This window comes from Trachemys scripta, chromosome 9 (genome assembly GCF_013100865.1).
Source record: "Trachemys scripta elegans isolate TJP31775 chromosome 9, CAS_Tse_1.0, whole genome shotgun sequence".
NCBI classification, from domain to species: Eukaryota; Metazoa; Chordata; order Testudines; family Emydidae; genus Trachemys; species Trachemys scripta.
This window is the reverse complement of record NC_048306.1, coordinates 6,541,107-6,789,294: the sequence shown is the minus strand read 5'-3', so window position 1 is coordinate 6,789,294 and position 248,188 is coordinate 6,541,107. Positions and strand designations below refer to the sequence as shown.

Genomic DNA, 248,188 nt, shown 5'->3' with positions numbered 1-248,188 from the left:
ATGAAAATCAATAAACATTATATATATATATATATATATATATATATATATATATATATTTGTTATGCTAAACTAGTATTGGAATGGTTTTTGTTTTACTTTTGACGTGTTGAATTTATTAATATCTCCAATTATTTGCTCCCTGGCACATCCAGGGTTTGAGCCTGCATAAGGAGATTATGCTGTCAGAATGTCTGTAAGAATACTAGGGATGTCATAAGAGTCTAACAGTGACATTAAGATGGTGGCAGTACACAGGATACAGTACATGAATAAACAAGTATGGCTGTTTATTCCATCATCTTTCTCCTGCTCTCCATCTTAATTTCTGGTTGCGGAACAGCCAAGAAAAATGAAACTCCTTCGGAAGGTACAGGCTCAGCAAACCTTATAACCACAAGCTGAAGTCAGGCATCGTCTTTAGAGCAGAGTTTACTAACCCCATTTTTAAAGATGAGACATCATTTGATGTCACTGTCAGTAACGATATGATAAAAACCGAGCAAAATGTTCTAGGCCAGTTTGAAAGCTGGCAATTAGGTGGCTAAACTCAGCAAAGGGCAAAAGTAATGGCAGCAGAACTATGAATTTAGAGCACATGTGAGATTTACTAAGGTTGTATATTTTATCCCACTGGAGTCATGATACTATTCGAAGATTCTCAGAACCTCAGTCCATTTGACATCCAGGTACTTGATGTTTAAAACTGCGTCTTTAAAATGTTTTAGGACTGGTTCCGTCCAGGGATGCGTGAATCTCAAATGGTTTCATGCACCTTGAATAAGCCTCACAGAAGATGAAAACTTATCTGGATTTATAAAAATTATTCTCTCTTTGCACCTTCTATTATTCTCTCTCCCACCAACTCATCCTTCCAGCTCACAATTTTCTTTCTTCACACTACAACTATCCTCTCCTTGAACTCCAGGGAGTCTCATACATTTGGTGATATCTCACTGGTGTTTTATATCTGCCACTGTCAGGCCTAGGATACATCTGGCTGCTGGGTGCAGAATAAATTACTTCACAGCTTCCTAAATTTAGAGGTGATCCTGAATTACCATCTTACCTTGGGTCTTGTAGAAACTCAAAATAAGTTTAGAAGAAAAAGATTGAACCAGAAGAGACAGTCAGGCCTAGAAGATATGAAGCTTCAGCAGTGGCTTAGTGGCCTGTTGGTATCTGGGGAGAATGAAGGAGCTGGTCTGTCCTTGAAGGGCACCATAAATGTGTTTAATAGGGCTGGCTGAAAAGTTTCCATCAAAACTGGTTTTTGATATAAAATTGGGTTTTTGACTAATTTGTCTGTTAGCTAAACAACAACAAAAGAACGCCCAATACTGAAATATTTTGGCCAGAAACAAAAAAAAAATCCAATTTGGAAATGCTGTTGCAGTGTCTTATGGGAGTTGTAGTCTTCCATTCTCCTCTATGGGCTGGGCTTCCCCTCTCTTGGTGCACCATGGCCAGGGACTCCTCTCTCCAAAAGGGGAGGACCCTGGTTGCATTACAGCAGATGTAGTCCATTCACGTATCAGAGGGGTAGCCGTGTTAGTCTGGATCTGTAAAAAGCAACAAAGAGTCCTGTGGCACCTTATAGACTAACAGAAGAAGTATTGGAGCATAAGCTTTCGTGGGGGAATACCCACTTCGCAGACATCTGACGGGACGGGACGGTGAGGCACCAGGACTACAACTCCCAGGAGTCACCACAGCAACATTTCCAAATCAAAAAATGTCAGTTTTTGAATTTCCGCTAACAATCCATCTTCCATCCCGCGCTGCTGTTTAACATCCAACATACAAAGCACAAAGGACCGAATGAAAAGCTAGACTAGCAGGCACCAATTCACAGCTTCCAACTGCTCTGATTAGGTTTGCCCTCTAAACAGACAGTTATGTCTGCCATTCATCCAGTTTTGGGGGCAATCATCATCCCGCAGCTCTTCAGGGCTTTGCGTGAGCCTCTCCAGCACTCTGCGTGCTGCTCTGTAGTGTTTGTAGGTTTAATTAGTGCTTGACTGGCTCGCTCTGTCACTGAGGGAGAGCAACGTAGACCACAGGCAATCAGATGGGCCAGCAGTGTGGTGAGCAGTGCAGCGTGTGGTGGAGAAATTCAGCAGTGGGATAGAAGCAGCTGTGAGGCAGTGGACAGAAAAAGAGCCCTAGGGATTCCTCTAAACTCCCAGCATCAGCCCTAAAGGATAAGATGATGGAGGGAGAAGGAGAAAGGAGAAATGCCATTCCATGCCCTAGCGGGGCAGGGGAGAAAGACAGGAAAGAGCATCCCTCTTCAAGAAATGTGAGAGGCAGAGAGGTGAAACCTTCTCGGTCTCCCCCACTAATAGGGGAGGTTAGAGAGGAGACCCACACTAGAGAGGACAGGGCATAGAGGAGAGGGCTGAATGCAATCAGACAGGTGGTCCTTTCATTGAGAACACTGCACTATCATTACAGTGTGCCCCCCTCCCCCCCCGAGAAGCCATTCATTGCCAGAGTGACCCTTCGGCACCTAATGTTTGAGGAGCACTGGTGCAGCCATTGAAGCCCATGGAAATGGATATGTTCCCTTACAGTCAGGCAGGCCACTGATCGGGGACCACACCGGTGGATACAATGGTACATTTACATTGTTTTAGCTAATACTTTCTTTTAAAAAAATGTTATAGGAAAAGAATCCCAGGAGAGTCAGAAGCATACACAAGACCTAATAATCGCTATAATGAGTGTCTTCTTGATAATCTCCCTCCTACTCATTCCGGGCTGCAGTTTCCTTTCTTACAAACTGATGACAAAGGACAACACGTAAGTTTTACAACGTTCTGTAACCTCCATTCCATTGCATGGCGCATGCTTTGTGTATTGGGTCCTTCGGGCAGGTTCAGACAGACCCTTCTCGTGGATCTGTTTGCAGCATTGGATGTAATTAATTAGGGGGTTATTTTTCTGGTGCTTTTCGGCACAGTGCTTCCAGGTCTCACTGAGGCCCTCACCCTACCTCTGAGCTTACTTTTAACATACATTATGGCTTCACCATGCTCAAAGGAGTCAATGAGCCAATCTGTATGTGTGTATTAAATTATAGAAAAAGTTAGTAGCACTGCTTATTATTAAGGTTGAATGACACTTCCCATTATAAGATCCTGTTTTCAGTTGTTTATAATTTTGCTAAACTTTACCCATTCAGGTTGAAGTACACAATGGGTGTCTGCCTCGGGCTAGATTTTTCTGAGAACAGTGCAGCCTTTTCTGAGAAGGAGGCTTGTGAAAAATATGTTGTTTGCCCATGCTAAAAAGAAAAAAAAAATCAGATGAGCTTTCCTTTGAATAGCTTTAGTGCCCCCATGCTTTGAAACAGAGATTTGACATTTGGCGGGGGGTGTTCTTGTGTCAGAGACGTGCCTTTTGCTGTCCTCATGAAAATCTACTTGAATACGGGCAAGTTATAAGGCTTTGAGAACTTGCAGATTGCACATGCTCTTTAGAGAATCTTGATATGAGCAGTTGCATCTCTGAAGATTCCATCTTTGCTGGGCATGTTCGAGCCTTGTGCTGGGCCATCCCCACAGAGCAATTCAGCATGCTCCCTCAGGGCTACAAGGGCAAAGACAGACTTTTCTTATGGCTGCTTTGGGCTGGGAAGCTGATTCAAACGCAGTAGAGACAAAAGCTGGAGGAGAGGGAGGGAAAGGAGGAGATTGGGACAAGGAGTCTCGGACTGGAGGTGGAGAGAGAGACTAGGACTGGGCTGGGCGAGGAGACTGGGACTGGAAGTGGGAGGAAAGTGGGAGAGGACTGGTTGCTGGCTGGCTGTGGGGGACTACTGATATCGGATGAGGAGCCGGGGGATGGGTAGACTGGGTCTGGCTGGACAAGAAGGCAGGGACAAGGAGCCATGGATGGGAGAGCCTGAAGCAAGAAGCTCCGGGGGGTAGCTCAGCGGTTTGAGCATTGGCCTGCTAAACCCAGGGTTGTGAGTTCAATTCCTGAGGGGGCCACTTAGGGATCTGGGGTAAAATCAGTACTTGGTCCTGCTAGTGAAGGCAGGGGGCTGGACTCAATGACCTTTCAGGGTCCCTTCCAGTTCTATAAGATAGGTATATCTCCATATATAAGAAGCTGGAGAGGGAGTGGGAAGAGACTGAGATTGGCTAAAGAGCTTGGGGAGGGAGAAAAGGACTGGGAGCTAGTGCGGGGCAGGAGAGACAGATCAGATGAGGAGCAGGGACTAGCAGTGCAAGGAGATTGGGAACAAGGAGTTGGGGCAAGCAGATTGGGACTGGCTGGCTGGGCCTGGATGTGGGGAAGGGGTGAGACTGGAACTTGGACAGTGAGCCTGAAGAGGGAGATTGTGAGTGGCTGGGGAAAGGGACTGAGCTGAGGAGTGGTGGCTGAGGCTGGGTGGGCTTGGAGAATAGAATGACACTTCCCATTATAAGACCCTGACAAGGAACCAGAGATGGGGTGGGGAGGAGACAGGACTGGGACAGGTTGTAGAGGATGGGTCAGAAGAGTCACAAGAGCACTGTCCTCTCCAGAACTTGGATTGGAAACTGAGATTCCTGCCATTCCTCCACTCTCAGCAAATATCTGTGAAACCTGCTGGCAAAATGTCTCTCTCGTCTCCCTCTAGTGCTGGTCCACATAGAGCACAACCTACTACTACTATCATTAGCTCAAGTGGCAGGTCTGTGCGGTGGGCCTACAGGTTCCAACCCTGCCAATGACTCATTTGGGGGTTCATATGATCCCACACATTTGAAAATGGATAGAAAATGCTGAGTCTGTGAGGACTCCGAACAGCCCCCAGATCAGGTGGGCATCCTCTCCCTTGGCAAGTCAGGCAAGGCTTCCCCTCGCCTGGATCAGGTTAGTGATGCAGAAGGCAGTTTGTGCCCAGAGATTTTGGGCCTCTTTGGGCCTCTTGCTGTCTGGGGACTGTGTGGAGGGCCAGAATGACATCTTTAGGAGCTGTGTCTGAGCCCAGATGGTGATGCATGGGGAGGGGAAAGGCGTGAGAGCTTAAATTATTGAAGGGTTACTAAAGGTTATAGCTCCACTCCTGCCTGGCTCTGCCCACATTCTCCCAGTTCTTTATGCCGCTTCCCTAATTAGTAAAGATAAACCGTTATTGCTAGGCTGAGATGACACTTCCTGTTTGATTCCTGCCTGGCATCCTCGCTTGGTCTCTCAAGCTCAATGAAGTCGTGGAGGGGGTTCAGCTTGAACTCAAATAGGTCTATTTTTTTTTTTTTAGGACTTTGAAGAAAGAAGTGAAATCTATCACCATCCAGTCTCACTTGCATCATGTTGAAACGAGGATTGTCCTATCTCCTTCCCAGCCTATGCAATTAGCTGCCTCCCAACAGAGGAGCTCCCAAGGAACCTCCTTCATACAAACATCACCGATTTATAAACAGCCTGGCGATGTGCCACCGCTACGACCAGCCTCCAATGTATCTGCTGTCAGTTTTGCATACACTGATCCTAGCACTGTTTTCTCAGCACCCATACAAACATCACCGATTTATAAACAGCCTGGCGATGTGCCACCGCTACGACCAGCCTCCAATGTATCTGCTGTCAGTTTTGCATACACTGACCCTAGCACTGTTTTCTCAGCACCCAGGAACCATACTCCGGAAAGTTTTCTTTCTAACCTCTCAAAGTCAGGAAGCCTTTTTTCTATGGAACAACATGATCTCTTTTATGGGTCTTCCAGGAGTTCTTCCAGAGGGTCCATGGACAACCCTGGATACAAATATGAAGATGGAGAAGGAAGTGGTGATTCTGGGAGCAGCATTTGTCCCATTCATGTGACAGACGATCTACCTTTCACCAGACATTAATTATATTTAGGGTGACCAGATCACTGACAGAAAATATCGGGACGCGGGGGGGAGCAAAAAAAGTAAAAAAAAAAAAAAAAGCCGTTTTGCAGGTGCTGGGGGAATTAGCAGGCCGCGGCCCTGCCCCCCCTCAGGGCCCCGGGCACATGCGACACGTCCCACTGCCCCGCGGGGAAGGAGCCGCTGGAGCTAGAGCCAGCCGGGGTCCACCCCGAGCCAATAAACTTTACATGGCCACTCGTGCGGCCCCAAGCCGCTCTCCCCTGCCGGGGTCCAGAGCCCCCCCATCGCCCTCCTGGGGGAGCAGCCCCCATGCCAGCCCGCCTGCCCTTCCAGGAACTGGAAGCCAGCCACCACTCCCTCCCTCCAGGCTTGCCACCATTACAGCAACAAGCCTGGGAGGGAGGAGGAATGCCACGTGCTTGGGTAAGAGGCAGGGCCAGGGCGGGGATTTGGGGAGGGAGCCAATGGGGGAAGAAGGGGGTGGAGTCGGGGGTGGGGGGTGGCGAGAGCCCTCCAGGGAGGGCAAAATTGCTTGTTTGTCCAGTGTCCCGACCGCACATCGGTCGGGACGCGAGACAAACAAGCAAATATCGGGACAATCCCGATAATATCGGGACGTCTGGTCACCCTAATTATATTCCAAGTTGTTGTATCACCCAGGCAAGGTATTAACAAACTTGAACAGAACTTTATTTACAGTGGAAATCTCTTTACCAAGCTGTAACTGCACACTCTGTAACTCTCACTCAGCCTCCCCAACTCCTTCCCCCTCCTTCCTGTTTCCTGTCCTTTCAGACTCCCAACAGCCAGTGCTCCCAGTTCTAATAATCACATGCAGCATCTAAACACCACATTCCCTCCTCTCTTAAGAAACTTTCCAAATTAAAATAAACATTGTTGTTCTAACCCCAGGAACAAATATGAAACAAGACACTATACTGTTGGCAGGAATATTACACTGAAAACACCGTAGATACTACATAACATAGTCTTTAGTCCAGGCAGGTGGTCATCTGAGTCTGACAGGCCGTCTCTCAAGCCCCGGTTCCAGTGCAATGTCTTGTTGTGTTGGTTCTACTGTGAAGTCATCCAATGCAGACTGGGTGTTGGCATAATCTCCTCTTGCTGCATAGGCAGGTGCAAGATAAGAAGCATTCCATACCCGCCCATCAGAAAGTCGATAGGTGTAAGGGCCCTTCTTCTCTATGATTTTAAGAGGAGCTGTGAATTTATGGTCCCCTTTGCGTAAGATTCCAGGTTTTCGTATTCTAACAAAGGAACCACACTCAAACTTTGGTTCCTTAGCACCCCGCCGTTTGTCTGTGAAAGCCTTAGACTTTGCTTGGTTCTGTTCAACTGTCTTTCTCACATCATCCTTGTTTGGGGCATCAGGTCGTGCCTTTAACAATCCAGCAATGTTCAGTTTAGTATTCAGCTGTTTCCCATGCAGTAACTCTGTGGGTGATCTTTGCGTTGTGGCATATCGTGTAGCCCGGTATGCTTGCGAGAAATCAGTAGTGAAGGGTATCCACAATCACCCTTCCAGTTTAGCTGTTTGCAAATTCTCTTTCAAACTTCTGTTAAACCGTTCGATTTCTCCATTGGCTTGAGGGTAATATAGGAATGACCTCCTGTGTAAAATGTTCCTCTCTGCTAGAAAAGTTTCAAACTCCAGGGAAGTACATTGACTACCAGTATCTGAAACCAGTTCTTTGGGGTTACCGTCCCGGCTAAAAACTGAAGAGAGAAACTTAATTACTGTAGCAGAAGAAATTTGCGATGTAAACGCTGCCTCAGGCCATTTGCTGAAATAGTCTATTAAAGTGATGGCATAACGACAGTCAATTGGAGCAGTATCAAAGGGTCCTACAATGTCAATCGCCACTTTTTCCCATGCAGATTCAGGAAGAGGAACAGGCTGTAATGGAGGGTTACATGTCACTGCTGTCTTATCATGAATTTGGCAAGTGACACAGGATTTTATGAGTGCTTCAGTTTGAGAGTCCATCCCTGGCCACCAATACAGATCCCGTAGTCGTTGTTTGGTTCTGACAATTTCTTGATGAGTATCGCGTGGCAGGTGTATGAGTTTTGACTGTAATTCTTCTGTCACAAGTAGCCGGTGTGTACTCGTAGCACACAGCCATCGAGCAAAGAAAGTTCATCCCGAACTCTAAAATAAGGAACTGGGTCAAGCTTTTTAGGGTTACTGGGCCATCTCTTTGTCAGAAATTCCCGTAGTTTTTGTTGAATTGGACACGCTGAACAAGCAGCTTGAAATTGTTCTCTTGTAACTGCAGTAAGAGTGCTTGTAATAAGTGCAACTACTACATCCTCATCCTCTGGTGGACCATCTGGTGAAGGCAAAGGCAGGCGAGAAAGGCAATCAGCTACCACATTTTCATTTCCAGGCTTATATTCCAGTTCATAATTGAAAGAGAGTAGTCTTGCAAACCATCTAGCAATACGATATCCTGCTCTTCCCAGTCCTTTCGTGGTGAGCAACATCGTCAAAGGGCTGTGGTCTGTGCGCAACTTGAACGTGCGGCCCCACAGGAAAGTTCTCCATTTTTCAGTAGCTCAGACACAATCAAGTGCTTCTTTTTCAACTGTAGAATATTTTCTCTCAGCATTACTTAGTGTCCTTGAAGCAAATGCAACAGTCCTCTCAGTGTTGTCCTCATGAAGTTGTGTGAGGACAGCCCCAAGTCCATAATCAGAAGCATCAGTAGTTACAATTGTGGGCAATGCGGGACTGAATAGTGCAAGTACTGGACTATGTACAATCAAGTCTTTCACCCTTTCGAAACTAGCTTGTGCATCCGTTGTCCACACTACGGTTGAACTTCTCCGTAGTAATTCTCATAACGGTTCAATGACAGAAGCATAACTGGGAATGAATTTTGCATACCAGGAGGTAAGACCCAAGAAGGAACGTAAGGTTTCCAAATCTGTTGGAGGAGAAGCATTTGAAATTGCCAGGATATGATCTGGATCAGGTTTTAGTCCAGCCTGTGAAATTGTATGCCCCAGAAAGGAGAGTTCAGTTTGTCTAAATTTGCATTTGGACCTATTGAGCTTGAGGCTTTGCTGATGCAGTCTAGTACAGACTGCAGGTTATTGTCATGCTCCTCAGTAGTATTTCCAAACACAATAATATCATCCAAATAGCACTGAACTCCATGTTGATTCTTCAGAATCAATGACATCATTTTGGGAAGGCACTTGGAGCTGATGCGAGACCATATGGAACTCGTTTAAAATGCAATAGTCCCTCATGTGTAATAAATACTGAGAGGTCTCTGCTATCTTCATGCAACATAACCTGGTGGTATGCGCTCTGCAAATCAAGAGCAGAAAACATCTTTGCTCCACGGAGTTTTGCAAATACTTCTTCTATCTGAGGAAGAGGATGGCTGTCAATCACAATAGCTTTATTTGGCTCCCTTAAGTCCACACAAAGGTGAATGTCTCCACCCTTCTTCTGCGTCACCACTATAGGTGAAACCCATTCCGAGGAGTTAATCTCTTCAATAATGTCCTTTTGCACAAGTTTTCTAAGTTCCTCTGAAACAGCTTCCCTGACTGAAAATGGTAAGCGCCGTAATTTCTTTTGTACAGGCATCACATTATTCCGCATTTTAACTTTATGCAGAAACCCATAAGCACAGCCGAGTTTCTCCACAACCTGGAGTTGGGTCCCAGCTGAAACTGGTGTGTGTACCGCAAGAGTGCTTTGCTGAGGAAGATCAATTCGTCCATTAACTACCCTGAGATTAAAAGCAGCTAATAAATCTCTGCCAAGGATAGGAGTGCCTTTGTGGACAATGTAGAACTCTGCAGTTACACAGCGATCATCAAAAGTAACTATTACTGGCAGGCAGCCATGTACTGGAATATGGTTTTTCAAATAGCATACCAAGTGAAGTTTGGGTTCAGTAAGAGGCACATCTTTAAAGTAACGAAAATAGATGGAATCAGGTAGTATAGATACTGCTGAGCCAGTGTCCGACATTAGCTGAATAGAGTGTGATTTGCCTGAGGGTATGGCAGAAACATGTACAGTGCACTTTATCTGTTCTGGAATATGTGCAGTAGTGATTTTGTCTACACTCAGCACAGTAACATCTGGTATTGTAACTGCATGCACCTGTTGATTGAACTGGCTACTGCGACATACTTTAGCAAAATGCCCAATCTTTTTGCAATGCTTGCAGTGAGCTACTTTTGCTGGACATCCTGTGTAGCTTGCAAGATGTTGTGGGGCTCCACAGCGAAAGCATGCTTGTACTTTATTTTGCATTTGCTGATTCAGTGGCTTTTCATTAGTTTTCCTTTTGCAATTGTTTGTCTGCAGTTCTGCAAAGGAGTCACAGCCTGGACTGGGCCTCCTGTACCCTGGCTCATTATTTTGGCTTCAGCTGTAGCTGACTCAATCTGAGTAGCAATGGTTATTGCTTTTTCTAGTGTAAGTTGTGGTTCTAGAAGTAAGCGTTCTCTTACACGAAGCACGGTTGTTTTCTCAATGAGCTGGTCTCTAATCATCTCATCTGCCATATTCCCAAAGTCACAAGTTACAATCAGACTCCTCAGGGAAGCCATATACTGCATTATAGTCTCCCCTGGTTTCTGCTCACGCTGGCGAAATCTGTAGCGATTAGCTACTACATTCACTTTTGGCAGTTGTTAAAAGTTCTTTAATGCAGTGAGTGCAGTCTCATATTTATCATCTGCAAGGGGAAACGTGTAAAATATACGCTGCCCTTCTGCTCCAAGGCAGTGGATTAGCAGAGCACGCTTTCTTACTTCAGAAATCTCTGTAGCACTGATTGCAAGCAGATAAGTCTCAAACATATGGATCCAGACAGTAAAAGCAATTGGAGGCTCACCTGGGTTTTGCAGAAAGGGTGCAGATGGGTTCAGAGGCAGAAGATCCATCCTCGTCGCCAAAATGTTGTTGTATCACCCAGGCAAGGTATTAACAAACTTGAACAGAACTTTATTTACAGTAGAAATCTCTTTACCAAGCTGTAGCTGCACACTCTGTAACTCTCACTCAGCCTCCTCAACTCCTTCCTCCTCCTTCCTGTTTCCTGTCCTTTCAGACTCCCAACAGCCTGTGCTCCGAGTTCTAATAATCACATGCAGCATCTAAACACCACACATGTGTATCTCTCTGTTGCACTATGTCTCTTTTAATGAAAAATTTAAATAGGAAAAACTTGAGTATTTTCTGAGCTATGTGTGAATGGAAGGCCACACAAAGAGTTGCCTCCCATCAATATCTTCAGTCTATAAAATACGGAGATCTCCTTTGGAAGTGAACTTACTCCAGTCTTTCCCCAATCATGGTAAGGACTACAGGACCTAATGAATCAAGCTCTTTCCACAGTGAACAGATGGGCTGTACAAACTGACTGTCTGATGTCAGTTTCCAAGAGTACTTCAAATATTAGACTGGGATAAGAGGTTAACAATGAGACTGATCAGTTGTAGCTGTTATTTAAAGTCATGCGAGAAGAATAAAATCACGGAATAAGAGACAAACTTTTCTCAATGACATGGAAAAACCTGTGAATGTTCCATTGCTCATCTACGAGCCTCCATCCAAACAAACCCCAAATTAGCAAAGGACCTGTTTTTCAAGAGGCCCTTCCCCAAGAGATGAGACTTGTTTTAAAAACTGCCTTCAGTGTTAGGGATGTAATTAATGGAAAATGCAAGTGCTAGAAATTAAGGAGCTGATCTTCAGTGCCAAAAGCAACAACTCCCAATGAGTTGGGTGTCTCACTGCTACCCTTTATGCCTTTGAAAACATCCCCCTAAATGTCGAGCTATTAGATTGGCTACACAGGGTAGGTGGCTAGACATTTAGCTATTAGCAAATTGTGCCCACAGTTTTTTTGCATTTGCGGTTAATTCTTAGTCTGCTGCAATTATTCAGTACTCCATAGCTGAAATTTGAGCGATGTGGATTAGTTGATCACTTATGTGTTGGGGGAGGGAAGGAAGAGGGGCAGTTCTCTCCAAATTCAGCTTGTGGGAGCCATTGCTTGAAAGCCTGATTATTATACGGATAGTCCCTCTCCCCATCCCAATCCTTGAACCACTTACTTGTCTCAGCCTTCCCTAATACGCCTGGGCCCTATGAAATACACTGCCCTGGGCCTCAGAAACCCCCTGGCTCGAAGGCCTTCCGAGTTCCCCCTACTCCTGATCTTGTTGCCCTAAACCAGGTGCCCAAACTTGCTGATTCACACCAGCTGAGGATCTCACCCACAGAGCACATCTCCTCGCCTTTCCTTGTGCAAGTTCTTCTGTAGTGTGGGAGACGGTGGGAGGGACAGGTGTGCTCTGTGGCACAGTTTGCTCTTCCGGGGCCGGCCTTAGGGGTGGGCCTCCCGGGCAACCGCCCAGAGCGCCATGGGGCATCATGCGGCAGTGCAGAGGTGTGCACTGCTGGCGTAGTTAGAAACTACTCCAGGCTGGCAGGGGAGCACCAGGTGGGGGCGCCCAGATTTCTCCCTGCTCCCTCCTGGTGGAGGAACATGGGGGCGGGGTTAGCAGCAATGACATACAGATACTGCTCACCCCCCCAACATTCCTACGTCCTCCCCTAGGTGACTGTGAGGGGGGAACGAGGAACAACACCCGTGCGCTCCGTGCATCCAGGTCAGTTTCCCCATGTGGGCGCAGGAGGGGGTTCAGGGGAAATGGGGGGGTACCACACCCACGGGGGCCAAGAGCACCAAATACAAGTTCACCCAGGCTGCCATTTTCTCTAAGGCTGGCCCTGTGCTCCTCTGCCCATGCCGCTGGGGCTTTTGTGGGTAAGATGACGATGACCATGTCAAAATATACCAGCTTTCCCCTTCTGTGATCTGGAACCACTAGGGGAGAGGCTATGAGGTAGCGGCATGTGGTGTGTTCCCTGAAAGCAGGGTACCGCTAAAGGAGCTTTTGCTGCGTCTGGAATTCATGTGCGGTTTGACCACAGTTCCCTGCAGCAGGGCCCATCACTTGAATGGAATCTTAGAGCATAAAGCCAGCCCAGAACATCTCAGCATTTGCCGGATGATTCTGAGACATGTTCTGTATATTTTGTGGTTGGCATTTAATGGGTTGTAGTTGGATTTCAAAGTCAACCACATCTGTTACGGATTAAGAAGAATGGGAAGTGTTTGGATTGGATTTTACCTGCAAACACAAATGGTTTGACCTGATTGTTTAGGCTGCCATCTGTGAAACAAGGAAAAGCAGGCCCCCTTCCTAAAATCAGTGGGGCTACTTGCAGAGTAAGGTTTTACTCACCACATATAAGGGAGTGTGGTGGGGCGGCTGCCCCACATAGGCAGAAAAAGGGTTAAGGGAACCTTGGAGAGGCTGCGCAGAACCCAGCCAATCAGAAAAGGGCTCACTGGGAGAGCCAATCAAGAGAAGTCTTGCTGGAGCAGCCCATATATAAAGGGCTGCTCAGCAACAATAGTCTCTCCCTGGAGAGCAAGGGGGTAGGACTGTCTGCTGAGGAGCACCGGAGATACCGCAGTGCTAGGCAGGGTAGCGGAGCAATAGGGGAGCTCTTGGCTGACCCTGGTCAGACTGAGACCCTGAAGTAAGGGCAGGGAAGGTGTTAGGGCTATGGGGAAAGTGGCCCAGGGGAAGTAAGAAGCAGGAATAGGAGGAGGGGCAGTAAGTGGCTGCCAGCTATAGGATCCCTGGGCTGGGACCCAGAGTAGCCCTGGGTTCCACCCCCCATTACTCCTACGTGCCAATGATGAGAGTGACCTAAATCCAGACTACAATTTGCCCCTGAAGTCAGGGGCTAGACTAGAGACTACAGTTGGCTGCTGAGGCAAGTGGAAGGACTGAGGACCACCTGTACCCTGAAATGGGGGAGACAGTGGGGTGGGGCACAGCCAGAGGGCCGTGTCCCGAAGAGGGCGCCGTGGTTCAGGAGCAACACGGGTCCAGATGGTGGAGACAATGGAGGGAGTGGAAGTAACTGGGAGTGGGACACACCTAGTAAAAGGCAACCTGGTGGCCCAAAAGAGCTAATTCCCAGCATGACCAGCAGGAGGTGCCATGGTTGTGGGTCTGCACCACTACAGGGAGGAGCTGGGAAACTGGTATGGAGTAAGGAGGGGGCAAGGGAGATGATAGACGCAGTCATGAGGGAAGCTTGGACAGAGTGCAGCCGGCAGTCTGCATATAATGTTCTCTGCAACCGTTATTGCAATTGTCAAAGCACTGTCTTGTATCAAGATTGGCAGGAGAGGTACTCCTGCTCTTTTGTAACCTTTAAGCAGACTTTGTTTGTGTTTCATGTTTTGTTTTGTTTTATAAATTACCTAGGTTTTCTCCACCTCACCCTCTTCCTTGCAAAAAGCCTGTGTTGACCTAATGGTGAGAGTCATTGTACAAAGTATCTCACAGGTCAGACAGTGCTTAAATGTTTCCACTTACGTTATTTGAAGCCTTTATTACAGGACTACATTTCAGTGGGATTTTAACTGGGAGCCAAAGCGAAAGCCTCAAGGTATCTAGTGACAACAAAAGTTATTAGGAAGTCTGACAGCTGCAGTCGCTATTTGCAAAAGCTACTCTTCCCTTTCTATCCTCTTACCTAATATTAGGTGGAATTTTGCAATCCGCTGGCAGCTAGCTGACTATTCCTACAGTGCATGTTAGTTACAGGTTAGTAATCCAAACAATGAGAGATTTATTAAATTTATTTAAAAACCACCAGAACATTAAAAATCAGCATAGCCTTTACATTTCATGTGCTGAAATACAGAAAGCCAGCACCTGAGTGGGAGTAAATTAACATAGTTCCACTGATTTGGAATCAGATATGACTCTTTGCACCAGCTGAGGATCTGGCAAGAAACAGTCTGTTGTGGTTTTAAGGTTATATTTCAACACTTTGAAAAGTTTCCCCTTTTTTGAGTTTTGAGAAAATGTTATAGATTTACACAACTTTAATGAAAGCAGAAAAAAAAAATCTTCAAAAATCATTGGCTATTAAAAGTCACAACATACCAACCTAATATGTTCCAGGAGTTGATATAGCTGCATTAAAAGGGCAAATATCTCATCATATATTCTTCTACTGGCCACATGATGGCAGAACAAGCAAAGAACATTGCAAACTGAATTAATTAAAAAAAAAAATCTATGTCTCTGCTAGTGTTTGTCTCTAGTTCTGATGGTGAAAATGTTCCCTTTTCTTATGCTGTGTTACTTACATACTTTGTAGAATAGGCTACTATATAAACCCAGAATAATAGTTCAAAGTCCACAACACTGTCAACATTAAAAAATGTTGCAGTAGATGAAGACTCTTTAATGACCTATATAAAATGAGTTGATAGGCTCAGCCCAGTTCCTAAAATTGTCCACTTCACAAAAACTACCCTGAGTTAATGTTAAAATTATATAATACACAGGTTGGGAAAAGCGTGTCTGTACATCTGGGTATAGTGCTTGGATTATCCACAAATACAAACTTTGTTTTTAAAAGTCATATGGTACATATAGTACATAATCAGCAATAACCCAAATTTTGGTGAATACAGTTTAGATATTAGCATCCAAGTATTCGGGTACATCACTCATGAAAAGTTATACAGAGAGTTGGTTGTGGAAAGCAAAATATATCAATGAGTGAAGATGGTGGTCCCTCAGTAATTGAGAATTAGAGTAGGTTGTCCATTTAGAAAAAACAATCCATCAGGGCAGTATTTCAGTTACTTTCCTCACTGCGCTTCTCATCGGCACTCCAGCTCATCCCTCCTGGCATTGGTGATGTGTTCTATGTAGATGTCCCTCGACCATCTGATAGCGTCTGACACCATGAGTTACCACATTAGCCGAGTGTAGCATTGACCGATTCCACATTCCCACAACACTTGCTCGTTACACCCTAGTTAGCAGTTTCAGTAAAGGTCAATAACTATATTCATGTGAAGAATAAATTCTGTCTTGACCCTAGTTGAGGTTGTTCTAGGTCAAATGCTGTGTGACATTCTGCCCTGAGATCTATTCCCATTGATGTTAGCGGGAGTCAAAAACACACATCGGAATGCAGAATTTGAATCACTGGGATGGTACTGTGCGGAAGCTTATCTTACTACTACTACGCCGTACGTGTTACTAAACTGAGGACTTTAGTTTCCAGGGTTATTAATCCAATGCCTTTTACCAATAACATTCACTTGCAAAAATAGACAAACAATAGAGATAGCAAATCTGAGTTCAAATCCTGCAGTTTGTTTCATGCTTAAGAACTCCCTCTGAAATTCATGCGAGTTCCACTTGAATAGGTACTGCTGGATTTAACTCCTAATAATTAGGAATAATGGTTCCAATCTATGCCTGAACATCATGCCATAGATTCAGGTCATCTAGCTTTTCCTTTCTGCATAAGAGACAGTGTGAGGAGTTGGGCTCACCCCTGCGGCACCTCCTGCTGGTTGTCCTCGGGAATTAGCTTATCCCAGCTCCGGGGCGCCCTCTGCAGGCCGGTGATTCACCTTGCCTCACTCTGGCCCGATATCCCTCCCAGGACCCCGGTGCCCCTTCACTGGGTTTCTGCCCCTTTGCAGAACCGCTCAGTCTCATGGTCTCCTCACCCACTAACCCTACCTCGCCTCAATGTATGGCTACTGCCAGCCACCATCTAGCCCCACTCCCTGGGGTAGACTGCAGTATGTGCCACTCATCACAGGCAAGGTTGGGCTGGACCTGCTGCCTCTCTCTATAGCTGGGCTGCCCCTCTGCAGCCCCAGTACTGGTCTTAGGCCCTCCGCTAGGCCCGCAGCCTGGGGGTTTTCCAGGCTGGAGCTCCTCAGCTCCTCTAGCCTTCCCTAGCCCTGCTCCACTCCCAGTACCCTGCTCAGCTCCCTTGCAGCCAGGCCCTTCTCTCTCTACAAGCAGAGAGAGACTCTCAAGCTCCTGGCTCCCAGCCTCTTATATAGGGCCAGCTGAGGCCTGATTGGGGCATGGCCCAGATGCGGCTACTTCCCCAATCAGTCTAGCAGCTTTTTCCCTTCCAACAGCCCTCCCTCAGGGCTGTCTTTAAACCCTCAGGGCAGGAGTGAGTAACCACCCCGCTACAGACAGTTTTTGTCGGGATATGCTTTGATGGTATTTTACTATCCTGAGCACTCTGTGAGCTTTTACTGAGGTAAGGAAGTAAATAAAGGTTTAATTGTAATGATAGTCTATGTATTGAAATATAAAGTTTTCTTTATTTCTGTGGGGAAGGCAATTCCTCTGGATATGGTTAGGAGAAGATAGATGGAGGCTTACTGCATCCTGCTCATTTTAAAAGATATGCTAAATGGCATTAGATTGTTTTTCTGCACTTCAACACGTTGAGCCAAGTAGGCCCTTTGTTCAACTCCATGGCTAACATCTAGTTTCATTAAGAAACAATTCAGACAGTGGTTTGTGGTTACTCTGTGTGTATTCTTAACTGTTATGAAAGAGGGCTCTTTCTTAGATGCCTATAGATAATTTTCTTTAAAATTGTTACTGACGATCACGGCCATCTTAAAATATCTAGCTTGGTATCAGAACCTAAAACTTGCGCTTTAGTCATGATACCAAAAACAATTCCAACCATTCATAAAATAACGTAACTTTGCCTGTTAAATTACAGTTAAAGTACTGTTCATGGAGTATATTTTATATAGCCCACCAATTATGAGACAGATTATTTTAAAATAAGACCTTTACCAATATACCGCCATATTTTATGATAAAGAAAAGTGTATGCTAGATTAACCTAATGTTAAAAATAACAAATGATTTATGAAATGCACAATTTAAAATAACAAGATTTTGTATACCTTCAGTTTTACATGACTGATTCAATTATGCGGTTAGCAGTTATGTATGTATGTCAGTGATGTCATAATACTCATACAGTGATGCAAATGCAATGCTTATTGGCCAGGAAATAGAAACAGAATGAATAGCAAGCCTTGGACAAGGAAGAAAGCATGGCTGTTTACACCATTATTTTTCTGCTGTTCTCTTTTTTAATATGTGGTTGCTCCACAGCTAATAAGAGGGAAACAGTAGCTTCTTCTAAAGGTATGGTGCTCAACATGACAACCTGTAATCTAAGGCTGATGTTTGAAATGATTATAAGCATACAGTATAGGGTTACCATATTTCAACAATCAAAAAAGAGGACACGGGGTGCTGCCCTAGCCCCGCCCCCTCTCACTTCCCGCCCCCCTCAGAATCTCCCTACCCCCTACCTGTCCCCCCCCCACCCTAACTGCCCCCAGGACCCCACCCCATATCTAAGTCTCCCTGCTCCCTGTCCCCTGACTGCCCCAACCGCTCTCTACATCCCCTTCTCCTGACAGCCCCCGCAGAACCCCCGACCAATCTAACCGCCCCCGTTCCCTGTCCCTTGCCTGCCCCAACCGCTCTCTACACCCCGTTCTCCTGACAGCCCCCCAAACCCCCGACCAATCTAACCGCCCCGTTCCCTGTCCCTTGCCTGCCCCAACCGCTCTCTACACCCCCTTCTCCTGACAGCCCCCCCCAGAACTCCTGACCAATCTAACCCCCTGTTCCCTGTCCCTTACCTGCCCCAACCGCTCTCTACACCCCCTTCTCCTGACAGCCCCCCCAGAACTCCCGACCAATCTAACCCCCCCCATTCCCTGTCCCTTGCCTTCCCCCCCCCCACCAGGTCGAGGGAGAGCTGTGGGCTCCACGTGCAGCCAAACCAATAAGGCGCTGCTCTGCGGGGGAAAAGGGAGCAGGGTAGGGATAGGGACTCTGGCTGCTAGAGGCCCCAGTGGCTGCGAGCGGCTTTCAATCAGACACAGCTGTCCAATCAGCCACGCCGCACTGTGCATGAGGGGAAGGGGGAAATCCCAGACATTTCTACCTTATTAGAAATCCTCCCCGGACGGCCATTTAAAGCTAAAAAAGCCGGACATGTCCGGGGAAACCCGGACGGATGGTAACCCTAGTACAGTATTTACAGCAGATATTGACACGTCCATACAAAACACGAATGTTTCACCCTATTTCAGATCTGGTAATGCTCTAAAATACCTAGGAGAGAGCTCCTCAGGAGAGTTGCTGGTGCTTGAAAGTGGCCTTCCCTGTCCTCCTTTCACTGACTCCAGGGACATAGCTGCCAAGTTTTGTGCAGCTCCATGTGTGATATTTCTCCCTGGTGAGAATAAGTCACTAGTACCCCTTCAAGATCCGTTCTCCCACAACCCAGGCGGTGGGAGCAGGCATGTGGGGCGGGAAGGCAGACAGCAGAAAAGCTACTGCACTAATAGTAATAAGTAGGAATTTTCAGGCAATATTCTATTGGGTGTGCCATACTCTCCTCTGGACTATGGTTTGCTGCGGGCTTTTCTAGATTTGCAAGTTTAAAGGTTTCCCAAGGTCCAGCATGTCCCAGAATTACATAATCATCCTTTCACCACTCAAATCTCAGGGAAGCTCCAGAACGAATGAGAAATTAGCCAACTCAGCAGATATTCTTTGGCCTTCTGAGAGGTGGATTCCTGTTTAGCATCCATAATAGTGCATGGAAGCACACAATACACAGTATGAAGTTCTGCTAACACCAACTCACACCTCTTTAGGTGGTTAATTTAAAGAGCTTGCAGCCAACAATAGTGTTACCATTTAAATGGACTGAGAGTGTCATCAAGCTGGAGGAGCGAGACCTGTAACAGCTGCAGAACCATGTCATTATCTGAGTCCAGGAGAACCACAAAAGGATTGTCACAGTGACCTCCTGCTGTTGCAGTGTTGTGACACTGCATAACTAGGGAATGCTGTGTTACCTTACCAGAACTGGCTCATTCCCTCTCCCCCCCACATCCCTTACTTTTAGGATGGACGAGGGTTCCCTTCTAAGGGCTGGAAGGGAAGGGAAGGATATTCCTACTCTAGGAGGATTCGGATTCTATATACCAGTGGGGGAAAGGGAATTTAGGAAACTGATTCCAGCATTTTCCACACTCTGGAGTCGATTTGCTCAGCACTCTCTCCTCTTTCTTCATGTGGTATGTTGGGGTGCACTCCTTTGGTTGGCGCTCTGCTGTCACGGCCTAGGATTCAGAAGAGTGACTAATGTGGCAGTTAACTACTCCTTAAGTCCTGAGTGGCTTTCTGCAGCTCAAGAACAATGAGTTCCGGAGCCATTGGCTTAGTTATTACAGTAGAATGCATTGCGCATTGGCCTTCATCCCAGTTCAGCAAGAGAGCCACTTACCAGGGTACCAATAAAGGGGATTCTACTATACATTTTTTGTGTTTTCATAATCCAGCCCTGCCACTCCAATGATTCAACCCCATTTTAACCTGCTACATGCTGCATTTAAAAAAAAAAAAAACTCTGGTAGCGATTTAACACTCTGTTTTTTTGTTGTTTTTTTTTAAGAAGGCTTCTCAGAAGATCAAGCAGAAGGGGATATTGGATTCATGAGGCGAGACCTAATCATTGCTGCCATGAGTGCTCTGTTGGTGGTTGTCTCTCTAATCCTGGCGTGTTGCTGTTTTCTTCAGTATAAGCTTGTGACCAAGGAAGAAAAGTAAATGTTAAAATTCACTTCCCTCATGAGCCTACGAGATCCTAAATACGGGTATTTTTCTACTTAAGCATTCAGGGACTGATTCAAAGCCCACTGAAGTGAATGGAAAGATTCCAACTGATTTCAGTTGTCTTTGGATCAGATCCATAGCAACGAACTTGCATGGTGGTATGAATGTACAGTTTATTAATTGGCCAACAAAATACTGAGACCAGAACATTACAACAGTATGTGGCCCAGTGATTACTTTGTGATTACTTCAGGGGGGGAAATGTCTAAATCTAAATGGAAGAGGCCCCCCACTTAGGGTTGTGAGCATTCTCATTCGTTAACAATTGTGTTTAAAAATAATTGACTTGATCTGCTGTCCATCTTCGTGTTATTGCTATTGTATTTCCATTCTGGAAGATAAGTAACAGTGTAATCCCAAAGAGAATGCTTTAAAAAATGCATGAAGGATTCCAATTAGTGCCACCTTTATTTTAAATATGTAACAGAATGGAGATATTCTAGTAAGGAGAAAGATTTCTGTCCATATAAAGGCAATAGATCTGACTAGAGGCTGCCAGGCTAAAAATGCTGCTTTTTCGTGCAGGGATTTTGCTTGGTTCATCTACTCAGAGATTAACAGGTTGTAGTTTCTTATTGAAACGCCAAACCATAAATCCTGGCCATGCCAGTGCAGATGTGCAAGGCAGAAAAAAGGGAGCAAAACAGGGAGAACCAGTGCACTATGCAGCATGTGATTGCCAGAGGGATTTCTACTATGGTACACACATGTCACTGGATGACCCTATATCTAAAAAGAATGAGGGTGGAATAAAATCCAGAAAATATCCATATTGCCATCCAGAGTATGCTTGATCTAGCAGTGAGAATGCAGCACATGCAAGAAGGTGCACCCCAGAGTGCAATATGCACGCAACCTGACCTAGCATGCTGCTAATATCCTGTCCTGGTTCTGTGGCCTACCTCATTCACTGGATCTGTAAGGCACCTTACCTGCCCAGGCACTGCTGTTTTAGGCTCCATTTGGCTGTGAATGCCCAGGTGTGGTCCCTCCTGGTAAAGATCTCGGTTTGTAACATGGGCATTCTTAAGATTTCCTCTATTTTCATGTCATTTTATCATAGTGCAAGATTCAGATTTATTCCTTTTTGCTGTTGAGATATCTTATTGGGTAAAAGTTCCGGACAATTCCTGTTTAAATGTAGCAAATCTGACTGTTGAGGTATTTTTTAGATCAATACAGTATTATTCTTGCTTTACAGAGTCAAATAAAAGTGATCTGTACATTTTTAGGATTTTGAAGAAAGAAGCTCAGGCTTTTGTCCTCCAGACTCACTCAGTTCACAATGAGATCTGTGTTGTCCTATCACCAGAACATAAAGCTCCTTCCAGGGTTATGCCATTAGAACCTTCCCAGCGTGAAAGATCAGCAATACAAAGCATAGCGAGTGATTTGACATTACCAGCCTCCAGTGACGCTGTCGGGTTGGGCTATAAAAACAGGTGTTGGTCTAACAGCAGTGCCAATTCCACAGCCAGTCCCCGAGCACTTGAAACTTGCATTTCCAGTCTCCCAAAGTCAAAAACACATTTGCAACGTCATGAGGACTATTGTGTGTGCTCAAGGAGTTCTTCTCCAGCATCTGAAAGCGCTGATGCCTGCACATGTGAAGCTGGAGAGACAAACTCTTACGAAGGACATAACTTCTAGCAAAGGCTATCCTTATGCCAATCAACAATGGCAATCCAGCAATGGAGACAGAGGAGTTGTTAAAGATATTTTTGTGAGGCTACATCTCGCCTGATTCAAATATTGTCCCTGGTGTTGACTTGTGTAAGATAAGGGGTGGGTCATCTTCATGAAGACAAAGGCATGTAAGTATTTATTTTCTGCCTATGGAGAAAGCTGATGCTAGAGGAAGTCACACAACAACTGTAATATTTCAGAAAAATCAGAGAACACATCTCCCACACTAACCATGTCTTCCCCAACCAGGAGGATGAAAAAAGCTGAATTGCTCTCTTGCAACACATCTAGCGGAAGCTGACAGGATTATTTGCAGGTCCTTAGTTGCTGAGCTTAGAGCCTTGAGAAGTGGCCAGAATCCTTGTTCCCAGTGCTGGCAGTTTGCACTGTTGACTGCCATTGTAAGGGCTTGTCTATATTTCCGCGCTGGTTCGGCGGCGGGCAATCGAACTTCTGGGTTTGATTTATCGCGTCTTGTCTGGACGCGATAATTCGAACCCAGAAGTGCTCCCCGTCGACTCCGGTAATCCTGCTCGCCGCGAGGAGTACGCGGAGTCGACGGGGGAGCCTGCCTGCCGCGTCTGGATCGTGGTAAGTTCGAACTAACCACGACTTCAGCTACGTTATTCACGTAGCTGAAGTTGCATACCTTAGTTCAAGTTGGGGGGTTAGTGTAGACCAGGCCTAAGAGAGACAGACATAAGGAGTCAAAGGGCTCAGTGTCAGCACTGCCACTGGCCTAAGACGACTGACACCCAGAGCAAACGGAAGTGAAGGGGAAAGCAGCTTGTGAACAAGCCCTTATGCCAAAGAACAACAAAACAGCCTCTCCCCAGCAAGCCACTAAAACTCCCTGCTATTGTAATCTCCAGACTCGCAGACTAGTTCATTCTGGGCCTAATGTTAGAGAGACAAAGATGAGTCCTGTCAAATTCCAAAGCTTTAAGGGAAAACAGACTCTTTTGGGAAAGTGAATGCATCTCCTTCAGTCAATCTTTGCTTCCATTTGCAAAGGAATGGAAGCAGTAAGGAATGAAGGAAATAATACCTCAATCTGCATCCCCAATGGACAGGAAAAGACTGAGAGACACAATAAACCAAGACAAATGACCACTCCGGAGCCTGCAGGACTGTGAAAATGCTCAGGCAAAACTGAGCTGTTGCCTTGCTGATGACCACTTTATGCAGCAGAGAAAGATGATTGGATGAATTTTAACTGTGTTTGAAGGATGCTCCCTTAGCATATTTTTCAAATTTCGGAGGAAGGGTAATATGAAAAAGATATAGAAGTTCTGAAGACTTTAATTTTAAACATCAAAATTCATACCACATGGTGCTTTAGGGCTGACTGTACATCAGTGGCAATATGAGAATTTTTTTTAAAAAGGTGCCTGATTGCTACTAGCAATAAAACCTAAGTGTATGGTTGGAGTGAAAGTGAGATTGTATGTGGGCATCAGGGGACATATAAATCTAAGCTGGTGACCTGGGTCAACAGAGGCTGGATGAGAGGGAGAATTAATCCCTGATTCTGCAAAGCACTTCATCACGTACTTACTGTTAAGCATACTTAAGTGCCACTGAAGTCAATGTACGTGCTGAAGTGCTTTGGCTCCTGGGCCAGAATCATGTAAAAACAGCATTATTAGAAGAGATTCTGGCATGTGTATTATTCTATATGAGACAAGATCTGAATAAATGTAATACTCGCAGCATACAATTATATACCAAAATACAAACCTACCTACTATAGTGGTGAGGTTCAGGAGCAATGTTCTGAGATGAGGGAGGACACCGTATTATTCATGCTGTCTAATCCAAATATAGCTTAAGGGAATGGAGCCTGAGCTCCCAGATTGTCTGTATGGTTGAGGTTTTCCCTACAACAATCCCAGTACCACCTTCACTCTTACCGTTGCAATTTTCCCTCACAGGCCTGCCGACAGGGGGGGCAAAGGGGGCAATTGCCCAAAAAGAGCCAGAGGGCCCCTGGCTGCCGCTGCCGGCAGCACAGTGGGGCTTAGGCAGGCTTCCTGCCCGCCCTCGCTCCGTGCTGCTCCGACTCCGCAGCTTCCATTGGCTGGGAACTGTGGGGGAGGAGAGGGGGGGAGATTAGGAGCTGGGATAGGCGGGGCCGTGGAAGGGGGAGGATAGGAATTGGAGAACAGAAATGGGTGGGAACTGGGGACAGGGCGGCTGCAGTGAGGGTTTGGTGATAGATTAAGAAGGGAAAGGACGAGGCAGGAGCGAGGGCAGAGATGGAGGAGATGGTGGAGACGCAGCCAGGAGCTGGAGATGGGTAAAAGTTGGAGGTGGTGGGACAGCAGCTGGGAAGGAGGGCTAAATGCTGGGACAGGCAATGGGAACAGAATGACAGAAGGGGTTATAAACACTGCAGCACACTGAACCAAGGATTATTGGCTCTGAACATTCCTTTGAAATCTAGCAACCAGCTGGGTTCAGGCCTTGGCTACCCTGGCAATTCACAGCGCTGCACTTGCTGTGCTCAGGGGTGTGAAAAAACATCCCCCCCCCCCGAGCGCAGCGAGTGCAGCGCTGTAAAGCGCCAGTGTAATCAGCGCCTGCAGCGCTGCACGCTCGCTCGCAGCACTGCAAGCTATGCCCCTCGGAGAGGTGGAGTACTTGCAGCGCTGCGAGAGAGCTCTCGCAGTGCTGGCAGCGTGACTACACTCGTGCTTCACGAAATCCGCGAGTGTAGCCAAGGCCTCAGTGTGTGTCTCATCCCTCTCTGGAGGCTGACCTATGATAGATAACAGCCTTCTACTGCTACCAGTTAGACTGTTAGGTCATGTAGGAATGTGCTGTGGCTCTAAAGATCCCAACTCTGCTGATCACCCAGGAGTTACTATATTTCCACATGATGGAAATTATGTTTCTTTGCTTTTTAACAGACAGGATATTACACCCCAAAAAACTACCTTAAAAAAAGTTACAGTTGCAAACTCAAGCACTCAGAACTTAGGAAATGCTAGAACTATGTTTGCCTGTGCTTTGGCTTCCTTGTGTATATGCATTAGGATACAGTCTTTAATTACATGAGCCCATACTATTTTCCCACTGGGCTCTACACCCTGCATTTGTACATAAGATGATTGTAGTTTATATTTTTACCAATAAGAGCAAAACAAATAATGAGAGGGCTTGATCCTGCAATCCTTTACTCACATACCAATACTATCATTATATAGCATTTTTCAGCAGTAGATCTCAAAGCAGGCCCGTATCATTATCTCCCTTTGATTGAGGCGCAGAGAGGAAAAGTGACTTGCCAGCAGTTAGAAACCAAGCTATCCTGAGTCTTAAGGCTGGGCTCTAACGACTACTAGGCCATACTGATAGCACATTAGAACCTCAGCGTTACAAACACCTCAGGAACGGAGGTTGGTTGTAACACTGGACAAAACATTGTGGTGGTTCTTTCAAAAGTTTACAAGTGAACATTGAATGAATACAGCTTTGAAACTTTACTGTGAAGAAGAAACATGCTGCTTTCCCTTTTTAAAATTAGTTTACCTTTAAAACAGCACTGTACTGTATTTGCTTTTTGTGTGTGTGTGTGTGTGTCTCTGCTGTTGCCTGCTTGTGTACTTCTGGTTCCAAATGAGGTGTGTGGTTGACCAGTCAGTTTGTAAGTCTGAAGCTGAGGTTCTACTGTGCTTAAGTATAGAAAGAACACAGAACAGTTTACTTCTGGTAGTAAGTATTCTGCTATTTCCCTTAATCTTTTCCACTTTGTACTGGATAGTGCTGTGCCTCTTAACGTCAAAGAGTCGATACAAGGGCTTGGCACCTCTGTCCAGCAGTGCTCATTTGCATGAATCATTTTTACCCATGTGTGTAGGCCCTTCAGAAGCATTTCTTGTGTGAGAAAAGCAAGCCGGAGGTGGCCCTAGAGACATGCAAAGAAACCCATACAGGTACCACGTGTCCATGCTGACCAGCCTGAGGTTGCTAGCACAGAGGGTTACAATAGAAAAAACAGATGATGTTGGTTTATTTGTATTTATTTTTCAAATAATCTAAAACTCAGGCGATCTGGTGTCTGCCCCTGCCCTGCAGCAGCTGCTACGTTTAGGCTGACCAGACAGCAAATGTGAAAAATCGGGACAGGGGGTGGGGAGGTAACAGGAGCCTCTATAAGAAAAAGACCCTAAAATCGTGACTGCCCCTATAAAATCGGGACATCTGGTCACCCTAGCTACGTTTTCTCCAGCGGTATCAGCTCTGCTGGAGAGCACGTTTAGAACCGGTATTTCAACCTCCTCCCAGGGCTGATCTGTTGCCCATGTTTGTGAGCCGTGGGCGGAGCCGCCGCTGCTCTCAGGCTGGCGGTGAATACTACACATCCCAGGCTGCTCTCGGGAGGGTGGGGAAGGGGAAGGTCCCGCCCCCGAGACATAAGCTCTAGGGGAGGTGCGTTTTACTCAGCAAAAGAAAGTGGAAGTAAGCGGGGAGGGGTGGCTGGCTGGCTGGGCGCAGGGGCGAAGCGAGGGGGGCTCGGAGGCGCTTTCAGTGCGGGAAGCCGCTTGCGCGCTGTGCGCTCTGAGCCTTGGAGAGGTGGGGGCGCTGCGCCCTAGCGCACGGGCCCCTCCCCAGCTCAGGCAGCAGGGCCCCGGGGTGGTATCCGGTGCCGCCGCCGCTGCTGGCGGGAGGGAGACGCCGCTCAGTCCCGGGGGCCGTCTCAGCGCCCTGGAGCCGAGCCCGTGGGTGGGGAGCCTGGCTATGGTGCCCGGCTCCCGGCTGCAGCGCCCGGGGAGAGCCTAGCGGCGGCGCCCCGGGAGGCGAAGGAGAGCCCCCAGCGCGGGGCGGCGATGCGGCTGGGAGCTGCGCGCCGGTGACCGTGGTGGGGCGGGGGGTGGGAAGTGGGAAGCTTGTGGCCGGCCCTGGCGCTGCTCCGCCTGCCGCAGTGGTTCCCTGCAGGGGCTTGGACCATCCGGCTGCCGGAATCCCTGAGCCTCAGCCGCCGCCTCGCAATGTTTCGCTGGAGCATTAATCGCTTTGTAAGTACAACTCTCCCCTTCCCCCATGTTCTCTGGCTGGTGCTCGCTGTTCAGAGGCGCAGCGGGGGCAGGACCGGTTCTGGGGCGCCTGTCCCCCAATCCCCGGGCCCAGTGCAGTGATGGGAAGGTACCTATCACGCAGCCCCCTTCGCCAGCCCCCCCTCTCCAGGAGAATGAAATGAAGGCACTGGGCATTGCCCCAGATTAGGGGCTGATCACAGGTCTCCTCCTGCGGCCCCCCCCAAATGCGGTCCCGCCAAGGGACAGTGCATGGACTCAGCCCGGGAGCTGATAGCCCCTCCAGATGCACCAACCTGCAGGCACGGTGCAGGATGGAAAAAACAACAAAAACCAGGCTGCTTTCCCCTCCTCCTAAATGCTGATTGTAACCTACCAGGCTAGATGGGGGATTGGCAGGTGAATAATTCCTCCTGACCCTGCAGAAATAATCATCTGTCTTTTGATTGTCTGTGCCATCGCTTTCTTTTGTTCCCCCTGCCAGAAGCACATGGTCACCTCCAGTGGTCACTGATACTGAATACAAAGGCTTAATAAGGGGACTTTTCTGCATCTCTTTGAGGCTATGCCTGCAGGTATCACGGGGCTAATGGGAATAGGAACCAAGGCAACTAACTGCATGATGTATCAGAGGGGTAGCCGTGTTAGTCTGAATCTGTAAAAAAGCAACAGAGGGTCCTGTGGTACCTTTGAGACTAACAGAAGTATTGGGAGCATAAGCTTTCGTGGGTAAGAACCTCACTTCTTCAGATGCCAACTGCATGATGTATGCACATGCTGTACATCCCCTTTACAGGGCAGGCAAAGGACCCGAAGGTGTCCGGAATGGGAAACCTGTCTTAAGCAACCTCCCAACAAACCAGCAAAAATCGGTTGCCTGGTAGTGGAGGAATTTAAAGATCAAAGAAAATTGTGCCAGGAACCTTGGAGATAATTTACATGGTCATGTAAAACAGGGACTTGCCTCTTGGAGGTGACCCTTAGCATATGTTATACTGTGTGTCTCTCTGGTAGCGATCTAGGAATGTGGACAAGGATGCCGCAGGGGGACATTGCTCCTAACACCAGGCAGTGGTGTGCATGGGGGGAAAAGCTGAGGTTTCAGAAGCTCGCAGTAGAACCTCTAGCATACCCTTGTGCTTGCACAGAAAAGGAATGGGGGTTACATTTACATGAAATGTAAAAGCAGTGCTGAGCTCAAAAGTGAGCAAGTTTGGAGCCAGTTTGCTAGAATACAGAGTAACATTGGAGCAAATTAGCCTTTGCAAGCTGTTCGACCAGGTAGTTTTTTTTGCAACAGCTGTTCCTTTCTGCAGAGTACAAATCCGTTATTAATTACACTCTGAAGTTGTGGGCAGTTGGATTGTGATTCTTCCAGTGATGTGAAAAGGACCTGAATTGGACACTATTTAAATCTTTATGGAAGAAAATTTCTGATTATCTAACCATTTACAATACCTGATGTAAAGATCTGTTCAGGGTCTAAGGTGGGTTTTTTTTACAGTTTACTTGTTATAAAAACATCTTGAAGCTATACTTAGATGATATATCTTCTTGAATATTGTGAATCTTTGCTGATCTTTGACAGAATTTCCATTGTTTTCTTGTTTTGGAACCCAGTAAAAGCCATTTACATCTGGCTAGAAGTCCTGCATCGCTATTTCATGGTTTCAGCATTAGATTGTCCTAGAACAGTGGTTCCCAAACTTTAACAGCCCGCAAACAACCCCTTTCACTAAATTGTGAAATCTCGTGAACCCCCTCCTAAAAATGAATATTTCCAGGGATTTAAGTTTAAATTTCCTCAGTGTGATGGATGCGCTTGCTTTGCTCTGCATAGCTCTTGGAAGTCCATCCGGAACCACTGGAGAAAGATAAAGTCTCAGGTCTGGTTCAGCATCAAGTCTGTTTCTGAATTTGGTTTTCAGATTTGCATACGAGGAAAACGCTTTCTCGCATACGTATGTTGTTGAAAATGGTAACAAAATTGCAGCAGCTTTTTCTGTCAGAAGGGGGTACTTGTTTCTTAAACTCAGCCAAAAGTTGATTGGAGCACTGGGGTTCGGGCTGCCGGCTCCCTCGCTAATGAGGGCAGGGCTTGGGCTGCCAGCCCAAACTGCCTGGCCCCGCTCTCCCTGGGCTGCCAGCCCCATGCGGAGCAATGGGGTTTGGGCTGCTGGCTCCCCCGCTGATGGGGGCAGGGCTCAGGCTGCCAGCCCAAACTGCCCAGCTGCCCTATCCCGCTCTCCCTGGGGCTTGGGGTGTCTGCACTGCAACTGGGTCCCACCTGCTGCCTCCAATGCCCGGGGTGCTCTGGCCGCCATTAGTGAAATTTTTCTGGCGAACCCCCAGTAACGTCTGCGAACCCCCAGGGGTTTGCGAACCCCATTTTGAGAACCACTGTCCTAGAATAACAGATAATACGAATTGAACTTTGTTAAAGAGGCGGTATGGTTTAAAGACTTATACAGAAAAAAATATTAGAAATGTGTAGTTACAAAATGAAACATTTGAAAGCCAAGAAATACTAAGTTAATGTTACAGTGGGATGCGGGGGGAGAGGGAGCGGGGGTGTTAAAATGTCAGTGTGTGGAAAAGGTTCTGTGGGGAATCTGAACTCTGAGCCAGTATATCCACCTCCTGTTGGAATTTATGATTTCCTTGTTTACATGGGTATCTGGTATGATAACATGATGTGCTCAATGGTATGTTGTGTGGCGTGCTTGTACTTTCAGAAGCAAGGTGAGCATGTATCATAGTCTCTTATTTTTTTTTAAGTGCATTGGGGCGACATTGTGGAGTATTAGAACCCCTGCATATATGAGAGGTTTGATCTAGATTGTGCTGCCGTGTTTATAGTAAAGGAGTTGATGGGGAAGAGGGATGTTTCTGGACTGAGTATTGAGGATGACAGATGACACGTTAGTGGGTGGGTTTTTCACTGTCATTGTACCAGCAGCCGTTTCTTGGTCAGGGGCCTGTGTGCAGTGGGTGGGAGATAAGGTAGGTGTGCATTTTCAACATGGGGTTGAGAGGTTGTTTCATGTTGCAAATGCAGATCGGGTGTTCTTTATTTGCAGTAGGGTGGTTCCCTTGGTCATTTTTCAGTGGTCAATGGACCTCTGCTTAAGAGAAGAAACGGAGTGAGGCAGTTGTAGAAAAAGCTGTTTTGTTTAATAGATACAGTCACAAAATGTGGACAATTACCAGAAGAGAGGCTCTAGAAGTTCTCTGACCTACTACCCAGCTGCCCTCTCTGGGCCTGAGTCACCATTGCCCTGCACCTTGTCTAGCCATTTACATTGGTGTAAAGAGGGTGTGAAATGCTACCAAATCAAAACAGTAATATTTTGCATTTCCTGTACACCACTATAAATTAATACACAAGGTGCAGAAAGAGCAGTGGTGAATGGTTCCTTCGGTCAAAACTGTCTGCACATACTCGGAAAGATTCTGTAAAGCTGCCTCTGCAGGTGGGTAGGGACATTAAACATACAGTACCTTATTTAAAGGGCTCAGATTCACCCAAATTTTAAAGGGGTGTTAATTTGTAGTTTCAGGATGGATGAGATTACAGGGTTGTTGGATGAGATTACAGTTAAAGTTGTTAGCAGGACCCGAACTGTGCATTTTTGTACTTTATAACAAGTCTTCATTACTTCATAGGAAAAAAGGTTTTAAAATAAGTCTTTCCGACTTTGTCATATTAAAAGCGTGTATATTTAAAAAAAAATCCTTGTGCATTCCTAATACATTGGGTCTTAAGACTGACTGGTGTTTTACGCTTGGGACTTCATTCTGCTTTGCCAATGAAACTAAGTCAATGAGTTTCGCCTTCTAATTCTTCTTCAGATGTCCAAGGCTGCAGTGTTTGCATTGTAAACATTAGTGCCTATAAACAACAAAAATAAGCTGACTTCATTTGACTTAAAACAACAAAAAACATTTCTATTTTTTTGAGGGGTTTATTTTTTGCATGTCTTTAATTACGGATAGGGTTGGCAAAATTCAATTTTTATTTTTTTTTATAATTAACATTGGTTTAAATTTTCACAGTTGGGTCACATGGATTTTAAGCTTTTTTTCCAATGTTTAAGTTTTTATCAATGTATATTTTTACGGTGGCGGGAAATTAAGCATGGGTGTCAGACAGTAATGTATTGACAGTAAACGTTGATATTCAAAAAGTCAAAGCCTTATAACAGTTAAAACTCAAATTGTCAACATCGCATATCAAAATATATAAAGTAAATATCCTTAAATCAAACTCTAATAATTTCTCAAGTAGCATTTTTCTTAATGTTCCTATCTGTCAATTTCAGTTATCAATGAAAATATTTTTTTGTTGGTTTGTATGTGAACGGTGAAATTTACCTTTACTGACAAAAATCTAATCTTTTCAAGCCTAATTATGGTCAGAGCACACTAGTGTTCTTAAATTTATATGTTCCTAATCTGTGTCCAGACTTGGTGTCTGAATCTGAACAATTGTCACTACTAAGTTTTGACAGACCCCGTCTCATCTGTAAGAGCAGTTAGCTACTGATTAATCTCAAGAGCATGGATATACAGCTTAATTTAAAGCAGGTTGTAAAGGTGCTAACCAATAGGTCTGGTAAGTATGTCTTGTCTCCAAATACACCTCTACCCCGATATAACGCTGTCCTCGGGAGCCAAAAAATCTTAACGCGTTATAGGTGAAACCACGTTATATCAAACTTGCTTTGACCCACTGGAGCGCAAAGCCCTGCCCTCCTGGAGCGCTGCTTTACCACGTTATATCCGAATTCATGTTATATTGGGTTGCGTTATATCGGGGTAGAGGTGTAGTATGTTAAAGACCTTCACAGTACCATTGAAACTGCTTTGAGATTTTCATTGTAACCTCATTGCTTGGGCTGAATTTTGTAATTGCTCATTTTTCCTGTGCAGCAGTAATTGGGTGGCGCCCAGAGTCTTAGCATTATTTCAGTAGACTGTGTCCATTTATTTGGGAGTGTAATTTCTAGCACAGGGCAGAGCTAACAGAACCGATTGGGATTACATCGGGGTTTATATTCTTATACCCGTGTATTGTAGGACAACTGAAGAACTTCTGGAGGCCAAATTATACCTCTCAGCTATAGGTTACTTGGTTAGTAGTATAAAATTGTTCCAAAATTGTTGCTATTGTATCACTGGACTTAATTACGTTTGAGAGAGAGTTGAGGGCTATATTTGAGGCATTGGTTTGACAAAGGTTTTGACTGAAGTGTGGCCATAACGCAGCAGCTCTGAAAACAATAATGGCTAGTCTGCACATTTTTGTGGTCTGTTTTTAAATTTATGCCTGAGACATTGGGTTAACTTCATTGCGCAATAGAAAATACGGTTAGTGGTCACCTTTGACGTTTCAAAACTGCGGAGACAGAGCTGTCGGCTCTAGTTGAAATGCACTGAAATATGTCTCCCAGACTTTGACTTGAATTTAACTCAGTCTTGTGCCAAATCTAGGAATACTTCTCTGCTGGCTCAACGCTTTTTTTTGTTTGGCCATACCAAGAAAACGTCTGCTGGAAGAAGTATCCCATCTGCCGCAGCTGAATTCAACTCAGGGGGCTTTTTATGTAATTCGTTAGCCCTTATGGAATATTCAGGCCAGGTATGATGACTTATTTTTTTTCTTTTTCGGTGGTTGCTTGAGACTACAGTTCTGGAGTGAAAAGGCTTCTTTCAAGACCTGGCAGACTCGACAGTTTCTGTATGAGTGTTGGAGTTGTGGTCAGGCAGACTAGCCATTGTTGTTTTTCAGAGCGGCTGTGTTATGGGCACACTTTAGTCAAACCAGTGCCTCAAATATAGCCCATAACTCTCTCTCAAACTAATTAAGTCCAGTGATCCAATAGCAACAATTTTGGAACAATTTTATACTACTAACCAAATAACCTATAGCTGAGAGGTTTAATTTGGCCTCCAGAAGTTCTTCAGTTTACAATACACGTGTATAAAAATATAAATCCCGATGTAATCCCAGTGGGTTCTGTTAGCTGTGCCCTGTGCTAGAAATTACACTCCTAAATAAATGGACACAGTCTATTGCAATAATGCTAAGACTCTCGGGGCTCCCGAGATCTATTCCTGCATTGTCACTGGAGGCTGACTTTTACACATTTGTCTTGTTTGTAGTTTATACCAAATAAATATTGTACTGCACTATTAAGCATTCTTTCGCTCCTCTGTGACCCAAATAAAAAAATCAGAATGTCTAGTTTATTGACAACATTAAAGGTTTAAAAAAAACAACAACCTCCTCCTTCCCCCCCCCTTGTATGCCCCCGCCACACCACCTTTATAATACACTCTGTGTGATATCTTCCAGGGATACTGAGATTCACCATCCGTAAGGACGGACTGTCATCTCTCCGACAGAGTGAATTTTTCATGAGTGCAACGTGTTAAATTTTTATAAGACGATCTTAGCATGGTCTTGTTTTTAGTGCTTGGATTTAGGCAGTGTTAGCCGCAGCACTGGTGGATGCCTCAGGCTGCACTGCAACCTCGAGCCTGAAATGACTGGAAGCTTCCTCTAAAACACAAGGGGGGAAAAGAATGATTGAAAATCCTGGAATGGAATTTTCTCTGATCTGCTTAGCTTGGGGCTCAGAAACGTGCCGGGTACCTACCAGCTGGAAGCTAAACTCTACTAGCTAGAGGCAGGTGTGAAAGATAAAGGTAGGAGAGGCTCCACCAGGGGCAGTGCAGTGGTGAGGCACCAGGTGTTGGGAAGGGTCTGGAGGCTGGAGTTTCTGCCAGGAAGATGTCCCTGGACACTGATTGTGGGGACCTTCTCCATGTGCTGAATCAGTTTCTGGCTAGAAGGTGTGAGACAAATTTTAAAGCTCTCCCACTGCCCCCAGGTGCTGGAAGGATGAAGGTGCTTTCTCTCTTCTCTCCCAGTCTTCCCCACAGGGAAGGGGTTGAGAGTGGAGACTAGCTTCTTGGCTGTTGCTTTGCTAGCTGGGGTAGGGAGGTGGTGGTGGTTTGCCATTCTGTCTCCCAGCCTTCTTTCCTTTTGAGTTATCCGCTACGATGAGTAATTCCTGTATTTGCTTCTGCTACTGCTTTCAGTTTTGCCAAGTGGCATGAAACTGATTCTCTTGGTTCCCAGGGTTCCGAATAGCAGCAGTGCAACTGGCTGGAGTCTTGCTAGTTTACTCTGCTTGGCTAAGCAATGAGCAGCAGCAGCAGAGGCACTTGAACTGTCTGTGCAGGCTCAGGAAGGCAGCATGGCCATAAGAGAGAGACATTGGAAAATAAAAGCCTTGGGCTGCATTGTTCTCTTGAGGTTCTGGCTGCAACTGCAGCCAGATGGAGTCCCTATTAAGGAGTGAGGAAGGTTTCCAGAGCTGGTGTGGAGGTGCAGGGCTTCTGTCTAGGTGTGCCTAGTGCCTCAGGGATCCCAGGAAGTCTACTAGATTTGGAGGCAGTTCCTATAGCCTATTCCTGGAGGGAGCAACATGTGGGGATCTCTGCAAAGAGATCTTCAGAGAGACGCCTCTTCCGCTGCCCCATCCTGTGGGTTCTGGAAACGTTGGTCTTTCGAGAGACTTGCATGTCATGGCAGCAGCACTGCGGAAAAATTCAGTACCACTATTCAAATGGGAGGAAGATTGTCTGACATGAGGTTAAAGCTACTCTGACAGATGCTGTCGCTTCTCAACTAGATGGTTTCTGCCAGAGGCTCATAAATGTCAATGAATATTAAAACCCCATTTTCACATGCATCTCACAGCTTATATATATAATAAGTGTTTCTTCCCTTAGCAACATTGAGATTATTGACCATTGAGATAATTGAACTTGGCTCAGTTTTTTTCCTGTAGGTCAGGCGTTCTCAAACTGGGGGTCGTGAGGTTATTACGTGGGGGGGGGGGGCGCGAGCTGTCAGCCTCCATCCCAAACCCTGCTTTGCCTCCAGCATTTATAATGGTGTTATACGTTAAAAACACTTTTTTATCTACATTTAAGGAGAGTCGCACTCAGAGGCTTGCTGTATGAAAGAGGTCACCAGTACAAAAGTCTGAGAACCCCTGCTGTAGATGTATTCTTATGTAAAGTTAAGAATGTTAGGAAATTAACTACCAGTAGTGGGAGAGGGTACAGTCAGAATACGTAGTTTATTTTGGAGCTGTTCCACTACTCTGTCTACATATAAGTAGAACATTTCAGGATACTGATCTTAATTTCATAAGTGTAAATTTAAAGTGATTTTGCTGAAATCAATGACATTACCTTTGTTAGTAAGATCAGAATTGGGCCCAGTACACGGAGGAATCAGATGCACACAATTGTTAATCTACTTTAAGGGATACAGACAGCTTGAAATATAATCAGTTTTAAAAAGTGCATTTAAAAGCAGCTTCCAATACTACACTGGAGTCTCCCTAGGAATGTTTTGTGGTCTTGCAATCATATTTTTCTTAAAACTTGTGTTGCTATGAGAAAAGCCACAGAAACAAAGTGAGAAGGTGGCTGTCTATACAGTGAAAATAAGAAAGTGCTGTCAAATGGAAGAATTAGAGAAATATTTTTTGTTTCTAAACGATAGTAATTTTAGGTGTTAGTGGTTTAAAAAAAAATAGTAGGTCTAAAAAAAGAACAAGTGTCCTTTGAAATAAATAGATTTACACCACTTGTATGAATGAACTTGGACCATTCTCCTTTTATGGGCAAAACTTGTTCACCATATTCTTGAAATCAGTTAGGTAAATTGAATGACTAAAATAAGCAGGATTGACCCATTGTCCAAATCAGATGACTTAAAATGAACTAATGCTGCACAGTGGTTAGGCTCTGTTAACCATGTCCCCTCCGAAATCCTACAGCAACAGCAGTGTGTTTTCCAGTAAAAGATATTTCCTCACTCACCTATCCTGCGACCAACAAAACATATACTTAGGTCACTGTCTGATCTAACACATCTGTCACAGGTGTGAATGTGGGCAAATTCCTTTGGCTTCAGTGTTATTTTTGACTTTACATCCTGCAAATGAAGCTGGAATCTGGCTCCTGAAGTTTTTCTTACTATCCTTAAGAATGTGAAAGATCTAAAAGTACAGAAGTTGGCATACACGTTTTAAATCGGCTACCGGCTGATTTGTCAGAATGGTGCTTGAATTAAAAAATAAGTGGACAGTAATTTACAACCATGGTTTGTTTTGTCTTAAATTTCACTACCTTGAGTTTACTACCCTGGACTTCTTGGGCATGTTACACTTTGTTGTGTTTGTGCTATGAAGCTATTTCATTGTATAATACCAAATTGATTGGTTTAGTTAGATTGCCTTCTAGGAGTTTTGTTAGTAGTTTCAGAGGGGTAGCCAGGTTAGTCTGTGTTAGCAAAAACCATGAGGAGTCCTTGTGGCACTTTAGTGACTGACAAATTTATTTGGGCATAAGCTTTCGTGGGCTATATCATGCTTCATCAGATGCATGGGCTGAGGTACGTCTGATGAAGTGGGTTCTAGCCCACGAAAGCTTATGCCCAAATAAATTTGTTAGTCTCTAAGATGCCACAAGGACTCCTTGTTGTTTTTGTTAGTAGTTGCGAGGCTTACATGCAGGGAACTGAGCTCAGAGTTTGACCATCTTAAAACCAGTGATACTGTAATGTAACTCCATCAACATCAGTGTGTCTTTTGTGATGTGGGTTGGTGGGAAGAACAGTCTCTGTGATTTACTTTCAAAAACATAGGAAAGAAATTAGTGTTTAGCACTAATGTCTTCAAAGAGCCCACAGATTTCCTTCTTAGCCCATGCTTTTATGTCCAGATGTGCCTCTTTTCTACAGTTTAGATTCCTTTGTTGTTTGAGTAATATTTGTGCCACTCGATCTAAAGCAGCAGCAAGCCCAACAGCTACCAACAAAACTTTCCTTCCCCCCCAAACCTGCTCCTCTCAGCCCCTTCTTAAAAGCCTCAGTAAATGGGCCTTGAAGCATGCCCTGAAGGTCAGCTGACTTGGGCTATTTTGAGCTAAGGCAGAAGCATAGTTCAGTTAAGTTTTCTGCTGTCCTTCAGGTTAAAAGCCCATATGCTGTCTCATTGTCTGCGCTCGGCAATAGATTATGTTCTAATAGATGTGTTGTTTTTTTTTCTGGATGCTATAATAATGAATGTCCAGGAGTGATGCACTGGTGGTTCTCTGATATGTTGCGTGTCTTGCTCACCTTTGGCTGTCTCTTTTTATTGCCTTCTGATACCCTGTCGTTTCTTTCTTTCTTCTTCCAATTTCTTCACCTCCTCCCCTCTCATTCCCTTCTGCTTTCTTTGTGCACGTAACAGATGGGAATTTTCCTGGAACTCTGTCTGATGTATGATTCACAGCGAGGCTGGCTTCGCTTTGTCTGCACTAAGGAGTAAGTGAAGGTGGAGAGAGGGAAAATCAGGAATCCTTTTAAAAATAAAGGCAGCGGGGCACTCCAGGGTATGCATTATGACTTTTTGGGCTGCTGAAGGTCGAGGCCCCGTCAGAGCACCCTGGGAATGTAATTATGGCAAAGCAGGGCAGGGCAAGCACTGCTTTATTGCTTTTTGGGAATGCCGCTTTAGGCAGTTTGAGGTGGGAGGCAAAGCAAATCTTCACTTCAGATTAAAAGTGTAAACGTTCCAAGTCAGAGTATCTTAACATAAACACATGCGATTGAATAGGCAGGGATGTCCTCATTTATGGTCTGTTTGTCTTTGATTTTCAGAGGTTCTTAAGCTATAGTCAAGGGTTTATCTCAACTAAGCCCTGGTCTAACACTGCAAATTTATGATCAGCATAACTACCTTGCTCAGGGGTGATGCAGTTATACTAACCAAACTCCTGGTGTAGACACTCCCGTCAATGGCGTCTGCGGGAGGTGGAGTACGTACCCCAACGGGGAAAAGCTCTCCCATTGGCATAGGCAGCATGTTCAGCTGCAGCTCCTTAAGTGTAGACAAGCCCCTTAGTCTCATGCCTTGTCTTCACGCTCTCCTAATGCTCAACTCAAAACCTAACCCAAGTTCAGATCAAAGTTCTGCAACCGCTGAACATGACAACTTCAGACTTTGCATGTGGCAGACCTGCAGCAGAGGAGTGTCACTTTTTTTTTAAATTTAGCTTTATAATATTTGCTTTTATGTATGTGCAGTAAACACTACAGGGTTTTAAGTTAATTATTCCCTCTGCTGGTGTGGATTTGCATAACTCTGCACTGGGCCAGATTCTGTAGTCCTTATGCAAGCAAACTGCCCATTGACTTTGGTGGTTCTCTTGCTGGAGTAGGGAATGTTGTATTTGGCTATAGCCATTGGTTCGTGTGTGTGTGTGGCCCCCCCTTCTGTAGGTTCCAATCTCATCCTTTCCCCCACAACTTCCCCCATACTATGCCATGCTTGGTATAGTTACTATCCCGCCCTTTATGCATTTTCTCCGTGTTCATTGTTTTTCTTTTCTGCGTCCTGTTTCCTTCCCTTTCTTATCCTCTGGTTTCTATGTGTACCCTGCTCCCCAGTCGCTGCTGTTTGATTTGTGTCCCGTGAGGCTGGGAGAATACGTGTTCTTGTGGCTGAGTTAGTACCACTGGAGGGAAAAAGTTCGGTGTCGTTTCTCATACCGCAGTTCTCACTGAGTGCTTTTCAGTAGCATGTTAAGCAACATGATTAACATTTATCCCCTGCCCAGGAAGTGAAGTGTGTCCTGGTTTGGATATTATATACTATAAAGACGCGCGCACACACACACACACACACACACACACACACACACACACACACACACACACACACACACACTCTCTCTATATGTTATAGCAGACGAGCTCAAAGAAAAGTGCTCGGCACTTAGAGTGGAAGGTGATGAGGTTAGTAGTAGTTTTTAGTTCGGTAGCCCACTGGCCCAAGCCTCCATGTGCACATGAACTGCTCCCACACAGCCAACTGCATTAGGAGCGGCTGCAAGGCTGGAGTCAAGCAGATAACTCTGAAGCATATTTCGGTTGGGTGGGGTAGAGCTACAATCAAGCAGCTTTCCCCACCCGCACCACCCTTTTCTCTGTGCCTTACCCCCTCCTGCCTTACCCCCTCGGGGACTTGTCTGGCATTCCCAGGTTGGGAAACACTGCCCTGGGCCGTTAAACACAAACTTGAATATATACTGGGCCAAATTGGAGGTGACACAGTGAGATCAAGAATGTAGATGTGGCAGAATTTGGGCCACACAATCTGCCGTACCATTAACCTTTTGCATTAACCCTTTGCATTTCAGGACTTTTATCCGCAAACTTGCATGAATGTAGGTTCTTGGTTTTAATTTATATGCAATACTACACACAACACTACGGTACAAGAACATTATTAAGGTTGCAAAGTCAAGCACTAGAAGGTTGGGAAATGTCAGCTGTAAGGCCGTCTGCTTTAATTCAGTCCACTTGTGCATCTGCTTTCTGAGACTGTCTTTAATTACATGATCACATGGTATTTTACTGACAGCCTCGTTTAGTGCACAGGATGGACGGTGCTCCTGTAAATGGAAAACTGGTCAAGATGTGGCTTTCTCATTGTTCAGCGTGTGGCCCTAGGACTTATCTGCTGCACAGTGTTCTAACCCTGCTCTGAAGGCAGAATTAGTAATTTCCAATGGGCTTTTCTGTGATGCTCATCACCACATTCGTGGATTTATTTTCACGACACCCCGGTGAGGTGAGGGGATGCGATTAGCCTCATTTTACAGGGGGGCGGGGCAAGTCACAGAGATTAAGGGAAAAATTTTACTAATTTCAGATGCCTAACCTGACATGACTAGGACTTGATTTTTCACAGTCCTTAGTTTTACATAACACGTTAGATATTCAAAGCAGAGCTCCCCTTGAGTTGAGTGGCAGCTGTGAGCTCTCCGCACTTAAGGGTCTCAAGTTGGGGTAGGGTGACCAGATGTCCTGATTTTTATAGGGACAGTCTCGATTTGGGGGTCTTTTTCTTATATAGACTCCTATTAACCCCCATCCCGTGTCCTGATTTTTCACATTTGCTGTCTGGGTACCCTAAGTTGGGCAGCCAGAAAATGAGGAATATGCTGTGACAGCAACAACCTGTGCAACATTTGGTTTTAGTGACGTACCTGTCTAGCATCACCTAGGAACTCGGGGTCAGAGGCAGGGATAGAATCAGATTCTCCAGAGTAGCGTTCAGCTACTTCCTCCATTCCCCTGCCTCGTTTATTACACGTCTTCCAACTTCTGCAGCAAATGAGGTAGGGATCCTATAGAAAACAGTCTCTTTTACTATACATTCCTAATTCATTTTGAGAGCAGGTCTGTCACGTGCATTAAATGAGGTAGGGTTCTGTGGAAAAAATATTATGTGATCACGTAATTCAAGATTGTACCATAGTGCATATGTACAAGAGGTCTGAATTAAGGTTGCACAGGCAACCTTAATTCTGGCATATCCTAATTTTTGAGTGCTTGACTTTGCAACCTTAATAACGTTCTTTTAATGTAGTCTTTTGCGTAACTCCCTAGGGATTTTTTTTAACTAAGCTCTTTTTTCAGCTTGAAATTCTGTCATGTGACATCATATTGACACCCGCATAGGACATCAGCAGGGTTGTAACCTTTAGATCCACCACCTAGACCTCTGCCACTTGAGCTAATGGAGTAACTGATAGCTGTAGTTGATTGTCCTCTTCTGTGTGGACCAGCACTAAAATGGGACGTGATGTGTTTTGCTAGTGGGTTTCAGAGGTATTTGCTGACAGCAAAGGAATGGTGAGACGTGGGAATCTTGGGTTCCATCCTAGGCTTTGGAGGTTTGTGTGTTCTAGTGGGCACAGACTCGTCTTCTCACTTCCCCCCAAGCCTGACCCCCCTTCTGTCCCCACAAACTCATTCCTGTCCCTGTTTCTCATCCCTGGCTCCTCCTCACAGTCCCATTCTCCTTGCCTACCCAGTCCCAGTCACCGCTCCTCAGGTTTCTCATCTTCGCCCCAGTCTTCTTGCTCAACCACTCATCACGTTGTCTGTCCACTCCTTTCCATCCCCCCAGTCCGGCTCTTGCTCGCTCTGTATTTCAGTTGGGTGGCTTACTCCTCCACGCTGCCTGGGCGCCAGCAGAGAGGTCATTGAGAGTACTGGAGAGACAGGACCTCAGCTCTCAATTCATGTGCATGGCCCCACCCTGGCTGGGAGTGTTACAGGGAAGGTCCTTTTGAACACCTGTAGGTGTGTGCTGGAGCATGCTCGGTCGCCCTGTGGGGATTGTGCATGTGCAGTCTGATCGGCTTGAGGAGCTCCGAGGTGAGGGCACGTGATCCAAGGCATGTGGAGATTTCAGCTGCTAAATTCTAAGAAGTTGCAAGCTACACTTCCTCTCCCACCCCTCCAAAAAAGAGAGAAGATTATAAGTTGGCTAAATTTCAGTGGATCCTTCTAGGACTGCAAAAGGCACATTCTTGGGATAAAGATGGTCTTTCTACCAAATTTTAAATATATGCCCCCAAGCATGGGGAAAACCTACGCTCGTGGAAGACCCCTTTTCTTTTAACATTGTGAAACAGCGTGTTGTTCCGTAGCCTGATTATTTATTTAAATCAAAACCTGTTTTTCATTGTGGATCATCTGAAAAGTATGTGTTTTACTTTCCAAGGTTTGGGGCGGGGGGGAAAAGGGAACGGTTTCTTGCCTGGCAGGTTTTGCTAGTGGCTTAGTTGGGTGAAAGAAACATAAAATTCCTCAGGGCCTTCTGCCCCCCTCTGCTGGGAGGGCGTGGAGAGGAACAAGAAAGGAAAGGGGTTCTGATAAAACCCCTGTACTAGGCGCATGGTAAGTGCGTAGAGAGGTGGCAGTTCCCCAGCATGATTCTTCTCCTCCTCCCTCACTGTCCTGGAGACTGTGGAAGCCCTCCAAGGGGCCAAAGCATGGCTAGGTTGGATGAGGAGAGGATGGGCCTGAGAAGTGGCTGTTCGCTGCAATATTCTTGCCTCTCTTCTCTTCCCAAATATCCTGCTGTGCGGAGTTGACAGATCATGTAAGGACCATTTCAGCGTTATTTGGTGCTAGTTTCAGCAACCGGCACACTGGGGACCTGCCCAGGGAACCAATGGGAGCATGACTCTGCCATGGGGATGGGGTCAGGGTTTTCAGTGTAGTGCAGGGACCGGGCCTCCAAGGCTGCTTAATCCTGCAGCTCCTTTTAGGCAAGTGAGCGAAGGATTTCAATAGGAAGGAAGCTGCTCCTTTAGTGAAGAGGTTAATGACAATCCATCTGCCAAGGGATGTGTGTGTGTGTGTGTGTGTGTGTGTGTATACCCATACATGTACACTTGTCTCCATGGCACTCACTTCCTCCACTGCTACATGTCTGGTTTAAGAACACGGTGAGAAGTATGTGATGGAGCAATCGTTGCAGCCAGGTGTATATAGTGTGCCTGCAAAAATATGGGGCTCCTGTTTCTCATGCTCAGTCAAGTTTGCCCAGCACTGAATGTTTTTAAGCCATCGATTAGACAGTGATGAATAAGTACTGACCAGGAGGATGTAACGTTTATACCCTTTGACATTGTTAGGAAGGGCATTAGAGGTTCTGAGCTACAGTAGCAATTTTGCATCATCTTCATGTTTATCACTAAGACTTGGGAGGAGTCTTGAAAACTAATAAAACTGAAGAGCTAGTTTGCTGGAGTCTCTCTATTTCTCCTCCCCTCCCTCAGGTTTCTTGAGGGTCAATCTACAGTAGGGGTTTTCAGTCCTTTTCTTCCTGAGCCCCTTCCTCCCCTCACCCCCAACTTGTTATAAAAACTCCATGGCTGACTTGTGGCACAACAACTGGTTTTCTGCAGATAAAAGCCAGGGCCATTGCCTGGGCCCCCATGTCACGGGGGGCCCGGAAAGTTAAGTGGCTCAGGCTTCAGCTTCAGCCCCAGGTATCAGGGCTCGGGGCCCCGGGCTTCGGCCCCGCATGGCGTGGCGGGGCTATGGCTTTTTCCTTGGGCCCCAGCGAGTCTAATACTGGCCCTGTTTGGCAGACCTTCTGAAACCTGTTTGCGGACCCCAGGTTGTGCTGCTAACCGGTGCGCAGTGTAGTTGCTGTTTGTCGGCAGGAGAGAGCTCTCCTGCTGACAAAAAATGTCCACCTCCAGCGAGCGGCATTTGCTTTGTCGGCAGGAGAGCGCTCCTGCTGACAAAGCACTGTTCATCCCGGCGCTTTTCATGGACAAAACGTTTGTCTTTCGGGGGGGTGTTTTTTAACACCTCTGCACAACAAAAGTTTTGTTGTTCAGTTGCCAGTGTAGATAAAGCTTTAGAAGAGATCACCGGGGCAGTATAATAAATGTATGGTGGTTTCCTGGTATGGCCAGGTATGGCTGTTTGGAGCTAGATCTTCATAAAATAAGGTGAATACACCATGTAATGCCTTCATTGGTGTTTGAAATTGCTGTAATTTTTGCATGAAGTTGGTATTTGAATGTGCAAATACCAAGGGAGCCCAGGCCTTGCTTTATGAACTTATCCGCTTCTGTTTGTTATAACCTTCTGCACATGCAGATCCAATTGCAGGATTGGGACTTTTGAATTCTTTGAAAACTAGTTTGTATGTTTTGTTTATTTATTTCAAATTTAAAAGTGCTTTAGTGTGCTTTCTCTACTTGTATCTGGCACTGGATCCGATAAAACATAGGAATCCTACATAATTTAGTTTTCTCTTACAGACTGATATTGAATGCTATGATATTACTGCTGATGAAATCTGGATTTGTTTGCCCCAGTAAGATCTCTTTCTAACGAAGTAACACTAAGATCTCATCCAGTCCTTGTTAATGCATTCAGATCAGCTTGTAGTTTCTGGATCCATTCCCAGTACAATATAAGAAATCCAGATGCATTAGGAAGGATTAGATTGTAATGTAACTCTGTGGGAAACCTAGGTGTTAAAACCGCACTGGGACTAACTCTTCTAACAAACTGGCTTAGTAAGGATTGGGAGCTCTGGCTTTGTTAAAGGTGGCCTGCAGAAAGAAAAGATAACATTAGCAAAATATTTTACAAAACATCTTTCCTATATTGTATTAAATACTTTCTTACCATTATAGCAACTTTATAGTCTTACAAACATTTTGGCTTACCTTAAAATGATCCTGAGTAGTTTGGCAACAGTCGGATAAATTCTGCTGTTGTACCTGTGTGATTGATTCTGTTTGATTCCAGTGGGGCTGCCTAGGAGTAATTATGAACAGAATTTGGTGATGTATTTTTAATCTTGTATTCAGATTTGTGGGAGATACCACTAATTGCCCAAAGCCAATTCATTCTGGTTTTTTTTTAAAAGCATTTTGAAATACTATCGGTATAAAAGATGATATACAAAATCAAAATCCACTGTTAGCACATGAGTATGCCTAAAACTATCAGGTGGTCTGTAGGAGGATCTAAATACGGTGCTCGCTGCCTTATTTTCTTGAATCTGCAAAAGCCTTACAACTATGAAAATGATCTGAAGAGCAGTTCTAATTTGAAAAGTGACTGCAAAAATTACACAGTGTGTCCCTGTTACTCCTGGTCACGCTTGCTCTGTGCAAACAAAGGTGGTATTTTATACCTGCTAGCTAAGGAAACTCAGCGTGTGACCTGAAAGTCAAAGTATGTTCTTTCTGCATCATCACTAGAGAGATTCCGTCCTGTTTCTGCTTTGCAAACCTAGTGGCTTCAGATTGCAGAGTAACAGAACATATAATTTGGGCCTATAGTCAGAACTTTGGGCTGGTCCACACTAACCCCCCAGTTCGAACTAAGAAACGCAACTTCAGCTATGTGAATAATGTAGCTGAAGTCGAAGTATCTTAGTTCGAACTACAAGGTACTTACCACGGGTCCACACGCGGCAGGCAGGCTCCCCCGTCGACTCCGCGTACCCCTCTCGCGGAGCAGGAGTACCGGTGTCGACGGTGAGCACTTCTGGGATCGATTTATCGCGTCTAGACAAGACGCGATAAATCGATCCCAGAAGATCGATTGCTTACCGCTGAACCCAGAGGTAAGTATAGACGTACCCTTTGTTTAACAAATCACTTCTTATTTTAGTGCTTGGACAGTGAAAAGAGTAGATACAGATATAATGGGGGGTGGGGGAAAGAACAAAGGACACACCTAAAGCTCTCACTTATAGTGTTACTGGTTTTGCATTTTAGCTGGGAGTGTTTTTGGGGGGTTTTATTCTACAAATTTTTTTATTCACTGTATTGATGTCACCTCAGAGTTTGATCTGCACTTTGAGTGGAAATGTTGATAGGCAGGCACTTTAAAAAATGTGCGTAAGCAACTTGTTAAGAGCTGTTAATGTTGTACTGTGGCTAACCTTTTAAAACTAGTTTGACCTTTCCGAATAGGAAATAGTGAATCAATGACAGCGATGCAGTTCATGAAGACTAAATTAGAAAGGCTTAACTTCTTAAAGAGGACAAAATGAATTATGCATGTTTGTCAGTGTAATATACTGGCTATTCTTGTATGAGGAAGTTCTCTGTTACTGAATAAAGAAAACATTAAACTGCAGCCCAGAGGTTAAACTCTCCAAATCTATCTGTTACACTTGTGGATTTTTAAGAATGCTAGTAGCTTTAGTAAATAACTTTGCCTCCTCTTTGGGCAAAAGTCCTATTTTTGTCAATGGGAGAGAGTGTGTGTGTGTGTGTGCGCGCGCGCGCTCAACAAGAGTACAATTTGTCCTGCAAGCTGATTTGGTGTGAGTAATCCTTACACAAGCCTTCCTGTTGGTAACAGTGGTGACTACTTGCATGCACACAGGCTTGTAGAATTGGACCCAAATTGTGTAACTAATTTGCATCCCACTGAAACTGAGGCAACTATGGGAACAGAACTTTTTTAAAGGACTTCGTGTTTACTGGTCTCTCTCTTTGCTTCCTGGCTATTGCAGTAACTGCGTCCAGGTGTCTAACTGCACGATGGTAATTTTGTGGCCACATGTACTCTTGCAGTTCACATTATTTCCTTGTACTGTGGCACGAGAAATAAAAATCAACAAAGCATATCTTTAGGGAACTTAATACTAGACAGGTTAATACTAACAAGGCCAGGGTTCTCTTCTAGTTTTGCTGTCCAAAAGTAACAAAATTTGGTAGTCAAAAGTAAGTATGGCTGGGCACTGATTATACTGTTTTGGTTTAAGAAAAAACAATTCAGTGCTGAGAAATAATATAGAAAATAACCATTTTATAAATAATATTCTAAAAATATTTTTGATTATCCTGCTTATATAAAGGCTCTCTGCAGTGTTAGGACAAGGCCACATTATTGCTTGCTTGTTAGGCCAAGCAGTGATGTTACATCTCAGAGTTGTACCTCTTGGGCTAAATCTTACTTTTCATCACAATTCCACTGATGTCAGAGGGTTACTTTAATTGCCTAGTATTTTACTGTAGAACTTTCACTCAGTAGCAGGCAAACTCTTAACAAGTTTGGTAAAGTCAAGTTGAAAATTCAGTATTGCTATTCTAGACATAGTTTGCTTTGTTGAGCATACCATATTTGTCGTCTTAGATTCATTGTTTTGTTTTTTTCCCTTCCCCTCTCCTCCCTCCTTTCAAGTGACCTTATCAATGTTCATTTAGGTGAATGTGTTGAAATTAGACCCTGTGTCCAGAGGTTTGTCCCATCTGAATTATCTGAAAATTACCTCATTTTCAGTACTTCCCAAAAGATTGTTTCCCTAAACTAAACTAAACTGAATTGATGGAAATGGAACTTTCCATTTATCAACTAAATGTTCCAGTAATTTCAGATCTTACTAGAAGGGAAAGCTGGTGTCAAGAAACTTGTCTTATGAATTGCGGGCCAAGAAATGCCTAGATTCCCTTGCTAGAAAGATAAGCTTCAGTAAAGCTTGTGGGAGTGTATGGAGATTGATTCCTCTGGTATATCTCATCAAGTAAGCAGGGTCGTGGTAGATGGTTTGGCCATTTCTTTTCGGAGAGGTTCCCTGACTCTTGCTCTCCTTACAGGGGCACACATAAGACGAGAAATCCCCTTGCGTTTGCTGCAGTGAAAGGAGTTCTTAGGACTGTATAGGACTGAGGCCACTTAGTGGTGGTGGTAATTTTCATGTCCAAAGCATTTACACATGGTGCGGGTGGGAATAGTGCCTAGATTGGAAGCAGCCACTAGGTTATATTGCCTTTAGACTGAGGCTAACACAGTCTTTAGGCTTCCTCCGAGTGGATTTATTTTCCTCTTTGGTGCAGTGTCTTTTCTTCGGCAGCTGCTTTTCTTCGGTGTGGTGGCTTTGTCAGTTTCTGGTGAGGCAGATGAGGTCATGTGTTTTCTCCTGGGCAAGGCTTACAGCTGCATTAGCCAGCCTGATAGGAACCGGAGCCCAAAGGATTTCCTGAGGATAAACAACGGGAGGTAGTGTGTGAGATCCCTCTCTTCCGACTGAGCTACTTCCAGTGTGCTATTGCCCTGATACGACTGCTTTTTACTAATATATTTGTGGCAGACTCAGGATATATCTGTAGGTCACTGCATGAGAACCCCAGTGAAACCCGTTGAGAACCAACCGGGGAGGACGATTGATGGACGAGAGTAACTCTCGGAGGCCCTCAGAAAGGAGACGTAGGAAAACCACTGCCTTAAATTATCGCTGGGGAAATGGGATGACGGGTGGAAGCTTGCTCTGCCGTTGCAACTGTCAGTGGGGGCTGACGGTTTCCTGTCTGATCTGAAAGAGGTCATGTTCAACTGACATGTGAAGAATTGAGGTTTCCCCTGAAATCTAGACCCCCCCCACCCCACACCATCTTAAAAAAAAAAAAAAAAAAAAAAAAAAAAGAAACAAAATAAATATTCAGAAGGAACTAGGAGACCTGTTTTTGAGACGAAAAGCCCTGCGTCCTGGGAATAGGGTCATTGAGGGGATGGGAGAACATCTGCCATTATGTTTAGGGATTCTCTCTTGCACCACCATCCCAGACAGGAAGCTATGTATAGAGGTGGAGGAGATTCCATGACGTACACAAATGAAGTTAAACCCAGCGTGAGAAAAGTTAGACATAGCCACGTTTTGGGCCAATAATACAAATACTGGCCTCCACAGACAGCTACTGCTTTTGCCATAAACCTGCACCAAGCATCTCTAAAGAGATGGCTATAAAATAGCTCTTGCTGTATGTACAGAGGGCTTTCTGGATACTCAATATAGAGAAGTAATGATCCAGTGGATGAGAGCTGGGAGACTTGGATAACTTCCGTAGGCTTCCACAGGCTTGTTGCATGAATTTCAGCAAGTTACTTAGGCCAACTGCCACGGGCAGGCTGGCTACCAGGTGGCTGAAGGACTGGCTAGAACAACATGAATGATTGTTGTGATCGGCGCCTTCTCTGTGAGGGCTGATGGACCGAGATCAATCAAAGTGACTTAGGCCAACCTTTTCAATATGTCTTAATTGGGGGTTTCCAACTTCTGAGATGCTCAGGGCCAATGCTGAGCACAGACAACTTGTGTTGCCTTCAGCTGGAATTGTGGGGGCTCAGCGCTTCTGAAAAGTGGGTCCTGGTTTTCACATACGTACGGGTAAATAGATGGTTGGTCTACAGCTATACTAGAATGCTGTACTTTCAGATTGACTAAGCAGCAGGGGTTCCTGGGAGGTAGGTAAGTGTGTGTGGGTGGAGGGGTGGAGGTGGGGGTGGAGAGAAGGGTGGTTGGTATCTAGTAACAGGCTGGGTTTCCCCTTCCACTCTTCACTGGGTTTTGTACTGAAACTGCCTTTAAGCACGAGACTGGCCTTGTAAAATAAACTGCTTTGCATGGCAGCTAATAGATAAGAAATTTTGTTTGCTTAACGGGAAATACATGGACTGTGACAAATTCAGGGCTGGGATAGACAGGCACAAAATACATGGTCTCCGATAGGTGCCGACTTTGGCCCTTTGGCTGTGGGGAAATTATGAACAAAGAGTCAGTGTTTGGGGCTGGAGGGGTAGAAATGTTGTGGCTAGTGAACTAAAATGACTTTAATAAGCCCATGTTTTCTGGGATGTATTTGTTGTTGTGTTTTTTTGTTTTTTGTTTTTTGTTTTGTTTTTTTCAATCAAGAAATTAATTGCTTAAATGCTGATTCTCGAGAACACCCTAGCCTGCTTTGGTTAATGAATTGAGCCATGTGTTACTGCAATGTGCTCATTTCTCAGTTCATTCATCCCAATTTGCGCTTGCACTGGGACTTCCCAGTCTTACAGCCCAAGGGTGAAAAGCATCTCTTTTGTGTGTGGTGTTTTTGCAGTAAACTGAAACTTGGAACTAAATATATCAGGCTTGACCTGATACTGCTCGCACTTACATGGCTGTAACTTGGGCATGAATCCACTGACGCCACAAGAGTGGCACTGTTGGAGAACAGGTGTGAGGTCAGACTCAGGCCTCCTGTTTCACGGATTGAAAATGCTAATGAAATAAGATAATAAAATAGTGAACTTTTGAACTCAGGTATCTCTTCTGTTTCAGAAGGCAGCTGGTTTGAAGCTGTATTAAAAAAACAAAACATAACTTATGTACACCATGGATATAGAAGCTCTTTACACAAGGATGGACTACAAGCTGTCAGGAACAGTATCCCCGATGAGGCCACCGCACACCTGGGGGCTGAGCTTAGTGACATTGTCCTCACCCACAACCATTTCAGATTTGGAGACAACTTACACCTTCAAGTCAGGTGTATGGCTGCATGGCCGCATGGCCCCACAGTATGCCAACATTTTTATGGCTGACTTAGAACAACGCTTCCTCAGCTTGTGTCCCCTAGCCCCTCCTCTACTTGCGCTACATTGATGACATCTTCATCATGTGGACCCACGGAAAGGAGGCCCTTGAAGAATTCCACCTGGATTTCAACAATTTCCACCCCACCATCAACCTCAGCCTGGACACTACAGTGCAAATAAGTGATGGTCACATAACCACCACCCTATACCAGAAACCTACTGACCGCTATACTTACCTACATGCCTCCTAGCTTTCATCCAGACCACATCACATGATCCATTGTCTACAGCCAAGCTCTAAGATACAACCGAATTTGCTCCAGTCCCTCAGAGAGAGAGAGACAAACACCTACAAGATCTTTATCAAGCATTCTTAAAACTACAATCCCCACCTGGAGAAATGAGGAAACAGATTGACAGAACACGATTGGTACCCAGAAGTCACCTACTACAGGACAGGCCCAACAAAGAAAATAACAGAACACCACTAGCCATCATGTACAGCCCCCAGCTAAAACCTCTCCAGCACATCATCAACGATCTACAACCTATCCTGGAAAATGATCCCTCACTCACCACAGACCTTGGGAGGCAGGCCAGTCCTCGCTTACAGACAGCCCCCCAACCTGAAGCAAATGCTCACCAGCAACTACACACCACACTACAGAAACACTAACCCAGGAACCAATCCCTGTAACAAACCTCGTTACCTACTCTGTCCCCATATCTACTCTAGCGACACCATCAGAGGACCCAACCACATGAGCCACACCATTGGGGGGGACTCATTCTCCTGCACATCTACTAATGTGATGTATGCTATCATGTGTAAGCAATGCCCCCTGTCAGGTACATTGGCCAAACTGGACAGTCTCTGCGTAAAAAAATAAATGGACACAAATCAGACATCAGGAATGGTAACATACAGAAGCCAGTAGGAGAACACTTCAATCTCCCTGGACATTCTATAATTGATTGAAAAGTAGCTATCCCTCAACAAAAAAAAATTCAAAAACAGACTTCAAAGAGAAACTACAGAACTAAAATTCATTTGCAAATTTAACACCATTAATTTGGGCGTGAATAAGGACTGGGAGTGGCTGGCTCCTTACAAAAGCAGCTTGCCCTCCCTTGGTATTGACACCTCCTAATCAATTATTGGGAGTGGACTACATCCACCCTTACTGAATTGCCCCTTTCAACTCTGGTTCTCCACTTGTAAGGTAACTCCCTTCTCTTCATATATTATAATAATAATGTCTGAATCTGCAATTTTTACTCCATGCATCTGAAGTGTTTTTTTTTTTTTTACCCATGAAAGCTTATGCCCAAATAAATCTTAGTCTTTAAGGTGCCACTGGACTCCTCGTTGTTTTCATTGACATCAGCGGCCTTCGGGTCAAGCCCTTATATCAGGAAACAGATTACTGAGGAAAGTGCTTCTACTGCAGGTTGTCAGAGGCTCTGGAAATCAAGTCTCTCTTTACCAGCTGACTGACAGATCACAACCTTGTCTCTGGGTGGTGGAAGTGGTGACAAACAGAAAGAGAAGCTGCTTTCTAGGTGATGGGATATGGAGAAAACTGCTCCAGGTGATGAAACAAAGCTGGTTTCAAACCGCGTCCTGGGCAATGCAGGTAGATTCCTGTTGGTTCAAATGCAGAGAAATCAAACAGGAGCAGTGGATGGCTGGAGATGGAAGAGTTTTGAGTAAAAACTGACCAGAACCCCATGCAGAATGTTTAGATTTTGTATTTTTATAGTTCAAGAACTCTAGGCTCTCAAAGAACTGGGAAGGGACTGAAAACCCAGCAGAGCATTGCCATTCCAGCTGACACAAACTAGTTAATTGCAAACTTGGAACCTTTCCCCCTCCTCCCCCCGCCAGCAACTTTGCATTCATTTTTGTTAGATCAAGTCACTGGATTTTCTTGGAAATGCTTATTGGATTTCCAAGAGAGCCGGCAAATGGCTGCAGTAGGAGATGTGAGCTGAGCATGAAAGGGGGTTGGAGTTTTTGAAAAGGGAAGAGACCACATTAGATTTTCTTCATGACTTGTGTGCATCCTCCACGACCGCTTTAAAACCCAGCATCGGTTCTTGTCTCTCAAGTCATCTTGTGACACTGAGCTTCATATGCTGACAACACAGCGGTCAAACTTTTTAGTTTGTGCTGCCAAAAATGAAATAAAATAAAATAAAATGCTACTTGTATTGTGATGTAAATGATGGGTTTCACAAGCCAGCCAGCAGGGCAGGCGAAAGAATCCAAGTGTGTTCATTCAAAACGCCATGGCATCTGTGTCAGCATGAGCAACATTTTCCATGTAACAGCAGGAATTAATGAAGAACATCCCAGTGTCTGCTCTGGGGACTGTGGCTCGTTTAGTGGTGACGGATGCGATGGGCTTTTGCAACACACAGCTGTCCTGACGCTGCAGTTGTGGGCAGTGTGGCATGGTTGTTGGTGAAGAGCAGTTTCCCACTGTTGCTCTTTGACTGTTCTGTTAGTTCAGAGATGTTCCTTTTGTTTCCTTATTTTCACATCTGTTGTGATACAAAACAGAGAAGTACACACGCTGCACTTCCTGCTCTTGCATTGCTGCGCTGTTCAGTCGCTCAAAATGCCTTGCGTGGAAGGAGTTGAGTTAAAAATACCTAGAGTTGGGCCTTGGGGAGTGTCTGCCTCAAGTGTCGTTTTGGGATCTGCAAGGAGCTTTGGCTTCACCCCTTTGGATTTGAGGGCATTTGCACAGGGTGGAAGTTCTGTGCTGCTCTCTTCAGTGACCGCTCGATGCCTTGGTCTCCCTACTACACTGTGGAGCTGCAATTGCTTTAATAGTATGGAGCGGAAGTGAATCCTGCCCTCAATGGCATTTAGTGGCAGAAAACTCAGGTGGAAAGGGGCAGCTTTCCTGTCTCCACCACCCATGGAGCCCTGATGGTTTGCTTTTTGTAAGTGTTTTGAGAAGAGCATGTGCAATCGCATGACTTTCTGGTAACTTTTAACAACTTGCTGAGCTCCCAGGATTGGATATAATCATGAGTGCTGTGACAGACCCAGACCAGTGGGGTACAGGAGGCTGGTAGAGGGCAAATATACTGGTCACTGGATGAGTAGTTTTCTGTTCCCTGAGTGACCAGAGAAGGGGCTGCACTAGAGTAATCAGGAACCTGCTAGAACCAGTTAAGGCAGGCAGGCTAATTAGGACACCTAGAGCCAATTAAGAAGAAGCTGCTAGAATCAATTAAGGCAGGCTAATCAGGGCACCTGGGTTTTAAAAAGGAGGTCATTCCAGTTTGTGGTGCAAGGGTGAGGAGCTGGGAGCAAGAGGTGCAAGGAGCTGAGAGTGAGAGGGTGTGCTGCTGGAGGACTGAGGAGCACAAGCGTTATCAGACACCAGGATGAAGGTCCTCTGGTGAGAATAAGGAAGGTGTTTGGAGGAGGCCATGGGGAAGTAGCCCAGGGAGTTATAGCTGTCATGCAGCTGTTACAGGAGGCAGTATAGACAGCTGCAGTCCATAGGGCCCTGGGCTGGAACCCGGAGTAGAGGGCAGGCCGGGGTTCCCCCAAAACCTCCCAATTGACCTGGACTGTGGGTTCTTCCAGAGGGGAAGGTCTCTGGGCTGTTCCCCAACCCACATGGTGAACCTCTGAGGCAAGAAAATCTGCCAATAAGCACAGGACCCACCAAGATAGAGGAGGAACTTTGTCTCAGTGCATAGAGACTGAATTTCAGTCTGAAGTTCCAGCATGTAGTGCATGGGACTATGCAGAGAGATGGGATGGTTCTAAACTTGACTAACGCTGGAGTTCTAAATCGAACAGTAAACAACAGTTCTGCAGAGGGAGACTGCCAGTCGTTGTCCTGAGCTGTGTTCATACCCAGATTGTGCTATTGCTAGGTCTTTGCTCCTGGGTATCACAGGCTTTGGAGGGCACGTGCTCATCTTCCCTTGCTGCACCATTGACCAGTACAATCCACATAACACAGAGATCCTGTCAGGTCACAGGTTTGCGCTCCGATCCCGCTTGGTACGTCGTGTCAGGGAAAACTCTTTTCATTCTCCTCACTAGTTGTGGGACTCCATCGGGGCAGCATTTAAAGACAGGACATCTCTGAAATTGTTGTTCTGGGGCCAGAGTAGTGGAGAGCAAGGTGGTGCTGGTGGAGGCTTCATTGGTGAAGGTCCATACCAGGGAAAGGAGCTCAGCCTCCCCACCACAGCTGCTGGTAAGTGGGAAGGGTGCTGGGATCTCTTCCAGGGCAGTGTCCCTCGATCTTGCAGAAGAGAGGAGCACTTTCTTTTAGCCTGAGCTGCCCTCTCTATGTGCTGGCTGAGAAGTCTCTCTTCTTGCCCTCTCCAAAGATGTTTAGCTGCTGGGGTGGGGTTGAGTGATAGAACTAGAATAATTTTCACCTCTGTTCTACCCTTGTTGTCTCTGAACTGGAGGGAGGAAGGAAGATCTCTATACTCCACTTCCTCATCTCTGTCTCTCTCTCCCCCCACCCCTTTCCAGGGCATGCTGGTGTGTGGAGTTTTCAAGCTCTGTATGACCTTATAGTTCTAAAGTGCTTTGGGATCCTTTGTGATTAGGTGGTTTACACAAATGTCCAATAAGACTGTGCCCCAGTGACTCTTCCTTCCACTGGGAGAGCTGAGGACCATTAGCCATAGTCTCCTTTTGCGTGTCTAGTTGTCTTTGCAGCAGCTTGAATCAAAGGCTTTGTTGCTGCAGACTTTGTGATTGAGAGACTATTTCCAGGCACCTGGCCTGGATCGCTTCCTCTTCCACTGCATGTATCAGCAGGGCCATCAGACGACTGAGCCAAACCCTCATGAAGAGGAAACCCGGTCTTCCTCCAGGTCACTCTGAAGCCTGTGAAGTGGAAGGCTGGTTCGTCATTTGCATGCTCGCTGTTGATCCGAACACAGACTGCTCCCAGTGGGTTCATCTCCCCTGCTAGAGCCCGGCGAGGAGCTGATCCTTCTTGACTGAGCACAACCCTTCCTGTTGCCAAGTTCTTTGTTCCAATTTTGTAGTTATTGTATCCCTGCCCTGCCCTCTAAGTAGTTTTGTTTTCCAAGTCAACTTTTCCTGGAATCTCAGGCTATTAAAAAACGCTTTTTTCCCCATGCAAAAGTCATCCTTTCTGAAAGAGAGAACAGCCCTTTCTTAAAGCATTTATTTATGAGGCAGCGTGGTCTAGTGGATAGAGCATTGGACTGGGACTCGGGAGCCCTGATTCTATTCCCGGCTCTGCCACTGGTTTGCTGGGTGACCTTGGGCAAGTTGCTTCACCTTTCCATGCCTCAGTTTCTCCAGATGTATAGTGGGGCCCTCCTTTGTAAAGCGTGTTGAAATCTACTGATGAAAAGCACTAGGTATTTGTTGTGTTGCCTGACATGTTGCACCAATCGCTCTATTCCCATTTCCTTGTGTTATTCTAAGTCTGCAAATCTGCATGCATTTCCTCTGTTTGGATACTCATTGCCTTGTTTACTGGTGTGTGTTGTAACCTCTATAGGAGAGGGAGAGGCTATGCAGACATTCTAAGGACTAAGGACTTGCCCTGCATCCAGGCAGCTGAGGTGATGTGACAGTAATGTCCCACTTTGGAGAACACTTGGGGAAAGGGCCCATCCTGTGAAAACAAAGGATGGGGGTGAGAGGGAAAAGCATGAGGACAATGGATGGGCCAAATTCATTCCTGGCTGTTACACCAATGGCACTGATGGAGTTGCACTAGGGATGAAGTTGGCTGAGTGTTTTAAGCCCCTGTGTGTGTGTGTGTGTGTTTCTAAACATCTTCAAAGTACTGACAGTTCATTAACTGCACTAAAAACCTGATGGCAAAAAGCACAGCATTTTGTTTTTGTTTGGTTTTCTCTGTTTCTCAGGCCAGTTTCCCCCCGGCTCTGAAAAGAATCACTGATCCTTTCCTACCTACCCCCAGTATATCAGCCTTCTTCATGAGCCCTCCTCAAAGAGATCAAACCCAATGTCCCTCTCCTCCCCATGATCTCGGGGCACATTCCCTTCCCTGATACCTCTTGCTCACCTGTTGCAGCCAGTCTGATGATTTCCCTCGCTAGTGCCTTCCTTGATTCCCGGGCAGAACCCTTCCCAGCCCCTGGGATCACCTGCCCTGGCTCACTGGCCTGTCAGCTGCTCCCAAAGTTTGGGTCAAGAATCCAGAGCAAGGAAAGTGGATCATACCTGAGGTTAGGTAGGGTTGGACAGTGGGCGGAGGAGGTGACATGAAACTTGCTCCAGTTGAAGTCTGAACCATGCAGCACTTATTCCAAGCTGTTTTCTTGGCCATGATAGCGGTTCCTTCTCCCTGCCTGATTGCACTGCTCGGGCAGCCTGTTCAGCTGGATTAAGTTTCATGCACTAGCAGAAATGGACATCCCTTCCAAATAAGCCTGGAAGTCAGACATTGAGGTTTTTGTACCTTGAGGGCGATAAGGCCTGTTGGAATCCAGAGTGACACGGACTCTCAAAATCTGTGGAGTAACATCAGTTTGAAGGAGATTGCAAACAGGCTCAGATTTTGCTAGCACAACATTATTGAGATCTATTTCACCATAAAAGCCATGTAAAAAAGTCCTCGTTAGCCTCACTCTGGGTAAGGAAATATAATTTCCCTGCTATATCTTATTGATCTATTTATTATGGTGGCTTATGATAACTGCATAACTAATTCTGACTGATTTTCCCCGCCCCCCCTCACCTGTGTTTTTAAAAAAAGTTGATTCTGTATAATGCTGTTTGCAGTTGTTGTTACATTTGTTGCAACCTTGGCTATATTTTTCTGGCTGAAATTATGTGAAGAGCATAAGCCTGAATACAGGTGAAAGGATATTTGTTTAAAACTGCAGCTTTTCTCTCCTAAAGCATTGGACTTCAACCTTCCAGTTAGAATCTGCCATCAAAACACCCCATACCCTCCAATGAAAGTGAACAGCTTTCCAACTTGTCCCTACTTCCCTAGTTAAATGACTCCTCCTCCTGGAAAGCATTTATTTTTGTTGGATGCGCTCCACTTCATACCACACTGATATTTGCTCAGCTTTTGTGTAGAGGTGGTTTTCCTTTTGATTTTTCTAGGGTTTTTTATATTTTAAAACCAATATTTTGCTTCCCTGGATTTTCACATTTTATCAAATGCCTCCTTGGTATAGAAGATAGATTGGTTTAAAAGTTATGGAATTCTGTATAAACCAGGAACTACTGCTAAGATTATGGCCCATGTGGGTAAGACTAGTCTGTTTAGTTACTTAATTAGTAAATGTTTTGTAGAAGTGTTGCAGCCAGGTATTAATTTAAATGCCACTTCTGTGAATAGTAACTAACTGCAAACAGTCATGTAAAACACGGCTACAAGCATTATGATAAAAATGGGGGGATGTGGCAATAAAACTGACGCAGACAGAGAGCCTAGTTTGCTATAATGAGGAGTCCGGTGGCACCTTAAAGACTAACAGATTTATTTGGGCATAAGCTTTCGTGGGTAATAAACCCACATCCGAAGAAGAGAGGTTTTTTTACCCACGAAAGCTTATGCCCAAATAAATCTGTTAGTCTTTAAGGTGCCACCGGACTCCTTGTTGTTTTTGTGGATACAGACGAACACAGCTATCCCTCTGATGCTTAGTTTGCTATAGATCTACTGACTTTTAAAATTGCCACAGACGTTAGAGGGGTGGGTGGGTGTGTGTGTTTTAATTATAGATCAGTTTTTTTCCCTTCTGCATCAGTTGGTAAATGGAACTATACAAGGGGGATTAGACTAAGGGCTTGTTTACACGTAGCGGGGGATCAATGCATCGGCGGTAGACCCGCTAAATCAACCGCAGATCACTGTCCCGTCAACTCCTGTACTCCACCTCGTCAAGAAGAGTAAGGGGAGTCGACGGGAGAGCATCTCCTGTTGACATTGCGTAGTGTGGACCCCGTGGTAGGTAGATCTAAGCTATGTCTATTTGACTCAAACTGTGTAGCTTAGATCAAATTTCCCCTGGAGTGTAGACAAGGCCAGACCTGTTCTGTTACTTCAGAAGATCTAAGCTGAATAACTTGAGTTAATATTTCCTAAGCTTTTTGGCTATATTTAGGGTAGGCTGTGACTCCCTTCAGTTGGGGAAAAGCTTTGTATTGTTGTATGCTCTGTAAGTATCTCCAGTTTTTAGCAGGTTTCACTTTCTAAAATGTGTTTTTTTTTTTTTTTTTTTTTTTTTTTTTCCCCTTCATAGATCCTTTTCTAGGACAGCTGTTTGTGATTACTTTGTGGAGTGAAGAGACAGCTGTAGTGAATTTAGAAGTTGTTTTGATTTAGTTGGGCTGTTTCAAGTATACTCCCCATGTGGTTGTTTCTGTTGCTCGGAGCCTCAGGCTGGACACTTCTTGTTGTTTCTGTGAGAGTAGCACAGTGGTCCCCAAACTGTGTGTGTTTGACAGGCCTGGGCAAGCCCCCCGAGGGTGGGGGTGGGGAGGGATTGAACCTGGATCTCCTGAGTCCCGGTTCAGTGCCTCCATTGGCTGATGTAGCAATTGCTAATTTTCCATTTGTTATACATGTTATCTCTGTCATCAGCAACCATGTTTGATCCTTTGTCTTATGCAGGGAAAGAAACCCAACAACCCTTAAATGATTTAAAGAAAACCATCAGCCTGACATTTTGCTGTGCAGATGTCCTCCTCTCATAGGCTTACCAAAGGAGATGTGTGTTTGGAACTCAAAATTGGTTACTTTGTATAGTAAATCCATTACTTCCAGTTGCTTCATGCCTGAGCTGTAACTTATTGCAAAAGAGGGCACTTGGAACACAGCAGTAATCCTCTTTTAAAATATTTTTGTGAAGTTTAGGAAAAGGAAAGAGATATGTTTACAATGCTTATCTTGATTTGTACATGATGGAAACTGTGATATATTGCGGCAATAGTGCTCTGGTGGTCTTGTAACATATACAGCTAAGTAATGCACATTCAAAGCAGGGCAAAAAATCACATTGTTGAGTTATGGAAGTTGTGCACCTGTGCATGGCTTTGAAAATGCCTTTCACAGGCTGGATTTTGAAGGGCAGACTAACATAAAGACTCTTAGTGGAACAGCTTCAGCACACTCGTGACTTTTAAAATATAAAATGGAGAGTGAATACTTAAAATACAGTTTGTGTTTGTTTCCAGGTGGATGTTTTTAAAAGAAGCCCTTTGAACTCTAAATGTAGTTTGGATTTCAAGTTTTAAAGTTGATTAGCGTGTCTATGAGCATAGAGTAAGACATCCAAATGGATTGATAGGCTTTTTAAAATAGGCTTAGAAGACAAGATAATTGTGTGGTAACACAGCTGAAATAGGTTCTAAGCTTTTGTTTCCTGTCTGACCTATTCCTGCATTTCCTGGTCTTGTGCACCATAGGGGCTGTTGCTCCGTTGAGGTGAGGGGAACGTTGTATGTTGTGAGAGTGAGACTTAAGTGATTGCTCTTCTCTTCCCTTTTCTGTCTTCACCTCCCATCTCATTTTCACATATTTCTGGTCCTTCTGTTACCTCATTATTATAGGACCAGTTTGCCCCTATCTGGAGGAAACCCTATGAGTGAATGAAACTCCGTAGGCTTGAGCTCAAGAGTTTCCTCCTCAAAGGAGGTGGGTTTGGGGACATGGGGAGTTCATAAAGCCACTCTAACTGTGTCTTGATCTATGGAATCACAGCTCCTCCTTAATAGGAGGTGTCTGATTGTAGAAAATGATTACAACTATATCTAAAATTGTTTGAAAATTTACATAGCTTGAGTTCCAGTTCTGTCTCCCTTGTTTACCAGGAACAATCTCCTCTCTGGCATATGTGCTATAGCAGGTGGTGACATCTAGTGGCTGAATAATATACTGCAAGTCAGCATAGGTATCATAACATGCGATCTGTTTCCAACCCCTTGTACAGAGGCAGGAGCTGTCCAAATGGCATTGTAATAGCCAAAGGAGGAGGCTGGGGTAATTTGAGACCTACCGTGTTGGCCTAATAACTCCTAATCATCCAGCCCCATTTGCAAGACACTTGTGAAAGAGCTTTTGCTATATCAGAACCTGATTAAAAACCTCTAATAGCCTCAAAACGCACTGAGCATCGGCTTTGTGTGGAGCTCTGCAGCTCTGTGTTGGGGGGGGGGGTCCTGATCCCCAGCAGCTCAACTGTGAGGGCAGCTTTGTTGGAAGGTCTGCAGGTAGCAGCATAAGTCACAGGAGAGACTAATTGAATGTGGAGTGAGCGCAGGTGGTGGCCCTGAAACATCTCAAGAGGAAGTCGTACTCAGGTGAAGCAGGTAGGGTGCTTGATCTTCCTCATTTGCCAAGACACCCTTTCCCCTTGGTCAGTGGTGAGGTCCCATGGATTTCGGGGCATCCACGGATTTCTGGAACCCTTGTGCAGAGGCCCAGTACATCTAGCCAGTGTCTCCTGATCCTCCTGGTATCCAAGCATGAACAGTACGTCTGCATGCTCTCCCTGCTGGGTAGGTGTTTCCAGCAGGCAGGGAGAGAATGCATGTAATATCATGTCAACAGACAGCTTAATCTTCTGCCCTAAGCTTTCTCCAGGGGATGATGAAGCAGGGAGTGACCACCCCCAGACTCATTTCTCTCCCTCCCCCCCTCCCCACATTTGATCAGGGCTTCCATGCTCTTTAGACCAAAATACATTTGATCTGCCACTGCTTACCTGTGCAAGCTAAATCTGAAAAATATTTGAGAGATCTTGTTCCCTGACCTCTCCTGCAAACATCTAGCCACTTACAGAGGAGCATGATAATGCAGCCTGTGGAAAAACTTAATTGTGTGATTCATCTCCTCTGTGGAGGAGCCTTGTGCCATGGGAAGCTATGACATCTCTTATAGTAACACCCATGCTGACTACTAGCCTTTCGTACATGGAAAAAGCACCTATATCCACCAGACAATGAGACTGTCGCTTGACTCATTAATAAGCAATGTCTTTTCTTTTTGGTTTTTATAGCAAAATCTAAATCTTGATTAAATACAGTAGAAAAATCCCTAAATCCTCTCTCTCTCTCTGCTAGTATACACACATTAATATGTGTATATTACACAATAAAACGGCAGCCTCTGCTTTTAAATCGCTGAGAACACTGTAGTTAAGGTCTCCTTCAGCCTTCACAACCAATTAGTCAGTAACTTGTTACTATGGTTTGTAAAAGGATGAAGTATTTACTGCTGTTGTCAAAATAGCAACTTTCAGTTCCACAGCAAAATGAACAAATAACTTTTGTTGGTTATGTAGAAGATTTTGTACGTGCATTCGCTTACTTGCTAACTGGAAAATCAGAATAATTTATAGTGGGTCGCCCGACTGTTTGTGTGTCTTAATTGGTGTTGGCATAGTATAGTGTCAGGTGCCTTAGAATTTCCTGGGATAGAGAGTGAGTTTCTAGTGCAGAAGATTACCAGAAAGTGGACAAAGCAGGACAAGTCAGGCTGGGAAGAGAAGGCTGGTTGGACCACATAACAGCAGAGCGTCTCCGCCTTGTGGCATTCTCTGCCCAGGTCTCTGGGGTGCAGCAGGTTAGTTGGGGCTTTATGCTTGTACTAGCTGTTGCAGCTGAAAAAATGGAGGAGGAAAAGTAAAAGCAGAATTGAAGACTAAGGGCTTGGCTACACCGGCGCTTTACAGCGCTGCAACTTTCTCGCTCAGGGGTGTGAAAAAACACCCCCCCGAGCGCAGCAAGTTACAGCGCTATAAAGCGCCAGTGTAAACAGTGCTCAAGCGCTGGGAGTTGTGTTCCCAGCGCTGTTAACTTAATCCCCTTGGGGAGGTGGAGTACCTGCAGTGCTGGGAGAGCTCTCACCCAGCGCTGGCACGCGACCACACTCGCACTTCAAAGCGCTGCTGCGGGAGCGCTCCCGCAGCAGCACTTTGAAGTTTCGAGTGTAGCCATGGCCTCAGTACTGACGCTAATGCAGAGTGACTGATGGAAGAGCAGATGTGAGGAAGAGGCAGGCCTGTCTAGCTGGTAGACCATGGTCTCTGTTATAACTAGAGTATTGTGTGCTTCGTACATTATTCCTTCTTCGAACAAGGAAGGGCTATGCTTGTGAAGTGAACCTCGTATGGTTCATAAAAATGTTAGTGGGATTTTTCCTTTTTTAAAATTGTTTCTTTTTCTGAATGGGGAAGTTTGCAACATCCTGGTTAGAGTTCCCTGAGTGCATTTCTGGCAGTGCTTTCATTTCCTCTCTCTTGAACTAGAGAGATGCTAGCAAACCATATTTGGCTCCAGTCCGCTGCCTCTTGGAGCCTTTAAAGGGATTGTGGGACATGGTACTTGCTTCCTAATCTCCAGCATTCTTCTTCAGATTTAGAAGGCATTGTGTGAATGGCTCTGCCTCTCGCTCCTGGATCTCAGGTTTGTGGTGCTTGCTGTTGCCTCATCAGTACAACAGACTTGTCTGTGGCCTTACTTTCTTCTCGAGTGTCAATGCAATAATCTTTACTTCTGGCCTAACTGTCGTGCTCCTGCTCTGCAGTCCGGAGAGGTCTGACAGCCGCAGCTCATGCTAGAGGTGACTGCGCTGCATTGCACATGAAACTCAGAGTGGATAGTTGGTGACGTGCTTGTGGATGGAATGTACTATGTAACTGTAGAGATACAGCCTGCAGTCGTTGGCTTTTGCAAATCTGAAGGCGCTATATTGATCATTCTGTAAATGCTCCCTGGGCTCTGAAGTCAGGCTTGGGGCTTGTGTGCTGCCCTGGGTATTTTTGGAGCACATTTCGCACAGCTCTTTCCTTCACAGAACGGCAGCCTGGATTGTTGGTTCATCTTGATCATTTAATCTGCATTCCAGCAGAGGTGTGTGAACACATCTGCCCATGTGAAAACCCACTTTTCTAAACTCCCATGGGTCCCAGGTATAAGTAAGTTTTCATAGGTAGGGCAAAATCTCCCCCTCTGCTAGCATGGGGTGGGGCAACTTGAGGAACTGAGCAGGAGATTCCCAGAGCAGCGCTCTGACATCCTGGCCTTCCCCTGACTCCTGTAGGAGGTGGGGAGGTATTGGGGAATAAGTGGGGTGAGTGTGAGAGGGATCGCTGCTCTGAGACATACTTCACCCATGCTGCTCGGTGTGCATGGCTTGGCTTTTAAGTTAAATAAGAACGGCCATATACAGTCAGACCAGTGGTCCATTTAGCCTAGTATCCTGTCTTCCGACTGTGGCCAGTGCCAGATGCTTCCAAGGGAATGAACAGAACCGGGCAATCTGTCAAGTGATCCATCATCAGATGTCCTCCAGTCCCAGCGTCTGGACTAAATGACATGGAGGTTAAGGGCGCCCAGAGCATGCGGTTGCATCTCTGACCATCTTGGCTAATAGCCATTGGTTCCGCAAGCTTTCCTCAGATCCTGGCTAATGCTGGACGCGGCTAATCTAGCGTGAGTTTTCCAAGTGCCTTTTTTCTGCGTCTGGAATTTGTGTGCGGTTTGACAAGCATTTCCTGCAGCGGGGGTTTTTGAGCTGAATGGAATGTTAGGACATGAAGCCGGAGGGTGTTAGCTATGTACCACTGCAGCAGCAGCGCACACGTTTGCCAGACATTTGGCGCATGCTCAGCATATTGCATTGTTGGGCTGAGTTTCAAAGCAAACAACCTAAACTGAGGATTAAAAAGAATGAGAGGAGTTTGTGTGGTATCTTAGTGCTATATTAGTCTGTCTGGCTGTTAGTTCCTTCAAGAAAAAGTTGAAAACTTGACTCTATTGATTTAAAATCCAAGCCTTGAGTCTGGAAAATTCAGCAAAATCTGAGAAGTCCCTTTGTATACAGGCTATACACGTGAATGCCCTTAATTTTCTGTTTTAAAGTGGTCTAGACCTGTGACAGTGCAACCATATGCAGTATCTTTGGGGGAACATATTGTATTAAGTGCGTCTATCACTGTGAGCCAGGGATTTTATATATGATTGTGGCCTACTCCATAGGGGCGAGATGGTTATCACAACTGTTTCAAGAATTAAAACAGTGGGAGGTGATTAAAGTGAATCACTTAGGACAGTGGTTCTCAGCCTTTCCAGTACCCCTACAGTACCCCTTTCAGGAGTCTAATTTGTCTTGCGTACCCTCAAATTTCACCTCACTTAAAAACTACTTGCTTACAAAATCAGACCTAAAAATACAAAAGTATCACAGCATACTTATTTACTGAAAAATTGCTGACTTTCTCATTTTTACCACAGAATTATGAAATAAACCACTTGGAATATAAAGATTGTACTTACATTTCAGTGTATAGTATATAGAGCAGTATAAACAAGTCATTGGATGAAATTTTAGTTTGTACTGACTTCGCTAGTGTTTTTTATGTAGCCTGTTGTAAAACTAGGCAAATATCTAGATGAGTTGATGTACCCCGTGGAAGACCTCAGCGTACCCCTGGTTGAGAACCACTGACTTAGCTGGTAAACACCTCCAGAAATATACCACCCTCTGGGGGAACTTGCATAGACTGGTTCAGACTGTTTTTTTCCAGAAACCAATAAACAAAGAAAGGGCTTTTGATGTAAAAAGGCTGGGTTTAAACTGACTCAGGGCCTTCTTTCTAATCCAGCAAATGGGCGGGACCTGCTGTCCAAAGGCCCTAACCCTTGTGGAAGGGTTGGAAAGACTTTGGCCTACCAGGACCCCCATAAGATCTGATGGGTGACGTCTGGTTAGCTTTTAGCATATATGGAGGAACTGTTATTGGTTTTAATGTTTTCTCTGTAACACTTTTGCCTTAAGAATAAAGGTGCTTGCTTAGAAGCAGCCGTGTGGCAACTTGTAACTGCTGGCAATACTGTGCTCATAGCCCTGAGAGGGGGAGCAATGTGCAGACGCTGGCCTTTCGGCAGACTGCCTTGCTGGGGGCATCGCAGTGTAAGGCAGTGAGCTCTGTAGCTTTAAAATTCCGGGCTGGAGGAAGAGGGACCCAGGTCTCCACCCATGAGAGGTGGTGGCTGAGAGCCGGAAACCTTAAATAAGTGCCCTTGAGGGATCACAGCGGGGGAACACAGGTGTATTCAACCTGAAACACTGACAGCATCAAAAAAGCATTCTGCAGAATCAGACAAATCCCTACTGTTTAGAACAGGGGTGGGCAAACTTTTTGGCACATCTGGGTATGGAAATTGTATGGTGGGTCGTGAATGCTCATGAAATTGGGGATTGGAGTGTGGGAGGGGGTTTGGCTGGGGGTGCGGGCTCTGGGGTGGGGCTGGAGAGGAGAGGTTGGGGGGTGGTGCAGGAGGGTGCTCTGGGCTGGGACAGAGGGGGTTCGGAGGGGGGGAGGGGGATCAGGGCTGGGGCAGAGGGTTGGAGTGCAGGAGGGGGTCAGGCGTGCAGGCTCCAGGTGGCGCTTTCCTCAAGCAGCCCCCGGAAACCATGGCATGTCCTCCCTCCAGCTCCTAGGCAGAGGCACGGACAGGTAGTTCTGCGTGCTGCCCCATCTGCAGGCTCACCACTTCTGCAGCTCCCATTGGCCGCAGCTGCTGGCCAATGGGAGCTGCGGGAGCAATGTGCAGATCCTCCTGGCTGCCCGTACGCATAGGAGGTGGAGGGGGGACATGCCACTGCTTCTGGGAGCCACACAGAGCCCTGGCATATGTGGAGCGGGTCAAGCCCCTGACCCTGCTCCCTGGCTGGAGCTCAAGGGCCAGATTAAAATATGTGAAGGGCCAGATGTGGCCCCCGGGCCATAGTTTGCCCACCCCTGGTTTAGAGTCTGGTAGGCACATCAGTTTCTGGGCAAAGATGCTACTTAATGTAATCTGCCAGACTGTTGGGAGTAGAAAACTAGTCTTCCTGTCTTGGTTTCAGTTGGAGCGGCCCCGGTTTACAGCTTGAGGAGATTATTTTAGAAAAGTGGCTTCAAAGAAAATGTTGTTGCTTTTCTGAACACAACTGTGTTCTTCAACCAGTTTTAAAATTTCTAATACATTGCATTAAGTACCAAGAAAGAGAGCCTCGGAGACCCCAGAGATAAAGTGCAAGCTTAGTACTGCTGGGAACAGAATTCTCGGGGTCCGACAATTGTGAGTTTCTCAGTGTGGTGTGGTCAGTGAATGAAAATTTTACATGCAAGATAATACTATAGAAAGGATCGGAACCTAATTAAGAAATTGTTGTTGTGGTTTGTTCTAAAATGGTCACTTTTAATCTGCTAGGAAGCTTGTGTGTGGTTGCCAATCAGAAGCCAGTGCAAATGTGTCAGCCCAACAGTATACTGCACGTCCAATGCTTTCCCCATTCAAGTAAAGAATTTCTGAGGGCTACAGGTTTCTGCTTTCTTTCCATACAAACTAATACCCACTATATATCTGTATGGTAATAATGCATCAATCTAGCTGTCAAATATTAATTGCAAAATTGTAAAAGCCACTTTTCCTGCTATTGAATTGACTCAAGGTAATTTATAACAGGTTGGGATTTAACGTATAAGAGCTTTCCAAGTAGTGGTATTCTTCTCACTAAATGAGCTTTCAGGTTCCTTGCCTTTTACATACGTTACCTTTAGTGCGTTCTTTGTTGCATTAAAAAGACTTGCATGTAGTTGCCTATTCCCTCAAGAACTTAAAACACTGAGTAAATTAAAGATAATGCAAGACTTGTCTCTACACTTGGAAAATGACCGCAATAACAGTTCTGTAATAGCTATTCTAGAATAGCTCTCCGTGTGGAATAAGAGTGCCATTTGCTGGTTTAGCTTAATATGCTTTCAAAGCTGATTCAAACTATTCTGGAATGAGAGCCTCCACATGGGGAGCTGTTCTGGTCTAGCTATTGCAATTTAAATTCACATCCTACTTTATTCTGGATTAATTTCCAAATGTGTACAAGACCTAAGAAAATGATCACGGAGTTATAGCTAACCCTCTGACTTTTTTCCTCCCAGTGGGAATCTTAAGTGTTTGATCTTGATTTATGCACAAATATTGCAGAATATGAAATGGGAATCGGTTTGGCTGTCTCCTCATGCCGTTCTCACCACTAGACAAATGGTGCACATCTGCAAAGGAGATTGTAAAATCTTGAGAGCAAGGATCGTGCCTTCCTGTGGTGGGAGGGATAGCTCAGTGGTTTGAACATTGGCCTGCTAAACCCAGGGTTGGTTGTGAGTTCAATCCTTGAGGGGGCCACTCTAGGGATCTGGGGCAAAATCAGTACTTGGTCCTGCTAGTGAAGGCAGGGGGCTGGACTCAGTGACCTTTCAGGGTCCCTTCCAGTTCTATGAGATAGGTATATCTCCATATATTATATTTATTATTATGTAGTTCTTATCACAGTGAGGCCCTGATCCTGACTGGGGACTTAGAGCACCACTACAGTGCAAACAATTAGTATTAATATCCTGCTGGAAATGTGTTAATTTTTTTTTAATTTTTATTATTTTGGGGTCTTTTTGTGCTTCCAGGTGAAAATATTTTCCATCAGAGTTTTCTTTGTTTTGTTTGGTTAATGTGTGTGAGAGAGAGAGTGTGAGTGGAGGGAGAGAATGTAACACGTTTGTTTTAGTGACAAGAGAAATTCTTTTCATGTTTGACCCGGATCTCTGACATGTTTATAAATACCCTACGTCCTGTTGTTCTCTTTGCTATGAAGGTTATCCGGTCTTGGGGAATTAATTAAGGTGTGACCGTGGGTTATAATTCATTTGTAGCATCTCGCTCTGGTTTAAAAAAAGATATCTGCCTGCCTGCCATATTTTAGCCTCTTGACATTGATGTAGAGCAGGGGTCGGCAATCTTTCAGAAGTGGTGTGCCGAGTCTTCATTTATTCACTCTCATTTAAGGTTTCGCGTGCCAGTCATACATTTGAACGTTTTTAGAAGGTCTCTTTCTATAAGCCTATAATTAATTTATAACTAAACTGTTGTTGTATATAATGTAAATAAGGTTTTTAAAATGTTTAAGAAGCTTCATTTAAAATTAAATTAAAGTGCAGAGCCCCCCAGACTGGTGGCCAGTGTGAGTGCCACTGAAAATCAGCTCGCGTGCTGCCTTGGCACGCGTACCATAGGTTGCCTACCCCGATGTAGAGCTTTAAAGTGCAACTATGGGATTACGTGAATCCTACAACTATCTGCATTAAACTGGGATTACTTGGGAGTGTTTCCAGATGACTACCTGAGCTGTTCTCCTATATAGTAGCAATTTCTGGCACCGGGGCTGGGAGCAGAATGGATTTTCCACATTCACGTGGAAATGCAGTGTTTAAAGAGGAGAATAGCACAGATTGCTGTCAAGGAAAACATACTTCAGTTGGAATGGCACAGAGGGAGAGAAGTGCAATTAGAGAGGAAACATGTGAGATGCTGAGCTGGAACTGAGATGCCTGACAAGGGAAGTGTGGAAACACCCAGTATTGTAATAGGACGAGTCAGGTCTCAAAAATCATGATTGGCTTTAAAAAAAAAAAAAGATTTTTTTTTAATTTACTTCTTGATTTTGAGCTTCCAGAGTTCCACGCTCTCAATCTTTCCTTTGAAAACGCGAAGGCTAGAAACGTATTTTGTTTCTGCTTTCATTTTGTAATCACATGACACCGGGAGCTGTGACTTTAAGAGAAATCCCAAATATGCTGAGACTAGTGATTAAAAACTCCAGACTTGGCGGGATGGTTCCTACCAGTTGAACTGGCCCTCCAGTGGCCTGATATCCCAGCTCATAGATGTGGGTATGATCCTCCCTGCCAGCAGATGGAGACTGTCAGATTTGTGATGCAGTCATTCACCTTGCCTACCACAGCGTGCCTCAATGGTTTCCACCTCCAAGGACTGGAAACAATATTTTTTTGTCTGCTAAGACTTTAGTTAAGATTAACGTTGCTTCCTAAAAATCTCCATAACGAAACCTTTCCTTTTGGAACTGTGGAGGTCCCTTTTGTGTGTCTCTGCCTGTGCTCACCACCCAGCTGAAATGTTCTTGAGCACCTGAATGCTTAAACGAGAAGAAAAATAATTAATTTTTCCTGACACTCTAATAACACAGCTAACACCTGCCTTTTTGGCGCACTGCAGATGCTTCTACCTTGAGTAGATGAACGTGCACTAGGGGACTTTTAGTGCCCGGCAACAGAGTCCACGCAGGTGCCTAGTGTGCAGAGTAGATTTATCTTGCCGCAAACGGAAGTGTTTATGTAGACAAGCTCTAAGAAGAATTTTTCTTAAATATTCACACAATGGTGTTTTAGCGGAACATATGACGATTAAAAAGGAAACAACAAATCAAAATGTTTAGAATGACTCGGCCACAGATCAGAAGAGATTTCAAGGTCGGTGTAAAGATATGTTCAGAGGTCAGAAGCTCAAAATAGCTCACACTGGGGAGCCCCAGGCAATGACTGACAAAGCCCTCAAAGGGTATTTTTCCCCCCCTCCTGAAGCAGAAAGTGGAAAGGTTTCTTCTTAGTAACAGTTTAAGGCAACTTGAGCAGATTGGAATATTTCCACTTGAGAGATGCCAGCCACTAATAGGAATGCTCAGACGTAGAGGAAAACTTTGCTTTCTTACATATCTTATTTGCAGTGGTGTTGTGGCCATGTTGGTTCCAGAATAGAGAGACAAGGTGGGTGAGGCAGTACCTTTTGTTGGACCAACTTCTGTTGGCGAAAGAGCTCTTTGTAAGCTCAAAAGCTTGTATCTTTCACTAACAGAAGTTGGTCCAATAAAAGATTATTACCTCACCCACTTTGTCTCTCATATATATCTTAGGTTTCAGAGTGGTAGCCGCGTTAGTTTGTATCTGCGAGAACAACGAGGAGTCCTTGTGGCACCTTAGAGACTACCAAATTTATTTAGGCATTCGCAGTGGACCAGGAAAGGCTGATAAAGGTGTAAATGTAGTCTTCTGGTATTTGGAAAGGTAATTATTACCCCTTGTGTGAGATAGGAAGACCATGAATATAATCACTTCTGCACTGCATTCATTCTATTCAACACTGTAATAAGAGAGCCCAGGACAATGGAAGTTCAGAAAGGCTGTGAGGGAGCCATCAGAATCCGAAGCATGTGGAACTCGTTATCTGGACACATGCATGGAAATGTGTGAACTTGAGAGCCAGGGACTTAACTTGCCTTTACCTTGTTATCTCTGACAGTGCGCTGGCGAAGAGAAACGAGTTGGGACACGCACCGTGTTTGTTGGCCACCGCCCTGTTTCAGAAACGGATGCTTACGTCGAGCAGAAATTCTGTGATAATAGAATTGTCTCATCCAAGGTAAGTTGGTTCTCTTATTCCATGAGCTATGGTCATTTAATCAACGGGAAAGTTTGCACGTTTCTGTTCCTGTTCCTCAACCTTATTGTATTTCATCATCAGTCATGGCTTCCTGACATTTAAAACCTCAGAAATCTATACTTGAGTAGATAAAATGCTCTTTGCAAGAAGAAATTGCCCCAGTGTTCAGCTGTTCCATTGCTGGTGCGGTAGGAGTTTTAATAAACAAGATTGTTAATCTAATAGGGCTGTGGGTTGTAGTCTAAAATCATGTACCTTGTATTAAAGAGACTCTTCTCTCTGAATCCCTCTATTGAGAGGTAGGGGATGAAATGTTATGTTCTGCTGTCTAATTTTGCACAAAATGTCCCACTGGGGTTTAGGAGAGATGTGCAAATGGTATTAGAATTGCATTTGTTAATAACACAGGGGCATATTATGATACCTCCTTCTGAGCCTAATTTATGATCTTCCTGATGCAATCTGAAAGCAGCTTGGAAGCTCATTTTGCACCGAACCACTGGTTTGTATATACACTCCCTTACTAATGCCCACTGAGTGAATGCACAAATGAGTTCCCCCTCTGTGTATTGAATAATATTGAGGCACAAAGAGTAGGACCTGCTTCAGTGTTTTGAGGGTCTCCATTATTTGGAGAGTGAAAATATAAAGGCAAGACAATATCTGGTGATTGGTGACTTGCAAGGTTTTCATTTGGGATTTGTTTGGTTATAAAATGAACAGATATCTAGAAGCATGACAGTTCTCATTTTTTTTTTCTGTTCAAGTAGGACAAAAATAACTTAGTACAGTGTGTATTTTAACTCTTGGCCTTTCTGTTGGATAAAGAGGAAACCATGCAGTACTCTATTAAGATAGCATTTGTCTATTCTGAACACAGTGTGATGACACCTATCTTCTGGTTGATCTTATTTTACTTGACATCTATCAAGCTATTTCAAAAGACTTGGAAAAATTGAAGTACAATGTCAGACAGCTGGCAACAGCTATTGTTCAGCTAGTTGGGTGAATGTATATTTAGCTTGTTACTAAGGTGGCTTTGGGGATGCCCAATATATAGTTACAGACTTTAGTCATACCGTACTTATGATTTAAAGGTTACAGTGGGCATATTTTTTTTTCTGCTCCAAACAATTCAAACGTCTGCTGCCTTTTATATCCTTTTGCTGTCTGCATTAGAACCAGAACTGACTTTGTGATAGGGACCAGTTCCCGCAGGCTGACCTAGGTAAAACGCCATTTGACTTCTTTGCATTAGGTCTGCAAGATTGTGCCATTAGGGAATATCCATTTTTTTTTTCTTTAGTGAATAATTGAATTATTTTAAAAACACTAATCTTGTGTAGAACTTCATTGATTTTTTTTTTTTTAAAGTTATTTCCCTATTGATTTTTGACCTTTTTATATTTGGGAAGGAAGAGTCCATGCCTACCCCTCTCTACTCCTCCTCCCCTTTTTTCCCTCCTGCCCCCCAGTCTTTAAAATGAAGCTGATGTGGACGTGAGTCTTTATTGTTTGCTTATTATCTGTGCACAAGCCTCATTAATGATGTCAGTACGACTCTGGGAAAAGGGACTTGTTATTTCAAAGGACACATCTATTTGACCTGTTTTGTTTCTTAAACTTGCTTTTAAAGTTCATGTCGTTATTTTTTCCAAAACAAATGATCGTGATCTTCTCCCTTTCTCACCCCTAAAAAAATAGATTCAAAGATTCTAGGACTGGAAGGGACCTCGAGAGGTCATCGAGTCCAGTCCCCTGCCCGTATGGCAGGACCAAATACTGTCTAGACCATCCCTGATAGACATTTATCTAACCTACTCTTAAATATCTCCAGAGATGGAGATTCCACAACCTCCCTAGGCAATTTATTCCAGTGTTTAACCACCCTGACAGTTAGGAACTTTTTCCTAATGTCCAACCTAGACCTCCCTTGCTGCAGTTTAAGCCCATTGCTTCTTGTCCTATCCTTAGAGGCTAAGGTAAACAAGTTTTCTCCCTCCTCCTTATGACACCCTTTTAGATACCTGAAAACTGCTATCATATCCCCTCTGTTTTCTCTTTTCCAAACTAAACAAACCCAATTCTTTCAGCCTTCCTTCATAGGTCATGTTCTCAAGACCTTTAATCATTCTTGTTGCTCTTCTCTGGACCCTTTCCAATTTCTCCACATCTTTCTTGAAATGCGGCGCCCAGAACTGGACACAATACTCCAGCCGAGGCCTAACCAGAGCAGAGTAGAGCGGAAGAATGACTTCTCATGTCTTGCTCACAACACACCTGTTAATACATCCCAGAATCATGTGGTTTTTTTTTTTTTTTTTTTTTTTTTTGCAACAGCATCACACTGTTGACTCATATTTAGCTTGTGGTCCACTATAACCTCTAGATCCCTTTCTGCCGTACTCCTTCCTAGACAGTCTCTTCCCATTCTGTATGTGTGAAACTGATTTTTTTCTTCCTAATTGGAGCACTTTGCATTTGTCTTTGTTAAACTTCATCCTGTTTAACTCAGACCATTTCTTCAATTTGTCCAGATCATTTTGAATTATGACCCTGTCCTCCAAAGCAGTTGCAATCCCTCCCAGTTTGGTATCATCCGCAAATTTAATAAGCCTACTTTCTATGCCAATATCTAAGTCGTTAATGAAGATATTGAACAGAGCCGGTTCCAAAACAGACCCCTGCGGAACCCCGCTCGTTATGCCTTTCCAGCAGGATTGGGAACCATTAATAACAACTCTGAGTACGGTTATCCAGCCAGTTATGCACCCACCTTATAGTAGCCCCATCTAAATTGTATTTGCCTAGTTTATTGATAAGAATATCATGCAAGACCGTATCAAATGCCTTACTAAAGTCTAGGTATACCACATCCAAATGTGAGAAACCAAATTGCAAGCAATAGCAAACATGTATGCAGTTCCTTTGATTTTTTTTAAGAGAAAAAAGCGGGAGTATGGAGTCTCAAGATTTTAAGGGGTTATCTTCACAGCAGAGAGAGAAAATTCATTATTTGAGCATTGTTTCCTTTTGATATGTGGCACGCAGCACTAAAAGCTATTTACAGGCGGGAATCCCATTGATTTTTGTACTCTTTCCCCTAACCTCCTCCAGTTGTTTATGTGGGGAGGAGGGCGTGTCAAACTTGGGAATAATTGATTTTTTTTTTTTAATTAAAATCCAGACAGTACTCCTGTTTATAAGTCAATGAAGAAAGCCAGAATTTAAAGTGCAAAGTTAGAAGAAGGAACATGGAGTTACGTTGCATATTGGTGTGTAATTGTATTTACTGAAGTGCAGAAACCCAGTGGGCCAGATCTTGAAGTTTGCAAAGTCAGCAGCACAAAGGGGACTTAAAGCTACGTCACTGAAGAGCCCTTTTCGTGGCTATGATCAATGAAGGGAGGCTCTGGGCCTGGTAACTTTAGTTAAAGACTTGCAGTTCTTCTGTTCATGCCCAGTGGCAAAATAGCACAACTGGACTGAGGGCACTTCCTGAGTGGTGCATTCATCTCCAGCTCTGGTAACTTGCAAGATATAAGACATCAACACCGATAACCTTCCCTTCCCTCCTGCTTCAGTGTTGCCTGATGCATGATGACTGCTTTCAATCTGTATTGCTAAAACTATTGTACATAATCTGGAAATACGGATCTCCACCTTCCAATAAGCATAACGCAGGGGTCGGCAACCTTTCAGAAGTGGTGTGCCGAGTCTTCATTTATTCACTGTAATTTAAGGTTTCGCGTGCCAGTAATACATTTGAACATTTTTAGAAGGTCTCTTTCTATAAGTTTATAATATATAACTAAACTATTGTTGTATATAACATAAATAAGGTTTTTAAAAAGTTTAAGAAGCTTCATTTAAAATTAAATTAAAATGCAGAGCCCCCCGGACCAATGGCCAGGACCCGGGCAGTGTGAGTGCCACTGAAAATCAGCTTGCCTACCCATGCCATAACACGTGCCATAGGTTGCCTACCCCTGGCATAACACATTCACCTCTCACTGCAGGGGTTCGTGAGACTATTGGCATGTTCTCATGCTAGAATTGGAATGGTGGTTGGGTGAAGCATCACCATAATAGGAATAACCTGACTTTTTTGAAGCAGGTGTGTCAGCTAATGTTAGAAAAGCACCCCTCCTGCACCCACCACCCATCCTTCAATTAATGTAGTGAAATCTCGACAGGTTTTTTTTTACTGTGATTCAGTCTCCCAGAACAATTGGAGAAGCAATGTTTTATGCTGCTGCTGACTTCACAAACTGTTTGTTTTCACCTGCAAGCTACAAAGGCCGAATAGAAAAAAGTAGAGGGGAAAAAATGGATTTTTTGAGGGGGCGGGTGGGGGAGTGGGGCAGAAGATGAAGGTGGATATTTTCTCAACTTAATTGCACAATTGGCACTGCTCTTGCATGTGGAAAGAGGAAGTTCAGTATAGGAGTCAAACAGCGTCTTAGGCTTTTCTGTGGGAAGGAATTGTAACGGGGGTGCAAATATTGACTTTTTAGCAAAGTCCCGGAAGTTTCACCCAGTCTATTCTGTACCCAAGCTTTTAGTGCCAACGTTTTATGTTCTGTCAGAGCTAGACCTGTTCTGTTGAACCAGTTTAATTCTGAGTTCACTGAGTTTTTTCTAAGCAATAACCTTGGACTCAAGGTCGGTCAGCAAACAATCTGGTGGTTGTCAGTCGGCGCACATGTCTGTCGTCAGACCCAGTGTGGGTCTTGGGGGCTGCAGTCCTATCACATTGCAGCCTTTTATGAGGATGTTAGTTGGCCTCACACTTACTTCACACTGGAGTGCAATTACAGGGAAGTTATTGCCCGTCGGAGGGACCATGTACTTCACTTGACATGAGGGGAGGGGTGTGGATGGATAAAGGAAAGCATGTGGTCCGGAGTGTGGGTTTAATTTTTCCACCGACCTTGTAGATGTAGGTAGGGTGATCAGACAGCAAGTGTGAAAAATCGGGATGGGGTGGGGGGTAGTAGGTGCCTATATAAGACAAAGCCCCAGATATCAGGACTGTCCCCATAAAATCAGGACATCTGGTCACCCTAGATGTCTCTTCGGTTGTGTGGCAATAAGGCACACTGCAGATGCTTCTTTAACTATTTCACTGCTACATCGGTTACTGTCTGTATCCTACAATCCCAAGCTTCTTCCATGGTCCAAAAGTCCTAGTAGCTGCCCACCCAGCTATGAAAACCTCCATGCTTCCTCTCTATTCCCCCTACCAACTTCTACCATGCTGTGACCATTGTCAGTGCAAAAACTTGCAATACATACACAATCCAAAACTTAAGGTCATCCGAAAAACGAGCTGATTTTAATATAAAATAAATCCCTCTGAGGGAACAGTGTTCTCGTTCATATTTAATTCAGATAAAACTTCCATTTTGGAATTTATCCAGATCTGCTACAGAATTTCCTCATCCGCCTTCCCAGTTGTGATGGAGAATTCAAGTAGCTTTGTTGCGGAATACAGGGCGAGACTCTGTATGCTGTACCTCTAAGAGGAGATGCAGCCCAGAATTCATAGCCCAGGGGGTAAGTTGGATTTAACCGGCTGGTGGCACTGTTAGACACAGAGTTCCGAGTTCTTTCTTAATGCGCAAGCAGTCAGTCGGTCTTGGGCAGACACGTGGTAGTGCTGTCCTTTTTTTAGTGAGGTCTCTCTATAGAAACAGTGGTCCCAGGGGTGGGGTTGGAAGCTGTGTAAGCAGCAGGAGAGTTTTGCTGCTCTCTGTGAACCAGTCATTGATGTTGGTTTGAGATTCCTGAAAGGAGGCGTTGTCCTGCATGCTGTTTGACCGTATTATTTCGGGACAGGTGTATGCGTGTTAATCTTAGAATATATCCACGCTCTGCACCACTGATTTCCTCTCCACTGGAAAACAGACCTGCAAGGCCCCAGACATCCACTCAGCAGAGCAGTGACGCATCTTTGTGGCCTCCCAATTCTGCAGGGGTCGAAGTGGCCCCAGAATAATTCTGACAGATCTGTGGATCTGGCCGAGTTACAGCAGCCTGTCCCCTACGGGTGGCAGTGCGGCCTAGACCCTCCACAGCAGTGCTACTTGCTGCAGCCCTGCGCCAGCATCACACCCTGTGTTTCCTAGGCTGAGTTTAGAGAGGCAACCTGGAGCTGTTTTCCTCAGGCCTTGCCATGGGGGATTTCTCCCTTGGCTAAATCCAGGGCTTTTAGGGCACTTTTCTGCTGTTCTGCCAGTCCTTTTTATGCATCGCACGAGGGCTGGAGCAGGGTTAAGAATCCTTCATCCCTATTGCCACAGAACGTATGACCTTGGTGATGTCTGGTCTCTTTGAGAGAAACAATAGAGGAAGACTCCTTGGGCTGTTTCCCCCTGTGCATTCATGTAGCAGTTACTCACAAAGTGCCCCCTTACTCTCAATATTTGAGGCTAATGAGCCTACATACAATGGTGATAGGCACGTTAAAAATACACCGATAGTATGCCATTAGAATTGCTTAATGCTATTGTGAGTTTCTGAAGAGGTTCAATAATAAGAGAACTAACACCCTGGGCCAAATCTATCCTGGGTATAACATCCGTGAAATTATACCAGGGATACATCTGTCCAATATAACTACTTGAACTTTTTTTTTTTTTTAAATGAAATCTTATTTCTTAGGAAACTTCTAAACATAAATTCCCTTTCTTTAACTCTCAATCCCTGGATAAATGTAGCTTCCTGTCGATCTTTGGTTCTATTGACATTCTGAAAATTTGTGTGCTGGTATTATTTGCACAGCTTATCTCTCTGTTCTTTCACCCTGCAGTACACTGTCTGGAATTTTCTTCCGAAGAATCTTTTTGAACAGTTCAGAAGAATTGCCAACTTTTATTTCCTTATCATTTTCCTTGTGCAGGTAAGGGCACTTTTAAATAGCAATGATGCAAAAATGATTATTATTTTTTGAATCAGATTGTTCAAAGCTTTAAACACAACTTGATAGAGGACTGAGACCGAAGACTGGCTCTTTACTGGTGCTTATGAAATCTTTTATTAGCAGCTATGTTTTGTCTCCTGCACACGCATTCAAAATACCATAACTGGTAACATTTCTGGGGCCATCTCAGACATATTGTGATGACTATTGTTACAATTTAAGGGACCTATTAACACTGTAAGCACCATGAGGTCACTTATAAATATGTCTACTTTGGAGCTGGAAGGTGTAATTTCCATCTCGAGGAGTCACATTGATGCTAGTTCTGATCAAGCTAGCATGCTAACAATCGAAGTGTAGCTGCCACAGAGGGACAGGCTAGCTGCTCAGATACATACCTAGGGTCTCTGATGAGATCATACTTAGGAAGTCTAGCCCCACCCACTGCTCATACTCCTGTAGTTACACGGTTATTTTAGTGCCCGAGCTCTATGTCGGTATCTTTCCTTGAAACTGGAAATTTCACCTCCAGCTCCTATGTAGACATACCCGGTGTGAGTAAAACATATGTTAATGGCTGCAGGATTGAAACCTAGCTTTTTTGTACTCTTTGTTGCTTCTCCCATCTATCCATACATTTTTTTCCATATAATAAGCAGCCTGGTAATATTATAGTTTGTGTAGATTTCAAGAAAAGCAGAAGAGGTGCACAGTCCATCATTTGGATTGTTTTTTATATTCAGATGAGCATTTACTAAGTGTGTGCATTTGTGTAGGAGTTTGATTTTTGTAAAGAGATTTTATACATACTAAATTACAGACATACACATGTTGTAATAAGATTTGGTTTTTTTTCCGTGCTGATTTCTATGTAAAGAGGGCATTGATCTTGGGATTAGGGGAAATGCTGGTAGATATGAGTGTTCATTTTCTGTGACATTAGCTGAAAAATCAGGGGAGTTCCCAAAATATGTTTGCAAAAGAAAGGTGTGTTTTTAGTAAAATGTGGATGAAACACAAGGAAGTATATTTCCCTCTTTTTATAACTAAACATTGGGGTTTTAAAAAAAATACTCAACTGACTGGTTTGACTTAACCAGACAGGTAAAACTTCAGCCTATTCATCTAGTAAATGAAGTCTTAGATCTGTTACATACGGTAGTCTGCAATAAAGGCGTCCTTTGAGGGATTAAGTTGATTAATACCTCTATGCTTCACTTTTATTATTGTTATCTATAGACTCATAGAAATGTAGACCGGAAGGGACCTCAGTAGGTCATCTAGTCCAGTCCCTTACACTGAGGCAGGACCTAAGTATTATCTAAACCAGGCGTGGCCAACCTGAGCCTGTTAAGGAGCCAGAATTTACCAATGTACATTGCCAAAGGGCCACAGTAATACGTCCGCTCCCCACCCCGGCTCCCAGTGCCTCCTGCCCACCGGCAGCCCTGCCGATCAGCGCCTCCCGCTCCGTCCCACACCTCCCGATCAACTGTTTTGTGGTGTGCAGGAGGCTCTGTGGGGGGGGAGAGGGAGGAGCGAGGACATGTCAGGCTCAGGGGAGGGGGTGGGGAGGGGTGGAGTGGGGGCAGGGCCCATGGCAGAGCCAGGGGTTGAGCAGTGAGCACCCCCTGGGCACATTGGAAAGTTTGGCACCTGTAGCTCCAGCCCCGGAATCGGTGCCTATACAAGGAGCCACATATTAACTTCTGAAGAGCCGCATGTGGCTCCAGAGCCAAAGGTTGGCCACCCCTGATCTAGACCATATCTGACAGGTGTTTATCTAACCTGGTCTTGAAAACTTCCAGTGACAGAGATTCTACAACTACCCGTAGAGCTAGGAAGTTTTTCCTAATAACTATCCTAAATTTCCTTTGCTGCAATTTAAAGATTTACTGCTTGTCATGTCCTCCGTGGTTAAGGAGGACAATTTATCACCTTCCTCTTTATAACAACCTTTTACATATATGAAGACTGTTATCATATCCCCCTCAGTCTTCTCTTGGCCTACTCTGTCCTTGGTTTTCCCATTGCTTTTAATGTATATGTAAAATGTTTTATTGTTACCCTTTATGTCCTTAGTTAGTTTAAACTCATTTTGTGCCGTGGCCTTTCTAATTTTATCCCTACATGCTTGTGGTGGTGTTTTTATTATATATAGTACATATATATGTCATCCTTTGTCATTTGACCCAGTTTCCACTTTTTGTATGACTGTTTTTTGAATTTCAGGTGGTTGAAGATCTCCTGGTTAATGCAGGGTGGTTTCTTACTATTCTTCCTATCTTTCCTACACCCTGGGATTGTTGGCTCTTGTGCTTTTAATAATGTCTCTTTAAAAAATTACCAACTCTCCTGAAGTCGTCCCTCCCCCGTCCCCATTGGAGTTGCTTCCCAGAGGATCTTACCTACCAATTCTCTGAGTTTGCTGAGGTCTATTGTCTTTCTTCTGCTGTTTTTCCTCCTACCATTCCTTAGAATCATGAATTCTGTTTCATGGTCACTTCCACTCAGGCTGCCTTCCACCTTCAAATTCCCAACCCAAGTTCCCTATTTGTCAGAATCAAGTCTAGAACAACCTCTCCACTAGTCACTTTCTCCACCTTCTGTAATAAAAAGTGCATTCCAAGAACTTGTGGGATAATCTGTGCCCTGCTGTCTTATTTTCCCAACAGATGTCTGGATAGTTGAAGTCCCCCATCATCACCAACTACTGTGTTTTCAATGATTTGATTAGTTGTTTACAAAAAGATCCTTCCATGTCTTCCTCCTGGTCTATAATAGACCCCTACCATGACATCACCCTTGTTTTTTATCCCTTTTATCCTTATCCAGAGACTTTCAATGGGTCTGTTTTCCACTTCTATATCAACCTCAGTGCACGGGTAATGCATCTTTGCTATTCCTCCTCTTTTTTCCCCCTGCTTATCTTTCCTGAGGAAGCTGTTCCCTTCTGTACCAGTATTCCAGTCATGGGAATTATCCCACCCACCAAGTCTCTGTGGTGCCAATTATGTCATAATTGTGATTATTCCTTAGTATTTCTAGCTCTTTCTCTTCACTAGATTTCCCATCTGTATTCTCTTGTCTCGCCTTTGCTCCTGCTGTGATTGCCCACGTTCCTCCTCCCCACCCGCCACCCCCAGGATTTTGATCCTGCACATAGGCCTCCATGTTCTGGACTTACCTGTGGGCTTTTCTCTCCTGCCCGCATCAAACCTAGATACTCTTCCTCTTTCCCTTCCTTGATTGGTGGACTCTTCTCAGCAGTCCTTTTCGGAACAGAAGCCAAAATCCTTCCCGTGACACCATCTGCACAGCCAGGCATTAACCACCAGGATGTGTCCTTCTCTGCCTGAGCCCCCTACCCGTGACCGGAAGGTGACACCATCTGCGCCCTCAACTCCCTCACACTCCCTCCCAGAGTTCTGTAGTTACTTCCTATTTGCTCAGGGTCATATCACACGATATAATTAGTGCCCACTTGGATGAGCAGCATGGGGTAGAAGTCAGAGGGCCAGATAATGCTCAGTAATCCTTCCGTAATGTCTCAGATAGGCAGCACACCTCCTGGGTGCCAGGTCAGGCCGGCAGATGGACACCTCTGTCCTCCATAGAAGGGAGTCATTGACCACCACCACCACCCTTCCTCTTGGGATTGATGGCCATGATCCTTCCAGCCTAGGGGGGACATGGCTTCTTCTCCTGCACCTTTGGGGGAAATTTCTCATCCCTTGTTGCCAGAGCAGCATAACATATATATATAAAATATATATTTAATCTGTATGGACAGTGGGTTGGGAGCAGGGGTGGAGTACTGCCTGCTGCCAGAAGTAGCCATCAGCCAGCTTCCTCCTCGTTAAAGAGCCATTTCCTCCTTCCCTGATGGTGCTATTGCAATCCTCTCCAGCTGGATTGCTCCTTCCATCTTGGAGGTCTCCAGAGGCATATTTACAATGAATTCCTTGTGTGAATGGATGCTCCTCAGCCTAGCCACCTCCTCCTGTAGCTTTCCTACCTGTCTCCTGAGTAGGCACCTTTCACCCTGGGTGGTCTCCCCAGCCTGGCTTTCTATGTTGGGGAAATGCAGGTCACAGTCTCTGCAAACCCACACCAGGACCTGGGTAAAGGCGGGTTCTTTTTCTGGACACAGGTGCAGGTGGAGAAGCCAGGAGCACTGCTGGCACCGGCAATGGGGCCTTTTCGATCCAGGGTGATTTTGTTCTTTCTTCCGCTTACAAACTCTGTCTCAAACTCCTATGTTTGCTGGCCCCTGTTTGCTGTCTCCCCTTGGTCACTTAGCATCTGGCTTTTAAGCATCTGCCAAGCTACAGCTTAACAAAATTGGATGCCTAGTAAATTGTTATAAAGCATAATGCTCCACTTCAGCCATAAAGATTTCCATGACTGCTGCAGAAATAGGTGATCCCAACGTAATTCCTGTGGACTGTGCATAATGTTGCCTGCTTTACACAAAGGGACAAACTCACTTCTGGGGTTAGCCAATGCCAATGAAATCCAATGGAGATGCACCACTCCAGTTTGTCAGAAGTGAACTTGGCCTGTGTATGTACCGAAGTAATGCGCTAAAGTCAGGATGTCCCTCCAGGATACCCAATAGTCTGAAGTCACAGTATTGCATCTTATCTTCTGCCCCTCTTAACGGAGTTTGGGGAGACTGGAATAACTGAATGTGTTGCCTTACTGTACCCAGTCACCTAGCTGGGTGACATTGATATATTTCCTGGCAGTTCAGTTGCAGACTCATTTTAGACATAGACCTAGGGATCTAGCTATGAAATTGATCGTGTGCAGATGGATTACAAAGCATTTTTCTTGTTTTCGGTTTTTATTCCAAAAACTGTGACCGTGTTTAAAGTAAGAAAACTACCCACATATTGAATTAGGGATAAAAACCACACCTGATGCTGTTAATACAGGTCCCTACAGACAGCTGCCAGGCACTTTTCATTCTGGAAGTACTGAAGATCTCACTTATCTTTAATAAACCCTTAAGGCCATTCCATTCATTTAAAGTATCAAGGGGCTACCTTGACAAATGCCATTTATGGCCGAAATGTTGGTGTCGATCAAGTTAACGTATGTTAAATTAATGGACTTGCCCGAAGTGCTTCCTTATACGTGAAGGGTTCAGCAGACTCTTGACTGAGGAGTGCAGAGGAATTAGATGTTGAATTCAGTCCTGTGTTGGGGTTGGTCCTGCTTCCACGTAGGCCTGGTGTCCAAAAGCCCATTGACTTCAGTGGCTCAGGGTCAAGTCCATGTTGGGGAGGGAATGTGTCTTTGCTTGAAAGCACACATGAAATATACATTCCTGAAAATACTTTTTAGTTGGTTGCTTGATTGATTAGTAAGGCATCCACTGGATTAATCTGCTGAAACCATTATCTAGATAATGGCGCCTCTGAAGCAACCTAACGCCTGCAAATAAAGCTGAGTTTGGATAAGTATAGTCAGCACCTTTTTACCGAAATGCGGAAATGAAGGAGATAGGCAGCTTAGGAACTGGAAAATACTTTTGAGTGACAGAGGGAATGGTCTGGTGCTTCCTGAATCATGGAATTCAGTTGGGTAGAAACAACAGATGAACAGAAACCTTCATATACTAGCAGGACTCAGTTACTTTAAAATGAAGTCCGAGTATGCTGCTGTAGTCCTGGTCTAAATACAGATGCAGGTTGAGCCACCTGCTGCTTGTTGGATCCTTGTTATAAGGCAAGTGTCTTAGAAACAACTTCATAGTACGCTTACGCTATCTTGATTTTGCTGTGTTAGTCTCAAAAGTTGCCTGTGAGTTTCACACAAGGGAAGACTGTACTACAGCGGATGTATATGGAATACGGTAATAATATGGAAATTCCCATATGAAGTATCTATATCCGGGGTGGGCAAACTACAGTGCATGGACTAGATCTGGCCCACCAGCTGTTTTAATCCAGTCCTCGAGCTCCCACTGTGGAGTGGGGTCTGGGGCGTGCCCCGCTCCGGTGCTTTAGCTGGAGAGCGGGATCAGGGGCCACTCCACGCGGCTCCCGGAAGCAGCAGCCTGGCCCCCCTCCAGCTCGTATATGTAGGGGCAGCCAGCGGGCTCCACTCTGAATGCTGCCCCCGCAACCTCTATTGGCTGGGAACTGCAGCCAATGGGAGCTGCAGGGGCAGTGCCTGCGGACGGGGCAGCATGCAGAGCGGCGCCCCCTGGCCACCCCTATGTGTAGGAGCCCAAGAAGGGACATGTTGCTGCTTGAGGTAAGCGCCACCCAGAGCCTGCACCCCTAAGCCTCCCCTCGTGCCCCATCCCCCCCCCAGCCCGGATCCTCCCCTCCGAACCCCTTAATCCCTGCCTAGAGCCCCCTCCCACACCCTGAACGCCTCATTTATGGTCCCAACCACAGCCCTCACCCCCTCCCGCACTCCAACCCCAATTTTGTGAGCATTCATGGCCCTCGGGCCAAAAAGTTTGCCCACCCGGATCTGTATGAACAAAACTATAACCAGATTACTCTCACGTATGCATCATGGCAAGCTCTCTTGGCACAGTAGAGCCGCAGAGTTACAAACTGACCAGTCAACCACACACCTCATTTCGAATCGGAAGTACGCAATCAGGCAGCAATAGAGATCAAACAAACAAGCAAACAGAAAAAAGCAAAGACAGGACAGTACTGTGTTCAATGTAAACTACTAAAATAATAAAGGGAAGGCATCGTTTATCTTCTGCATAGTAAAGTTTCAAAGCTGTATTAATTCAATGTTCAGTGGTAAACTTTTGAAAGAGCCACCATAATGTTTTGTTCAGAGTTACGAACAACCTCCATTCCCGAGGCGTTTGGGACTCTGAGGTTCTACGGTAGGGGGCTCTGGGGATGGCAGAAGGCACGATACATGTATGTGTCCAAAGCTTTACCTCACGTGGCCTCAGTTTTACTAAAAATGACGCCACCGTGGTGCCTGGGGGCAGGCAGACCTTGAAAATTAACTCTCTGCGATAGGGGGATGACCGGTTCCATAAATATGGTCATTTAGGGCCTGTCTACACAGTAAAAGCTGTGCTGAGCCACTTGAATCCAGCTAGTGCAGGTAACAGAAGCAGTGAAGACAGCACAGCATTGGCTTCAGCATAGGTAGTTTAATCCTGTCACAGCCCCTAGGTACGCACTCGGCTCACTAGCCCACGCGGTGTTATCTTCCCTACAGTTTTTACCTGGGCTAGCTGGATTCAAGCTAACGAAGTGAGCTAGTCCATACACAGCTTTTGCTGCGCAGACCTACCTTAGATGCATAACTGGCCATGTGTCCGTGCAAATACACAATTGGAGCTCACACGTGCATTGCTTGCACACAGAGCTGAGTGCAGCCATCTCTGAACGTCCCTAGCCATCTAGGATTTACCACTGTTGAATGTAAATACTTTAATGTGGTGTGAATTTGGCTTCTTACAAACGGGACCCTTTCTGACTCTCTGCTCTGTTTGTGTGTTTATGCATAAAGCAGTGCAAAAATCACAGTGTAAGGCCATTTCCAGGGATTAATATGTGCTGACTATCTCAAAACAGCTTCCTAGGGACAGATAAGAAACGTTTTGTGCATAATGTAGCTTTTTACAAAGAACTGAAAACAACACATACAGAGTCTATTGTTCATGAGCGCTCCAGTGAAACACCAATAGATGTTGCAAAACAAAGGCCTTTTGTTCATATGAATACAAGGCATTTCTGGTAAACTTTCCTTGCGCTTTCCCTCTCCTGTATTACCCAGTACATCTGCCTCCATCCGTATTCCTGCCTCAACCCCCTCCACAATTGGCTGGATCCCTGAAGTAGGACAACACGCTTCCTGTATGCCAGTTTGGGATCTGTGTGACCGCAATGCAGCGGTCTGTCCAAGTATGCTCCCCCCCCCCCCCCCAACCCCCTGTCATTTTAAGGTCCTCTCTGGGGGATCTGTACTGGAGATTATGGTCTCTGACAGCGAGGGAGCTGTACAATATGCTCAGATTTATTTCTGTCTCTCATTCTAGAACTTGTTTGGTCTGAACTCCAAGCTCCATTCGGCTGTCTGATTGTGCCCCCGTCACATCCAAAGGGAAACTGGTCCTTGGAAATGTTAGGGTGGGGTGAGGGGTGAAGCTCACCAGCAATGCATAGAGACTGCTCTGGCTAGTCTGTCAAACCAAAGGCTCTGCATAAAATATGTAACCAATGCGGTAACGCTGGATGCCAAATCTTAGTGTTGCCGTGGTTTTAGTTTTTCTGATTCCTTTAATTTCTTCTCGTTATGAACCTGTTTCAGTGACCACACACTTCCTATACCCTAAAAGCTGGGCTGAATCATGAGAAGGTCAATAGAAATGGACAGTTCCCATTCTCTAGGGTCCCCTATTGTTTAATTAAAGTCTCAAAGCTGGCCTGCTGTGTTCTTTCCTTGCTATGGGCATGTCTTCACTGCAGTGTGTTGAGGTACACGGAGTGTTGTCCCATACCCAACTCCCGTGCACACCCACAAGTTAAGTCGTGTTTTATACTCCACTTAGCTGATCCAAGTACTGCTGACACGCAAGCTAATACTGTAGCAGGGAAACAGTTACTCTGTGCTGCTAATCCGAGCAGTGTGTGCCACCGTAGCATTTTGCAGTGCAGCTGCTCTCACTTTTAGAGTTCTCTGGCCTTCTTTTTATTCTTCTATAATTGTTCATTTTATTTTTTGGGAATTTCTTGTTTTCATTTTGTCCATGGAAAAAAAAGATTTTGTTTTATTTCTTTTTATTACATTTACATGAATAAAATACCTCCAATGACCATATGCAAATAAACACAGTGTAAAAATCCCAATTTGAATATATTACATGATTTTATGAGGCGTTATTCCATGGCGTTGAAAGGTTTCAGGAATTAAAAGCGGACATAAGAGTTCCCTACATTTTCTCTTTCCATGGCCTGTTGTCTTACAATCAATGTATACTGCGGGGGGGGGGGGGGAGAGAAAAACTTGTCACAATCTACATCAGGGATAGCCAATTATTTTTTTGTCAGGGTCCAAATTTCTTGGTCAAGGTGTAGTCAAGGTCCAGACACCAGAGAAAATAATGCAAAAGTAACAATAATGATAAGTAAATAAAAAGATTTTGTGGTCTGTTCAAAAGTGTTTGGCGGTCCACATGTGGCCCGCGGTCTACCTCTTGACTACTGACCTACACTACCCTTGGCCTACACTAACCACAGGGTACATGAGCCACAAAATAATGGTATTGGATAAACTGGCATTCTGGTATCTGAGTCCAAACCTGCGTTGGTGACTGCACAATCTGTGACTTTCCACAAGGTGTTGAACCACTCACGTTATAAAGACGTGTGCAGGTGCAAATTCCCCATCCCCATTAGCCACCCCCAGGTTCTCTGGATAGCTACTTATGGTCCCCCCCGCCCTTGAAATTTACCCAGTACTTCAGCCCCCAACTAACCCTCCCATCTCCAACTCCATTCAGTGCCACAAACCCCATGGGACATCACGGTTCTTCCCAACCACTACTGCTTCCTTCTCCAACTCTCCCATGCCCACTCTCCCATTGAATCTCACCCCCTCCAGTCCCCATTAGCCCTGATAACCATTAGTCCCAGGGACCCCTCCCCTATCTCTGTGTCCAACAGAACATGGTCATCTGCAAAGTCAAGATTGTGAAGTTTTTCTTTATTCCACATAACTCCTGCAGCTTCCTTTCGTGTTGCTCTTTGCATCACATAAGCTATCACAGTGCAGAGAAGAGAGGTGCAACCCTGGCAAACTCTGCTGATGATCTTAAACCAATTGCTCTATCCCCTTCTTGTCCTTACACAGCTTTTTGAACCTTCATACAGTCTTGTCCAGTCTCTTTCTAGGAAGCCCATAGAGTCAGAAGATCTATAGCAATTCTATGAATGTGGTGGCTGGGCCATGTATAGATTAGACTCTTCTACTGTATCTGAATTAATTGACCTGGTCTTGTGGATCTAGCATTAGAGAATTTTATGCATTTAGGGCCAGAGGTCCTGGATTTAGTCCCCACTGATGTCCCAGCCATTATGCATGCACTAAGCCTGAATGAGAAACCCCCCGTGCTTCACACCCAAATCCATGCATATTTCACTCTCCCCCCTCAATAAATCACACCCCGCCACTCCCTCCAAAGTTCAACTCTGACCCCCAAGTATAGCTCTATCCCACACAAAATCAAATTAATGTGGCCTACCCAGGCTTCTTGTAGGGCTTCACTGCTGCATCTGGCTCCCCATCCCATCCTCTGAAAGGAGCTGTGGGTTGGAGACAGTGGTGTAGTGGAGCCCGAACAGTGAACCAGTTCCATTATGTCCCACTCCTCTGCAGCTGGTCACTCTGCAGGGCTGGCTGGGCTCAGCTCCCCGCTGTGGGCATTTTGATGTGCCTTGCTTTGCCACTCCCACTCCATGCCTGACCCTCCTGCTCCATTCCTCCCCTCTTGTTAAAGGAGCCAATCTCCTCTGTGCATTTGTCCTGCCCTGTGGGGAAGGAGTCAGTGGTGCTCTGTTCACTTGCCCCGACCATACATGTAGAACTCCCCAGAAACTTGGCCTCCCCTTGCAGATGACTGGATTTTGTGAACCAGCCAGTTAGACACCATCACAATAGGAGGAGCAAGGAAAAGGCATCTTCGTTCATTCTGGCAATTCTGGTTTGGGTTCTATTGATGATACTAGAGACTTGTCCATGGTGTGGTTGTTGAACATGGTACCCAGTGCTGGCCCTGCTGTTCAGTCTTCAGGGTGAGACTGACCATGTTTGGTGCAGATTATACGGTGTGTGGGCAGGCAGGTGCATGGAAACTTTCTGGTTTGAACCCATAATGCCCCTTGCTTAGGCTGCACACCACAAAGGTGCGTGACTGAGACGCATTCTCTAAGCCTTGTTGGATACAGAAACTCGTTCAGCTGCCTCAGTCTGCTTCGGATCAAAACTTCATAGTCACTTAGGAGACTTTCCATTGACTTTCAGTGGGATTTGTATTCCTCAATTCTGAAGGTGCTTATGTAAATCTCCCTCCTACACTCCATGTGCCCACTCTTCTTGAGCATGCTCATAGTTGGGGCATGTATTACTTAATATAGCCCTGGTCTACACTGGAGGGAGGGCGGGGGGATTGATCTAAGTTATACAACTTCAGCTATGTGAATAACGTAGCTGAAGTTGACGTACTTAGATTGACTTACCGTGGTGTCTTCACCGCGGTGAGTCGACTGCTGCCTCTCCCCCGTCGACTCTGCCTCCACCTCTCGTGGTGCTGGAGTACAGGAGTCAACGGGAGAGCGCTTGGGGGTCGATTTATCACGTCTAGACTAGATGCAATAAATTGATCTCTGCTGGATCGATCACTGCCCGCTGATCCAGCGAGTAGTGAAGACATACCCACAGAGTGTGTTGAATGAATCAACTCTAATGATAGCATTTAATAGCGACTTCCTAAAAAAAATTATAACACAAATTGTTGTTGTTTTTTTCTGTAGGTCATAGTAGATACACCAACCAGTCCAGTAACCAGTGGACTTCCACTTTTCTTTGTGATTATTGTTACAGCTATCAAACAGGTAATGTTTTCGATTCATGAGGGCATGGGGGTGAGCAACAAATTGCTACAGTAGTGTGTGTGTATTTGCTTTGGGTTTTTAAGTATGTCCATGGCAGAATGAATGAGAGAGATTTGGCGTATAAAGACATATATACTTGACTCTACATATATTTGAAATAATAGAGGGCGAAGGTTAGAGGAACACTATATAAATGTGAAATCTATTTAACTTAAAATTTGAAATAAAAAAGTAATTTTGGATACTATGCCGAACCTAAGTTCTCTGTCCAATTTTTGTAGATTTGATTGCATTTTCTCATTTTCAGTATGGCTTTTGTAGTGTGTGTGTGTGTGTGTGTGTGTGTGTGTGTGTGTGTTTATTGAAAGTCATGTTGTGAGTTATTGCTGTTGATGGTTGCCTCTGCGTTCATTGCACTACTATAATTTATTTCTTCCATTTTAAAAATGCACTTTGGGCCTGATTTGGAGGTTAAAGAAGCATGATATAAATCCAGTTTCTATTCTACTCTGACATCAATGGAAAAACAGGAATAGTTCTAGTCAAACAATATCTAGTCCTGAAAACTTGTAGACCTCTTTCATTGAGTAATGTTAAAAAAAATTTAACCGTACGCACCCCTTTTTTAAATTGCATTATTTGAGGTTTTTGTAAAGGGAATCAGTTGGGCAGCAGAAAGGAGTACTAGAGTTAAATCTGAATCTGGCTTTTATATTCTTTAGCTGAGACTGAAGAGAGAGAAAGTCTTTTCCTGTGTTAGACTGGAAAAGTGAGAATAACGGGGCACTAAGCATATTATTCACATGATCAGCGTATTCTTGCCAATCTTGAGAATAATAGAAACATGTCACAGCAATTTAGATGCTCCTTGCATGCAATGCCTAAAGATTAGTTTTGTGTGTGTTGTTTTAGTCTGTTCTGAATCTGTCAAATGTATATGTGAAGTTTTTAAAAATTAACTTGGTTCAGACGGAGCTATTCAGGTCGACGTTCTGGCGTGCATGAAGGAGCTCTGATAACTGTGTTTAACTTACTTGCTTTTTTATCTCCCTCTCTCTCACAACTTTATTTATTTATTTACTTCACTACCTGGGCTTGACTGTGTTACCTGTATATTGGTATGTCTAGGGCTATGAGGACTGGCTGAGACACAGAGCTGACAAGGAAGTAAATAAAAGCAGCGTCTTCATTGTTGAAAATGCAAAGCAAGTGAAAAAACACAGCGAAAAAATCAAGGTAACCATTAATAGAAAGAGAGAGAGATGCACCTGGGAGCCATTGGGAAAACTCCCATTGATGTGGTAGCAGAATCCGACGCTGTGGCTGAATACTTGAATATGCTAAGGGTCTAATTCTGCAGTTGTTACTTCTTGTCTTCCCATCCTCTTCCCTAAACCTCCGTTTATTTTCAGACTGGAAACCTTACGAGCCATTCCAGTTAATAACCAGGTGCTTGCTTGGCTTTTGTCTGGTCACTTCTTTGAAAGGCTGCCATGCACTTTACTGGTGGGGCTGATGAGTAACTTACCTCTGATCATTTTTCATTTGGTGGCTGGAACAGGCAGTCCTTCCTTTATCCCGCGCTTCCCAAGGACATCTGAGAAGATGTCTGCTAGCAGAGATGCTGATTTATCACCTCTCACTGTAGAATGCTAGATGGCTGCTTTCTTTATACATTTTTATGTGAAATTGTAAGGAGGTGTCTCTTATCCTAGTCTGCGGCCCTGCTGAGTTGGGCTGACCTCTCAGGCCAAGTCCTGCACTTGGATACAGGTGGACAGCGCTGGTTGAAATCAGAAGGAGTTCTGGTTGTTGGAGGGCAGAACTGGCCCAGAGTGCCTGGGAGAGAATGGCCCTCAGTGCTTAGAAAGGGGCCCTAGCTAACGAGTTTAATTTACAGAGCTGGGATGGTTCGTTTAATCTGTGGTGGAGGTTTTCCCTTGGTGCTCTAATATTGGGATAGAATGCAACAGCGTTTGTAAGAACAAATACTTGCTCGTGGCTTGTTGTGACAGTTCTTGGGGTGCCCAGGGCTGAGTCACCTTGTTACCCACAGACTCCAGCAAGAGGGAGTCTTGTGGTAGCTGGATGTCAGCTCCCTGATGCCATCAGCTCTTCAGCCCCTCTCCTCTAGGCTATGGCAGCCCTTGCTTTGCCTTGCAGATCACCAATAGGTGTACCCTAGTCCCCAGGCCCCTTTGAAATGTCTCCCCGTAGCGTTCCGTTCCTTCTCCACCGAACACTCACAGGCTATGTCTGCACTACACAGCCTTGTCGCTACAGCCGTGCCACTAAAAGTTGCACAGCGTAGCCGCTGTTTGTCTGCTCTCCTGCCGACAAAAAACTTCCACCCCCAACGAGCGGGGTTAGCTTTAACGGCAGCAAAGCGCTCCTGCTGACAAAGCGCTGTTCACTCCGGTGCTTGTCATCAGCAAAACTTTTGTCTTTCGTGTGTGTGTGTGTGTGTGTGTGTGTGTGTGTGTGTGTGTGTGTGTGTTTTTAAATACCTCTGAAAGACAAAAGTTTTGTTGTTCAATTGCCAGTGTAGACAAAACCACAGTAATACCAGGTAAGCTGTCCCCAGAGGAACAGAGTTCACACCAGCTTGTTTGGTTCCATGGAGGATGAGCTACTGAGATATATTTATAGTGAAAACAAGCCTAAGTTTATTATCAAAGGCTAAAATTTAAGAGATGGTGAGCAAGGATAATGGATTACATATAAAACAAAATCAGTACATGCTTTCCAGAGATTAAACTTAATTTAACCACCAGTCTAGAAGCAATCTTTTCTCACCCAAAGGTCCTTCACAGTGCTTCCAGCCAGGGCAGGTTGGGATCTCATTTTCATGAATGTAATCGCACTTCCTTAGGTACAGGATAAAGAGGTTTCCTTTTGCTTTTTCCTTTATAGCCCCAAAATTCATTGTTGGTCCCTCATGTCAGGATGACCCCTGGGGGTTTATTCCTTGGTATACTGGACTTCGTATGCAAATGGAGCCTCCATTCTGTTGGCTTACAATGCTTAATTTACATGTGGATCGAGGGAGACAGGTGATTATACGTCCTTCGTCTGGCAGAATCCCGTTTATCAACCCCGTCTTGATTCAGACTTCTTTAGGAACGTATTTTCAGTTTATGTATACATAACTTCTTCCATGGCATTTGTACAGACATTTCACCTCAGTGTTAATGACCACTGTGAGCCTGGCTTTCATTAAAGACCTCACGTGACATTCTTTATGGAGAAATACTGTGAAAACAGGGTGCTGGGTGTAGTGAGTTTGTCAGGCCTGTCAAGAGTTACCGTGACAGCGCAGTGACCCCTTTGCTGGTTGGCATTGAGGGGCTCTTAAGGTCACACTTGTGTTTTCCTCTTGGGGCGGAGGGACGTGTGAGGCCTTTGATCAGAGGGTTCTGTTACACGTTGTCAAGAGCCTGGCTCAGGGTCCCTCAGCAGCAAATGAAAGGAAGAAAAATCAAGAAAATATAAATTTAAAAAATGCTACTTATTTGGGTACTTATTTGAGTGTAAAGAAAACTTCACTCTGCTCCATCTCCTCACAACAAGTGCCGTGTCCCCTCCATCCAGTAATGAGTGTTTTCCAAAGCTAGGTAGTGAGGGAACGTAGTGTATGTAGCGGCTGCTACGGAATAGTCCTAACTGAAGAAAAAGCTTTCCACTTGGAAGTCTAGTAGAAGGGGGTGTGTGTGAGCTACATATATGAACAAGGGCTATGGTGGGTAAATATCAAGCATACTGTCAGATAAAGGAGAAAAGATCTGGAGTCCGACTACATTACTACATTTCCACTCAATAGTGAAATAATTTCATAGCTTTGTTAAACCCCTTCCAAGGGCCCTCAAACTTCAAATTCTATTGTTCTGCGAACAATCACTGCACAGAGGCCCTACTGAAGTGGGTGAAAGTTGTTAAATATGGAACCATTGTAAGACAGAGTAAATGTGCAGGTACTGTGTTGCTATCGTTATGCAGTCTTGATAATTAGCTTTGAGCAACAGTTCTAGCATGTGGATGGCAAATCATCGGGGACAGTTACACAATTGCAGTACTTTTTTTGGTGGTAAGCTTAAAAAGCTCTTCAAATTCCCATGATCGGAGAGGATTTGTCCTCTTTCTTGTAGACTTGGATAAAAAAAGATAAACTGATTTAAACCTTTAATCATCTCCTTCAGGGCCTGATGAAATGAATCATTAAAAAACCACAGTTGCATTCTTTCCAGGTTGGCGACATTGTAGAAGTGAAAGCAGACGAAACCTTCCCCTGTGATCTGATCTTCTTGGCATCGAGTAATGACGATGGGATCTGTTACGTCACGACGGCAAGTCTGGATGGCGAGTCGAATTTCAAGGTAAGAAGAATGAAAACACTTCAGGCAGGAGTTTAGAGTGCAGAGTCAATGCATTGCAGTGGCTCCTCTGTGCTCCGATTTTTTTTGTTTTAGTTGCAACTGAAGTCAGCCTGGGTGTCTGTCAGTTCAGTTTGAGAACGCTTTGGGATCACACATTCTGATTGTGATTGGTTGTGTTTAGCTTCCATTTCCGTTTAACTCTCTCATCCAGTCACTCAACACTGAAGTGCTCTATGGATTTGTGTGTGTGTGTGTGTGTGTGTGTGTGTGTGTGTGTTTTAAATAACTATTCCTAATGGCACTGTTCCAAACTGTGTTGGTCTTGACAGATATACCTGCATGCTGTATTATTTATCCTGCTAAAGCAGGATACCACTTTCATCTTCTTACCCATGTAGAAAGATCTAATGAATTAGTAAATAGATCACTGCAGTTTCAGCTTGTTTATTATAGCAGTCACCCGTAGTGACCTTTGCAATTGAGATTTTATCAGGGCTTTCACTCTATAACTCCCTGCTTTCGCTCCCTCTGCACTTATGAGTAGTTGTCCCCTTTTTGTGACTGAAATTCTTCATGTTTGATATGAACTCATAGGTGAATTGTTCTGGATTGTTTTGCAGAAAAAGCCTACTAGTCATTTAAACTATACTCTGTTCCCATTGGCAGAAAATTTTAAGATGCGTTTTTTCATACTCATGACTCAAAAGGGCTGAACTTTGAGATTTGAAATTGTACCAGTTGGGTAGGCTTCACTGAAGATGAATTCTTTCTCTAATTTATTCCCTCTACCTTTCTCCCCCACCCCCCCCAATTGAAACCCCCCTCTAAAGATATGAAAACTTGGTTTCACTCATGCACAGGAGTAATTTGTGCTAACATTGGTAGCTGTAGTACTAAGTGTGGAACAATGTTAGTAGTGTAGAATTCCTTCTAACTCCCACAGAAGTCAGTGGGCGTATGTATCTTCATTCGTTAAAAGGGTGTTGGATCAGGTACGTGGCTAATATCGATATTGATAGCCATTAGGTAATGTAGAAATGTATGCGTGGAAGCTGATTCTGTGTTGAAATATTTTTGATTGTATTGAGTTCACCAACTCTTTAGAAGTGAGCCTTTCTCCTGGGCATCTTATCAACTTCACAAGCCAAGTAGTGCTGGGTCTGCAACCTAAGTGGCTAGATTAGCAAAGAGGAGTGGAGCTTTCAAGTTCCACAACCCTAAAGTACCCCTTCCTATATTAAAGCCGGTTTAAATGTATGCCATAAAATATACAAAGATGTGCAACACGGCTGAGTTAATTTCAGAACCAGAACATGTTTCCTGACTTTGAGCATTTGACATGTGACACTAAAGTTCTACAATAAGTATCTTGTATTGTTTCTGCTTGGTCACTAGTGGTTGTCTCCTGAATGTTGATGTAACAATGAAGAAGTTTGGGGGACAGGGAGGAAGAGTGGGGAAAATGGCAGAACAGCATAACTGAGGCTTACCTGTCCTGTGGGGGGGTGGCGATGGAATTTTTGATGTAAGACACAGACATTCTACTACAAAATCATTCACCACTGGTATTCAAAATGGTGTTTATAATTTGTGTACTGTAGCTGTTTCTCCCATCAGTTTCAGGAAGAGGAATCCAAGGCTAAGAAGTGAGAGAGCTTTTTAGTGAATGTGTTTTTGCAGACGGATTAAGGCAATATATCTTGCTGACTGAAGTTTAGAACCGTTAAGTAGTTTCTATAAATAGAACTTTAAAAACAGCAAATTGGAGTCTTCCCAGGCTTTCCAATTAGTTGTGTGAGAAAGGAACTTTCACAGCAGTTGATGCTAAGAATAGCTCTTGGTTCTGTCAATACTGTTCCTGCTCCCCTGGTAGCAGAGCTATCTTCTAATTACCTTCAGAAACTGCACCGGACAATTTCCTTAGAGGAGCTGAACATCTGTTGAGCGCTTGTAGCTATCTTTTGAAGTAAACCAGTGTTGCAGGAGTTCACCATGCCTTAGGACAGCCCTGAAGGAGGAGTATGTCTCATAATTTATTGGCAGGTACAAGAGACCTCCCTTACTAAGTAACCCTCTGTCTTACCAGACCAGTCCAAAGTATTTCCTAAGCATGTTAAATGCCAACCTGTTCTTCCTTTCATTAGAAGACCCTTCCCTCTCCTCCCACTCCATCCTTAAACAACTGATGGGTTACTTGAGTGGTCGCTTAAGACAAGCCTCCTTATACATCAGTGTTTTTAAGTACTGAGCTATAACTACTCATTGGGCAAAGACCTTCTCTGTGCTTGTGCTTCAGTGGAGTTGTGTGACTCCGTAATAGCTCTTGCTGCTCTTTCCACCTAGACTCATTATGCAGTGCGGGATACGACTGAGCTCCGGACAGATGACGACATCGACTCCCTTACTGCCGCAATTGAGTGTGAGCAGCCTCAACCTGACCTCTACAAGTAAGTACGGGAACAGCCACGACTCCCGGTACTCAACTGATCCTGGTCGTTTGTCCATCACTTAGTGTCCTTTGACCGGGCAAACTAGTGAACCGTTGGCACCCGTCTAACAAAGTAGTCGAAGGGAGCCGCTGAATTCTCGTTCCAGCTGAATACGCTGCATGGAATTCAAAAAAGTGATTGTCTTCATGTTGTCCACAAGGAATGAAAGGCTTTTTAAGGTAACACTCGCAGATGTTCCTGGGGAATTTACTGAGCTGTCCGACAAAGCTCCCTGGAAATTGGACTTAGATGGCAAAGCATCTGCCCTGGGAGGTGCTAGTGCACCAAAGTGTCACTAGACCCATATGCCTTTACAAACTTGGGTGTAGGCCTGCTTAGAAACATGGCTTTGTTACCTTTCTGAACAATTTTAAGGGTGGAAACCCACTGGCACCCTGGCCCCAATTCAGCAAGGTGCTGAAACACAAGAACAGCCTCATTCTAGTCAGTGGGGCTCCTTGCACGCTTAAAGCTTGGCATGTGCTTAAGTACTTTGTTGGATCCTGGCCTGCGTAATGTGTGCTTTCCAAAGCGCCTTCTCTCTGAGAGCATAAGACTCTGATGTCTTCTAACTGTCTCATTTCTTCCCACCTGCCTGTTGTGACGTTCCTTATGTTCGTGATGGCTCCTTGTAATTAAATATACAGCAAACATTGGTTAACTAATGTCCTCTTATATATTTTGATCACAGATTTGTTGGAAGAATTAACATCTACAGAAGTAACCAGGAGCCTGTAGCCCGGTTAGTTCACTTGGCTCATTGTTACTCATTGCAGATGGTGTTTGTTTTCTTTATTGATAGTTCGTAGCGTCCTGCTTATCAAGGAGGACTTGTGGAGATTAATAGGCCTGAAATTTGAGCTTTCTTATCCTACCTTTTTTTCTTTCATGTTGCAGTTTGGTTTTATGTGTTCTAGTGACTTGAGAAAATTTCAGTCATTCCGAATGAGGGATCACTTGATGCTTACCTGTTCTGTTCATTCCCTCTGGGGCACCTGGCATTGGCCACTGTCAGCAGACAGGATACTGGGCTGGGTGGACCCTTGGTCTGACCCAGTATGGCCGTTCTTATGAGGACAGCAAGCCCTCTTAAAAATCCCAGCTCTTCAGCTGTGACAATCTCCAACAAATGCCCCAGGATGTTGTGTGTGTTGGGTTTGCCGATGTGGGAGTTTACAGGATGTGAGCACATGTGCAACCCTCTGCATCTTCTATCACCCCTGCTGGAATCATCCTTGTGAGCTGGCGGATAAATGAAACTGACAGGCTCCCTGCTCTCTGAGCTCTTGCAGGGCGGGATCCCGCATCAGTTTCACTCCCACTGACCAGAACCAGAAGAAGCAAAGAGTGATGTGCTGGGCATGTGCTCACTACATCTGCTCTCCAGCAAACCCAGCCTTCGCTTTGCTGAAGAGCTGGAGTTCTAATGAGGTGCAGCCCGTGTTTTGGGTGACCAGTACATTTTCTACATCAGTGGGACACAATAGAGGGTGGGTGAGAATGTAGATTTCCTGAGGGGAAGGTTTTTGATTGTGAGTCTGTCAAATAGGCTGTTTCTGTGCACAAAATGTTTTTTTCCCCACAAGCAGCATATGTACATTAGTTTGCAAAACTTTTCCCTGTTGCTGTTTGTTTAGTGAGTACAGCCATGTGCTCAGAGCGGTGTAAAACCTGAACACAAAGACAGTCCCTGCCTTCATAAGGTTACACTCTACAGACACAAAGAAAAAGACACCCTAGAAAGTCTAGAGATGACGGACTTAGTCTGTTTATTCCAGCTGTGTATTGTAAAAGCATGTTTCATGCTAACATCTTTGTATATATCACAGGAGAAAGCACCAATTCACCAACAATGCTGCAAAATTAATGGGCCAAATTTTAAAGTAAAGAAGAAAATCAAAGTTTAATCCAAGAAGCAGTGAAAGATAGATTTCAGATAGAAGTGGAAGCATGCATGTCCGTTAACCCAAGAGTTTTGGAATTCGAAGAGTTTTTGATTCCATGGCCATAAAGGACCTTTGTGACGATCTAATCTGACCACATATACAGCACAGAAAGTGACAGGAGGGCTTTGAAAACCAAATGGTCACCTCTCAGCCTGCATTTGTAGTGTTTGTGATGTTTCTCGCTGGTCAAGCAGAGATGCCAGCAGATGTGCCCCTCAGATTCTTAAGTTGAGAGACTAATGGTGGTCTCAAATACTAACTGCAATACAGAACTTTTGAGGGACCCTTGAAACCTGACAAATTGATTTTTGAGGATTTGCACAAACTTTTCTCACCTTTAAAAATTCTGCCACCCGATTAGGATTAGAAGTGGAAATGGCAAGCGGTCATGAAGGGAAATAAGGAATTAATAGAACAGACAGAGCAACATGGGAGCAAAAAAATAAGTAAAACATTTTACAGCATCATGGATTTTTTTCAAAATGCTCCAGGGGGTTTAGCACTCTTGAAAATTAGTTCACTTATTTAGGTACCTAAGTATAGGTTTTAGACTCTAGCATCAGGTACTTATTCTTGAAAATCTTGACTTGAATTCTAAAATGAGTTAGACAGTGGAGAGTCTGAATACCAGTAATACTTTGTGTGATAAGAGATAAGAAACCACAAATGTAAATATAGGTGTGAAGGCAAAAATACAGTCCCAGAATCAGGGCCGGCTTTAGGCCGATTCCCCGGAATCAGGCCCTGTGCCTAAGAGGGCCCCGCACCCGTGCCTAAGAGGGCCCCGCGCCTTAAGCACCTTTTTAATTTTTTAATTTTTTTTTACTCACCCAGCGGTGGTCTGCTCCAGGTCTTCGGCTGCACTTCGGCGGCGGGGGGTCCACTCCGGGTCTTCGGCGGGGGGCGGGGGGGCGGGTGTCCTTCAGTGCCGTGGAAGACCCGTAGCCGAGTGAAGAACCCGGCGCCGCCGCCGAAGTGCCGCCGGGTATTCGAATCGGCCCCCACAGGTCCTAAAGCCGGCCCTGGCCAAAATAAACAAATCCCCAGAATGAAGCGTATCTACAGTATTTGGGTTTAAAGGACTTCTGCTTTAGCTTTGTTTAACTCTGGGTATAAAATGTAAACACGTTGGAATGAAATTGTTTGTAAGCAATCTGATACTATAACTTTTTCTGTGTTTAGGTCTTTGGGTCCTGAAAACCTGCTGCTGAAGGGTTCTACTTTAAAAAATACAAAGAAGATTTATGGTGAACAGCTTTTTATTGGTAGTTCTGATGGATAACTGAATGAAGTTAGCAAACAAATCTAAATGTCTATCGTAGCGTCTAGTGATGGAAAACTCCTGTCTACACTGCTTCTTTCAGTGCGCTGTACATATCTCATGCTCATACACAAGTTAATGAATTAATTTTGAGAGTAAGATTTCACGAGCTACCGTGTCAGATGGTTAACTGAAATCTGAATATGTTGACCAGGATCTTCAGAAATTACTTGTGCTTTTTGAGAGCCCATCTTGAAACTAAAGCTGGGCGAATTTTTTTTGGCAAATAGAATTTTTGCTGAAAAAAAAATGCTTTTTTTTCAGGGCTCCCAAGCTTTTGAATTTTTTTTCAAATTTCAAAAAGAAAAAAAAAAGGGGGGGGGTATGAAGAGGGCCAAATCGAAATGAAAATCCCCCCCATAAAAAGTCATTTTGAGTTGACCAAAATGTTTTTGTAGATTCAAAATAATTAAAAAATAATAATTTTGAATTGACCTGGAATGTTTTGGTTGATTAGAAATGATGATTTTTTTTTTTTTTTTTTTTAGTTTGTGATGGACAAAATATTTCTGAAGAATGCTTTTGGTTAGAATCACAGCAGATTTTTTCAGCTCCGCTCCCAAACAAACAAACAAACAAAATCAATTATTCACTCCGATCTATTTGTGACACCTTTAAAGAGGCCCAGCTCAGCACTTTCTGCCATGTAGGGACCCCTTTACAGTGTCTCAAGTTGCAAGTCCCTTTTGAAAATTATTGGCCACACACCCAGTACTTTATCTCCATCCACTAACACCTGTAAATCTGTCCAAAAAGCAGCAAAGTTTGTCTGGCAAAAATGTATCCCTTCTCAACTCCATACTGCCTGCTGCTAAGGGTTCCACTATCCTTCAGGGAAATTAACTGAGCCAAGGTGTAAATGGCTGTAGCTCCATTGAAGTGAAGTGGATTTGCACCTGCTTACACCAGTTCTGAATTTGGTCTAGATTTTTCAGAGATTCTTTTTTCCCCCTTCCCCGTACTTGTTTCCTTTTACTTTTGGCAGGAGTTGCACTTACAGGATGCTAATTGTCTGTACCACATTCTGAGTGGCTCTTGTACTGTATCTGCTTTTCTCCTTACGTCTCCTGCTCTCCTTCCCCTGACTCAAGCCTTTTCAAAACAACAATCAGTAGTGCAATACATTTGTTTGCCAATTCCACGAATACCCTTGCATATATACACTTGTATGAAGCTATCTTTTTTCCCCGTCAGTTTGTACAAGCAATTGTGATAGATGAAAATGTTTGCTAAATTTAACAAACTTTGTACAGAAATAAATGTATGCTCTGGGAAACTATTCGGGAGTTCACGCCTCTCATCAGCCTTCAGATGACTTATTGTGGCACTTGTGTTAGCATTATTCGATACCACTGGGGGTTCCTTGCTTAAATAACAATGCATAACACTTGGGCAATACCGCTGTCTGTGGATAATGAATCTAAAGCACTGTGCAAATATTAATGTACCTCACTGACAAGTGAGAGGTAGGCTTGCAACTCAGAAAGGGAACGATTACAAGTGATGCTTTAATGTTCTGTAGGAGTTGCGGTTTATACTGGAATGGAAACAAAAATGGCTTTGAACTACCAAGGAAAATCACAAAAACGTTCAGCTGTAGAAAAGTAAGTGTGCTTCAGAAGGAGAAAAGTTTGTAAAAACTGTTCGTTTCCTTATGGGTTCATGTGTGCAGAAATAATCCCAGCATTTGCTGCCTTTTGTTTCCGATACACTCTGTGTAGAAAATCTGTATACAGGTCTGTCGCATCTTATGCACATTTAACATGCGCAATTTCAACTTTACGTGGTCAGCAAAAACAAAAAAAGAGGAAAACCAACAATTTTAATACTGTACCTGTTGTGTGGGCGATTTCACCCGCCATTGAACTCAATGGGGTTTTGGCCATACGCGGTTTTCGCTTTACACGCTAACCGCGGAATGGAATCCCCGCGTAAGATGAGACAGACCTGTATTGGGTTAAGCATGTCTCCTAAAAAGCTACAGCATTTAGTCAAACTTTTAAAAAGTATTACTCCAGGCTTATGCTTTACTGGGTGAGAAGTATTAAAAATCCTGGGTTTGACCCTAAAGATCAGGGCTGTCAAAAGCAGTAGTCTATAGAGTTTCCCTTTTAAAAATAAGAATAGTCTAACCCTGATTGCTTGCATGATTGAATATTAAAAATAGCTGCATGGATTTTAAAAATAAACCTATTTTTCAGATCAATCAACGCCTTCTTGATAGTATATTTATGCATCTTAGTGAGTAAAGCTACGGTGTGCACCACTCTGAAATACATCTGGCAGAGTAATCCATTTAATGATGAGCCATGGTATAACCAAAAGACAATAAAAGAAAGAGATACGTTCAAGGTAAATGGGGTTGTGTTTCAGGATCTCCTCCAGCCTTATTTATTCTGACAGTTTTGTTTAATCTGCCAACCCCTGTCTTCCCTGCATGTTGTTTGGAATACATACTAAGGAAAGTATTGTCAATCTCTTAGCTCCCTTTTCCCTTTTGCTTGTAATTATTTACTGTCTCAGCCGCTCTGTGCCACTCTTGTTACTTATGTGCAAGATTGCTTGGGAGTGATTGGGCAAAACACGGCCGAGGAAGACTCGGATGCTAAAGCTGCTCACATATTGGTGTTCTTCTCATATAGAACGTGTGTGCCAACTGTTTATGTTTCTAAATGGCTGCCTCTGATTTGCTGACAAAAGACAGGTAAATAGAATTTTGGCCCCCGAGATATACTTAAACACAGGAGCACATGCTTGGTCCATATCTGAACTCCAGCCAGTTTTCAAACTCGAATATATAAATTTAGACTGGGGCCACTTTCATTAGGTGTCTAAATATGGATGTAGGTGTTTGAGGTTTTAAGTAGTCAGGCTTGAAAATGTTGGCCTGGTCTCAACTTACCTTATTTGCTATCAGAGTTTTAGGAGACCTCCTTGTGCTTTTGCTTACACCAGTTGTACGGTAGTGTAGCGCTCCTGACATCAAAGCAGTTTCTCCTGATTTAAACTTGTTTAAGTGAGATCAGAATCAGGCCTGTAGTATTTACAGAACGGTGTTTGGCTACAATGTTGATTTAGACAGTCCTTGTGGTTGTAAATAAAATGCCACCGTGAGCCCAATGCTCTTCAGTTATGCCTTTACAACTCCATGCGAGTCAGTGAGGTTGCCAAGATGTAGCTGTTTGTCCTGAAATTTCGTTCCGCTGGCAGTCCCCCCCCCCCCCCCCCGATATTTTCTTCCTCTGATCTGGTCACCCTAGCAAGATGGAACTGAGAGCAGAATTTGGTCCATTAACCTTAGTTTTCTCAAGAGTTTTATTTTTCATATTGAGTTCTCTTTTCACCACTGAAGAATAAAATCTAAGTAGAACCTTGAATTTCTTGTTGTTGATTTATGTCTGTATCTGGCTGAATTGGATATCTGATTGGTACATGCTGCCTCGTTTTATTTTTTCTTTGCAGATCTTAAGAATGTTCACAGACTTCCTGTCGTTTATGGTTCTGTTCAATTTCATTATCCCGGTCTCCATGTACGTTACTGTAGAAATGCAAAAATTCTTGGGCTCCTTCTTTATTGCTTGGGATAAGGAGATGTATGATGAAGAAATCAAGGAAGGAGCACTGGTGAATACCTCGGACCTCAACGAAGAACTCGGTCAGGTCAGAACGTGCTCTCCATTTGTGCTAACTTAAAATTGGATGCAGGGACAATGTAAAACTGTGCAACTCTTCCTTGGACTAAAACAGTTGTAGTGAAATCCCTCCTGTAGAACTTGTGGGCAGAACTTCAGCTATGAAGCTAATTTGGGCCATGGTGCTACAGTTTCGTGTCTGCTTTTAGTTTCATCTGGCTGCCTTCCATGGCCAGGGGCTGCTCTAGCAGCCAGTAATCACGGGAGCATAGAGGCATACTAGCCCTACCCCCATGACCGCAAAGGCCATGGGTAGAGTAGTTTCATCTTCTATCTGTGCTTTGATTAGGAAACAATCGTCATTGATTGGCGCTTAGAGAGACAGATGGTGTTGTTTATTTTGCTTCGTTTTCTATTGATAGGAAACTCTGATGCAATATTTGTGGATTTAGATTTGTATACAATATGTAATTCCCTCCCTTCTGGTGGTTCTACTCACCATCCTAGAAACATCTACGTTCTTAGGGAAATACTCCAATATCCAAAACCTAGAGGCATAAAAGCTCTGGGGTATTGATCCAAATAGGGGATTTATGGCAGCGGTTCTCAGCCAGGGGTACGTGTGGGGGTTCTCCAGGGGGTACTTCAACTCATCTAGATATTTGCCTAGTTTTACAACAGGCTATATCAAAAGCTCTAGTGAAGTCAGTACAAACTAAAATTTCAAACAGTGACTTGTTTATACTGCTCTATATGCTAAACTCTGAAATGTCAGTACAATATTTATATTCCAATTGAGTTATTTTGTAATCATGTGGTAAAAATGAGAAAGTCAACAATTTTTCAGTAATCATGTACTGTGACACTTGTGTTTTTATGTCTGATTTTGTAAGCAAGTAGTTTTTAAGTGAGGTGAAACTTGGGGTACACGTAAGAGAAATCAGACTCCTGACAGGGGTACAGAAGTCTGGGAAGGTTGAGAGCCATTTTTATGGTTTACGTTACCATTAGGGGAAGTCTGTTAGAAGTGATATAATCATGCTCTGTTGTCACTGTACCAGATTAACATTAATTTTTTAATAAGAACATCTAAAGTAGAATTTAAAAACATTACTCTATAAATTAATTAAAACAAAGAGATGTCACACGTGGCTGTAGGGCAAGACAGAACATAAGAATGGCCATACTGGGTCAGACCAAAGGTCCATCTAGCCTGGTATCCTGTCTTTCGATAGTGGCCAATGGCAGGTGCCCCAGAGGGAATGAAAAGAACAGGGAACCATCAAGTGATCCATCCCCTGTCACCCATTCCCAGCTTCTGGCAAACAGAGGCTAGGGCACCATCTCTGCCCATCCTGGCTAATAGCCATTGATGGACCTATCCTCCATGAATTTATCTAGTTCTTTTTTGAACTCTGTTATAGTCTTGGCCTTAGAGAGAGACCTGATTGCTGTATTTGTGCCAGCACTGCAGCCTTCAGCAGCTCTGAAAAATTATTAGAAAGTCAGTGCTGCAGTAGTTATCATTCTCCCTTATTAAAAACCTTTGTCTGTCTGCTAATCACTCGTCTGCCTGTCAAGATATAACTGTAACTATTTTTGGTGGCAGTTTAGGTTGAGTGTGCTACTGTTTGCTTCTGAAAACCAGATGAGCTTATAAATTGCATGTACAATTTCTATTGTACATGCAATTTATCATGCAGTTTGTTTCCACATAGAAGAACATCAAACCCTAATTGCATGTCAGTAATTTGTTTGCTTTCCCTGAATTAGTTAAAAATTTAAAATTCTCTGTAAGCTTTCTCTGTGCAGGTTAGTGAGGAAAGTATAATTCTGGTAATCTTTCACTGCGTGCATTTGATATGCAACTGCGTTACTACGGTTTTCTCTGCACTGCTGGGATTCTTAAGTAGCTAATGGTTCACTCTGCGCAGTGCAATTGATCGTACAGCGCTGTAGTACAAACCCATTTGATTTGTTCCTGTAAAGAAAACATTGAATTTGAAACAACTATTAGCTAATTTAATTGCATTGTCAACATAAAACTCCCATAAAGCAAACAAATGGGTTTGTACTACAGCGCTGATTAAACAGCTGCCATGCTTTTCAAAATATAGTTTACTTTGCCCGGTGTTATACTATGTGCTTCCTTGTTGCACTTTTCTCAGCTGGGACAGTGAAAATCAGTGAAATCAATTTCCATTTTCTTATATATAAAATCCCTCTCATTTCCATGTTCTCAGACTTCCCCATTTGAGTTCAGGCATTGCAAAGGAATGTTTATTTGTTTAAAAGCAAGTGTTCAAGTTTTTCTTTGTTGGAAAAATGTATGGAAACTTTTTGTATTGATCAATAGGTTTGCTAAAAACTTTAAAAAAATCTAAATTTTGGTCTTTTATATGTTGCTTTATTTGATTCAGTGCTAAGTACAGCACCATCTGAGAAAGACTAGCTGGGGGAACAGATGGTTGAGGGGGAGTAATCAAGGGCCGTAAGACAGGCTCTCTGAGAGTTTTAAAAACTAAACAGGGCAATTGTGTAATGATTTGGAAGCAGAGGAGTTGTTCTGGGAATGGGTGCAATATTGTCTTTTCTTTGTATTAATATACCCTACTCCAAACTTTGAAGTCCAAGTTAAGCAAGTGCCAGTGGTTCTCTCCTAGATAAGGTTTTACTAGTTAAGTTCCAGTTATTCTCATATTTTCAGTGCCGCCTCAGCTTCTTTCTTTTAGACAACAATGAAAGCTGGGAGTGTAGCGAAGAAAAAGTACAGCAGTGACTTCCTCCCTTTCTTTTAGGTTGAGTATGTGTTCACAGACAAAACTGGAACCCTGACCGAAAACAGCATGAAGTTCATTGAGTGCTGCATAGATGGACACAAGTACAAAGAGGGCATTTCAGAGGTGGATGGGTTCTCTCACACGGACGGACCTTTGAAATATTATGGGAAAGCAGAAAAGGTAGAACTGGGCTTCGGTAACTTCTATATTTTCACTGTCTGCTCCAATTTTCTAAGAGCTAACAATAACTAGAGCTGGGCACAAGTGTAAAAATTCAGACACCGATTATGAACACCTCTAAGTTTGGCAGTGTTCAGAACCCACGTTTGGGTTCAGCCCCTTAGAGACACTTTGAAAATCTGGCTTCCTCTGTCCAATCTCTTCCATCTCCCAAGTTCAGGAGGGTTTGGATCTGAGAGTTTGGTTTAGGTTCCTTCTTTAGCTATTACTCTTGGACACTGTACCTTGAGTTTGTGTAGCAGTAATGTCAAGCGCAGGGGAGAGCACATATCCATTTTCAGGAATCGATCCCATCCTTTGTCTAATCAAGACCACACTAAATAGAGTTGTAGCAGAAGTGTTCAGCTGCTTTGCTAAAGTGGCATCACGGCAGAGAACTAGAAGCATTGCACGCATTGCAATAAAATAAATGATTGAACCAGAGTGCTGATTTTTATTTTCTGCCTTGTTTGATCTTCATTTACCCCTGCATCCTGCTAAAATGAATTAGTGCTCCGTTACGTTTGAACAGAGCTCCTTTCTGATTATGGGGCCATTAAAGATACCTGCCCTGTTTTGCAACAGTAGGGCTTTGCTTCAGTGTCGTTGGCTCAGTTTCCCCTTCTGTCAGCTCTTGTGCTGTTTGGTTGCTACTCTCCATCTCTGAGGCAATGCAGTGGTGGTATATGCAGGTACATTTTCAAAGTACTGTGGGATGAAAGACACCATGTAAATGAAGTTCCCATTTAAGGGTGAGATGTTTCAAAGGTGGCTAACAGAGTTAGAATTGGTGCCGAACCTACATTGGTTCCTTTGAATATTCCAATCTAAAAGATTGGTAATTCTGACCAAATCCCAGTAGTTACGATTCAGCAGCTTAACTAGAATAATGGTTATTTTTACTTTTCACTGAAAATTAATCCTGTCTGGTACCCCGGGCAGGAAAAGAAGCTGGTAACTAACTCATTTCCTGTATTTTGACTCTGCTTAGTGTCGAGAAGAGCTGTTCCTCCGTGCTTTGTGTCTGTGCCATACAGTTCAAATCAAAGAAGGAGACAACGTTGATGGATTGATAGTAAACCAGGAGCGCAGTACCTATATCGCCTCTTCACCAGATGAAATAGCTTTGGTAAAAGGCGCCAAAAAGTAAGGGCGTTGAGTCTGTTTTCAGAACTGAAGGTTTTTCTTACTCTTGTAATTAACTTGTGCTGTTGAGTGCAACTTAATGGAACCCAAAAGTTGCTCTGAGTTTTTCATAATAAAATGTTCATAAGCCAGTAATTGACAAGGAGAACTGTAGAGTGTAGAAAGCACAATGGGAAAAACTCTTGTCTGGCCTGGTCCAGAGCCCACGGGAGTCAACAGGAGTCTTTCCATGGGTGGAATGAGTTTTGTTCCTCAGTGGGTTTTGGATCAGGCCCATAGCAGAGTTGGGCTTAATCAATATTTTTGCCTTTACTGAACAACTTCACAATAAGCAAAGGCTTGGGAATCAGAACTTGGACATCACAGTGTATTTTGGGGCTTCTCTTAAGTAGAATGGTGTCCCAAGTTGCTTGATTAAACAGAGCCGTACTATATCCAAGTTCCCTGGGACGTTGGCGGGTTCTGCTGCATTGTAGAAGATGCAGTCAATGAGTACTGCATGTGTATCAATGCAAAATTACTTTCTTTTTGAGCAGTGGCAAAAAACTCCAAGGAGACAAAGCAGCCCCATGAAGGCCACCTTTGTTAGCCCTTTCTGATGTACTTGCATTATCTTATTACTATTTGAAGGCATAATAGCAGACCAAGCAGATCTATTTTTGCCATGAATGTAACACAGTATGCACGTGTGTTAAGTCACATGGCCTATAGAGACCTCAGCGTTTTCTAGGATATGATCCACTTCTCTTTAAGATTGTAGAAATTGGGAAATGCAGAGAATAGCCTGGTGAACTACTGAAATACATGGACTGGATGCTGTAGCCCAGATCATGTTTCAGAATATGGAAATGAAAATGAGAATGTTACAAATGTAAATTCCGTAACCATGTTTTCAATGTCCTTCTGTCCTCTTGTTTGTTGACAGGTATGGTTTCACTTTTCTAGGACATGAAGCTGGTTGCATGAAAGTACAAAACCAAAAGAATGAAATCGAAAAGTAAGCGCAGCTGCATTGTGGTGAGGAATATTGCTCACGCTAACTGAACATTCCCTGCCAAGTGCCAGCTTGCACGTGGTTTTGATTAAACTCAGGAAAAATGGTAAATGCTGCAGGGTGGAAACAACGCAACAGGCTGTGTCAGACTGATAACTGCTCTGCATGAGAGCCAGTCCGAATTACAGAGCACCTGGCAGCAGAGAATTGGCTGAAAGATTAAATTGGTTGCAGCTTTTGCTGAATAACAAATCAATCAAAGCCTTAAACAAGGTCCTTTGACCATATCCTGCATCACGGTTTGAAACTTGGAAACTCTCTTGGGTCTGTGGATTGTTGTGATAACCTCCTAGGTGGTGAACGTATGAGAGCTGTTGCTACTATAAGCCTCAACCATACAAAGTTTTACCTTTGCGTAAACCTGCTCCAACCCGAACCCCTTCTTGGACTGAAAATAATTCGGCCTTACACTGCGGCAACTGCTCCTGTAAACCCCAAGGGATATATACCACTTGAAGGACAGAATACCCGGTCCGGCTGCCCTCCTAGATCTTGTCTTCTTAGCAAGTTTAATTTCAAACTTCTCTTCATCTCCATAGAAAGGGAGGATGCGGAGTTCCTATTTGCTGCTTTTGGTGTTCAGCCAACCTGGTAGGCTGCTTGCCCTGATTGACAGCTGGGTAGTCCAGTCAGGACCTTCAGCCTCTGACCAGTCAGCTGGCTCAGGAAGGTCCTAACTAGCTTCTCCCACTTCCAGCCAACCTGGTGCTGTGTGGTTGCCAGTCACATATCTCCAAGCCGCAGCCAAGCATAATGTGATGTACCAAGCCTACATCTTGCTTGTTCACATCACCCTTGCATCAAGGAAATGGCCCATAAACAATTACTACAGGGAATCTCCAAACTCTGTGAATGCATGTGGAGCAGCTTTGTTAAATTGACAAGTATCTTGGAGTGGCGCTTGGTTTATCTTCAAGAAAATGAAAATAACATGTCCCTGTGCATTCCTTTCAGGCAAACGCTAACTCAGCCCTGCTTTCCCTGAAATGCTCCAGCAGTTGTGTTGCTCTCTGTCTAATCACATGACTCTTCATGATGGTAGTGGGCATTGTTCACCTGTCATGTATAAATGACTTGCAGCTTGAATACCTATACTATATCTTTAATAAGGAAATTGGTCAGCTGGCCCCTGATACTTGCAATCTAGCATAGAGAGAGTTCTGCAGTTCATTCTTAGTATGTTCTTATGTCTTACAACCTTCTACTGAATATCATTTTTAATTTTTTTTTCTCAAATTTCTAAGTTCCGTTCTTTCCTTTTGAAAGGTATCAGCTTCTTCATGTACTAAACTTTGATCCTGTCCGCCGCCGGATGAGTGTTATTGTGAAAACCAGTACAGGTATTGTTAAAACAGTGGGTACCACTGTGGATCAAATCTATGTCTGCATTTACTCTTGTACTGCGAATGTATTAAAGACCTCGCGTTGCAACACAGAAAAGCTAACCTGTTACATTTCATGGGCCTTAGCCTCACCTGCAAAATTCACTTGCACGCCACCCGAGTGTCCAAAAATCTCTCATGTGCACGTGCAAATCTGGTAACGGCATATGCTTTTCATTGATTTGTACATGCACCCACTGCACTGGTGCACATTTTACAAGCTTAGAGGCACCTGCCCGTGAGAACTTGGCCCTTGAAGTGTGATAATGAGATCAGTGGTCATATTTCTGATAGACCTTTACTGTGCATGCCCAAGCTAACACTACAGGAAAGCCCACGGCAGAGTCCTAGTGAGGCGGAGTTTTTCTGACATGCTTCTGATGCTCTATAAAAAAGATGTCAGTGTTGTTGGAATATGGCATTTGCCAGCATTTCCTTGGTAACATGACCATACAATTTTGTGCCATATTTGAGCCCAACCAAGGGATCTGAGCTAGGAAGGACACTTTTTTCTTTTCTTTTATGGATTTGAAAAATGATCCAATTGGTCATGTAAAAGAAAAATGTTTTTAGAGATCTAAAAGTGCCCAAAGAATTAGAAATTGGTGGCTCCAGATGCTTTTCTACATTCTAACTCCACCAGCTTTTTATTTTAAGCTGAAGTTGTGCTGGTTTTTAGGAGCTATGGCATAGCTTTGATCACTTTAGGGGAAGAATAATTACAAATGACAGCTCTTTCATTTAGAAGTGTGGTTTGCTTGCCACGCATGCTAACTTGGTTAAGACTTTCAGTCCGTATGCCCATTGATGTGATGGACCAAATCTAGCCCTTGTGTAACCCTGACTTCAGTGATGTTACACCAGGCATGAATTTGTTGCAGTGTATCTGTGTGGCAACTAAATAATTCAAGGATATATACATCCTCGGGAACTGATTTGACTTGCTAGGCCATAGAAATGTGTCCTCAGAGCTGTTGATATCTCCTCTTTATAATATATGTGCATGCATCCGCCCACACCACAACTCAGAGACTTGAGTACATAGGATGTGGCATACTGTAATCCATCTGAAACAGCTGATAGATGGCAGGATCTAAAAGAATACATTCCAAACCGTTTATAAGATGCTGAATTGAAGTATTTAGAAAGAATCTCTAATATAAACCACTGTAATTGGATATTCTTATGATTGGATGCATCTATTTTTGCCCCTGTTTATTTTTCAGAATTGTAATTGATTGACCACCAGTATGAGTGAATACAGAATTAATAATTTCCTCATGGGCTTTTCTATGGTGCTCATCGCTGAGTACCTGAGTGCTTCACAAATATTAATGAATTTATTCTCACGACACCCCTGTGAGATGAGGGGATATATTAAGCCCATTTTACAGCTGCGGGGGCTGAGGCACAGAGAGTATGGTCAAAAGTGTCCAATAATTTTGGGTGCCCGATTTGAAATGCATTGGGCCTCATTTTTCAGAACACTTAGCATTCTATAGCACATTATATGTTCAAAGCACGGCTCCCGTTAGTTTCAGTTGCAGCTGTGAGTTCTCAGCTCTTCTACAAATCAAGCGCAAGGATCTCAGATTGAGCATCTAGGAAATAAGCAACACATAATTTGTGACCACCTGTGAAAACCTTCGTTTAAGTGACTTGTTTAGTGTCACCTAGGACGATGGCAGAGCCGGGGTAGAGCCCAATTCCCCAGGGCACTGTTAAAGCTCCTTAACCATGAGACCTTCTTGTCTCTTCCTGCAGTCCCTTGCCTCAGTCGCACACCTTCCAGCTGCTGCAACAAATGAAACAGGGAACCTACAAACAATAGCCTCCTTCACTACACAGCCCTGATTCATCCCCTTAGTAGGGTCCCATGCACTGAATACAGATGGGGTCCTGTGGAAAAAATACATGATCCTATAATTAAAGGCTGTGTCATAATGCATACGCACAAGAGGGCCGAATTAAGGTGACCTAATTTGTCCCATTCCCTTTCCCCCCCCCCCCCCCCCACGCCGTTGGTTCTTGTCCCCTCTGCATTCAAATTAGGCAGCTTACTCCTCCATGCTGCCTAGATCCAGCAGGGGGGGCTTTGAGAGCATCAGAAAGATGGGGTTCCCTGCTCTCATTGCTGGTACCTGGCATGGCCCACAGCAGCAGAGAGCTGTAATGGCAAGGAAGGTGGTGATGCTCAGCTCCAGGGGGAAGTGTGCCCAGCGCAAAAAGAATCTTTGGGGAAAGATTCTGTTCCCAAGGCACTAGAGCGTTCGTTCTCAGAAATGGCTGAAATATTCAAAAAATTCAGCAGACATCCACCGCCTGGAAAACTGCAACCCAAACGGATAGCGTTTGGCAAAGTTATAAGCAGCTGAAAGCATGGTCTTATACTGGGGCTTGTCGTCCTTAATAATAGGTGGCAACCTTGATAGGGTTACCAGGCATTACCAGCCCTGCCTATAACAGCTCCATCTGCAATCTTGCCATATGTCTTCTTTCCAGCTAAGTTTATGGCACATTGAAGACAATGGTCTTTAAATCTCGCTACACATTTTGAATGCTTCAATCTTCTTTTTAATTCTGTTTTAGGCAAGTTCCTCCTATTCTGTAAAGGAGCAGACTCCTCTGTTTTTCCAAGGGTGCAACAAGATGAAATACAACAAACTAAAGTGCATGTAGAACGTAACGCAATGGTAAGCGTGTACACGAAACTAGGTTTGTGCTTGTTGGAAGGGAAGCCTTTCTCCGAAGATAAAGCTCTGACCTTGGGTTGAGGAAAATGTGAGCTTTAGTTCTTGTTGTTTTGAAGTCCATGTCTGACTTGTTTCCTTTTCTGTTCTTCTGGCTTCCAACTTTATTTAACTTCAGATCTACTTATTCGATCCTGATTCCTGTAGGATCTGATCATCTCCCAAGGAGTTAAAAACAGCAATAGCAATAACATTTTCTGTCTTTTTTTTTTTTTTTCCTTTCTAGCCTTGTAGAGAAATCCTTGCATCAGTTTCTAGTTTTGTTTTGTGTGTGTGCTGTTTTGAGAAGCATTTATCTAAATTGAGCTATATTGAGAAAAGAAGTTTATAGTTAGTTCTGAATGTGCTGAAGCTAGGGGCTTGTCTACACTACCGCGCAGTCGATCTAAGATATGCAACTTCAGCTACATGAATAGCGTAGCTGAAGTCGACTTACTTGGATCTACTTACCACGGTGTCTTCATTGCGGTAAATCGATAACTTATGCTCTCCCATCGACTCCGCTTGCACTCTGTTGGAGTACTGGAGTCGATGGAAGAGCACTCAGCGGTTGATTCATCGCGTCTATACAAGACCCAATCTGGCTGGTAGTGTAGACAAGCCCTAGTATTCGTTCTTATCTCTTCTGGTTGGTCCTCTTCTTCTTATACTGCAATGTATTTTAAAACAGCCTTGTTTTACAATTCCGTATTTCTCGTGACCTTATTACTGCTAAAGATGCTCAATTCCACAGCTTATAATACATATTGTAATGTTCCATGTCCAAGGTTTGCCGTGTGTGGAGATTAATATATAAACAAAGAGGAAATGGTCCTTAAGATGTAGAATCACTTCTAACATTGGACCCAATCTTTGCAGGCACTGAGTGACCTATAGAAACAGAAAGTAAAAATTCTAAGGTAGGGGCTGTTTAAAAGGTGTTCTTTAGTGCACATATCCACTTCTTTGTTTCAAGGATGGATATCGAACTCTTTGTGTGGCCTTCAAAGAACTAACTCAAGAGGACTATAAAAAAATTGATGAACAGCTCAATGAAGCGAAAATGGCTCTACAGGACAGAGAAGAAAAGATGGCCAGGATTTTTGATGCCATAGAGACCGACATGCATTTGATAGGGGCTACTGCTGTGGAAGACAGGTAAGATGGTGGCAAGCAAGCAGATGAAATATGAATGCTGTAGCTGTATCGCCCTCAGTCTGAAATTACCCTGAGAGTAATTTCAGGACAATGAGGGAAGGGTGGGTGAATGACCAATGTGAGACCATTGAGCAGTAGTCTGTGCCGTGACAGTCCACCATGGTGCTTATTGAAAGCTGTGGGCTGATCCTAAGAAGACGCCAGAATGTCTAAAGCAATTATTTCATGGCACGTCCCACAACCAATTGCCTATTTGCTAAAAATATACCGGTTTAAACAGTAAGTACTCTTAACATTTTAATCAACAAAGCCTACGTTTTCAGAAACGCATGCAGCATTGTGCCCCTAATTTATGTACCAACCTCATACCAATTCAGGTGCGGTCGCAGTAACTATATGTGTAAATTAGGCTGTCGTTTATTTTTCACTCTGCGTTTTATGGTGCTAGTCAAAGAGTTGGGTGAAGTGACTGAATGGAGCACTACATTGCAATCCTGGCTCTACCGCTAAATCCCTCCGGACACGCCTACACGGCAAAAAACCCCTCAGGGCAGCACATCTCGTGAGTCTGAGGGCTGGTCCACACTGGGGCGGGGGATCGATCTAGGAAATGCAACTTCAGCTACGAGAAGAGCGTAGCTGAAGTCGACGTTTCCTAGATCGAACTAAGCTTGCCACGCGGCGCAGGCAAGCTCCCCCGTCAACAGCGCTTTCTCCTCTCGGCGAGCAGGAGTTCCGCAGTCGACGGGGGAGCGCTTCTGGGATCAATTTATCGCGTCCAGATGAGACACGATAAATCGATCCCAGAAGATAGATCTCTACCCGCCGAATCGGGCGGGTAGTGTGGACCTACCCCGAGACTAGTCGGGCTTGTGCTATGGTGTTAAAAATAGCTGTGTAGACATTTGGGCTTTAGCTGGAGCTCTGGGTCTGAAACCCGCTCCCTTCCCCATGCTTTGAGACTCACTGCCTGGTTTTTTTTTTGGGGGGGGGGGTGGAGAGGGGGTTGTGGGGGGGGTTGCCATATAGATGTAACCTCTGTGACCTAGAGCAAATAATCTAACATCTTTGCCTCATCTTTCCTGAATGTAAAAAGAGAAAAGCTGTCAGCCTAAAGAGCTTTTGTGGATTAAATGGTTAACGTTTGCTAAAATAAATAGGGTTAATTAAGTGAAAGGTATTGTTATTGGACCCATTCCTGAAGCCCTTCCTGGGACTAACCACCCATCTGACTTTACCCCACACTCTGCCACAAAACTCCCATCTACTTTCCTGTAGGAATTTGTTCAATATAGTCAGACTTCTTTCAGTTTAAAGTTCATCTGAAAGCTGCCTTGCTGGGTGGGTTATTTTATTCAGCCATGTGCAAAGCGTGATACATAGCACTGGTGGTATTAACGTACGCTGGCAAAGTACTATGCTGGTTTCAGCTAGAGATGTCCCGGTTGGTACACAAGTCATTCTTTGGTAAATAGTGTGTGGGTTTATTTGCTCCCAGTGGAAATTCTTAGCAATCTATAAGCCACACTCATGTAATGTGGCACTTTTGTCCCCCTCTAGTAGCTAGGGTAGTTTGTCTGCTGCCGCCTCTAGGTCATTTATCTGAGGCAGTAAAGGCTGATGGTATTTAGACCTAGATCCTCCCGAACATTGTAACATGCACGAATCATTCTCCATGACTTCTGAGGGGAAATGGTATTTTTAAGGTAAATGAGATGGCTAATGTATTGCCTCAATGTACAGACTGCAGGAACACGCTGCGGAAACCATCGAGGCCCTGCAAACAGCAGGCATGAAGGTCTGGGTGCTTACTGGGGACAAGATGGAAACTGCAAAATCCACCTGCTATGCCTCCAGGCTCTTCCAAACAAACACTGAATTACTGGAGCTGACCACAAAAACGATGGGAGACAGCGACAGGAAAGAGGATCGATTACACGAGCTGTTGCTAGAGTATCATAAAAAGCTGCTGCAGGATTTCCCCAAAAATAACGGAAAACTTAAAAGGTGCGAGAGAGCATGTGGGCAGTTTGTGTCTGGATAACTGCCATCGGTGAAGATGCTTAAAAGGAAGGGAAATGATTTCGCTTCGGTCCTGCAATTCCATGTATGCAGGGGAAGAGCTCTGGATTTCAGGGGGACTGCTTGTGGGGATGAGTGTCCCCCACCTGAATCACATTGCAGGATTGGAGCCTCTCTGCCTATAAACAGTCCCCTGCTTTCCTATTTCGCAAACATAACTGTGCAGTACTTGGGCATGCCCTGTTATTCCTTTTATATCCAAGCCGTTTGAGTTAATTGAGCACTCACGCACGTTGAGCACACGCACATTCACACACATTGAGCACACACGCATGTGCACACACACGTACACTTATGCATGCTGAGCACACGCACATTCACGCACACTGAGCATGTGCACACACATGCACACTCATGCACGCTCACACTCATTCACGCTGAGCACGCGCACATTCACACACGCTGAGCGCATGCCCACTGACACGCGCACACTCACCTCTGGCAACCAGACTTGTTTTCGTTTAGAAAGTATCGGGGGTAGCTGGGTTAGTCTGGATCTGTAAAAAGAGACAGAGTCCTGTGGCACCTTATAGACTAACAGATGTATTGGAGCATAAGCTTACTTCATCAGATGCATGCACCCATGCATCTGACGAAGTGGGTATTCACCCACGAAAACTTATGCTCCAATACGTCTGTTAGCCTATAAGGTGCCACAGGACTCTTTTGTTACTTTCGTTTAGAAACCATTTCTTTGTTGCCCAGATAACACAGAAATGACTAAATTGACTTCTTAGAAACTTAAGGCTCAGACTTTCAAGTCGTCTTTTTCTGTGTATATTCTAGGAGCTGGACGGTGAGCCAAGAATATGGACTGATTATAGACGGCTCGACGCTGTCGTTGATATTCAATCCTTCCCAGGATTCCAGTTCCAGTAACTACAAAAGCATTTTCCTACAGATTTGCCTGAAGTGTACTGCAGTTCTATGTTGTCGGATGGCTCCTTTGCAGAAAGCCCAGGTAGGTGCTGTCGGTACACTGGTAGGGTCGTTTTGCAGCAGCTACAGGCTGTTTTGAATGTTACTTGCAGCACACTTCAGTAGCTAAAACAACTACTCCAAACTTTCCAATCTCCATGTGTACAGAGGGGCTCCAAAATCCATATTTAGGCATCTATACACAGTGGTTTGATTTTTTTCAGAGGTGCTGGACACATGTTGCATGGGCTAGAAGTCAGTGTATAACTTGGCCCCTGGACAGGCTGCGAGCTGGGGCAGCGGCTGTCTTCCAATAGCTAAGCACAGACAATGCTCCAGAATGTATTTCCTCTAGATACAGAAGATTTCCACCGGAAACAAGGCTAAGTGGTTACTATGCATGTGAGGAAACAATTGTTCTGTACCTTAAAGTGAAGCTGTCTTGATGTAGACAAGTAAAACCTCTTAATTTAAAAAAAAATAAAATAAAATAAAAGGGAAAATTATGTAAGTATGAAAAACATGTACCATGCAACTGGACCTTCAGCAAGTTCTATCTAATTTCCTTTTCCAAAGGACAGATGCTACCAGAGGTATTTCAGCAAGTCTATTATAAACCCTCTGATGACTTTGATTTAACAGACTGTCTCCTGAACCACGAAATTTAACAAAATTCACTCATCTGACTCTTTTTTTATTTTATTTTTTGGCTGTGTAGGAGCCTTTTCCGTGCGTTGGTGTATTTGTGTCACAGTCTTGTCTTTCATAGAGGTTTCCTGGAACTATTTTTACAAGCACTTTGAAGTTCAACTCACCTATAAATAAAGGGACAGACTGATTGATCTATTTAATTCCATTCCAAGCTCTGAAAACAGGATTTTATGACTTTTCCGCAACAACTGATAGTGTCAAAAAGACCATAAACAGTGTATTTCCTGCACTGCTCTAGGTACATAGGATGTGTCACATGAAACACATGGGAGTTGCATCCTTGTAACTGGGGGCAGAGTCTGACATTTAGAATGGAAGGAAGGGTACCGCTGATTTATATCCCGGCATTTCAGCTCTACAACATTAATTCCAGTGCTAGCTCTTGGTGATGACCATGATAAAACTCCCATTGGCCTCAATGGGATTATTTCAGGCCTCGATCTTAAACGGCTTAAAAGAGAAAAGAGTTAAAAAATAGACCCGCTGCAGTTCGGGTGGCCGCAGTTTGATTGTGTTAACTGGAATTGGATCTAGTTGGGTGGGCTTTTAGGACAACTAGAAAATCCTCGCAGGATTTAAAATGAAGGCTGCACTGAATCTCAACCCTGTGTGAATTAGTTTGAATCACTTTGTTGAAAAGCCGACCTGACTTACTTTTTGTCAGCCAGAAAAAAACGTGTGAGTCTGTTGTCTCCTGGCCAGTACTGTATGTGCTGAGTTACTCAAGAATGCTTGAAAGAACAATTGACATTTGGACATTTCTGCTGACCTGTTGTGTATTTTAATTTTTGTAGATCGTTAGAATGGTGAAAAACACCAAGGGCAATCCAATAACACTATCAATAGGTGATGGTGCCAACGATGTTAGCATGATCTTGGAAGCACATGTCGGAATAGGTGAGAAATGTGTGGAAATCCTAATACCTCAGTCTAGTACAGCTCTTTCCATCAGTAGCTCTCAAAGCGCTTCACAAAGGAGGTCAGTATCATTAGCCCCTTTTTACAGATGGGGAAACTGAGGCACAGAGAAAGGATGTGACTTGCCCAAGGTCACCTAGCAGGCCAATGGCAGAGCTGGGAATAGACCCCAGGTCTCTGGAGTCCCTTTCCACTAGGCCACGCTGCCTCCTCATGAGAAGAAAATAAGTAAAATACAAAATAAATAGAATGTACTATGTCCTTTAAGCCTTGAAGTTGGGAAATAATGTGTGGAAATGTAGAAGCTGATGGTTTCTTTACTTGATATATGGTAAATATACCATAGGCACTTCTGAACACTTTGCCCCAGTCTGTTTAGCTTGAAGACTTGCCTATTTATTGGTCAGTTGAGGGAGATGGTCAGTGAACACCTTTGCTTTCACAGGGCATGGCCTGACCTTGCTCCCATTGCAGTCAATGACAAAACTCCCTCTGAATAAAGCAGGAGCCAAATCAGACCCATGAAGCATTAACACTAGATCCTTGATGCACTGTCTTTAACCACATGGCTCTACTCTCTCAGTGCAGCACACAGGGATTTGCTAACTTGTGGTAACAGGGAGTGCCTGTCCAGTTTCCCACTGCTGGAAATATGAGAGAGTTGTGCAATAAAAGGTTTTTAACATGTTCTGCCTGAACCGTGTTCGCAAAACGAGAAATCAGTTCTTAAGGGTTTAGATTACAGGATTTTAAAATAGTAGTAAAATATAATAACTATTTCTGAATGCTAAGGGTTAAATTCTTGGCCCATTAGAGACAATGGGACTTTTGCCATTGACTTCAAAATAATCAGGATTTCTCCCTAAGAAAATATTTGCCTCTTTCTCAAGGTATATGGGGAACTTTTATTTAAAGCAAGATGCCGATTCATAAGTAAATAAGCTACATTTTCCATTCAGAAAATACAGGGCCCAATTCAGGGGTCATGCAAATTGCATGGATCACTTTGTCATACAGCAGATTTAAGGAGGAAAATAATGCTTTCACATCAGTTTGGCAATCAGTATAAAATGAACTCAATTTCAATGTCCGGTTGTCGCAAGGAGGGAATGTAGCAGTCAAAGCGACAAAGATGCGAGATAATATCGGTTCATTCCCGCTTTCTTGCACCTTCCTCTGGCTTTTCCTGTTGTATCCCACTCAAGCCTAGTTCTGTTCCCATTGAAATCAATGGAGATTTGCTGTTGATGGCAATGGAAACAGGACTGGGCACCAGGTTAAACCAAATGTTTCTCTACTCTTCTCATCATTGCTAGCTTTGGGCCTGAAAACGTAATTGGATTAGCACTTAATTACCCCAGCTGGGCTGAAATTGGCCTATATTCTTTAACTGGCTGTTTGTAAATTCATTGGAATGCGGTTTTGCTGGTTACAGCTGGTTGTAATTCACCATAGTGGATCAAAATCTACTTTCCAAAGATTGATTTCCAATGATGTTGATGTGTTTGCCCCTTTCTTATGACTGATCTCATGTTGGAACCAATCTGAGATTTTCTCCAATGCTGCCAGAGATAGTAGAAACATTAGAGAACTTGAGTGTCACTGAGACGGGAAGGATGGAAGAGAAAAGATGGGGTCGTCCTTCCTGGCGATTGAAATGTCTCGTTGCCTCCAATGAATGGAAGCATTTTCTCATACAGCTTCCTTTGTTATTCACTGAATGTACCTGTCGATTGAACAAAACCAGCTGTCTTGAGCTCAGCTATAGAAGGGGGGATGGCTTAGTATTCTAAGTATTTGCAGTGAAATAACTAGAATGCATGGAACTACGTGTTTACGGGCTGGCAAGGATGCAGGCAAAACTCAACTCCCACTCTTTAACCGTTTGATAAACTGCATTCCTTGCAGTTTATTTTGTTAGGACCTGCTGGATACGAACCTCAAAACAACAGACCTTATTGTTATGAAGGACAGTAATGATCCCATGGAGTGTTAGGATTTTGCTTCCTAGTTTAGCTGTCTGGGGCTCTCCGCCCCAGAATGGCACTGTTGTTTTGAATAGCAGTCTGCCTAGCACATTGGGATCCTTGGGGAGGTGACAAGTGCTTCCTTCATAAATCGCAAGTCTTTTTTATATATTTATTTTAGCTTGGAAGGTTAAACTGGGTTGGCAAATCTAGTGGCTGGTCTGAATCTAAATTCCAGCACCCTGTAAATCGCTCACCGTATTTATGTGCCATTCAGGTATAAAGGGCAAAGAAGGTCGTCAGGCAGCAAGAAACAGTGACTATGCTGTTCCAAGGTTTAAGCATTTAAGAAAACTGCTACTAGCACATGGGCATTTATATTACGTGAGAATAGCACACCTTGTACAGTATTTCTTCTATAAGGTAAGGATTTACGTTCAACTAACAAATGTCATTGATCACTATTCAGGCATTTTCCCCCTTTAATATTGACAAAGTCCACTAGAGTTTGTTTGTAATCCTTTTTTGTAGTTCATTTTTCTTTGTAGTTTTAAAAGTATATATCATTAGTAGTATAGTTAGTAATATATGTCTTACTGTTACAGGTTGTACACAATCCGTGTGTTAATCTTCTGCTGTAGGGCTTGTTCCAGTGCCCAGTGTAAATATTAAAGCTGGATTGTTTGTCTTTCCATAGCAACAAAAAGATGGTCCAAAGAGTTTACAGTTCAACTAGCATTAGCTTCATGTTTCATAGCCAGATTTTTACCCCTAAATGTTTTCTATATAATACAGTAAATGTGAAGCATAATTCAGATTTATATTTAAAAATCAAACAGCTCTTAAGAACACAAGATTCTTCTCTACTAAAATCGGTCTCTAATTTTTCTAGAACCTTTGCTTCATTTTACCACAATTTTTATACCAGTTCTTCTGTGGATTCTCGCAACAGGTATGTTCCAATAACAAGTTGATAAAAACACACTCTAAACTGTCAGAAAGTGAAGTTCCATAGTCGAGATTTGGTTTTGTAATCCTGCATGCTCTCCAACTAACTTTATCAAAGATGCCACTTAATGGAAACTGTAATCTAATTGCTAAGCAACAGATTTGGAACGTTAAATATTTGCGGTATAACTTTAAAAAAAAAAAAGAAGTTCCAAACTGTTCTTTCCCTTTCTTCCCACCATGCACAGAGGGGCATTTTCCAAAAGTAACAAGAGAATGTTTTTAGAAAGTCTTGCTATTAACTCATGTTGATATCACTTCCTCTATTTTATAAAAGAACAAAGCCACACTATTGTATCTCCTTGTACTAAAAATGTCTCTCACAGGACTAGGTAGAGGAGCTTATTCCTTAACAATAAGCTTTAAAATAATGAACCCGTTGAGGATCTGTTCCAAATAAAACAATGAACCTATATTTGACCTAGTCCAAATGAGTGCCTCAGCTGTGTAGAACTTTGTGCCCAGCTGTGTAGAACTTCGTGACAGGTGGGATGATGTGGCCATTAAAACAAAAAGGTCTTGGAACAACAGTTTTGGGTTCCTGTGCTCATTTGTGCATTTGTTTGTTGTCTCTGGGTTGCCCCAGGAGCAATCAGAAGGAAGAGCAAAACCATTCAGGCAATTGGAAAATGACTTCCATTGAAACAAAAAGAGGCTTTTCTTGGCTGTAGTCCCTGTCTAACAAGGAATCTTTCAGAGAGCAGGTGCCGAGGACAGAACATGTGTGTTTGTTAAAGTGGTCTAGGAGGTCTCAACTGTATTAATTAGAATCCAAACAAGAGAGCAGCTGTTGACAAGGTAGGAAGTGACTGCTCTAAAATCACTTTGCCTCCTACCTTCCCATGCTGCACACCTCAAACAATGAGTCCAAGATTTTAAACAGGCCACTTTAACTTGTTAATCCCATGGGCTCAACTGCTCTTTAATTACAACCTAAAAAGGCTTGCCTGACTGACAAAGCCTCCCATGTATGCTCGCAAGCTCAACTTTCCAGTGGCCCGCATTGAACCTGAGCGAAAAGACTGGGAACATAATGAAAGTGGCTGAAAGACTGTATTACATTGATCGAAATTCAGCCACTGGTCTTTTTGAGATCCCTGCTTCTTGGTAATACTCAACCACATCACTCTTAAACTTCTTTTCGAGTTGCTTTTACACTAGACTTACCAGCTCCCATATTAAAGATGCAGAATGAGACTGCAGGGGGGGGTGTTTGATTAACAGAAGGAACCTCATTTTAAATTTGGAATCTGAAAGTATCATTGGGCTTGATCCAGCAGCCATCGAGCTTGCTGGAAATTTGCCCTTTCACTTCAGTTTGGGCAGAAACAGGACTTTTGTCATTAAACTGTAACAGTGGTAAAGGCAAATACAACTTGCCTTTAACTCCGTTGCCTCAAAGCATGAATTGGGCTAAATTAGTCATTTGTTTGTTGCTTTGACAAGAATATGAACTGTCCTGTGTGTGTGTGTGGAGGGTAAGAATAGGAAAGCTTTTTATCTTTTTAGGGGAAAAGTTTTAAAGTAAACGGGGACTTTTCTATAAATATTATTCACCCCCTTCTGCTGTTTTTAAGCCTCTGTATGATGCTGCTTACCTTACAATGTACAACATCTGCTTCACGTCACTACCTATCCTGGCCTACAGTCTACTGGAGCAGCATATTAACATTGAAACTCTGACCTCAGATCCAAGATTGTATATGTAAGTAACAAAGGGTTTTGCAAGTTCCCACCATGCTTTTGCTGTTAACTTTCTAGCAGAGATTAAGGCTTGTTAGTAAGATTAATTTTGCAGCGTTTGCTACTGTTGATCTCCAGACACTCCGGTCCCGCCTCTGTGAAGTGGCAGGAGTGAACGGAAGAGTAGCGAAAATGCTCAGGTCCTTCTGTCTCTTGAGTGGAGTCTTGGAACTAGCGTGCTACTTTGAGGTCCTATGGCTTATTTGTAGTCATTTTGAAGGGGGCTTTATAGATTGGAGAATGCTACAGTGAATAAACAAGGCAGCGGCTCATTGCCGTATCCGTGCAAAGATGTGCCATGCCATGACTGCAATTTCACTTTCCGTGGGAAAGGGAAAGTTAGGGAGCGTGCCCCTCTACTGCCGTGTCTTGTACAAAATGGGAATTATTCCTGAGTCAGCTAGTGACACGCGAGCCGGTGATGGGAGGGTAGAAGGCATGTCCTCATGATGAGAGAAGAGATGCAGTCACTTACAAAGAGATGCATATTTCTGAGAGTCTGGCATGCAGAGAGCTAGATCCTGAGTTGGTGTAAGTTTATTCCTCATCCTTCCCATGTCTCCCTAGACTTCCCCCAACAAGGCTTTAAGCTGAAGACTGTGCTGTGCTATCAGGAGTCCCACAGTAACTTTCAGGAGCAACGTATAAACATTGCTAGGGGAAAGTGCTGTTTAATAGATGTCTCTCTTTCCTGGGGAGTTGCCACCTAGTAAAGGCTATCAGAGAGCATGTTTTTTCATGGGAGACCAAATGTATAGATTCTCCAATCTTCTCTCCCGCCCCATTAGCCGCTGGTGTGTACACACACACCTGGCACAATCCCTTTATCACCAGCTAAAGGAGACACTTTTTTCTCGGACTCTCTTATTAACATACTGGCAGCACACCACTGATCCCAGTTTTCCTGTTGCCCAAGCCCGCAAGTAAGCTGTAGAGATTACTATCCGCATTTAGAGCACCGGCAGTGAAACAAATTCAGGGTTGCTCCGTTCTTTTCTGTTTGGGTTCTTACACTGTGTCTATCACGGTGAGATTGGTGCACCTTCCTGAAGTGCATTAAGCTGTATGGCTGGCATCTGTCATGGTAGCAGTGACCTGTTCAAGCCAAGAGCCCTGGCCCAGAGAGGAGCCAGCTATCACTATTCACCAGGCACTAGTATGGAGTCCGAATGTAATCTGCCTTAGATAGCTAAAAGGTAGCGTATGCAATGGACTTTGCCTGCTTTTGAAATGGGCACTCAAATGTCCTCTGCTACCCTCCTTCCATTTGGCAAAAGACCACGGCATGTTTTTAGACTCTTGCTGAATCCTGTGTAGCAAATGCACTCTCCTGGCTGGCTAGAGAATGGTGAGAATACAAAGGGAGGCGAGCCTAAGAAAAACAAATGAATTTTACAAGACGCTGGCTCCAATTGAATCCTCCTGACTTTGCATGTGTGGCTGACTACAAAGTGACTGCAGTGCAACTGCTGTAGACAATGCCGAGTTGCTGCTCTGCAGAGCTTGAATTTTGAGCCACTGTAAAAGTCCTGCGAATGAAAAAGTGCTGCAGGACATAAATGCAAAGACCAAACAAAATGTGCAGGAAAGAAGCGCTGATGATTTTCCTGACCCCAAGTGTTAGCCCTGTTATGATACAACCTTCTCTCAGAAACACACATTACAGAACGTCTTCCTCCTTCGGCTTATTATAGCATTGCCTTTGCCACATCATAATTGGACTTAAGTAAGCCTCTGTATTATAAACTATAATTATAGTTCAGTGCCACAGCTGTTTGCAGAATCCAGCCTGCTGGAAATTGAAGTAATACCTTTTTAGTTATAAGGGAAGGGGGGGGAAGTTGCTGTTTTTCACTTAGATGCTGTTTTTTTCCCCCTAGCTCTAGCTAACCCCCAAATCCCAGCAATAATAATAAAATAAAAAGATTATAAAAGCTTCTCTTGAATGAGGGGTATATACTTCCTAGAGATTTTGGGAGAACCTGCTTTTTTCTGCCCACCCACTGTTACTTATAGATGGCAGCAATCAAAGCCTGCAATGCTTGGTATCTCTCCATTCCTAGTATATGTGCATTGTTCTGGGATCCTTTGGAAATGGACAAGAAGGAACAGAAGAAATGGTACACTGAGATATTCCACCAGAGGGAGCTCATTTCTACAACATCATCAGCAGAGCCTTCTGTGAAAGTGTCCCAGAGCCTGTAACTACTGTTGTTTAAGTGGCAGATCTTGTATTTAAATTAACCCCGCCCCAGAAAGTTCAGCAAACCCCCCCATCTTCATGTACATTTTGCAAACAGTTCAGCAGGTTACTGTCAGCCCGAGCATTTTCCTTAACAAAGGAAAGGCGCTAGCTCCACAATATCTAGGATTCATGTTTCTGAACTTGAAGAAATTTACATTTTGAAAAATACAGATTAGGCAGAAGCAAATGGAGAGGGGCAAGCAGTTAATTTGATCATGTCAATGACTCCTTTATTACTGTCCTCTTTTAAAATGGAGCTGCTGGAATTTACAGGTGCTAAGTTGTGTAGTAGTTTGGTAAACACAGGGCTAGAACAATAATGCAACCCGCTGTCTTCCGCTTGGACTGCGCCAGGATTTGAAGCTACTTCTCTAGAAGTGAAAGGGGAATGCATTACTTTTGTGTCGCACGGATCTCACCACCAAAATGCAGGGCCTGATTCAAACCCCATTGAAGTGAGTGGAAAGACTCTGAAAAAGTGAAAGTGATTTTTCTTATCACTCTGTTTCTTGACAGGAAAATTTCGGATAATGCCATGTTACAGTGGAAGCCTTTCTTATACTGGACCTTTCTGGGCGCCTTTGAAGGACTTGTGTTTTTCTATGGAGTTTACTTTCTTTTTCAAAATTCAACATTAGAAGATAATGGAAAGGTAAAAGAAAATAAAAATAAACCCATTGAGTATATTAGTGTGTGTGTGTGTGTGTTTCTGTACACTTTGTATAATATGTGTATGTATCAGTCAGTGAAATGTGTCTAGAGTCTTGTCTTATGATGTAGTCACGAGTTCCCTTAGTAGAGCAGGAATAATTTGAGATCTGTAAACCAAATTAGGAAAGATTTTTTTTTTTTTTTTTTTTATTCTCTGTATGTGAAGCCTCTTCCAGCTTGCCATGTAAACCGTTTAAAAATGGTTATGTTGTCTAGGTACAACGACCCCATATACAAATGTGACTGCAGTCAAAACCATGAGACCATCTCGTACCTTAGGCTTCACACAAAACTTTTAGGGGGAGTTCTGTGTGCAGAATGATAGCAGGATGAGGCCCAACAACTTCAAACCTTCTGGTTTGTAGTGACACTTAACCTTGCCAAATGAGCTCTTTCGAAAGTTGATATTCGGAAAGAAGCTATTGGAATGTGGGTTGATTTCATGTAGATATAAAACACGTATGCATGGAATGTTTGGAAAAGTTTTATAAGGTCCATTTTATAACACAATTAACCCATTGTACTGTGTTTACAACACCCTTACGTACTTCAAGGGTGGCTTTCTATAATCATTCTGGTTCTGTTCAAATGAATTTGATTTGCGCTAGTATGCTATGTAAATGATTTGAGAGGCTGAGTCTGTGTGACACTCTGAAAACGAGCTATGTGGCTACGTCTTGTTTTGTAACTACTTAGGACTGTAAGGACTGCTACTAGCAATTAATCATAATATCCATGTATGTTTGATTGAATCCTTTTTCGCTCCTATTAACTTTAATTTTTTTGCATTTTTTAAAACTTTTGCATTTCACTTTCTGTTTTAATGTATGCATCCAGATCTTGACAGCCTGTGGTAAGCATCTGTCCCATTCATTGCCGTCATTTGGATAAATATGCAGTATCCGCTTTTCTCTGTTGTGCGTAGTCACTAGTATCTGCAAACAAGCAAACTCAGAATATTCTAGTTGGAAAATATCAATCCATATGTTCAGCAAATGGAACAAAGTTACACGAAAAGTGCAGCTACTGTGATGCTTTCCATGTTATAAGAAAGCACAAACTGAGGAAATCCCCTAAATACAGGTGGTCCAAGTGACTTACATTCTTGATAAACATGGATGTCGGTAGAAGATTTTGTTACTGTCACAACAAGTTAATTGTTTGTATGGTACTGCATGGCATAGGAGTATTGTAATGGACAGCAAGCTTTACAAGAGCATATGGTGGTGCATATCTTTGTATAGTTGACTCTAAAATAAATCACTCCATTGAATTTTACCCATTGTAGTTACTAAGTGTGTAGTTTGTTTTGTTTTTCCAACAAGACAAAGAGATACATGTGGTGATTAACGTGTTTTTCAGGTTTTTGGGAACTGGACCTTTGGAACTATTGTTTTTACTGTATTAGTGTTCACCGTCACTCTGAAGGTTAGAAATTTCCTTTATTTTCAATATGCCATTGAAAGATTATAGCAGAAATAAATTGTGTGTACTGTAGTGTAAAATTATACACTTTTTGCTAGAATGTATCAGTGACATTTATTTCCTGTAGGGTTTTGGATTTTTGATCCTTTTGTATATTTAAAATGTCCATTTCTTTACCGTACAATGTAGCTCTCACAACTTATAGTCTCGTCTAGATTTTTCGTGTGTGGGTGTGTTCTCTCCCCTAGTACTTGTGAATTTGGTCTATTGCCTTTTCTTCCCTACCTTCACCTCTTGGGTTTTCAGCTCAGGAAAGGAGAGAGGGACAATCGAAAAATTTTCTTTACCCAGTCTTGGCTCCAGTACTTTTCAATGAGTTGGAGCTCTGTCATAAAAATACACTTGCCAAATCATAATAATTTTAATAATTTGCATTGCAGTAGATCCCAAAGGCCTTACCAAGGATCCAGGGTGCGGTGAGCTGTGTGTTATATACAGCCTACGTTGGCAAAGGGTCAGTCTTTGTCCCCTTGTAGTGGTTAGATCAGGGATAGGCAACCTATGGCACGCGTGCCGAAGGCGGCACACAAGCTGATTTTCAGTGGCACTCACACTGCCTGGGTCCTGGCCACCGATCCGGGGGGCTCTGCATTTTAATTTAATTTTAAATGAAGCTTCTTAAGCATTTTAAAAACCGTATTTACTTTACATACAACAATAGTTAAGTTATATATTCTAGACTTATAGAAAGAGACCTTCTAAAAACATTAAAATGTATTACTGGCACACGAAACCTTAAATGAAAGTGAATAAATGAAGACTCGGCACACCACTTCTGAAAGGTTGCCGACCCCTGGGTTAGATTATGTATAGAGCTTTGAGTCTGCTACTGCCTGCTGGTTCATTACCTCAAGGAGGAACGCATCATGTTGTTAGATCCAGCGGTCCCCGGTTTGTTCCCCACAGAATTCCCAGGCATCATTACAAATACTAGAACATAAGAAGATGCAGCCCCTTCACCAAAGACCTTACAAGAGTTTTCTGACCTATCGTTCAGAATAGCAAGTGGAGCATGTGGGAAGAATATACTCACAACACAGTCATTTCCCGGATGAAGTATTGAGTGGTGTCAGGCTTTTTCAGTGAAGCCTTTCAGTGATGACTTACAGCTCATCAGGGAAGGTCTTTTGTTGATGTTGTGCCAATGTGCAAATCAAGTATTCTCATTGTCAAACCTTTGCTAGGAGACAATTGACTAGTGAATTTAGACATGTACATGAATGGAAGGAGAATCTCTACTGCATGTGAAGGAAATTTGTGATATAAATGGCACTGGAGAGACACTTTGTAACTAACTACTATTCCATTTGTTGTTTTCACCTATATAGCTAGCGTTAGATACTCGATTCTGGACCTGGATGAACCACTTTGTGATTTGGGGCTCCTTAGCCTTTTATGTCTTTTTCTCATTCTTTTGGGGAGGAATCATATGGCAAGTATCTTTCTTCTTTCAGTGATGTTTTTGTTTTGTCTTTAGGTGAATGTGCAGTGCTTGCGTTGTGTGAAAGAGACGGACAAATTCATGGGTGTGATGGGACTGCAGGAATCCAGGAATTGGGGGTTATGTTGTTAATCTAAAATGGTAGATCCCTAAAATCAGTAAATAGTTTTAGTATTAGATGCTGATTAATATACAACAAATAGTGCAAACTGCATGGAAGAAAATCATCAAGAAGCAGACTGAGATTGAAGTTGGTACTTCTGCTAATGTGAAACCGTCTTATTCTTTGTTTCATGGCAACTGCAGTAATATCTAACTGCTGGGGATGTTTTTTGTTTTCTGTTTTGTTTTGTGGTGGTGGAATTAGTGATTCATTATCCTTTGAGATAAGTCAAGGAACTCTTTCACTGTTTATTAGCCGAGCTTGTAAAATCAACTTGCTTGTGGTGATAGTACTTGCTTGGAACAGCTTTCTATCAACCTGTACAGAAGCAAAGCCTACCTTTAAAAACAAAAATGGAGTTTCTAGCCCCTACGGCGGTAAAGATAACCTTTCACATGAGCTGTGATGCAGAGCTGTCTTCCTCAGTCTTCAGACAGACTATTCCAATGCTGCTGCTGCTCATGGCTTTCCCATGCTGTAACCAAGTGGAAATTGATGCTGAATCTTGTCAGTTTTCACTGCTGCTACTGTGAGTTCCCTGTGGGAAACAGGGTCACTTAAGAGACCCCGGTTAATTTCCCTACTCCTTAGGGAAAGCTAAGAGCAGCTGTGGAGGCTGGTATTTGGGTTTCTGACTGAGGAGAAGCCTGGAGAAGGGTAGGTTAGTGGAGACCACTATTATTTGAGCAGCAACCAGGAAGCTGTGGGTCATGTGTAGTGAGGTAGGGGAGGTGAAGGAATGGGGGCCTTCCTCTTCCAGTGGCCAGAAGAATTTGGGGGCTTCGGATTGATCAGACACCTATTAGCTGGGGTCTACAAAAGATCTTGCAAACAAACGACACCTTGGTGTGAATCCAACAGCTTTGGTGAAGAAGGGGGGGTTTGGTTTCTTACCTGGGGGTATTCTTGGATATTAAAGCCACCGTCTTAATTTGTCCTGGTAAATATTTCAAACTCTGGGTGGGTGGGTGGATGGGTGACCTGGAGGGGGAGAGAGAGAAAATTTAAGTGAAGCACACACTGTGGGAAAGATGCTAGTGGAGTGGAAAGAGAACAGAGGAAGCAGACAATGAAAATAATGCAGGAATTGATACTCTGTGATACTTCATAAGGGAGGGAAGAAGTGGAATGAAGTCAGGAAGAGACAGGCCTGTCTCCCATTGACTGCGGTGGGGCCAGGAGTTTACCCAGCATGTCTAACAAAAGCAGGTGAACCATAGTAAACTAAACTCGTTAGGCAATGTTCTGCAGATTGATTCCCCCTGCAATAAACAGCACTCAGCCATTGCATTCCTTTATTTGGCAGAGACAGCACCCTGAGTTGTAGGCTTTGCCCACAAGCCAGTAGGTGCTGGGTCCATTTTTCAGTCCCTGTCTGCTAATAAACAAGCTCAAGTAACTAAACTAGCTTTATTCAGGGCCACAGGCTGCCTTTGCTCCTGACTCTAAGAGTTAAACAGATGTTTGTCTGTAATCTTACCAGCTATCTCATTACACTGCAATTCATGGATTTTCCACTGGAGTGTTTACTTTGCATAGCTAAATGCATAGCTAAATACTTAGCTAAACAACCAATGCTTTAGAATTCTTGTCCTCATTTATGTATGAGGCTTCCTTCCCATGCATCTGTCAGTTCCCCTCTGTCATCAGGGGAGGTGGAAAGATACGGATAACCCTTTGGGGGCTTTGAGTCTCTGGACTTTCACCAGTAAAAACCATCTCAGAAAGCTCTACTTGAGTCCAAGTTCAAAGTAAAATGATGTATTTGGGATAACTTTTTCTCAATAATAGTTTCCTTAATATTAATGCTCTGTGCATTTTACTGTGCAGACTAGACAAGGTAAAACCTCATTTCAGAAGACAATGTTTGTCTTTGCTTCTTAGGGCTTGTCTACACTTACATTTTATAGCGCGCTAATTTGCTGGCTCAGGGGGGTGAAAAATCACCCCCCTGAGCGCTTTAAAGCGCCAGTGTAAACAGGCTCCAGACACGGGGAGCCGCGCTCCCAGCACTCGGAGCTAATCCCCTCGTGGAGGTGGATTACCAGGCTGGGAGCTCTTCCAGCGCCTGTGCACGACCACACTCACACTTGAAAGCGCTGCCGCGGGAGCGTTCCCATGTAGCCATGCCCTAAGAGATGGCCTCAAAACTCCTTGCTCTTCGTATTTAGGGATTAAGATCATAACAAATGTTAATGACGGAGAAATAGTGAGGAGATAACATATGGGGGAAGCCTTAAAAGCAGCGAAAGCTGATCTGGTCTCCTGGAGATCCAGGTAAAATTTTCAAAAATTTCCTTTTCAAAATGGACTTATGCTCCCATGTGCCTTTTGAAAATGAGACTTGGGCACTTTTGAAAATTCTCTCCCCCCCAGTCAAAAATGAGACAGAAAATAAGGGACTAGGGGTAGGAGAGAAAAAACAGGCAGGAAAAATGAAGAGACGACTCTCCAAAGAGTCTAATTATTACACACGCACTGCTGTTTAGTTAGGTAATTGAGAATGTCGTCAAAGAGAAGCTGAAGCAAACATGTTTTGAAAATGCATGTGACGATTACAATGTAAGATGAAACGCTGTGTGTTTACAGGGCAGTAATCCCTGCCTGGGGGGCGTTTTCCAACAAGCAGTTGGAATAGATTCAGGATTAATTCTTTTTATATAATCCCAGAGTTTCTGGCCAGCTGCAAAAAAATACCGTTCTGACACCAGCACAGTCTGAATGTAACATGCGGAACTAACAGAGAAATGGCAGAGTATTGCAAGGAAAGCCCGGATACAAGTATGTAGCTGAGACGTAGATGGATACAAAAAGGACATCTAAGGTGGAAGGGGGCCAGAGTAGTAAAAATCATGATTGCTGAGGCGCAGACAGTAGCGTAGCTGAGAAAAGCCTTGGAGGACTGGATGAGGAACTGGTAGCTGAAGATGAAGGGCAGGCGATGAAGGGATTTGAAGATGGGAATGATGTGGTCAGAGTAGCAGAGAAACGACCTAGCAGCAGCGTTTTGGCTGGCTTGGTGGGGAGTAGGACAAAAGGTGGGGAGGTCATGGATTGCAGGAGTCAAAGAGGAAGGTGTGATACTGAATGCCTGGACAAGGGCTTCAGCTGCAGGGTGGAGAGGGAAGGGCTGCACCTAGAATTGTGGTTTTAGGGGGAAAACAGACATGGTTAGGTGGCCTATCTTAGTGGAGCAGAGGAAGGAGTTTGAATAAGGGCTCATCTACACAAAGATTTAGTTTATGGCAAGCTGGGCTGTGAATCTACCCCATATCAGCCTATCTTATGCAAGTGCAATAATGCTTTATTAATGAGCTCTTATCTGCTTCTCTTACAAAGAGGACTAGATCAAAGGGCACTAATGAACTGTTAATGTGCATCAGCAGGGTCTACATAGGCAGTTGGAGTGCGGGAAGCTAGTGCAGAGCAGATTCAAACCCCAGCTTGCCAGGGACTCCGTGTTTGTGTAGACAAGCCCCAAAACATCACATTCCAGGGACAGCGATGCGTCTGCCTATGATTGAGAGAGGAGGGGGAGGGTGTGCCCTTTTGAATGTGGGTCCGCACAGGATGGCCAGCAGGAGGTATGGGACTGTCAGAGGTGGGAGACTGTATAGCAAGGGAGGTTTGGGAACCATCAGCATGGATAATGGTGATTGACACTACATCAAGTAGGGGCAAAGGCTGATGGTCTGAAGGTCACACAGCTGCAGAGCAGAGGAGCAGTTGCTGATGCTGATGTAGAAGTAAGAGGAGAAGAAGCAGGAGAGAATTCAAGGATGGAGCAGAGGAGTGGGGACAAACAGTGTCTGGCTTGGAGGATGACATTGGAAAAAAGGCTCTCAGCCTTTGCTAGGAGGGAGCTGCTACTTGCTTTTAGAGCAGTTTCAGTAGATTGCGGGGCAGCCAGATGAGAATTAGAAGAGAGAGTGAAATAAAAGCAGCAGGAACAGGTATCTTTGCAGGCACAAGTGCAGCCCTCTTTACACATGCAAACATCCCCCTTCCTCCTCCATATGAAAATTTGTCCCATGAAAGTGCTAGTCTTAATTTGAATCTCACCTCGCTGGAAAACTGCAGTGGCCCATTGTATTGTCTGAGTCTGTTTGTGTCCCTTCTCTTTCAGGCCTTTCTTGAAGCAGCAACGAATGTATTTTGTATTTGCTCATATGGTGACGTCCGTATCAACCTGGCTGGCCATAGTTCTCCTTATCTTTATCAGCCTTTTCCCGGAGATTCTTCTAGTAGTTTTTAAAAATGCGAAAAGGAAAAACCATCAGGTAAGGAACGAGAGAATATACCACTACACTTCCCTTGTTTGGAAGAGGCGCTTCCGTTCTTCTGCACACCTGACAGACTTTGGGGTAGCCATGCACCATTTGCACCTAGTGAGAGGCTGCCTGCCTCTCATCGTGTCATTCCTTCATGTGCCAAAAAAGGTCAAAAAGTGTTAACCAGAAGTACTGCCCCAATCCGCGGAAGCAGCCGCATCAGCAGTGCCTTTTCAGTCAGCGTTTGAGGTCTGTATAGAGTGTAACTGCTTCTCCTTCTAGAAAGTATATCTTGCAAATCACATTGGACTTCATTCTGCTCAGTTTCACTGCTCCAACCCATTACTAGTCTTAATTGACTGTCAAAACTTGCAAATTTGACCTAATCAATCATCTAAGGGGAGTTCTTAGGGATTTTGCATTTTGGGGGATTAATGATTTTTTGATGGATAAGATATCTTTAGTTTTTTTCATTATCTTCCTCATTCTCATCATAAGGGTGGAAAAGTGGATTTTGCACCTGAGTTGCTAAATTTTCACAGTGAATTTGCAAGGGACTTGACAGCTAGTTCAAATACAGTCAAAAATAGCCTTGCCCCACAGTCCCTGTTACCATAGTATTGGGAAACCTCACAATCACTTATGCCTTTATTATCCTGCGAGGTAGGGAAGCAGTACATAGAATCATAGAAGATTAGGGTTGGAAGAGACCTCAGGAAGTCATCTAGTCCAACCCCCTGCTCACAGCAGGACCAACCCCAACTAAATCATCCCAGCCAGGGCTTTGTCAAGCCTGGCCTTAAAAACCTCTACGAATGGAGATTCCACCACCTCCCTAGGTAACCCATTCCAGTGCTTCACCACCCTCCTAGTGAAATAGTGTTTCCTAATATCCAACCTAGACCTCCCCCACTGCAACTTGAGACCATTGCTCCTTGTTCTGTCACCTACCACCACTGAGAACAGCCAAGCTCCATCCCCTTAGGAATACCCTTCAGGTAGTTGAAGGCTGCTGTCAAATCCCCCTTCACTCGTCTCTTCTGCAGACTAAATAACCTCCGTTCCCTCAGCCTCTCCTCGTAAGTCATGTGCTCCAGCCCCCTGATCATTTTTGTTGCCATCCGCTGGACTCTCCAATTTGTCCACATTCCTTCTGTAGTGGGGGGCCCAAAACTGGATGCCCTACTCCAGATGTTGCCTCACCATGCCGAATAGAGGGGAATAATCACTTCCCTCGATCTGCTGACATTGCCCCTACTAATACAGCCCACTATGCCGTTGGCCTTCTTGGCAACAAGGGCACACTGCTGACTCATATCCAGCTACTGTAATCCCCAGGTCCTGGGGAATTGAGACACAGTGGCTAATTGACTTGTCCTGAGATCACATAGGAAGTTTGTGGTGGACCTGGGATTAGAACCCAGTTTTCTAGAGTCCCAGCGTAGAGCCCTAACCACCAGGCTGTCCTCTTTCTTTATCGCTCCCGGTCAAGAAAGACACTAGGTTTTTCCATGCATGATGTGGTGTTTCCTGAAGGCCAGTCTCACTCTGCTAAAAGAAGGGGAGGAGTGGTGGGAGGGGCTGTTTTTAAAATAGAAATTATCTGCTGCAAGCTTTAATGGTGGTAACTGTCTTTGAATGTTGGTGATAAGCACCAGTTTACTTTTGCCTATTTCCCCAACATTGAAAGCCAGCACAGCTGTGGTTAGAAAGTGTCTGGAAGATGGTGCAAGAAGGAACAATCAGTTGCACGCATACAAAACGCGAAATGACTGCCTAAGAAGGAGTACTGCGGAAAGGGATCTGGGGGTCATAAGCTAAATGAGTCAACAGTGTAACACTGTGGCAAATAAAGCAAACATCATTCTGGAATGTATTAGCCGGAGCGTTGTAAGCAAGACACAAGAAGTAATTCTTCCACTCTACTCTGCGCTGATTAGGCCTCAACTGGAGTATTGTGTCCAGTTCTGGGTGCTACATTTCAGGAAAGAGGTGGACAAATTGGAGAAAGTCCAGAGAAGAGCACCAAAAATGATCAAAGGTCTAGAAAACATGACCTATGAGGGAAGATTGAAAAAATTGGGTTTGTTTAGTCTGGAAAAGAGAAGACTGAGAGGAGACATAACAGTTTTCAAGTACATAAAAGGTGGTTACAAGGAGGAGGGAGAAGAATTGTTGTTCTTAATCTCTGAGGAGAGGACAAGAAGCAATGGGCTTAAATTGCAGCAAGGGAGGTTTAGGTTGGACATTAGGAAAAACTTCCTAACTGTCAGGGTGGTTAAGCACTGGAATAAATTGCCTAGGGAGGTTGTGGAATCTCCATCATTGGAGATTTTAAAGAGCAGGTTAGACCAACGCCTGTCAGGGATGGGCTAGATAATACTTAGTCCTGCCATGCATGCTGGGGACTGGACTAGATGACCTCTCGAGGTCCGTTCCAGTCCTATGATTCTATGTTAACGAAAATGAAAAGTTCCTGTTCCCTGCTATGTGCTTCTCCAGTTGTTCAAAACATCTCTGCAACATCACATCAGAGCTCTTAGCCCCATCCTTCTCCACCGCCACCACCTCCTCCTCCTTTACTGGCACCTGCTAATGCTCCGCTACTTTAGCCTATCATTCTATGTTCCTCTCATAGCTAGTGTATTTATTTTCAGATGGGGTACATTAGCGATTTAGGTTCAACGTACTGTTTGCACATCTCTAAGCAGCAGGTTACTAAGCTGTTGTTTTGTGCCATTTTGATAATGTAGTTTCTAGGCAAGGTGCGACCCGAAATGTAAAAGAATTTTAATGTAACCATTTCTGTTTTAAATGACACTAAGTTTCATCAGAATTTGTGTTCAATGAAATTGTAAAATTACTTTCAAATACTGAAGTTTAGGAAGAAGAGATTTTTCTCATGGTGCTCTGGTATCCTGTATGACTTTACTGTAAGCTCTGTGCATTTCTTTCAGGGTAATTTTTTTTCTCTGGCCTCTGTATTTTGACCAAAAATTGGTATTTAATTAGATATAAAAATATTGAAGTCTTAAAGATGTTTCCTTAGAACACTTGCTAGATTCCCTTGGCACAATATTGATAGTGCAATACATGTAGCTATGAAATAACAAAATCTGTGAAACCAATTATTAGTGTTCAATTTTATAAGCAATGAAAACTTTTGGAATCTTTGTTATGTTTATCAGACAGGTTTCAACAGCCTACCACTTCCGGCGTAAAAGGCTGTGTTTGTTTTCCTTTTAACTCTTTATTACGTTGGTTCTAAGAACATTAATGGGTCAGAACGAAAAAGAGAAACCCAGTATTTGACTCTTCTTTAAAAATCTGTCCTCATCCTGTGTTCCCTTCAGTTTATAAGGAAGGCTAACCAGCTTGATGGGTGGTAGGTGATGTCCAATTCTTAAGACCTTGAGTCGCCATGTTAGAATTTTTCTTTTCTTTTTCGGTTTTTGTTTAAGATGTTAAAAGTGTAACCTAATGGCTTCTAGGAAGTTAGACTAGCCAATTTCAAAGGAAAAGAATGGTTTGCTCTCAGCAGTGGTGGTGAGGAAGTTTCCTCCAGGTGGGAGAAATGTGGTATAATGAGTCGGGTGATTGAAAAGTCACTCGGGTCTAAAACCTGATCCCATTGACTTTAGTGGGAGCAAGATTTGGATCTTGCAGAAACTTAGGCGACAGCATCTAGTAGATCAGCAGTCTGGTGCCAAGATTTCCTTCTGGGGCCGCATTGGCTGGGTAGAGTTTGGGGGGCTTTGTTCCAGCTTTCCATTGTGTCCCAAAAGTTAGTCATTGTGCTTAAAAGGTGCGTCCTTGACCAATCTGTGGCCGGGCCGCTAGTTGATTTGGCTAATACTTCCTCACCAGGGGTGAAATCCTGACCCCTCTGAAGTCATTGGGAGTTCTGTTGTTGACTTCTTTTGGGTGTGCTACAGTGCACTCTAAGCCTGGGACTGCAGGACCTGGGATTGTGAACTAGGTGTATCCAAGCCTTTGCTTTAACACCCACCCTGCATTGTAACCTGGGTTTACAGTTGCTGGTCTCACAGCTGTGCTAACACATGCATATGGCACTAGGCAGCCCTTCTGACTTGGGTCTGCAGCCTGACTTGTGTCCACACTGCAAAATGACAGCCTTTGGACCCGGATCACACAGGGACTTGGACTCTGGGTCAGAGGACCTGGGTTCTGACTGCTTGCTGACCTGCGTCAGACTGATTTGGGTGTGGATGGCAGGGGAGCTTGGTCTCAAACCCGAGTCAGGGCCCAGGCTTAGAGTGTGTAGTGTAGACGTACCCACTGGGGCCAGGATTTCATCCCTTGTGCTCACACAGACAAGCAAGACACCTACCATCCAACAGAGTAGTTTGGTGGTTCCCTCCTTCAGCAGGAGCAGGGCTGAAACCTCGAGCCCCGGCAGCTGTGCTCCGGCTCTCGAGTTGCTGAAGATGGTCATTATGTGGCTTGGAGGGCTAGTAAGTTTGGTTACCCTGGTGTGTATATACATAAAAAACACAAGATGAGGGTTTCAAGATGTTATGTTTCAAGTAGCAATACTAAAATAGTCGTCAAGAGTTTCGGACATGGGTGTCTAAAGTTAGATGCCTGTGTCCGTAATTAGACGCCTAAGCAAGTGGCCTGATTTTTCAAAGGTGTTGAGGAGCCGCAGCCTCCACTGATTTCAGTGGAAAATTCCAGACTTAGCCACTTATTCAGGTGTCTAAACTTCCGAAGTGCTGGCTAAGGTTTCAAAAGCCAGTGCGTATGACTAGCAAGAGCAGTGTCTGCTGTTTCTCCTTTCAAAAACAGCGGGTGAAATCCTGACCCCATCAACCCCACGTGATTTTTGCCCTTGACTTCAGTGAGGCTGGGATTTCACCTGGAGCGGTCCCATTTTCTAACGTTTCCCTTCAGTGCACTGCTGTTCGCTCGGCCTGTATTTGTCAATGTTTCTATGTGCAAGTGTTTTGAACTGCAAAATGCATTCATGTTTTCTTTTGGTTTCTGCATTTCTCTCTCTCTCTCTTTCTGCTGCCATTTTCCACCTTTTTGTGCTGTTGTGAACTAGGTAACGAAACGCCTTCCTTCCTCAGGAACATCCACTATCTTCATGCTCTCTCAAACTTCCAGCAATCACAGCTTTTCTTGGAATGAATAAGGTGATTTCCTTGCTTAATCAGTACAAGTTTGCTTGTGCTGCTGTTTTTTTCCTTCTCCGAATGCATCACCTCTGATAACCTGTGGTTTTTAGATCGGCTTGTGCAATAAATGTTTTTTTAAAGGTACCTTTTCATTTAAATGTATTTTGTCTACCCCGTTCACTTCGGTGTCGCTATCCCGTTATTTAAAGCTTCGCAACAACTTGCTGCCCATCAATTCAGCGGTGCTTGTTGCATGCATCCTCATTATTTAGTACAGCCCGTAGATGTGCATGGTGCTTGACAGACAGACAGACATAAGACAGGTTACACCATCAGGGGACTTACAATCTGCATTTTGGACCAGATTGCCAGCTCGTGTAAACCGGTGCAGCTCCATGGAAATCCATGGAGTTGTGAGAAATTACACCAGCTGTGGATCTTGCCCTGTCTTTACATACCCTCTTTCCCCCCTGTAGAGCCTGTTTGAGTGCACTGGATAAAGCTGTCTTTGAACCATGGAAACAACAATCTACTTTATTTTGACTGTGCTCCCACTTACTTGATGTGTGTGCAAACAGTCCATCTCGCACTTGGCCAGTTCCATAGGCTAGCAGTAGCTTCTCGAACACATTCCTTTGGCTAACAAAACAAGATTTTACTCACGTTCCAGTAAAGAATGTATTTTGCTAGTCGTAAACGCTATAAAGTTTCGAAAAAATAAACAAAGATTTTTGTACCAGTTATGCTGAGTGCAATTCTCAATTGCAGCTGCTCTCTATGGGGATGGTAAGATACCAGAGCATTTTATGCATGTTCCTAGTTGGTTTCATTTTCACCTTGCTGTGTTTGCCACATACTTCTCAGTGTCCAAAAATATTACCGCAGAGGGTGGTGGATTCTTTCCCTCTCCTAGAAACTTCCAAACTTTGATGCCTGAAATTGAGCATCTAAATAAGCGGTGGTGATCTTCAGAGTTGTAGTGCACACCACCCATGTTCACCAAAGGTGCCTAACTCTTTGGCACTCATACTTGAAAGATTTGGCCAATATTTCCTAATATTGGCATTTATAAATCATGTCTTGGTTAGTCTTTTTGATTATTTAACTTGAAGTTTTCTTACAGAATGATTCAGTAAGTCTTTTCTTATTTGTTACACCACTGGGTAGATGAACATGTCTCATGTGCTTTAAGTATTTTTGCCTCACTATTACAGAAAAAACTGAGCAGTAGGAAGGAATCTGATTCACTGTCGTCCAGACCTTCTGTCAGGTCGTCCAGACCTCTTCTTTTAAGAACATTCTCAGACGAGTCTAATGTATAGTAACAGGTACCCTATTCAAAAGAATTGGGATGGTTTTAAAGGCACAAATTAACCAAATCTTCCAAAAATCAATTAAAATATAGTTCTTATCTTCTCAGTTGGTGGTGTGGGGCACCTGTCTTTGCAAAACATAAAGGTGCAATGCTTGGCATACATTTTAATCTTTGGAGCTATCCATACAACTTTTTCAGAACCTCAGTAGATGTGTGCAGATTCTTTAGAGTTCCAAGATCCCACTGTAGTAAATGAAAATGTACAGTATAGTTGGCATAAGCCAAGTTTATTTGAGTAATATTGAGACAACTGAGACTGAACATACTGTCATTAAATTATGTTAACAGTGATCATAAAACTTTAATACTCATGTATTTCTAATGAAATGTCCAAATCCCAATGATTAAAATTATTCCATTATTGCATCTGGATCAATTCAAAGGTTATGGGTTTGGTTTTTTGTAAGTGCATGCTTTTCTGTCAGAATTATACAAAGAAATGCTAATGTATGTGAACAGAATTGAATCTAAACGTGTCATGTATTTGATTATATGTACAGCATACTTGTGTTTGTGTGTGTGTATAGACATATAATTACTATACTACATGTTTGGCTTTTTAATGATCATGTTTAGAATCACTCTCTATGCTTCTAGCTGTAGAAATAGATAAAAGTGCCAAATTTCATTCACGCTTAGAAGAAAAAGCTGCAGCCTTGCTACAAATGTCTTATTGTTCCTCCTAAGGTATTTGTATATAAATTTGCAAGTAAGGGAGCCATTGAGGCAAATCAATTCCAGGTTAAAAAGCCTACTTTTCCTGGTCTTCGTTAGTAAATATGTGTGCTAGCCTGGATGTCCATATTCCCAAGTATTAACCCTGCTGCTCCTTAGTGTAACTATTCTGTAGTGAAACAAGAAGGAGGGGTCTTGTCATGAATGAAAGATTGCTTATGTATGAGTCTACCAGTGGGCTAAGAACGGAGGGTGCTGCCCGTTATCCAGTGCCTTTATTAACAGAGCCCTAAGTATCGCTTAGAATAAAAATATCACTTCCATTTAACTCCATGATTGTTCTACCCTCCTGTACTTTAGGTGATGCTGCATACTGTTATTTTCAAGTAGTCTGATTCATTTGGCTCAGTTGCTGTCTTTAGTTTTCTCCTCTTTTGATAGACCACAGCACTGGTCAGTGTACCAGATGAAATAAATAGACCTGCAAATGGCCCGCCTCCTCTGACAGGGCTATAGGCTGTTCTGGGGTGGGGTTTTCAGATGTGATAGGCCTGGAGGTCTGCTGATCCCATTGCCAGTCAGTTGGGATCCCATGGCACCCCTGAGTTTTCTCTGAATTGCAGTGGTGAGTGGAGAAAAGTCACAGGGGCTGAATTTTGCAGGAAATGTATCCCCATTTGGGGCAGTTCTCTGCACCCAGATTTTTGTTTTGCTCAAGGTTCCATAGAGATGGCTAGGTTTTTAAATCTTATCACGGTTTTGAGGCACAGAAAAATGCACCCTATGTCCACTCCAAAAATTCTCAGAGTGAACTTCTTAGTGAAAACAGGCTGTTTCCACATTTGCAGCAATCCATGAAAAACATTTGATATTTGAGTGCGTCACTTTCTTGTTCCAAATAATTTGCCCATCTTTGTGTGGATGCCCTGAGGCATACAGCCTCTGCAGAAGGTCTGCGCTCCCCACTCACCTGGGGGCAGCGCAGGAGCACCAAAGCAGTGATGGCGACCCTGATATTCCAGTAGCCCCTGTCCCATCAGAGCACCAGCGTGTTGCAGACACCCAGCAGCTGAATGATGGCTTGATCATCTGAGCCTCACGTTTTGCATTGTTGGTTGCTCTAAGAATCCTGTTAGCAAGATGTCGGCTACTTGGAAGCCCAGTTCCCAATCCCAGAAGACTGTGGTTGTTAAATTGTATGCCACGCTGTTTACTTTGGGGGAAGTCTTATGGAAGAAAGGTGTTACGTGCATGTCAAATATTTATGCCTGTGGCCAGCTTCACCATCTGATCACTCAGATCTGACTGAGGATCTTTCCAGAAAGCAATTACCTGCTTCTTCAGTAGTTAAATGCTGCAGTAATTTTTCCATCTGGGAAGCATATTGCTTCCTAAATGTTCTGCTTTCCAGGTCTCACACACACTAGCCAGTGAGTTTTCCATGCCTTATTCTACACCTCTTGATGGGTATCCTCTTCTTTCACCTCCTATGCAACTGGAGCTATGCATTCTGTGCACATATGTGCATTGAATGATTGAAAAATTGAATGTTAGACCGGAAGCAGCAAGAAAATAAATCAACTTTTAAAAAGAAAGGAACTTCCCCCTAGTCACTAAGTGCTATTAGTTGGGAAAGATCCCATCCTTCCTAGATTTCAGGAGTTTCTCTTGGTAAATATTTAATTCCTGCATTAACATCACTGAATTAATATGAGAATCACAGGGGAGAGCAAGTCAGAAGTTAATCCTTGACCTAATGTAGCATTTTGAAAACCGTGCAAATTCATTTGTCACACTGCTCTCTCCCCTTCACTGTGAATGCAGTTTGGCATTTTTATCACTGTCTTTTTATCACCATTTCTGTTATCCTCCTAGCAAATTCTAATACTTGGATGCCTAGAATAACACAACTATGATTTTTGGAATGTAAAGATTAAAGTAAATGATCTTTTTCCTTCTAATTTTACAGACTGTACCCTTTAATTTGCCTATGCTATTGTCCTACAAACCTATGGAGAATGGTTACACCTCTGAAATGAAGATCGAAGATGCTGTTACTAACTTGACACAAAGATGCCATCTCAGGATACCTCAAATGCAACAACTTTAAATACTGCACCTTGTCGTGCTGCAGGACAAGACGTGTGTTTGAACTCTCAGTTCTCTTTAAGATGACCCATGTATTGTAAGCAGCCTTGCTGACTAAGCAGCTGTGGAGACACTGGCCCTCATTTTTTCAAAGTCTGAAAATGGAAAAGTCTGGGACATAAAAAGCCCGTGGAATCAGGAGTGGAGAAAAGAACATCTAGAATTCCATAAAAATGGAACAATAGAAACTTTAGAGACACATGGATGCTCCTTATGCCCACTGACTAGAAGGAGACTCCTCCATTACAGATTCATCCAACAGCAATGAATGGCCGCTAAAGTCTTATTCTTTTGCCTGACCAAAGAAGTAGCACAGCCTTTCTGCTTAATCGCGGTCTTGTCCAATTCCCATGGAAGACATTGGAAAGGCCCCCATCACGGAAGTAGGGTTGGACCCTAAATTAAAACCACGGTCTGTCGTCTTGCACGGCTCCCGTTGCTGCTAACGAGAGTTGTGCACCAGCAGCTGAAGCCAGGATGTGATCGTTAGAAAAGTTCAGCTTTCAAATCCACGCAGCAGAAATACTTGAAAATAGTGAAGGACTGAGCTGTTGATGGTGTGAAATGTCCAGTGGCATCCCCTCTCCATTGCAAACAGCAGGGTTAGCCTGTTAAATGGTCTCTGTTTGTTAAAATGCAGAAGTGTGTCAGCCTGAACATTTCTGAGGAGCCGATCAAAATATTGGAAGAGTTTTCATGGGGCCAGACTTCTTTTCCACATTACCAAATTTGATCCTGGAACAGGAGGAAGACATAATGACTAACCCTTTCCCCTTATGTATTGAAAATACACAGAATTCTTTTATTACTCATGAAAATCTCCTTAGTCAGGAAAGAATCTTAAATAAAAGTTGTGTTGTGCCAGGTTTTCAGCCCAAGCTTAACTGGGCCTCTGTGGTTATGCTCACACTCCTGTGAATGTAATTGCAGTTGTTTGGACACCTTAAAGACTTGAATGGCAGTCACGATCAGCCCCTTAAGTGACCCATTGGCATTGATTGTGCTTGCGAATAATACCAGATAAACCTGCAACCTTCATTATCTGCATCAACAGGAAGGGAGGTCAGTTTAAAAATAAGTGACTAAATACATCTGGTTCTATGAGTAACATTTTACTTGGTTCTAAAATCAGCAGATTTTTTTAAAAAAATCTGTGTCTATCAAGATGTTGTGAGTTAAGATGTTGATTTAACAATACCACGTGTGCAGAGCATAAAGGTAAAATGCTAGACAACCAACTTCTATTTGCTTTTTATTATGCAAGAAAACAATACTACTTGGATTATAAAAAATCCTGAGTGAGCACGGATTAAGTGCAATTGGCATTTTATTTTTTTAATAATATTTTTCCACTAGGTTGACTTCCCCTTCATCCTGTATGGCCCAGGTTTCCTTGTGCCAGATAAAGCGCAAAAAAAAAAACCAAAAAAAAAAAACCAAAAAAACCTTGGGGTAAAAAGTTTCAGAGTATCTAAGTCCCATTTCCTTAGCCTCCCAAGTCTTATTGCAGGTCAATGAGACAGCCTCCTAAGTCACTCGGGCACTTTTGAAAATTTTACCTTTAGGCTTTGCTTTGCTCATGCACAAAGAGACTAGAAGTTAGGGCTGGACAGAAAATACCCATCTCCATGAAATTTCGATGAACAACAGAAAATAATTTTCCATTCCTTCCCTTCAAAAAGTTTGGAAACTCTAAAACTGTAAAGGAATTGGCGCTACTGTTATCAGAAAGCCGTGCACCTGATTTTATGCCTGCTAATAGACTTGGTTTTAAAAAACACTGACAGGTTGTTCAGTCTCTAGGCCTCTCTCCTGCTGCCTCTGAAGTTGTTGGGATGTTTCCTTAAGAAAAGTTGGATCAGGCTCTCCTGCCCCCCCACTAATGGCAGGCAAATCCTCATCTATATATAAGCAGTCACACAAAGCCTGCCGTTCATGGAAAGCGAGGGAAAGGAGCAGAAACTGCATGCAAGAGGCCTCTGTCACCCCTGCATGTCATGACTGCTGTATGCTACTCAACATGGGGCAGGGGGAAATGTGAGCAGGACTAGTGGGTTGGACACCCCACAGCTCCTAAGACCCAGCATGGACAGGAGGGTGGTCACCCCCATTCACTGCACTGCACCTTACCTAGCAGTAGTGGCCACGGCGCAGCCACTCCTTGCTGAGCACAGGGGGGTGGATTGCATTCCCCTTCATAGTCCCTATCAGCAAGGCCCTTTTTCCTTTGGCTCGTCCCCTGGGACTACAATGGAGCCTTAGATCTTGTCTGATCACCAGTGTTGATGGCTAACGTTGTGCCAACACATTGGAGCACGAGGGGCACAACCGACCACTACACTGACAATACGGTCTGTACGCCAACTCTGATCTTTCAGCTTCAACGCACAGTTCTGTTTGCTTGTATGTTTACATAATCTTCAAAATGTGGGCACTGAAAGGCAAACTTCCAATGATCTGAGACCATTCCAAGTCTGACGCGGACCGCCTCCTTCCTGGTTTGTTTTGTGTAGCATTCTACGTTGTTGGGATCCAATTCTGCTCCGGCTGATGCCAGCTGAATTTTTCCTTTTGGCTTCAGTGAGAGCAGGATTGTGGTATATTCTCAGGAGTATTGATGGGGTGGGGGGGAAAGGGAGGCATAACTATCATGCATTTTAAGAGTAAGCTTGATTGGAACCAAATTTTTCTCTTTCCATCTCCAAATAATTAGTATTGGTGTAGAGTGAACCATTCACTGTAGACGTACATCTGAAACCAAAACTGATGTGAGGATCCACAAGGATGGGCTGGAATTAACACCAAACATCTAGCAGACCAGCTGTAGAGTGTTGGAAATTCTTGGGCAAACTCTCTTGGCTAGCATATTGGTGCAGCTCCACTGAGTTCAGCAGAGCTATTCTGATGTACACCAGCTAAAGCAGGGGTGGGCAAACATTTTGGCCTAAGGGTCACATTGGGGTTGCAAAACTGTATGGAGGGCCTGGTAGGGAAGACTGTGCCTCCCCAAACAGCCTGGCCCCTGCCCCCTCCCACTTCCTACCCCCTGACTGCCCCCTCAGAACCCCTGACCCATTCAACCCCCCTGCTCCTTGTCCCCTGTCAGCCCTCTCCTGGGACCCCCTGCCCCTAACCGCCCCCTGGGACTCCACCCCCTATCCAACCCCTCCCCCCCCCTGCTCCCAGGCCCCTGACTGCCCCGACCCCTATCCACACCCCTGCCCCCTGACAGGCCCACTGGGACTCCACGCCTATCCAACCCCCCCTGTTCCCTGTCCCCTGACCGCCTCCTCCCGCGATCCCCCACACCTAACTGCACCCCCGTTCCCTGTCCCCTGACTGCCCCAACCCCTATCCACACCCCCGCCCCCTGACAGGCCCCCCGGGACTCCCACGCCTATCCAACCCCCCATTCCCTATCCCCTGACCGCCCCCCTCCGACTGCCCCATTCAACTGCCCCCTGCTTCCTGTCCCCTGACTACCCCCCAAGGTCCCCTGCCCCTTATACAACCCCCTGGCCGCGGCCCACTTACTATGCCGAGCAGAGCATGCAGAGCAGCATGTGTGGCTGCCACGCCGGCCGGAGCCAGACACGCTGCCACTCCGTTCAGCAGAAGCACGCAGCTCCATCACCCAGAGCGCTGCCTGCGCGGCAGCGTGGCTCTGCGGGGGAGGGGCCAGGGGCTAGCCTCCCCGGCTGGGAGCTCAGAAGTTGGGCAGGACAGTCCCACGGGTCAGATGTGGCCCGCGGGCCGTAGTTTGCCCACCTCTGAGCTAAAGGTATGACCCTCCGGATTCAAAACTAGCAAACCCCAAATCTGTTGCTTCCTGAGGACCTGCGGTATAAGAGAGAACAGAAGAATTAATGCTGGAATTAAGGAGGTCCTGCAGCTGAGGTCCTACCAGAGATTAGATAGCTCAGAATGGCAATAATTTGACAGTAACACAGTAATACTGTGATTGTTGTTCATATAAAATAATACAAGTTGTATTGTTACAGCACATTTCAGTAATGAGCTAAAAGGTCAGTAGGAGCTTATAGGTGGAAAATCTTGAAGGAAACTGGACAGTGTTTCTAACAATTCCCTGCAGATTAATCACACTGATTCGTGACCCAGAAAGTTTAAAAAAAAAGGTAACTAGACTCGCTCGAAGTACTAGTGAAAAGTTTCATAAACTCAATCTATTTTTCCAAACTAATCTTTGTATGAGGATAGTATAAATTGTCAGGAATTACGTGCAAATTTGCATACCTTCCTACCAGTGGAATATATAATTAATATCACTGTTGCGCCACTCATCCAATTTCTCAGCTATGGGATTTTTTAAAATAACATAGCATATAAAAAGGTGTAAATTATACACAGTTGATGAGAAGAAACATTTTTCAGCTTCTTTTAAAAAAATGGGACTGCAAACTTACCTTTCCCCCTTCCCCACTTAAAATGCAATTTTATACATGTGTTGCTTTATATAACAGATATTGAATGTGAATGTTACCTTTTATGAATGCAACTTGCCCTTTTTCATTACAGAAACTTCTGTTTGAAGTAATCAATAAACTTTGGTATGTTGTTCTGATTAATATTTTTGCCTCGTCTGTCACTTGGGATGCTCCTAAACCTCATTTGGAGGAGCAAGTAAATGGTTTATCATAGATGCATAAGATGCAGTTCTTAATGGAGGAGGTAAATGGGAGAGGTGTGGTCTGTTGCATGTTATACACAGTGCTTCATTACTCACATAGAGCCTGATCCAAACCCCTTGGGAGTCTGTGGAAGCACTCCCATTATCTTCAATGGGACTGGATTGGGTTGATAGAGCCATACGTAATTCTCCATGGGCAACTCCCACTGCTGTCAACAAGAATTACACACAAGGGAAGAATATGGTAGCCTCTACCTTCTCAGCAAATCAGACCACTTAGTTGAGCACCAAGTGTGAAAATGTTGGTCCTGATGCACAATGTTATATACTGGGTACTTGGGTAACGTGTAACTGAAACAATCAGCTGTTTTTCAGCTCCAAGCAATCTTGCCTTCCCTTATACAAACACAGCAGAGAAGATCAGAGCCCCAGCTCTAAGCTGCCTGGAGTTGATGAAATGCAGGTTAGGATTTGTGCTAATGAAATTCAGTGTTGTTACAAATTGTTGGAGCAATTCACATGCTGTGTGTGTTTATTTTTAAGACGAGTGTCTCTGACTCAAAATGTTTGCCAAAAAAGAAAAGAAAAGTTTGAGAAATTCTGTTTCTGCCTCTTTAATTATTAAGCTCCTGTGAACCATCACAGGACAGATGGCTGAGCTATTTAAAACTAAAGTTAACCTTTACGGAGTAACATGTACTATTGGAAACCAAATATCCACGTTGAGAATCTTAATAGTCTATTGTACTGTATATTATACTGTACTGAGTGATAGGTAAAGTGATCTGAACAATTGCAAAGGCTTTTTTATCTGAATTGGCTATAAAGAGTGGCAGGAACAGAGTGGGAGCAAAGTTAGTGATGTGAAACTTACGTGGATTGCCAAATACTTCAGAAAGCTCTGAACCATCGCAGTAACCTTTAAAATATCTATTTAGCTAAGGCGGGCCAGTGGTACTGAGTGTTCTCTCCCTCAGGTGCTTGGCTGGCTGGTTGCTACTCACATGCTCAGGGTCTAACTGCTCACCATATGTGGCGTCGGGAAGGAATTTTCCTCCAGGTCAGATTGGCAGGGACCCTGCGGGGGTTTCACCTTCCTCTGCATCGCGTGGGTGCAGGTCACTTGCCAGGATTCTCTGGGTGTATCTCATTTAATCCTTTCTCTGCTTCTGCGGGGGCCTCAGCTACTGGTGCACCTCGGTCCCTCCCATGCACATAATAGTCTAGTCTCTTGTGGGTCTCATTTATTTTGGTCTTATTTCTGGTGTTGGGTTTAGTGTTGGGGTGCCGGGTGGTGTGGGTGGGTTGTGTGATACAGGAGGTTGGACCACATGATCTAGTGGTCTCTCTGGCCTTAAATTTTGACTCGATGAATTGGAGAAGTATTAGAAATGAGAAGTATTGGTCATTTCCTAACATTCAGACCTTTTTTTTTTTTTTTCTTTTTTTTTTTTTTTTTTTAAATAAGGACTTTTAAGGTCAAGTTTTCAAAACATCAAAGCCCGCATGCATGTACTCATTCCGTATTTGTGTGTTTCAGTGCAGTAACGGCAAAACCAGATGCATCTGCACCTCCATGTGTGTGTGAGAGAGAGAGAAACGGTGGCCTTCCTGCTTGTGGAAACATTAAAATCTGATTTCAGCCTCACTTTGAACCTTTTGAAATAGTGGGATATGAAGTGGTGAGCTGACTCTGTAGCAGAAGACTTTGCCGACGGCAACAGCATATTGCCCCCCCCCCCACCCCCCCTCGTGTGCTAGTATTTATAACAAGAAAGTAAAGTAAGTGAACGTAAGCAGGGTTCCAACTCAGCCCTCGGGCATGGAATCCAACCTCCCCAAAAGTGTTAGTCTCCCCTCTTTACATCAGGCTGCCCCAAGCCGCAGATGGCTGATACGGTTTAAAGCATGGCAGTTCTCATAGCCACTGGTACGCAAGGGAGTGATGTTACGGGCATCACATCCAATTGCCTTTGACTTCCCTAACCCTATTGACCAGGTACCTTTTTACATCTGGATGAACTGGAGCATATGCGATTTGAGGGAAGATGAACTGACGTTAACCCCTTGTTCACTGGGGACTAGGTAGTGTCCCTCTCCCCTGACTTATTACTGAGATACTGGTAAACTGTAGACAAGTGAGCTTACGTATCTGATGCACTTTAAACTGCTGAAATTGCTGGGTATATAAAAGGTAGTTCATCCCTGGTATAAGCTCTTTGATGTCAATATACTTATACCAGCAATGAACGTATCTCTTTCACTTCGGGTTAGTTCCAAACTAAATTTAGCTAAACCTGTTTTTCCCGTTTCCAGGATGGCTTAAAATATAAACTCTTAGCTCTGGCTCTGGGCGTGAGAGTACTAGATTGCCCAGCCGCTCTCTGGGGCCATTAGTGCTTGCGGATATTTTCCCAGGGAGCACCAGCATCAAATGAACCATCATCTGTATGTGCATCCCAGGGCCTTAAACCCACTGATACTCACCTGGGGAAGGCCTTGGGTTGGGGTTTGGCCAGAGACCAATGTACAGAATAGGGTTGTGGATGAGATGGCAGGAGGAGGGTGATAAACAGGGATGTAGCAACGGAATTCCTGAATTATGTGAATCTGATGGCTGAAAACCAGGGTAGAGGGACTGTAGCTGGACCTTCCTAAACTTCAGCAGCTGTTACAGTAAGGGCACAAGATGGGATTGAGGTGTTGGTCTCGCCACTACTACATAGGTCACTGTGACCCAAAGGCCATGGATGCCAACTGGCAGAGGGCACAGGACTCCTCTGGGTTCACCAAAGGAATGTCATGGAAGGACTCTAATGAAAGCCTGTTTCCCATTGGTCGTCATAATCATGGCAAAACGGGTGTTGTATAAGGAGATATGTGTATACACTGAAAATTATGTTCTTAAGGTCTGTGATGAGACTGGTCACCTGAAAGGTAAAAAATTGGTTTTCTTTCAGGCAAGAATTGCTTTTCTAGCTGCCTGCTTCCATGTAAATTAAATATTGTCTGGTTCACAATGGGCCTCCAGTTACTATATGAACCGCCTGCTAATGAAGGATTGTGATATCTTCAAAGAGAGGAAATGTACAGGCAGAAGTGACCCAGCAGAGGAGAGAGCCCCGTTTACACAGTGAACTTTTGGGGATACAACTCAATAGTACAGAGGCACACCCTCATTCCTTCCATCTGTCAAGACAAGCGGCCAGCAGGCTTGATCTCATAAGAAGGGACTGCAGCCAAACTGGTTGAAAATGCTGGGGAAATGATGGAGGTAAGGTACCTTGTAGGAGATTGGGGAATGCCTTGTTGTTTACGTGTAGGCTCTAGAAAGCGTGTTACGATTTTGTTTTATATATCACCACTTGGTTCCAGGATTCGCTCTTTCACTTGAATCTCTGTTCTTTGATGATAAACTTGTTCTTCTTGTCTCTATAAAGTGCAGTGCGTTAAGTGACATGGTGATCCTGAGTTGAATCTTACAAGCTGGTGTGGACTGCTCCTTTGGGAATAGCGGATCTGAGAGTTCGGTGACAGGGACCTGAGCACACTCGGGGGATGCTCGGAGGACTTGGGGGTGAGAGGTTGCCTTTCGCTATCCCTTACAAAGAGAGTCAGGTCTAGTGGAGACTGAGCGGGTGATCAGCCCGGTGCACGACAGCCGTGCAATCACCTGTGCTGTACTGGGACCAGTGCTGTGTGTAGAAGCAGTGGTGAGTTACCAGCATGCTAGGGGAATCCGTTCAGTGATAAGCATGCCAAAATTCCCTGGGCCAGGAGAAGCCACAGGCTGCCAGTTGCAGATGAGGGAAATGCTGAGAGTTCAGCCAATTGATTTCTTCCTTAGGTGCAGGCATTTCTCCGGGTCTAACAGGGCAGCTTCTGACGGAGCAGAAGGGCTGGGGCAGTTGAAAGGAAACGCCGCCTCTGACTGCCTGGCTTTTCAGCCTGGCCACACAGTTGAAAGGAGCAGCAGTCAGAAGCGGGAGAAATAAAAACGCAAGCCTTTCCAAGAGGGAGAATGGCTGTTGCTCCAAAATGGAGCTATGCTGGGCAACGGTGTCTGGTTCTTCAGATCAGCCGCAGAAGGAGCTTACGGTGGGCCGGAGAGTTACATGTCTGGGTTTGTTTAAAAGGCAACATGAAAAGAGCGACTTGTTTGATTGACCAGGGATTTCTGCTGTGTTTTTTCACCAAATAGCATGGTCCCATACAGGGCATGTCGACCTTTGTCAGAACTAAGGGTTTTACTGAACAGGAGCTGAAATTATCAGATTAATTGGGAAATTGGCCACCCCCGCCCGCCCGCCCCCGCCCTGTTGCTAACTGTCCGCCTACATGGAATAAAACTCAGAAAATAGAGAGGTCTTGTGGAAACTCTAACACAACCTTTCCAAGGGAATGAGATCTCTCCTGCTCCCTGTGGAGCCTTGTTCCCTTCCAGGGCAGTTGAAGAACATCATCCAGTGGGTCCCATCTTACAAGGTGCCGAGCACTATCTTGCTAAGCATGTTGTGGGCTCATGCCCTGGGATGGAGAGCCTCTTCAGCCAGCAGGACAGGAAGCTTCTGTTTAAGTGTCCATCCATCAGCCAGTACAAAATCGGATCAACCCCGACTTTGCCTCCTCTGGAAATCCATCACTGCCGCAGCACGCTGGAGAGATGGCAAGTGTGTGGAGGGATTGAAAAATAACTACATAAAAGAGAAGGTTTCACTGTAATGCAGCAAGCTGAGGGAATATTGTTGAGGAAAGCTGTACCTGGGTGTACTTTGACCTATGCATAAGTGGTTTCCCTCTGTCGGAAACTGGCTTATGGTTTTTTGTGCCAGTCGTGTCTGAACATGGCTATATTGCTATGGCTGCAGTGGGGGTGTAGCTACCTATGCGACACCTAAACACTAAATCCTTAATGGGCAAACCTTGCCTTCTGTTTCACCAGAAACCCCCCTGGACACTGTAAGGAAGTTACGCCCAGTGTTTTCTTTCATGCTTTGCATCGGTCATTTGTATCTGGCTGCTGACATCTTCTGGGGTGGTGCAAAGGTAACTTTGTTCTGATTATTTTTTTGGTCTGTATCTAATCAAAAAGAGCCGTGCCTGGGGGCTCAGGCTTGGAAGATCTTGCTATTATTGGACTTTCTAATTTGAGTTTGATGGCAGCAGAGCTTGTCAATATCAATGTCGCAATGTGCCTGTGTAACTAAACGCTGGCCATAGACACCAAGACATTTGTAGCATCTCACAAAATACTGGACGTCAGTGCAGGAGAACTCCTTGGTGCTACTGCACCAGTCAAGGCATGTCCTGTTGCTCCCACTTGGCAGAGAGCCACCTTCTGTAGCGAAGTAGAATGAACATCACCCAGCCAGGGGCTGCTGCTAGTCTCTGCATCAACTGAGGTCGTGTGGAAGTGGGGAAAGGGCTTTACGGCAATCAGTTACTGATCTACAGCTCCTTGGCTATTCCACCGCTGTACTATGCCCCTGAGTCCCTGGCTTTGCACCCGTTGACTATTTTTAATCTCCCTCCGTTCTGCACTTGCTCGGGTTGCTTGAGTAGAGGTGAGTGTACGTGAACAGACGTCTTTATCCTCTCCTCCTGAAGAACATAAACAGATCCAGCACTCCACAGCTCCTGAAGAACATAAACAGATCCAGCACTCCACAGCCCGCCAGAAGTCTCCATTCATCGAACTACTGTGTTGGCGTCCGCTGTCAGTCGCGTCAGTGTTAAAAATTAAGTACAATTAAACAATATTCTGAACTGGAGAGGGGCGCTTCCCGGGTTCTGATTTACTGTGAAATATCAGCCTCTGCACTGCAAAAAAAGGAACAGAAATATGGCTCAGCCGTTAATTTCCCAGGGAAAACACTGAAGCATCACTGAAAACATCCTTAATAAGACAGTGGTCTTATAACCTTGTTGTACGAGAGAGAATCTGACTCAGTGACTAGATTGCCTGTCAGATCTGCATTTTGAACCCACATGGGAAATGTTCCTTCATTCGGAATGCCTTAGCATGTTGGAAAGATATTTTTAACCGGGAAACCCAGAGTGGAGGCCCAAGATTAGAGCAAACATACTATTACCTGAAGGCTCTTGGATTCTAAATCTCTCTCCTTTTAAATTAGATACTATTCGTTCACAAAACTGCACACACTCACCCCAAAGCCCCTTTGAAATTGAAGGCCTTACCCAAGGTATTAATTTAACCCTGGCTGGAGCCTGACATTCCCATTTTATTTGCATAGCATACAGCGGCTGTGCAAGCAGCACCAGACTGACCTACTGCTACAGCTCTGTGCAGACCTGCAGGGACTGCTCTAGGAAGGGAACATGGATTCTTCTCCATGCTCATTTAATCTATGGCCTCTCTGCTGAGACATGCCACTAAAGAGCAAATTGATGGCAAATAGGAGTGGACTGTTTTGTATGTGATTGTGTCAATTTTGGAACTGTACTGAGACCATCAACTCTTAGCCCCACCCCATCCCCAATCAGTAGCTGCTAAGATTGTATATCTCTAGCAACCGAAACAGGATTTGAACAGATGACTCTCCCATTAATTGTTTTCTGATCCACCAAATCCCTGTTAATTTTTATAACAAACCTATTTTGGTAGGTCCTACACAAACCCCAGGCATTACATTCTTTCTGCTTGTCGGGCAGCACTGTTGCTAGAACTGTGCACAATTCTGACCTCAGTGAAGATACCTCTACCTGAACACAGAGAAAGAAGAGACAGCCAGGCTGGCAGCTGCTGTGTTAGAAACAAGGAAAAGCATTGGTTGAACTGGTAACTATACGATGACATTTGTGAGGAAATTTTTCTTATAAAATTAGACAAATATTAAACAACCCCGGAAGCACTGTACATACGACTCTTGCCAGAGTTCACACCCTAATCTAATAGCTTGCCTAAATGATGACTAGCCCTGAATGCTGGAAGGCAAAGGGCCAGGCTACCGCTGGTTTTATGTGAAAGCAACATAATTAAAAACAGCTGTTTTGCGGCTGAGTTTCCCATCACAGTAGCCTCTGATCTGCATGAGCTGCCATTGACATCTGATAACTGAGGCTGACAGGGGTCAGCCCTAACTCCTCGAGCACACTGCAGCTGCTCCACCAGCCCAAGTCACGCTACAGCCTGGTTTAACATGCTTCTGGGACCAAACAATTCTGCGCCGGCTCTGTTTCAGGAAACTGCTGGAGCTCTGCTAGCAAACACGAAAAGACTTTGGTTTTAACCAGAGCTGCACAAAATTCTAGCACAAATCTAACATGGTGCTTTGAAAATGTAGATAGGAAGAAGCAGCAAGGGATGGAATAGTATTATTTGTATTGTCTATGAACTGACCCTGACCGTTCCAGCAGCTGAGATACTTCTGCAGAGTTTAACTTAAAAGGGCCCAACTTGGGCCATCAGGTGTGGATGATTTCACACAGCAGCAAGTAGATCATTCTTGGGCCAATGGCCTTAAGAGAGAAGAGGTACTTCAAGCCTGAGCTGACCAAGTTACTGTGCATCAGTGGCGGGCAGTGCAAGGCTTGCTTTCAGATGCAGTGGGTGGTATGACATAGCTTTGATGCTGGTGGCCAGGTGGCAGCTGGCTTTCTGGCTGACGGCCTCAGCTGAGAACCAGAAGGAAGAGTTAGGGTGAGGTGACTCTACTAACTTCTCAGACCCAAAGGCTCTCTCCAGGAAGGGCTGAGGCCCATTGAGGCAGGTCAGGGCACCTGTGGCCATCAACCAAATCCTGTTGTGTTCTTTTCCAGGAGACTTAAGTTTACTGGACATTTAGCGCACACACACCCTTCTTCCAATAACCAGGCTCATAACTGAGCTAGGGGGCTTGGTATTAAAGGCTGGTGGCTAGCAGCAGGTTGTGAAGTTTCACAGGACATTAGCACTCGGAGGTGCACACTCTCAGCACACCCGGACAGCAGAGTCCCCTCACAGGCAATAGCTTTGATAAAGCCGTAGGGTGAACTGCTGGCCCCTCTAAAGCCACTAGCAAAACTCCCCCTGATTTCACCCTTGGGGGGACTTGCCTAGTTTAGAGCAGGGGCAAGAACCAGCCGCTGGCTGGGAAGCCAGTGCTCACTGCCAGGCGAGGAATAGCTGGGGTGGAGGGCATGTCCCTGCTGCCTTCTACCCTCTGCAGAGAGAGGGGGGTCCCCATCCTTGGCGATGGCACAGCTTGGCTCGTGTACCAGACTCTCCCTTTCCCGCTGGGCGGTACACGGGGAAGGCTGCTCCCCACCCGGCCACCCCGTGCGCGCAGAGCCCCGCTGCGCCCTGAGCGCAGCAGCGAGCCAGGGAGGCAGCGCCAGAGCAGGGCTGGGGTCCGGGCTTAGCCCCCTGCCCCTCCGGGAGGCGCCGGGGAAGGAGGAACGGCCCCGTCCCCAGCCGCTGGAGCAGCCGGGCGAGGTGTGCCCGAGCCGCCCCCAGCCAAGGTCCCGTGCGCTCGGGCTGGAGGGAGCGGCCCTGCCGGGCTAGCAGGGCAGCCGGCGGCTCCGCAGTGCTGGGCGTGCAGGCCAGGCTGCCCGGAGCGCAGGAGGAGCGGCTCGGCCCGGGGCTGGCGCTGCCCGCTGCGGAGGCGAGGGGCTAGGCTGAGCCGTGGAGCGACTCTCAGGGGCGATCCCGGCTTTCTCCTGGCTCCCGGCTGGGGAGGAGCATGGGGAGCCCAGCCCGGCGCTAGCAGGGAGACCGGATGGCTGGCAGCGGGGACCAAGTCACCTGCCTCCCCTCCCCGCAGAGCTTGGCTCTGGCGCACCCCGCGCCGGAGCGCCCGGCCTCGGGCATGGCCCTGGCGCGCCCCACGCCGGAGCGCACCCGGATCTCCGAGGTGGAAATGGAGCGTTATTACTGCCTGCTGCAAGCCGCCGCCCGCCTCCACTCCAGCGTCGCCGGTAAGTGACCCGCTCCCCTTCCCCGGCTCTCCCGCACCCGCCGGGGGATCCCTGCTTCTCCTCAGCCCCCCGAGGAGCCGACTGCTCTTCCCTGCGCCCCAGCCCCGTGCGGGGTAGGCGGGGGTCCCGCCTGGCAAAAAAAAAAGTTCCATGGGGTGTCCGGGGTCATGGGGCTGCTGCTGCTGGTAGGCGAGTCCCTCGCTGCCCGGTTTGCTCCTTACACCCAGGGATTGAAGCAGTCCAAGCCCAAACCTGGCAGGAGCTTTAATACCACCCATGGGGATTGCTTTTGTGACTGTTTGGGGTGCTGGCACTGGGGGAGCCTGACCTTCCCTGACGGGCAGGGGGCTTGGAGAGGGGAGGTGTGAAAACATCTGGGGGGGGGGGGGATATTGTTAAACTCCAATAAAAAGAGGGTGTTTTAAAAATACATATTTTGTAAAGAGAACCAGAAATAACCATCTTCATATTGGAAGCCCAACCCCACCCGCAGCCCACAGTCTCCTTGACCCAGCCTGTTTTTTCTCCCTCACTTAGTTCTTCTGTCCAGCAGTAATTTTCCTGCCTAATTTAGAGCATGCCTTCAAACATGCATCACAAAGATTGATTTTAACTGATTTTTTTTACCAAGCAGAAGAGACAAACTTCTGCATCTTCACCTTGCTGACAAATAAATGTATTGCAGTCTTGCGCCTTCCAAATACCGTGCTCCTTGCACCCAGTGGATCTATGGAGGTGCCACTTCCGATACAGGTGTGCGATTGTAATTGCTGACAGAATGTTTGCAACTGTACAAGTTGCCAGGGGGAAATAGCTGGACCCTTGTACTCTAAAGCCAGGATCCTGAATACACCTATGTACGTGCTTAACTTTATTCAGATGCATAATGTCAAACACGTGTAGCTCTTTACAGAACTGGGGCCTAAATACTAGGCAGACAGATCACTACAGTAAATTCTTGTTAGAAGTCTCCAGTAGGTTTCATTGTAAGTGCTGTATGGTTGTTGTTTAAGGCACTGAATCACACTTGCTTTGATGGATTGCACTATGCATGTAGAAGGGTGTCTTATTTTTAAAGTAATCGTTGCTTCCCGTTGTGCCCCTGACATGCCCTCTCTTGTTGCGGGAACACTGTCGGAAAGGAATACAAAGTATTCCGGTTCCTTTTAATAAGCGAAAGTGTGTGATCGGATGCTAGCCCCTTTGTCGGGTTTCCATTGGCCAGTATTGCTGCAGTATTCCTCTTGTTAGTACTTGCAGTACCCAGCCTTATGCTTCTGGTGGGCTTTGGGGGTATAAATCCGGCTGCAGTTTATTTGCTAGTAGAACCCGTGATGGTCAGAAAGTGATGACTTGTATTGGAACCTCTGTGACTGGCGGCGATGTGCCATGCCAAACCTCACATTGATTATGCAGGCTCTGAGTCATTTGCATGTTTGGCGTAGTCACGCAATAGGAGCCATCAGCATTTTACAAATTGCTGCACCGAACCCTCAGAATGGTTCCAGGTCAGCCAGTTATTGATGGGTAGGTTGAACGGCAGCTGGGCATGATCAACTCTTGATTGATCTATTTACAGTATTTTAAAAAAAGCAGCAGATGTGTATAAAATTGTGTATGATTGTTTGTTTTCCTTGCTTGTTACCCTTCCTTAGGCCTAATCTCCATTCAAGAATGTACTGACTACATTGATGATGTTACATCAGTGCAAACCCGTAATGTGGACATGCTACACTGATGAAAAGCAGGTGTGACTTGACCCAGTAACTTTAGGCCATGGGTTTCCTTTGTGCCTTTACAGAACTCCCTTTGACAGCTCTAGTTACTTCCTAGTCCTGCACTGAGTGCAGGGGACTGGACTAGATGATTTACTGAGGTCCCTTCCAGTCCTACACTTTTGTGATTGTATAATCTGCTAATAAACCTTCCACGGGTTTGCTTAAGGGGGAGATTTTATTTCTTTTCAGCATAATCCTTTAATGGCTACCCAGGGGAAAGGGTCAGGGCCTATGGGCACTGCTTTCCCCGTGAGTGACACACAGAACACCTAGTCCCAGAACTGAAGGCACATGTTATTCATTATCGCTTAAGGGCCATCTCTGTGCTTGGAGCCATGCCTGGCACATAAGAAGACACTCTAACACAAGGATCTAACAGTCTAATTCTGATGGTCTCGACTCCTTTGCATAGCGTAGCTGAATTTATGATGCTGGATTTTTGTATTGGAGAACATAGGTACAGATGATTAGGTTCTGTAGTAAACGTTTGGTTGGTGCTGCAAAGGAACACTTGTATGAGCAAGGAAAGGATGCTGTTCGTGGGAATGTGCAACGAAAACAAAACAGTTCTATAGAGTCTGATCTTGTTCCTGTTGAGTCAATGACAAAACTTGTATTTTCTTGAAGCCAGAGCAGGACTGGGCTTTAGACAGGCAGCGTGAGTATAAGTGCATGAGTGCAGCGGTGATGCATAAATTCTCCACGCTATGTACATGAAGTCTGGGGAAACTGGACAGATCGCTCTCCGGTAACACGGGTCCCAATCCTGCATTCCGCTCTGTGCAGTTGGACCTTTACACCTGCTTTTGGAAAGTCAGTGGGACGCGACACAGGACCAAGGATGAATTTGTGTGGGTCCAGTTGCAGGACTGGGACCATGATTTGGGCGGTATTGCCTGCTCTCAGTGTTAAAGCAATCATGTCAGCCTCCACTCCAGATCATGAGATTTCTAAAAAGATAATAAATGTGGGATTCTTCCCCACCCCATAATTTCTGAGTTTTTTAGCCTGGCCTTGGGATACATTTTAAGCACTTTTCCCCAACCACAAGGGCTAGCAACTTTTTTTAAAAATTAAAACTGAGATTCTCACATAATTGCTTGACTGCAAGTGCTGAGGTTTCAAGGAAAACATCCAATATCATGAGACTTGTGATAAAATCATGAGGATTGGCAACATTGCATGTATATATACACACACACATACAAATGTCCTTTCAGTTTTGTTAGGGCGTAACGCAGTGGTTCTCAAACTTTTGTACTGGTGACCCCTTTCACATAGCAAGCCTCTGAGTGCGACCCCCCCCCCCCATAAATTAAAAACACATTTTTATATATTGAACACTATTATAAATGCTGGAGGAAACACAGGGTTTGGGGTGGAGGCTGACAGCTGGCGACCCCCCATGTAATAACCTCATGACCCCCCGACCCCCAGTTTGAGAACCCCTGGCGTAACGTGTTTATAGCCATGTTTATAGGAGATACTATTTGAGAACTGTTAGAATACAAGCTTACTATGTAATGACCTCCAGAAAATGAATATTATCATCACTCGAAGCCATTCAAGGAGCTTCAGCCCCAACGAGGACCACAGGAGAAATAGTTGTGTAGGAATCTTAAACAGTACATAGGATGCATTCCGTTCACATAAAGCACAGTTTCTATACCTGCAATTTCATGATTTATCAGTCGTTTACCATAAGAAAAGTGAAATGACAGCAGGGCTGTGTGGGAGGGAGGTAATCTGAAATATAAAGTGGAGTGGGGGAGGGTAATTGACTTAAGTATTGTCAGAGTCTACCTTTGCCTCTAATCTGCATGATGCTCTGAAACAGGGAGCTTCCACTGTTTCTCATGGAAAACGTTGCCTCTACTTTTTCTGCTGTTTTCAGAGTAGCAGCCGTGTTAGTCTGTATCCGCAAAAAGAACAGGAGTACTTGTGGCACCTTAGAGACTAACATTTATTAGAGCATAAGCTTTCGTGGACTACAGCCCACTTTTTCTGCTGTGTTTGCTTCTTGAGTCAGAGTAACAGACTAATGCCGCATTTTTAACCAGGGCTTTAAGATTACTTTATTCCCCAGCTCCAGAGTTTGATACAGAATTGGGTTCCAGTGCCCCTTCCTTTTTTAAATACAGTTGTTTCTGGCCCTTGCGGTTCAGAAGAAAGCCCTACAACAGCACAGTGTAAACTGATGTAGCATTGTCTGCAGACAGTGTCTGTAGACAGCCTGAAACAATGCTGAAAGTGGTGGATTCTCAGGTGTTTCAGCGAGTTAACTCTGAAACCGCAAGATGACAAATGTCAACACTGCTAATTATTTCAAAATTGTCCTAAATTGTCTTCTCAAGGGTCACCTTCTTAATTGCCCAAGCCTCCAAATTCTTCCCTGACAATTTCTGTAATGTTGTACGTGATCAGTTAAATTTTCAATACCCTGCAGATTTTTTAGGAGTTGCGTGAAGGAAGTCAGTTCAGTGTGAAAACCCTGCACCAACTCTATTGTCATGGAGGGAGTCACCATTTGGCTCTGCTACGCAGTCTTTCAAGTTCCTTTTCTTAGTGTGTAAGTAGTGTTCAGTCTCTGAAGAAATGCTTGCATTTTTGTGTGTGAGATATAATTGTTTGGGAGCGCTGTGGCAAGCATCAAGGAAGTTTCCTTCTGCCTTAACCTCTCTAACTAGAGGTAGAATTGCTTTGTGCAAACCGGACATTGGTGTTTTGGCAGAGATTCCAATTGGCCGTGGGGGGTTTGTCACTACTTCTGTTCAAGGGCTATATGATGTAAAATAAACAAGTAGCACAAGACTATACCCAGACGCCACGTCTGATTCCTCCTTCAGCAGGAAACTAACCTAAGATGTCCTGACATCTGCTATTGCTCAGCAAGGGGTGATGGTATTCCTCATTTTCAGTTCAATAAAAACCTCTGCTTTTGAATTTATCCTAATCTGCTGTGGAATTTCCACGTTGCCCCAGAAACTGGGGGCCTTGCTGCAGAATTGAGTTTCCCATTATTACAGGGTACATGGGCTAAGGGCAGGGAATTCATCACTCCATCGACTTCGACGCTGCTGCTCCCAAGTTTGCAAGTGAATTAGGCCCCAGGATTTACCCTTAAACCCTCTGCCTTGCATCTGCATCTCCCACTGAGGTTGTTACCTGTACATATGCAAAGCTGGAATTTGGCCTAAAAGAAGAAAGATTTGCAAGAGATTGAAGAAGATGTGAAAAGTTATTGATGTTTGTTCGCTCTTCTTTGGCTCTGCAGCCCTCTTTTAAATTACCTTGTGGTGAATTTGATTTGCTTTGGAAGCTGATAATTTGGCTATAATGGTGCATGGTGAGGGCAGATGCTAAGCATATTCCCCAATGCCTGTTTGGAAATACAGCTGTATGCTGATTGGGAAAACATCTTTAGTCTCACTCCTGGGTCTTTCCTAAGCACAGACCGACTGAAGTTGGAAATTGAGGAAAGTTAAAAGCTGGCTGAAGCTCAGACGTTGATTTAAGCTTAATGTAAAAAACTCAGTACAAGTTTTTTTAATGCCCCCACTATTTACTGGGGGTGAGTATGAATGTGCACTGTGGGAGTTGAGAAACTTTTATTGCATTTCTTTTGTTAAACATAAATCCATACCTGGCTGACTTGGCTTTTAACGTTCCCAATTTTCAGCTGGCGTTAGGCTGGGTGCAGACAGAGAGCTAGTCTGGTTAGACACACATAGATCAGCGTGTTGGATGTTGCTCTAACAGAAGAGGTCTAGGAATCAATGCATGACTCACCCGCTGGAAGACTGCCAGTGTTTACGCTTGAATTCTTACTTCTGCTTTCTCTCATGTTAACTAACCCAAGTATAAATTCTAGCCTCGACAGGGCACAGAAGCTTATCGTCAGTTCTACTGCACCCCAGGTTGCAGCCTGGGAATGACTAGCGAGAAGTATTTGTGTCCAGGAACAAATGTTCATATTGCGTCTACACTAGAATTTCCAACCAGCTTAGTGAACAGCTGTTAAAACACAACAAAAATGTCAAGTGTTAGACCGGTGCTGGGTGGCCTGGAGAAATCACTTAATTTCTCTGCCTCAGTTTCCCACTCTGTAAAAAGGTGATAATGCTTTCCTTCCTCACAGGGCTGTTGTGAGGCTTATTCAGGAATGTGAGGTGCCTTGCTATCCATGGATGAAAGGCTGTAAGAGTGCAAAGTATTATTAGAAGTTACCATTTACTTCAGGCACTGCGTCCTACAGAGGTTGGTACCCTTATACGTGAAACCATGGGATGTCTCCCCGTCTGTGTGAAAATGATGTGCTGTCCGTTCCCCAGATGTCTCGGTGATCTAGACATCAGGGCATGGGAGGTAGGATGAACAGCTAGGAGGACGAAGTATTCAGAGGTGAAGGTGCAGTATTCTCCTGTGTCTTGTGGAGATGCATTTGCAGTGGAGAAAGGAGCCAGGGAGTTCTTTTCCCCCCACATAGGGATGGGGCAAAATGCCGTTGCTATTGTTCTGATAGCAAGGTGGCTGGTTGAGCTGGTGCTACTTCATGGCCTCAAGGGGATATGGCCAGCAGGGAGCTCCTCAGAGCTCTCCCTCCGTGCCACTTCTTGGAGGCAAACACCGCAGGGAGTGCCTTTCCGCAGCGAATGTAAGGAATGCTGCCCTCTTCGGTCCCCGCACGGGCGCTGTGTGCCCTGCAGGGTGCTTCGGTGGTAATCGGGGTGGCTTTATGGACTGCGACTGGACCACCTCAGAATGATGGACTGGCTGCTGCCATCCTAAGGCTGGGTCTGCCTGGGAAGCCGGCACGCTTTACTGAGGCTGTTTTGCTGCTGGTATATTTGCATTTGTTGGAGAACCTACGTCCTAGTGAGCACCCCGTGCTCAGCTGCTACAACTCTGCAGGCCCTGTCTGACTCCCAGTGCCCCACAGAACTCAGCACCACATGGAAAGCTGATGACCGGTGAGGCGTTGCTAACGTTTCAGTAAGGGGCTCCCTCAGTAAACATCCACCTCAGTTGGAGACACATTCCCTGTGTGCCATGCACTTCCCCACACTTCCCGGCCCTGTGGCCCTTGAGCCACCTTGTTACTCCGCTGTGCCGCTGTGTGCTTCCCTACCTAGCAGCAGGTCTTTGGCAGCAGAAAGGGTGGCAGACAGGTTGTCTTATGGTCTCGTCTATCAGCAGTGAGGACAGCAGGCCATCTTCTGCTCTTTTGGCCGGAGGTGACTGGTTGGGTGGTGAGCAGGTCCTCTTTGGTAATGGGCCTGGATTGGGTCTCCTTGTCTTGACAGTAGCTCTCTCCTAATTGCTGGAGGCTAACATGAGGGGCGGAGAGGAGGGCAACTGGTTGAGCAGTGACTCTCTCGCAGCTGGTGGGTGTGGGTAATAATGGCTCCTGGCTGGGTACGCAGCCATGGTGTGAGAGGTAGGCTGTGGTGGATGCTAGACTCTCACTAGGTGCAGTAAAAGCTCTGCCCCATCTTGCCATCAATTAGGGGCTACTTGGTAGAGGCCAATTTATATGCTCCGGGATGGCATCACCGATTAAGCCAATGGGAGCCACGTGGTGAAAAGCCCCTTGCGCGGCATTTGAAAACCTGATTTTCCTCAGCACCTACATGCATGCAACCGTGTGAGCGTGGTTTTAACTTCAGCGGGGCGGTGGGTGGGGAACCATGAGCACAATCTGGCCCATTAGAAAGTAGTGTCTAGACTGACTTGGAAGGTGCAGGGCGTGTGTTAACCTTTCCTGGGGGTTGATTTGCCTGAACATTGTGTGGTTGCAGAGTAGATTATGAGCCAGTTTTCTTTTGTCAGCGATTCCTGAGTTTTACGGATCTTCCTCTTCAATTAGTGTGTGACAGATGGCGGTTTGCTGTGGTATTTTTGACAGAACCAGCCGATGGTGCTTGTTGGCTTTCCCAGCATTGATGAAGTATATCTTTAATATCCAAAATCATTTTTTCTAATTTATCTAATTGCTAATCTTTGCCTGCTAATGAAACTCTGGTTTTAATTTGCTATAATTAGGCTTTCAGCCTCAAGACTGGAAATTCTTTTTGAATGTTACTTGCAAGGGTTACAGATGTTATATAGCCTGGGGCACTGCAGCCTGCGAACTGTAAACGCAGGTAGAGACGGCTATAGCAGGATCTGCTATCAGGCAGGCAGTGTTTGCAGCATTCAGAGCTACTGAGACCGTGTCATCAATATTTTACCATATCTTTTGTGCTACTGTAGCTTGGTAAAGAGAACGGCTGCGATACTTTGGAATAAAATAGCAGCCGTTGAATTTCTGATCACTTCTGAGTTAAATAGCAATAATTGTTCTCATATTCTTTTTTTTTTTTTTAATGGATATATAAGACTTCTCCTTAATGCATTAGGACCCCGATCCTGTGCGGATTTATTCAGCTGTGTAGCCCCAGTGACTTTAGTGGGGTTAGCTGCGTGTGTGGGAAGTTAAGCAGGTGTGTACGTTTTTGCAGGATTGGGGCTTAGGTGAGCCACTGTGCATCTTGTTTGGTGCCTATTTGTGCATGCGTTTACTGCAAGTGGATGCGTAGCTCAGGTAACTGCTGTTGCAAATGGCTCATTACAGTAATTGTATGCAACGACAAGTGTGCGTGCAAACAGGCCCACAATTGTGGGTGCCAAACTTGTGTAATAATCCCATTCTCACTGTAGGTAAGAGAGGGATCTGCTTAATAAAATCCATGCCTTTCTTGGGTGTCCATCCCTGTCGTATGTGTGTGTGCATTACGTGGGGTGAAGCAGCCCAGAGTTTTGATGCTCTATGGCCAGACTACGATCCCACTTACACTGGTGTAAATCCAGGGTAAGGCTATTGACACCAAGTTGCTCTGGGTGAATTCAGTGTAACTAAAATCAAAACATGGTTCTTTGGGAGACTCCCCAAGCTCCTCCCACCAGGAGTTCCTGCCTGGCATCCCAAAGGTCACTTCCATGCCACCCCGTCTCTCTCTTCTGCTGCTGTCACAGAACCCCCGTGAGCCATCTGGCTTCCAACGTGGTAGAAACATTCTCTCTCCACCCCAGACCTCACCTACTGATTTGGAGGCTGATGGTCCCATTTGTTTGTGGATTTTAGGGAGTTCATAATGCAAACTCAGTTGCAGCCTTAACTGTGGAGTTCCTTCTGCCTCCCCACAATAAGGATGCTGTATACGTTGGATGCCAATGCAGATTAGACGTACACCGTTTAAGGAGTGAAGGGAGATCCTAATCAAGGAGCTGAGGTAGTTTCCCTGCTGGACATAAGGCTGGAGCACAGATCCAGCCAGACCGCAGCTTTGAGCTCTGAAGTCCTTTGCCAGATACAGACAAACAGGTCCGGCGGGTTAAGGAAACCTGTTTGTATCCAATTGCCCAGAAGAGTCTAATGTAATTGTATTTCACACCTGTGTTCTAAGCACAGACCTTTTGATTGAAACTCTGACAGAGCCCATCATCCTACACGTTCACGAACCCGCATAGTCCATGCCTGCCTGATGGTTGGAGGTTGGGCTGTTTTAAAACTTGAGGGTCTTTTGGGGCTAAGACAGCACTGTGCCAGAAATAGAGTGTCAAGCAACCTCCCTGAGAGGCCTGGGATTGTTCCACTTTACAAATGGGGAAACCGAAGCAGCGAAGACAAGTGATCTGCCTCATGGCCACAAAGGAAGTCAGTCTCAGAGCTAGGGATGACGAAGTTCCTGGCTACCAGCCATGTGCTCAGGTCACTAGCCTACACCCTATTGTAAATAAGATAGGTCCCATAATCCAAGGAGTATTAATAAAAACATAATATTAAAATAGAGAGTTTAGGCCTTGAAAATAAGATGCCTGTGGAAATATGGGCAGCTTTCTGCCCTCCTCCTGCATGATGATAACGAGGGCACACGTCCTGCTCACACCTGTTTGACAGGAGCATTGCCATGTGTGTGTTTATTTCTATGGTTCTTCAAGGGTTCCTGCCACAGCAGGTACCTGAACTACTGCACATACATCTAGCCCAAACAAGCCTGGTGCAGGAGATTAAATTCAGTAAAGTGCCCCAAAAGTGAGGTGGTCAGCTTAGTAATACAGGTGCGTTTCAAGGAACAGAGTGGACCTAGTTCCAACCATAAGGTTGGGGTGAAAGCAGCCGCATGGCCAGGAGTGGGAGAAGATGGAGGCAGAGGAGGTGCAGGCAGAACTGACATCTAGGCAGTGGGTGTCAGTGCGTTCTGAGCCTCCAGGGCACTGTGTGCGTGTTGTGTTCTTCACAAAGCTTAGTACCACCGTGGTTCAAAGTTTGAGCCTGGAGTACATGGCAGTAGAAACAGCTGCCTGCTTGTGTTAGCACGCCTGCATCATGGGTTCCCTGCAGGCTAGGAAAAGAACTGCTCTCCTATTTAACACAGTACGTTTTTAACATCCTGCGTAGATTTTCTCAATCGTGTGCAATTCATTGTAGGACGTTGCATAGATTGTCTAGATAGTATATAGTTTAAAATAACTAGCTTCTGCCTTGCACGCTGGGCAAAATGCATAGTCTTTTCTGGCAGGCGCATTGCCTTTGAAGCAATAATATTTTGCATGTGCATAGTATCATTCATGTGGTGGCCTCAAAGCACTTTCTAGACATCAGTAACTTCACAGGAGCCTTCTGAGGCAGGGAAGGCTTACAGATGACTAAACTGAGGCAGAGCATGGTTAATTAAGTGGCTGGCCCAAGCTGATACAGTGAGAGAAGGGGTAATAGGATGCAATGATCCCATTTCCCGGGCTCCTCTGACCCACCAGACAAATATTCCCTCTTCAGAGCAGGCGCAAGCAGGGAATGATCAAGGAGTTCTCTTCATGGTTTAATGTCTCTCTATTATAGCTTCCCACAGTGTTGCAGCAGCCTTCAAATAAAACACGGTTCTACTCCTTTCCAATTAAATACATTTAGAGCTGGCTTGGTTGTTCCAAAGAACGCTTGATCAATATCATAAAACTGTAATGAGTTACTGTGTCAGCCTGGCAGGTGTGTGGGGCAGCTGCTGTTTACAGATGGTGTGGGCTACAGCGAAGTTCAGAAAGGAAAGAAAACAATGGGAGAGGGAACCCTTTAAAAAGGATATTAATGAAGCCAGAGGGCCTGTGTATGTGAACAGAGAGAGTTAAGGCTCAAAATCTAGCTCCTTATTAACCATGTAGTTTGCTTTAAGTACCTGGACAGATGGACTTTGATCATCCTGAAAAGAAAGATTTCTAAGAATGGGCATCGTTCTCACAGCCTTGATTTGTACAAATCCTAAAATCCAGCCCGGGGTACAGTCAAAAGGGAAGAGGACTCAGCCGAAGATTCTGGGCTGCACAAAACCAACCAGCTAGGACAGAAATAGATTCAACAGTGTTCTCTTAACTACGGATTCATATTTTTTCTCTCTCTCTCTCTCTCTCTCTCTCTCCGGCTGAGGAGTAAAGGCTCAATCCCCCCCCCCCCCCCCACTGCCGTGCTCCCCTTCCTTCCCCCGCCTGACTTCACACATTCTCAGAAACCCTGTGTTGTAGCAACAATCCTGTTGGCAGAGGAATCTTTCAGCTTCTGTTCCTTGAATGCAGCAATGGCTGCAGAGCGATTTTGTATATGTTCAGCTGGGTATGCATATAAAAATGAAGAGTAAAATGTTATTACAGGCAATCTACCCTCCAGTTCTGAGTAAGTTTTTAGATGCTACCTTAAAAGTGGAAGTAATACCTGCTTGGTATGGAGGTCAGTCTGGTGTGTAAAACCGTGTGAGATACGACAGGATAAAGGATTCTACTAGGTGGTATTGTTTTTAGGTTCAGTTTTGTATCTGCACTGCTCTGATACGGTCCATCTGAGAGCAGATGTCTACCTGGTGTGGTTTAGGCAGGGTGAATTGGGTGCCAGGCCTTTATTTTTCCTAGTATTTGCCCAGGAAAGTGAATGTGGTGAGGAATGCAAACTGAGTGAGAGAGGGAAGCTGGCGATGTGACAGCCGCAATGGGAATGTGATCGCTAAGTTGTTATGCTTTGACCTTTACCAAAAGGGTGGTGTTCTCATTTGTATATTTTTTTGTCTAGCCATTGACTTCCCTTAACCCTTAAGGCTCTGCAAGGGAGTGTACTCCCATAAGTGCCTAACGCTTAGCTGCCAAGATTTTCAAGAGTAACTGGTTTTGGGTGGCCAAGTTGAGACACCTTAAAATGGCCTGATTGTCAGAAAGCGCTGAGTACCCGCCCTCTGGCAGTGAGGCGCCTTTGAGGTGTCTTGAGTGGGAAACCCAAAAATGCTAGTTACTTTTGAAAATCTGGGCCTCCATCATTGTCAGTCGCTGAGCCTACCCCCAACCCTGACTCCTAAGCATGAGTCGCAACTCAAACTCCCTCCCAGCCATTGAATCTTCAGCTCTAGGGCCCTTCTCTCCACCAATCTCGTCTGCTGTCCTTTCCCACAGCTGCCGGACACTCAACAAAATCCCTGATTCTTCTCCCCATCTCCCTAACTTTCCCACAAGTGATTCTGCTGCTGCTTGTCCTTGGCTACGCTGAGCCAAGGTGGGAGAGGCACTCTCTTTCGTGCAGGGTTGGTGTAGCCGTTGGTTACACTAGCTGTTAGTGAGTTCAGCTGCCCCCATGGACAGCGAGGAGTAGCTTTTGTCCTGTAAACAGACTTGACATGTAAGTGAATAAAGTGTTGCTGGAGAGGAAGGCATGGTGTTAGCGAGGAACTGCTGAGTTCCAAACCTGGCTCTGACAAAGATTCCCTATCCTTAGTGTCATATGTGGTGGGTATAATAAGCATAATAATAATATAAACAGCCGATGCCACCTGCTGCCGGATACCTAGGCTGTGGTGGCCCTGCCTGCCCTCTGCCTCTTCCCATCCCTGCTCCACCCCTTCCCCAAGGCCCCCACCACCTGCCACTGCCTGGTGAGTCCCTCCTCTTCTCCACTCCACTCCCCCCTCCGGAGGTCCCTGTGGCTGGCTGAGACCCTCCTCTTCTCCACTCCACTCCCAGAAGGCCCCCCCTGCCTGCCACTTGCCATATCCCTCCTCTCCTCCGTCCCCCACCCCCACGAGGCCACCCATACTTTTGTGTATGTGGCTTTAAGTGGTCACTTAAGTTGTATCTCAGAGAGTGTTGTGAAGATTGATTGGTTAGTGTTTGCACAATGCTTCGAAGGTAAAAAGTGGCTTTCAACTTATTGGCAATGTGGTCCAGTGGGTAGGGCACTGATGTGGGGGGCAGAAGTTGTAGGTTCTAGTCCCACCTCTGACTCTAGGGAACTCTTTCTCTTACGACTGTCGGTCTGACTCATGTATTTAGGTTGTAAACTGTTTGGGTCAAGGATGGTCTCTTAGTATGTGTTTGTACAGTGCCTAGCACGACAGCGTTGTAAGCTCATTTGGGACTGGAAGGCCCTACAGTAATACAAGCCCCTAGTGCTAAATAGCCTTCATTATCAGGGATTGTTGTTTAAAATAGATTTTTTTTCTCCAGTTACTGTCCTGTAGCATAGCTGATCTTTAGGAGGCTGGCAGGTGGGAAAGGCACAAGAGTGGGCAGGCTGGCACCTGCTAACAGTACAGCTGCTGGTGAACCATGCGCTTTTCAGATAACAGATATTTCTCTTGGAGGCAGAGCCGGCCTTAGGGGTAGGCCTCCCGGGTAACTGCCCAGAGGCGCTATGGTCCGGGGGGTATCATATGGCAGTGCAGAGGCACTGCTGGCGTGGTTAGAAACTGCTCCTGTCTGGCAGGGGAGTGCCACGTGGGGGGCGTCCAGATTTCTCTCTACCCCCTCCTGGTGGAGAAACATGGGGGGGGGGGGGAGTGATGACATACAGATGCTGATCACCCCTCACTCCCAACATTCCTCCGTGCTCCCCCAGGGGGCTGTGAGGGGAGGAGCGAGGAGCAGCACTATGTGCTCCACGCATCCAGGTCAGTTTCCCCATGTGGGCGCAGGAGGGGGTGCAGGGATTGGGGTAATGGGGACAGAGTGCAGGAGTCAGGGGGGGGCAGATTGAGGATCCCATGGGAGGCTGGGGCAATGGGGGGGTCACCGTGCCCACAGGGGCCAAAGGCGCCAAAATACAAGTTTGCCCGGGCTGCCATTTTCCCTAAGGTCGGCCCTGCTTGGAGGAAAAGAACAATCTAAATGTCAGTGGGAATAGAGCTGTGCAAATCACCAGGTTTTGGTTTTGGCTGAATCGGCGGGGGCGGGGAGGAGTTTCAGTTTGATCCAAAATATATATACATATTTTTAAATTTTCTGGCAAAACTAGGAAGTTTACCCTTTTTTTGTTTTGGGTCATGTGAACAGTTTTATTTGGTTCTGAAGTTTTTAAACTGTTTTTGATTTAAGCGGAAGTAAAATTCAAAACGAAAAGTTGTTTTGAAGAAAAAAATCAAAACCTTTAATTTAGAACATGTAGCAAAATGTTTCAGATTTTCAGAATTCTTTTTTCCCCTTCTTCTTGACCAAAACAATTTGGTGAATTTGACACGAATTCACCAGAATGTTTTGGTTGCCCAAATATGCATTTTCAGTGAAAAAAGTTCTCAAGAAAATTTGCACAACTCAAAGTGGGAAGGAGCGAGTTGCTTCATCCACTGTAACCTGTCTCTACTCTGGTAAGAATGCAAACTGATAAATAAGTGCCTTCCTATTAAACATTGACTTGGAAAGACATTGTTGTTTTTTTAAATAAGTGCTTTCATTACCACCCTAAGGTTAACTCCCCATTGCTAAACAGTGTTCTCTGAGAGCTATTAATAAACCACCCTTTCTGCCCCTATTCCTAAATGCAGGCAAACAAAGGGTGCATTTATTGTAAATCTTTTGTTGCTTTCTTTTTATTGTCGTAGTAGTTTATTCTGTGGGCCAGTTTTTCACACAATGTCCGTTGCAGGGGCGGCTCCAGGCACCAGCGCCGCAAGCGCGTGCCTGGGGCGGCAAGCCGCGGGGGGCGGCCTGCCAGTTACTGCGAGGGCGGCAGCCAGGCTGCCTTCAGTGGCATGCCTATGGGAGGTCCCCCGGTCCCGTGGTTTCGGCAGCTATTCAGTGGCGGGGACACCGAAGGCGCGGGACTGGCGGACCTCGCGCAGGCATGCTGCCGAATCTGCATTACCAGTGGACCTCCCGCAGGCATGCCGCCGAAAGCCACCTGACTGCTGTGCTTGGGGTGACAAAATACATAGAGCCGCCCCTGGTCCTTTGGCTATGTCTTTACTGCGAAAAAGGCAATCCCTAGGTGTGGGGTATAGGGTTGACCCTGACTAGCTACAGTGAGGTAAAAATGACCTGTGCTTTGTCTCCATTAGACTTTTATAGCAAATTAGCTATCTTGGTGGGAAAATGCATCTTTTTGACAGTGAAGACAGCCTGTAACTGTGAGTGCAAACACAAGTCCTGCATTTGTATTTACTGATATCATTAGGCAGGCAAACGCTGCATTCATTTATCTGCATGTGCCTTGCCTAACAAGGGGTCCTGTTAGGCAAGGGTCCTGTGGGTCCTAATCCCTGTACATGTGGATCTGACTGTACTATCGAGGCCTTTGACTGTAAACTCTTTGGGAAAGGGACAGAGCCTTTTTACAGTCGCTCACATTTATATAAATTGATCCTGGGAGACAAGAGTGCAAAGCAACAACGCCCCTCTGCCATGTACATTGGCCAAAGCGGACTGTCTTTACACAAAAGAATAAATGGACACAAATCAGACATCAAGAATCATAACATTCAAAAACCAGTCGGAGAACACTTCAGTCTCCCTGGACACTCAGTAACAGACTTAAAAGTGGCCATTCTTCAACAAAAAAACTTCAAAACCAGACTCCAAGGAGAAAGTGCAGAACTGGAATTAATTTGCAAACTGGACACCATCAGTTTAGGCCTGACTAAAGACTGGGAGTGGCTGGGTCACTACAAAAAGTAAGTTTCCCTCTGTTGATATTCACCCCTTCTTGCCAACTGTTGGGAATAGGCTACATTCACCCTGTTTGAATTGGCCTCATAAGCACCAACCCCCCACTTGGAAAGGTAACTCCCATCTTTTCATGTGCTGTAATATATAGAATCATAGAATATCAGGGTTGGAAGGGACCTCAGGAGGTCATCTAGTCCAACCCCCTGCTCAGAGCAGGACTAATCCCCAGACAGATTTTTGCCCCAGATCCCTAAATGGCCCCCTCAAGGATGGAACTCACAACCCTGGGTTTAGCAGGCCAATGCTCAAACCACTGAGCTAGCTCTCCCCCCATATATACCTGCCTACTGTATTTTTCACTTCATGCATCTGATGAAGTGGGTTTTAGCCCACAAAAGTTTATGCCCAAATAAATTTGTTAGTCTCTCCTCGTTATTTTTGCTGATACAGACTAACCCGGCTACCCCTCTGAAACCCATTGCTTGTAATGTACTTCTGGGTGAAAAGACTAATGGGGAACAAAATACAAGTTGGGGAACAAATGATAAAGTTCTGGAGGCTTCTGGGTAGTGAAATTAATCTCAGATTGAAGGATGAAGTTCTGCAGAAATTGGACAATGACCAAATTGACCAGTGATACCAACGAGGCTTTGGGGAAAATACCCGCGTGTATTACAGCTTGGCCACAGGCTGCTTGTGCTCTAATGAAAGAAGGGAAATTTCATGGCAAGGCAACATGGTGGTGATCCAGTGATGTGCTGGAGGCAGTGAAGGAGGAGCAGGAAAGGTTTAAGTGATGGCAGAGAACAAGAATGGACTGCAAGCTGGTAAAGAAAATGGCCAAAAGAGCGGTGGCAAAAACGAAGGGTCAGGCACTGAAAGTCTTATGTGCAGGACCACTTAAGAAGGAGCGGGGAGAAAGGAGTATATAGATTAGCTAAGATTAGGCAAAGAAGCACAGAGGATTTGGAAGCTGTGAAGCTTATGACAGAGTGCCTGGTGATGCCTGGGGTCATGCCGTCTGCCGGAGACGTACATTGAGACTATCACGCACATGTACGAGGGTAGCACAAGGGTAGTGAGAAGCAGCTGCTGCTGCAGGGAGTCATTCGCTGCCAGGGTAGCTCTAAATCAATGGGGGGAGAAGGAGATCTGGGCTGCCCTGGCTGCCCAGGGATGTTAGTCTTGGCTGGGCGGGGCGGTGGTGGGGGGAGGAGGAGGAGGAGGATGGAGATCCCCCTCCCCCTTCCCTTCCTGCACAGAGCGGCTGGTTCAGATCAATCCCCAGAAACTTTCTCTGGCTGCAGGAAGCTCTGCACTGCAGGAGGGGCTTGGTAGGGAGAGTTCTGAGTGTGGGGGGGGATGAAGCTCAGTGGGGGGTTGGGTGTAGGGGGGATCTGGATGCAAGGGGATATGGTGGACGGGGGAGCAGCTCCCTGTAAGTAACCGGTCCCACACCCGCACACCTGGAACTCCCCCACCGAGCCCCCCACTAAGCCTCCCTAACCCCCACTGAGCCTCACCCCATGCATCAGGAGTCCCCCACCCCACTGAGCCCCAACCAGCTGCACCTTGACCCCTCCCCACCCCACTGAGCCCTAACCACCTTCACCTGGGCTCTCCTGCACCCAGAACCCCGCACCGAGCCCCTGTGCACCTAGATGTCTCCCCCGCACCCAGACTCTCCATCGAACTGCCTGCACCCAGATTGCGCCAGCCAGAACCCTGGTACTCTTGAGGGAATTCAGCACCAAAAAAATAAAAATTTTCAACTTTTGCATATTTTACTTGTCAAAATAACACAGAAACACACTAACAATATAATCGCACCATTTTCAATTCTTTTGGTAAGTCATTTCAAATACTTGTTAGCAAATAATTGCAAATGGTGTGATTGTATTGTGTTATTTTGACAAATAAAATATGCAGAATTTAAAAATATTGTGCGCAGAATTCCCTCAGAAGAAAAATTAACTCTGTAGAGTAAGCAAGAGGAATAGGGCTAAATCTGGGTCTCATTGAAATAAGTGGTTTTACGACTGACATTTAAGTGAATGGGAGTGAAAATAGCAAGGTATGCAACTGAATGCTGGGGAAACACTCAAATAAAAAACCATAAGCAATGGTTGCGGCCAGAAAAGGGATTAGAGTAAGAAATGATCACGGTGTGCCAAGGAGGTAGTGGAATGTACAAAATGTCAGGACTTCAAGCAGCCAAGAGAATAATCCCTGAAATCAGAGTTTTATCGAAGAGTTAAGCTTAACTGTCAAAAAGCACAAAGACTTAATGGCATGTAGGTGTGTTTAAAATCATCATATTTACACTATCAAGGACATACATTATATAGTAATATTAGTTTCCAGTACCTTCAATCAGTGTAAATTGAGTGATTTTATTTTGAAGCTATCACAAATTATACATTGTGGGATAATAGTCTAATGGACACAAACCCTTGTTCATTCTCTCTGTCTCTCTCACGTTCTCTGTTATAAAATTCTGCTGAGGTGTAGAAAGGGCCCCCACGGGGTCATGGTACACTACAGATGGCTTATAGCATTTTTTTTTCTATTATTTAATTTTAGAAATCTAATCATCGTGCATCAGAACCCTAATCTTTCTAATGTGTTTTGTGCAAACAGCTTGGCTGACTGCAGAGTTTTATTTGCTTTGGGCGTACATTCATTTTTCCAGAATTAAGAAACATGACATTATAAAATGCCCTGTATGTTTCACAATATACCATTCTCTGACACGGCTGCTGCCAACAGAAACGTGCAGCCCACTGTGCTGGGAAGTACCAGGGGATGCTGCAGATGAGGGAACTGTGACGGGTTGGATCACAGAAACCCTCTTGGGGGCTGCCACCCAATGTGCAAAGACTACCCCTGCTTCTGTTTTCCCTGCCAGCTCAGGACTCCAGCACCCTGTCTTGCTGAGCCAGACACTCCCGTCTGCTGCAACACAGACCCAGGATCTGAATCACTTGCCCCAAAGCTGCAAGTTTACCTGAAAACAGCTTACAGAAGTTTGCTTGTCTTTAGCACTCAGATGCCCAACTCCCACTGTGGTCTAAACCCAGATAAATCCGTTTTACCCCATATAAAGCTTGTGCAGAGCAAACTCATAAATTGTTCGCCCTCTATAACACTGATAGAGAGATATGCACAGTTGTTTGCTCCCTCAGGTATTAATACATACTCTGAGTAAATTACTAAATAAAAAGTGATTTTATTAAATACAGACAGTAGGATTTAAATGGTTCCAAGTAGTAACAGACAGAACAAAGTAAGTCACCAAGTAAAATAAAATAAAATGCACAAATCTATGTCTAATCAAACTAAATACAGATAAGTTCCTCACCAGTTCCAGAATGCTCCCTTTTACAGGCTAATCTCCTTTTAGCCTGGGTCCAGCAATCACTCACACTCCCTGTAGTTACTGTTGTTTGTTCCAGTTCCCTTCAAGTATCCTGGGGGGGTGGAGAGGCTCCTTCCTTAGCCAGCTGAAGACCAAATGGAGGGGTCTCCCACGGGTTTAAATAGACTCTCTCTTGTGGGTGGAGACCCTCCTCCTCCCTCCTATGCAAAGTCCAGCTCCAAGATGGAGTTCTGGAGTCACCTGGGCAAGTCACATGTCCCTGCATGACTCAGTCTTTACAGGCCGAAGCCATTGTCCACGTGGTATCTTGCATGTCTCCAGGAAGACTTCTTATGTGGATTGGAGCATTCCAAGATGCGTTGTTCCCCAAGTGTTTCCTGATCAGGTACTTAACCTGGCGAATTCCTTCCTAAAGAAGCTGACCAAATGCCTCCCAAAGCTTACTTAGAAACCAAGCAAGCATACAGCCCATATTCTTAACCTCAAGTAGAAAATGATATATATGTACAAATAGGATGAATAGATATAGTAGATCATAACCTTTACAGAGATATGTTACATGGCACAGGCAGCACAAAACATATTCCAGTTATGTCATACGTACATTTATAAGCGCCCCGCCCCCATAAAGTCTTATGGGGTACACTGTCACAGGAACTGTAACTGTAGCTTATTTAAAAAACAAACAAAAAACCATTCCGAATGTCCCCTACGTCCTGCAGAATACAGGCATTAGCACACCCTGACGTGTCATCTTTAACATAATTAATACACCTGATAGTTACTGCTGTATTGTGGCATTTGATCCGCTTGATGAGTTAAGAAATGTATATACCTAGGCATATTGCATTCTTAGGTATGACCTTTTAAATATTTAGTTTAGTGGAGTAGTGATAAGCCTCCACTAATGGATGCGTTTTGTTGTTGCTATTTTTACTAGAAACCACAGTTCCCATTTGTGCAAAGGACATCAGTGACGATTTGAGGAAAAAGTTTGCGTTTCTTTCTGGTGAGTATGGTAAACTTTCCCCATGTTCTCTGTGTAAAGTAATTTAATTCTCTGTGTGAACCTATGCACTGTTTGGCAAAATGATACTATACACAGGAGAATATTCATCAGGTCATCACCGGTGCCACTAGCAGTGTTGTTAATAAAACATTGTGGCAGTTTGAAAGACCAGCTTAAGTTTCTTTCTCAAGCCATGCTACAAAATATTCCACTTTTCAAACATTTAGAGTATTAACAAGTATGGTGCTTTGAAATAGAATATATTTCTATAGGCTTGTGGCCAGTTTACAAGTATTAACCCTTTTTTCCCCAACTTCTTTGCCGTCACATCCTAAGTATGCTGATATGGTTAACCCTCCCCTCCCCCAGCATCTAATACTTTTGATAGATCTAACTCTTATGTGGGAAATGAGCATTTGAAACCCAAGGTAGAATTTGGCCCATAATACTGAAATGTTTTAGGGGCCAGTTCCCAGGTCCTTTCCTCAGGAAGGATCAGATGAAAAACTAAGAACGTTCCTGCCTGAAGAGAGGTACCACTGAAAATAGTACCCCTTATGTCCCATTTTCAAAAGTGATTTTAGGGTATGTCCACACTGGAATAAGAGACCTGGGGCTGGCCAGGGTCAGCTTACTTGGGCTTATAGGACTGCGTGTTTTGTTTTAAATTGGGGCTTTTACGGCTTGGCGTAGTTTCTGGACAAACTGTTCAGACAAGCACTGTTCTTTTACTTGTAGGTGGCCGAGGGAAAGACAACGGTTGGATCATCACGTTTCCTGAAAACTCCCATTTCCCTGAAGCATCAGAGGAGGTTCTAACGAAAGTCTTAACATACTTAACTTCGGTCCCAAGGTACGGTGCTGCCTTCCGGCTTTCATGCTTCGTTGGCAGAGGCTCCCATCTGATCTGGTGTCGGACACGTGAGCTGCGGTACAATTGTCTCATTGTGAATGAAGCTAGTTAGAGAAGGAGGAAATTACCTGCAAAGCCTCATGATTACATAATAAAAAGTCAATTTTTGTCCCTATTGGCTGCTGGTTTCATAAACCTACCCGATGACAATAATAATTAATGGAATCACTTGGCTTAATCTTAGATGGGTGTCAGCACTCAAAAATGATATGCCACCGGCAAATAATTTGGGATATATTTTGCACGTGCAAGTGGAGAGTATGTTAATTTGGAAAAAGAGAGCGAGACCTTGAGAAGTAAAATAACTAAAGGAACGAGAGCCATTTGGTTGAATACTTTCCCATATCATTATGCTTGCTCTCCTGGTGCTGTACTACATTTTCCAGTACTGTTTTTCTGTAGCAACATTTACTCGCTGACAGTCTACCAGTCCCACAAGGTAGTTATGCTAGGATTAATGGATCTGAACAATTTCTTCTTCCTGAGCCTGGTGGGTTGAAGTTACCTGGAATGCTTAATCTCTTTTTAACTCTCTCTCACCTAGTTTGGCAAATTGCTTGCTACAGAGTGAGCAAGGTGAAGACAGCTAGGTGGCCATCAACCGCTGTCCTGGAAAAGTGCCATGTGTTTTCTCACAAACTCAAGGACAAAGAATTGCTGGGTTCTTGTGCCCTATTTAATTCTTGAGTGACTTGCATTCTACATCTACCCTCATCACAGTTGTGCTGATAGAGCAAAACTCCCAGTGCAGCTAGGTTGTATACAGTGGTGTTATAGTTGTGTGGGTCCCGGGATATTAGGTGGCACTCCCAATGTGGTGCCAGCTGGCCACCAGTTCCTCTAAGAGAGGGCTTGTGTCAGCACATCCTTTCTAGTAGAGTTGGGCATGTGCAAACAGACCTTGCAGTCTCTGGTTGTGAACCAGCCGCTGCAAGTTCATTGGAGGCTCCATTTCCATCTCTAGTCATTTCTCTTCTGCTATTTCCCTTACTTGCCGCTTCTTCCTGCTTTACTTCCCCACCCGACTCCTCTTCTCTCCTCATTGACTTTCCTTCATATCCTTTCACCTCCCGTTCCCTTTTCCTGTCTTTCTTCCTCCTCTCTCTCTCTCTCTCTCTCTCTCAAACTTTGCTCAGATTTTTCTGTCTTCACTTCACACACTGTCAGGCAGTTTCATATCAGGCGATGGTTGAAACTTGGCATTCATGGAAACCATGTCACAGCAAGATGTTTTTTCTGGGTCTGTTGAAAGTAGCAGTAATGCTTCTCTGGTCGGTAGGGGGTGTGACATGTGACTATATGAGACCACTACTCAACCTTGTTGATTTCCACAGAATTTTATACCGAATGCAACATCTGCTGTTCTATACTATTATTGCAAATACATACAATGTTATAAAATTACATTTAATATGATGTATTTTTGACCTATTCCATGTGAAGCCCTGTTGAGGGCTATAAGACTGATGATGATTCAAACATAAAGTTGGCACTTTATTTGCAGTGAGTCACACTACCTGCTTCTCTTCTCTTCCTATGGTTCTGAGAGCCTCTTTTGATTTTTAACTTTAGTAATAGTATGCTTTGTATCCCGAGGGAATCTAAAACGTTGTGATTAGGGCTGTCAAGCGATTAAAAAAATTAATCGTGATTAATCGCACTGTTAAACCATAATAGAATACCATTTATTTAAATATTTTTGGATGTTTTCTACATTTTCTAATATATTGATTTCAGTTACAACACAGAATACAAAGTGTACAGTGCTCACTTTATATTTATTTTTTATTACAAATATTTGCGCTGAAAAAAACAGAAGAAATAGTATTTTCAATTCACCTAATATAAGTGCTGTAGTGCAATCTCTTGATCATGAAAGTTGAACTCACAAATGTCAAATTATGTACAAAAAATAACTGCATTCAAAAATAAAACAACGTAAAACTTTAGCGCCTACAAGTCCACTCAGTCCTACTTCAGCCAGTCACTCAGACAAACAAGTTTGGTTACATTTGCAGGAGATAATGCTGCCCGCTTCTTGTTTACAATGTCACCTGAAAATGAGAACAGGCATTCGCATGGCACTGTTGTAAACAGCGTCACAAGGTATTTACGTGCCAGATGCGCTAAAGATTCATATGTCCCTTCATGGTTTCATTACCATTCCAGAGGACATGCTTTCACGCTGATGGCAAGTTCTGCTCAATAACTATCCAAAGCAGAGCAGACCGATGCATGTTCATTTTCATCATCTGAGTCAGATGCCACCAGCAGAAGGTTGATTTTCTTTTTTGGTGGTTCGGGTTCTGTAGTTTCCGCATCAGAGTGCTGCTCTTTTAAGACTTCTGAAAACATGTGCCATACTTCATCCCTCTCAGATTTTGGAAGGCACTTCAGATTCTTAAATTGTGTCGAGTGCTGTAGCTATTTTTAGAACTCTCACATTGGTAACTTCTTTGTATTTTGTCAAATCTGCAGTGACAGTGTTCGTAAATCAAACATGCTGGGTCATCATCCGAGACTGCTATAACATGAAATATATGGCAGAATTCGGGTAAAACAGAGCAGGGGACATACAATTCTCCCCCAAGGAGTTCAGTCACAAATTTAATTAATGCACTATTTTTTTAACGAACATCATCAGCATGGAAGCATGTCCCCTGGAATGGTGGCTGAAGCATGAAGGGGCATACAAATGTTTAACATATCTGGCATGTAAATATCTTGCAACGCCCACTACAAAAGTGCCATGCGAACACCTGTTCTCACTTTCAGGTGACATTGTAAACAAGAAGCAGGCAGCACCATCTCCTGTAAATGTAACCAAACTTGTTTGTCTGATTGACTGGCTGAAGTAGGACTGAGTGGACTTGTAGGCTCTAAAGTTTTACATTGTTTTGTTTTTGAGTGCAGTTCTGTAACAAAAAAAATCTACATTTGTAAGTTACACTTTCACCATAGAGATTGCACTACAGTATTTGTATTGAGGTGAATTGAAAAATGCTATTTCTTTTATCATTTTTACAGTGCAAATATTTGTAATAAGAATAATATAAAGTGAGCACTTTGTATTCTGTGTAGTAATAAAAATCAATATATTTGAAAATGTAGAAAAACATCCAAAAATATTTAATACATTTCAGTTGGTATTCTATTGTTTAACGGTGCAATTAATTTTTTAATTGCAGTTAATTTTTTTGAGTATAAAGGTAACTAATATGACTCTGCACTTTGCATACATGAAGGCTGCCCTCATTTAATAGTACTACATGAAGATGTGCTCACAGGAAAGACTTATCTGGCTACACTAGTGATAAGGGGAGGGAGAAACGGATATAAAACGATAACCTTGCCAAATATTGACAGTCATGTGGTAGTAATAAATGATTAGTCTTGGAATGAGTATACAGCTTCTTATGCCCCATGCTAGCTAGATTAACGCTAATCCAGGTATGTCTACCCACTTTTCAAAACAGACGTACTCTTAAAGAGTTGTAACCAGATTCCTTGATATGGTTGTACTTGTATCATAGACAGGGACTCATCTGAACACATCCCATCCCATCTCCTAGAACTGGAAGGGACCTTGAAAGGTCATCGAGTCCAGCCCCCTGCCTTCACTACAGGACCAAGTACTGATTTTGCCCCAGATCCCCAAGCGGCCCCCTCAAGGATTGAACTCACAACCCTGGGTTTAACAGGCCAATGCTCAAACCACTGAGCTATCCCTCCCCCCCATGTTATCCCCCAGTGTGTAGAACTAGAATACTGCTCAGTTATCTATTAGGGTTGGGATTTTCTAAGGAATTTAAGGGAGTTCTTAGGCTCCTTTGCAAATTCCAGCTCCGAAGTAATGTGGATTTGTAAGGAACTTTCCAAACGGCACACGCAGCGCGCTCGAGTGCAAATAAAATTCCCATTGAACAGGAGGAACGTTGCATGTTTCTAACGTCAAACTTGCTGTCAAATAATAGTGAGATAGGTTGTTGAGTTTATTTCTGGAACCAACTGTAGAAAATAGTTTCAAATGGAATTTTAATGTTTACGAAAGGTGCCAGAGGTATTGTGTTCTGGGTATTTATGAGAACTTTGTATGTTTGTTTTTTACTGGGACTGAAATGGCTTGCTCTCAAAATGTTACCTAGCTACTTGGTATTTTCTTGTCTTGTAGTCAACATGAATCTGACACGAAATTTATCCTAATCCTGGATAGAAGATTGGATACATGGACGTCTGTCAAAATGACTCTCCAAAGGATAGCAGTAAGCCCTTGTTATTGTTAAATGTTTTGTTACGGTACTGAGTCATCATGTACATTGTTTCAGATTTTGAAAACATCTGTATCCCAGACCTGTTGAACTAGTCTCTCTTTCAAGGCATCTCTATGACCCTTTTCACCACAGTAAATGCAGGTATTGTGATGTACCTAATTTGTATGCATATTTTAGCAGTTTGGATATCCAACTGATCATTTGCCTGTGCTCATGCAAATTAGTCACACAGCTGTGTACACATTTTTGTGCCCTGCTCTGGGCATTTGATGTTTAGACAATCCATCTCGGCATATATTCTACATGTAGGTTCTGATTTTTAGTAGCAGATGATTATTTTACCCTTAATTGGGCAAAATTTTATTTACTGCAAAATAGCCTTCACCATAATTTTTATATATAAAAAATCAGGGGAAAACTACTTTGAAGTTTACATGTGGTCATTCCTGGGGCCGGTTTTGTTCAATATCTTCATTAATGATCTGGAGGATGGCGTGGACTGCACCCTCAGCAAGTTTGCAGATGACACTAAACTGGGAGGAGTGGTAGATACGCTGGAGGGTAGGGATAGGATACAGAGAGACCTAGACAAATTAGAGGATTGGGCCAAAAGAAACCTGATGAGGTTCAACAAGGACAAGTGCAGAGTCCTGCACTTAGGACAGAAGAGTCCCATGCACTGCGACAGACTACGGACGAAATGGCTAGGGGTGCAGTTCTGCAGAGAAGGACCTAGGGGTTACAGTGGACGAGAAGCTGGATATGAGTCAACAGGGTGCCCTTGTTGCCAAGAAGGCTAATGGCATTCTGGGCTGTATAAGTAGGGGCATTGCCAGCAGATCGAGGGACGTGATCATTCCCCTCTATTCGGCATTGGTGAGGCCTCATCAGGAGTACTGTGTCCAGTTTTGGGCCCCACACTACAAGGAGGATGTGGAAAAATTGGAAAGAGTCCAGCGGAGGGCAACAAGAATGATTAGGGGTCTGGAGCACATGACTTATGAGGAGAGGCTGAGGGAACTGGGATTGTTTAGCCTGCAGAAGAGAAGAATGAGGGGGGATTTGATAGCTGCTTTCAACTACCTGAAAGGGGGTTCCAAAGAAGATGGATCTAGACTGTTCTCAGTGGTACCAGATGACAGAAAAAGGAGTAATGGTCTCGAGTTGCAGTGGGGGAGGTTTAGGTTGGATATTAGGAAAAACCTTTTCACTAGGAGGGTGGTGAAGCACTGGAATGGGTTACCTGGGGAGGTGGTGGAATCTCCTTCCTTAGAGGTTTTTAAGGTCAGGTTTGACAAAGCCCTGGCTGGGATGATTTAGTTGGGAATTGGTCCTGCTTTGAGCAGGGGGTTGGACTAGATGACCTCCTGAGGTCCCTTCCAACCCTGATATTCTATGATTCTATGATATGTGCGTGTCCATATATGTAATAGGGTTAACTGTAGACTGTATCCAAAATGGTACAGGGATTGGGACCCAGACTTCAGAGCAGACACAGCTCTTAGTCCTGCATGGATCAGCCTCAGAAACAACTACTGAGCATGCCTAGTAACTGCCACGCTCTGTTCTGGATGTTTTTCGGTTCTTCTAGCTGACTTGCCCTGCCCTGCTCTCTGTGAGAGTGGGGAGAAGTTATATCCAGCTAAGATCCATGCCTCCTTCCTGCTGCTTCTCTCCTTCTCCTCTGGAGAAACATAGTCAAATGCTGCCATATAAAGCATGTGGGTACAGATATATGTATATAAAATGTGTCTCTCTTAATTAACTAGAGCAGATGTACCCTCAGATGCAGAACAAATCTCACAAGTAACACTTCCCTACCCTCCCCCCGCTAGTCAACAGTACGTGGTCTTTTGCAAAAATTAAAATGTAGTCTAAAAGTGCTACACTGGTGTATATAAAAAATCCCTTTTATAATGAATGGAGTCTGTACTAAAAAGCTGGCAGTGAAAGGCCAGATCTAAACTGACCTTGCTACAGTGGAAGGTGAAAAGAAATGTTCTGAAAAGGTCACAATCATCACCGTCACCTCCTCCCGTAATACAGGGCAAGTCTACACCTCTTCTCTACATCCGCATAGCTGCAGCACTTCTGGTGAGGATGCACCATGTCCACGGGAGAGCGCTCTCCTGTCGGCAGAATTACTCCGCCTTGGTGAGAAGCAGAAGCTCAGTCTGGGAGTGTGTCTCTGGCCAACATAGTGCTGATGTGGACAGCGCAAAACTTGCATTTCTGGATGGGGTTTTTTTCACACCCCTGAGCGATGGGGGGGGGGCTTTTTCACACCCCCGAGTGACATAAGTTATATTGACTGAGGTGGTGGTGTACACCTGCCCGCAAAGAGACACTCCAGATGAAGAGTTGGATATGCAAACTCAGCTGATAGAGAATGAGGCAAAGAGAGCTCATCGAGAGGAGTGTGTAACTTAGACCACTTTGTACCAAAATCTCGTTGGGCTAGCTGATGCCCTGTCAGGTCAGATCTTAAGTATTAACAAGTGTTCGACCATTAACTATTGCTGAATATGGCATTAAGGACATTTTTGCTGATGGGCGTCTAGTGGCAGTAATGGTATTTTTTGATCGTTAAAATAAGTCATGACTGTCAGAGCCTGGTCCTGTTGCCTTTACACGGGCAATGCTTGCATTGATCCCAAAGGGAGCTTTTTCTGGCCCGTGAATGGCATTTTCCATTCAAATAGCTTGAAACCATTTTTTTAGAATGAGAGCTCTACTTGCCTGTCCTGATGTAGCTTTCACAAAAGTGCCTGCCCTTTACGTTTCATTTTAAATGATACATGAGCATGTGATCTCATAAGATATGTGCTGTGCATTTCCTTTTGCATCCACAGACAGAGGTGACTCTCTCACAGTATATCTGAGTATTTAAGGCAGTGCTGTGTGCAAACAATCCAGAGACACCCAATGCAACTAAGAATGAAAGACAGAAAAATCTGTGTACACAAAGTTGTAAGACTTGAGTTCTGCCTGTGAAAAGACAGTAGTAGGATCAGACCTTAAGATGCCTCTCTCAGACCCATGTAACTGGGCAAGGGAACTAACTAGTTTTAAGATGGAGCTTGATAAGTTTATGAATGTGATTATGTGACGGGGTTGCTTGTGATAGCAGGGGACTGATTTCAATGACCCTGGAGGTCCATTCCAGCTTTATGGTCTATGTTCCCATGTAATACCTTATTACCCTGTGCTTTGTGTGTGGGGTGGGGGTGGGGAAGAAGAGGCAAGACAAGGAAGAATAGAGATTCGATTACTTTTCCAATGATCAGTCATAATATTGGACTTGACCGAAGTTTGGAGTCAGACATTTTCTGTTCTCTGATATGATGGAGTAAAATAACTACCACATAAGTTGAATTCAACATGCACAGGGCCTGATTTTTCTGAAGTGTGCATGTGCAAAACTCTGGCTGCAATGGCAGATCTGACCAGCTATAGAGAGATGAGGCGGGTGACATAATATCTTTTATCGGGCTAACTTCTGTTGGCGCGGGAGGCAAGCTTTCGAGTTTACATCGAGTTTTTCTTCAAGTATGTGTCTAACTGCAGACATGGGGTATGCAGCGTTGTTGGAGCCATGTTGGTCCCAAGGTATTAGAGAGCCAAGGTGGGTGAGGCAATATCTTTTATGGGACCAATTTCTGTGGGTGAGCGAGACAAGCTTCCCAGTTTATTAGGCAGAGCTCTGTGACCTAAAGAAGAATTCTGTGTACGCTCCAAAGCTTGTGCCTCACCAACACAAGTTGGTCCAATAAAAGATAACACCTCTTCCCCCCCCCCCATTTGCAGATGTAAGTATCCTCCTGGTGACAAGAAGAACAGGAGTACTTGTGGCACCTTAGAGACTAACAAATTTATTTGAGCATAAGCTTTCGTGGACTACAGCCCACTTCTTCGGATGCATATAGAATGGACCATATATTGAGGAGATATATATACACACATACAGAGAGCATAAACTGGTGACAGTATGCATGTGCAATGTATGTGCATATTGGTACCATCCCGTTTAGAAAGTCAGGCCCTACCTGTACGTCCCAGGCTTTAGGCTTGGCTTTTCTAGCTTTTTCTGTTGCATAATTGGGCACATCCTTTAAAAATCCATATTTCAGGCCCCACTAATGCAAGAACTACGGTATTTCCCCAGGTACAGGGATGGAGTTGTGCTTTCTTAAGGGTTCCCAGCAGAGCGCCCAAATAAATGAACTACCCCTAACCCGAGGAAGATTTTTGGCATTCCACCTTAAAAAGAAAAAGGGAGCCCTTCCCGGAGGGAGCAGGCACGAGTCAATCGCCGGCCCCGCACGCCTGGTCCGCTCCAGCAGCCGACACCGGATGGTCCCCCCCGGGTTGAACGGGGATGAGGCGTGCGGGACCCTAGGGAATCAGTGCGGGGCGCTGGGGCCGGAGGCTGCTTGCAGGGCTGCGATGGGAGCCGCTTTGCGGGAAGCCGGCCGGCGGCTGGGATTTTCCAGCCCCTCCTGAGAAGCGGCTCCCCCCAGGCCGGGCTGCCAGGCGGGGGAGAAAGGCGATGGCCGAGGCGGCCCCCGCCGGAGGTATGCTGAGACATCGGAGGAATGCGGTAAGGGCGCTCCGCCTGCAGTCCTGCCAACTGCACAGCCCAAGTTCAAGTGCAAGGCTGCTGCAGCGCGGGGCTCTAGCACACAACTGCTGCTGAACGGGGGGGACCAGGGGAGAGCCCTGCGTTTGCATGTGCTGCATGCGACCACCCGTCTGCCTCTTGCACGGGCAGCCCGAGAGCGGGGGGAAAAGGGAAATACTGTCAGGTGATGATTTCATCCCAGGGAGTATTTTTAGTAGCGTCTCCTTTAGAGGGAGGCATCGGATACTCCGGAAATCTCTCTGCAGCATTGTCCTCAGGGCTTAGGTTACATTCAACCAAAAGGGTTTAGGGGCTGCTTTCCCCGTAAACACAACGCATTCCTGGGGAAAGGCCTAAGAGAGCGAGCTCTCCTGCGGTTGTAGCAGCAACCGGGCAAATCGCTTTTGTGGTTAACTGTGCAGCCGGCTCACAAGAGTAAAATAAAGCCATCAGAACAGGGTGTAGCTTGGTTAGCTTCAGCAGAAGTAGAAGCCGAGCGAAAACAGTCCCAGCGTTTGGTTGCCTGACTTTGCTCTCCAAGGAGAGAAGAAAGTCACTAACTTTGCAATCTGTGTATTGATCAGTTTCCTGTGTCCAGGATCAAACTTAACGGGTGGATTTTCCTTTCCTCTTGGTCTGCTCTTCTTTCCCTGGGTGCAGGGAAGTCCCAGGGGAAGGTTGTCTATTCAGGGGGAGATTATACTTTTAACGGTAATTTCTAGAAAAGATGGTAAATGCTTTTCGTGTAGAAAATTAAGTAAATAATGGCCATGTTCCTTCCAACCTATGTGACATCCTAATTTAGTCACAAAACTGTGTGTATTTAAGACAATAGGATGCTTCATTTGCTAAAAGTGGATTGCCCCTTATGGGCATAATTTTTTATGTCCGTAGAACTTTAGGATCATTTTTTTAAAAAACACAAATTATTGTGCTACTAAATTAGGAAGACTATTAAAATATTAGCAGCTGGTTGATTTTTTTTAATTGTACAGATTACTTCAAATTCTTTTCTAACTCTCACATTATAGAGAATACTAAAAGCTGGAGAAGGGGAAGTTGAGTATCAAGGGTTCATGAGTCTTCTTACCAGGTTTTATCAAGTGACAATGATTCTCTTTAGTATAATAAATAGTAGGACTGGAAGTTCAGCTGGGTTAAGTTACTTCCTCTTTTAACTTTTTGGAACATAGGGTGTGAAAGCCCCACGTGTTCTTTCTCTGTCATATTGTAGCATGACACATTTTCTTGCCTTGGCTAATACTAGAGTTAAGCGCAAAGGTGCTGGCTAACCTCAGTTAAGGGGTAGAGTAGTGCGATGATTGTAAAGGGCCGGGATTTGTTTTTAGTCCCTTCATAAATGTTAACTTCGAATAATTGTTAAACCAGCTGATTTTTTTTTATTTTTATTTATTTTTATCTATCATCTTTGCCCTTACGTTAATACTACGCAGAGGACACCTTTCTGCTGGTAGCAGACTTAAAGCAAGGGTTTTTTCCATATGTAGTCCATACTAGATATTGATCTGCAAAAGGTACATTTCTTTGTCAAGTACGTATCACCTTTTTGCTCCTCATTAAGTGGTGACCTTGATTGTACATTGATAAAATCACCTTTCATGCAGGAAAATCTTAAAATGCTTTCTAAACACTAGGAATCATGTTTCCTGTTCTGGAAATGCAGCTACCTCTGGGGTGAAACGTGACACGTGTTTAATAGCAAACAGATCCTCTTACATAAATTTAGGATACAACATTAAAAATACCATATCAGACTGGAATTTGCCTGTATCCCAGATGTGACAAACTGGGATAAAACTGTGCCAGATTATGAACTCTCTCGTAGTACGTGTGAAAATGCTGGGAACTATGAAGGCATACCCCCAGACATGCCCAAAGGCAATCTATTGTACTTCATCCCAATGAATTGCCATACTTGGGGAAGATGTTTGACACCTTGTTGAAGGACTAACACTAAGGCTTATGTCTACACAAGCACTTTTGTCGGTAAAACTTCGCAAAAGTTTCACCAACAAAAGCGCCGGTGTGGTCAACGCTATGTCAGTGGGAGATGCTCTTCTGCCGACATAGCTACTGCCGCTCGTTAGGGGTGATTTAATTATGCCGGCAGGAGAGCTCTCTCCTGCCAGCAAAGAGCAGCTACATGGGCAACCTTACAGCGGCACAACTGTGCCTCTGTAAAGTCCGTAGTGTAGACGTGGCCTAAGAGCCGTCACAGAGAAATTTGGGGCCCTGGTCGCTGATTGTGTCTCATTTACAGGCCTAGCCCCCCATGGAACAGTGGCATTTCTACACAACACCCTGTACAGGGGAAGGAGTGGGGAGGGGGAGCGTAATTGATGGATCGGTAGTTTCACTCTCTGAGCAAAAAGCTCAGAGACAGGGTTCCTATTTAAGAGAAGGATTCTCTTCTGTCCAAGGGGGCGAGGGGACCGATCATTGTCACACGTAAGAAAGAGTTGCAGGAGGAATTCTTCCCAGCCTGAAATGTTGACAAACCTCAGCCTCGCAGGGAGGGTGCCTTTCAGGACTTTGGTTGTTTTCAAAGATCTGTAACGTTTTGTGCTTTGAGTAAACTCATCCTGGTTAAGAAATTCCTTTGTCAAGCCAATGTTTCTTGCTATCCTGATATCTTGTCCCTAAAGGGTTTAAATTAGACGTCCAGAGAGCCTCTAGTTGGAGCGCTGGATGAGCACATGTAGGAGACTGGGGGCTTTTGATTTTGGGGTCTAGGGCAGCAGCACCCGATGTCCCAAGGAAGGGCATCAGACAAGAGGTCTGAGCCAAGGAGAGTGCCCTGTAGACCTACAACTTAGATTTTACCCAGACGGCCTGGGAGCACACGGGAGCCAGGAGTGGGTCCACTCTCAACAGACTGTTGACTGCCGAGAGGCGCTGGGCCAGAGTTTAACACAAGAGCTGCATGAAAGCTTCCCAGTTTGTTCACAGGTCAAGCTGTGAGGTCTGCCAGAACTACCAAGTTTGGAAGTGGCGGTGGGCCTGGTCTCGGGCTTGTTCGTGTCCGTTTGGGCCATTGACTTGATTGGGTGCGGGAGTTGGGAGGAATATCTGCTGTGCCTGTCCAGTCGCAGCTTGCTGTGGCCCCTGGATGGAGCCCTGCAACCTCTTTGTGGCTTCTGCTGCCCTGACTGGTTTTCAGAGGAACGTCTGCTGTCGAAATTGCTATGCTGTGAGGTGAGACCAATAAACAAAGAGTAAAGTGGTTTTAAGGCTGAGGGTAAACTAGGGAATGTCATGTGATAGGAATGCAGCTCCAGGGCAGCATACATGCTCTGCCAGTAGTATATAGGCACAGAGACCTCATAGGGGGGACGCCCAATGATTTCCCTGAGCCTCCTGAGTTCATGGGGGCAGGCCAATCTAATGACCAGGAGAGATGCCGTGTGACCAACCGTGTGGCTTGCAACAAATGTCCAACCACTCAGAATCTATCTATTATCAGGGAGAACCAGACAGCACAACCTTCTTGAAACAAACCCCTGCGTGTTAGCAGAGGAAGCTCTGACTTGGGAGAAGAAAAAATGGCAAAAAAACCCCCACCTTAATTTGGAGTGTTGCAGACTTTCAAGTTGGAGATTTCCCGCTCTGCCAGTTAACACTACTCTTGGCAAAAGGAAAATGAGTCTTGTTCTTTGTTTCTGACCTTTTGAGGACGGTTGCCTTCCTTGTCAGCAAACTGTCTGAACTTAACACACAATGGGGTGAGATAAAATTGGTCTCTGGTTCTGTAACTGTACTTAAATCCTTCTAAACTTGGCATGTAAGATTCACTCCCGCCGAGGATTGCGTTGAGATGCTCAGATGAAACCACCAGGCTTTGCTTGGGTCAATGAAAACCTCCTGGGAGATACTGGTGTCTTGACATTTTCAAAATGTGAAGTTGAAGACCTCCCCTCTCCCAGAAAACCCACCTCTCTCCAGACCTACCTTGTCTAGGGTGGGAGCTTAGAGGTTGGCAACACCCTTCTGGTTGTGCTTTGCATGGGAGTGCTTTGCATGGGAGTGAGCTTCTTCCCAGACCTTCCCCCCACCAGTTTCACAGCATCAGTCCTATAAACGTGTGGCAGCTCACCCTATAACTGCTGCCTACACTGGACTTGACCTTAGTCTAGGGTCTGACACCTTCCCTTTCCCCCAAACCCTGCCAGAATGCACCACTGTGTTAGAGCATGCTGACTGACGCCTGTATTTCATTCTTGCCAATAATGGATACACGCCTCCCTCCCCTCACCTGTTTTGGGGACTCCCTAGCACTGCTGTGCATTTTGGGGTGCATCAGAGCTCAGAAAGACATAACAGGCCAGCCATGAACCAACCATGGGACCATCAGCAGCAGCATTTGGAGTCCCACTGATTGCCACACAGAGGGGTGGACAGGCAGCTTGCTTCTCTGGACCATATGGGAGGGGGCTTGCCTTCCCTACGGACCCACGTAGAAGATGGAGAGCTCCAGTCAGCCTGACTGCTCGGAAATATCAGGAGTGTGTTAGGTGCCGTCTCGTTGGGAGAGAGACCTGCAGGCCGCCTGGCTCCCAGCAGGTTTGCCAAAGGGAGATTCTGAGCCTGTTGGAAGAAGGGAGTAATAGCCAGTCTTAGAACCAGATTTGCAAAGCTTTCTATGACCGGGACCAGGTTTCGATTGGTAACAAGCCCAGGCACGGGTTCGGCCTGGTGGGAGGTTTCATTGTGCAAGGTTCACAGAGCTCTAGACTGGCAAACGTTTTACTAACCAACATTCGGCATCAAAGCAATAGCGTACAAATATTGGCAAGGAAAGGGTAGGCACCCAGGATTTGAGTCAGAGATGACAATGTCACTGGCCATTTAGTGGTTTGCTCTTGCTGTCAGAGCCAAATCTTGAACCCTGGCAAAATTCCCATTGAATGGGAACTTAGTTTGTATTCATTTATTTTTTCACTCCCGTTTAAAATTGCTACATTTATGTGGCTCTTGTGATGCTAAAGAGCACTGACCATTTCTAAGAGGAATATAATCCACAATCAGTTTTTTTAAAAAAATTTAATAAGAAAAACATAAGCACGGCCATATTGGCTCAAACTAGCCCGTCTTGCCAGTATCCTGTCTTCTGACAGTGGCCAGTGTCAGATGCTTCAGAGGGAATGAACAGAACAGGGTGATTATTGCATGATCCATCCAGACATCCAGTCCCAGCTTCTAGCACTCAGAGGTTTAGGGACACCCGTGGGGTTGCATCGCCTGATCATTTTGGCTAATATCCATTGGTGGACTCATCCTGCATGAACGTATCTAATTCTTTTTTTAACCCAGTTATACTTTAAGCCTTCACAACATCCCCTTGCAATGAGTTCCACAGGTTGACCGTGCCTTGTGTGAAGACCGTGCCTTTTGTTTGTTTTAACCTGCTGCTACTAATTTTCATTGGATGACCCCTGGTTCTTGTGTTATGTGGTGGAGTAAATAATGCTTTCTTATTCACTTTCTCCACAGCTTTGATGATTTCATATATCCCTAGCATATCCCCCCTTAGTCGTCTCCTTTCTAAGATGAACTGTCCCAGACTTCTTTTAATGTCTCCTCATATGGAAGCTGTTCCATACCCCATTTCATTTTTATTGCCCCTCTCTGCACCTTTTCCAATTCTGATATGTCTTTTTTGAGATCGTGCAGTTCTGGTTGCCCCCATATTCGAAGTATGGGTGTACTATGGATTTACATAGTGGTGTTACGATATTTTCTGCCTTATTATCTATCCCTTTCCTAATGGTTCCTAACATTCTGGTAGCTTTTTTTGACTGCCGCTCCGCATTGAGTGGATATTTTTGGAGAATTATCCATGATGACGCCAAGCTCTGTTTCTTGAGTAGTAACAGCTAATATAGACCCCATGATATTGTATGTATAGTTGGGATTATGTTTTCCAATATGCGTTACTTTGCACTTATCAACATTGAATTTTATCTGCCATTTTGTTGCCCAGTCAGCCAGGTCTGTGAGATCCTTTTGTAAATCTTTGCAATCTGTTTTGGACTTAACTGTCTCGAGTAATTTTGTATCATGTGCAAACTTTGCCACAGTGTAATTTGTGGGTGTCAAGTCTCAACTATAAATTATGGCTTCTTTGAACAGTACATAATTGGATGTTTATGGAACCAAAGCATAAATTTGTGTGTTTTGTGTGCATAGATATACAGACACTTGTATTCTTCTTCACCAGAGTGTAGATTCTTATGTGAAAGTCATCTCCCCTCCCCCCCCGTTGTACACATTTTCCCCTTGAAAAATGGGCTAGTGAATATTTTATAGTAGAGTTTTTTTTATTTCCCCTCAGTGAAAACTTCATTTAATGTAGATTTAACAGGTAGTATCAGGACTCTTCTATCATTTATAATCACGTAAATAAAATGGTAATTTACGCTCGATAAAGGATTCACATGTTTATGCTGACAAGTTAACATGTGCCTTTGATACTTTTAAAGTGCTCAAGAGACAGTAAGAAAACATATATGAGATAATATATGGAGATAGTTTGGCACAATTGGATTTTAGAGAAATATCATAAATCTTAATTAACTGGGTTCCTTCTGTCATTTACTTATCTGTGATTTCAAGTTATTTTTCTTGGCTCCATTAAAATATTCAATGTTCTTTTCAGTGAATCATATACAACTCTCTACTGCTGTGTTTGAAATACGGAAATGATATTTGTGCCACAAATTAAACATTGCCAATAATTACCAAGGACAAGCAGGTTCATTTCGATACACTTCTGAGGAATACATACAAGTACATTACATAATGAATCACTGAGCTAAATTACGGCTACTTCACAGCTATGACTCATTTCTTGGTAGAACACTTTCTGGAATGTTTCAAATCCAGCATTTTCATCTGCCAAAGAGCAACAGTTAAAGTAAGGAGGGATGTGTGAATCATGGAGGAGCACAAAGAAATAGTAAGAATCGCTTGAAAAGTAGGCTTTGAATTTTGACCCACTTTTGCAATTGGGTCTTGTCTGAATTTTCACCAGTTGAATGCCCATGTTGATCATCTGCCATGTTTTCCTGCAGGAGTCCTTCCCGGGAAACCTGCAGTTAGTGATGGTTCTACGTCCCACTGGGTTTTTCCAGCGCACTTTCACTGACATTGGATTTCGCTTCAGTCAGGAGGATTTTCTACTCAAATTACCGGTATGAGTATATCAGCTGTGCATTATGCTCATGTCCTCCTAAATACTGATTTGGTTCCATGCTGCTGTGTCAGGGCCGTGTCCTCATTCAATGCCTGGTCATGAAAAATAAATGGGGCTTTTCTTTTAATGATGCAGGATTTCAAACAATTGTAGCTTTTCCGAAGCGTTGGGTTTTCCTGCGGTATGGTATTGTGAAAAGTGCACATGGATACGGTTTTTCCTTTGGAAGAGAATTTGGTCGGTGTTTGAAGGTGCTGGATTGACAGCCCTATCGTGTAAAGTTTGCTCTCTGCAGAAGTAGTATTGTCCTGGGCAGTGGCAGGACAGGCTGAACTATGTGACTGCCCCATATGCCTCCCCCGTGAGCTGGGGGGCGAAAAGGTAGCTCATTCTTTAATAACCGTTTAACATTTAGCATGTGTGAAGAGACTTCCAACGCAAGTACCGCGGTTGATGCCAAATCCGTCACGTTAATCTCAGTGTAAAAATCCTGTTGATATCAGCGCCCTGTTTTTATTTATTTTCAAAATAGTTTGTATTCTCAATGGGATACGTTTTAGAGAGGGGCTCAACAATCTCCCTCTACACTGCTGGCCTGTCTCCCCAGCCTAGGAAGGCTTGACACCATGCACAGAGGCTGCTTCAAGTCCTATTCTCAGGGCCTCAGCTTTATTTCTTCCATATAAAACTAGTACAGCATATCAGTTGTTCCTTCCCCCTAACCCACGGTCTTCTGCTGGAGACAATCTATTTCCTACGGGTTTCCACTCTATGCCTGAGAGTCCTCCACAGACTCTGTGCTTTTCCCTCCAGGAGCCAACCTAACGCCCTCTTCTGCCACAGGGTCTCTCACAAGAGCCTTCTTGCTCCCTGCGGCCTTCTACCCCAACTGAGCCACTTGCTGGCTTTGATCCCAAGCTGATCAGCCTCCCATCACTGGGGAGACTGGGACCAGCTCTGCTTAAAGGGCCAGCCACCCTGTGTCACACCCTATCAGTGAAATCACGGGACATTTGGGGACCAGGACCAATGGAGAGTGGTTAAAAGAAGAAATGCATTAATAGAACTTGAGTCTGAAAGACTTCATTGTAACCCCCACCCCAATAATATGTGAATTATTGCTCTATTATTTTTGCTTAAAAATCAGATTTTGCAGTTTTTGCACAGAATGTACATTTTTCACTCAATTCTGTTTTCAACAACAAACAAAAACAAACAGCCCCCCTCTGCTCCCAAAGAATCCAAACACCCTCCTGCAAAAACCAAAACCCTTCAGCATCTTTGAAAATTCAAAATTCACTCAGGAAAAAGGTCAGTGTTTGCATCAGAACAGGTAAAAATGCATAGTTCGCATATTTCTGTGAAACTGGCCAAATACGGCTGTGCAATGCCCTGTCAGAATGTTAAGAATATATTTTTTTCCACATGAAATTTAACCCTCTCCTCTCCCCACCAATCGCATCACTGCTGTTTACACATCTTGCCATTTTGTCCATGATGCTGCAATTGGAGCCATGTGGGTGACTCCCCGCATTCGTGATCTGTGTGGTACTTCACTGGGGTGTTGCTGGGGTTTAGCTGGATAGATCCTATTGCAGAATCTCAGGGCCTTTGTAAGTACGCAGTTCCTCTTTAGGCCCTGACCTTATGAAGACTCTCACGTGTGCTCAACTGAACACTGCATGATTACTTCCATTGACTTCTATGAGACTGCTCACTGGGCCCAGAATGAAATCTGTGCAAGAGTTTTTGCGGGGCTTCTACCTTATTCTGTGTTTTTCAGCACCTACGGGGCCCCGATTCAGACTGGGGCTTGTACGTGCTACTGAAAGATAAATAACTAGATGACACAGATGATCTGGAGTTCAGAGTTATCTTGTAACTGAATAGTCTAGGAAAAATCCTAATATCCAAAAGTCTGTTCAGATTAGGGTGACCAGATGTCCTGACTTTATAGGGACAGTCCCGGTTTTTGGGTCTTTTTCTTATATAGGTTCCTATTACCCCCGACCCCTTGTCCTGATTTTTCACACTTGCTATCTGGTCACCCTAGTTCAGATAAATGAAATCTAATCACTTCTACCTGCCCAAGCAGCTTCTGATCTGCACACTGGAAATCTGGGTGTGTTACTAATTTGTCCCTCCAACTGAGACTGAAAATGGAGAATATTCTTTCCCTTAAATGTCAATGAAAGGCAGAAGAAATGGCCTATTTGCCATCCAGCTTCCTGCTTGCAAAGTCCTTCCTCTGGCTTCACCCACTCAGCACTGCACTTTGGGTGGCTGGCAGCTGACTAGTTATGTCTGGCTCAGAAAAAGTTGGGTCAACTCATTTTAAATGAACAAAAGTGAATATCTGTATATTATAAAATAAGTGTATGAGTTGTATAGCCTGTAATCGATAAATACAAATTTGACCTCAGATACGTGTAAAATGAAGGTGTGTCATAAAGAAATAATTGGCGCAAAAGCCAATTTTGTAAATACGGTAGAGTCTTGGTTTTAAGAATACCAATCTAACGAATGACAAGGTAGCTGAACCATTTTTTCCTGACACAAAAATAAAGGAGCACATAATGAAAGTACTGTCAGTGAAGAACAAATCAACCTCCCTTCACATTTCGATGCCCGGAAATCGCTTTGCAGTGGTTTGAAAGATGAGAAGAAATTTGGTGCAGTGTACAACACTGCAACTTATGCACCGTACTTACTGTGATATTGAGATGTTCAATTTTATACGACTCTTCTATCCCCAATTAGTTTGTAAAATAGAGATTAGTACATGAAATATTGCAGGCGCAATTTGCAAGTTAATTGTGAAGAAGCTGCGATGAATCAATTCATGATGTTTCTTTGTTCCTAGGTGGTGATGCTGAGCTCGGTCAGTGATTTGTTGATGTATATTGATGAGAAGCAGTTAACCCCGGAGTTCGGGGGCACCTTGGAGTACCGTCATAGCGAATGGGTTATCTTCAGAACTGTACGTAGCGCTGCTTATGTGGTGTTACTCATGCAGGGCCCGATTCTACAAAGTGCTGAGAGCTGCCGCCCCCACTAAATCCCGCCTGGGAGGTGATGAACACCCTCGAGTCCCTACTTAGCACCTTGCAAGATCAAGACCTTTGTGTAGCTCAAGTTATTGGCAGTGTTGAAAGGGATCTGAAAGAAGGGGGACTGTCTATCATTGACCCCTCATCGACCTGTCCCTCTGACCCATCCCTCCATCCATTTCCATCCCCCATTCGCCCCCCACCTCACCTCTGCTCTTCCTGCAGCTTAGGTGTTGTTCATCCCCTTCTCCCAGGTCAGCAGGCTCCTCTCTGTCCCTTCCCAGTGAGGGACAGGAGCAGAGGAGCCGTCCTGTTGCTCAGAGGAGGGGAGAGGAGGGAGCCAGACCTGCCTTGAACTGCTGGATTCTTTCTCCTCCCTGCTCCCCTCCCGTGTGAATAGCGTCCGCTTCTGAGGGGCGGGGGTCAGAGTTCCGCAGTGGCTCTGTTTGGCTGCTCTTGCCTCCGTGGTATTCAAGTGAGGAAAGCAGCAATCAGGTTTGCCCCCCTCAGGCGATACAACAAACACGCGCCCCTCAGCGACCCAGCTGGCATCTTAAGTTGTTATTTCCCAGGTACATGACCTGGTGCACTTTAAGCATTGCTTATTGACTAGGCTTTTCAAAGGAGTCCCAGGGAGTTAGGTGCTGAATTCCTATAGGAGATGGGCAACTAACATCCTTAGGCGCCTCATCGCTTTAAGACCATTTAAAAATTCATCTCCTTTTGTCCCATTGGTTTAAAATGACAAATACATCTCTACCCCGATATCCTTGGGAGCCAAAAAATCTTACCGCATTATAGGTGAAACCGCGTTATATCGAACTTGCTTTGATCCGCCGGAGCACACAGCCCTGCCCCCCCCCCAGAGCGCTGCTTTACCCCATTATATCCGAATTCGTGTTATATCGGGTCGCGTTATATCGGGGTAAAGGTGTATCGTGTTTTTCTTTGCATGTGGAGTAACGTAATTGAATAACAGTGTTTGTTCCTTGCACCTGCTACTCTTTCATATTGCCAGATATTTCATATTTTCTATGACTCTGGCCTCCAGGCTTTCTCTGAGCTATATTCTGCCATCAATTTCTATGCAACACCCTTTGATTTCAATGGACTTCACTTTCTGCTCAGAGAGCAATGGTAGGCTGTTCTGCTAATTATCATCCAGACAGCTCAAAACACTAATGAAAACTGCATGGAATTATTGCTTAAGGCTATAATCCTGGAATGAGCGCCACAAGGCAGACCTCTGTATCTGCATGGAGCTCATTGCTGGATCGGGGCCACAAGCATCTCTTTCGAGTTCTGAACCTGGCATTAAGAATTACCGAGAGCACATTATAAACACCTTTTTGCTTAACAATGTGATACACTGAACGTAATTTAAAAAACGAGGCTGAGAAAAGGTTGAGAAAACGTGGGGAGTGGGGGGAATGAAAACACGTTGAATATTTCTGCTTGTTATGGCATTCACAAGGGCGATTCAGCTTAGATTCATTGGATGGCTTAAAGTAGCAGTTCTCAAACTGTGGGTCGGGATCCCAATGTGGATCGCAACCCCATTTTAATGGGGTCACCAGGGCTGGCTTAGGGTAGGTCTACTAGGGTAGGTCTTACTTCCTGGTTCGGCGGCAGGCAATCGATCTTCTGGGATCGATCCCGGAAGTGCTCGTCGTCGACGCCGGTACTCCAGCTCGGTACTCTGGACCCGCGGTAAGTTCGAACTAAGGTACTTTGAAGTCAGCTACGTTATTAACGTAGCTGAATTTGCGTACCTTAGTCCGAAGTGGGGGGTTAGTGGGGACCAGACCTTAGACTTGCTGGGGCTCAGGGCCTAAGCCAAAGCCCAAGGGATTCAGCCCTGAGCGCGAGGCTCAGGTTACAGGCTCCTTGGCTGGGACTGAACCATTGGGCTTTGGTTTTGACCCCTTCCCCGTCGAGGTGGTGGGACTCGGACAGGCTCAGGCTTCGGTCCCCCCTCCTGGGGTCGTGTTGTAATTTTTGTTGTCAGACAAGTGTCAGAGTGCAATGAAGCTTGAGAAACCCTGGCTTAAATCTTACTCTTGTACAAGGATTAAAATACACTAACTTCCCAGCTACTTTGAAGCTAATGGCAAAACTCCCATTGACTCTAATACGAGCAGGGTTTGAGCTGGAGTTTTCAAATGAGCTTTAAGGAGTTAATTGCCCAACTCCCCTTGAATTTCAATGGGTTGGGTGTGCCTAACTCCCTTAGGCTCATCTGAAAATCTCAGCATTGGCCCTTAGTGCATTTTTTGATGAGCTCTTAGAATATCCTGACTACTGAGCTGATGAAATAATTGTCTTCCACCAGGCTATCGAGAGTTTTGCACTAACGGTGAAGGAAATTGCGCAGATGTTACAATCTTTCGGCACGGAGCTGGCAGAAACAGAACTACCAGATGACATGTATTCAATTGAGCGCATCCTGGCTTTGCGCACAGAAAAGTATTGTCAGCTCAAGGTATGCTACTCAGAAACTCAGCTCTATGTTAAGTCAGTGTCCTACTGCAAGGTAGGACTTCTGTGGTTTGATTGATTCTTTGTTCTCTCTCTCTCTCCCTCTTCCCCCATATGCATGTGTTTCTATTATGACAGTTAAAATAAAACAGACCTATTTCTGTATGTTACATCTATATTTGCCTTTCACCCATTCAAACAATTGTCATGTCAACATCCAGGAAACTGTCTCTGCTGCTAGTTGCTTATTTGATAGCCATGTAGCTGTCAGAGCTCGAGAAACAAAGCAATTCTTGCCCATTCTTGAATGTGCACCACGTTCTACTCCTACAACGTGTCTTCCAGGGAAGAACCATGAAAAGCTTTGTCAACTCCAAGTGCAATGCTTCCCTCATGGATCTGCTTGTTAGGACCCACATCTGGCATATGTAGAGTGAACAGAACGCCAATCTCCCACTAACATCAATGGGAGTTTTGCACATATAAAGAGAGCAGAAAAGTGTGGTAGATTTGAAGGATAATTTTCCCCCAAAGCTCCATACGTCTTATGAATGTGGTTGCATATTCACAGATACTATGGGGCAAATTCTCTTCTCCCAGTGACTTCAGGAAGGGTCCATTGGTTTGAGAGGAGGCAGTGAATGCATTGGTGTAAATCTATTGAGAGAATACACTATGTATTTTGTTACCCATGATGTGAGCTTTATCTTAATGTGAGCCCCTTTGTTTTATATCAATCAAATGGGAGTGCGGAGCCGGTGCTGGGGGCAGGGGCAGCGCGTGGAGCCCCATGGCCCCTCCCCCGGCCTAGGAGCCAGACCTGCTGGTTGCTTTCAGGGTGCAGTGCAGTCCCAGGACAGGTAGGGACTAGCCTGCCTTAGCCCCGCCGACCGGACTTTTAATGGCCTAGTTGGCAGTGCTGACCGGAGCCACCAGGGTCCCTTTCCGACCGGGTCTTCGGGTCGAAAACTGGACACCTGGTCACCCTACCGTCAAACAACTGTGTCCCCTCAGCTCTCCAGCCTGAGATGCCTTTTACGCTGCTTTGCTCGTAAACAGCCACCCCTCTAGGCTTTGCCCACACCCAGCCTCGAATATGTAACCTGCTCCCAGTATACATTATTGAGTGCCACTAGCTCTTCCCTCCACTGCCGCAATGGAACATTCTTTAAACTTCTTCCATTCTTCCTCCCCAGACTTAGTTGGCATTGGCAAAGCACGAAAGCCTTCCTTTACTTTTTGGCAGAACTCTCCTTTCTTGTTTAATATTTAAAGATATATTTTACTGATTTGAGATTATGATTAAAATATTAGATGCTTAAACATGGATTTTTGGTACAGCAGCTGCCAACCAAGCTGTTGTTTTTGATACTGCTGCATATGTGAGAGACCAGACTGGGTATAGTTCTGAAATCCTTCAGTTCAGAGATTCGGAGGCCAGAAGGGACCACTGTGATCATCTAGCCTGACCTCCTATATAACACAGGCCAGAGAACATGCTCAAAAGAATTCCTAGAACAGATCTTTTAGAAAAATATCCAATCTTGATATAAAACTTGTTGATGGAGAATCCACCATGACCCATGGTAAGTTGTTCTAATGGTTATTTACTCTCACCATTACAATTTGTGCTTGCAGAGTAATTGGCCAAGTGCTCCTGTGGATTTGAACTCACAACCTACCTCTAGCACTGGAGGTAGAAGCCTCAGACCAATGCCAACAACCTGCCTGTTAGATTGCTCATGCATTCAGTGGGGCTACTAATACATAGTGTAGGATGAGGTCCTGTATTTGCACTAGAGTGTAATGGGTTAATCCAATAAAGTTTGTATATTTTTTATATATAACATGCTATTTCATTCCTATGGCATTGTCTTATAGAAAGCTCCCAATTAGAAATACACACGATGGCAACCAAAATGTGCTCTGTGTATGTATACATAGGTGCATATAAATATATACAGCATAGGAAAATATTGCGGTGTTTTTAGAAACTATGCCAGCTATACATTGTCGTACATGCTTGATTTAACCTTTGTGCTGAGGAACAAATCCTTAGACAATGAAGCAAGTGTCAGTTACAAATGTGCTAGTAAATACAGACATGTCAGTGACGCCTGCTTTTTTTGTGGTGAAATCAAAAATACCATGAGTTTTCGTTTGCATTTAAAATATTGAGCTGTTCCTTTAGATTAATCATTCAGTAGAAATCATCTGTTGTTGTTTTTTAAATGTCTCATTCATTAGTTGAAAAGGCTGTTGAGTTTTTGAACAAAATGTAGCCTAGTTGTGTGTGTGTGTTTTCAAGAACATGAAAGATTAAGCTAGATAAGAAATTGTGCACAGATTGCAGTAATAAAGATACAAGATTCTTGTATTGCTGTCATGGCAACTGAAAGATAGGGGCAGGAGATTTCTGAATACATAAGAACTATCACATACATTTGCGCATTTGTGTAGCTGTGATACTGAACAGAAGCCAGTTGTAAAGGTAATGAGAAAAAGACAAGCTAATTAAGCAGACTAAGAAATTAACCCCTTTGATATACTGAAAGGGGAAAAATCATATTTAACACCTGTTCAGTTGCTTTTGATGCTCAGGTTACAGCATCTTCCCGTGTAATGGAATTGTCTGAAACAAAAGGAGACTTTAGGTCTCTGGAGAGCTAAACATGAGAGGGTAAAGTAGCAACCATCTTTTGCCTAAAACATACAGCGTAATTCCTCTTCCCTTCTGTGTTTCCTGGATTACTGAAGTATCAAACATGGTCAGAACTTTTGTCCTAGGTCACATCAATCAAGAGCCAATTGATACTAACACATTCCAACAGTTTGCACTTCATGTGTTCTGATTGGCTGTTTGGTCCAACCCTCCACCTGCCCCTCCCTCATGGTCTCTTCAGCTCAATATCACTCCACACCTGCCCCTCTTACCCTCTGGTGCCTTGGCCTGGCCCCCTCACCCTCCTTCCTTACCCTTTTCTTTCCATTTAGCTGATTCCCTCCTAAGTAACCTTCCCCTTCCCCTCAGCCCCCCTGAAAAAAAAAGTGGAACTACCAAGACATTTGCCACGCTCACAGTGTTCACCCTGCTTGTGTGTTTTACCGCTTCCCCTACCGGTGATGCCTATTCTATTTAAATTGTAAGCTCCTTGAGGCAGGGACCCTCTGACACACTGTCTCTGTACAGCGCCTAGCACAATGGGGTTCTGGTCCATGACTGGAGCCCCTAGGCAATACGATAATATAAATAGTAAGTGTGGAAGAAAGCATGGGATACATAATCAAATCTGTTATGTTCTTTTAACATAGTAAGGCCAGTGAAATGCACAGAATCAAATGATGGATCTGCTCCCACCCTCCGTAAATAAACCAGTCCCTTGAGATACTTTAACTTGCTGGCTATGTATACGCTAATCCGGCCAGGCATACTTCTAAAGGAAGAGTGAGACTAGCTGCTTTTTAATCTCCTCCCTCCCTCCCATGATGCTCCTGCTGCTCCTTCCTATAGAAAGAAGAAATATCCAGGAGCACCACACGCAACTGGGTGCTGGGTGCGGTGTGAAACGGCACTGTTCTCATGCCCCGGGCCTTCCCACTAATCAACAAACACAGCCGCATGGGTTGGCCTGACAGTACCAGGTGGGACTTTGCATTGCCATGGCAAGGAGGCAAGACGGGGGCCAGTCACAGCCGTGAAAGGCTCTTTCTTGGACAAGACTTGGCCTTCAGAGGGAAGTCGCCTGTTGCGATATTCCCAACCAAATGCCTTTGGTGAAATAATTGGGTCATAGCTAGAAGGGCAGAAGGTAAATGGGCCTGGTGCATAACTCTACTGTGGCAGAACCTTGTGCACCCGTAGTTACTGAGCCTAGTGATTTAAAACTTTACCCTGGACGCTTTTTGAGGCAGAGACTAGCTTGCCCTTTGTGTACGTACAGCTCCTAGAGCAATGAAGCCCCAATGTCAGGGTGGGAGTATGTCCATGCTATGAATGCTGCAGCGACACATCGACCAAGCTGTGTCGACGGTGGGGGTTAGAGTGACCTAACTACCCCGCACAGGGCATGAAGGTTTTCACGGCGTCGAGCGACGTCGCTAGGTCGTCGACCTAAGTTCTAGGTGCGGACCGGGTCGGAGGTGCCACTCTAGACGTGGGTATCGTTTTAAGAGGAAAGGGAGGGAGTAATCTCCTCCCAACCTCTAACTTGGATGGAAACCCCTGTTCTTTCTTCCCTTCCCCCACCCCCAATTTCAGCCCCCTCCGTGGAGGGGAGGGCAGAGAGGGATGCAGCAGGATGGTGGGGAGAAGGTTTCCATGTGCAGCTTGGCATTCTTTCCTTGCCTCTGCCACTTGGGGCTGCTCTGTTGGGGAGACCAGAGGCTGATTTCTGGAGCTGCAGCCCCCATCCTGCCTGCCCTGCAACATGCTCTGTATGCAGAGCAGGGGGATTGGCAGGCAGACAAGCCCTGGCCCCTGTCCACCTTCATTTCCCCCCACACTCCTCATGGAATGGAGGGGAAGGAGGAATCAGCTAGGGGACAGCCTTCGGAGGACACAAGATGGAAGAGGGGGTCCCTGGGGCGGGGAATTGTGGGGACTGACCGGCTGAGGGGAGCGGTGTGGTGATGGACGTAGACTTGAGTGGCTCAGTCTTGGCTGTGGGGAGATGCAGGCTCAGGGATGGGTCTTGGGAGAGGGGAAGATGAGGGTTTTTTGGGGGAGGAAAGGGTATTAGTGGGGGGGGAGGAAGGGAGTTGAGGGATGTGGTGGGAGAGGGAGTGAAGCTGGTATCTGGGGAAGTGCCAGTGAGTGAATGATTTGAGGAGCGTGCGGTATTGAGACCCGTATTGGTAGCAGGGCATAGGAGGAAGGAGGCACTTGCACTGCAGGGGGATGGGGAGGGTTTGTAGCAGTAGGAAAGTCTGTATCCCCCTCAACTTTGCTGGCAACATTACTCCACCGGTCAGAGAAGTAATATGGAGTAATATTGATAAACAGGAGAAACCCACTGCAATGCACGCTCATGCCACACGTAAAGGAGTTGCCAGCAGAGCGTGCTGGGCGAGAGCCCCTTAGCTCTGGGATGTACTGCTCCCCACTTGGTCTGCTGGAGCCCACCGTTGTTAGCAGGATAGCTCACCCTGCAGTGCTGAGAGTCCCTTTTATTTCAGATTAGTGTGTCCACATGGGCAGTTATACCAGCATAGCTATAGCCATTTAATTATCCCTCTGGAGTTCTGCCAGACAGTTTCCCCATGTTGACTAGCCCATCTTCTGGTTTCTCTTTTGCTTCCTGAGATGCGTCATTGAGCCCAGTTCAACACCCACAGCAGTTTTTCTACTTTCTTAGCATCACCAACCCTGCTCCAAACTGTCGCTTGCCATGGAAGATAAACAAAGAAAACACTTGCTCTGGGGCTGAACCTGATGTAGAGTGAATTTTTTCCGCTGAAACTCAACTGCCAATTTTTTAGTTTGAATCCACTTCCAATGAATTTATAATGAAAACGCTGGCAAACCTTTGGTTGTAGAGAGACTGGCGCATGCGGTCGTATGATCGCGGTCTCAGGATCAGTGCACAATCAGCACATAGTGGGTGGACGTTTGTTCTTCCTGTGAAATGCAACATACTAACTGGAGCAATATTAATTCAGCACACCAGCTGTTTATACCTAGTCTATCTAATATCTTGCTCTATATAATCTTTATTAACCACTATATAATAACACTTCTATCGTGCTTTCCCATCCAACGCTCTTAAAGCATTACTCCCCTGTGAGGTAGGTATAGTAGGTGCTAACATCCCCATTTTACAGATGGGGACACGGAGACCCAGAGAAATGAATTGACTTGCACAAGCAGATCACTGTGGAGCCTGACAGTGTCTGAAAATAAACTAACCAGTAGTGTCCTACATTTGTGCAGGGAGATATTACAATAGTAACGAAAGAAGGAAAGGTGCTGTTAAGTAGTTTAGAAGAGCCCGATGCCAACGAACGTAGTCAGAAACAACACCGCGACAGACCTGGAGACTGGGAAACTGTGAATCGGTGAGTGCAACGTGCTACTTGTTTGATTTGGAATGGGAACTCGCAAGATAGTCAGACTACAATAAGACTTTAAATGTATTAAGCCATGCATGTACTTTCCATGGCAGCCGTGGTCAATACAGGGAAAGATACAATGATACCGTCATGGGTTCTGTTCCGATCTGTACCACTGACTTGCTTTTGCAAGTGATTTAACCTTGCTGTGATTCTGTTTCCCCATCATAAAATGGGAGGATGGGGCTTAGCGTCTTCAGTGGCATGTCCCTTAGACATCATAAATTAGAAAGATAAAATAGAAGCAGTTTTATACTTACCTCACATGGGTGTTATCAGCCTTAATGATGGTTGTAAGGTTCTTTTGAGATCTGCACGCAGTCATTTAGATCCACATCTAATGAGTTATCATCAGAGATGGGCCCTGAACTGAAAGCCCAGATTCAAAACACCACAAAGTAAAGTGGACTCTGAGTCAGAACTTTGCCATGTGGTCCCATCTTCCATAGTCCTGTATTGCCCAACTCTTTTTTGTCTCATCCTTTTTCATTCTTGTTCAGGTTACTCGCTCAGTTGCATGAGATGGAAACTGCTTTTGATGGTTTCTGGGAAAAACATCAACTAAAAATGGAGCAGTATTTACAACTGTGGAAGTTTGAGCAAAGTTTTCAAGAGGTATGCGGAGACTGATCCTTCCCCCCACACAAATGGGAGTCCTGAAAAGAGATTTCAGGCACAACCATGGTTGCTGCCTTCCATTCAGAATAAATGGAAAGAAGCCATTGTAATCAGGCGGCTGAAACAATGACAGTAGCACCCAAAACAACAGGCACATGGCAATGCTGAGTAGAAGCTGAATCCTGTAACCCAAGGGCTTTAAAATGCAGGGGCTGGGGCTTTGATTGGTAGAACATTTTTGTGTGTGTGTGTGTGTGCTTGCGAGCACCAGAGAGAGAGAGACAAGACAAGCTGAAGTAAGACAGACTGGGAGAGAGCCTGGACAAGCACAGAACCCAGAAGAAGCCAGAGAAGGGGCTTCTGGGTCCTGTGCTGGCTAAAGAGGACTGGGGCTGTAAGCAAAGAAAATATCTCCTTTCGGCTTTAGTTCCTCCTGCATTCGGAGAAGTAGGATTTTGTACATCCCTTGTAAATAAACAAGACAGAAAATACCAGACTCTGCCCAATTCTGTCTCCAAACCGGAACACTCTCAGAGCTCCAAACTTTGCCGCTTGAAGCAAAAAGGGATGATACTGTATAATACCTAGGCCACACCCCTGAGCGATCTAATCTCCTGTGTAACTAGTGCTATGTTGGTTGGCAAGAGAGCTTCTCCCACTGACACAGCTACCGCCTCTTGGAGAAGTGGATTAATTATGCCAATGGGAGAAGCTCCCCCATCGGTGCTGGAGTGTCTTCGCTTGGTGCAGCTGTGCCCATTCAGCATCTTAGGTGTAGACCTGCCATTAGATAGACTTAACTGATGATTTCCAGACTTTGGGATGATTTTTTTAACTCTAACGTTCTTGCAGTTTGAGATGTCTCACTTGGCAACCTTAACTATAACGGGATGAGTTTTTGGCTTGAGACTAATTTTGTGCTTATAACTTGTATCCTTTTGCAATTGTCATCTTCTTATTTTTAGCTCCAGAGTGCCATTGAATTTTTAATGGGCCAGCAAGCAGAACTGCCTGACACTGGAGATAGTGTGGCTGAAGTGAAACAAAGGCTCAAAGACTTGGGTAATTTAGATGGAATGGCTCAGGTGAGATAATCTTTCAAATACTAGGTGTACCAATGAAACATTATAGGCGCTTTCTGAGAGTGCCAGAACTAACTCTCTGAAATGACTTGACTTTCTTGTAACTCATCAGTAGGTGGCTACAAGCGAGTGTTGATTTCACGAGTCTTTCACCTCTGTGGAACTTCATTCAGAGCACATTGAAAACCCTAGGGCAATGAATTTGGTTCTCCTAGACAAAAAAACAAAACAAAAAATCACTGAATCACCACAAAATCCAGCACAGATAAGTCTGTCCATAGAGAAGACCAGGGGGCTGCATATCTGGGAAATAGTTATTTATTTAATAAATGCCATTATTTGGTAACCCGTGTTCCATAGGTGCTCACTTACCGGTGAAGAGGCAAGACAAGTCCCTGGCTTGAAGTGTTGGCAATCAAAGTGGGCAACATATAGGTGAAGAGTAGGAGATGTGACAAAAAGGAGAGGGATGGGAGTGTTGAAGTTTTCTGGGAGTCTTGCTGATTGCATGATTTTTGTATAGCAATATATAATGTGTGTGATAGGCATGCATGGATACATACATATATGTTGGATGGGATTTTCAAAGGCATGTAAGAGAAGTGGGTTCCTAACTCTCGGTTAATATGACTGTGTGGCAGGGCCACCCAAAGGATTCAGGGGGCCTGGGGCAAAGCAATTTCGGGGGCCCCTTCCATAAAAAAAATTGCAATACTCTAGTAACATGTATTTGGAAATGTAAAAAATAACCAGTGAAATACATTCAAAAATTGTTAATAATTTGAAAATACATGAAATACATTATTTAAAAACATTAAATGCTTTAATGGTATGTATACTATTGCAATTACATAATGGGCTGTTGCTGGGTGATGGTGATGGTTGGTGCCAATGGGCTGTCGCTGCCTGGGGGTGGTGCTACTGTTGCCCAGGGCTGGGTGGGGAGCTGGGCTCTGGGTCGGGAGGTGCCCGGCTCAGAGGGGCTGGGCTCGGAGCTGGGGGTCGAGGGGTGCCCGGCTCAGAGGGGCTGGGCTCGGAGCTGGGGGTTGAGGGGTGCCCGGCTCAGAGGGGCTTACCATGCCGCCTCCCCCCTCTCCCAGAGCCTCAGCGAGCCGCGTCCAGGAGCTTCTGCTGCTCGGCCCGCCGGAGTTCGCAGCCCTGTCCCCTTTCCACGTGGCTCCGAGCAGGAGGACCTCAGGCCCCGCCTGAGCCACGCTGCTGCAGTGCTGGACGCGGTGCTCTGAGGTGCTGGGGGATGGGGGAAGGCGGAGGCAGGGGGAAGCCTCCGACATTCTCGTGGAGGGCCCCTGTGGGGCCCGGGGCCTGGAGCAAATTCCCCCATTTTCCCCCCGCCCCCCCCCCCCCCCCGGGAGGCCCTGCTGTGTGGAAAGGCCTAGGGCTTGTGGGCCATTTGAAAGAAGGGATGTTCTTAAGCTGAAGCTTGAAGGAATAAAATGAGACATGGCAGACAGGGAATGTTGCGGGATGGGTCCCTGGGTAGAGCCCGCATGGGAGACGGCAGAACAGTTGCATTGGCATAGCTGCCAAGCTTGATGACGAACAAGGTGGTTAATTCTTCCTCCACATTATCATCCGGAGAACAAGCCAAAGCTGGCTGTTAACCACATTGGAGGGTAATATTTCTGGAAACGATGGTACAATATCCTAGGCAGCTCCGGCCATGCACTCGAAGGCCAGCCAGGTTCTGGTGGTGATTTGTTGCTTTTCCTTTTGAATGGTACCAACACCTTAAAAGCGGCCCATCCCTGGTTGCGGGTGCCCTGTTTTCAGATGCTGCATGCTGAACCTCTTTTACCCATTTCAAATGGTATGGATTTGGTAGGTGAAATGAGATGAAATTGTTAGGTACAAGTTATTACTGAGAAATGTTTCCATGTTTCATTGTGATGGCACGATCCAAACAAGCGTGTAATCCCCTCCATTGCTTTGTCTTTACGAAAGGACCTGGCAGGGAAAGCACAGGTGGTGATATTACATGGGCACCAGCTAGCAGCAAATCATCATTACGCGCTCAGCTTAATCTGTCAGCAGTGCAATGAGCTGCGGCACCATTCTGACGTCCTGTCGGAGGAGATCAAGAGGAAGCACGTACGACTCCGGATGACCTTAGATCTGCACACCCGCCTGCAGCAGGTAACGGTCAGAACTATGATGCACCGGGAAGTGGCTGTTTAACCTCTCCGTGTGGCTCTCCTGCAGACCGGACAGCCTGGCTACAAGTATCCTGCATGCAATGCACATCTTGTGGTGGCGATACTCTGTTTCTATAGCTCACACTGGGATAGCGCTCCTCTTTGTCCTCCTCTAGGGGCTGTGTCACACAAGGTGTTAACACATCTGCTACCATGGTTAGCTCAGGCAGATGAGGCCTATGATTTTAGGATTGAAGGTCCCAGGTTCTTGAGTACTTGAGTCTCCTCTGTGGCAGCCCCCTCTAATCATTCCCCGTGTGATCTCCACATGTGGTGCTTAGTGTTGTTTCTGATGGTCCATGTCGCGCTGTCTGGAGTGGCTCACGTGTGAGAATACCAACCTCAGGGCAGACTGTTAGGAAGCAAGGCACAAACCCCAAATGGTTGTGAGTTCTATACTTAAAGTTCATCAACCCAGTAACAAGTGAAATTCCTCAGGCACTGTACAGCCTTAACATGGAGTCACAGACTGTCCCCTTTTGTCTTCCGATCTATCTGGTCTCCCAGGCAAGCTTGACTCTGTGATAAGCCGTCACTTTACGCCAAAATCACAAGATATTCTGGTTACCCGCAGTCCCAAAGAACCAGTCACTTACCCCAGGCTGATTTGCACTTAGATCTCACACCAGAGCCAATGCTTGTAGCCAGTCTTATAGTAAAGTAGGGATATATTAACTAAAGGAAAGAAATGAGAATTATTTACAAGGTTAAAGTTTCTAGCTAATCCCTCAGTTAGAGGTTGGCTTCTGCCCTTGTTTTCTAAGTGCTTATTAAAGTAATTCTGGACCATCTCATTGACTATATAGAAGTCTGATCCTTTTAAAAACCCTATTCTGTTCTCGGTCATTGCAATATCACCTTGTGGCAATGAGTTCCACAGTTTAATTATGGTAATTGAGTGGCATGCATAGAACTTTCAGATGTTATTGATATAATATTATAGATATAAATCTGTAAACTATTGGTAATTAAGTACCTTGTTATAAAAATATGGACACAATGATGTCAGTTATTCATCACAACTCAAACTCTGTCGAGCCCAACTAATTAGTCACTAAACACATTAATGGCTGATCTTCTTGTTCATTTTGTCACGTTTACTTTCAGAGCAAGATAAATAATACGGGAGGAGTTATGTACCAAATTCTACTTTTATGTCAGTGGCATACGAGTGATTTTGCACCAGTTTAGCTGAGAGCAGAATTTGGCTGGCAATGTTAGCCATTTTCCGGAAATTTAAGGCCCGACTTCCCTATTATCAGAATGCAAGAGAGTTGATTGAACTTCTCATAAAGCTAATTAGCTTGCTGGTTTTCTCCAAATTGAAAAGCAGATTAAGTGAATGCTAAATTAATGGGTGATAAATATTTTTCATTTATACTTTGGTTAACTGGAGGTTTCAGCTCACTGATCTGTTTACTCCTCATTTGTGTTACACTTTTATCAGGCCCTCGAGTGCTGTGATGAAGGGGCCAATCTTCTCGCTAATCAGCCAATGGATAGATGCCAATCTAAAGAAGGTGCTGAGAAAGCTCTTCAGGATATAGACAAATTTCTTGAAAGTTCTTTGCCGTACTTCAGCGATGATCCCCAAGTCCTGTGCTATGACTTTGAATCTGTTTTAACACCTGAAATAAAGGTAAGATACCTCACTGTCCTCTTTTAAAAATAATAATAATACAATTACAATACAGTTGCAATATCACCAGCCTTTCTATTGTCTCTGTAATAGTGACAAATAATAATAGTAATTTGCTCACCGTTGTCTTATTCGCACTCCGCAGGGCCAGATACAGTCAGTCCAGATCAAGCTTGAAAACGTTCGAAGTATGTTTGAGAATCGGCAAACTTGCTTCAAAAAGCTTGTGGATAAACAAGTGCGGCCTGTTCAGTTAGTAGCCCCTCGACCAGAAAACCCACCAAGATCGAAATCTCCTTTATTCTCTCCCAAACACGGTAAAAGTATTTTTTAAGTTTCTGTCACCTTAAAACGTTCAGCTTTGTTAATTTTGCTCTGAGCTGTGAAAATAAGTCTAAGTGTAGTTTTGAGAAGTAAACTAGAATTTATGGGCTGATGTAAAATTACTATATCAGTGTAAAATGCTTAGGAGATTACCACCTCTCAAGTTTTGGGCTCGCGACTCCGATTAATGGGTAAGTAACGTATGTTTGGAAGTCTCCCATGTGGTGCATAGATGGGACAAAGATCCCTGTCGTATTTAAGTTTATGTTGGTCTCTGCTACTGTATGGAATGTTTTTAGCTTCATAAGCAGAATATAGTTATAAGAAGAGAGGTGAGTTATTGAAAATTCTTGAGCTCTTTGAAGTTTTGGGGCCTTCAAGTTTCTTAGAGTTTTTATTTCAGTTGTGAAAAGGTTGCATGAGAATGGGTGCAATATTTTCTCCACTGTCTGTGTCGACAAGCCGATGCAGTTTTTCTATGTTCATTTTTGAGGCATGGTATTTATCCCGAAAGACATAGTGCAAACTTCCCCTGTGCTGTCCCACCACACAGCCTGCAGTGATAAATTGGAAGTGAAATTAGGGTTACATGGGAAAAGGACAAGAACCTGTTAAAACGTATGAACATATTTATTTTCTATATCAAGAAGTCCTCACTTAGCAATCTCATCCATACACTTAGAGCTGCAGCTGACACAGATTTTGGCTGACATTTTGCAGGAGCCTAAGGAAATTAGTCACCCAGATCCCACTGAACTTGAAAGGAAGTAGGGCGCTTAACTTCCTTAGACTCCCTTAAAAACTCCCCTCTTAAGCCCTTATTATGAAATAACGTATGTTCCTAAAAAGCCAAATCCTGGGAAATAAAGGTCCATGGATGTTCTGCCCAGAACAGTATTTGGCCCGATGTTTGTTTAAATGATGAAATTAAACTTTTTTTCCTTGACACGTATTTATATACCAATATAAACAAGTTGTCCAAGGTAACGCTCAGTGGTTTGACTATGTAAGGCAATTAATTTATGATCTACATGAGGATTCTTGTAGCATATGCACGACGTGACCAGGATTCATCACCGAATTTGGTCCGCTGGTTGGCTCATTAGCTTCCCTGGCCCAGGCCGGTTAGTGACGGGGACGCTGATCCATGATGGTTAATTATTTATTATGATATTAGGTATCTTATGCAGTGCCTTAGAGCGCTCAGCTGAGATCAGAACCCCGTTGGGCTAGGCTTTATACATGCACATGTTAAGAAATGCTCCCCACTCTGGAGAGTTTATACAGTAAATAAACAAGGCAAAGATGGGAGAGGAAACACAGTAAGAGAGAGGTGAAGTGACGTGCCCAAGGTCACACACATGTCAGAGTTGAGAAAAGCCCCAAGTCTCCTGACCCCTGTCCGGTCCCTGTTCAAGCATTTCCTCTGAAGCATTACTCATCAACAGTATTGTGATGGCTTTTTAAAATCAAAGCGTTGTGGCTGTTTCGTAATGTTTCGTCGTCGGCATTTCAGAAACAGAAAAGTGATAAAGAGAGAACTTTGCCTAAGTTCGTAAAGTTCGTAAAGATTCGGGCAAATGGTGTGGCCTGTCGCTGTCTGTGATGATTTGGGATCATCCACACCAGTAAGGGGTTCTGTCACCACCTGTCCGGTAACCTTGGGTACTTTGATACTATTCTGCGGCGGTTCACAGCCCTGACATCAGGAGCCAGCCCATAATCATAAAGCTCTCATCCTGGTTTCCACTAGCCTACTTAGTCCTAGCAGAGTGACCCCAGACGCCCTTTCAGTTCCAAGTCTCCCCAAATCCATCATCCTGAGTCCCTAATGACCAGACACGTAGACTTTTCCTCTCTGGTTTGTCAACCATGAAGGTGTGAAAGCAGTCCGCTTGCTTTGGCACACAAACTCCACACAGTTTGCACACCAGGGACCTGCTTGGGGTAAAAATAAACAAGAAGTTTATTTAATAGAAAAAAATCATGGATTCGAAGATGAAATAGCAAGGGAAGCAAACACGTACAAGCTACACGGACAATAAACATAAAGATGCATCTTCAGGATGTACCCTTTCAAATGAGAGAAAAATCCCTTTTCTAACACATCTATTGGCTTTGAACTGGTTCTCAGCATACTCCCTAACTGTAGGGGGATCCAGGGTTCATAGACAGCTTCCCACTTCGATGTTGTCCCTCAGTCTCTGAATAGGTTTCACTTCAAACCCTTTCCCCTTGAAAAAGGATTTTCAGGGTTTTTTCCCCTTCAGTCACTGTAGAAATTCAAAGTGGGGAACCCCCTCCCTCCCCGCCTTCCTTAGTTTTCCAGGACGGGGGGTTTCTTTTCAGTTTCAAGTTGTTTCAGTATTTTCCCATGAACTGTAGTGCCCATAATTTGTCTCTTCCTGGGTTATATAGTGGTAGGTGCTTAGGGCTCGTCTCATCTGGTGGGGGAGGCAGCCCCCCCGACCTGACCACTTACCGCCCTGCTGTTAGAGGGAACTAAAAGCTGCAGCACAAATAAATAAATTCATATATACATATAAATACATAACCACAGTCTGTTTGAATAGCTCATAATGACCGTCAAGTTCAGAACGTTACAGGCTTTTATAAAAGACCTTATTCAACATATTTTTATAGCACAGTAACATTGTATACAGTTTATTCTTTGGGGTTCTACCCTGGGGATGCCTGGACCCTGAATGTCACACCATCACAGTGGCTATCTGACTGGATGTATTTGATGCGGTTCCCTTAAACATTGTACATTTAAAGGCATGAGATCAGTCGTAACGGGCAGGTACCCTGCATTAATCTTAACCCTGAAAGACGCGAACAAGCATCTGGAAATGAGCACAGCCAGCAAAGGGTGAAAAGATGAAAGGCATTTCTTTTGGAAAGGTCTCCATTTCACACTGAAACATCGAAATGGCTTGATCTGAACTGGTGGGATATCTTGTGTCAAAGATCCATCCTGGGATGCACTGAGTGTGCTTTGAGTTCTGCAGACACTAGGGCACAGATTGAAAGCAAGCTATCGGGAAGCACGCTTTTTTGTGCTCTTTTCTTTTTGTTTTTTTTTAAGAGGGTAGGGACTTCCTCCTTTCATCTGTGCCTGGGTTTGAACTTCTCTGTTTGGGAGGCAGGTCTATTTTTAAAACTACTTTTGAAAAAATGTAAACCATAAAATAATGAAGTACTGTATACTGAAGTGCAGTAAAGTGCAATAATGTTATGGCTCTAAAATAAAGTAACGTTAACGGCTGTATTTTCAAACTTTGCCACCTGAGTCGCAGACACGGAATATAGGATGATCCCGAGGTCCTGAGCACCTTCCAGTCTCAGTGAAGTCTCTGCTGCTGTCAATGAGAGTTGAGGTTGCTCAGTGCTATATAGGCAATACTCACATACGTGCATCTGACGTTCCTGCAAAATGTGTACAAAAGAGTCTTTGCTTATGTAAAGGGGATGGATATACCCACAAGAACCATGCAGACATGCAAATATATGTCATGCACATGCAGATATGTGCTTTGTAGGCACAGCTGAGGACGACACATTTTAAAACTGCAGTTTAGGAATGAAGATTTCAAAATGTAGCCAGTCAAGGGTGTGTCTCAAACAAAGCAAGGTAAGGTAAAGTTAAGGACAACATTTCCAACTTATTGTATAGGTACAGAGGAGGAAGCACCAGGATGGAATTTTATCATCAAACTGCAATGAGGTTTTTCATTTATGGCTTTCGACCAGCTCCTTTTAAAGTGCAGTTCAAGTTTGAAAATTACCAATCTAACAATGACAACTAGACACACTCAATTCATTTATTCCTTGTGTGTATTCAGTCATATCTGCTAAACCTAATGACAAAAATCAGTTTGACTGTGATTCTCTCCTGATAGTCCTGCTGAATCAACACAACTAAGAGGGCAGGAACGGGATTCTTTTCCCTCTCGTGCACCATCGACAATTGTTGACGTAGTTCCAATCAGTTACAGCTGTCTAGCTGGTTAGCACTGGTGTTACAGAGGGCATGATATGAAGATAGTGGAGATGCACAGATGTCACATGTGCCATGGGATGTAATTTGGCCTACAGGACCTTTTGTGAAGCAGTAAAGGATCCAGCTTGATTCTCAGGGCTGGCTGAATTTGCAGGGCTGGCAGTTCGGGAAGAAAAAGCTTGACTTGTAGAAAGAGCATCTAAGATATGGAAACCGTTGAGAGACAAATAAGTTTAGAGCGCCACAGGGACATTCTTACGTTTGCTCTTCACTGCCGAGCCTCGCTTCTAAAAGCGAAGGGATGTTCACCCTGGCTTGTCAGTGGCATTTGTGGGCTGCATAGCCACAGGCCAGGAGAATGGCAAGAAGATGATAATGGGCTTCTGACCAACAGGAATCACTGGAGGGGCCGTTCTCGCTGACTTCTAATGTTCTGGTTGTCTGTAACTGTACAAGCGACTGTCCTCCTTGTACGTATCAATCCAAATAACACTGAGAGACAGAAAGTTTCCTATTTTAAAAAGTAGGAATTTTGCTGAATGTGATACAGTAATTTCTGCCTTTTCATTCTGAAAAACATGAGTGTAAATACGCAGGCTCGATTGCTGGAGAATGATCCCCCCCCCCCCCCTGTAAATTCAGCAAAAGGGAACCAGTGTTTAAAATACTTTTCTTGCGCCTTCATTGCCCCATTTTTAAATTGCAACACAATATTACCATTGGAGGATATTTTTTCTTCCAGTGACGTGCGTCAGAACATCTGTGTTCAATCAGTGTCGTTTGTTTTTAAATATCGTCACTGATCTTTTATTTCAGTGGAAGTCTCAACAATGAGACAGGTCCTTTGGTTAACCATACTTATTAATGGCTCTATTGTTAACTTTTTTGATGCTTCAAATATGTATTCCCCACCTTCTCTCCAGCAGTCACCCTTTGCGGTTGAAGTCTTTTTCAATCTAACTGGTATATAAGGCTTCACTGGAATAGTAATTTCTAATCATTTTATTTTGTAACAGCACATTTTGAAGACGAGACGCCTTCTCTCCATATCTGTTTCCATTCCTCTGCATCAGTTTTTTCTCCCTGCATCTTTTGCTCATTGCTTCACAAAAGGTGGTTCTTTTGTATAAATACTATTCAAAATTTTAAATAACCTAGTTCCAGTTCCTTTTCGTACTCTCATCTGCAGCAATGCGTTTTTCCCCATTGAAAAGAATCTTTCATTAACGTTGCTTTATTTTTGCCTGTGCTGACTTATTCTTTGATTTTTAACGAGTGTGAAGATTACAAGTCTTAGGAATTTTTATTTTAATTTGTCTCAAAATTGCGTACAGTCCTTCTTATAACAAGTCACACAATGATCAAGTAACTGCTTTGCCCCAGACATCAACATTTCCTCTTACTAGTGAGAGACTTTAAAATCGTCATTTCATATATTGGTCATTATGAATTATTTGTATTCAGGTAGCACCTGGGGACCCCAAGTGAGATTGAGGTCCTATTGTGACGTGCACCGTATGCATAGTAAGAGAGGCCTTGTCCCAAACAGCTTCCAATCTAAATGGCCAAAGGGTGGGGGAAAAGGGCAGTATTATCTTCCTCATTTTGTTTTCGGGGAAAGGAGGCACAGAGGGTATGTCCACACAGTGTTTTTGGAGCGAGCGGGAGCGTGGTTGCAGCCTGGGTCAACAGACTAAGCTGGCAGGGCTCACGCTAGTGCTCTAAAAAGAGCTGTGTGGACAGTGCTTTCAAGCTGAGACTTTGTCTGGAGCTCAGGCTGTGAAACCCACCCCCTGCCCTAGGTTTCAGAGCTGTCTAGACGCCTGTTTTTAGAGCGTACCAAGTCTGTCGACCCAGGCTGGGAGGTTGGCTTCCGCTCGCTCCAAAATGTGGTGTAGACATAGCCAGAGAGGTTTTAGTGTCTCCCCCAATGACAGAGAGTCAGGAATGGAGTCCATATCTCCCGTGACCACAAGACTACGCTTCCTGTCATACTGGTGATAGATGAGATAGAAAATGATTCCGTTTCTCGGAGACAAAAGCTCCATCATTTTAGATTGACTTTAGTAGTAGAAGCCTTGGTTGCACTGTGCCCCACTCTGAGAGAGCTTGAGGGCAGGGTGGCCAGCGGGATGGGTGGGGCAGAGATGTAGCTTTCTGTGGCACTCTCCTTTTATCTATTTTGCTCAGAATGTGGGCAGTAGGTAATGCAGCTCAGAGTTTCAATACCTTCTGTGGCTGCTACTCCGCAGGCTTGGTGGGATCCAGCCTGTAGTAATGCAGCTCTTGCTGCAAGGGGGAAATGGGATGGCAGTAGAGTCTGGAGTTATCCATTAGCCCAGCTCATATCTCATTGCAGAAGAGAATGCTGTTACTGTCTGCAGAGGACCCCAAGGGCTGGGAGGCAACACAACTTCAAAAATCCACTGCTCCTAAGTCCCTTCCACCACAGATGCTGTTTCAAATCCCCTCCTCCTATGTCTTCTTGCCAGTGAGATGGGGAGAGTTAGTCCTTAGTCACTTTTAATTGCTCTGATATTCCTTACTTTAGATGCAAGTATTTCTGTTGTGGGATAATATAAATGAAAGTAAACTCGCTGGGTTCCTGTGTGTGTCTCTCATCTGCTTCCATTTGAACATTCTTCTGATGACATAAATAGCCCACAGGCCCTCAATCCTTCCAAATGTGGTTCAATTCCAGTTTTTTCTATTGCCATTTCAAGGAATCTCCATTCAACCCTATCAAATGCTTTAATGATGCTAAAACACAAAGGGTGAAATCCTGGCTCCACTGAAGTTAATGGGAGTTTAAAAGCATGTCTAACATATATCTCACAAAGCCTATGGAAGTAAATGGAAAGACTTGGTGTATTTTTTTTAGTAATCAAGAAAAAATAACAGTACCCTAACCAGCCATTTATCCTTGTGGTTTAAAAACATTATAGGTCTATAAGCATCACATCATGAAAGATTTTCCCCCCGTTTGAGGATGACCAGCATAATAGAGTCTGGAGCTGTCCATTAACTCTGCTCGTATCAAAGGAACAGGCCCTGTTTGATTTAAGTACCAGTTGTGTCAATTGATGGAGCCAGGAATCTCTTTTTAAAGATTTTGTAAGACTCAGCAGGACAACTGTCTGGCATCCTTCATGTTATTCATCTTCAAACTTATCTCTTCAGACAAAGTTGTCTGAATCTTGGTTATAAACGAATATTATGGGTCAGTGCTACAGCTGGTGTGAATCAACATAGCTGCATTAGAGACAATGGAGACAACTTACAGCAGATGACCCTCAGGCCCTATTGTTGTAAATAGGGCTTTTTGTAATGTAATCACAGGAGGTGGTATTTCTTCAGACAGGTTATTAGAGAGGTATAGCTCCTTATAATTTGCAGAGGTTTCACTGAGTTTGTTCGTTTGAGTTACAGTATCCCCTACCTGGAGAGATGTTTCTTTGTACCCAATGAGCTTTTATTTTATGTCCTAATAATCTATTGCTTTTATTCCTCTTTTCATAACAAAATTGTTTGATATGTCTAAGTTTTTTTTTTTTTCCAATTAGGGGTGTATTCAGTTTGCCTTTAGCTTTAATTAACTCATTATACACTCTCTGGACCATTTACGTTTATGCAGGTGATCTAATTTTTTAATCTCTTCCTGCAATGCTTCCTTGGTTAGTTATACATTGTGTAATTGTGCATTTTTCTATCTAAGGCATGGATTTTAATTCCAGTTTAAAGTTTTCATTTGACATCTCTCTCCCTGGGAAGAAAACATCAAGAAAATCTCACAATGCTCGTAAGGTAAAAATTGTTAGTGAACCGTGAATGGGTTTTACATGGCAAGATCTGAAATCATATTTTTCCAGGGTTTGATAGAACTTAGATTCTGGGTTTTTTGGGTGAGATGTCTTGCATCCTTTTTACTCACACCCTGATTGACTTCATTGGGACAATTCATACTTAAAAGTTAAGTACATGCCAAAGAGTTTTCCTGGACTGGGGCCAAAATCACTTTTCTTTATCGATTTCCTGTTTTAAGCCTGGTATAACAATGACATCAATTAAGGAAATAATCCTTCCTTCAGGAATCTTCAATGCTTTGAAGACTAGAAACAAAATTCTAACTCCTCCCCCTCCCCAATATCAATAGTGGAGACTCTCTTAAGAGTTGGAAAAACTAATGTAATTTGGATCTTTCTTTTTAATTCTGCAATTGGTTTTATCCAAGAAGGATGCATAAAGCACGCCTGTCAAGGATTTGGGTTTTTAAATAATTTAACATTTGAAGGTTTGAAGCCTGTTGCTTGTGTCCTTATCAGAAAGCTAATATTATAAAAGAGAGAGGGAGGGAAATAAACGAATGGAGTTTCTTGTTTTGCTTAATAGCAGAAATAATATTGAAATAAATAAGTTAGGTATGTATTACCAGTATGCAACATACTGTTGCAATTCTTACTTCATTTGAAACTTGTAATTCTAGCTACTATGTAATTATTACTTTAATATGTAGTCTATTTATGTAGCTAGAAATTTATCTGATTTTTCATTTACTTTACAACTTATAGTTACCTATGACCTTTGCACATATATGGCACCTAATAAATGTTGTACAATTGTATTACAATATCCTGATCATTTACCTGTATTTATCTAAATTACTCATGAAATAGGAAATTCAAAATTAGTCACCACTAAGGCCCCAATTCAGCACAGTGCTTAAGCATGTGTCCAAGTCCCTTTAAAGTTAAGCACAATCAGGCCACCACTGTGACTCTGAAATTCTCTCATAATGCCCTTACATTTTTATTTGTAGACTATGAAATTGAGCATTATTATTTGTATTATCATAGAACCTAGAGACCCAGTCATGGGCCAGGAACTTCTTGTGCTCACCACTGTAAAGACACAGAACAAAAAAGACAACCCCATTCCCAAGAAGCATGTAACCGATATTTTTAGACAGTAACCTAGCCAAGGAATTTCTGGGAGAAAGTTTGTCAGGACCTTACGCAGTATGCCATTTTTAATTTTAGCTCTCGTATACTGCAAGGAAGTTCTGCGGTTCAGCATATCTTATCCAAGACACGTTCCCCAGATGGTTCTTGTGTTTATTTCAGAAACTGAGCCGATTGATATTGGCTCAAGCATATCCATCTCTTGAGTTCTCTCTAATACGTACCATTTCCATTCTAGATTGAAGTAATGCATGACTATCAAGAAAAAAGGAATTCCTTGCAGTCTTTTATTTCAGAAAGTGAAGACAACTTAGATATACTAAAAGGGTATGTTTTGTTTCCTATATTATCCTAGTAGAACCTCATGTAGAATATCATGTGTTCAGAAGGTCTGCTTAATGCAAAATCAGAACCTCTGTTGGTAGCATCACAAAAGAAAGAAGACTTAAAGTAATTATTAGTTGACTCTTATCCTCAAAATGCACTCTCTATCAATGGAAAAGGAATGTTCAGTGCAACAATTCTCTTGGCTGGTGTGTAAAAATCAAAACTCATCAATAAAGTTCCTGTGCCAATGTAGCTTAAATAAATATGTGAAAACAGTGATTAAGAGGGGACTTACGGAGCTCTTTGTAAAAGATTATTTCATGGCAGGGGAGAGCAAAGGGAAGGTCTGTGAATAGAACACAAGTGCAGGTTTTCACATCTGAGTAAAACACTTGAACAAATGTCCTGAAATAGAAGCACGGTGTTCTTAACAATTTGATCTTTCTGTTAGATCCACCATCAAAGCTAAAACTCCACAGTTTGGCTTTGTTGTAGGGGTATGACCTAGAACGAGACAGACAAGCGGTCTCAAGTTTGCTGCTGTACGAACAATGAACCTCCACTAATATGACACGTCTGTCCATTCAAGCAGCTGAGCTGAGACGGCCCAGGAATGCTGAGGACATTGTTAAATTTCTCTGTTCCCTGTATGATCTGGTGCATGTTCGGGATGGGGGCCGGGCCAAGGCTGGAACATGTTTTTATTCTTTCTTTATCTTTCCACACCTCAGGTGTACATTGTGTCCACCAGTTTTCACCATTTATTTTGGTCGCGTGCTGGTTTGTTCAGGCTTCTGTGTGTCTTGTTCATAGAGTTGGCTTCTAATTTTTTTTATTGCCCATGTGAAAATGATTAGGGCAAGTCAGTTTATATATACTACTTAAGCGTGCATCACGTTGACAGACTCCTGAGGCTAGTAGCACAACTGGAAGAGTCCTAGGGAATAGGCAAGAGTTTAAAGTTACTAAAATATACCAAGCTGTTCTTTGGATGTGAGCACAGACTTAGTGCTTTTAAAGAATTTGAAGGAGCTGTTGACATGGAAAAGTGCTGTCCTTTCACTGCATGTCCAAAGCATTTTTGAGGTTGACAACATCCATCCCGTTGAATGAGTCTAGAGAACACATACATAGAGTAGCAGTCACTGTAGCACCTTCCAAGGGTCAACCTCAGAGCTAGTCTTCACAACCACACACCACTGAAGCGTGTCTGGTGAAGACGCGCTATGCCAACAGGAGAGCGCTCTCCGATCAGCATAATTACTCCACCTCAGTGAGAGGCGGAAGTTATGTCAGCGGGAGAGTGTCTCGTGTTGACTTAGCGTTGGTATGGACGATGCGCAGGTCGATGTAACTTGCATCACTCAGGGAGGTGGCTTTTTCACACTTCTGAGCAACGTAAGTTACATCGATTTAAGCGGTAGCGTAGACAAGCCCTCCGTGTTGTCTTCTGTAAACCCTTGCTATTCACCATGTTCTGAACACAGTCTTTTGAGAATGCACTACGTTTGCCTCACTTTGAGAGAGATCCTTTTTGGCCAAGATTTTGTTGGTGCTCAGAAGAACTGGGAACATGCAGCATTTAGGGAAACATGGGGAGAGAGCCTAAGAAGTTCAAAATCCTTTTTCAAGGCTAAAACACAGTGCTACTTTTTTAAGCTTAAATGAACCATGTCTCATAGACTCATAGACATTAAGGTCAGAAGGGACCATTATGATCATCTAGTCTGACCTCCTGCACAACGCAGGCCACAGAATCTCACCCACCCACTCCTGTAACAAACCCCTAACCTATGTCTGAGTTATTGAAGTCCTCAAATCGTGGTTTAAAGACCTCAAGGTGCAGAGAATCCTCCAGCAAGTGACCTGTGCCCCACGCTGCAGAGGAAGGCGAAAAACCTGCCTACCTGCCCTGGAGGAAAATTCCTTCCCAACCCCAAATATGGCGATCAGCTAAACCCTGAGCATGTGGTAAAGACTCACCAGCCAGCACCCAGGAAAGAATTCTCTGTAGTAACTCAAATCCCACCCCATCTAACATCCCATCCCATTCCCAATTCTGAATTTTAACATAGTAATTCCCCTCAAAATACAGTTCAGAAAATGATCCTTTAGTGAAATTTGTTAAGAACAGCCAATTTTTTGATGTGTAGTGAGTAGTGATGTGTAGTGGGGGGAGGGGACAGCTCAGTGGCTTGAGCATTGGCCTGCTAAACCCAGGGTTGTGAGTTCAATCCTTGAAGGGGCCACTTAGGGATCTGGGGCAAAATCAGTACTTGGTCCTGCAGGGGGCTGGACTCGATGACCTTTCAAGGTCCCTTCCAGTTCTAGGAGATAGGATATCTCCATTAATTAATTTATTTATTTTATTTTAATCTGTTTGGGTGTTATACTTTATTGATAGAAAATGGACACATTAAAATTAATGGTTTGTTACACAACCAAGTTGGTCTTTACAATAAAATACAGGCATGCAGGTGGTTAAATTGTCACTCAGAATTCACCAAGTATAAATAAAGTGCACATAAAGAGCAAAGGGCCCAAACAAAACCCTTAATTCCGCATTTAAGGTGCATATGGCCCTCTGATCTGAGATGGATTTAACCTGTTACTCATTACCTGTCCTACTGCATCTGTACTCATTCTGCCCCTAATTGTTAGAGTGTGGCTAATTTCAGGCATATTTACCGTGAAATTGAAATGCAATAGCTCAACCCTACAAACATAGATGGAGCATTTCTGATTGTTTTTTTTATTTCAGCCATGTCATAAATGAGCTAATAGAAACAGAGAGAGTGTACGTAGAGGAACTGTTCACTGTTTTGATGGTGAGTTACTTACAAATTCCTCGTGACTGCTCTCTGATGTGTTTTCTGAAAGGCATCTGGCCAATTAAACAAAAATGTGATTTGGTCAATTTCTACTTTGCTGTCATATCCTGGGTGATCTTGAATTTTTCTCCCATCATTTTGATTCAGACGACATGGGCACAGTATGTGTCAGTACAAGCTTTTCATCTATAATTTGTGTGAAACCTTCAGTTCACGAACGTATGTCTTGGTAACTAATTTTATCAATGGTTGGAGAGGAAATATACAAAATAAGCTGCAATTTGATCATATGCACAAATACATGAATGTATATGTATGTGTATATAATATAATATACTGGCTTGATAGACTGAAATCCCCTCTCTCTCCTCCCAGCCCCAAGCTTTTCTGAAAACATCCATTTCTTCCCGAGACATGGCATTTTATATAGCTAGGCCCGGTAATGGTGATTAAAACTGATTGATTTCCACTAAGCTGACTCAAGATTTATGTTCCTGCTGCATCTTAAAGTCAGTAGTAAATTCATATTTAATGTAAGATATGCCAGCATTGCTAATAAGCAGTTGTGCAAAAGACACACATTTCAAAGCTGATGTAGGTGAAGTTATATATTACTGAATTCATTATTCCTAACTGGTTGACTAGATCCATTATATGGGCCACATTTTGTCATCAGTTGTGTGAAGCATGCAGTGAATTCTGTGGAAGCCACATGTGTCTGCACCCGTAGTTAGAAACTGTCCCTGAGACTGGCTACTTGTTATCTTTTTCACAAAAAAATTCTCTACCAAGCTTAGAGACAATAACAGGGACAGTCCAAAGCTCTGCCCAATCCCGGTTCATTTTTCCTGAGCCGTTTATTCTTTTGTGTTAGTTCTCCTTGAAGTTATTGTCTCTTTCCAGGGATGACACAATTGGTAAATATTTTTTGCAATGGTGTTCTAATGTGACCTTAACGTAGAGTGCTGTACTTTTAATTTACTAATAAAATATAACTATTTACAGTACAATAATATCCCTTATGCCACTGCCAGGTTACTTAGCGCAGATTCCCTTTTGGAAAATGCAGTTGATTTCCAGGGGCAGATGCTGTAGCAGAGGGGGAAAAAAACCTTAGGCAGCAAGAATCAAGGAGAAAGGGATCTGGTGTTCCGAGAGTGTATTGTTGAACAGCAAAAAAGCCCATTGATGTTGTTATTTGATATCTAGCAGTCTTTTGCTTTGTTACAAATTTCCCACCGCATCAGACCTTGCAAGAGTATCTTTAATTGTTTTCCATTTAACAAGTTGTCAGCGATGTGTCTTGCAGTCATAACAGCAGATGTGTAACCAAGACAACTATTCCTCCAGGACCTCTCCCTCCGTTGTGCTGTAGAGAGATGCCAGTGAAAGTTTGTCTTATCAAAATACAGCATGTCTCCGAAGTAAATGGTGTTTTAATGGGTGTGTCTGTGTGTACTTTCCTTATCCCATTGTAGATCTAAAAGTTTCAGAAATCAACTGTTACATAATGTGTAAACACAGACCAAAGTCATGCATGTGTATATGTAGATGAGAGGGCCACCTGGATCCCTAACAGTAGAGCAATTTTCTTCCATGTGAGAGCTCTGAATTCTGTTCCCAGATTTGGTCCTGGTCTCCTTGCCCTGTCACATACAGGGAATGATGCTGAGCAGAAGCATCATATTCAACCCCTAGGTGCAGGAACATCTCATGTTGCTCTGTAGCTACTTCCTCGTGCTGTCTGATGAAATGTGAAGCCCTCCCCATCAGACAAATGTCACTAATACTCAACCTCTGAGGGCGAGGGAAATTCAAAGAAAAAGATCGGGGAAATCGAGAAGATGTGGGGACTAAAAAAAGAAATAAAAGAAAAGTAGCATTTTGTAACAACGTACATTTTATTGAACCGATAGTCATGTTTCTTTCCATCTAGTCTTTAATGTGGCAATAAACCAGGCTTATACAGGCCTAATCATGACTACCTGCTGTGTTCTACAGGGCTACAGGGCTGAAATGGATAATCCAGCGATGGTCATTCTCATGCCGCCTGCCCTGAGAAACAGAGAGGATGTTCTCTTTGGGAATATGCCAGAGATATATGACTTCCATAACAAGTAGGTAACTAGCTGTATATTCCCTTTCTTTATGAGTTCCCCTTACAAACAGACTGCTCAGGTGGCATTCACAGTCACATTGTATCTCTCCCTTAACCTCTTTCAGAATTTTCCTACACAATCTGGAAAGCTGTGTTGGAGCACCAGAGCGAGTGGGGCTTTGTTTCCTGGAAAGGGTTAGTGAATCAATTGTTGTATTTAGAACAGACTTTGTAAACTGCATTTTCCCCCTGATACTTAGCATTCCTCAACTTGATGCTTTCTATATAAACTAGCAACCGCCGGACACTGTATTTATGGGAGAGAGACAAGGTAGGTGAAGTAATATCTTTTACTTGGCCAACGTGGGTTGGTGGAAGGTACACACTTTTGAGCTACACAGAGCTCTTCAGGTCTGGGGGAGCAAACAGAGCATCTGAGCTAAAAATGTATTCTGCTCACATGTCCAGCAACATATGGGGAAAAGCAGCCGGCTTGGCAATAGACCTGTCTACTGTGTAAGAATCTCCTAGTTTTAGGGAGTGACTCTTATTTCCCATCTATCTGGTTGTTTTTTTAAAATATGTATTCTTTCAATTTGCAAGTGAAATAGAAGCTAAGAAGTGCATTTGGTGCTCACCTTATGCTGCCTTACAGTTGTCATAAGTAAGACGTTCTAGAGTGCATATGTTTTAAAATTGATTTATTTATTCTTCTTGCAGCGAGAAGATTTTCAGATGTATGAGAAATATTGTCAGAACAAACCTCGGTCAGAATCTCTGTGGAGGCAGTGTTCAGAAAGCACCTTCTTTCAGGTATGCTAATTATTCATGTGCAAAGCATACTTCAGCGTACGTGAATTATTTTTGCAAAATGCAGCATTCATGTCCTCAGCATTGCAACCTTATTCACCATTCTATACGTGTGGGAAATCCCCCATTAATATCAACCACAGTTACTTGAACATATGGCATGTAGCATAGTAAATTATTGTGCATCCTATTCATAGATTTCAAGGCTGGATAGAACCATTGTGATCATACGGTCTGACCTCCTGTGTAACACAGGCCAGAGAACTTCACTACAATAATTCCTGTTTGAACTAGAGCCTATCTTTAAAAAATCCAATTTTGATTGAAAACTTGCCAATGATGGAGAATCCTGCACAATCCTTGGTAACTTGTCCCAATGGTTGATTCCCCTCACTATTAAAAAATTGCGCTTTATTTCCCGTCCAAATTTGGCTGGTTTCAACTTTCAGCCGTTGGATCTTGTTATACATTTGTCTGCATGTTTACTTTATACTATTTCTTTGTTACAGGAATGCCAAAGAAAATTAGAACACAGACTTGGTCTGGATTCCTATTTGCTCAAACCAGTACAACGTTTGACAAAATACCAGTTGCTTTTGAAGGTATTCATATGTCTTTTTTTAAAGCATAGGGAACTGAGGGGAGGTCTAGACTAATGGATATTCACTAGCCATCTCCAGGAATGCTTAGGCCTTAAATCTGGGACATTGCTGGTGGCTGTTCGAGAGTTTTAAAATTCTCTTTGATGTCTGGTGTATACTGAGGGCAACACTCAAAGTCTTGCATCTGAAGAAGTGAGGTTCTTACCCACGAAAGCTTATGCTCCCAGTACTTCTGTTAGTCTCAAAGGTGCCACAGGACACTCAAAGTACTGTACTACTGAAGTCTGAGAATGTCTTGTTATTACTGCACCTCTTAGCAACTTCCCCAGGAACAGAATTGCAGACTTGTTTGCTGTTCTCTTCACTCACGTGGCTGGTGACTTACTGGATCATTCTTAAAATTGCAGCAGTCATTAAGCCCTTATACAGAGCACTGTTGTGATGTCTGAAGAAGGCCTGACTATTTGAATAAAGGGGGAGGAGTTGCTTAGGTTTTTTTAACCTTAGAAATATCAGGAATATCAAGTCTTACTTTCCTTATTTTTGTTGGATGACCTAGAAGTGTAGACTGGGATCTTTTTCAGCCCTGAGTTGAACAGATATAAATTCAGAATATTTAATAAAGCGAGCTTTTTGGCCAAGTGTTCTTTACTAAATAATGTTAAAACTGACATCTCCTTTTAATGAATCAGGTTTCGCTTCCTTGGTATATTAGTTCTTCAGCTTTCCAAGGTAGACAAGACCTGACTTTCTAAATCAGAAACAAGGAAAAAAAACCCAAATACCTGTATTTATTTTACTGTCAGGAATGCTTTACACAGCGTGAACAAAGCCACCCATCCAATATCTCCCTCTCCTTCTCCCCATCCCCTTAACCTTTACCTATAAACCTGTGATAGGCTCGTCTGAAATATGGCTTAGCCTTGGCTTCAAAACTGAGAAATTCTATGGGGAGAAAAAATTGCATATTGGAGGAGGAAACAAGTATTTGTAACAAGTTATTTTTAGGAGGGAAAAGGTTGTTTAAATCTGCTCAGTGATATGGAATAAATGAATCCTGCAGGAAATGGAACTATGAGTAGATACGATGGTCAAAGGAGCATGATAAATGCAATTTACCACATTGGCATGTCTACTTTTTCTTAGGTATTTCTATGACAGCCATCACCATCCTAGCTGAGTGCCTCACAGACTTTAGTGTATTTGTTCTTGCAATGCTCCTGTGACATAGGGAAAGGCCGTGGTCCCTATTTTACAGAAGGGGAACCGAGGCACAGAGACACTAAGTGACTTATCCATGGTCACACGGGAAGTCTATGGAAGAGCAGGCAAATGAACCCAAGTCTCCCAAGGGCCACGCTAGCACCCTAACCACTGGACTATCCTTCCTCTCAGGTGGGGGGATGTACATACAAAGTTATAACTGAGAGAAAGAGATCGGCTATATAATGTAACTTTGTATGTGTATATATTATGGATAATACAATTTCTAAACACTGACACCTTGGTTACTCACTTACTGCCTCTGTCCATTGTTAAAGGTTTTCATCTATAGTTATCTGGGGTCTCCCACTGTTAGGATAGTCTTCTGTTTGGTATCTTATTTTAGCCGCTGTTCTATGACTCTCTTTTCCTAGAATATTATTCTCTGATGTGTGAAACCTATTGTCTCGGTTGCATGTCCTTTATTTATCACAGCAGCAATATCTTCAAAGAACTCTGGGAGGATAGTTGAATATGACCTCCCCTGAACCACACTGACTGTCTTTAATGAAGCCAAGAAAAATGCTGTGTGTGAATGTGGTGCTTATGTGACACATTTTCCTTACAACAGTGAATGTATTTCAAATGTTCCATTTCCCCCAAGATACAAAATAAAGGATACACTGGCTTCTGAATTATTGCAATTCCATGGGCAATGGAGAAAATGTGTTACACTCAAGTAAAAACACATAGCCTTTGATTTCTAATTACAGGAGTTGCTAAAATACAGCACAAGCTGTGATGGAGTTAAAGAGTTGCAAGAAGCTCTGGTTGCAATGTTGGATTTACTAAAATCAGTCAATGACTCTATGCATCAAATTTCAATAACAGGATATGATGTAAGTACATCTGGGTAATGAAAAACCTTTTACTCCAAAGTTCTGGGCATCTCAGTGGGAATGTCCAAACAGACAGGGAATTAATAAGAATCAGGGGGTAGCCGTGTTAGTCTGTATCTACAAAAACAACAAGGTTTTTAAGGTGCCACCAGACTCCTTGTTGTTTTAGGGAATGAATAGAATCTAAAGTGAATAAATATGACGTTAAAAAGTATAGTAGACAAGACCGTTACAAAATGAATAGGATGAGAAAACTCTTCTGGGTGTCGATCTTTCCTCTAATTGCATTAGTTGGGTAAACACTTCCTTTTTTTGTTTTCATGTAAAGGGCAAGTTGCAGGTGCAGTCCCAGAGCAAAGCCACTTTGTGGCACAATCTCCGTTTCCCTCCTGGTTCACCCAATAACTCACCCACTGTCAGGGCTTTTTCATAGAATTTCCCTCTTGGGGTCTAATTTATTAAATCCTCTTGAAACACCGTTCCTTTGGACATTTTCGGGCTCAAACCCTTGTCCTTCCTGAGGCTTCAGGTCATGGTTTCTTGTTCCCCCTAAGCAGGGAAGTTCTGCTGGTCCCACTCGAGACCCTGGCTTCTCCAGAAAGCCCTTCCCCTTGGATATTTCCTAGGTTCAAATTGGGTTCAAATTACTCCCCCTGTGAACTTGGAACAGGGTATTCACAGCCCTCTCTCCTCGGCTGTGTATCACTCCTGATAAGTTTCCACAGCTTCCCAGTTCTTCCCCCAGTGGACCTCTTCCCCTTGGAACAGGGTAACTACAGCCCTCCTTCCTTGGTCTGTGCGTCACTTCTGGCATTTGGCCTCCATTTCCAGCTTGGTCTGCTGATCCTTCCAGGGAGACTTATTCTCAGAGCAACCAGGCCTTGGGACAGGGTTGGCTGGCCCTGGGCCCCACCTGCCCTTAAAGGGGACAGACCACCCTGTTACAGTGCATATTTTAAATTTTTAACTGGTGATTATTTATTTGCTGTGTTATTACCAGGGGGACTTGAGTGAACTTGGAAAAGTATTGATGCAAGGATCGTTCAGTGTTTGGGCAGGACACCGGAAAGGCCCTACAAAAATGAAGGATCTTGCCAGGTTCAAACCAATGCAGAGGCACCTCTTCCTGTATGACAAAGCCCTGGTGTTTTGTAAGAAGAGAGAGGAGCATGGAGATGGATATGATAAAACCTCTTCATACAGTTTTAAGCATTTTTTGAAAGTAAGGAAAACCTAGTACCGACGGGAAATTGCATTTATGTAATAAACAGGCAGCTTTCAGAATTGGGAAAGTATTATTTATCTAGACAATAGTTCTCAGCTATTAATAGTCATGATGTGCATACCATTACTGCCAGCCTAATGAAAGAATCTTTTCTGATTAAGCCACAACGTCCCTTGTTCTCCAAGCACACAATGGGCAACACCCCAAATTAGAATCACAGACAAATCTTTCATTTCAAAGATCAGATGACACTTGTCAGTGAAATCATGTCCTGGGCAAGCCATGCATGAGGGACAGGGATGTGCTTTTGGGAAACACGAGTCTGCTCCTTCCCTTAAGGATCAGGGAAATTGTAGTCCAGCCATGTGATTCTGCTGAATTAAAGCTCGGTCTGAAAGCCAATGGGGATAATGAGGCATCATCTCAAACTTCTCAATCACTGCCAAGGCTTTGAGGCCTCCTGGTAAGACCAGTCCCTGCTGAGGCAAAAAGACAGCAAGGCCAGGCCATCTCTGGAACCCGTTCTTAGGCCAGAGCAAGGCACCCTGTTCTTGCACCCTCTGATTCCTGGAAATGTCTGAGCAACGGCTGCTAATCACCTGACTTCCCAGTTGTCTGTGTAGTTGGGTCGGTAAGTAGATGACCCCTCTTCCTCTCTCGCTACCCTCCCTCCTTTGGCAAGGATTAGTTGCTACTAAAAAGGTAAGTTTCAATAAGAAATAGCATAGAACAGAACTCAAGGGGTGTAAACAGCTATCCCAAGGCACCTGCAGACCCTGCTGTCAGCAAAGGTCAGAGAAACCCCAATCTATCATTCTCCTGTTTCCTGCCTTTCTTAGGGGCCATTGTGCGCCAGCTTCCACGATGCCCACAAGTGCTAACCATTATCAGTGCAAATGCTATCGCTCTCCCATTATACTGAAAAGCGCCCACCCCGTTAAGATGGACCCTTTCCACGGGCCTCCCAGTGCATTCCATGTGGTAAGCTCCTCCAGGCAGGGGCCATGTTCTCCTCTGGGCCAGCACAGTGCCCAGCCTCTAGTGACTAATAATAATAATAATGTGTGTGTGTGTGTTTTAGAGCCAAACAAATCTGTATTTAGAGGATGAGCCTCTAAGGAACTCCCACTGACTTGGATGGAACCTCTAAGGAACTCCCACTGACTTCAGAATCTCTTTAAATATGTTATGCTCTCTCAAATCTGTTCAGCTCATCGGCACATTAGCAAGTGCAATGGGAGACCAATAAATACCGGGCCATTTATTTCAATATTTGTTTGTTTTTCCAAACATCATCTTTTTGTTTCTTGAGAGCTTCTCTTTCCTTGTAGGAAAAGTTCCTAAGTGCTTTTATAGATTCCAGAGTGGCTGCATGGGGAATCTTTGTTCAGAAGAGAAAATCCAGGGTTCAGCCAGTCTTAACATTTGTCTGGGTCTGCTTCACTTTCCAGCTGTTGTGCTGCAGAGCCGAGTGATTTGTGATAAAAGAATTATTTTCTTTTCCGTATTGGTGGCATGAGGGGCAGAAATGTGTTTCTGGAGCCCTGGATTTGTTTGATTAGTGATCGTATCGAATCATTTTTTTGCTCAGGAAGAATGTTTTTCAGAGAGGTCTAGTTTAGGAAATCTATTTAGTGGAAGCTGTGGAACTGAGAAATCTATCAGAATAACTTCATTTGAGAGCTGTATATCTGTAAGACTTGGGATAATATTTTAAGTACTTTTCTGAGAAGAGTTGGTTTAAGACTATTACAGTAACTTACTCTCGGCTACTTTATTCCTGATTCCAGTAGTATATAATCTTCTAGACTTGTGGTATCTGAATGATATTTGGGTAACACTGAGAACATTTGTTTAAAAAAAAAAGAGAAAAAAATTAAAAAAACAACCTTGCAAATCCCTAAGCCAAAATATGCACAAATAATAGAAATTGAATCATTTGGGGGGGAAATTTCTCAGCTCTTGTAGTATTTAATTATAAAAAAATGGAGCTAGATCTGGCTTTTTGCAGCATTCTGGCACTGTATGGGTTTCTATTTATCTTTGTGTGCACTGAGAGTACTTCTGTGTAGCAGGTTTTAGTGGGCACGGTTCTTGAACACGGGTATTTTTATATACACACAGTTGTAGGGGAGCAAATGGAGGCTGGGTTGAGGCACCTTTGAAAACTTGACCCTGTTCTTCAGTGCAGGCATGCAGAATTTTGCAAAATATCAATTTGCAAGTCCAGTTTGCCACCGAGCCAGTGGAATAGACCCAGAAAAGAGACATTAGCTAAGACGTGTTCACTGATATTCCTTTTCTGCATTCAGGGGTAAATGCTTTCTCAGAAGTTTGCAGCAAACTCTGGGTATTTATACCCAAAAGTGTTTGGAAATTGCCTGCAGAAACGAAGGAAGCTAATTAGCAACTTCCTGTTTCCTTGAGGACATCTTTCCTAGTTACGGATAATGGTGCCAACATTTTAAAAACAGATAGAACAGAAGGTTTACCCAGGTGGCCTAATTTGTATACTGTCTCTTTCATTCAGACAGAAAGCTCTGTGTGTGTATGTGTGACGTATGCAACAAAATACATCATTACTAGAGCTGGTTTGAAACACTGCATTGCAATAATGTTTGCCCTTTTTGGACCATCTAATTATTAGCTGTCAATTCCTAGCTCCTTGTGCTGTAAAAGCGATCAAGAAGCATGTTAATGCCCTGGAGAGGAATAAGCCCGGTATTAAAATATTGCTTAGTATCCGTTGCTGGTGAGGCAGGAATCTAGTGGTGTGTTTAAGAATTAGGGCAAAGTTTTCCTTGGCGGCTAGACCTCTTTCGGGTTTTAATCCTAGTTGAGACACTGGCTCTGTTTGTCTTTGTACAAGCCACATGATCTCTTTGTGCCTTGGTCACTTCCAGCCAAATTACCAAAAGTGGTTTTGGTTTTGGGTGCCCAGCTTTCGGCCTGATTTCCAGAGTTGCTGAGCTCTCCCAGGTGGAGATTTTGAAGCCTGCTGCCCAAGGTAGCTCAAGATGTACATCTCCCCTCTCCCCCCCCCCCTCCCGAAATGTTGACCTTTAATGGTAGACATGGGTGAAAAGCAGAACTGCGCTGAAACTTGGATGCTGTGTCTGAAATGAGGAGAGGGTTGGGGTTATTTTTTAAATCTTCTCCTCAGTGGGAAGTTGATGCACAAACTGTGGCAAAATCCTGAGACTCAGGCCTATGATCTCTCTTCTAAATCACTCCCACTGACCCATGAATGTTCTGGAAAGTCCCCAGAGGGGCATTGGTAGCTCCAAGAAACCTTCTATAGATGTTACAGACAGTCAAAGCAAAACGCTCAGTGTGAACAACTGTAGATAACCACTTTCAGTCACTGCTGAAAATAAACATTTTTGGTGAACTTTGTTAATTTGGGGCGGAGTGGGGGAACTAGGGGACTGTTTAAGATGAACACAATGTGTGAATTCATGGTAGAGGTCTGAAAGACATTCGGTTTTCAGATTAGACTAAAAGGACGTGATTCTTTTAAAACAGATGAATGCAGTTGGAATCACTGAAAATGTGAAGGGGGATCATCGAAAATTTGAGATCTGGTACAGTGGACGAGAAGAGGTGTACGTTGTTCAGGTGTGTGGTTTTTAAAATGCCATGTTTTATTTTTATATCCTCATAGTGCTGTTTAAAATGGTGGATATTCATCTAAGAATTGCCTGTCTCTTTGTGAACTGGGAACTCTGGCTGGCAAATATGTGTTGACCGTTTCTGTTCAGCTCCCTCGCTGCTCTATTAGACCGATAATAGTCCAGTAGAGTAATAGAATAGGTTCTTAGGCTGCCTTTGTTTAGTGGCATCTGCAGTGGGCCATGCTTAAGATTAAGAACATAAACTGCATAGTATAATGGTAAGAAAATCCTCCTGTGCTAAAGGAATACTGTGGAAACTGTAACTTAAATGAATAAACATTGATACTAGTGTTGGTCTTGAACCGGCTTGCAGCCCTGGTTCCCAAGCTCCTTCACGTCTTGCCAGACAGGCTGCCTTGGAGCTAAGCTTCCCAGGGCGTGTGTTTCCCAGCCACCTTTAATCGATACCCCTTCCAAAACACAAGGTCGCACTGAAATGTCACTGCAGGATGTGACACATCTTTCTTCCAAACTTTTGATCTGTATTTTAAGAGAATTTTATTAACTCTCTGGGTGAAATCCTGGCTCCATTGAAGTCAATGGCAAAACTCCCAATGTTTTCATAGGATTTTAACCTATATTTCTGGCTGTATATCTCTGGGTGTGTAAGTCGAGTAGTGGAGACAACATATGCAGGTTGTTGCGTCTGATCACAGGCAGCAAATCCATAATTATTAAAGTACTCTAAGAAGAGGACTGGATTGCTAACTGGAAATAGAGCCTTTCATTCCTGTTCAAATCCAGCGTTGGACATTAGTTAATCTATTCAGTAGCTTTTATGAACAAGGTCATGGAACGGCTACATTATTTAATAAATGCATGAGAAATGCACCATTGCTGTTAGGTAACAGAACTGCTTTCCATGTTAGGTGTTACGCTGTGGCGTTGATTGCACCAGAAATTGCTATTTTCAGAAGCTTACAGCTCATCTATAAAACAAGCGCCCCTGGCCTGACCACATCTCTTCCTAGATATTTTGGGTTTTTTTCTGGCCATTTTTTAAACAAAAATGTTGAAAGAAAATGTTTGGTTGGCTTTATATTTACTTGAAAATCCAGTTGTAAAAGCACTGAAGCTTGGTATTTTGAATGTGTGTGGTGTTGCCTTAGGATTCTGAACCAGCTCCATTTTTCACATTGAAATGTGGGAGCTGATTATTCATAGGCAGGTTTTGCCTTTGGGTGTTTTAGAAAAAGCGTCAATGGGACATGCCCATGTACTTTTGACTGCACCCCTTGTGTTGTGATGAGCTCTACATGATTTCCATTTACAGTACAATGCTATCTGAATGTGATGGAGAACTTTAAATAATTTTGGAGAGTCAGGAACATTTTCAATATAATGAATAGTCATCAGAGACTATAACCTTGCTCTGGATAATAGGGATTTTTGGATAATTACAGTTTAGATAACTGAGGCTCAACTCAATTTGATAACGGGGGATTCATAAAAGCCACCGAATTTCAAATCGTTCTCCTCTTTCAGGCCCCAACAGTAGATGTGAAGATGGCGTGGTTAAGTGAAATGAGAAAAATTTTGTTCAAGCAGCAGGAGCTTATAAAAGGTACGTTTGAACCATTTCCTGCTGGTGTTCACTACAGCAGAACCTTTCTGATGCTCACATTGCTAATCTGCAAACCCAAGAGAAATAGCAGCGTCACTCCACTTTTCACAAAAGATCAAATAGCTGACGCCTCCTATTACTGATACTTCATTACTTTTAAGAACAATATTATAGTGCATATAGGAGCATAACAGGCAGTATTATTGTAAGTAAAGGCAAATTACCCTTGTCGAAAATAAATCAGCATTATCCTTTTTTGAGGTCAGCATCTTGATATTTTTAAATTTCATATTTGTTCTCTTAGGCCCTTATTCAGCAAGGTACGTCAGCACCTGCCTTATTTTAGGTACATGAGTAACCCCTTGACTTTAATGGACTTACTTGCATGCTTACAGTTGGGATGCCTACTAACAGACCATGCTGAATCAAAGACTAACTCCCCAATTTGCAAAAGTTGGTAATCCAACTAATCTGCAGTTATTCGTGCAAATTAATGAGGTTCTACTTTGCCTTAAAAAAACTGATTTGTGCAAAAAAGGCTGATGTTTGAAGTCACGCTTTGTCTGTTTGGAGTGGGTGACGGCTCTGAGTGATTTAACAAACCACGTTAACTAACACAATATTTGCAACCTACTCACAGTTGAGAAGAAACCATCCGGTGTGTTTACAGACCAGATCCAACTTTCCCCGCAGCTGGGTGATGGGTAAGTCAGATGAGCTCGACAGATTTGAAAAACAAAAATAATTATCTATGTTCACGATTTAACATACATCTGCAAATCCAGAGCCTTTGGGGCACTCTCTGGGTGAGCTCTACGCCCCCACTCTGGTCCCCTTATGCCATGTAGAAGGGCTGGAAAAGTGGAGAGGGGCCTTAAGAGCCCCATATCCAGCCGGAGAGGATTCCACTCGTGCAGCACTGTGGAAAAGAGCTGTAAGACTGCCTCGGGAGGGAGCTCCTTGCACGCCCTGGCATAGGAACACAGCTGGCGGCAGGAGGGGCATGTTGGGGATGAAGCTACAGCATGCAGTGCTGTGGTGGTGCTGGGCAGTGCTGAAGAAACTGCCATAGCTTAGAAAGGACCCAGAGTGGCTTAAAGCCAACCCCCTCCCCTGAGCTGTGAATTCTGTGCTGTGCTTCTTAGAGGCACAGCATAGAATCTCACCCTCTGTTTAAAACCTCCACAGGAAGTCCATATTAATTGGTGCACAGAACTCCCATAGAAACAACAGCTCTGAGTTTTGCATGCCTAAGGACATTTCCTATAATCTCAGCAGTAGGGTGTAGTCAGAAGAAATCTACAACTAATATGGTGCTTGCGCCTGGAGAAGCAATTGCTTTAGCAGTGTCTGTCCCGTCCCTCCGCCGAACCAATACAGACATCGAGATTATATGCCACTATAGTCATTGATGTATTCAAAAGCACCTTGAAGTACCTGCTTAGATCCTTGGCTTGCCAAACTGAACAGAATTCACCAATATCTGAAAATTAAAACAATGACATATTTCTTTTATACGTTTCAGAAAGCAGCATAGAGCCTCCATAAGCTCAGAAGAAAATGATTCTGAACGCACCAGTCCTGTAATGTTGGATAGTATCAGCTCATCACCACAAAACAAGCCAAACCAAAGTATGTACAAGTTTGCAAGATCTTTCTGTGTGCATAATATTACACTGCAGTGTGTTATATTCCAAACCAACAGCTGAAAAATATATCAGTTATTTAAACTAAGGCACTAAGTAAAATATTTTCTTGCAGGTTGGTCTAAAATGTCACACTCTGTGGAAATCTGTGAAGGGCTTGAGGACTGGTCCAGCAATTACCTTTCTAATTGCTCAGACACAGAAGAAGAAGATGGGAGCCAGTTGGTTAGTGATGCATATAAAAATGGTTTATTTCAAAGGCACTAAATAGTGTGTCTGAGGATATCCACTGTAAGACTTCTCTTTTTGTTAAAATCTGTATTTGCTTATGCCTTTTGTGTATTGGTGTATGCAGTGTTGTAGCCGGGGTGGGCCCAGGATATTAGAGACACAAGGTGGGCGAGGTCATATCTTTTATCTGTTGGTGACCTGAAGAAGAGTTCTGTGTAGCTTGAAAGCTTGTCTCTCTCACCAACAGAAGTTGGTCTAATAAAAGACATTACCTCACCCACCTTGTCTCTGTATATTGAATACATTTTGGTTAAGCTAGCTCTTGAAAATGCCCCCCTAAATGTTACATGTGCATATGAACCCTAAGTGGGATGTGGCAAACAAGACAAAGGATTTCTGGGGAAAATGGACACGGTTGTGCAGAAAGTGATAAAGAATGAAAAGTCATAATTGGAGCTGACTTTAATGGTCACTGGGGAGAGACAGTAAATGCTTCTAAATGTACCAGAGCAGCCATGGATTTGGCCGTAAGAACAAGGAAGGGGAAACTAGCTTACAGTGCACCCAGACATGTGATTTGGTCTGAGTCATGAATGCACTTTTCACTAAGAAGGAAGAACATTTGATTATCTATAAGAGTGAAAGGCTGAGGGTGCAGGTTACTTCCTGATAAGCCAAGCTGAGCTGAAGAACATCAAAAACCTGTCAGGTCATCTTAAGGGAAAACATTGCAGCTCAGCATAGACTTGCTGGTTCTTGACTCTGGAAACGTATCAGACACGAGAAGAAAATAGTCCGAAGCAATACAGCAAACCAGAGGTGGAAGCTTAACGAAGTTAGCAAGGAGTTTAAAATGAAAGTGTTGGAAAAGATCTCTTTAGAAGGGCTAAGAGAAAATATGACTCAATGGCCAAATCATATTGCAAGCAAAACTCAAGAATGTGCAAAAGCAAGAGTCATTTTCTCTAGTTAGATCTGGTGGTGGAATGAGAAAGTTTGAGAGGGCATCAAGGAGAAAAAAGTGGTTAAACAATGTCAAGCAACGCTCCAACAGCAGGATTTTCAAGAGTATGAAATGAAGACAGAGCTGGCAGCCACTGTGGCTAAAGCTGTGGAAGGCTGATAGGCCCATCTTGAAACAAAGCCGGTGAGAGAGAAATATACAGACTGGCAATAAGAGAAGTAAAGATATTGGTGAGATCAAGTCACTAGAGATGAACGTGGAAATATGTTAATCAACGAGACCAAATTAAGGAAAGGCAGAGAAATTACTTTGAAAGGCTTCTGAATGAAGAGAATCCGAGAGAACCATCCTGGTGATAAAACCAAACCAGGATCTGATGGCACCAGTCCTTGAAGAAGTAGTTGAGGAAGCATTGGACAACATGAAAAATAAGAAAGCTCTTGGTCCTGTTGGCATACCAGCAGAAGCATGAAAGCGCCTAGGGTGTAAACATGTCCCTGCTTGTCTCCTCTACTGGTCCCCAGTTTCAAACAATTTTGAGGGATTTTTTTTTTCCAAGCAGCACTGGGGTGGGAGGATTCAATCTGACCTCAGTAATTTTTTCCCTATTATTATTTGTTGTTATTGTGTGAGTGCTAGCCAAGGGGAACAGAGCACCGCCTGAGATCAGGACCGCTACCTGCATCAATATCTAAAGCACATTCGAGCGCTCTCTACAACTTGCAGCACTAGTGCCATAAATGTTCACTTGATGTATAGAAAAAAATAAGACATGGAAGTCACAACAGTACCAGACGAGAAAAGCATCATTTTTCTTCTAGCTTCTATCTGGATTCAGGAAGAAGAAGAAAAGTAGTTCTCAGCACCACTTAATTTGATTTTAATAGCATGTTATCAGTTGCTGCATATATTACAGTAATTGTCTTTTGTAGATAAAAATGTGTTTATAGAAGTGTTAAGAAAGCAGGTTGCATGTGAATACTTATCTCTAACATTGTTGCATGATTGCTTATTATTATACATCAGCCAAGAAGGGTACCACTTTCCCCACAGCAGCCAGGAATAAAGACTGTTCAAAAATTAATTACACCGTGTTGTGGAACAGAGTTCTTGTGAAGTAATTTTTTTTTTAATGTTAGTCTCCAGGAAAATATAAAGCCCTAGCAGACTGCAAGAAAAGAGGCTCAGAGGACCTGCTGGTTAAAAACGGGGATGTAATTCAACTTCTGCAGGAGGACGGGGAAGGGCAATGGTAAGTATTTTAGATTTCTTTTACCTTACCTCCAGGAACCTACAAGGTAACTATGCTCAATCCAATTTAACTCCGAATATATCTGCTGTACCTTTGTTAGTGTGTGTACTCTACTGGAAAGCTACAGAATTAGCACAGGTCTAAACTGCAATCGTGGGGAGCTATTGCAGCTTGACTAGACGTTTAGATTAGTGAAGCCACATGAGTAATTACCCAGAGTTCTGTGGGGTAGGGGGACTCATACAGTGTGCGTTGAAGTCCATGCTGTCGCGGCCTTGCTGCACTGATATCTGATCTAGCTAGATTGGAGCAAGCTCGGCTATGTCTACCTGAGCTGCAGCCACACCCACTGACTGCAGGATAGCCAGACCCTGAGCCTCCTTACAAACGGTGTATTCCATTCTTCTTGACCTGGAAACTGTGATTGGGTTTCCCTTCCCTTCCCAGCTTGAATGAATCACGTTCAAATCAAACACGTTGCGAGAAAGACCTTTTTAAACACCTGACGTTTCTGTTTGAAGCCTTGGTTTGAAGGACTGCTCTTTGCCTTTGTCCTCTCCCTGTCCTCTGCAGCTCAGCTCTGGGTCTTGTTCCTCTGGGGCAATTAATAATAGCACTTAGCAATTACAAGGCGTTTTTCTTCTTCAAATTGCTTTGCAAGCGTTAACCAATGAGCAGCGAGAGCGTCATCTTTTGGCTTTATTTAAAGCAGTGGCTTGCAAAGCCAGTCGGACGTGATGCCGATCACATCACTCCCATATGTATGGTTGGCTACGAAACCGATGTGCCTTAAGCATGTCAGCCCAATGAGCCATTGGCTCGGGGAAACTGATGGTGGGTGCTTTACTTCAGACACCTAGATCCTGATTCAGCAAAGTACTTTAAGCACATGCTTAAGTCCCATTGACTTGCTTTGGCGAATCAAGGCCACTGATTTGAATGTATTGTCTATGTTCTGTAACTTTTCAAAATGAATAATGAACATTGTGTGTAATAGGTCCCTTGCTGATATAAAGCTGTCCATGTTTTCCACTAATACATTTATCATTCAAAGGTTGGTGAAAAACCTGAACAGAAGAAAAGAAGGCTGGATTCCTGTCAACAGTTTGCAGATAGTAATCGGCGACTGTAGGTTTCGGACTGCCAAAGTCGCAGGTATCATCCGATAAACATATATGAAATATTTTCAGAACTGGAATCAGATTTTTATAAACCATGGCTTGCATTTTATTTTGTGTATCAAATTTGGCTATGTAAAACTCAACAGAAAAAAGCAATTAATCATATGAGAGCAGTTCCTCCCCAAAGCTTACAAAAGTAGTACATGAAGCTGATGCTCTATTTTGTTGACATTTTAAGAATTTGTTGTGATTTTTAAGACGAAGGCACTGGTAAAATAATGCCAAATATTTAAAAAAGTAGATCATGCAAGAGCACTTGGTACTGTCTGATGGGCAAAGAGATGGAGTACAGCCACTGAGGGATTTCCATGGCTGTTTTGTCTGCACATTGCTGCAAGTTTGGTCCCCTGGGTGAATATAATATCACCTAAGCAAAATCATGTCTCTCTCTAAAAAGATATTCATGCCTGATCCAAAATCCTGTGAAGGGCGTCTTTCCATTTACTTTACTGGACTTTGGACCAGCCCGGATACAGCTTTGATAGGCCTCACCACTTTACTCATAGCTGACTGCTGGCTTACTGGTTAACGTTTATTGATGATAGACTGGGTTTCTGTGAAAGACTCATAGATTCTAAAATGTATTTTCCCCCATGATCATTCTTGGTATAAATCCAGACCTAGAGGGGAGACAGATGATACAAGAAAACACCTTTACAACCACTTGGCATTCCTGCACATTTTGTCTTACTACCCAGGTATAACGTCGTCTTACCATGCTGCAGAGTTGGAAGTGTGTGACTGAGGGTTATAAGCAGAACTGCTTTAAAAAAAAAGGAAAAATTTTCACACGCATTTATCCAATTTTTTTTTTTTACTGTTTTTCATAGAAAATTTAAAATGTGAAAGCTTTCGAACAGATTTTATCAGAACCTGAGAGAGAAATATCCATATTTCTCTACTTTCTTTACAGTTGAAACCACAGAGGGGATGTCTACACTAATAACGCCTCAGTGGTATCACTGCACAGGCCCTGCATCCGCAGACTATGTCTAAGATTTCCAAAGGGGTCCTAACCTCCATTTGAAAATTTTTAGGGGTCTGCAAGGGCGCGGTAGCTAGGGCGATGGAAGAATTCTCCCTTTGGCCTAGTGGTGTCTACATCAGGGCTGACGTCGGTTTAATTACATCACACAGGGCTTGAAATGTTGCCCAGCCATGAGCAGAGTAGTTAAGCTGACTTAACTGTGTCGCCCAGAGTTTCATGATCAAACCATGGGAGATTCTGAGACGTTACAATTTCAGTGCAAAATCATGCTCAGGAACACTCAAAACTGAATGAGAAAAGCAAGGTTTTATGCCTTAAAATTCCATCTTAGGGATCTTCTGAGCGCTATCCCAAAGCTCCTCCCAGACTTCAACATCAAGATTCACCCTGGCAGCCTCGCCTCGGATTCAATCGGAGATTAAAAGTCAAGCAAACTAAAACACCATCTCAAAATAAGAAATCCGGCCAGAACCTTTCCAAGTTCTCTCTGGGCCTAGTTATTTATTTAGAGGACCAATGCAAAGTGAGGCTCTTTCATAAAGGGCCTCAGGCTGGTTATTTAAACATGGATCCCACTGCAAAATAAGCAAAACGAAAGTACTTACATTTGTATCACTCACTCAGGGAGTGGGGAGAGGTTTCTCCTAAGAGACTGCCCTCTGTGTATGGGTTCTTTGTTGTGTGGGTCATGCCTATTTCCCTTGAGCTCCTGCTTTGTCGTAACTTTCCAACTCCTGGGCAGATGGTGCTGTCCTCCATTAAGGAATCTGGATCTTGAAGGTGTCATGACCACAAGGATCCCAACGAATGCACAGTGCCCATTGGAAGAAAGGGGATTTTTTTTTCTTCAAAGCACTTTATAGGCTAATGAAGTTATGGGACATTTCTTTCCAAGTACAAACCAACTAATACTGTATTTGGCGAATAACCCACCGTGCTGTGGACCAGTACTGGTTATGGCATTCACTTTAAATATGCCAGACCCAGCAAAGAGAGAGAGACTATACTCAAAAGGGAGCTTGCAGTAACCAGACTAATCCAGTGGTCACCAGGTTCTTTTCATTCCTTTACATAACAATCATAGAATATCCGGGTTGGAAGGGACCTCAGGAGGCCATCGAGTCCAAAATGCCAGACTTGTAACCTGTCTATAGTACAAGGTAAAGCAGATATTTCAAGCCCAGTCTTTCTAGAGCCCAGACAAAGATGGAGAAAGATTTATTAAGTACCTTACAAGCCTTACCCAGATATAAAATAGAAGATTTGGGAAAATCAGTTACTAGCCTGGGGGGCCATTCGGAAGACTAATCCTTCACTCTTGTGAACTAGAGTTTGGTACAGCTCTGTAACTCACTGTAATTTCTGAAGCAAGCCCGTGCCTGCTTTTGGGAAGTCACTTTAATTCCTAAGGGGTACATTCTACCATATTGGAAATTCATGGCGGGATTTGCAAGTCGTCTGTGGATTTCTGCATTAAAGGGCAGCAAATCACTCTGTAGTGCCGGGGTTAATGTGCAGCTCTCACAGTGAAAGAGGTTTCTAGACAGACATGTCCATAAAATACCAGCATTCAAGCACTAGCTTCCCCTTAGACTTAAACATGTGCTGTTGGGTTAAGGTGCCTTGTTCTAGCTATCAGATATTACATGGTCACATAAAAACGTTCCTCACTAAGGATCTGAAGACCATTTCGATGTGTGCTGGAAGGTCAGTAGAGAATCCAAACTACTATTCCACAATGGACCATCAAATAACATATTCTCTGAAAATCTCATCGGTAGCTAATATGCCAAAGGTCATGTAAGTCCTGTGAATCTTGCATCCATCTCCCAGCATGTCATCCCATGGCTTTCCAAATAAGAAAAAGGGGAAAATAAAGAAAATTCTCTATTTTAATTATATGTAATAATAAGGTTGTTTTTTTAAATAGTAATATGATTTTAAAGTTCTGTCCCTTTAAATAGCAGGAAACAGGGTAGAGTTATATCTGATCCCAAATGCCAGTGTATGTAACAGAAGTCTTTCCTATCAAATTCACATGCTCTTCTGTTGCTTAGGGACACCTACATGGTTGCAAGACCCTGAGGTAGGATTTTCAGAAGTGCCAAGTGAGTGAAACTCAATGGGAACTGGGCTCCTAACTCCTCTAGATGCTTTGAAAAATCCCACCCCTGACCCCGAAATAATTCCATATAGTTGGAGATCCTGATGCCTGTATGGAGCACCATTGAAGTGAACAGGGGGTGCATGTTGCTGTAGGGGGTCTATCTGTGAGGATCTTCTTGCTAGTTTGAGGGCCTGTGTGTGAAAATAAATATATCCAGTTGTCTCCCTAGAGGCTGCAGACCTGATTTCCTTTTAACATACACTGTTCTCACACCAGTGTAGCTCTACTGGGGTCTCTTGATTTACACGGATGTTGGTGAGATCAGAACCAGGCCCTCCATGAGTAAGGAAGCATGGCTGCACCCGTGATGTGTTTGTAGATATTCAAAGAAGAAAATAGACACAGGATGGGAGATTGTCAATAGTTTTCCATGTAGGCCTAACTCAGCTTCCATTGAAGTTGGTGGTAACTCTTCCATTGACAGCAGTGGAAGCAAAATTAGGTCAACCCTGTGTGCTTTTAAAGCGTGCTTCCTCCTCCTCTAATACACAGGAAAAATTTTTGATAGCTCAAAACTAATGTATGCTCAATAAGATTGCATTTATAGAGGTTTGATTATCAATGCATAATCATAGAATAAAAAAGGAAATAACAAATGACATGGGGATGTGATATAACAGATGAAGAGAGAAATTTCTTGGGTGCCCGAGCATCGAGTATGTTATAGTGGAAATCACACACTCTTTAACCTGATGAACATATTTAGATGCCCTGTACCAGTGTAACTGTTGTGTTATAACTGGTAAAAATTCCCCCGGTGGGCAAAGCCTTAGACATTTACTTTCATTACCTCTTGTTTGGACCCAGAGACCAGGCAATGAGATGTTTTAGACCAGGTATACCAATGGTGCGTTAATGGTGCCATTTTTTGTGGGCATAACACTGTGCCAGCAAAATGAGAAAACGGGCAGAGTCCTCTCGAAAAACTAGACCCTAAAAATACTAAAGAGCAGCAAGTCAAGAGACTTCTTTCCACGGTTCGATCTCACGCTGCAATGAGTGGACCCCCGTTTATTTTAATGAGGCTCCACAACGCCTGTCCCTGAGAGCTTTTGGCAGGATCCAGCCTATAGTTACTTTTACATTTGCTTAAATAGCATTTTAACAACACCAAGTGTGTTCATGATTTTGATTAGTGATGTTGCCCCAATTAACCCCTTCAGTTCCCCCGGGTGCATGATGCATCCAACAAAGTGTGCTCTCGTACGACAGTGAAGCTCTGGACATTCATTTGTCCTCTTGTTCTACTGAAATCAGTAACACATAATGGCCCATCATGGCCTATCAGTATGCATTCTTGGCTTGTCCAGTGCTTATTGGAGTCAGTGGGAGTCTTTCTGTTCACTTCAATGGCCTTGGGTTAGACCCATGTGTGGCACTCTGGGGAATATTAATGACAGCAGCCTACTTGCTTTGAGAGAGTTCTGTACGTTGGTTTAAATGTCGACCTCTCGCAAGCTTACCTGAGCAAGTTTGCTCACATTAGCAAGTATACTGTAAATAATTCAATTGAAAATCTCGCCGTTTTGCAAATATAATGAAACAGTTTGCACTAGTACGCACTTTAATGACTTCAGTCACAAGCTTTGTCATTTATGCAAGCAGAATTATTTATGCAGGGTCTATTAAATCCCATGTTGATTTTTTGCCTTTGAAACAGAAAGCAGACCCCACTTTTTTACAAGTGGATATTCTCATCAGCTCCATGCAGTAGATCTTTTGTTATTATGTAAAGAACATTTGAGCGTCACAGCAAAATAAATGCAGAGAAGATACTATCAAACTGGTTGTGATAGTCAACGGGTAGATTACTGAATTAAGTCAAATTCTGTGGTCCTTCCTTGGACACGACTTCCACTCAAGCTAGTGGGAGTTTGCTTTTAGTGAAGACCACAGTCCTGAGGCATTGTTGCATTATTACAGGAACCAATGTATTCTTCAAATAAGATGCTTTAATGTTATCGTTCTTCATTACTTTATAGATGCTGCCCTGTGTAACACAAGAAAGTTTAGTTCCCCCTGAATTAAAGGTGAACTAGTAGCATCCTATTTTTGATGCTCCTTTGGAGACTTTGAACTAGGTGTTACAGAGAAACAGCAACGTAGCTGGAATTACCCTGTACTATTCATCACATTCACAGAATTTCACAGCTTCATCTGCGCGGACCGGGACTGCAGTTTGTCACAGTCATAAACAGTTTGTCATAGTCATAAAGGAAGACATTCTTTGCAACTTCATTTTCCCCTCTCCCCCCCCGTGGAAAGCACAGTATTTTATTTTTGCCTGCTGTTTTTCCATGACATCCATTAAGTTTCATCAGAGAAGTAAATCGACAGTGTCCTGACACTTCATTTAGGTGCCTGAAATTGAATTTACAGGTTGAAAGCTTTACCTATTTATTTGTTGTGGTCGATTGCAAATGAAAGAGTTCAGTTTTAGTAAACCAAAAAAATAAAAAAAGCCACCTTTTCTAGTGAATTCATCGTATGGAATGGGTTTAGATATATTGCAGCTGTGTGAATGTAATGTACAGTAAGATCATCTTCTGGCTGGGTCATATGATGATGATGCAATAATGCTAAAGAATTTCCTTTTGCACTAAATAGCTGATTCAAAGCCCATTGTAGTCAGTAGAAAGACTCCTGTTGATTTCAATGGGCTGGGGATCAGGCCCACGGACTGACAACTCAGGGTTGTCAAGAATCACTTAGAGTTCCAGGGGTAACACCTGTATCTAGCAAGTTTACATGTAATGTGTTGTCCTTCTGGAACACGTGCCATAACTATAAGTTACATGTCCACATTTGCACTACAGATGTTCTTCTTCTAAGACTGTACTTGTCAGCATCTTTATTGAGAACTTACCTTGTGAATTTTTGGAAAAAAAAAAAAAAGAATATTACAATGTTTCATAATTTATTTTGTCTGTCTAGTTTTCTTTTTGTAATACGTATGTACAGGTGGTTTGACTTTTAAACCGAGCTGTATAAAGATAATTCTGATTGCATTGAAAACAGGGTTAGTGGTATGCATGCAATATCGAATTTACACACTCTCATTGGATTGAAATGTTTTATACTGTGGATTAATGAGGGACCCTTTTGATGTGAATTTGATTTGTGAACCAGGAATTCTGAGTTGTAGTGTAAAGTTGTTGTATAAAACATCATTTTTATTTTCCAGTGACTGTTTTTGTACAAAGGAATTGCTGAGATACTGTATGACTGTCATTGGAATTGTACGGTCCATTTCATAGCATGGTAGTACACAGAACTGATGCTGTTTGGCACGTCTCTGACATAACATTACTCATCCAGCCTCAAAAATATGAAACTTGTACAGTAGATCAGCTGCATTTGAATTAAGGATCACGGCAAATACTAGAGATCCCAATATTGTCCAATTACTGGCATTCTTAATGAACAGATTTGAAATCATCCAAATGCATTTCTACCTATTTTAAATAGGATCACAGAGCACTTGTTAAGAGTAAAAATAAGATTCTGTTCAATTACTATTGGGGCTACTTATAGTAGTAACAATTCTTGTGGTAAAAAGTACACATTTTTGAGGTACAAGTCTAAATAGCAATGTCTCAAGCATAGCATACATTGCATATTAAAATGGTTTGAATTTTCTCTGTCTTCTATAGTCTTGAATCTAAGCTTTGACTAATTTATGAGATTGATTAGTTCTGCAAATCTGACTGTACAATCTTAGACTTTTCACATTTGGACCTTTGCACAATAAATGTTACGTTACCTTAAGTATCTGGTTTAATGAGGGTGTTCATGTATATGGTACTATCCAGCAGAGGGTTTTCTCTGTCTGCAAATTTAAATGAGCTATATTGTATATGTACTTGTAAAAATGTGTTAAATCTATATTTAAAAAAATGTAAACATTGTTAAATAAATTCATATGAGAACACTTAATTCTGTCTAACGAGTGCTGAACTTTTACTTTCCAAAAATAGTTTTCATTTTGTTGACTGTATTTCCTTTCTTCATAGTAGCCATAAAGCCCTCATACATATTTTGACATAAAATAATACAGATCGATATTATACATGAACTGATTGGTTTAGTGGCGGATAAACTGGTGATAAGAGGGACAGAGGTCTCAGTGACAGTGCTATAATGCTAAATATAAATCTTTTGTCCTTAATCTTGAAATCTTTAGTGAGCATTGATCTGTATCACAAAACTACCAGACAATTTGGCACATCTGAAGCTTAGCCAAGAGGATCCTAGGACTGGAATAGTAAAGGTATTGCAGTTCAGAGTGGAAGAATTTTTGGAAGAGTTGTTTGGAGAAGCTTGGATAGCCCTTGCCTGCATTATGGATACCCCTGATTCAGGAAAACACTGGAGCATATACTTGATTCCTATTGACTTCAATGGAATTAAGCACATGTTTAAGTTAAGCATGAGGTTAGTGATTCCCTGAATTGGGGCCCATATCTGGCCCAAACTAGCGTCTATTAAAACAACAAAGAGTCTGGTGGCACCTTAAAGACTAACAGATTTATTTGGGCATAATCTTTCGTGGGTAAAAAACCTCACGTCTTCAGATGCAACTTTACCCACGAAAGCTTATGCCCAAATAAATCTGTTAGTCTTTAAGGTGCCACCGGACTCCTTGTTGTTTTTGTGGATACAGACGAACACGGCTACCCCGTGATACTTAGTGTCTATTAGTAACTTATTTGCATATAACGCCACTGATGTTTGCAGCATTTCATAGATACAGCAGGCCAAAATTCCAGTGACTGGTGCTTTTCAGAAACGAGGCTAAAATTAGCTCAATTTAGAGAAATACAGCAGCTGCATTTAAAGAATAGCTGGAGGAAATATTTTGCTTTCTGCCATAGCATGGAGCTATGGTTACCTCATATAAAGTATTCATTTGTTTCATCTGCTCCAGCATAGTTGTGTCATGCTGCTGTCAGTGACAAGAAGGTGGCAGTCAAGGCTCTGTTTAGTTTAGCTCCATCAGTTCCTAAAGCAAATCTCTCTCTGCCTCCTATGGGAAGGGGGCACCCTTGATGGACTCAGGCCTTCTACAGGACCCAGGAAAGCTACGGCCATTTCTGCTGTCCAGGGAGAAGAGAGCTGTGAAGGGACACCGTGGAGCTGAGGTGAGCAGGTCAGGAAGGTGGCCAGTTGATGTACAAATAGCATGTGGGTTGGTGGGTCCTGTAGCCCAAAGCAACACACAGATAGGAGCAGCAGGTTGCATCCACCAATGTACCACCCACCATGGAATGGCTTTGCTACTGTTA

General features: G+C 44.0%; 2 protein-coding genes across 10 annotated transcripts; both read left to right on the top strand.

Moving 5' to 3' along the window:
* The first annotated feature begins 26,686 nt into the window (after window positions 1-26,686).
* ATP11C (ATPase phospholipid transporting 11C) lies at window positions 26,687-143,844 on the top strand. 8 transcript variants are annotated; one of them, XM_034782527.1, is made up of 31 exons: window positions 57,074-57,273; window positions 70,165-70,284; window positions 77,120-77,209; window positions 88,762-88,842; window positions 89,971-90,078; window positions 93,087-93,215; window positions 95,559-95,662; window positions 96,396-96,446; window positions 98,833-98,897; window positions 100,494-100,575; window positions 101,173-101,323; window positions 102,434-102,631; window positions 105,402-105,563; window positions 106,594-106,748; window positions 107,674-107,745; window positions 109,069-109,142; window positions 111,774-111,877; window positions 112,890-113,071; window positions 114,815-115,078; window positions 115,940-116,114; window positions 117,577-117,679; window positions 119,945-120,090; window positions 120,560-120,619; window positions 122,253-122,380; window positions 125,180-125,315; window positions 126,737-126,802; window positions 128,188-128,291; window positions 132,590-132,743; window positions 137,828-137,893; window positions 139,090-139,203; window positions 141,895-142,029. In XM_034782527.1, exons 1-30 carry the CDS (start codon window positions 57,223-57,225, stop codon window positions 139,195-139,197), a joined length of 3,489 nt encoding a protein of 1,162 aa, XP_034638418.1. In that variant the 5' UTR covers window positions 57,074-57,222; the 3' UTR covers window positions 139,198-139,203; window positions 141,895-142,029. The 8 variants fall into 8 exon arrangements, with proteins under 8 accessions (XP_034638417.1, XP_034638423.1, XP_034638418.1 ...); XM_034782526.1 differs by lacking the exons at window positions 57,074-57,273; window positions 139,090-139,203 and adding an exon at window positions 26,687-27,214 and having other exon boundaries at window positions 141,895-143,844; XM_034782528.1 differs by lacking the exon at window positions 139,090-139,203 and having other exon boundaries at window positions 57,074-57,269; window positions 141,895-143,844.
* Window positions 143,845-155,494: 11,650 nt separating this feature from the next.
* LOC117882838 (proto-oncogene DBL-like) lies at window positions 155,495-246,829 on the top strand. Of its 2 annotated transcripts, XM_034781675.1 has the most exons (30): window positions 155,495-155,637; window positions 175,682-175,750; window positions 176,489-176,603; window positions 180,835-180,925; window positions 192,647-192,766; window positions 195,632-195,748; window positions 198,151-198,300; window positions 204,226-204,350; window positions 204,905-205,019; window positions 205,988-206,107; window positions 208,067-208,258; window positions 209,765-209,956; window positions 210,102-210,273; window positions 217,999-218,087; window positions 219,480-219,568; window positions 222,330-222,396; window positions 224,401-224,516; window positions 224,623-224,692; window positions 225,218-225,310; window positions 225,817-225,909; window positions 227,886-228,011; window positions 229,012-229,233; window positions 232,762-232,854; window positions 234,396-234,474; window positions 235,115-235,178; window positions 236,000-236,106; window positions 236,236-236,345; window positions 238,455-238,567; window positions 239,622-239,722; window positions 244,886-246,829. In XM_034781675.1, exons 1-30 carry the CDS (start codon window positions 155,529-155,531, stop codon window positions 244,924-244,926), a joined length of 3,360 nt encoding a protein of 1,119 aa, XP_034637566.1. In that variant the 5' UTR covers window positions 155,495-155,528; the 3' UTR covers window positions 244,927-246,829. The 2 variants fall into 2 exon arrangements, with proteins under 2 accessions (XP_034637566.1, XP_034637567.1); XM_034781676.1 differs by lacking the exons at window positions 155,495-155,637; window positions 175,682-175,750; window positions 176,489-176,603; window positions 180,835-180,925 and adding an exon at window positions 185,267-185,534.
* The last annotated feature ends 1,359 nt before the right edge of the window (window positions 246,830-248,188 follow it).

Excerpts from the sequence above, each read along its gene's own strand:
- ATP11C (XM_034782525.1), top strand. The coding sequence starts at position 57,223 with ATGGAATTCTGTATAAACCAGGAACTACTGCTAAGATTATGGCCCATG. Across the intron at positions 102,632-105,401 it reads TCAACGAAGAACTCGGTCAG|GTTGAGTATGTGTTCACAGA; the intron begins GTCAGAACGTGC and ends CCTTTCTTTTAG. Across the intron at positions 122,381-125,179 it reads TCAGATCCAAGATTGTATAT|GAAAATTTCGGATAATGCCA; the intron begins GTAAGTAACAAA and ends GTTTCTTGACAG.
- LOC117882838 (XM_034781675.1), top strand. The coding sequence starts at position 155,529 with ATGGCCCTGGCGCGCCCCACGCCGGAGCGCACCCGGATCTCCGAGGTG. Across the intron at positions 198,301-204,225 it reads AAAAGTATTGTCAGCTCAAG|GGAGATATTACAATAGTAAC; the intron begins GTATGCTACTCA and ends ACATTTGTGCAG. Across the intron at positions 225,311-225,816 it reads CAGAAAGCACCTTCTTTCAG|GAATGCCAAAGAAAATTAGA; the intron begins GTATGCTAATTA and ends TCTTTGTTACAG.